At 45.3% G+C, this 277,022-nt stretch overlaps 4 protein-coding genes, 3 long non-coding RNA genes, 1 other non-coding gene and 4 pseudogenes across 13 annotated transcripts; 6 read left to right on the top strand and 6 right to left on the bottom strand.

The window, feature by feature from the left end:
- Window positions 1–28,456: 28,456 nt before the first annotated feature.
- LOC117078946 lies at window positions 28,457–38,329 on the bottom strand (annotated as a pseudogene).
- A 14,744-nt stretch (window positions 38,330–53,073) lies between these two features.
- On the top strand, window positions 53,074–70,068 carry NRROS (negative regulator of reactive oxygen species). Of its 2 annotated transcripts, none has more exons than XM_033213183.1 (3): window positions 53,074–53,247; window positions 66,970–67,090; window positions 67,818–70,068. In XM_033213183.1, exons 2-3 carry the CDS (start codon window positions 66,983–66,985, stop codon window positions 69,786–69,788), a joined length of 2,079 nt encoding a protein of 692 aa, XP_033069074.1. In that variant the 5' UTR covers window positions 53,074–53,247; window positions 66,970–66,982; the 3' UTR covers window positions 69,789–70,068. The 2 variants fall into 2 exon arrangements, with proteins under 2 accessions (XP_033069074.1, XP_033069075.1); XM_033213184.1 differs by lacking the exon at window positions 53,074–53,247 and adding an exon at window positions 56,395–56,746.
- Window positions 53,716–54,449, top strand: LOC117084463 (annotated as a pseudogene).
- Window positions 70,069–118,421: 48,353 nt separating the features above from the next.
- On the bottom strand, window positions 118,422–124,496 carry CEP19 (centrosomal protein 19). 2 transcript variants are annotated; one of them, XM_033213166.1, is made up of 3 exons: window positions 124,144–124,496; window positions 120,241–120,440; window positions 118,422–119,303 (listed from the first exon to the last, which is right to left on the bottom strand). In XM_033213166.1, the coding sequence occupies exons 2-3, from the start codon at window positions 120,380–120,382 to the stop codon at window positions 118,945–118,947; spliced, it is 501 nt and encodes a 166-aa protein (XP_033069057.1). In that variant the 5' UTR covers window positions 120,383–120,440; window positions 124,144–124,496; the 3' UTR covers window positions 118,422–118,944. The 2 variants fall into 2 exon arrangements, with proteins under 2 accessions (XP_033069057.1, XP_033069056.1); XM_033213165.1 differs by having other exon boundaries at window positions 118,767–119,303; window positions 124,113–124,478.
- LOC117084585 lies at window positions 120,892–120,997 on the bottom strand. The gene has a single exon (XR_004437517.1). It is a non-coding gene; the product is annotated as a U6 spliceosomal RNA (small nuclear RNA).
- PIGX (phosphatidylinositol glycan anchor biosynthesis class X) lies at window positions 124,408–150,594 on the top strand (the record flags this gene model as incomplete). The annotated part of the gene is made up of 6 exons (XM_033202508.1): window positions 124,408–124,825; window positions 129,085–129,148; window positions 135,087–135,228; window positions 142,460–142,673; window positions 146,522–146,622; window positions 150,038–150,594. Coding segments are annotated over 6 exons (1,083 nt in total), but the record flags the coding sequence as incomplete, so codon positions are not given.
- Window positions 127,433–127,469, bottom strand: LOC117084669 (annotated as a pseudogene).
- Window positions 135,101–258,244, top strand: PAK2 (p21 (RAC1) activated kinase 2). 4 transcript variants are annotated; one of them, XR_004437463.1, is made up of 16 exons: window positions 156,896–157,027; window positions 200,531–200,744; window positions 223,354–223,454; window positions 224,760–224,907; window positions 227,309–227,340; window positions 228,629–228,736; window positions 230,252–230,384; window positions 234,036–234,099; window positions 236,121–236,169; window positions 236,650–236,762; window positions 238,406–238,523; window positions 242,016–242,115; window positions 245,419–245,615; window positions 252,360–252,497; window positions 253,867–254,122; window positions 256,124–258,244. XR_004437463.1 is itself a non-coding variant. In XM_033213164.1 (15 exons), exons 2-15 carry the CDS (start codon window positions 200,558–200,560, stop codon window positions 253,951–253,953), a joined length of 1,575 nt encoding a protein of 524 aa, XP_033069055.1. In that variant the 5' UTR covers window positions 135,101–135,228; window positions 200,531–200,557; the 3' UTR covers window positions 253,954–254,900. The 4 variants fall into 4 exon arrangements, 3 of the variants coding, with proteins under 3 accessions (XP_033069055.1, XP_033069054.1, XP_033069052.1); XM_033213164.1 differs by lacking the exons at window positions 156,896–157,027; window positions 256,124–258,244 and adding an exon at window positions 135,101–135,228 and having other exon boundaries at window positions 253,867–254,900; XM_033213163.1 differs by lacking the exons at window positions 156,896–157,027; window positions 256,124–258,244 and adding an exon at window positions 146,520–146,622 and having other exon boundaries at window positions 253,867–254,900.
- LOC117084553 lies at window positions 164,509–164,622 on the bottom strand (annotated as a pseudogene).
- On the top strand, window positions 200,751–202,721 carry LOC117084458. Its single transcript, XR_004437464.1, has 2 exons — window positions 200,751–201,881; window positions 202,200–202,721. It is a non-coding gene; the product is annotated as an uncharacterized LOC117084458 (long non-coding RNA).
- Window positions 246,571–248,866, top strand: LOC117084459. Its single transcript, XR_004437465.1, has 2 exons — window positions 246,571–247,389; window positions 247,713–248,866. It is a non-coding gene; the product is annotated as an uncharacterized LOC117084459 (long non-coding RNA).
- Window positions 248,729–275,728, bottom strand: LOC117084460. The gene is made up of 3 exons (XR_004437466.1): window positions 275,639–275,728; window positions 259,708–259,843; window positions 248,729–248,845 (listed from the first exon to the last, which is right to left on the bottom strand). It is a non-coding gene; the product is annotated as an uncharacterized LOC117084460 (long non-coding RNA).
- Window positions 275,729–277,022: the final 1,294 nt, after the last annotated feature.

Raw genomic sequence — 277,022 nt, 5'->3', positions numbered from 1 at the left:
TCTGCCCCCTTTGCTCTAGAAATAAAATGGGGATAAAATCAAGTAATGGTTTTGAGGTCATAGCTCCCTTGAGAAAGTCTCCCTGAAATAATTGTAGTGGGAATAGACCAGATACTTTTGTTTATTTAATGGAGCTAACTTGCTCGCTGTTCCCAACCCATGTTTAAAGGGCATATTATTCATCTGTGCCCCTTTGTTGGTCCTCCTCACCTCTAAAGGAAAGGAGGCTTAAGGTTGGAATGAGAGTTGTCGATGACATCGCTAACCCCTCGATAGGCCAAAGAGTGGTATAGTTGATCGAATTGCCCAGGACAGCATGGACACTTTTATCACAAAAGACATGTTGGCCGTAAAGACGCTGCTCTGGGCAGAGACGTGGGAAAGCCCAGCGCAGGCCACCCTTCTGAGCACAGCCTACAGGAACTTCAGTGCTGATGGAGCCGTGGAGCTAACAGTGACCCCGCAGGCCACTCTCGGTTTTATGTGGCCATAGCTGAGCTTCTGAAATTTTGAAGGATCTTCCTGCCCACTCAGCTACTAGTCATCCATTGGTAATGTAGAAAGAATGAAAAAGGCAGGAAAGATAATTTATCAAATTATTTTCTAACATCCATCATATACCAGGCTTTTACCAGGTACTAGAGATGGAAAGATGAGAAGGAAAAAACGAAGTTGCTGACAAGCTTCTGTGAAAGCAAATGTGGAAACAGACTCTGCTGGGAAACTGGGTTAACGACTTCAACGAAATTACAGGTGAGGTCCAGGGTGGCGCAGAGAGGGAGCAGTTCACCTGGGGCGATGTTTAAGCTGAGCTTAGAAGATAAGTAGGTGGGAGCTAATGAAGATAAATCCACTGTTCCAGGCAAGTGGAATAGGATGTGCTGTGATACAGAGGCACAGATAGGTCGCTAAGTCTGGAACCATGCTGGACAAGAGGTGGGGGAGGGCATGGAACAGGGAAATTGCGTCTGGATTATAATTGCCATACTAAATAGTTTGGGTTTTGTCTATTTTTTCATGGGGAAGCCATTCAAAGGTTTTCAGCAAGGGCATGATTAACTACGAAAAGCAATATCTGAAAGGTGGGAGTCAGGAGATCTAGGCAGAAAATGATGAGAACCTAAACTAAGGTGACTAAAGATGGAGGAGGAATGTATTTAAGATAATTCAGGAGGACATTTGGATACCATTTGTCAAAAGTGAGACACTTTGGTGCAGACATTTGAGAGAATAATGGTACTGTTATTAAGAAAGGGTATTGAAAAGGAGTGAACCGAGATTGTGCCACTGCACTCCAGCCTGGGCGACAGAGCGAGACTCTGTCTCAAAAAAAAAAAAACAAAAACAGATTGGGAGGTGGGGGGCCAGGCGTGGTGGCTCATGCCTGTAATCCCAACACTTTGGGAGGCTGAGGTGGGCAGATCACCTGAGGCCAGGAGTTCGAGACCAGCCTGGCCAAAATGGTGAAACCCCACCTGTACTAAAAATACAAAAATCAGCCGGTTGTGGTGGCGGGTGCCTATAATCCCAGCTACTTGGGAGGCTGAGGCAGGAGGATCACTTGAGCCTGGGAGGTGGATGTTGCAGTGAGCCGAAATTGCGCCGGTGCACTCCAACCTGGGTGACAGAGTGAGACTCTTGTCTCAAAAAAAAAAAAAGAAAGAAAAAGAAAAAAAAGACTGGGGGATGAGGGTAATGAGTTCAGTTTTGAACATGTTGAGTCGGAGGTGGAAGCACTGAACAGGCCGTTGGAACTAGTGAGTTTGGAGTTACGGAGATTGGCAGCCAGCTTGACGAGAGCTGCTGGTGTGTCGCTTTCCTCCCTGGCTGTGCAGGCTCCACAATCCAGCAGGCAGAGTGGGGGGAGGTGGGCCTGCAGTACCCTGAAAGGACAACCAGCCGCCTTCTAAACCATGACTCTGCCAACTGAAGGCTGCTGGGGTGTTTGTTTTGTTGTTTGGGGATTTTTTTTTTTTTTCTCACCCTACACCTCTGAATAACAATCCTAGCAGTTCAATGTTTTCTTTTTTCTTTTTTTTTTTTTTGGAGACAGGGTCTTGCTCTGTCGCCCAGGCTGGAGTGCAGTGGCACAATCTCACCTCACTGCAACCTCCACCTCCCGGGTTCCAGCCATTCTGCTGCCTCAGCCTCTTGAGTAGCTGGGACTACAGGCACCGCCACCACGCCAGGCTAATTTTTGTATTTTTAGTAGAGACGGAGTTTCACCATGTTAGCCAGGATGGTCTTGATCTCTTGACTTCGTGATCCGCCCACCTCGGCCTCCCAAAGTGCTGGGATGACAGGCGTGAGTCACCGTGCCTGGCCACAGTTCAAAAATTTTAGGTGCCTCTTTTTAATTTTGAGAGAAGCTCAGCAACGTTCTATCCTTTTGGTCTTGAGGCGAGACCACTGGATCAGTAGCGCAGGACTCACGCGTTCTAAGTCCTGGTGGGGCTGCTGGGCGGGACATGACTCCTGAGCAGATGTCTTCCTTTCTGGGGCTGTTCTGAGGCTGACCTAGCTCAGTGATTCCCATTTTGGGCTGCCCACTAGAATCACCTGGGGAGCTTTTTATTTCTTTAAGTCAGCTTTATTGAGATAATAACTGACATCAAGTAAGCTATACATATTTACAGTGCACAATTTGATAAGCTTTGATGTATGTGTATATCCATCGCAATCAAGATAACCTATATCTGGGAAGCTTTTAGAAGATAAGATGCGGCTGGGTGCAGTGGCTCGCACTTGTAATCTCAGCACTTTGGGAGGCCAAGGCGGGTGAATCACCTGAGGTTGGGAGTTCGAGACCAGCCTTACCAACATGGAGAACCCCGGTCTCTACTAAAAATACAAAAATTAACCGAGCGTGGTGGCGCGTGCCTGTAGTCCCACCTACTTGGGAGGCTGAGGCAGGAGAATCACTTGAACCCAGGAGGTGGAGGTTGCAGTGAGCCGAAATCGCATCATTGCACTCTAACCTGGGCAACAAGAGCGAAACTCCGTCTCAAAATAAATAAGATGCCCTGGCGAATTAAATTCCATGGGGTAGTAGAGTGGAGTTTTGTTTGTTTGTTTTTTGAGACAGAGTCTCACTCCGTCGCCCAGGCTGGAGTGCAGTGGCCGGATCTCAGCTCACTGCAAGCTCTGCCTCCCGGGTTCACGTCATTCTCCTGCCTCAGCCTCCCGAGTAGCTGGGACTGCAGGTGCCGCCACCACGCCCGGCTAGTTTTTTGTATTTGTAGTAGAGACAGGGTTTCACTGTGTTAGCCAGGATTGTCTCGATCTCCTGACCTCATGATCTGCCCGCCTCAGCCTCCCAAAGTGCTGGGATTATAGGCGTGAGCCACCATGCCTGGCCTTTTGTTTGTTTTTAAGTCTCCAGGTACTTCTCCCCTGAACTAGGAGACCACCATTCAGGAGCGACATTTGAGCAGCCTCAAGTGGAGGCAAAAATCTCTGGTTTATTTTTATTTTATTTTATTTTATTTTATTTTATTTTTATTTTGAGATGGAGTCTCACTCTGTCGCCTAGGTTGGAATGCAGTGGCACGATCTCGGCTCACTGGAACCTTTGCCTCCTGGGTGCAAGCGATTCTCCTGCCTCAGCCTCCTGAGTAGTTGGGATTACAGGCACGCCCTACCACGCCTGGCTAATTTTTGTGTTTTTAGTAGAGACGGGAGTTCACCATGTTGGTCAGGTTGGTCTCGAACTCCTGACCTTGTGATCCACTTGCCTGGGCCTCCCAAAGTGCTGGGATGACAGGCGTGAGCCACCGCGCCAGGCAAAAATCTCTGGTTTATAACCAGGAAAATTGTATGAGAAAAAAGAGTTCTAGCTCTAGAGACCAAGAGCAAGATGATGGCAGCGCCAGAGTGAGCACCTGAGGCGACTGTCTCTTCTGTGAGTCTTTCCATGGCCCTGAGTGAGCTCAAGTGAGGCAGTCATTTAAAAGAGGTTCTAGACCGGGTGCGGTGGCCCACACCTGCAATCCCAGCACTTTGGGAGGCCGAGGTAGGCAGATCACGAGATCAGGAGTTGGAGATCAGCCTGGCCAATATGGTGAAACCCTGTCTCTACTAGTAATACAAAAATTAGCCAGGCGTGGTGGCGCCGCCTGTGATCCCAGCTACTCGGGAGGCTGAGGCAGGAGAATTGCTTGAACCCGGGAGGCAGAAGTTGCAGCAAGTTGAGATCGCGTCATTGCACTTCAGCCTGGGCGACACAGCAAGACTCCATCTCAGAAAAAAAAAAAAAAAAGAGGTGTCCTTATCAGGATTCTTTCAGGGATTAGTGATTTGGTACTTCCTATATAAGAGTGGCAGTGACATTTGGGTGCCTGACCAAAGCTGCGCAGCTGCATCTGTGGTTTGTCACATCTTAAAATCAAATTTCTTACTTCTGATAAAAGGAGATATAATGATTGAAAATTGCTACAAGAAAGAAACAATAAAGCCTAATATCACGGGCTGAGTTGCATCCCCTTGAAAATTTATATGTTGAAATCCTCCAGTACCTCAGAATGTGACCTTATTTGTAAATGGGGTCATTTCAGATGTAACTAGTTAAGATGAGGTCATACCAGACCGGACCCCTAATTTAAGATAATTGGTGTCCTTGTGAAAAAGAGATGTAGACGCAGACATGCACACAGGGAGAATTCCATGTGAAGATGAAGGCAGTAATCATGTGCATCCAGCGGAAGCCAAGAAGTGTCAAAGGCTGCCAGCAAACCAATATAAGCCGGGGAGCAGCGCGGAACAGATTCTTCCCCACCACCCTCAGAGGAAACCAGCCCTGCTGACACCTTCATCTCAGACTTCCAGCCTCCAGGAGATGATACTTTTTTTTTTTTTTTTTTGAGACAGAGTCTCACTGTGTCGCCCAGGCTGGAGTACAGTGGTGCAATCTTGGCTCACTGCAACCTCTGCCTCCCAGGTTCAAGCAATTCTCCTGTCTCAAGCCTCCTGAGTAGCTGGGACTACAGGCACCCACCACCATGCCCGGCTAATTTTTGTATTTTTAGTAGAGACGGGGTTTCACCATATTGGTCAGGCTGATCTTGAACTCCCGACCTCAAGTGATCTACCTGCCTTGGCCTCCCAAAGTGCTGGGATTACAGGCCTGAGCCACTGTGCCCAACGATACATTTTTGTAGTTGAAGCCACCCAGTTTGTGGTACTTTGCTGTGGCAACCCCAGGAAACACACCTTTTAATTTTTCTCTCTACCAATTCTGTTTCTTTGTGGAGGCAACTTTGATGCTGTGTTTGGTTGTTCACTGGAACCATGGGAAAGGCCAGGAACAATTTTAAGGTGTTACAGATTTGTTGGAAGGTCTTTGTCAGGTTGCATTCGTAACCCAGTGTTTGTAAAGTACTTAGTGGTAGTAGTTAGGGGCATGGATTCTGGATTCTGGAGTCATGAATTCAAACCCCTCTTCTACCACTTACTAGTTCTGTAACCCTGGGTGGGACATTTGATCCCTCCATGCCTCAGTGCCCTTATTTGTAAAATGGGGCGGGGGGGGAATCATGCTACCTACTTTCAAAGGTGATGTGAGCATTACATGAAATGCACATTGAGCCACTTAGAACAGTGCCAGGCGTGTAGTAAGTATTCCCTGCATTTCTCATTATTATTACTGAACTGTTCTATAATAGGTAAGTATCATTAGGAGCCAACCATGAAAGAAAAACAATTTTAGTCACTAAAAAAATTAAAATTGTGGTGAAATATAAAACGTTCCATTCATCTGGTTCTAAAATTAAGAATAGGAAACATTTTAAAATAGGAAATGTTTTAAAATATAGGAAACATTTAAAAATATTCAAAGCAACAGAACTTGAGGTAGCATAAGCAAAATAAGTTTATTTTAGAGAGACAGGGCTAGCTCACAGAGATCAACAGCAGGAATGCCTTCGTTTTCATGAGGAAGTTGGACAAAGCAATGGAAAGCCATCAGGAGCCCAGGAATACCACCTCTTCCTTATTCCTGAAACATTTCTGCATTCTCTCCCCAAACTTCCTCTTCTACATAGTCCACATTGGGAAAAACGGCCACCCACACTTCTCCCCTCCATTCAAGAGATCAACTCAGGGTCCCAGATAGAGACTCCAATTCCTACTACTGGTCCAATCAGCTATGGCCATGGGGTGAGGAGTGGACTCACACAGTACGCAGGAGGCCACTAGTCTCAGCCCTACGACTCTGTGGCTGGGAAATGAGGGGGAGGGAAGCCATAAAGAAGAGATGGGGGGTCGTGCAGGAAGACACCAACAAACATGCTTCCTCCCACCCCAAAGTTTGGCCATACGAGGAATAGCACATTTGAGGACTCCCCAGACGAAAAAAGACAAAGGAGGCTGAAAGGAGTGAAGAGGAGAAAAGATACAGAGCGGGAGAGCAAGGCAACCCCATCAAGTCCTGGAGATGCGCAGCACGACAGCCACCTGGAGGCAGAGTGCGGCGTCTCGGTGTGAGACAGGATGGTGCCTTGCCCAGCCTCTGCCCCGAGAAGCAACGCTCACTACCTGGCTGTCAGGCTGTGTCTGAGCGGGGGCTGATTTGTTAAATCAAGGGCAAGAAGAGAAAGCTCAGGTCTTCTGGATCTTGAAAAACTGTACTTCTTACCTCGTCTTCTGTTCTCTGTTTTAAGAGAGAGACTGAAGAACGGTGAGGTTGGACACCCAGAGGAAAGCCAGCTTGGTGATCTGTGTTTTGTTTGGTTGATATGAAGTCATTCATACCCAGCAGCTCGCTGGGTGCTTATCTTGAGCGTGAAAAATGAGGGTAATAAGTTTCTCCCTGTCTTGTGGTCATTATGTTCACATCTTTCACTGGACCCCTTTCCTACAGACCCCAGAGCTTCATTCTGGTTGCTTTTGGAATACTCAAATGAACTGAGGGTTCCAGCCTGGAGGTGAAATCAGGCAGTGTTTTAGGGAAAGGATGGCAATGGAGTTCGAAACCTCTGCCGTGACAACCAAATGAAATGTTCTGCTTCTCAGAGTGACACTTAGAGCTGTGGGTTTGGAGACAGAAAAGGATCTCTCTTGTTTGTTTGTTTGTTTTGTTTTTTGAGACAGAGTTTCGTTCTTGTTGCCCAGGCTGGAGTGCAGTGGTGCAATCTCGGCTCACCGCAACCTCCACCTCCCGGGTTCAAGTGATTCTCCTGCCTCAGCCTCCCAAGTAGCTGGGATTACAGATGCCCACCACCACGCCTGGCTGATTTTGTATTTTTAGTAGAGACAGGCTTCCTCCACGTTGGTCAGGCTGGTCTCGAACTCCCAACCTCAGGTGATCCACCCGCCTTGGCCTCCCAAAGTGCTGGGATTACAGGCATGAGCCACTGTGCCTAGTCGAAAAGGATCTCTTGTAGGAAGATGGAACCCAGAGGGGCTTAAGAGGACCTACTGCACCCGCAGGCCTCCTCTCCCTGCACAAAAACATACTTGTCCCCTGATATCATGACCAGTTGTCATGAAATCACACCCAAGTCCCTCACTTGGGATCCCCCATGAGGAGTTAAAAAACTCAGGCCGGGCGCGGTGGCTCAAGCCTGTAATCCCAGCACTTTGGGAGGCCGAGACGGGCGGATCACGAGGTCAGGAGATCGAGACCATCCTGGCGAAACACGGTGAAACCCCGTCTCTACTAAAAATACAAAAAAAACTAGCCGGGCGAGGTGGCGGGCGCCTGTAGTCTCAGCTACTCGGGAGGCTGAGGCAGGAGAATGGCGTGAACCCGGGAGGCGGAGCTTGCAGTGAGCTGAGATCTGGCCACTGCACTCCAGTCCGGCGACAGAGCGAGACTCCACCTCAAAAAAAAAAAAAAAAAAACTCTTCACTGGCTGGGCATGGTGGCTCATGCCTGTGATCCCAACAGTTTGGGAGGCTGAGGCAGGTGATTACCTGAGGTCAGGAGTTCGAAACCAGCCTGGCCAACATGGCAAAACCCTGTCTCTACTAAAAATACAAAAATTAGCCGGGCATGGTGGCAGGTGCCCATAATCCCAGTTACTCAGGAGGCTGAGGCAGGAGAATCGTTTGAAGCTGGGAGGCGGAGGTTGCAGTGAGTCGAGATTGCACCATTGCACTCCAGCCTGGGCAACAGAGTGAGACTCAGTCTCAAAAAAAAACAAAAACAAAAACAAACAAACTAACAAAAAATACCTTCCCTGCAGCTTCCCTGCCCATAAAGAAATGCACGCTACAGTGAAGGAAAGGGGTACAGCCTTGTTTTCTGTGCATCTGTCTTCCAGAGCCTTATCAGAAGTGACTGGCAGACAATTTATGATTGAGGTCTTCTTACCTCTTGCCATCATAATCATGACTAGCAGCAAGAATGAAATATGTAGAGCCCGAGTCTAGCACTCACATTCCTTTGACTCAGCACCTCCTCCATGGAATATGCAGCACAGGTACTGTTAGGGCTCTGCGGCGCGGGTACTGTTAGGGCTCTGCGGCGCGGGTACTGTTAGGGCTCTGCGGCGCGGGTACTGTTAGGGCTCTGCGGTGCGGGTACTGTTAGGACTGGGTCCCTGCACTCCAGGTCTTCAGAGATGCTGTGCTTAATATTTCTGGGCAGCTGCTCTGTGTTTTATCTACATTATTTGATTTATTTGTTAGAATATCTTGATGGTATTCACATTTCATGGAACACTGAGGCTCACAGACGATAAATAACTTGCTAAAGTCACACACCTTAAGTTTCAGAGTCTTGTTTCAGCCTAGATCTCTGACTCAAAACCTTGGTTACTTTCCCCTCAAGGGGGAGGCAGATATGTCAGCAGATAAATATCCAATAACAAGTAAGTGCTCTCGAAGAGATAAATGTGAGTAGTGTTGGGGTGGCTGACTTGCCTGGAGAGCAGATACACTTTGACCGTTGTTTTATTTACCAGGACTGGAGAGGAAAATGGGAAAAACATATTCCCTCCAGCCAGCTCCTCTCCGCTCCTCTCCTCGCTTCTATGAATCTTCCCTCAGCCTGCCTATGAATTATGATCACCATTCACTAAAGAAGCTGACCTGTGTCCAGGTTGCCAGACAAAATACAGGATGCCTGATGAAATTTCAGATCAATGAATAGTTTTTTAGTATACATATATACCCGATGTTGCGTGAAATATAATGATACTAACAATTATTCATGTTTAAAATTCAAATGTCACTGTGGGCACTGCACTTTTTCCCAATTTTCAAACTGTGGTACAATACACGTAATGTAAAATGTTTACCATTTTAACCAATTTTAAGTGTACAGTTAGTGATACTAAATACATTCATAATGTGTGCAACCATCACCACCATCCATCTCCAGAACTGTGTATGTTTGCTTATTTGTTTGGTAGAGATGGGGTCTTGCTGTGTTGCCCAGGCTGGTCTCCAACTCCCTGATTGAAGTGATCCTCTCACCTCGGCCTCCCGAAGGCTGGGAATACGGGCACAAGCCACCAAGCCCGGCCTCCTAAGCTCTTTTATCTTGTAAAATTGAAACTTTATGTCTAGTTAACAATAACTCCACATTCCTCCAACTCCCCAGTCGCTGGCAATCACCATTCTACTTTGTGTATCTATGATTTTGACTCCTCTAAACACCTCATGTAAGTGGAATTATACAGTATTTGCCCTTTTGTGACTGGCTTATTTCACTTAGTGTGATATACTCAAGGTTCGCTCATCTGTTGTAGGATGTGTCAGAATTTCTTTCCTCTTTAAGACTGAGTAATATTCCATCGAGCCACGTTTTGTGGATCCATCGTTCACTGATGGACTCTGGGTTGCTTCCGCGCTTTGCTACTGTGAGGAATGCTGCTGTGAACACGGGTGTGCGAAGGTCTCTTTGAGGCTCTGCTTTCAGTTCTTGTGGGTGTGTTCTCAGAAGTGGGATGCTGAATCATATAGTCATTCTCTGTTTTATTTTTCGAGGAACTGCCAGACTGTTTTCCATACTGGCTGCACATTTTACACTCCCACCAGCAGTGCACGAGGATTCCACTTTCTCCAGATCCTCACCAACGCTTCCATCTGATGTGTTCCCAAATAGCCGTCCTAAAGGGTGTGAGGTGAGGGCATTCTTTATTTTTATTTGCCAAATGTAGCAACCCTAAAGCCCAGCCAGAGACCTCTTGCCTGGCTCTGATGTCACACCTTGGCCATCTAACCTTTGCCTTTTCTGTGTTGCATTCTAGCCTGGATCCTGGTCCTCTGGTCCTCACCCAGCCTCTCATTTGCTGCTGCACATGCCTCAGCGTGAGACTGTGTCTGGGGCTGCCGCAGAAAGAGCTCTCGTCACCTCTTCTCGCTTTGCTTCCTCTGAGAGCACCTCCCTGGCACCACACTGACAGGTTGGCACCACACTGACAGGTTGGCACCATAGGCTGAGCCTGAATGCAGAAACTGGCAGAACATCAACTCAAAGGAAATGGTCCAAGAGGAGAAAATGTTGAGACAGCAAAAGTTTGTGGCCTAACCTCAGAGCACTCACAGTTACAGATACCCGACACTTTGCAGGCCGGAGGAAGCTGAATTTTTAGTTATTTGATCCTTTCCTCAGTTAGGGTTCCAGATTCCTCCTCCTTTCCTTTTTTCAGATACTAAGAGCCCACCATGAACTCCACACTGACAGGCAGGCAGAGACACGTAAAACTCTGCCGTCAAGGATCTAGGCCCAGTGAGGAAGCTGAGACCTTTCTAAATAGTTGTAACATAGAGAAAATGAGAACAGCCGAAGGAAGTGCAGGAGGAACGCCACGTGAGGACATTGGCAGGTGAGGGAGGGTTGTGGTCCGAGGAATTTTATGGAGGAGGAGGAGGTGTCATCTGAGCAGATCCTTAAAAGATAAATCATATTTAGGCGGCCGGGCGCGGTGGCTCAAGCCTGTAATCCCAGCACTTTGGGAGGCCGAGACGGGCGGATCACGAGGTCAGGAGATCGAGACCATCCTGGCTAATACGGTGAAACCCCGTCTCTACTAAAAAATACAAAAAACTAGCCGGGCGACGATGCGGGCGCCTGTAGTCCCAGCTACTCGGGAGGCTGAGACAGGAGAATGGCGTGAACCCGGGAGGCGGAGCTTGCAGTGAGCTGAGAGCCAGCCACTGCACTCCAGCCTGGGCGGCAGAGCAAGACTCCGTCTCAAAAAAAAAAAAAAATCATATTTAGGCATGTATCAATTTGCCAAATAAAATTGTTAACACAAATTATTTATTTATTTATTTCGAGACTGAGTCTTGCTCTGTGTTACCCAGGCTGGAGTGCAATGGCCAATCTCGACTCACTAGAACCTCCACCTCCCAGGTTCAAGTGATTCTCTTGCCTCAGCCTCGCAAGTAGCTGGGACTACAGGTGCACGCCATCACGGCCAGGTGAATTTTTGTATTTTCAGTAGAGACGGATTTCACTATGTTGGTCAGGCTGGTCTCGAACTCTTGACCTCAGGTGATCTACCCACCTCGGCCTCCCAAAGTGCTGGTATTACAGGTGTGAGCCACCACGCCTGGCTACACAAATTGATTAATAGCAATTTACCAATGTTGCTTGCTAAAACTTTATTCCTCTTTTTTTTTTTTGAGACGGAGTCTCGCTCTGTCACCCAAGGTGGAGTGCAGTAGCACAATCTCAGCTCATTCTAACCTCCACCTTCCAGGTTCAAGAGATTTTCCTGCCTCAGCCTCCTGAGTAGGTGGGATCACAGGCACGCACCATCAAGCCCAGCTAATTTTTGTATTTTTAGTAGAGACGAGGTTTCACCACATTGGTCAGGCTGGTCTTGAACTCCTGACCTCATGATCTGCCTGCCTCGGCCTCCCAAAGTGCTGGGATTATAGGCGTGAGCCACCACGTCTGGCCAAAACTTTATTCCTTTTAGCAATTTGTAGAATGTATAGCAATTTAATTTTTACCAGCTTTCCCAATATTCCATTTATTTATTTATGTTTTCATTTCAGGCAATGTTTATGTCCCAAATGTCAAAAAACATTATAAGGTTGATTTTTCTCTTCCAACCATGTTTTTCTGGTTTTAAAAGTAACCTTTATTTTTAATTAATTTATTAATATAAATTAATGTAATAGAAATTAGGATAATTTCATTATTCTTAGTTAATATGTGCATTATAAGAAACTGAAAAACACAAGAAGTGGAGAACGAAGCCGTCCACAAGCACGAGCAGTTTACAGTTGCCCATGTCCTGCTAGGTCCCGTGTATGCACAGACACAACACCCAATGGATCGTGCTTTTTCACACATCATTCTGCCCAATTTCAAGTCCGTTTTGCTGCCTCCTTGGGATTCTATGACTCTAGTGGCTTGGTTCCCACAGGTATCTCCCTTTGCAAAGCTATGCTTGGAGATTTCTCTGTCATGCTAAGTCAGTGGCTATTGTTTTTCAATTTTGACATCTTTGAAATATGCAGAAGAGGCAGGGCGCGGTGGCTCAAGCCTGTAATCCCAGCACTTTGGGAGGCCGAGACGGGCGGATCACGAGGTCAGGAGATCGAGACCATCCTGGCTAACACGGTGAAACCCCGTCTCTACTAAAAAATACAAAACAACTAGCCGGGCGAGGTGGCGGCGCCTGTAGTCCCAGCTACTCAGGAGGCTGAGGCAGGAGAATGGCGGGAACCCGGGAGGCGGAGCTTGCAGTGAGCTGAGATCCGGCCACTGTACTCCAGCCCGGGCGACAGAGCGAGACCTCGTCTCAAAAATAAATAAATAAATAAATAAATGAAATACTACAGATTCAGTTGAAGCCTCTTATACATCTATGCCTGTGATTTGACTCCTTTCCCTCCCTCTCTAGAACCTGACACGTGTCATTGCTGTGTTTGTTTTTATGCTTTTCTGTAGTGTGGCGGGTCCCTAGCCAAGTTACTAAAGAGTGTGTGTCAGCTGCCTGAATCCTGAAGGCCAGGCCATGAGCCAAGGTCATAGTCCCCAGCAGAGGAGCAGGTGTCCCTTGGAACCAAACATCCTGGAGGGTTTCTAAGAAACTACCAAGAAAAACAGTCCATCGCACACAGAGTGGGCAAAGAGCCAGAAAATTAGCTTAAAGGCAGCTCAAGAGTGTGGCTGGGCATGGTGGCTCACGCCTGTAATCCCAGCACTCTGGGAGGTCGAGGTGGCGGATCACGAGGTCAAGAGATCCAGACCATCCTGGCCAACGGGGTGAAATCCCGTCTCTACTAAAAATACAAAAATTAGCTGTGCTTGGTGGCAGGCGTCTGTAGTCCCAGCTACTCGGGAGGCTGAGGCAGGAGAATCGCTTGAATCCGGGAGGTGGAGGTTGCAGTGAGCTGAGATCCGGCCACTGCACTCCAGCCTGAAGGACAGAGTGAGACTCCGTCTCAAGAAAGAAAGAAAAAGAGTGGGAGACAGTGCAGGTCTCTAACGCCGTCCTGCGGCTGCCCGGGAGGCCTTGCATGTTGGTCCAAATAAACTCGTCTACTCGCCAAGCTGGACTTGTCTCAGTCATTCTTTGGTCTCTCAATCTCTTCCTAGTTTGGGAAAAGACTTTTTCTTTTTTTTTTCTTTTTTTTTTTTTTGAGACGGAGTCTCGCTCTGTCACCCAAGGTGGAGTGCAGTAGCACAATCTCAGCTCATTCTAACCTCCACCTTCCAGGTTCAAGAGATTTTCCTGCCTCAGCCTCCTGAGTAGGTGGGATCACAGGCACGCACCATCAAGCCCAGCTAATTTTTGTATTTTTAGTAGAGACGAGGTTTCACCACATTGGTCAGGCTGGTCTTGAACTCCTGACCTCATGATCTGCCTGCCTCGGCCTCCAAAGTGCTGGGATTATAGGCGTGAGCCACCACGTCTGGCCAAAACTTTATTCCTTTTAGCAATTTGTAGAATGTATAGCAATTTAATTTTTACCAGCTTTCCCAATATTCCATTTATTTATTTATGTTTTCATTTCAGGCAATGTTTATGTCCAAATGTCAAAAAACATTATAAGGTTGATTTTTCTCTTCCAACCATGTTTTTCTGGTTTTAAAAGTAACCTTTATTTTTAATTAATTTATTAATATAAATTAATGTAATAGAAATTAGGATAATTTCATTATTCTTAGTTAATATGTGCATTATAAGAAACTGAAAAACACAAGAAGTGGAGAACGAAGCCGTCCACAAGCACGAGCAGTTTACAGTTGCCCATGTCCTGCTAGGTCCCGTGTATGCACAGACACAACACCCAATGGATCGTGCTTTTTCACACATCATTCTGCCCAATTTCAAGTCCGTTTTGCTGCCTCCTTGGGATTCTATGACTCTAGTGGCTTGGTTCCCACAGGTATCTCCCTTTGCAAAGCTATGCTTGGAGATTTCTCTGTCATGCTAAGTCAGTGGCTATTGTTTTTCAATTTTGACATCTTTGAAATATGCAGAAGAGGCAGGGCGCGGTGGCTCAAGCCTGTAATCCCAGCACTTTGGGAGGCCGAGACGGGCGGATCACGAGGTCAGGAGATCGAGACCATCCTGGCTAACACGGTGAAACCCCGTCTCTACTAAAAAATACAAAACAACTAGCCGGGCGAGGTGGCGGCGCCTGTAGTCCCAGCTTCTCGGGAGGCTGAGGCAGGAGAATGGCGGGAACCCGGGAGGCGGAGCTTGCAGTGAGCTGAGATCCGGCCACTGCACTCCAGCCCGGGCGACAGAGCGAGACCTCGTCTCAAAAATAAATAAATAAATAAATAAATGAAATACTACAGATTCAGTTGAAGCCTCTTATACATCTATGCCTGTGATTTGACTCCTTTCCTCCCTCTCTAGAACCTGACACGTGTCATTGCTGTGTTTGTTTTTATGCTTTTCTGTAGTGTGGCGGGTCCCTAGCCAAGTTACTAAAGAGTGTGTGTCAGCTGCCTGAATCCTGAAGGCCAGGCCATGAGCCAAGGTCATAGTCCCCAGCAGAGGAGCAGGTGTCCCTTGGAACCAAACATCCTGGAGGGTTTCTAAGAAACTACCAAGAAAAACAGTCCATCGCACACAGAGTGGGCAAAGAGCCAGAAAATTAGCTTAAAGGCAGCTCAAGAGTGTGGCTGGGCATGGTGGCTCACGCCTGTAATCCCAGCACTCTGGAGGTCGAGGTGGCGGATCACGAGGTCAAGAGATCCAGACCATCCTGGCCAACGGGGTGAAATCCCGTCTCTACTAAAAATACAAAAATTAGCTGTGCTTGGTGGCAGGCGTCTGTAGTCCCAGCTACTCGGGAGGCTGAGGCAGGAGAATCGCTTGAATCCGGGAGGTGGAGGTTGCAGTGAGCTGAGATCCGGCCACTGCACTCCAGCCTGAAGGACAGAGTGAGACTCCGTCTCAAGAAAGAAAGAAAAAAAGAGTGGGAGACAGTGCAGGTCTCTAACGCCGTCCTGCGGCTGCCCGGGAGGCCTTGCATGTTGGTCCAAATAAACTCGTCTACTCGCCAAGCTGGACTTGTCTCAGTCATTCTTTGGTCTCTCAATCTCTTCCTAGTTTGGGAAAAGACTTTTTCTTTTTTTTTTCTTTTTTTATTTTTTTGAGACGGAGTCTCGCTCTGTCCCCCGGACTGGAGTGCAGTGGCCGGATCTCAGCTCACTGCAAGCTCCGCCTCCCGGGTTTACGCCATTCTCCTGCCTCAGCCTCCTGAGTAGCTGGGACTACAGGCGCCCGTCACCTCGCCCGGCTAGTTTTTTTTTGTATTTTTTAGTAGAGACGGGGTTTCACCGTGTTAGCCAGGATGGTCTCGATCTCCTGACCTCGTGATCCGCCCGTCTCGGCCTCCCAAAGTGCTGGGATTTCAGGCTTGAGCCACCGCGCCCGGCCTGTATTTTTTTTTTTAATGGAATTCCAGGTTTTCTTTGTTATGTTTTCACATATCCATGATCTATAAAGAAGGCTTAGCATTTTTTGCATATTTCTAAACCACATACAGGATATACACACATGCGCGTGTGCCATGAGCTGCTTCTGTCCTGCTGCAACTTCGCGTTCTTGTAATTTGTCCATTCCTAAACATAGAGCTGTCACTTCTTTTTTTATTTTTTATTATACCTTAAGTTCTAGAGTACATGTGCACAACGTGCAGATTTGTTACATATGTCTACATGTGCCATGTTAGTGCGCTGCACCCATTAACTCATCATTTACGTTAGGTATTTCTCCTAATGCTATCCCTCCCCCCTGCCCCCACCTCACGATGGGCCCCAGTGTGTGATGTTCCCCACCCTGTGTCCCAGTGTTCTCATTGTTCTAATTGCTGAACAGCAGGGGCCCCCAACCCCAGCACAGGTGCAAGGCCTGTTAGGAACTGCGTCATACGGCAGGAGGGGAGCAGCAGGCGGCTGAGCAAGTGAAGCTTCAGCTGTATTGACAGCCGCTCCCCATCACTGGCATTACTGCCGGAGCTCCGCCTCCTGTCCCATCAGTGGCGGCACTAGATCTCATAGCAACGTGAACCTCATTGTGAACTGAGCATGCGCGGGATCTGGGCGGGGCACTCCTTATGAGACTCTAACGCCTGATGATCTGTCATTGTTTCCCATCATCCCCAGATGGGACTGTCTCGTTGCAGGAAAACAAGCTCGGACTCCACTGATTCTACATTATGGTGAGTTGTATAATTGTTTCATTATATCTTACAATGTAATAATAATAGAAATAATGTACACAATAAATGTGATGCACTCAAATCATCCCAAACCATCCCCCCACCCCCAGGCCATGAAAAAATGGTCTTCCAGGAAACGGGTCCCTGATGCCAAAAAGGTTGGGGACCGCTGCCGCACAGTATTCCATTTCACCAACGTACTACAGTCTATCAGTTATTCTGTTCACGACCATTTAAGTTGTTTCCCATTTGTGATTACAGAGCTAGAATGAATTCTGTATGTATGTGCTGGAGTCTCTAGAATACATTATGAGAAGTGGCATTCTTGAGTTCTAGCTGATGCTCATCTCCACCTTTGTTAGATATTGCCTAATTGTTCATCACTATCAATATTTCTGTTTCTTCCGCCATCAGTATTTCTGTTGATCAAGCAAGGGACAAAGGCAAGCACCAAAAATAATACACGGTACAGGCATATTTCAACCTGCAGGTGTAGGGGATGCACATAGTGCCCAAGATTCTCACCACTTCATGGGGAAGAGTGCTTAGGCTGGGCAGAGCTGGAAACATCATGTGTTCTGTGGGAATATAAAATTCCTTGTTGCCTCACACATTTATTAAGTATTATGGAGGGCAGGGCGCAGTGGCTCACTCCTGTAATCCCAGCACTTTGGGAGGCTGAGATAGGTGGATCACCTGAAGTCAGGAGTTCAAGACCAGCCTGGCCAACATGGTGAAACCCCGTCTTTGCTAAAAATACAAAAATTATTCGGGCGTGGCAGTGCACGCCTATAATCCCAGCCACTCGGGAGACTGAGGCAGGAGAATTGCTTGTACCCAGGTGGCAGAGGTTGCAGTGAGCCAAGATCACACCAATGCACTCCAGCCTGGGCGACAGAGCAAGACTCTGTCTCAAAAAAAAAAAAAAAAAAAAAAAAAAAGAATTATGGAGGAATCAGAGATCATCTGACCAACGTGGCTTTGCAAGGAAGGTTTCAGCCTTTCTGGCCTAAGAAATAACGTTAGAAACAACCCAGTAATCCAGACAGTTTATACAGGAGGGGGTTTGTAGCCCTCCCTGAAGAGCCAGCTCATTGAAAAAAGACTCACAAAGGTCATCCACTTAACAAACTTGTTTATCCCTCTACATTACACCTCTGGCCCCTCCCTCTACATTACACCTCTGGCCCTGGCGATTTATTAAACAGGTTTTCCGACCTAGGGCTTGTATTAGTTGACAACACTGTGACAAGTTTGCATCACGGGCCATGAAAGGCATAAAAGGTATTTTGAGGCTTTTGTCCATATCTGCAAAGCAAAAGGAGAAATAGTCTTTAAAACATTTTTAATATAGGTTTTTAATCTCTCTAGAATTTATTTTTGTTATGGAGAAAGTAGAAATTTCATTATTGAAAATATATGGTTAACATTTCATCCTGCTCCTGTTTATTGAATATAGCTTATGCTTCCATTGATTTGCAGTGCCTCCTCTGTCACTTATCAAGCTTCCACACATACGTATACATGGGCCAGCTCCTGGACTGTCTGATTCTTTTGACCTCTTTGTCTATACATAGGCTAGTACCATACACTCTTAGTTGTTCTCGTTTTATAATCAGTCTTTGGGTTTTTGTTTTGTTTTAGAGTCAGGGCTTGGTCAGTCACCCAGGCTGTTGTACCGTGGCATGATCATAGCTCACTGTAACCTTGAACTCTTGGGCTTAAGAGATCCCCCCATCTCAGCCTCCCTAGTAGCTGGGACTTCAGGTGTGCACCATGACACCTGGTCAGTCTTTTTTATAGATCTGTTATAATGTTTTAAATAATATTTTTTCTAGGGCTGGAGTCTCACTATGTTACCAAGGCTGGTCTCATATTCCAGGTCTTAAGCATCTTCCTGGGATTACAGGCTGGTATTACAAGCACGAGCCCTGTGATCACGGCTCACTGCAGCCTCTATCTCCTGGGCTTAACTTCTGATCTTGAACTCCTTGGCTCAAGTGATCCTCCCACCTCAACCTCCCAAGTAGTTAGGACTACATGCATACACCACTGTGCTGGTTAATTTTTTTTTGTATTTTTTTGTGCAGACAGAGTTTCACCATGTTGCCCGGGGTGGTCTTGAACTCCTGGGCTCAAGCAGTCCAACTGCCTTGGCCTCCCAAAGTGCTGGGATTACAGGAATAAGCCAGGGTGCCCAGCCCCAGTCTTCATTCTGAAAGAGCAATTCCCTCAAACTTTTGGTTTTAAAAAATTGTTTTGGTTATTCTTGGCCCTTTGCTCTTCTGTATAGATTTTAGAATGTACCTTGTCAAGTCACCAGGAAGTTCTGTTGGGATTTTTATTGAAAATTGAAAATTCAAATCAATGTGCATGTTGAATCAACAGACTAGAGAAGAATTGGTATCTTTATGATGAAATGCATTCTCATCCATGACTGTAGCATATCTCACCATCTTTTGTGTCACTGGATATTGTCTTTGAGGATCCAATAAAAAGATGGGGTTCCCTGCTTGGGTTTGACCCCTATAGAAGCCAAAATATTATCTTTATTGCTGATAGTGATCAGGTTAGAGGATGTAGCTTTAGGTCTGTTAGCTGATTGTTTAGTAGATCAAGGCAACAAATATACAAACAATTTGATAAATATATCTATATATAAAACACCACCAGCAGTTTGCTCCCCAAAAAGAAAAACAGAACTAACAAATCCAGATTATTCTTCCCAAATTTACTATTTAACATCAGTCTGTCCTCCAAGGAGCAGAATGAGTAAAGAGGCAGAGAAACTGAGACTATCACACCAATAGAGGTCCTTGAAATGAATGGAAATCTTAGGAGTAGGAACTAAGCATGCTTTCCTCACAGGCATCTAAGTTGTTTGTGTACAGATCCTTTGTCCATTTAAAAAATGGGTAATTTGGCTAGGTGCGGTGCCTCACGCCTGTAATCCTAGCACTTTGGGAGGTCGAGGTGAGTGGATTGCCTGAGCTCAGGAGTTTGAGACCAGTCTCAGCAACATGGTGAAACCCCGTCTCTACTAACAATATTTTAAAAATTAGCTAGGTATGGTGGTAAGAGCTTGTCATCCCAGCTACTTGGGAGGCTGAGGCACAAGAATTGCTTGAACCTGGGAGGCAGAGGTTGCAGTGAGCTGAGATTGCACCACCGCACTCCAGCCTGGGTGACAGAGTGAGACTCTGTCTCAAAAATAAAAAATAAATAAATAAAAATGGGTAATTTGTCTTTTTATTGTTGAGTTGAGGTCCAACTTATTTACTTCTTTTGTCAATTGGGCTTTTGGTGTCATAGCTAAGAAACCATTGTCTAATTCAAAGTCACAAAGATTTACTCCTTTGTTTTCTTCAAAGGGTTTTATAGTTTGATCTCTTACATTTAGGTCTATGAGAATTTAGAATTTTTTATGGTGTGAGGTAGGAATTCAACTTCATTCTCTTACATGTGGATATTCATGTGAACTATTATCTATTCAATCATTTCTCCTTTACTCTTATTTTCTTCTGAGGCTTTTAAAAGGGGATATATTAGAGACCCAATGTATTGTCTCCATTGCTTAGCTGATGTCACATATTTTTTACTTGAAAAAATGTCTTTATCGTCTTTATTCCTCTGTCATGTCCTAATTCACAAATTTTCTCTTTGTGCTGAGTCTGGAGTTTATTCTATTAGCTTTTTAAAGTCATTAAACATATATCACGTTCCTAAGATTTCTAACCCATTTTTTTCTAATTTAAAAATAAACTAATGAATTTATTGTTTTTGAATATGAAACATAGGCACATGTTACAGAATTCAAAGAATAAAAAATACAATGATGAGGTTATTGGCTTTAAAAATATTTGCCTGTTCTTGTTTCATTTTTGTCAGTTCTTGTTTCATAACTTTGTTTATAATATGTGTTATTTATAGAGGTATAAGTGTGTGTGCAGGGTGCGTTGGTAGAAGACAACATAGGTCACAGCCTGTGCAAGGAAGAACAGTGGGAGGCAAGGCTAAAGAGGTAGGTTGGGGTCAGTTTGTGGACTTTGGAATAAAAGGGAAGAAAATGGTTGTTGAATAGTATGAATCTTAACCATGTAGTCTTTGAAGAATTTTTTTTTTTTTTAACCACGTAATAAACATTGTGCCTTAAGAAGACTAAAATGCTTCAGATACACCAAAGGGAGGAGATGGGTAGTCTAGGCCTCATTAAAAGGCTTCTATCTCAGGTGGGTACCCAACTACCTTATACTTCCTTGATCCCTTTTCACACGCCTGTATGCTGATTATAAGCCAGATGTTTCAGACATTTTGTGCAAAGATTTTAGTGTCTGGCTATACTTAAATGCTCTGTTTTATTACCTACCCCTCAAAGTCCCCTCCTCTCCTGCCCCGATGTGGCCACTCTGAAAGGAGTCCCTCTCCCCGGGATCCAACAGTGTTCTCCCAGCAGGGGGCAGCAGCGGCACATGTCAGGTGCTCAGGGTAGGGTGGGGTGCTATGGGGTGCCCTGTGGGGAGGAACTTGGAGGAGGAAACACATAGAATGGAAAAAGTAAACTAGTTCCTCAGTCCCACTTCAGAGTCAAACCCACACCTGTGGTGAGTTGAGTCACAATATGTTTTCTCTAAAACTGGCAGCCATTTATTTTGGAAGGAGGAAGATGCACTCAATATTATTGAGGACATGGCTTTTTGTTCTTTGCTTTTTCCTAATTTCTTATCCTCTGCTTTGGCCATAAATGTTCTAGTTTCTCTCAATCTTCTCTTTCCCTTCCCTCATGCCCAACATTTTCCCATTTTTTCCCTAATGGTCAGGAGTATAGGTCTGGCCAAATAATCACCTTCTAGTCACTCTGGAAATAAGAAACACAGCATAAGGGAAGGGAAAAGCTGATTGGCTCCCCCAGTTCCTCACCTACCCCAGAGGCATCACATTTATCTCCAAGACTATCATCACCCGGAAGGCAGAGGTCTCTCACAATTTCTTACACATCTCTGAGTTCCCCACTCACTTGCTAGACTGGATGAGAACATAGACACCCACCTGCAATCTGGTCTATAGCTTTGTCCACACACGCATGGCATGTGGAGAAGAAATGCCTGGGGGTAGGACCTGGGGGGCTGGGATCAAAACACTGTAATGAGGGTTCGTTTTGCAGAAATCCCCAGAAATGTGATCTTAGGACCTTCTCACTGCTTCTCCCTGAAATCCACTGTTACAATGCCCTTATACCACGTCGGTACCCCAGTATACCACAGTAGAGGCAGCGTGGTAACTGTGTGACCTCTAACCTAGTCCCACCATGGCCAAGGTGATAAACATGTACATGGGAGTTTATTATCTTGGGCATGGTGGAACTAGGTTAGAGGTCACATAGTTAATTTTGGGCAAGTCACTTGCCTTCTCTGGGCCTCAGGTTTTTTTTTTGTTTTTTTTTTTTTGAGACGGAGTCTCACTCTGTTGCCCAGGCTAGAGTGCAGTGGCGCGATCTCGGCTTACTGTGAGCTCCACCTCCTGGGTTCACGCCATTCTCCTGCCTCAGCCTCCCAAGTAGCTGGGACTACAGGCGCTCCCCACCACGCCCGGCTAATTTTTTTGTATTTCTAGTAGAGACGGGGTTTCACTGTGTTGGCCAGGATAGTCTCGATCTCTTGACCTCGCGATCCACCTGCCTCAGGCTCCCAAAGTGCTGGGATTACAGGCATGAGCCACCGTGCCCGGCCCTCAGTTTTCTTATCTATAAATGGGTATTAACAATGTCTTTCATAAAGACCTCACAGAGGACAGGTGCAGTGGCTCATGCCTGTAATCTCAACACTTTGGGAGGCCAAGGCTGGAGGATTACATGAGGCCAGGAGTTTGAAACCAGCCTGGGCAACATAGTAAGACCCCATCTCCACAAAAAATAAGAATTACCTAGGCATGGTGGTGCATGCCTGTAATCCCAGCTACTTGAGAGGTTGAGACAGGAGGATCACTTGAGTCCAGAAGGTGGAGGCTGCAGTGAGCTGTGATCGTGCCACTGCATTCTAGTATGGTGACAGAGTGAGACCTTGTCTCTAAAAAACAATAATAAATACTTCACAGAATTGAGATACTCAAGGAAGATAATAATGTGAAAAGTTTGCATTTGTGGTGGGGTGTTTTAAAAACATTATTTATCATTTCTAGCTCTTTCTCAAGAGCACTTTGGCCCTTGTCTCATGAGCATATTGCTTGAGTTTAAGCCAAAGAATTAGGTGTTAGGACAGATTGGCTTAAAAAACATCTGTTAATTTATTTTTAGAGATATGGTCTCTCCATGTTGCCCAGGCTGGTCTTGAATTCCTGGCTTCAAGCCATCCTCCTTGCCTCAACCGCAAAGCCTCACTTGCCTCAAAGTGCTGGGATTACAGGCATGAGCCACCAGGCCAGGTCAAACATTTTTTATTTGTAATTATTATGGATACATAATAGTTGTACATTTTTCAAATTGAACTCCTGAGGGGTCCAGGGCCATTGAGAGGAAAAAACCACAGAACCAGGTGGATTTATTTCTAGGGATTTGGCTCCTAGCCCCTTGTCAGGGAAGGTGGCTTCTTTCTTTCCCCAGGGCCAAGAGAGACTCACAGGAAGATGTACCTCTAGAATCCGAGGTCTGAATGAGACCACCAAAGGGTCATTGGTTTTAGGTGCTGTTGTTGTTTGCCCCTCACGTTAAGGCTGCATCGAAACCACTCTAAAGGGATCAGAAAGAATATGGCATATAGTCTGTCTGTTAAATGTTTCCGTGTTCTTTCCTGGTAATTCAGGACTAAGTTTGTTTTACAGTGAGTTCTTCTTTTCAGCCTTTTGGCTGCAATTGAGGGTTGCAAATGCTTCCAGGGTCGTCTATTCATCTTTATATCCTGTCCAAACCCAGCACAGTCAGGCCCTAGGGTCCCACCTGTTGAACTGCATTGTTCTGCTTTCCCTGGAGCTAGGAAATAAGCTGGTCACTGTTTTTTGTTGGCTTTAAATACACTATTTGCAAAGTTCAAAACAAACCTTATGATCATTTGGCCATTGTTGGCTTGAAATACAGTATTTGCAAAGTTCAAAACAAACCTTATGATCATTTGGCTTGTGGCTTCTCTCCTAAATCTCCCTCCTTTTGGAATGGTCAGGATGGCAGGAGGACGTGCCAAGACTGAGCTTCTGTTTCTGTTCAAGGACAGTCCCTGCCATGGCTTCGTTGAGCTGCCCTCCCTTTTCTTATCAAATGAAATCAGCCACCACAGGAAATTGGCTTCTCCAGATTGTAGGAGACAGGAAGCAGCACCACAAAGCAGGGCCCAGGGAGGGAAGCCAGAGATGAGAGAAACAGCTCAAGTTCCAGCTCAGTCAGTGCCTGGCCCCCACCTTGCTTTCTGCCTCCCTGTCTCGTTCTGACCATCTCCAGTCTGATCTACTCTTCTCCTGGGTCCTGGTGTCTGAGGCTGAAAGGTGCCGTAGTAGAAGTTATGTCAAGGCCAGCCTCCCTCCCCACTCAGTCACTCCCAACAAGCCTTCCAGCGTGTGCTTGACCCTTCCAGGGATGGACATTTTACTGCTTCCCGTAAGAAACCAGCTCCGTTTTGCCTTTTATCCATCTGAAACCTCCCTCCTCCAGTGTTCTTCCTTCGGTCCCCGTGGGCCCACTTTTCCACGGGACAGCCCTTTCCACACCTGAGTCTCCAGGCTCAGCCCTTCCGGGGAGGCCTGTTGGTGGAGGCATGAGTTTCTCAGAAACTCAACCAGAGGGAGTCAGGAAGGGGTCGAAGCAGGAAGGAAAGGCGAACACAATGCTACTCCTTTCCTTGCCGAGGAGTTACGTGCGGTGGCTTGAGCTTGATGTTTACTACAACCTCAGCATGCTTTTCCGCTGCGCGCCTAGTGCCTTACGGGAAGAGTCTTCTCTTTTAGCTCACTTCGTTAATTTTTTATGAAATATTTAAACACACGTAGAAAGGTATCATGACATTCCACTCCTAAATACTTCAGTATGTATCTTTAAGACATAAGAATATTGGCCGGGCGCGGTGACTTATGCCTGTCATCCCAGCATTTTGGGAGGCCGAGGCGGGCGGATCACCTGAGGTCAGGAGTTCAAGACCAGCCTGGCCAACATGGTGAAACCCCATCTCTACCAAAAATACAAAAATTAGCCGGGCGTGGTGGCGGGCGCCTGTCATCCCCGCTATTCCAGAGGCTGAGACAAGAAAATCGCTTGAACCTGGGAGGCTGAGGTTGCAGTGAGCCAAGATCGCACCATTGCACTCCAGCGTGGGTGACAGAGTGAGACTTTGTCTCAAAAAAAAAAAGGAATATTTTTCTGCATAGCCAAAATCAAAATATAACACTCAACAAAATTAACTGTAACGTCCTAGCATTATTTAATACTTAATCCACAAAATTTCCCCAGTTGATTCCAAAATGTCCTTTACTGCTGTTTTGTTCAAACCAGGATCCAATCCAGGACCATGCATTTCATTTTGTTGTGATGGAACTTAGGACTCTTTTATGGATGACGCTGATAAACAGAAGAAAGCTTCCTTGTTAAAGTGCTCTCTTTTAAAAAATTCCTATCAGGGCCCGGTGCAGTGGTCACACCTGTAATCCCAGCCCTTTGGGAGACTGAGGTGGGCGGATCACCTGAGGTCAAGAATTCAAGACCAGCCTGGATAATGTGGTAAAACCCTGTCTCTGCTAAAAATACAAAACTTAGCTGAGCCTGGTGATGCACACCTGTAATCCCAACTACTTGAGACACTGAGGCAGTAGAATGGCTTGAACCCGGGAGGCAGAGGTTGCAGTGAGCTGAGATCACACCACTGCTCTCTAGCCTGGGCAACAGAGCAAGACTCCATCTCAAAATAAAATAAAATAAAATAAAATAAAGTAAAATAAAATAAGTAATCAGGCTGGGCAAAGTGGCTCACTCCTGCAATCCCAGCACTTTGGGAGGCTGAGTGGGAAAGATCGCTTGAGCCCGGGAGTTTGAGACCAGCCTGGGCAACCTCATCTCCTCAAAAAATACAAAAATTAGCTGGGTGAGGTCTGTCGCCCAGTTTGGAGTGCAGTGGCACGATCTTGGCTCATTGCAACTTCTGCCTCCTGGGCTCAAGCAACTCTCCTGCCCTAGCCTCTGGAGTGTGCACCTCCTAGGCATGCCTGTGGTCCCAGCTACTTGAGAGGCTGAGGTGCGAGGATCCTTTGAGTCCAGGAGGCAGTGGTTTCAGCAAGCTGAGATCATGCCACTGCACTCTAGCTTGAGCCACAGAACCAAACCCCGTCTCAAAAAAAAAAAAGAAAAAGCAAGAAACAAAAAGAAAAACCAAACCAAATAAAATACGTATCATATATCATCAACATAGTTCATCACGCCATTATTATATCATGGATATAGTTCACATTACACATCACGAGACAGTTGTACCACTCAGATGTCAGACGCTGTGAACCTTCTACTTGAGACAGTTAAATTCAAGAATAATTTTTTCGGTCGGGCGCGGTGGCTCACATCTGTAATCCCAGCACTTTGGGAGGCTGAGGTGGGCAGATCCTCTGAGGTCAGGAGTTCGAGACCATCCTGGCCAACATGGTGAAACCCCATCTCTACTAAAAATACAAAAATTAGCTGGGTGTGATAGCCGGCGCCTATAATCCCAGCTACTGGGGAGGCTGAGGTGGGAGAATGGCTTGAGCCCAGGAGGCAGAGGTTGCAATGAGCCAAGATCGTGCCACTGCACTCCAAACTGGGTGACAGAGCAAGACTCCGTCTCAAAAAAATTAGATTTAAAAAAAATAAAAAAGGATAAATTTTACCAAAAAAAAAAAAAAACTCCTGACCTCATGATCCGCCTGCCTTGGCTTCCCAAAGTGCTGGGATTACAGACGTGAGCTATAGTGCCTGACCAAGAATAATTTTTTTCAAGAAATATTCAATCTACAGAGTCCCAGTAACGGAGGTAACAAACATACACATAGTAGCATTTCATATTCATGAATTTGTTCACCTTCGGAACAATGGAAATTCAGTTTTTTCTTTTTTCTTTTCTTTCTTTTTTTTTTTTTTTTTGAGTGGAGTCTTGCTCTGTTGCCCAGGCTGGAGTGCAATGGCACAATCTTGGCTCACTGTAACCTCCACCTCCTGGGTTCAAGCGATTCTCCTGCCTCAGCCTCCCGAGTAGCTGGGATGACAGGCATGCACCACCATGCCTGGCTAATTTTTTTTTTCTTTTTTGGATTTTTAGTAGAGATGGGGTTTCTCCCTGTTGGTCGGGCTGGTCTCAAACTCCCGACCTCAGGTGATCCACCTGCCTTGGCCTTCCACAGTGCTGGGATTACAGGCGTGAGCCACCACGCCTGGCCAAGTGATGTTTATTTGAAAGTCACAATTGGTCAGAAAAAGAAAAGGCAGATATGTTGGGATTCTCAAGGACATGTATATAGAGAAAGAGATGTTTCTAAGGAATTGGCTCGCATCGATGATGGAGGTTGGCTAGTCCAAAATCTGCAGCGTGAGCTCGCAGGCTGGAGGACTCCTCTTCCTCCGGGGAGCACTGTCTTTTTGCTTCAGGCCTTCAGCGGACTGGACGGGGCCACTCGCATTGTGGAGGGTGAATCTGCTTTGCTTGAAATCCACTGATTTAAATATTAATCTTACCCAAAAATATCCTCACAAAGACATCCAGAATAATGTTTAACCACATACTGCTCTGAAAAGTCAATGGGTTCATTTTTTTTTTCTATTAAAAAACCCCACCACGTATCTGGGCACTGTGGCCCAGCTAAACTGAAACGTAAAATTAAGATATCACCGCAGCGCTGAGAGAGATGGAGTTTCCATCTCTGCTACTGTGTTCTGTTCTTGTGTAAAAATGTAACACTTAGGGCCTCAGTTTTCCTCTCTGTAAAACAAAGGGTTTGAACTAAAAGATCTCTAAGTTTCCTTCCAGCTTTAAAGTTCTTTCAAAAATTGTAGTAGGCTGGGCACAGTGGCTCGCACCTGTAATCACAGCACTCTGGGAGGCCGAGGCGGGCAGATCACTTGAGGTCAGGAGTTCGAGACCAGCCTGGCCAACATCGTAAAACCCCATCTCTACTAAAAACACAAAAATTAGCTGGGTGTGGTGATGCGCACCTGTAATCCCAGCTACTCAGAAGACTGAAGCAGGATAATTGCTTGAACCTGGGAGGTGGAGGTTGCAACCTTGTGATCCACCCGCCTCGGCCTCCCAAAGTGCTGGGATTACAGTCATGAGCCACCACGCCCAGCCTTGTGTGTGTGTTTGATAGCAGCCATCCTAATGGGTATAAGGCGATATCTCATTAAGATTTTGATTTGCATTTTCCTAATGATTAGTGCTGTTGAGCATCTTTTCATAGGTTTGTTAGTTATTTGTATATCTGTTTTGAAGAATTGTCTACTCAAGCCCTTTGCCCATTTTTTTCATAATTGAGATTTTATTGGTTGAGGATCAGTACAGACATTTCAGTTTGTACACAATTCTTAACATATGTAACGAAATTCTAAAAAGCCATGCAGGCCGGGCGCGGTGGCTCAAGCCTGTAATCCCAGCACTTTGGGAGGCCGAGACGGGCGGATCACGAGGTCAGGAGATCGAGACCATCCTGGCTAACACGGTGAAACCCCGTCTCTACTAAAAAAATACAAAAAATTAGCCGGGCGAGATGGCGGGCGCCTGTAGTCCCAGCTACTCGGGAGGCTGAGGCGAGAGAATGGCGTAAACCCGGGAGGCGGAGCTTGCAGTGAGCTGAGATCCGGCCACTGCACTCCAGCCTGGGCGACAGAGCGAGACTCCGTCTCAAAAAATAAATAAATAAATAAAAAATAAAAAGCCATGCATTGTAATTCTTTTTTAAAGTTATTCCAGTGACTTTCCAGCTTAAAATTTGGTAGCAAATTTTCCTTAAGAGGCTATCAAGTACCAGTATCTTCACATGTTGGTTAGCTGTTACATATGGCCCACCAGTTCACAGCTGAATAGCATGTACACTACACATTTAAATTTGTAACCTTTCACAGCACAGTAACAAAGTTATTAGGCAAACAGGACCACCACAACTAAAGATGTTACAGAGTGCACACAATTCTGACAGGGACCGCCATGATCAAGGAGTGGTTTTCTGTAGGAAATAATTCTACTAAAAAACAACACGGGAATAGAAGTAATTTAAAATGTTCAAGACATTAAATACAGGACTGACTCCATATTGCCATTCAATATGCTTTGTATTCTAGGATATAAAAACTAACCCCCCATCTATGGAATGTTAAGCTGACACCAGAGACAGTCAAAGCCTCCCATAATTCAATATCCCACACTAGTTTCTGGTTGTACCAAAAAATAAACAACCAGCAAATGATTTCACCTCTTAAAGCATTTACACTTAAAAAATGGGATGAGGTGGGATTCCCTCCTTCTTAAAAATGTTTCTAGAGCTACTAAAAAACTTGCATTTACAAAATAGTTGATAAAAATATTCCTCTGGATTGTACAAGAAGGGAGAGAGGCACTACTGGTGAGACATGGTATATGGTATTAATCAGACGTGGCTTCTTTCTCTCCTGCTTCATCAGAGGCTGGACTCTCCTCAGTTTTCATTTCCCCGTTTTCTGCAGGTAAATCTTCTTTAGTTTCTTGGTTAGCCACTTCGGCCTGTTTTCCCTTTGCTCCCTTTTTCCCTTTTGTTTGCACTTTTTTATCTGAAGATTTATCCTTCCCTGCTGCCTTTTTCGGCTTCGCTTCCACTTTTGCAGGAGGTTTAGCTGACAGCAGCGCTCATCTCCTCTTGGGCTCTTCCTTGGCGGCCCCTTCGGCGGAGCTGACCTGTGGGGAGAAGGAGACGCACGAATGGACGCGGGCCGCAGTCCCAGGACCTGCGCGCCCGCCCGGCCCGGAGAACAATCCCTTTGCCCATTTTTAAGTGAGGTTATTTGTTTATGTTGTTGAGTTATAAAAGTTCTTGATCTATTCTGGATATTAACTCATCAGATACGTGATTAACAAATGTTCTCTCCGTCTAGTGGTTTGTCTTATCCCTCTGTTGACTGCCTCCTTTAATGCGCATAAACTCCTCTAAGCCTATGAAATTTGGGGTTGCAACTCTTTCTCCCAGCTTTGACCCATAGCTGCAGGCTGAGGACCTTAACCTCTCTGTCCTGAATGAGCGGTATTCCTGCCCTCCTACCTCTTTGATGATAGGTATTTCAGAATAGAACTCTAAGTTCTTACTGCTGGAATCGACTTTGGAATTCTTGTCCAACCTCATTTTACTGATGGACAAACAAGGCCCTTTGTGAGCAACAGAGCTGGATCTAAAGTGAGAGCTTCTCTCTCCATCCAGCACTCTCCTCACTGTGATGCAGCTTGACAAGTCAGCTGGTTGTTTTAATGAACTCCTCAGGAAACATAAGCAATTCGAGGAAAAGACAACCAGGCTATTAAGAGGGAATTTTATCCTATTGAAACTCTGTTATGGGGAAACGTGTGTGTTTGTTATAGGTAATCTATTTACATTTTCAAAAATCTTTTTACTTTCTAAAAGTAACTACATAAATTCTAGGACTGTGAGTGCTGTTTTCTGGTAAATGGGGAGTTGCTTAGACCCAGGAATGAGGGATGGAGACCAGTGGTCTCCTGTGGATGAAGTATAAACAGTAATTCTTCTTTTGTTTTTGAGACGGAGTCTCGCTCTGTCGCCCAGGCTGGAGTGCAGTGGCGCGATCTTGGCTCACTGCAAGCTCCATCCCCAGGTTCACGCTATTCTGCCTCAGCCTCCCGAGTAGCTGGGACAACAGGCGCCGGCCACCATGCCCAGCTACTTTTTTTTTTTTTTTGTATTTTTAGTAGAGACGGGGTTTCACCATGTTAGCCAGGATGGTCTCAATCTCCTGACCTTGTGATCTGTCCCCCTCAGCCTCCCAAAGTGCTGGGATTACAGGCGTGAGCCCCCGCGCCCGGCCATATAAACAGTAGCTCTTCTAAGGGATCAGTACTAACCTTGGAAAGAAGAGGAACATAATTTTTCTCTGTGCAGCCTCTACCCTCTTCTGATGAAAGCACCTGCTTTTCTTGAGGGCCTGCTTCTCCATAAACATGAGCCCGTGTCATTTGGTGGAACTTCAGGAATCGGCATATGAGTCAGTCCAGAAAAATCCGCACATCCCATCGGCCAGCCACAACGAGTCATTACAGAAGAGACGTTTGACCCCAGGTCACACCAAGGGGATTCCGTCCTGGGACTTTTGCTGCACTATTTTGAAAGAGGCTCTCTTTCCCCTGGTATTGCTAAACTAGCAGGACATGGGCCTGAAACTGCCAGAACGCACCTTGATGCCACCCAGGTAGTCAGGGAAGAGCAGGGCTGAGAGCTGGAGACACAGATTCCTGAAAGCATTGTTTGAGCGTGCAGATCCAGTCTTGCCTTAAATCAGACTTTTTAGTAACATGAGCCGATCAGTTCCTCTGCTACACCAGTTTGAGTTTAACTCATCATTAATCATTAGTTAATAAGTGTAATCATTTAAACACTAATGATTAAAATAGTCCTCATTAGTCCAGATTGTACTTTAAGTTGGTTGCATACATTATCTGGAGGAGAGTATAAAAATAATAGGCTATCAGTAGTGAGAGTAATATTAAGTTCTTTTAGGTAATAAAAAGTCAAACTGATGGGAAAAGTTCTGTGGGAAATTGTGTGAAGCTATGTTAACAGTAAGAAAAGTGACTAGGTTTTGCTGTAAGTAAATGGATGGTCACACTTTCGGGAAATAATAATTTAAATTCTATTTCTAGTATGACAAGTGGCAAGGCAAAGAATGAGTCATGAAGGGCTCTTTAAGAACATACAGTGCAAAGATGCTACTGCACCGTAACATGTTAGAAAAGTATAATAGAACTAAACGTAACGTGATGGATGGTGAAAACGTATAAAAACAAACAAACAAAAGGTGGCCAGATGCAGCGGCTCACGCCTGTAATCCCAGCACTTTGGGAGGTCGAGGTGGGTGGATCACTTGAGGTCAGGAGTTCGAGACCAGCCTGGCCAACATGGTGAAACTCCATCTCTACTTAAAAATAGAAAAAAAAAAAAAAATTAGCCGGCATGGTGGCAGGCGCCTGTAATCCCAGCTACTCAGGAGGCTGAGGGAGGAGAATCACTTGAATCCAGGAGGCAGAGGTTGCAGTGAGCCAAGATCATGCCACTGCACTCTAGCCTGGGCAGCACAGCAAGGATCTGTCTCAACACAACACAAAACAAACAAAACCAATAGGTAACATTCATCCCACTGTTGTGTAGACTCACAATGGGTCGAATGTATTCTGTCCGAGCTTCCAGGTCCACGGTCCACCCCCTCCCACCCTGCTCTCCTCTCAGCAGACCTGTGTCCTTTGGCTTCTAGCTGGAGTCCCTAACAGGATCCCCGTCAGGGAGGAGGGAGTGGTTGTGTGTGTTCCCCTGGTTTCCTCCTACAGGGGCTTCCTCAGGGAGCTGCTTCCCTAGATCACAGGTCACAGGGCTTCCCAAGGAGCCTCTCCATGGCGCGTGCGGACTCTGCCTTTTGGGTTCAGAGGTCACAGGGCTTCCCAAGGAGCCTATCCATGGCGCGTGCGGACTCTCGCCTTTTGGGTTCTGATCACCGTTGCCTCCCCAAGACCTGGGGATAGTAACAGCCCTTTGGGGCAAGTCCTGGGTTCCCGCATTCCCATGACCACACTGTGTACTGGTCCCTTTATTAAACCCTCCTCGAACTGCCTAGCTTGCAGGTGCCAACTCTTTCCTATAATATGACATCATATGTCATCATGCACATTTTTTTTTTTTTTTTGAGACGGAGTTTTGCTCTGTCGCCCAGGCTGGAGTGCAGTGGCGCCATCTCAGCCGTTCACTGCAACCTCCGCCTCCTGGGTTCAAGCGATTCTCCTGCCTCAGCCTCCTGAGTAGCTGGGATTACAGGCGCATACCACCACGCCCGGCTAATTTTTGTGTTTTTAGTAGAGATAGGGTTTTGCCATGTTGGCCAGGCTGGTCTCGAACTCCTGACCTCAGGTGATCCACACGCCTCGGCCTCCCAAAGTGCTGGGACCACAGGCGTGAGCCACAACGCCCGGCCGCACAATACAGATTCTATGTCCACATTTGGAAAATTACCTTTGATTGTGAGTGTTCAGCCTCAAGAAAACAGCAAGGCAGGCAAAGTCTAAAGGAGGGGAAGTGAAGAGTTCAAGAGGTGGGAGTGTGCAGCCATGTCGGGACCGACATGGCTTACAATCTCCACATTAATCACTTACAGGTTTGATTATAGACTAGAATATTAGTATAGGGAGCACATCTTAAACCTGGAGATATGCTTTAAATAAATGAAATGGAGTATTACCTATGCAGAAGGTTGTACACTCATGAAATTCATTACTCTAAGAGGCAGTACAATTTGAAAGTAAAAATCAATTCCAAATGATTTAAATACACAAATGAAGGAATTTTAAGTCACCCAGGGAAACCTGAATTTTGAGGTTAATATCAAGATATGAGAGAGTTAAATGGACTAGAGCTGATCTGGAAATTCTTATGTTTAATAATAAAGGAAATTTTGAACATAAATAAAACTTACGTTAGCTTCTCATTTTCCACCTTAGCTGGCACTTCTGAAAACATACACCTTATATAATACATTTACCTCTCTCATTTGAATTCTGAGCTACTATCTGCTGCCCTCTCAGGAGGTTTTAACCTGGAGTCCATGGATTCTAGGGGGTCTGTGGATAGAATTGTATTTCAACATAGTCTATTTCTTCTCCTTGAGTACGTATTTCATTTTCTACATTTAAAAACATGATTCTGAGGAGTCCACAGGAGTTGCCAGAGTACCAGAGGGTTGTGTGGCAAGATGAAGTTTAAGATTCCCTTGTAGGCCAGGTGCGGTGGCTCATGCCTGTAATCCCAGCACTTTGGGAGGCCGAGGTAGGCAGATCACCTGAGGTCAGGAGTTTGAGACCAGCCTGACCAACATGGTGAAACCCCATCTCTACTAAAAATACAAAAATTAGCCAGGTGTGGTGGTGCACACTGTAGTCTCAGCTCCTCGGGAGGCTGAGGCAGGAGAATCACTTGAACCTGGCAGGCGGAGGTTGCAGTGAGCCGAGATCACGCCACTGCACTCCAGCCTGGGTGAAAGAGTGAGACTCCATCTCGAAAAAAACAAAGATTCCCTTGTAGACCAAACCAGTTGTCTGGGTTTCCCAGGGCACTGCCTTTCTTCACAATTCTTGTAAGGGTCCTGGTTAACAGGGCACTTCCCAGCCTTTGGAGAGACAGGGATCTCTTTCCACTTTGGTGTGGATGCAGAAGCACAGAGACTAGAGTTGAGGCAGAAATGAGTAAGAAGCTCTCCCAGCCCAGGGCCTGTTTGGGAAGGAGGAAGCTGAGCTGCCAGGGTCATCTTCCAGGCCCAGCACAAGCAGCACCTCCCTTCTCTGACTGCTGCCAACATAGACTCTCTCTGCAGTTCCACTCCCTGATCCCATCCTGCATGACTGGATACACTTTTGGACCAAGCACTGAGACAAAACTGAATTTAAAAATTTAAATTAGGCCAGGTGCAGTGGCTCACGCCTGTCATCCCAGCACTTTGGGAGGCCAAGGTGGGCAGATAACCTGAGGTTGGGAGTTTGAGACCAGCCTGGCCAACATGGATAAACCCCATCTCTACTAAAAATACAAAATTAGCCGGGTATGGTGGCACACCTGTAATCCCAGTTACTCAGGAGGCTGAGACAGGAGAATCACTTGAACCAGGGAGGCGGAGGTTGCAGTGAGCCGAGATGGCACCATTGCACTCCAGCCTGGGCAACAAGAGCAAAAATCCATCTCAAAAAAAAAAAATACAAAAATTAGCTGGGTGTGGTGGCACGCGCCTGTAATCCCAGCTACTCAGGAGGCTGAGGCAGGAGAATTGCTTGAACCCAGGAGGCAGAGGTTGCAGTGAGCTGAGATCGCACCACTGCACTCCAGCCTGACAAAGACAAGTTCTTGAGAACAAAAGGTTCTTTAGTTCCCTACACGGGCCCCTAGTGACCACTGCCATCTCATTAATAAATGGCTTTGATTCTTGGGCTCAGTAAACAAAATAGCTTGTGGCGTGTGGAACTGAGTGTCTTGACACTTTTGAAAATTGTACTAAATGCTTGTCTCCAGAGGTTTGGCCCTTAGACAATGCCTGGAGGGAAATTTATTTGCAAAACTCCCCACTCTCTGGAAAATCATTTGTTCTGGTCAGATTCCTGGAATTCATATATAGATACTGGGATATCTCACAACTGGTGTCCGTCACAGTTTTTTCTGCCACTTTGGGTTAAGTTTTCCTCCGGGCGTTTCAGTTCTAAGAATGCTCCCTTTGACAGAGAAAACAGAAGCAACATACAGGCTGAGGAGTTCTGCTTTCTCTTGTCACCCACCAACATGACAACATTGACCGCAAACAGCGTATCCCCTTTTTTGCTTTGAATATGGCTTTACGAAGCCCTTGTACGGGCCTCAATCCACGTGAGGCTTTCACTTTCTCGGAAGCACACTGCCATTTGTTCCATCTTACGTTCCTCTGCAGGCAAAAGCACCCTCTGTTCAGCTCAGGCCCACCTTCTCCTACAGTCACATCAACAAACATCTGCAACCTTGGGTTTCTTTAAGCCCCGTCCTGCTTTTTTGCTGAATTGAGATTTCACTGGCACAGTGAATGTTCTTAGGAAGTACTCAATTCTTGAGCATCTTTCCAACGTCTCAAGCCATGGTATGTTATTTTAATTGGTAAAATCCAGGGACCGTGTCTAACTGGGCCCTGCCATTTCTCTCGCTATTATATACTGGAAGAAGACACAGTTGCTTTCTCCCAAGCTTCCTGTCATTTCTACTTTGCCAACCAATTCCTCCTTTTGGCCAAATTTAGTTCAGAGTGGCAGTTCCCCTTACTACTTCCTCTACTCTCTGGAAGATGAAATTGTCAGCATGCAATAATAATAGCTGACGCCTACTGAGTTCTTTCTGTGCCAGAGGCACCTTTACTATGAGGAAGCAGGGGCACGGAGATGCGAAGTGTCTTGCTCAAGTTCATCCATCTGGCAGGTGGCGGGGTGTGGGCATTCGAGCCAGGGTCTGACTCCAGAGCCCAAGTTCTGTTTCTTGCTCTACGCACCTGAAATTGAAGACTGATTTCAGCTGGACAGACTTTCATTATTATTATTATTATTATACTTTAAGTTCTAGGGTACATGTGCACAACATGCAGGTTTGTTACATATGTCTACATGTGCCATGTTGGTGTGCTGCACCCATTAACTCGTCATTTACATTAGGTATTTCTCCTAATGCTATCCCTCCCCCAGTCCCCCACCCCACGACAGGCCCTGGTGTGTGATGTTCCCCTTCCTGTGTCCAAGTGCTCTCATTGTTCAATTCCCACCTATGAGTGAGAACATGCGGTGGGTGGTTTTCTGTCCTTGCGATAGTTTGCTCAGAATGATGGTTTCCAGCTTCATCCATGTCCCGACAAAGGTCATGAACTTATCCTTTTTTTATGGCTGCATAGTATTCCATGGTGTATATGTGCCACATTTTCTTTTTTTTTTTTTTTTTTTGAGACGGAGTCTCGCTCTGTCGCCCAGGCTGGAGTGCAGTGGCCGGATCTCAGCTCACTGCAAGCTCTGCCTCCCGGGTTTATGCCATTCTCCTGCCTCAGCCTCCCGAGTAGCTGGGACTACAGGTGCCCGCCACCTCGCCCGGCTAGTTTTTGTATTTTTTAGTGGAGACGGGGTTTCACCATGTTAGCCAGGATGGTCTCGATCTCCTGACCTCGTGATCCGCCCGTCTTGGCCTCCCAAAGTGCTGGGATTACAGGCTTGAGCCACCGCGCCCGGCCATGCCACATTTTCTTAATCCAGTCTGTCATTGATGGACATTTGGGTTGGTTACAAGTCTTTGCTATTATGAATAGTGCCACAGTAAACATACATGTGCATGTGTCTTTATAGCAGCATGATTTATAATCCTTTGGGTATATACCCAGAAATAGGATTGCTGGGTCAAATGGTATTTCTAGTTCTAGATCCTTGAGGAATCGCCACACTGTCTTCCACAATGGTTGAACTAGTTTACAATCCCACCAACAGTGTAAAAGTGTTCCTATTTCTCCACATCCTCTCCAGCACCTGTTGTTTCCTGACTTTTTAATGATTGCCATTCTAACTGGTGTGAGATGGTATCTCATTGTGGTTTTGATTTGCATTTCTCTGATGGCCAGTGATGATGAGCATTTTTTCATGTCTGTTGGCAGCATAAATGTCTTCTTTTGAGAAGTGTCTGTTCATATCCTTTACCTACTTTTTGATGGGGTTGTTTGATTTTTTCTTGTAAATTTGTTTAAGTTCTTTGTAGGTTCTGGATATTAGCCCTTTGTCGGATGGGTAGATTGCAAAAATTTTTTCCCATTCTGTAGGTTGCCTGTTCACTCTGATGGTAGTTTCTTTTGCTGTGCAGAAGCTCTTTAGTTTAGATACCATTTGTCAATTTTGGCTTTTGCTGCCGTTGCTTTTGGTGTTTCAGACATGAAGTCCTTGCCCATGCCTATGTCCTGAGTGGTATTGCCTAGGTTTTTTGCTAGGGATTTTCTGGTTTTAGGTTTGACATTTAAGTCTGTAATCTGTCTTGAATTAATTTTTGTATAAGGTGTAAGGAAGGGATCCAGTTTCAGCTTTCTACATATGGCTAGCCCGTTTTTCCCAGCTGGACAGACTTTCAGCAGGTCCAAGGATGTCAAGATCTCCCATCAGCATCTCCCCACCTTGGGGCTGCCTTTGTGATAGGGATGGGTCTGTGGTCTCTTTCCTGAGTCTGGCTGTGAGAGCTGGGTAACTCCCACTGTAGTGGACAGAGATATACCTGTCTGGTATCTCTTCTTGTCTTCCACCCTTAGCCTTCTATCCCTGTGACCTACGACCCCACACTCCCTTCACTCCTCACAGGGCTTTCTTGGTTACTTCCAGGATGTCTTCATGTTCTCCCCGGACGATTCATGCAGGCAGGCTTTTCTTAAACACCTTTTCTTCTTCCTGCCTGTGGACCATCTTACACTCATTGTAGACGTGGCTGGCAGAGTAAATGGTGGCCTCGCCTGTGGACCATCTTACACTCATTGTAGACGTGGCTGGCAGAGGGTAATGGTGACCCCGCCTGTGGACCAACTTACACTCATTGTAGATGTGGCTGGCAGAGGGTAATGGTGGCCCCGCCTGTGGACCATCTTACACTCACTGTAGACGTGGCTGGCAGAGGATAATGGTGGCCCCGCCTGTGGACCATCTTACACTCACTGTAGACGTGGCTGGCAGGAGGATAATGGTGGCCCCGCCGTGGACCATCTTACACTCACTGTAGACGTGCTGGCAGGAGGATAATGGTGGCCCCGCCTGTGGACCATCTTACACTCACTGTAGACGTGGCTGGCAGGATGATAATGGTGGCCCCGCCGGTGGACCATCTTACACTCACTGTAGACGTGGCTGGCAGGAGGATAATGGTGGCCCCGCCTGTGGACCATCTTACACTCACTGTAGACGTGGCTGGCAGGAGGATAATGGTGGCCCCGCCTGTGGACCATCTTACACTCACTGTAGACGTGGCTGGCAGGAGGATAATGGTGACTCCGCCTGTGGACCATCTTACACTCACTGTAGACGTGACTGTCAGAAGGTAATGGTGACCCTGCCTGTGGACCATCTTACACTCACTGTAGACGTGACTGGCAGAAGGTAATGGTGACCCCGCCTGTGAACCATCTTACACTCACTGTAGACGTGACTGGCAGGAGGTAATGGTGACCCCGCCTGTGGACCATCTTACACTCATTGTAGACGTGGCTGGCAGAGGATAATGGTGACCCCGCCTCTGGGACCACTTGATTGGTGGTGGGTTCCCAAGTGGAACAGTTCTTCTTTGTGGATACCTCTCTAAATGGTTCTGCTCCTTTTCTCCCTAAATTTCAGTAAGTTTTGGAAATGCCACATTTTCTGGGTTAAGTAATCTCGTTTTAACTAAATGGCTCTCCAAGGCTGCTTCTCTTCCATAGTTATTGAGAATACATCTCACTTTGCCCCACTTAATAAAAACCCTGCAGTCACAATAAAAACAACAAACACGGAGTTCTTAATACGCGTCAGGTGCTGTGTCTAAGGGTTTACAGGATTGATTTGTTAAGTTTTTCACAATTCCATGAAGTAGGTGCTCTTATTATCACCATTTTACAGATGTGGAAATGGAGGCACAGAGAGGCCACACCACTACTGAACAGGGCATTTTTGCTCATAGAACAAAGTCTATGTGAATCTGTGTCTTTTACAAACTTTCTATTAATAATTTTCAGCCAGTCCATGTGATCAAGAGGGCCCTAGATTGAAAGAAGTATCATTTCATTGAAATTATTTCAAATTTAGGCCAGGCGCGATGGCTCACGCCTGTAATCCCAGCACTTTGGGAGGCTGAGGCAGCAGATCACGAGGTCAGGAATTCAAGACCAGCCTGGCCAACATGGTGAAACCCCGTCTCTACTAAAAATACAAAAATTAAGTCGGCGTGGTGGGGGGCATCTGTAATCCCAGCTACTCAGGAGGCTGAGGCAGGAGAATCGCTTGAACCCGGGAGGCAGAGGTTACAGTGAGGCAAGCTCGTGTCACTGCACTCCAGCCTAGGTGACAGAGTGAGACTTCATCTCCAAAACAAAAAACAAAACAAAAAACAAAGGAAAGAAAGATTTCAAATTTAGTATTATCAAATTCCACCTATAGGCCACTGTATACTTAGAATCTATTAGCTTCTGGTCCATAATTTAAATTATCATGTTTGTTATTATAATTATGTAGAATTGTAATTTCAGAACAGCTTAAATAGTAATTTGACCCAAACTGCAAATATTCTTCTCACATAACCAACTGTAAGTCAATTCTATCAGTTTCTTATTTTTAAGTTTGGTTTGAGTTTACTTCACCTATAAACATTTATTGTCTGTTAACCTTTCTGCCAATATTTTGAGCATGCTGCAAATATTTCAGTGTTTTCTATCTTATTATGCAGTTTTGGCTAACATTTAACTCCTATTCTTTTACGCATTCCCAGACCTAACTTACCCTAAAGTATAGCCCACCAAGAAACATCATCTCAGAATATCAGACACCACTGCCTCTGTAAATAATTCCATTACTCCGTCTCTCAAGTGGCTCAGTTCCCACTGGGGTAGTAGACTGTAATTTTTGACTTTTGCCAATTGAATTGCAGCTCTGGTTTCCCTGGGAGCCCAGTAGCTTTGCACATAGGTGCAGGTGATGCAGCGGGTTACTCTGGCAAGACTTGCTGTCATTGCCTTCTGCTAATTCCAGGAAAAAACGTATTTTACCTTTCCAAATCCTAGTACCTCTTTTCTTCCCCTGTCTCTCCTCCTTCCCTCCTCACCTTTCTCAACTTGGAGGGGTTTAATTTGCATTTTCTTTTCCTACTTGGAGAATGAGTCAGGGTTTTGTTTGTGTTTGTTTGTTTTGTTTTGTTTTTCTTTTTTTTGTTTGTTTTTTGACAGAGTCTTGCTCTGTCACCAGGTTGGAGTGCAGTGGCACCATCTCGGCTCTCTGCAACCTCCACCTCCCGGGTTCAAGCAATTCTCCTGCCTCAGACACGCAAGTAGCTGGGACTACAGGTGCGCACCACTACACCCAGCTAATTTTTGTATTTTTAGTAGGGACAGGGTTTTACCATGTTGGCCAGGATGGTCTCGATTTCTTGACCTAGTGATCCGCCCACCTCGGCCTCCCAAAGTGCTGGCATTACAGGCATGAGCCACTGCACCTGGCCCATGAGTCAGGGTTTTTAACTGCAAACAACAGAAACTGATTCTGATTCCACTTGAGCAGGAAAGGAATTTATTGGAAGGATAGTGGGTAAATGTCAGTGTGAAGGCTGGAGATGCAGGTGAGCAAATGGCAGCAGCAAGGGGAGGTGGACAGCTGCACCCACAGCCATGGTCATGCCAGGGGGTGGCTTGTTTGGAAAGCTGCATCACTGTGACTCCCTGGGACATCAGAGGCTGCAGCGCCACCCCTGGAGTGGGGCAGCTTCCTCACATACTTGCTCCATGCCCATGTTTCTTAGCACACAGTCAGACAGTTGAGCCCAGATCATGCAACCAAATCCTAATTTCCAAGGGATAGGCCTCTGTTTGCAACCAAAACCATGCAAGAAAAGCCTCCCCTTAGCAGTAAAGAGGTTCAGATGCTGAGCACCCATCAAACACAACCCCTGCAAATATTGACTATTAGAGATTGCAGCTCTAGGGACATCGTCCTTTTATCCCCAAGCAGAAGAAGAGAGTCATTTCTGCTCTCAAAGGGATGAGTGCCCCTTCTCCTTAACAAGGAATACCAACTTCCTGCAGTTTTCTGATATTTAACAATATATACTTTATATATTTAAATTACATAATTTTTAAATATTTATATTATTCTTAATATAATTATATTTAATACATTCTACTAATATGATATATAATTTATTAATATAGTAGAATATATTTCATATATTAATGATCTCCCTAGTAATCATCTCCAACATGGGATTAAGGATAATTGTGGCAATTTTGAAATTTGGTTTTGTTTTTGAGACAGGGTCTCGCTTTGTCACCCAGGCTGGAGTGCAGTGGCACAATCTTGGCTCACTGCAGCCTTGACCTCCTGGGTGCAAATGATCCTTTTGCCTCAGCCTCCCGAGTAGCTGGGACGACAGACGCGTGCCACCATGCCTGGCTAATTCTTTTGCATTTTGCATTTTTGTAGAGATGGGGTTTTACCATGTTGCCTAGGCTGGTCTCAAACTCTCGAGCTCAAGGGATCCACCCACCTCAGCCTCCCAGAGTACTGGAATTACAGGTGTGGGCCACCGTGCCTGGCCCAGATTATTTTATTTTATTTTATTTATTTTATTTTATCATTTCATTTGGTTTCATTTCATTTCATTTTTTATTTCAGACAGAGTCTTGCTCTGTCACCAGGCTGGAGTGCAGTGGTGCGATCTCGGCTCACTGCAACCTCCATCTCCCGGGTTCACACCATTCTCCTGCTTCAGCCTTCCGAGTAGCTGGGAGTACAGGCGCGCACCACTACACCCAGCTAATTTTTGTATTTGCAGTAGAGAAAGGGTTTCACCATGTTGGCCAGAATGGTCTTGACCTCTTGACCTTGTGATCCACCCACCTCGGCCTCCTAAAGTGCTGGGATTACAGGTGTGAGCCACCATGCCTGGCCGATAATTGTATTTTAAATAAGAAAACTAAAGCTTCAAAATCCTTAAAATGTAATGCTTAAAAACATTTATACAGATATTAAAGGAATAGCTCAATAGCAGTGAAATATTTTTAATTTGAGAAGCCAAATACATATTCATGAATCACTCTACAGCTACAAAGAGAAATTGCAGTATTTCAAAATAGTATGGTCAAAATACTATGTCATTCTGTTTAACTAGCTTTAAGATGTTGCTAGTTGCTCCAATGTTCTATCTGATTTAGACTATAACAGGAAACCACATGTTTTACATAATGTATTTTCCAAATAACTGGAGAGTATCAGTTTAAGCACTCATCTTTTTTATTCTGATTTTCAAAAATGTTAAACAAATCGCACTTCACGGAGATTACAGATGTGAGCCGCACTTCCCTTTCTCGTACACTGAGTCTATGTTAATCTATTCTTTTTTTCTGGCGTGATCTCGGCTCATTTGCAACCTCCGCCTCCCAGGTTCAAGTGATTCTCCTGTCTCAGCCTCCCGAGTAGCTGGGATTACAAGCATGCACCACCACACCGAACTAATTTTGTATTTTTAGTAGAAACAGGGTTTCACCATGTTGGTCAGGCTGGTCTCAAGCTCCTGACCTCAGGCGATCTGCCCACTTCAGCCTCCCAAAGTACTGGGATTACAGGCGTGGGCCACCGTGCCTGGCCTTTATTTAATTAATTAATTAATTTATTTTTTGGAGACAGAGTCTTGCTCTGTTGCCAGGCTGGAGTGCAGTGGTACAATCTCGGCTCACTGCAACCTCTGCCTCCTGTGTTCATGCCATTCTCCTGCTTCAGCCTCCTGAGTAGCTGGAACTACAGGCGTGCACCACTATACCCAGCTAATTTTTTGTATTTTTAGTAGAGACAGGGTTTCACCATGTTGGCCAGAATGGTCTCGATCTCTTGACCTTGTGATCGACCCACCTCGGCCTCCCAAAGTGCTGGGATTACAGGTGTGAGCCACAGTGCCCAGTGGTTTATTTTTATATAACAGCTTTATTGAGATATAACTCACTTACCATATAATTTACACATTTAATGTGTACGAGGCAATTTTTCTGGCATATTCACAGTCATGAAACCATCACCACAATTTTAGAACATTTTCATAACCTCAAAAGGAAACCCCATACGCATTACCAGTCACTCCCATTTTCCCCCAAACCCCCAGGCCTAGGTAACCACTAATCTTTTTTTTTTTTTTTTTTTGAGACGGAGTCTTGCTCTGCCACCCAGCCCAGGCTGGAGTGCAGTGGCGAAATCTCGGCTCACTGCAAGCTCCGCCTCCCAGGTTCACACCATTCTCCTGCCTCAGCCTCCCGAGTAGCTGGGACTACAGGGGCCCACCACCACGCCTGGCTAATTTTTTGTATTTTTAGTAGAGACGGGGTTTCACCATGTTAACCAGGATGGTCTCGATCTCCTGACCTTGTGATCCGCCCATCTTGGCCTTCCAAAGTGCTGGGATTACAGGCTTGAGCCACTGCACCTGGCCGGTAACCACTAATCTTTCTCTACATATTTGCCTTTTCTGGACAACTCATATAAATGAAATCATGTAACATGATCATCTGTGACTGACTTTTTTCACTTAGCATAATGTTTTTGAAGTTTGTTCCTGTTGTAGCACGTATCAGTACTTTTCTCTTCCATGACTGAAAAATGTTCCACTGCACGGCCGGACGCAGTGGCTCACACCAGTATTGCCAGCACTTTGGGAGGCTGAGGCGGGTGGATAGCTTGAGCTCAGGAGCGCGAGACCAGCCTGGGCAGAAACCCCATTTCTACCAAATATACAAAAAATTAGTCAGGTGTGGTGGGAGGCACCTGTGGTCTCAGCTACTGTGGAGGCTGAGGTGGGAGGACTGCTTGAGCCCAGGAGGAGTTTGCAGTGAGCTGAGATAGTGCCACTGAACTCTAGCCTGGGTGACAGAAGGAGACCTCATAAAAAAACAAAAAAAAAAAAGAAAGAAGGAAAGAAGGAAGGAGAAAGAAAAAAAGAAATTCCACTGTATGGATATACTGTATTTATCCACTTGTTAGTTGATGGACATTTGGGTTGTTTCTGCTTCTCGGTAATCATGACTAATGCTGTTCTGAACATTCATATTCAGGGGTTTGTACAACATGTCTTCCTTTCTTTTGGGTCCCTAGGAATGGAATTTGTGAGCCACCTGATAACTCCATGCTTTTACCTTTTGAGGAGCTGCCAGACCCCCTTTCCAAAGTCTCTGCACCATCTGACATTCCCACCAGCTGTGTATGAGGGTCCCAGTTTCTCCACATACTTGTTATTATTTGACCTTTTGATCCTAGCCATCCTAGGGCATATAAAGTGATATGTCATTGTAGCTTTCGTTTTTTGGGGTTTTTTTAGACAGGGTTTCACTCCCGTCGCCCAGGATGGAGTGCAATGGCACAATCTCGGCTCACTGCAACCTCTGCTTCCCGGGTTCAAGGGAGTCTCCTGCCTCAACCTCCCAAGTAGCTGGGATTACAGACATAGGCCACTATGCCCGGCTAATTTTTGTATTTTTTGTAGAGACGGGGGTTCACCATGTTGGCCAGGCTGGGCTTGAACTCCTGGGCTCAAGCGATCCATCCACCTCAGCTTCCCAAAGCGCTGGGATTATAGGCATGAGCCTCATTGTAGTTTTGATTTGCATTTCCCTGATGACAAATGATACTAAGCATCTTTTCATATGATTACTGGCTATTTGTATACCTTCTGCGGAAATGTGATAACACCCTTTGCTCATTTTAAAACAGGGTTATTTATTATTGAGTTGAAATAATTCCTTCTTTTGAGTGTCAGCGACTGAGTTTCACTGTGACACAGGGGGCCCTCCTGGACAGGTGTGGCAGACACTCCATATTAAAAGGCAACATGATGCTGTCAGGAAGAACAAAAAAGCAATTATAAAAACATGTTATTACATATTTATGCATCTTTTTTCTTACTCTCTCTTTGCTATCTATTCTCACAGCTGTAAATATGAATTATTTCTCTAGGTAGAGGCCAAGAGTAAGTCAGCTTCTCCCAAGAATGAGTTGCCTGGGTTTTGAGACAGTTTTCTGCCATATTTTGGGTAATTGTAGTCGCCAGGAGTCTGATTTCTGAGGACATTAGGTGCCATTTGCCGTAAGTGGAGACAGTAGGTTGAAGAGGGTGGGACTAACTGGGGAAAGTTTTGGGGAGGTGAATCTTTAGTAAAATCTCCAGGAACACAATGGTGAGAACCTGGCAGAGAGGAGGAGATTCCAAGGCTGGGGAAACTGAGATTCCAAGGCTGGGGGAACTGGGCACTGGGTCCTGTAGAAGCGAATTGCCAAGATGAATGAGCAGGGCATCACTGGTGTGACTGATCTTGGTCAAGGCGGTGAGAAGCCGTGAAGAGGCAGGGTCTGCATGGGAGCAGTGGAAGGTCTAAAATTCAGCCTTTGAGCTCAGGGCGAGGCTCATGCTAGTAATTGGTTCTGATAGGTTAAGCTTCCTCTGGTTTGTTGGTGTGAGAAGAAAGAAAACCTACTCCTCCCTGTTGCCGCCTCACCAGCTTCCCCTCCTCGGCCAACCCCACCCTGTCCCCAGCCCGTGTGGCTAAACTGCCCAACTGCCAATTAAAACCCACACCTCCCAACAGACCTCGCATCACCCAAAAGCCCCAGTCCCCACCATTCCTTCTACTCCCCGGCTGAGAGTCGCTCCAGCCAATCACCTTCCAGGTGCAGGGCGACCGCTGCAGGGCCTCTGCCTTTTCGGGGGCCTCTCCCTCCCACCTCCCCTGATTGTGGCTGAACTGTCACCACTTGATAGCAAACCACACTTGACACAGGAAGGAGAACAGGGCCCATAGCCCTGGGCCTCCATGAAATCAACAAGGGCGCGTTCCTCCCACCGCAGGCGCTGCTGAGCCTCCCGCCCTTCCTTCCGGTCGCTCTGGGTCTCGCGAGGCCCCGCAGGGAGCCCTCTGGTGGTCTCGCGAGGCCCCGCAGGGAGCCCAATGGTGGTCTCGCGAGGCCCCGCAGGGAGCCCTCTGGTGGTCTCGCGAGGCCCCGCAGGGAGCCCTCTGGTGGTCTTGTCCTTCGCGGAAGGGAGAGGAAGAAAAAATGTCTTTTTCTTACTCTGCTTACAACTACTTCTTTTCTTCCAACTCCTTTTTTGTTCTTCCTGACAGCATCGTGTTGCCTTTTAACATGGGGGCAGGTGGGCGGGAGATGGGTCTGGGGCCCTCGGACCTCTGCTTTGTGGCAGTTTGCACCTTGCCCCGCTCGCTGCCAACGCGCCTGCGGGCGGGGTTCGCTCTTCCTCCTCTCCCGCGTCTCAGGAACCTGCAGCTGACCCCCCAGCCCGCGCCCTCCCGGTTCTAGGACTCCACCACTTTCCTGCTTTTGCTTGGGTATCTGGCGGAGGGGCAGTGGGGCCGAGGAAAGAGCAATGAGGAACGCTCTGTGCCAGAGTTGGCTCCAGTGGGGAGCTGCCGGAGGGTGTTAGGCTTTTTGCAGAGTGAGGAGCAGAGTCATGGGGCGTCAAGTCAGAGGGAGCAGGGAAGGGCCCGGATCATACAGGGCCTTGGGCCTGTGGGAAGGACTCCGGGATTTATATTCACCAGTTATGAAAAAGGACTTCTCGGCCGGGCGTGGTGGCTCACACCTGTAATCCCAGCACTTCGGGAGGCCGAGGCGGACGGATCGCCCAAGGTCAGGAGTTCGAGACCAGCCTGGACAACATGGTGAAACCTCGTCCCTACTAAAAATACAAAAATTAGCCGGACGTGGTGGTGCACACCTGCAATCCCAGATACTTGGGAGGCTGAGGCAGGAGAATCTCTTGAACCCGCGAGGCAGAGGTATGCAGTGAGCCGAGCTCCTGCCATTGCACTCCAGCCTGGGCAACAAGAGCGAAACTCTGTCAAAAAAAAAAAAAAAAAAAAGAAAGAAAGAGAGAAAAGAAAGAAAAAAAGAGGAAAAGAAAGAGGACTTGTCAATGACCACAAATGAGTAAGTCCTCAACCTCTGCAACGGCTCTAGAGCAAATGACACTTCAGCCTTCATTCATTTAAGAAACCTGTGCTTAGCCCCTACCAGGTGCTAGACTGAGTGTTCTTGAGGATACATACAAATATGAACAAGCCAGAGGCCCTGCCTGACAGGACTCGCTGACCAGGGGGAAGGCATAACTGCACAGATGAGCTGGGACGCCCCATGGGAAATGCTGGACAGAGCCAGCAACAAAGTCCTGTCGAGGCACAAAGAGAGGCTGTCATCCCCCTGCAGCCTCCTCCTTGGCATGGCCTCATTTTCCTTGTCGGATCCTTAGTGTCCCACCCCATGCCAGGTCCCACCCCAGGAGGGTCCAGTGCACACTTCCAGAAAGTTTAGGCTGTACTGTCCCAGCGGCTGTGCCCTTCGTGCCCTCCCCCTCCCAGGACTCTCCCAGCACCGCATGCCCATGTTTCCCATGGTCCTTTCTGCCCTAGACCAGAACATGGTTCGTCGTGGGTGCCCCTTCCCCTCGCTGTCCCGCTGCACGCCCTGGCACAGACAGGACACGTCCATGTTGTCTTTGCACCACCTGAACTCTGATCATAGGTTGATCCTGTCCGTGTTTCAGGACAGGAAGAGGCAGTGTCCCCACTGAGGTCAGTCACCGGAGTCAGTGGCTGAGGGAGGCCGTGGGCAGCAGGGAGCCAGAGGAGCTGATCTCAGGATTAGGAGACCGCCGCTTCCTCCAGGAGGAGCAAACCTGCCAGGAAGAGCCCCCAGCCCCACCCCCACCTCCGCACTGCCTTCGGCCTCTGCATTGACCCCTCCACTTTTCCAGGACAGGCATCATGAGGCGTTGAATGGTACCAGTGTGGGCGGTGGACTCTCCTCTTTCCGGTTTTAATTCTTGGTTCTTAAAAACTTCGTTCCAAATGAGGGAAATGAAACTACTGAACACTCTCCCCCAGGAGCCAGCTGACGTGGGGCAAGAGAACAATTCCCAGTTAAGGCCCCAAAGGAAATCCCCTCCCTGCCATGTGCTGAGGCTGGAGAAGTGGGGGCTGGGAGAAGTGGGGGCTGGAGAAGTGGGGGCTGGGAGAAGTGGGGGCTGGAGAAGTGGGGGCTGGAGAAGTGGGGCTGGGAGAAGTGGGGGCTGGAGAATTGGAGACTGGGATAAGTAGGGGCTGGGAGAAGTGGGGCTGGGAGAAGTGGGGGCTGGAGAAGTGGGGACTGGGATAAGTAGGGGCTGGGAGAAGTGGGGGCTGGGAGAAGTGGGGGCTGGAGAAGTGGGAAAGGCTCTAGCTCACTGCTGAGCCAGGCCCCGCCACCAAGGTGAAGGACCTGTGTGTGGCCAGCAGCTGAGTGCCCACAGCACAGTGGAGAATCCCAGAGGCACGAGCGAGAGGACCATGATTTTGCCCCGGATGAGCCACCAGTTCCAGGTCCCCATGGCTCCACTGCTTAGGTGCAATCCCTCTGCTCCTCTCTCACAGACCTGTCTGGGGTGGGAGCAGCTCCAGCTCCTCCCATAGCTCCCTTGCACACTGAGTTGTGTCTCCTCTCACAGTCTGGCTGTAGCCCCCCACCCCTGGTCTCGAATAGGTTACCCTCTGGAAAAGCAGTCAGGGGTGGGGGTCAAGGGCAGAAGCCAAGGCTCCTTTTGATCTTCTTGGGAGGCTGAGAAGTCCCACAAGTGACAAACTCTTATGAGGCTTAGTTTAAGAAAGAAAAGAGATCCCCACACCCGCAGAGGGCAACAGCTAGAGAATTATACAGACAATGCAGGCTGACTGCCATCATTCCTTCCTTCTTCCCTTTCTTCGTTTCTTTCCTCCTCCTTTCTTTTTTTTTCTTTTTTTTTTTTTTTTGGAGATGAAGTTTCACTTTTGTTGCCCAGGCTGGAGTGCAGTGGCACGATCTCGGCTCACTGCAACCTTCACCTCCCAGATTCCAGCAATTTTCCCGCCTCAGCCTCCCGAGTAGTTGGGATTGCTGGCATGTGCCATCACGCCCAGCTAATTTTTTGTATTTTTAATAGAGGCAGGGTTTCACTATGTTGGCCAGGCTGGTCTTGAACTCCTGACCTCAGGTGATCCACCCACCTTGGCCTCCCAAAGTGCTGGGATTACAGGCGTGAGCCACCGCGCCCGGCCTCCTCCTTTCTTTGAGCAAATAGTCACCAAGCCCCTTTATGTGCATAAAACACTATATTTTTTGGAATAACACATGACCCCTGCCTCCAAAACTTTGTAGTAGGCCAAGCATGGTGGCTCACACCTGTAATCCCGGCACTTTGGGAGGCCAAGGTAGGTGGATCACCTGAGGTCAGGAGTTCAAGACCAGCCTGGCCAATATAGTGAAACGCATCTCTACTAAAAATACGAAAAATTAGCTGGAAGTGGTGGCAGGTGCCTGTAATCCCAGCTACTTGGGAGGCTGAGGCAGGAGAATTGCTTGAACCCAGGAGACGGAGGCTGCAGTGAGCTGAGATTGTGCCATTGCACTCCAGTCTGGGCAACAAGAGCGAAACTCTGTCTCAAAAGAAGAAAAAGTTTGTAGTGCAGTTGTGGAAACAAGACAGAAGTCCAAAAAATTAAATCACAACACAAGAGATGTCATGAGGCCAGTGGATACTGGGGACGCTGGCACCGTATGTTCAGAGGACAAGGTGGCAGTTGCAGTGGGGAAGGCTTCATGGAGGAGGGGATGGAGAAGGCTTCACGGAGGAGGGAAGTCCAAGCCATGCCTTTGGGATGGGGAGGGTTGGGGTGGGCAGAAGAGGCCATTCCAAAGAAGGGAACCCTCTGGCAGAGAGACTAGAGAGTGGGGAGCGTTTGTTCTGTGTTCGGGGAAATAGTGAGCAGCTCGGGCTGGGTGAACCCACTTGCAGGTCATGTGTGCAGTGATCATGAAGTGTGGGTGGTAGTTGTAAAGAGAGGCTGGAGGTGAGCTCAGGCTGAATGAGGCATCTGGACTTTCTCCTCCAGCCAGGAGGTGCCTGGTTTCTTGCTTTCACTTTGGATCTCAGAGATGCTGCTGTGCTGCTTACTACTATACTTGCTTTATTCCTGTTGAGTGGAATAAAGCAAACACCCTAATATGTGGAGCAGGCTCAAAGAAAGAGGCACATGGCCCCCCAGAAATTCTCATGATCCTGTGGAGGGGTGAGCTTGGCCAGGGCAAGCAGGCTGGATGCACCAGGGTTGCACTGGACAAGAAGCACTCTGGTCTCCTCTGCCTCGAAAAGCACAGTGAGCAGGGAGCCCAGAGCTCACAACCAAGTTGGAGGATCCAGAGCTGTGCAGTCAGGCTTCCAGCCTTGCTGGCATGTTCTGCTTTCAGCTGGAATCTGTGTTGGTTTCAGCTGGACGTCCAGGCTTCCACCCACTGAGCCAGCATGCTGCTAGACTAGCGGAGGGCTGCTGGTGTTGCCAACCAACTGGCTTGTCTCTACACATCCCTCAAGACCACTGGGGCCAGGTGCAGTGGCTCACACCTATAATTCCAGCACTCTGGGAGGCCGAGGTGGGCAGATTGCTTGAGACCAGCCCAGATAACATGGTGAGACCCCTGTCTTTACCAAAACTACAAAAGACATGGTGGTGTGTGCCTGTGGTCCCAGCTACTCAGGAGGCTGAGGTAGGAGGATCACCGGAGCCCAAAGGTTGAGGCTGCAGTGAGCCTTGATGATGCCACTGCACTCCAGCCTAGGCAACAGAGTGAGACCCTGTCTCAGAAAAAAAGAATTAAAAAGAATAAGACCATTGGTTTACTAGATTTTTTTGAGGGGTAGCAGCTGCCTTTCTCAAAAGAAATTCTATAGAGAATGCCAATGTATAAAACATATCAAAGGGGAATTATTGGGATGCGGAGGGAATGGGGTACCTGGACCCACCTGCCAGTCTTTAGGCATTCAGGAGGAACCCCTGAACCTGCTGAAGCCTGTAAAAGGGCTTAAGCAGAGAGTGAGATGACCCAATGCACATTTTAGAAAGATGCCCGTGGCTGCTGGGTAGAGCCGACATTGGAGAGGGACGAGATTAGGGGGCGGGGAGCCAGTTTCAGGAGGCTATGAAAGTGGTCCAGACGTGAGCTGATGAGGTCTAGCGCAACAGCCTAAGGACGAAGAGCAGGGCTTGATTCCAGAAACATTTCTGAGCTAGAATCAGCAGGAATTTGTGGTCAATTGGATATGAAGGATGAAGTCTGTGAGAGCTGGGCTGCCTGGGCTGAAATATACCGTAAAGTGTGACAGCCATACAGGAGAGAAACTGTTGGGACAAAGGATAAGAGTTGAGTTTGGGGCCAGGCACAGTGGCTCATGCCTGTAATCCCAGGACTCCATGAGACTGAGGTGGGCGGATCACCTGAGGTCAGGAGTTTGAGACCAGCCTGGCCAACATGGTGAAACCCCATCTCTACCAAAAATACAAAAATTAGCTGGGTGTGGTGGTGGGTGCCTGTAATTCCAGCTACTTGGGAGGCTGAGGCAGGAGAATCACTTGAACCCGGGAGGCAGAGGTTGCAGTGAGCTGAAATCGCACCACTGCTCTAGCCTAGGTGACAGAGTGAAACTCTGTCAAAAAAAAGAGAGTTGAGTTTGGGATACATCATGTTGTGGTGACTCTGGGACATATAGTAGTTGATTGACCAGTAAAGAGTTAAAAAAGCAAGTCTGGATCTTCTGGATCTTCTCTTGTGGAAGAGAATGTTGGAGCTAGAGATTAAAATTGGGGAGTTATCAACAGATTGGTAGACACAAAAGACATGGAGTAGAGAATGTGCATACCGGAGAGAAAGAGGCCTGAATCAGGCACCTGGGTTTGTGACAATTCGATCTTTAGCTTTTTCATTGGTGTCATTGTTATTACCATTATGAGAGAATGTTTTATTTTTTTAATTATTTTTATTTTTTTAAAGACGGGGTCACGCTGTATCGCACAGGCTGGAGCGCAATGGCATGATCTCAGCTCACTGCAGCCTCAACCTCCCTGAGCTCAGGTGATCCTCCCACCTCAGCCTCCCAAATAGCTGGGACTACACGTGCGTGCCACCAGGTCTGGCTAAGTTTTAAATTTTTTGTACATACAGGGTCTCAGTATGTTACCCAGGCACTCAAGAGGTCGGCCTGCCTTGGCCTCCCAAAATGCCAGGATTACAAGCCCGAGCCTCTGTGCCCGGCCATGAGTGAATATAGTAGAAAGCAGAGAGGATGTGCGGGATGTTTGGAGCGAAAAGGACTTGCTCCTGTTCTCTTAGGATGGACAGTGCTACACACAGTCACAAATCACAGGCTACAGGAGAGGCACCCAATCCTGCAGGATACTTCAACGTTGCAGTTTAGAAGGGGAGTGAGAGATCAGAACTGGAGGTCCCTTGTCTGAGCCCCTGAGTGTTGTGGTCCACGTCACTCACTCTGCATGCAGCAGACACTAAGCATTTCACCTTCTCTAGGCAACAGTAGTTCCTCAAGACCCGGAGCGCTGGGATAATGCATGTAAAGCTCTTAGCACAGTGTCTGGCGCCCCTTCGATGGTGGTTATATGATCAATTTTCTTATTCCTTTGAATTACCGGCAAGAGCTGGCAGGGAACTTTGTACACGTCAGGTGCAAAAAAACCCATCCATGCAGTCTGTGATCGAGAAGCTCGTGGCACTCTCCGACAGTCCCCGACAAAGCAATTCCCCTTCTTTCTAACACAGGGAGGGTCCATCAAGGAGATGATCCACAAGGACCAGCTGACTGGATAAAAAGACAGACTGGCTGAGTGGCCAACCCTGGCAGACGGCGGGCTGCCCCCGTTACAACTGCGCTGCCCTTCCCAAGGTCGGCCTCAGCTTGGTCCTTGGCTGGAAGCTGGTAGAAAAGTTTCGGGGTCAGCAGACCCCCCAGGCGAGGGTCCCCCAGCCGGCCACCCCAGCGAGGCGCCAAGGCAGGAAAGCCGGGGCAGCCCGGTGAGCGTCGCGGGAAAGTCACTTACACGTCCCCGCTGCGTGGCCGCCAGGCCGGCAGGTGCAGGTGTCCGGGCGCTCCCCGCAGCCCGCCCATCCCCCGCGCGGCGCGGTTCCCTCTGAGAAGCCGGGTCTGAGGCGCCTGTGCTGAGTCGCCCGGCAGCCCGCTCTCCATGTGACTTCAGTTTCCGTCGGTTCCTTCCGCTGGTGCTAAAATAATCTGATGCCCCACAGAAGGGAGGTCGCCCAGCCCCGCGTTCGCTGCTCTCGAGGAGGCCGGAGCCCGGAGAGGATGCGCCCCGCGGAGCCGCCTGCGCCTGCGGGAGCCGTGAGTATTTCCTGCGTGGGGCGTCCCCGGGGACTTCTCAGGTGGGCGAGCTCCAGCGAGGTGGGGCGGCGGGAGGTCGGCGTCCGCGGCCCGCAGCTCGGGGCCGAGGAGGAAGCTGTGGCCGCATCCAGGCGCCGCGCTGCTGCGCTGGGCGTGGGGGCGCAGCTCCGGGTGGAGGCGGAGATTCCTCCCTCCAGGAGCACTTAGAGCTGAAAAGCGGGTGCGGTGTAGTGGAAACCACGAGGGCTTCAGACTCAGACGTGGGTTTGAGTCCTGGCTCTGCAGGGAGCGTGTGAGCAGACAGTTACGGTTTCCGAGCCTCCGTTTTCTCATCTGCAAAATGGGGACAGCGATGCTCCCTCCCTGGACTGGGCGACTGGATGTGATGGGACCGCTCTGTGCACACTCAGCATGCTGAGCGCTGGGCTCTCCTTTCCTGTCCCACAACGTGGACTGAGAACCACTGTTTCATAGATGAAGACGCTAGGGCGGGTTAACAGCTACACCTATTCACAGACTCCGTCCACGTGCCAGGCCTGTCCAAGGCCCTGGGGATACAGCTGTGAAGATGTGCAAAGCCCCTTCCCCCACAGACGGTTTGTCCTTGGGAGAGTCACTGGGGCTCTGTGACTTGGATCCTAGCCTAGCCTTAGATCCATAGCTTATCAGAGGGAAACTAACAGGAGGGCGACTCAGACTAGGATGCTCTTCCGTGGCCCTCCTGGCCTCTCCATGTGGGCCGGCTTCTGAAGGGTCAGCCTACTTCCCCACATACCCAGGAGCTAGAGGGAAAGAAGGAGCCACCGGTGTGGCTTTGTGCTGCCTCTGAGACAAGGTGAACACGTGCCAGTTGGTGGCTGGGACTGGAGGGGCCAGGTTGGGGTCCTAAGAATGGAGCCTCTGGAGGGGGCTGGTCGGGGCTGCTGTGCTTCCGGAGGGGCTGCGGGGACCCCACTGGAGGCTTCTTCGTGATGGGTACAGCCTGTTAGGAGTCTGGATGCTGGAAACACTCAGAGTCTATGGAGCTGGCCCTCCGTGCTTTCCTGTGTGCTCCTTACCTGTGGCTGTGACACACAGACTGTTCCTGTGGATGCTGGGGGGTTGCTGGGCTTTACATACAATACATATTTATTCTCCTCACACACCCTCAGGTTTGAATGTGTATGCCTGATAGTTCCTGAAGATTATAGAATCATGGGCCCAGGAAAAAACCTTTAACTCCTGCCTTTAGGTTTAAAAATAATAATAATAATAACTCAGCTTCACAAAGAAGACACTTTAAAAAAAATTATTTATTTTCAGAGACAGGCTCTTGCTCTGTTGCCCAGACTGGAGTACGGTGGCACAATCACAGATCACAGGCTGAAACTCTTGGGCTCAAATGATCCTCCTGCTTCAGCCACCTGAGTAGCTAGGGAAACAGATGCACGCCACCATGCCAGCTAATTAAAAAAAAATTTTTTTGTAGAGACAGGATGTTGCTATGTTGCCCAGGCTGGTCTCGAACTCCTGGGCTCAAGCAATCCTCCTGCCTTGGCCTCCCAAAGTGCCGGGAGTGTGAGCATGCGTCACCACACCCAGCTTTCATCTAATGAGCACCCTCATGGAAACTTCATGAAAACACATATAAACATAATCTCTCATAGTTTTTAAATTCATCTTCCAAGAGATCCTGCTCTTTGATGATGAGACATAACTTGGTAGACTCCAAAACAGAGAGTAGACGCCTAGTATCTTTGTTCTGGGCATTAAGAATACATTGACCTTTCTGTCTCTGGTCTTGACTCTTTTGGAAGAGAGATGCTAGTACTGATGACAACCTGCATTCTGGCTGCGGTGTGTGTCCACACTACAAAGTGTGCACAGACTCTCGTATGGACAATGACTGTGCCTCGCATCATGCTCAGATCCGTTTCAGAGCCTCAGAAGTTAGGAGAGGGTGGACTTTCAACCATGACTGAAAGCACTGTCTTTCTTAGGACATGCTGTGTCTATAACATACTTACAGGTGTCTGCACTCACTGATGCTTGTTGAGGTGTCATTACACATCAGGGACAAACATTTATCATTTTTTTTGCTTTTGGTAGAACCTGTTTCTTGTACTCACTTTCCTGCCACACCATTTTTCTCAACTCCATCATGAAACAAATGTCATGTGATCAGTCTGTGATGAGGCTCAGGGCTAGGTTAGGTGGTTATTTCTGCAAGCTCAGAGCGGTGAAGGAAAAAGGACATCAGTGCTTGGATCTTATAAGCCCCACATGCAACGGTAAACCCAAGTTCAAGGATCAGATTCTGAGACTGGTTTGATTGCAAATGACAAAAAAACCAACGCAAATATGCTTCAGGAAAAAGAAAAGAAGAAAAAAGAAGGATTTATTGTTTCAAATAACTGAAAAGTGTATGGGCAATAGTTTCAGGCATGGCTGAGTCCAAATGCTCAAACAGCATTGCCAGGAATCCATCTGTCTCCGTTCCTCAGCTTTGCCTTCCTCTCTGTGGGCCTCATTACCAGGCAAGTCCTGGAGCTGGTGGCCAAGATGGCTGCCTGCAGCTCCAACTATATCCCCACTGGCTTGGTATCTGAAACAGAAAGAGCAAGTCTCCTTTCCATGAGTTCTAGCAACTGCCCTTGGATTGAGTCTCATGGGCTTGGCTTTTATGATGAGCGTGTGTTAGGAAAATGGAGTTGCTCTCACGGGCCCAGCCTTATTCATAGGCCCCACCCCGGAACCAGGAGCTGGGATCAGACCCCAACATACGCAGACTTTTTAAGAAAGGAAGGGGGTTGGTTGCACAACAGTGTGAGTGTACTTAACACTATTGACTTGTACACCTAAAAACGGTTAAGATGATCACTTTTGGCCGGGCGCGGTGGCTCACCCCTGCAATCTCAGCACTTTGGGAGGCCGAGGCGGGCGGATCACCTGAGGTCAGGAGTTCGAGACCAGCCTGGCCAACATGGTGAAACCCCGTCTCTACTAAAAATACAAAAATTAGCCGGGCATGGTGGTGCGTGCCTGTAATCCCAGCTACTCAGGAGGCTGAGGCAGGAGAATCCCTTGAACCTTGGAGGCTGAGGTTGCAGTGAGCTGAGATCGTGCCATTGCACTCCAGCCTGAGCGACAAGAGCAAATCTCCGTCTCAAAAAAAAAAAAAAAAGAGATAATCGCTTTCATGTTTTGTGTATTTTACTACAATTAAATATTTTCTAAAGGAAAAAAGGAAAGAAAGGGGTGATTTTCTCAAAGGGGAATTGAGGACTTGTTACCAGAAGGAGAAATGAATGTGAGGAGGCGAAACCAACCAGTTTCCAGAGCGACTGGAGTCAGGTGCTGAGACCAAACCAAGGTGCCTTTTCTCACTTTAATGCCTCAGGGATTTTAGACTGAACAGAGTGAAGAAAGGAGGAAGTGGAACCTTGTCGTGGTCCTCACCCACGAGCTGGGCACGAGGAGCGGCTGGTACTGGATGGGCTCCGTGCGGCCGCAAAGCCTGGTGAGGTCACAGGGACTCACCTCCTCCAGCCCCAACCCAAAAGGTTGCCTAAGGCAGGTGCTGCGCCATGTGCACCAAACAACTTTCTGCAGCCACCTCCAAGAAAGAGAAGGACTGGGAGGGATTTCTCCCAGGAGAGAGCACATAAGGCTCCGTCTTTTCACCTGTCTGTTCTCAAACAGGACCTGAGTATCTGAGGCAGCCTCACACCCACAGTGGCTGGCAGGGGCTCACCCTGGGGTACATATCGTGTTCTCCTAAGCTCATGTCACTCCATTTGAGATGTCAACTGCACATGGACTCCTGCTGATCCTCCTGTCATTCACTCCTCTCCTGGTCCAGCCCTGATCCCTGAGATCTCTTCTGCCCTTCCAGTGTCTCCCCTCCGTGGTCCTCAGACATCAGGGCTGAGCCTTTTCCCTTGGCCCTGCAGAGTCACCCTCCGTGGTCCTCAGACACCAAGGCTGAGCCCTTTCCCTCGGCCCTGCAGGCTCAGTGGGGAGTGGGGCTTTCCGTGCCTGGCCCTGGACCACCTCCTTCAACTTCAGCAAGTTAGTGGCCTCCCGGTCAGCAGCCAGCCTGGCACCCTGAGACCTCCTCACAGGCCTCCCCCAGTGGCCTTTCTCTTGTTCTAGGTCATTGGGCCCTTCCTCAGGTCCTTAAACTGATGCTTCCATTCGGCTTGTCATCTCCTTCCAAATCCCCAGTTTTCTCCGAGGCTCTCTGGCTCCTTTAGAAGGCCTCTGACAGCCCCATCTTGCTTCGCCTCCACAGAAGGCCATGGTCCCATGATGCACTCAGGCAGCTGTTCAGAATATCAGGCACCGCGTGGCACAGCTACTCGGGAGGCTGAGGCAGGAGAATCGCTTGAACCCCGGAGGCGGAGGTTGCAGTGAGCCAAGTTCATACCACTGCACTCTAGCCTGGGTAACAGAGCGAGACCTTGTCTCAAAAAAAAAAAAAAGTTAAATCACTTGATATGCATTCTGAAATATTTAGAGGAAAGTGTATCAGTGATGCAATGTACTTCAAAATGCACAATGAGGCTGGACACAGTGGCTCACGCCTGTAATCCCAGCACTTTGGGAGGTCAGGGCGGGCAGATCGCCTGAGGTCAGGAGTTTGAGACCAGCCTGGCCAACATGGTGAAACCCCATCTCTACTAAAAATACAAAAATTAGCCAGATGTGATGGTGATCTATGCTGATCTGGTGCCTGTGATCCCAGCGACTCAGGAGGCTGAGGCAGGAGAATCTCTTGAATCCCAGAGGTGGAGGTCGCAGTGAGTGGAGATCGTGCCATTGCACTCCAGCATGGTGACAGAGTGAGACTCTGTCTCAAAAAAAAAGAAAGAAATGCAGCGTGTGTGCCTGTAGCCCCAGCTACTCGGTAGCCTTAGGTGGGAGGACTACTTGAGGCCAGGAGCCTGCAGCTGTAGTGTGCTGCAATCCCGTCTGTGAATAACTACTGCACTCCAGCCTGGGCAACATGGCGAGACCTCTAAAAAAAAAAAAAGAAGAAAGAAAGATGGACAGAAGGATAGATAGATGGATAGTATGTTGTTGGGGAAAAGCTAAATGACTAACAGTACCTAGTAACTGTTCACATTCCTTGTTATAATCATAAAAACCAAATAATAAGAAATTAGAAAACTTCCATTGGAACAGTAACTACCTGAAATACACTGTCATATGAATTGCCGGATTATTGCTCCACTGAACTATTCGTTTGTGATGAGGAGGTGATACCAGCACTGAGCCTGGAAGGATGAACAGAGCTTTGTAGGTGGACGAGACCAGAGAAAGAGCCTTTCCCACAGAGGAAAGAGTATGTGGGCATGCGTGATTTAGTCAAGGATTGCAGGCATCCCAGGGTGGCTGGGGCTTGCGGTATTGAGGTTGAGTTGATGCAGAAGTCACAGACCCGGGTTTGAATTGTGGCTCTAACATTCTCTAGCTACATGGCCTAAACCTATGTGAGCCTCCATTGACCAAGTGTGAAATGGGGATGACATTTACCTGCTAGGATTTTTGTGGGAATTATACGTAAAGCACCTGGTATAGCACATGTTCCAAGGTGAGCACTCAGTAAGCGTGAGCTGTCACAGTGAAGAGCCCGGACAGGATCTGGGAGCAATTATGCAGACCTCGAACACCACTGAGTTGACCTTTGAATTGGCCTCTTGTCAGGAATCCGTATCATTGCATTCTTCAGTTGTACACGTTCTCAAGGAAACCACGTAGTCCAGGTGGGGAGATGTATTTTCATTGTTTTACCACTGCGGCCACTAAGCCACTGTCATCACCCATCGTTCCCGCCAACAGTCTACCATGGACTCTGGGTGCTCTTTTCCCCCTGCACATCCCAGGGTCCACACGCTGCAGCTCCCAGGGGTGGGAGAAGGGACGAAAGCTCCTTCTCTTCACTGTATTTCCTTCAACACCAGCTCGCTGTTTGCACAGAAGAACTCCGCTTTCCCTTTGATTAATGCACCACTTTGTCTCACGATAGAAAGTGTCTGTCCCCCTCCAGTGGGGGAGTGTCCTCCCGCGGGCCTTGGAGGACTTGGAGGTGGGGGTCTCCCGCCCACTGAACTGGAGTCCAAAACATTCCCTCACACTGACAAAGCCTTTCATCACACACTATCTCATTCAGCCTTGACACAACCCCGTGAGGTCAGCAAGGCAGGTGTCGTCCTCCATGGCCACCACCAGAGTGAAGGAGCCAGACTTGGGCCCAGGTCTCCTTCCCCAGCCCAGGGTCCCTTCCTCTACACAGATGCCACCTGCTCCTTCGTGTCGAGAAGGGCGGTGGCAGGTGGTCGCTCCCTCGGAAGTGACCAGCGGGAACAAACGCATGATGCTGAAGGGAAATGAGATGCTGCTGCGTTATGCAGCTGAGTGCCCATCAGCAGAGATTATGTGGGTCTCTCCTACAGAAAGGTGACACCGAGGACCCAGCCCCAGCCACCACCAGCATGCCAGGGCGCGGTGTCACCTCCTTGTGGGAGCAGGTTTGCATTCTTTAAGACCTGTGGCCAGATGCAGCCTGTGGTCATGGAACAGGACAAGGTGAACTGCCCTCTGCTGGCCCTGCCAGGCTGATGCTGACCACATAGGGAAGCCAGTTGGCTTATTGGTGGCCCTGGGGAAATGAGGGCTGAGCAGGGAGGTGCTCAAGACCGGCTCCTCACACTGGCTGTCTGGAGTCGCTGTGGGAAGGGCCCAAGGGAAGAAGGGTTGCTGTGGCCCCTAAATCCCCCTCCAGGTGGAGGCAGAGCCTCCTCCATTCCCAGAGAGTCCCTTGTCACAAGCCCCAGTAGAGCCCAGGCTGACCAGGAGTGCGAGGCTCGGGTGGGAACTGGAGATCTGCGTTTAACCAGTCCTGGGAACCATGCCTTTCCCGCGCCACCGTGCGCCTCTCATTTCACCTCTCTGGCCTGCATATTCTTTTAGCAAACTTGGGGATTATACTACACATTCTGCTTTACACTTGCCTTTCTTTGATATTATTTCATTATGAACATCTTTCTGCGTCAATCAATATATTGCTACCAAAGCATTTTTTTATCACACCACGTCATTCCTATCATGTAGTTTCATCATAAGTGATTCAGCCAGTGCTCCCATTATTGGACTTTCCATGGTTTCCACTTTGTTATTATTATTACTAATGTTACAATGAAGACTCCTTTTAAAATATGTTTATGTACATTGTATTTCCTTAGGATAAATTCCTAGACATTGAATCAAAGAGAATCCACACTTTCAAGGTCTTTGATAAATTGTGCTAAATTGTCCTTCAGAAAAAACGTGCCAATTTTCTGTTCTACCTGCAGGATGTGAGACAGTTCTTAGGAGGAAAAATTTCAAAACCTTTGTGTTGCCTGTATTTTAACAAATTCATTATTAAGAGAAAGCTAGAGAAGCAAATCACAAGCTCTAATTCACACATCACAATTCTAAATGTCTGCTGTTCCAGTCCTCAATTTCAGGTTCTTGTTAATGCATCCACCATTTGAATATTCACTTTTTCAAAATACAGGAATGTATTAATTTACCAAAGATCACAATCGGTTTTTTTCTTTTTTCTTTTTTGAGATGGACTCCTACTTTGTTGCCCAGGCTGCAGTGCAATGGCAGGGTCCCAGCTCATGGAAACCTCCGCCTCCCCGGTTCAAGTGATTCTCTTGGCTCAGCCTCCCGAGTAGCTGGAATTACAGGTGCCTGCCACTATGCCCGGCTAATTTTTGTATTTTTAGTAGGGACGGGGTTTCACCATGTTGGCCAGGCTGATCTCAAACTCCTGACCTCAGGTGATCCACCTGCCTTGGCCTCCCAAAGTGCTGGGATTACAAGCGTGAGCCACCGCTCCCAGCCACCCGGCTAACTTTTGTATTTTTAATAGACACGGGGTTTCTCTATGTTGGCCAGGCTGGTCTCGAACCCCTGATCTCAGGTGATCCACCCACCTCGGACTCCCAAAGTGCTGGGATTACAGGTGTGAGCCACTGTGCCCGGCCTGTATTTCCATGTTTAACATGACAAATGTTTCCTAAGCACCTTTCTGAGAAGAGTGTTTGAAAAAGATACGTTAGTAATTCCCGGAAATATGGGGACAACGATTCCCATAATTTTACCTCTGTTTTCAGGAACATTTATTTCATTTTCCTCGTTTTTAAATGTGAGTACTTTAAAACTTACAGAAAAGTTTACAAGAAAGTACAATGGGCCGGGCGCGGTGGCTCAAGCCTGTAATCCCAGCACTTTGGGAGGCCGAGACGGGCGGATCACGAGGTCAGGAGATCGAGACCATCCTGGCTAACACAGTGAAACCCCGTCTCTACTAAAAAATACAAAAAACTAGCCGGGCGACGTGGCGGGTGCCTGTAGTCCCAGCTACTCGGGAGGCTGAGGCAGGAGAATAGCGTGAACCCGGGAGGCGGAGCTTGCAGTGAGCCGAGATCCAGCCACTGCACTCCAGCCTGGGCGACAGAGCAAGACTCCATCTCCAAAAAAAAAAAAGAAAAAGAAAGTACAATGCTAAATTTACCGAGTAGTAATATTTTGCTTTACCATCTTTATTGAGCCATTTGAAGGTAGGTCGCATAAATTACGGACACCATGAAAGGGCCCTGGAAGTGCTTCAGCCTCCCAAAGTGCTGGGATTACAGGCTTGAGCCACCGTACCTGGTCGCAAAGAAACGTAATTTCTAAAACAAAGGAGACTCTTTGCAGCGGCTGCACGTTCTTCTTCCTCACTGTCAGTGTTCTCTGGTTGCAGAATACAACCTCCATTCATGTTGCTTTTATGAATGAATCTTTTTACCACTTTCTTACTATGACCAGGTCTGGAGGCTGAAAACCATGTTGTCTTCTCTGCCTAAAAAGCAACACCGCACCTTCAGAGACAAGGCTGGCTGTGGAGGAGACTCACAGCGTCCCGTCACTAGCTAGAATGCAGCAGTGTTCCAAATGGGCCGAACCTTGTCAAGACAGGAGCAACAGGCAACTCAGGGTCCCAGGAACACTCACCAGCTGGCAGCCCCTCGGGAAGCTCCTGGGCTTTCCACCTGTTCCGGGATGCTGGGCACGTGCTGGCTTAGATGCCCTCTTACAGCTACAGGCGCTGTGGCGTGGCCCTCAGCCCTGAGGATGTGTGGGAGGAGAGGAAGCAAGTCCTGTACTCGCAGGGGATGAGTCACGGAATTTTGCAGGGAGATACGGCAAGCAGATTGTTTACCTTGGACTCTTTGCAGTGCCATGGCTCTGAGGAAGCTCTCTGCAGCTACACACTCTAGGAAGAGGGTTTCTCAACCTCAGTGGTCAGTATTTTGAAAGGCTTTTATTTCTTTACAGTCATTACATCTAATTTAGCACTGGGTCATGGCCATTCTCACATGATTGTCTCAGGCAAGGTCCAACCAGGAAACAGAAACTGCCCTGTTTATTTAAAACAGAGGGGCCGGGCGCGGTGGCTCAAGCCTGTAATCCCAGCACTTTGGGAGGCCGAGACGGGTGGATCACGAGGTCAGGAGATCGAGACCATCCTGGCTAACACGGTGAAACCCCGTCTCTACTAAAAAATACAAAAAATTAGCCGGGCGACGAGGCGGGCGCCTGTAGTCCCAGCTCCTCGGGAGGCTGAGGCAGGAGAATGGCGGGAACCCGGGAGGCGGAGCTTGCAGTGAGCTGAGATCCGGCCACTGCACTCCAGCCTGGGCGGCAGAGCGAGACTCCGTCTCAAAAAAAAAAAAAAAAAAAATACAAAAAACTAGCAGGGCGAAGTGGTGGCACCTGTAGTCCCAGCTACTCGGAGGCTGAGGCAGGAGAATGGCATAAACCCAGGAGGCAGAGCTTGCAGTGAGCTGAGATCCGGCCACTGCACTCCAGCCTGGGCGACAGAGCAAGACTCTGTCTCAAAAAAAAAAAAAAATAAAATAAAATAAAATAAAACAGAGGATATTGAATGCAAGAAAGTGGCAACACATGATGGAAGAGGCTGAGAAGGCAAATCAGCAAATACACAGTCAACACGGTGATGAGCAGCTTCAGGAAGCTTCTTATCCTCACCCTAACTCGGTAGGGTGAGGATGAGAGGAGGAGGTAGGCCAGGCACCGTGGCTCATGCCTGCAATCTCAGCACTTTGGGAGGTCAAGGTGGGTGGATCACCTGAGGTCATAAGTTCAAGACCAGCCTGGCCATCATGGTGAAACCTCATCTCTACTGAAAATACAAAAAGTAGCCGGACATGGTGGTGCACGCCTGTAATCCCAGCTACTCGGGAGGCTGAGGCAGGAGAATCGCTTGAACTCGGGAGGCGGAGGTTGCAGTGAGGCGGGATTGCAACATTGTACTCCAACCTGGGCAACAAGAACAAAACTCTGTCTCAAAAAAACAAAACAAAAAACAAAAACAGAGAGGAGGAGGTGGTGTCACCAGAGCCTGGGGTCAGCGGAAGAAACTCTAGGATGTCTCTATCCAAGGCAGAGAGGAAGGGAGAGAAATACCCGGATTCTTTCTGCCCTCTGCTCTCTGACCTCCCAGGAGTGGCTTCCATTGACTAAACCGGCTGGAGGTCAGCTGACAGCAGAGTTTGGGATTCAGAGCCTTCAGAAGTCAGAGCCCTGCCACACCGAGGGCAGCAGGGAAGGGGAAGGCATGGCTCTGGGGACAGACTGCGGTGAGCCAGCACAGTCATCTGTGCCCAAGGTTAGCCTTGCTCGGCAATTTATGAATGTAGTTTTTGATTGAACCTTCCTGCATACCTTTTACACATCTGGTTGGTATAATTCATCCTTCCAGCCACATTACTCAGGCCTTTATTTTAGACTTTGTGGAGCTGCTGAATTACCTTGGAGATTACACAGGAACAACCAGCACTCAGTCGACTCACTGGTGTTTGAAACTCACAAGTCGTAATTAATAATTGCGTTACGGCCGGGCGCGGTGGCTCAAGCCTGTAATCCCAGCACTTTGGGAGGCTGAGACGGGCGGATCACGAGGTCAGGAGATCGAGACCATCCTGGCTAACATGGTGAAACCCCGTCTCTACTAAAAATACAAAAAAACTAGCCGGGCGAGGTGGCGGGCGCCTGTAGTCCCAGCTACTCGGGAGGCTGAGGCAGGAGAATGGTGTGAACCCGGGAGGCGGAGCTTGCAGTGAGCCGAGATTGTGCCACTGCACTCCAGTCTGGGCGACAGAGCGAGACTCTGCCTCAAAAAAAAAAAAAAAAAAAATTGCGTTACTACCTTTACAGCTACGAAGCCCTTTCACATATATGAGACTGGTTTATTCTCATGCAACTCTGGAATAGTTATCATTACTCCCATTTTGTAGGTGGATTCTCCGAGTCTTGGAGACTTTGAATTCCTGAAGGACAAATAACAAATAACAGAGGCAGAATTCAAACTCTAGTCTGCTTGGTTCCAGATTCCCTCATCTTCCCATGATAGCCTGCGGCTTCCTGCCAGAAGGAGCTACCCAGGGCCACAGCAAGAGTTTTTCTGGGCTGGTTGGCTGAGTTTAGGAGGAAAGAGAGGATATCTATATCTATATCTATATATATATATATATTTTTTTTTTTTTTGAGACGGAGTCTTGCTCTGTGGCCCAGGCTGGAGTGCAGTGGCCGGATCTCAGCTCACTGCAAGCTCCGCCTCCCGGGTTCAGGCCATTCTCCTGCCTCAGCCTCCCGAGTAGCTGGGACTACAGGCGCCAGCCACCTCGCCCGGCTAGCTTTTTGTATTTTTTAGTAGAGACGGGGTTTCACCGTGTTAGCCAGGATGATCTCGAACTCCTGACCTCGTGATCCGCCCGCCTCGGCCTCCCAAAGTGCTGGGATTACAGGCTTGAGCCACTGCGCCCGGCCAGGAGAGGATATATTTTAAACTTGCAAAATTCTAGATGATCCATAAATTAAAATGCCGTTGCTGAGTGTGATGCGAGGCCTGTCTTGCCTTCCAGTCTGAAGGTTACCTCCTCACTGAAGGACCTGCACTCTTGCCCCTTACACATCTAGATTCATTTCTTCAATATACAGGGCTGGCTGTTCTAGAAAGATCGGAGTCACAGCAGTGGGTGCCAGCCCACACCTGACAGAGGCGGGCAGGGAGGAAGGGAGGGTTCTTATCTCCCCATCTCCCTCAGTAAAATTCAGGATGCCCAGTGAAATTTGAATGTCAGATAGACAATTTGTTGGTATAAGGATGTACCTAGCATTGAAATGATGCCTTGTAATTTACTAAATCTGAAACTGTGCAACCTCATCTCATGGTGGGCAGTGATGGTGATCCCAGGTTTCGGGGGCGTGGGGGCGGGGAAGGGTGCTGGCAGCTCTGCTTTTGCCCTCTCTCCCCTGTGCCGGCCACAGGGTAATGATTCCTGTGTGGGTGCAGAGGCAGAAGTGGGTCTGGAAGGGGATTCCCAGTGTCTGGCAAGTTCTGGTGAATTCCGCATTGGAGGTTCTCTCTGTAGTAAGGGGAGTTGGCCTGGCCTGAAGTGAAAGCTGGCTTACCCGTTTCATTTAGCTCTTCAGTTAGTCTGTTTGCACTGGTGGACATTCAAATCTGATCAAGAAGGTAAAATGAGCCTTCAGAATCCCTACATGCATGTGAAGAAAGGAAAGAGGAGGCCCCTGAGTGGCTGGAGCGAGCAGGTGGAGTGAGCTGGTGCCGCTGGCCCAGGAGAAGATGGGAGGGCAGACACTGGGCCTCGGGTGGGTGTCAAGGAAGGGGGCAGACGGAATGCTGGGGCTGGCTCTTGCTGCTGGGTATGCAGAATGCAGATCTGGGGGCATGCACCAGGCGTCAGGTCCCCAGCAGGGCAGCAGTGAGTGCAGCCTCTGCCCTGCTCACTCGTCAGAGCTCGGGGAGCTCGGGGGCTGCTCTCAGCGCTGCCGCTAAGGCCATCCACAACCTCCAGTAGTGTCTCTGGGCCTTTGTTCACCTGGCAAATGTGATGAGTATACTGCGTTTCCTTTTTGGCTCCTCTTAGTTCTGAATCTCTGCTGGTGTGTGTGTACCTTCAAGCCTCCTCATTACCACTGTTCTGTGTGCACCAGCCAGACAAGAGGGCTGGCAACCTCGTTTCGTTAACCATCTTTATCCAAAGTTTTCTTCTTCATTTTCCCCTCCATTTTTCCCCCGTCCAGGCAAAACATCAAACCTCTTTTTCCAAAGGGTCATAGTGAAATGAGTTAACCGAAGAGGTCAGCCTCACGTCAGCAGCTGAGTAGTAACTCTGTGGGACAGAGGCTCCAATCCGTTTCCAGTCTCAGTCCACTCTCCGATTGTTCATTCATTCACTCAGCAAGGACTTACTGAGCTCATGGGATGCATCAGGCCGATCGGAGCTGGAGGCAGGAACACTTCAGCAGAATTACGAAATATGGGAAACTCCAGGTGACGGGAGGCCTGGTTACTCAAGCCTTATGCTTCTCCCTTCTGTGCTGGACTCAGTGAAGTTTAGTGTTCAGCCACCCGTCCATCAAAGGGTAGAGGCAAAATGAAATTGAGTTCTTGTCAACAGTTTCAGTGAAAGGCTGGAAGTCTTGGCTAAATGGAGGTATTTGAGTAACCTGTGGGCTGCACCTCTGTGGCGCTGTGAGCTCCATCGAGCTCCAAGACCACGTAAAATTGGAACTGGCTCCTTCTCCCGAGAAGACAAAAGCCCTCTGGGCTGGCCTTCTCTGACCGGCTTCTTCCCTGCTCTCTGTCCACAGGGCTGCTCTTGAGATGGAGTTGCTTCCCCTTTGGCTGTGCCTGGGTTTTCACTTCTTGACAGTGGACTGGAGGAACAGAAGTGTAACGGCCACAGCAGCTTCCCAGCAGGGCTGTAAGTTGGTGAGTTTTCCCTTGAACCCTGATCCGTCGGTTGCTCCTGTCCTGACAAAGCTTGGTCCATTCAGAAAAAGCTGACGGATTGTCCATCAGGAAGGGCAGAGAATGAAGGAGCCTGAATCACTCTGTGCCTGCCTAGCACAATCAGAGTAGAGCCCTGTTCAGCAAAAGCACTGAGCTGGGTATTCAGAGCCCTGGCTCCAGTCCCAGCACTGCCCCCGGCTCTTCGCTTCTACACTGCAGTCCCACTTTACTTCCCTGTACAATTCAGGATGGTGAAAGCTCTCAAGTCCTTTTTTTATTTTTGAGATGGAGTCTCACTCTGTCGCCCAGGCTGGAGTGCAATGGCACGATCTCGGCTCACTGCAAGCTCCGCCTCCCGGGTTCCAGCAATTCTCTGCCTCAGCCTCCCAAGTAGCTGGGATTACAGGTGTCCGCCACCACGCCTGGCTAGTTTTTTGTATTTTCTGTAGAGACAGGATTTCACCATGTTAGCCAGGCTGGTTTTGAACTCCTGACCTCAAGGGATCCACCTGCCTCGGCCTCCCAAAGTGCTGGGATTACGGGCACGAGCCACTGTTCCTGGCCTTTTCTATCCTACTTTGAAAGTGAACATCCCTGGAGCCATCCCCGGCGGTTGCAGGGACAGTCTGATAAGTGAACTAAGTTTCTGTGCATAAATGCCTGCCTCTGGGCCTCCTCCCTGCTGACCAGTGTGGTTTGGCCACAGGTGGGTGGAGACACTGACTGCCGAGGGCAGAGCCTTGCTTCGGTGCCCAGCAGCCTCCCGCCTCACGCCCGGACGCTCATCCTGGATGCCAACCCTCTCAAGGCCCTGTGGAATCACTCCCTCCAGCCTTACCCTCTCCTGGAGAGCCTCAGCCTGCACAGCTGCCACCTGGAATGCATCGGCCGCGGCGCCTTCCAGGAGCAAGGCCACCTGCGTAGCCTGGTCCTGGGGGACAACTGCCTTTCAGAGAACTACAAAGAGACAGCAGCGGCACTCCACACCCTGCCAGGCCTGCAGAGGCTGGACTTGTCAGCAAACTCCCTGACGGAGGACATGGCGGCCCTCATGCTCCAGAACCTCTCCTCGCTGCAGTCCGTGTCCCTGGCGAGGAACACCATCATGCGGCTGGATGACTCCGTCTTCGAGGGCCTGGAGCGTCTCCGGGAGCTGGATTTGCAGAGGAACTACATCTTTGAGATTGAGGGAGGTGCTTTTGACGGCCTGACTGAGCTGAGACACCTCAACCTGGCCTACAACAACCTCCCCTGCATTGTGGACTTTGGGCTCACACAGCTGCAGTCCCTCAACGTCAGCTACAATGTCCTGGAGTGGTTCCTCGCCGCCGGGGGAGAGGCTGCGTTTGAGCTGGAGACGCTGGACCTGTCTCACAACCAGCTGTTGTTTTTCCCGTTGCTGCCCCAGCACAGCAAGTTGCATACCCTCCTGCTGCGTGACAACAACATGGGCTTCTACAGGGACCTGTACAACACCTCGTCGCCAAGGGAGATGGTGGCCCAGTTCCTCCTTGTGGACGGCAATGTGACCAACATCACCACCGTCAACCTCTGGGAAGAATTCTCCTCCAGCGACCTCGCAGATCTCCGCTTCCTGGACATGAGCCAGAACCAGTTCCAGTACCTGCCAGATGGCTTCCTGAGGAAAATGCCTTCCCTCTCCCACCTGAACCTCAACCAGAATTGCCTGATGACGCTTCACATTCGGGAGCACGAGCCCCCTGGAGCGCTCACCGAGCTGGACCTGAGCCACAACCAGCTGTCGGAGCTGCACCTGACTCCAGGGCTCGCCAGCTGCCTGGGCAGCCTGCGCTTGTTCAACCTGAGCTCCAACCAGCTCCTGGGCGTCCCCCCTGGCCTCTTCACCAATGCCAGGAACATCACTACACTTGACATGAGCCACAATCAGATCTCACTTTGTCCCCTGCCAGCTGCCTCGGACCGGGTGGGCCCCCCTAGCTGTGTGGATTTCAGGAATATGGCATCTTTAAGGAGCCTCTCTCTGGAGGGCTGTGGGCTGGGGGCATTGCCAGACTGCCCTTTCCAAGGGACCTCCCTCACCTACTTAGACCTCTCAAGCAATTGGGGGGTTCTGAATGGGAGCCTCGCCCCACTCCGGGATGTTGCCCCCATGTTACAGGTCCTGTCTCTCAGGAACATGGGCCTCCACTCCAACTTTATGGCATTGGACTTCTCTGGGTTTGGGAATCTGAGGGACTTAGACCTGTCGGGAAATTGCTTGACCACCTTCCCAAGGTTTGGGGGCAGCCTGGCCCTGGAGACCCTGGATCTCCGTAGAAACTCGCTCACAGCCCTGCCCCAGAAGGCTGTGTCTGAGCAACTCGCGAGAGGTCTGCGGACCATCTACCTCAGTCAGAATCCATATGACTGCTGTGGGGTGGACGGCTGGGGGGCCCTGCAGCACGGGCGGATGGTGGCCGACTGGGCCACGGTCACTTGTAACCTCTCCTCCAAGATCATCCGCCTGGCGGAGCTGCCCGGGGGCGTGCCTCAGGACTGTAAGTGGGAGCGGCTGGACCTGGGCCTGCTCTACCTCGTGCTCATCCTCCCCAGCTGCCTCACCCTGCTGGTGGCCTGCACCCTCATCGTCCTCACTTTTAAGAAGCCTCTGCTTTGGGTGATCAAGAGCCGCTGCCGCTGGTCCTCCGTTTACTGACCTGCCTGGGTGCCAAGACTCGGAACTTGGTCTGCACACAGCAGGACGTTTTCTCTTTTCTCTGCTGGCTTTCAAGATGTGATGCAGAGGCCAAGTCTGACGAATTGAAGTTTCAATTAAAATTTAAAATGTTTCCATTCCTCATCTCCACCCCCCGCCCCCCGCCCAAGTTCTTTTTCCATCATTATAATTCATCCTTATTATCGTGGTACAATATTTATTAGGTGACATTTTATAGAAATAAAAGGCAACGTGTCTCATAAATATTTTTTAAATTAAATGCAGCTTGTGTGTATTTGTTTAATGTTCCTTTGTGGTTTTCCTTGGATTATTTTTTAATGTCCTCCCCTTGGTGACTTCCACAGAGCCGAAAGGGTCACAATTCAATGCAACCTACAGGAAAAAACTCCAAGAGCGTGTGCTGGAGACGGTGAGTCAGTGCCCTGGGGATGCAGCAAGGCAAGGATTCCATAGCACAACAAAAACAACAACAACAACAAAGAATTTCAAAGCACAGCCGGAGGGTCTGAAGTAAGATCGTAAGAGCGTAAGATGTGGCCTCTCACCTGCTGTGTGACCGGCCACTGCCATCAGAACAGGCCTGTGATCCTAGCACTTTGGGAGGCGGAGGTGGGTGGATCATCTGAGGTCAGGAGTTCGAGACCAGCTTGGCCAACGTGGTGAAACCCCGTCTCTATTACAAATACAAAAATTAGCCAGGTGTGGTGGCCTGTGCCTGTAATCCCATCTACTCGGGAAGCTGAGACAGGAGAATTGCTTGAACCCAGTGTTTGGACGAACGGAGGCAAGATGGTGCACTTCCGGGTTCTTCATGCCCCCCACAACTTTTCCCGCGCGCGCGAAAATGCAGCCGGCGACCCGGGAAGGTGCAGACCAACTAGGCATGCGCCAGGTGATGTCAATCCGAAGAGACCAAGATTTACCTGGTCACACCTGCGGAACGCCCCCCGACACGCCCGTGCCCCGCCTATCGCCCTCCCGAAACGAATGGGAAACCCCCAGTCCAAATTTCCAAAGAGCATCGGCCTCTCTGGGGTAAGTGCCCTTGTCTCCTCTTTACCTCCCTCGGCCAGAAATCCTGCGCAGGTCCGAGGCCCACTTTTGAGCCACCAAGTGGCTAGGGAGCCACCACGTGGCTCGGGAGACCCGTTCAGGACGGAGACGTCTGCCTGAAGGTAATCTCCACCTTGGCTCCATGAGCCTCCAGTCTGTCTCTGCTGGTTCCAAAGGACGCTTTGAAGCCAGGCAGAGATCCACTTCCATTTCCATTGTGTCCGTTGTGTAAGTAAAGAGGAAACAAACGGGAAACCCCCAGTCCAAATTTCCAAAGAGCACCCCCTTAGGGTGCCTCCTAGCCACTTTAAAAACCTTACAGGTCGAACAAGACCTTAGGAGGAAGCGGTTAATTTTCCTTTCCACTGTGGCGTGATCGACCTCAGCAATTTCTGCCAGTGGCTAGGCAAGTGGTCTGAAATTAATTACATACAAGGCTTTTGGGCCTTACGCTCTCGTCCCGACCTGCCCTATACTCCTCCTTCTCTCCCCGCTCTCTCCACCCCCTCCCCTCCTGCCCAGACTCCTCCTTCCTCCTCCTTATCTACTAGTAATCCATTCGGTCCCGTGCCTCCTTCCGGGCCCCCAACTGGCTGTCTTGAGTCCCCTATCTCTGCCCACACCCTCCTACAGTGTTAGCGCCTTTGCGAGAGGTGGCTGGGGCGGAGGGGGTAGTCAGAGTACATGTCCCTTTTTCATTGGCCGATCTTTCCAAAATTGAGAAGCGTTTAGGTGATTTCTCAGCTAATCCTACCATATACATAAAGGAATTTAGATACCTTTGTCAGGCCTATGACCTAAGGTGGCATAACCTCCAGGTTATCCTAACCTCTACCCTAAACTGACTGAGGTTCTAACCCAGTATACCCGGTTGGATCCGGCCTCCCCCACAGGGGCCACCATTTTGGCGTCTTATTTCATTTCTCAATCAGTTCCTGACATTCGTAAAAAACTTCAAAAGGTAGAGGATGGTCCTCAGACACCAATACAAGACCTGGTTAAATTAGCCTTTAAGGTCTATAACTCCAGAGAGGAGACGGCAGGCTCGCCTCAAACAGAAGTTACAGCTCCTAGCAGCGGCTTTACAGCCCAGTCGTAACCCCAGGCCAGAGAGCACACACTCCGCAGACTCCAAGGCCACGAAAGGAGCCTGCTATAAGTGCGGCAAAGCAGGACACTATGCCAACAGGTGTCCGCAAGGTCCCCGAGCCCCAACGCAGCCTTGCTATAAGTGCAAGGCGTCAGGACATTGGGCCAGTGAATGTCCTAACCTCGTCCACCAGCAGCCCCCTGCCCTGCTTGCCAGCAGGGAGGACACTGGAAGTCTGATTGCCCCACCCTGAGAACAGGTGCTGCGTCTCCACGTGACCCCCTTTCCCAGGATCCTGGGAGCTCCTTCCAGCTCCTACATCTGGACGACAATGACAACTGAAGGTGCTGAGACTCGGGGACCCTCATCACCCTCGCCGAGCCGCGGGTAACTCTCCTGGTAGCGGGTAAGACAATCAATTTTTTAATCAACAGCGAGGCTACCTATTCTGTTTTGCCGTCCTTCTCTGGACGTAGCCTTCCATCCAATATCTCTGTAGTAGGAGTAAGCGGAAAGCCATCCACTCCACAAAAACTCCACTCCTTAATTGCTGCCTGGCCAACAACTACTCTGCACACTCGTTCCTCATTCCCAGCTAAAAAGGGCCCCTACCGAAAGCAATCAGTGGAAATCAGTTTGGCTTTCCCCCACTCGCCTCAAACTTACTAAATTTTCTTAACTATCTCATACTCCTCAACCTTGCTGGGACCTTCCTTCTGGGTTTTGCTCCTATTCCAACAAATGCTTCCATTCCTCATTCCTATACTAATACTGTGCCTTATTTTATTCTTCATCCGTACGTCCAAATACCAACCATAGGCCCCGACCTTAACAACGCCCCTTAACAGCAGGAAGTAGCCAGACAGACCACGGCGCCCCTTTATCACTATTATCAATAAAAGGTTGGACTGTTTGGACGAACGGAGGCAAGATGGTGCACTTCCGGGTTCTTCATTCCCCCCACAACTTTTCCCGCGCGCGCGAAAATGCAGCCGGCGACCCGGGAAGGTGCAGACCAACTAGGCATGCGCCAGGTGATGTCAATCTGAAGAGACCAAGATTTACCTGGTCGCACCTGCGGAACGCCCCCTGACACGCCCGTGCCCCGCCTAGTGCCCTCCCACTCCTAGAAAAGCCGCTCGGGAGGGACGCCACGCGCGGCCTTCCTCAGTCCTCCACTCCTGTCGGGATGTCCGGACTGCAGGAACTCCGTCCGAGAGCCCCACCGGGGACTCTGTTGGCCTTCTTTGCCGGAGGCCGACAGACCTCTTCCCCACACCTTAGGTGACCAAAATAAACTTGCAGTTTTGCTCCTACACTTGCCTACTCGCTGGTTCTTTTGTGCCCACTCTGGTGGTCTTAGAAAAACAAATCACCGGCCGGGCGCGGTGGCTCAAGCCTGTAATCCCAGCACTTTGGGAGGCCGAGACCACCCTGGCTAACATGGTGAAACCCCGTCTCTACTAAAAAAATACAAAAAAACTAGCCGGGCGAGGTGGCGGGCGCCTGTAGTCCCAGCTACTCGGGAGGCTGAGGCAGGAGAATGGCGTGAACCCGGGAGGCGGAGCTTGCGGTGAGCTGAGATCCGGCCACTGCACTCCAGCCTGGGCGACAGAGCGAGACTCCGTCTCAAAAAAAAAAAAAAAAAGAAAAAAAGAAAAACAAATCACCCAGGAGGCAGAGGTTGCAGTGAACTGAGATCACACCACTGCACTCCAGCCTGGGCGATGGAGCGAGACTCTGTCTCAAAAATAAATAAATAAATAAAAATTAATTAATTATTAATGGACCTCTAGCTGGGCCCTCTCCAGGTGCCCTGGCTTCATACCTAGAGTCTCTGGCAGATAGACATGACTCTTCTGTGGAGAAACTAAGAGAGTAATAACTGGCCCTGACTTTATCCAGTCAGTAAGCCAGAGACAGTCCTCGTTCTGAAGGGAAGTAAAGAGGAATGCAGAAAGGAATGAATTCTGCTTGCTTGTGAACCCTCCTAACTCTTCACAAAAAAATTGCTTACAACTTCTTAGCAGATGTTCACTATCTGTATTCACTAGATTCTCAGCTTCCCTTCTCCCTCTATTCAATGACAATGTTCGTGCTCCTCTCTGAGAGAAAAGATAACAGACACGGCCCCGTCCTTGGGTCGTTTAGAATTTACACTGTCCTCAAAGTTTTTAATCCCTGCTTACTAAATCATAAAGGAATTAAACGCAACAGGGGAGGGATGGGGAGGGAGAGAGGCTAGAAATCCCACAAACTGCTATTACCATGCAGACTGTCAGCAGAAATGTTTAGGCAAATCAAAGAGATAAAATCAGTGATCTTCCTTCGACAAAGCAGAAACTTCCCTTGGAGGCTCTACGGAGGTTTGAACAAGGCCATCTCAGGCCCCACATTCAACAGCATTAGCGGCAGGCCCTGTTAGGCTTGACCCTTATTATGACCCCACCTTTCCCTCCTGCACTGTGCCCAGCCTGGTGCCAGCCGTGCCTCTCAGGTTACCTTGAAGCCTTCGGGGCAAGTCCCATCAGCCAACGCAACATCAGACCAGACTCTCCTGATTTCCTCTCCCCATCAACAAAAACCTTCCCTGGGGTCCTGCTGTTTCCTAAGGTGACAACTAGTTAAATTAGACAAATGCACCTACCTGTGGCTGGTGCACTGACCGCTTCTCTTGAGTCAATGTGTCCCCTCTTGTATCAATCAGCGTTCTTAGTCTCATGCAGCTGAAGACGGTTCTGTCTGATTTAAGCAGCTTATGCATTTAGTAAGAGAATATTGGTAAGCTCTGGACTCTCGGGAAGGCTGAGGAACAGGCTTGGAAAATAGGCAGGAACAGAAGATGCCGTGTAGCAATTGGGACCTGCTTGTCTCGAACTCCTGACTTCAGCCCAAATCAAGCCATAAGCAGTAACTGTGGGAGCATGGCTGCAGCCACCCCTGCCACCCGCTGCTGACATAAATGCTCCCTAAATTCTGCTGTGTCACCAGCTCCTGACCTTGGGTCATGCGCCCCTGCCTTGAGTACAAGAAGGACCAGCACAGCCATGCCGTACCTCTTGGCGAGGTGTCTATGGCAGAAGATAGGCTCCACGTCCTCCAAATTCTCATGAGGGGGCAGAGCTCTTGAAACCTAAGAAGGGAAGTAAGATGTTGAGCAAACAAAATGAATGAACAGTAAGTCCCATATCCTTCTATGGCTGCATGTACATTTTATTCATTTATTTATTTCTTAGCCTGAGTCTCGCTTTGTCACCCAGGCTGGAGTGCAGTGGCATGATCTCTGCTCACTGCAACCTCTGCCTCCCAGGTTCAAGCGATTCTCCTGCCTCAGCCTCCTGAATAGCTGGGACTACAGGCGCCCGCCACCACACCCAGTTAATTTTTGTATTTTTAGTAGAGATGGGGGTTTCACCATGTTGGCCAGGCTGGTCTTGAACTCCTGGCCTCAGGGTGATCCGCCCACCATGGCCTCCCAAAGTGTTGGGATTACAAGTGTGAGCCACCGCGCCCAGCCAGCATGTACATTTTAGCAGGCAACTTCTGGAAAGAAATTCTTAGCACAAAGAAATGACTCAAATGATGGAAACTTCAGACAGAATCTCAGGCCAGTGGGGGAGATCGTTTGGGGTTCAGCAGGCCTTTTGAAGCCCCTCAAGTCACACCATGTAGCGGACCACTCTTTCCGTTCTTGGGATCCAGCCCGGGAGGATGGCAAATTGAGCCCCAGCCCTGCCTGTGACTGTGACTTTAGAAGGCTGTGGGCTTTCCTTCCTAGTGTTTTCCATCACAAGAATCCAAAGGTGATTTCCTGCTGGGCGCGGTGGCTCACGCCGATAATCCCAGCACTTTGGGAGGCTGAGGTGGGTGCATCACCTGAGGTCAGGAGTTCGAAACCAGCCTGGTCAACATGACGAAACCCTTTCTCTGCTAAAAACACAAAAATTAGCTGGGTGTGGTGGCGAGTGCCTGTAATCCCAGCTACTCAGGAGTCTGAGGCAGGAGAATCACTTGAACCTGGGAGGCGGAGGTTGCAGTGAGCCGAGATGGTGCCACTGCAGTTCAGCCAGGTCAACAAGATGAAATTCCGTCTCAAAAAAAGAAAAAAAAAAGGATGATTTTCTAGGTTTCTCTCAGTATGTGGAAAGTTACATAGGGAAGGTGCTTTCTGCCTCCAGTCCTCAGCCATGGTTCCCCCAGCAAATTCTGTCCCCTTTCCCTGCTTCTCCCACTCCGACCTGGACCCATAGGACAGCGTACTGGCAAGGGAAGGACTCACAAAGCCTGCTACCAGCATTCTCCGGTGGGGCCAGAATGGTGGTCTGCCTAAGAGCTCCCATTCAGCCAGGTGGGGCACCACATGGTTCTTCCTCAGTGGGTGGGAAGTAGGGGGCCATCCCCAATTGCCACATGCCAGAATATTCAGACAGGAGAATATTCAGAATCACAGATAAATCATGTCAGAGACTGGTCTGTGAACATGAGTAACAGTAACTTAGATTTTGGAAATCCAGTCATAAAACAAAAGCTGAAGGTTTTTCTAGAGGCATTTAAGTTAGGGATCAATTTCAATTGATTCTTTCTTTCCTTCTTTTTTTCCTTCCTTCCTTCCTTCTTTCCTTCCTTCTCTCTCTCTCTCTTTCTTTTTTGAGACAGAGTCTCGCTCTATTGCCAGGCTGGAGTGCAATGGAGCAGTCTCAGCTCACTGTAACCTCTGCCTCCCAGGTTCAAGCGATTCTCCTGCCTCAGCCTCCTAAGTAGCTGGGATTACAGGCATGCGCCACCACACCCGGCTAATTTTGTATTTTTAGTAGAGATGGGGTTTCACCATGTTGGCTAGGATGGTCCCGATCTCCTGACCTCGTGATCCGCCCACCTCGGCCTCCCACAGTGCTGGGATTCCAGACGTGAGCCACTGCGCCTGGCCGATTTTTCTAAAGTGCTGGGATTCCAGGCCTGAGCCACTGCACCTGCCGATTTTTTTTTAAAGGACCCCAGTTGCAAGCAATTGGACAAACTCTAATCCTTGGTTTGTATCACTGGTCATATCACTTTTTATTTATTTAATGTGCCAGATAACTTCCATTTGCCCCTCCAGATCCATTTCCCACTCTTTTCCACCCTGCCCCAGGAGGCTGGCCTCAATGGGCTCCCTTGGCCTTTGGCTTCCAGAGGTATTTGCCTAGACAGAGGTTTGGAAAATTAGAGGGGAGGAAGAAAGTGAGATGAGAGTATTTATTCTCCTGACTCCTCCCTGTATATATGTCTCAAACTGGCTGCACCTATCAACCAAACTCATACTCGTCTCAGGGCAGCTCTTTGCACACGAATCTCTGCCTTGGGTGTCTGGGAACCACTCACTGCCCTGGCTGTCTTCTCTGGGCCTAGCATGGGTAACAGCTCTGCCTCACCAGCTTGTGTAATTGCATTATCCTTTCTGGTCTGCCTTCCCTCACCACCCCTTTGTGAATCGTCCCTTTATAAACCCTCCTAACTTGTCCTTGTTTGAACGTGCCATCTGGTTCCTGCTGGGTCCCTGCATGATGCAGCTGGCTACTCATTTAGTAATACTGAGCCCGAGAGATTCCAGCACTTGTATCAGAGACCCACAGAGTGCTAAGGATGCAGCCAGCACTACGAAAGCAAATCTCCCGAAGATGGAGCCCTCTGATTTCCATGGAGTCCATGGGTGGACATGAGGAAGACGGCATGCCTCAGTATGTTGCAAACATATTCATATTTTACCCAAATTAGAGTGGGAGAACTTTCTAGCCTTGGAGACCTTCTTTAAGAGTGTGGGTGTTGTGATGGCCAAAGCAAACAGATGATGGAGCTAGGGGGAAAAAAAGTGTTATTTAAAAAAATACTTCTCAGCCAGGGACGGTGGCTCATGCCTATAATCCCAGCACTTCAGGAGGCTGAGGCAGGCAGATCACCTGAGGTCAGGAGTTCGAGACCAGCCTGCCCAACATGGTGAAACCCTGTCTCCACTAAAAATGCAAAACATTAACCAGGCACGGTGGCTCATGCCTGTAATCCCAGCTACTCGGGGGGCTGAGGCAGAAGAATCTCTTAAACCTGGCAGGCGGGGGTTGCGTTGAGCCAGGATCGCACCACCACACTCCAGCCTGCGCAACAAGAGCAAAACTCCGTCCAAGAAAACCAACAACAACAACAACAACAAAACACAAAAACAGAAAAAAAAAAAACTCGTCCCACCAACTAGTCACCTTCTATTTCATCCTCATCAACAAGTACCAAGCACTTATTTTGTGCTAAGTGCTTTATGTGGATAATTTTGCTTAATCTTGGAGAAAACCCTCGGCTGAGAGCACTTAAGATTTGTTCAAGGTGGCTGGGTGTGGTGGCGGGTGCCTATAATCCCAGCTACTGGGGCGCTGAAGCAGGAGACTATCTTGTACCTGGGAGGCAGAAGTTGCGTTGAGCCAAGATCGCGCCACTGCACTCCAGCGTGGGCAAAAAGAGCGAAACTCCGTCTCAAAAAAACCAAAAAACTAAAACAAAAACAAACAAAAAATAAAAATAAAAAACACTTCTCACCAATTCGTCGTCTTCTATTTCATCCTCATCGACAAGTACCAAGCACTTATTTTGTCCTAAGTGCTTTATGTGGATAATTTCCCTTAATCACAGAGAAATCCCTCGGCTGAGAGCACTGAAGATTTGTTCAAGGTGGCTGGGCGTGGGGGCTCATGCCTGTAATCTCAGCACTTTGGGAGGCCATGGCAGGAAGATTACTTGAGGGTCAGGATTTTGAGACCAGCCTGGGAGCAGAGCAAGACCCCATCTCTACAAAAAAATACAAAAGTTGGCCGGGCGCGGTGGCTCAAGCCTGTAATCCCAGCACTTTGGGAGGCCGAGACGGGCGGATCACGAGGTCAGGAGATCGAGACCATCCTGGCTAACACGGTGAAACCCCGTCTCTACTAAAAAAATACAAAAAACTAGCCGGCGCGGTGGCGGGCGCCTGTAGTCCCAGCTACTCGGGAGGCTGAGGCAGGAGAATGGCGTGAACCCGGGAGGCGGAGCTTGCAGTGAGCTGAGATCCGGCCACTGCACTCCAGCCTGGGTGACAGAGCGAGACTCCGTCTCAAAAAAAAAAAAAAAAAAAAAAAAATACAAAAGTTAGTCAGGCACGGTAGTATGTACTTGCAGGCTCAGCTACTCAAGAGGCTGATCACTTGAGCTCAGGAGGTAGAAGCTGCAGGGAGCCATGACTGCACCACTGCACTCCAGCCTGGGCAACAGAATGAGATCCTGTCTCCAAAAAAAAAAGATGATTTGCCCAAGAACTGTGGTGAAGATATTAATATTACGCAAAGAAGAGAAAACAGCTTCAACAACTTGTCATCTTTATCAAGCCTATCAAACTGTCAGCCGATAGTGGTTAGTGGTTGCTGAACAGCACGTTTGCTGATTAAATGGCAGACATGGAGAAGACAGGAGAATCTCTTAAACCTGGCAGGCGGGGGTTGCGTTGAGCCAGGATCGCACCACCACACTCCAGCCTGGGCAACAAGAGCGAAACTCTGTCCAAAAAAACCACCACCAACAACAAAAACAAACAAACAAACAAAAACACAAAAACAGAAAAAAAAAAACTCATCTCACCAACTAGTCACCTTCTATTTCATTCTCATCAACAAGTACCAAGCACTTATTTTGTGCTAAGTGCTTTATGTGGATAATTTCACTTAATCTTGAAGAAAACCCTCGGCTGAGAGCACTTAAGATTTGTTCAAGGTGGCTGGGTGTGGTGGTTCATGCCTGTAATCCCAGCTACTCGGGGTAGCTGGGTAGAGTGATTGAAGATCACTCACTTCCACTGAGCCTGTTCAAAGGCAGCAGCATGATGTAGTGATAGCTTGGAGGTAATTAACACCAGAGGAACCTCACTCAGCTCCTTCTTCAGCCAAGCAACATCTTCCTGCTGAACCATCAGGATCAAAGGCTGGCGTAGGGGGACCATGGTTTTCACCGTGATTTTAATGGTCCATGGTGGGTGTGGGCACCGATTAGGAAAACCGTCTTGCCAGGGAGGAAACTGTTTCTGAGATAATCAATCACCTGATCCAAGTTTTTCAAAAGTAGAACCCAACTTTTATAGATGTCATTTCTTTTTTTTTTTTTTTTTTTTTTTGAGACGGAGTCTCGCTCTGTCGCCCAAGCTGGAGCGCAGTGGCCGGATCTCAGCTCACTGCAAGCTCCGCCTCCCGGGTTCCCGCCATTCTCCTGCCTCAGCCTCCCGAGTAGCTGGGACTACAGGCGCCTGCCACTGCGCCCGGCTAGTTTTTGTATTTTTAGTAGAGACGGGGTTTCACCATGTTAGCCAGGATGGTCTCGATCTCCTGACCTAGTGATCCGCCCGTCTCGGCCTCCCAGAGTGCTGGGATTACAGGCTTGAGCCACCGCGCCCGGCCTTTTTCTCAGGGAACAAAGACTAGGTGAAGGCCGGGCGCGGTGGCTCACGCCTGTAATCCCAACACTTTGGGAGGCTAAGGCGGGTGGATCACCTGAGGTCAAGAGTTTGAGACCAGCCTGACCAATATGGTGAAACCCTGTCTCTGCTAAAAATACAAAAATTAGCCGGGCGTGGTGGAACGTAGTAGTCCAAACTGCTAGGAAGGCTGAGGCATGAGAATCGCTTGAACTCAGGAGGTGGAGGTTGCAGTGAGCCGAGAGATCGTACCTTTGTATTCCAGCCTGGAGTGACAAAGCAAGACTCTGTCACCAAAAAAAAAAAAAAAAAAAAAAGGTCTTCTGTAATTGGTCCCAAAACCACGGTGTCTTTCACTCATTCCAGACACGGCTTTTGTTTTCAAGGTCCCATCGTCCTGCCAGTGCAATCGGTGCAAAGACTGTCCTCAGCAGCTTTTTGGACCTTCTGTCCAAAGTTGGTTCTGTCGAAGGAGAGTCAAACTCTGGAAGAAAAAATAAAATTTTTTTTTGAGACAGAGTCTTGCTCTGTCCCTCAGGCTGGAGTGCAGTTGAGCGATCTCGGCTCACTGCAACCTCTACCTCTTGTGTTTGAGCAATTCTCCTGCCTCAGCCTCCCGAGTAGCTGGGATTACAGGTGTCAGCCACCATGCCTGGCTAAATTTTGTATTTTTAGTAGAGACCATGTTGGCCAGGCTTGTTTCAAACTCCTGACCTCAGGTGATCCACCTGCCTCGGCCTCCCAAAGTGCTGGAGATTACAGGCGTGAGCCACCACACCCAGCCAGAACTCTGTAAAATATTTGAAGAGATGTATTCTGAGCCAAATATGAGTGACCATGGCCCATGACTGGTCCTGAGAACATGTACCTAAGGTGGTCGGGCGCAGCTTGGTTTTATACATTTCAGAGGCAGGAGACATTTAGAGAGCCACCACGCCCGGCTAATTTTAAATCAAATACATTTAAGAAATGCATTGCGGCCGGGAACGGTGGCTCACGCCTGTAATCCCAGCATTTGGGAGGCTGAGGCGGGAGGATCACAAGGTCAAGAGATCAAGAGCATCCTGGCCAACGTGGTGAAACCCTGTCTACAAAAATTAGCTGGGCGTGGTGGTGTATGCCTGTAATCCCAGCTACACGGAAGGCTGAGGCAGGAGAATTGCTTGAACCCAAGAGGCAGAGGTTGCTGTGAGCTGAGATCCCACCACTGCACTCCAGCCTAGGTGACAGACTTAGACTCTATGTCAAGAAAAAAAAATTTTTTTTAAATTGCATCATATTTAAAACTCTTATCCCTGTACACACTGAGTTTGCAACCAGTAATCCCTCCCTCTGCTTATTTCAAGGGTGTTTAGCTTATAAATGGCAACACAGCAAACCATTTTACATATAAGGACATTAGGAGCAATTCTGACACTAAGTGAGTCTGTGTCTCAATGACTGATTAACCCTTAGTAACTTTACATAACAGCACCTTATCTTGCTGAGACTGAGAGAAGTTCCTTGCATCATCTCAAAATCTTAAGAGAGATGGTATTAGCAGATGATGGTTCAAAACCAGTCTTTCCTTCAGACCTCCAAAAGCCTTTGTGTAGGAGAACATGGGAAGGTACACATACAGCTACATCAAATCTCAGTGGGGATAAAGCTGGCATGGACACCGGGGAGGGGGGGCCTGCACAGTGCAACCCCAGTGGGGCCTCCCAGTCACTGAGGGGGAAACGGGGCCGGCATGGGGAGGGCAGAGAGAGCAAGGAGGAGGGGAGAGGCCATGCTATGGAGGGTGGGTGTGTGCTCTCTTTTCCGGCTACTGTTTTCAATGTGGTAAGCACATCCCTTCAGCTGAATGCCCTGGAGAGGAAGCCCAGTGCTTCCTGTTGTCTTACCAATGCTGCAAAACGCAAGTTAGAAATAAAGAAAAAAGGGGGAAAGGGGAAAAAAATGGGAAGCTCTCCTAGCTAGATCTCAATGCCAGCCTTTAGGAGGAAACTCAGCTCACATTTTTTCCCTGGAGATGCGGAGGAAGAGGCACACCTCACAGGTGAGCTGTTTCCCAAATCAATCAGGATTCAGAAAATAATGTCTGTATATAAAAAGGGCATTGTTGGCTGGGCATGGTGGCTCATGCCTGTAATCCCTGCACTTTGGGAGGCTGAGGTGGGAGGATCACCTGAGGTCAGAAGTTTCAGACCAGGCAGGCCAACGTGGTGAAACCCCATCCCTACTAAAAATACAAAAATCAGCCGAGTGTGGTGGTACACGCCTGTGGTCCCAGCTACTCGGGAGGCTGAGGCAGGAGAATCGCTGGAACCCGGGAGGCGGAGGTTGCAGTGATCAGAGATCGCACCACTGCACTCCAGCCTGAGTGAGAGAGCAAGACTGTCTCAAAAAAAAAAAAAAAGAAAAAAAAAGAAAAGAAAAGAAAAAGAAAAAGAAAATACAAGAAAAACAGCAGAATAAACAACAGAGTTGAAAGTCTTAAAAGGAAGACTAAGGAGATATGTGTGGGTGATACAGCCAAAGAAATATACCCACCCTGTTTAATGCCCTCAAAATCCTTCCATTCTGTGAGAATCGATCCCAAGGTTTTGTAGTGTTGGAAAGAATCATTTAAATATCAGATTTTGTTTCATGGCTTTGCTGCTCTGAGCATCTTAGCTGCCAATGAGATACTTACTTCATGAAATGTAGCAGAAACATCCTGGCCCCCACAGTAGAGTACACAGGCAGTCCTGACAGGTCACCCGGTATTCATATACTTATTTATTTATATTGCCATTATTAATATACATACATTTATTTATTTATTTATTTATATTTTTATTATTTTTTTTGAGACGGAGTCTCGCTCTGTCGCCCAGGCTGGAGTGCAGTGGCCGGATCTCAGCTCACTGCAAGCTCCGCCTCCCGGGTTTACGCCATTCTCCTGCCTCAGCCTCCCGAGTAGCTGGGACTACAGGCGCCCGCCACCGCCCCAGCTAATTTTTTGTATTTTTTTGTAGAGACAGCGTTTCACCTTGTTAGCCAGGATGGTCTTGATCTCCTGACCTCATGATCCGCCTGCCTTGGCCTCCCAAAGTGCTGGGATTACAGGCATGAGCCACCGCACCTGGCCACATGTATTTATTTTTAACATTACCATACAACTTACCACTTACCAAAATAGCCTCTCTTTGGCTGGCATTTCACGGATAAACTTTTTTCTACTATGCTTCAAAAAGCCAATATAGCTCCATTCAAATTTTATTTGGCCATTTGCCTTCCCCACACCCCCTTCTTAGATAATGTCTTTGAGAAATCTGTGGGAAGGAACGTTTTTAAACTGTCGTCTGCTAATGACACCGCTCCTGAAATTTTGAGATTATACAAGAAACTTCTCTTAAAAGGTTCAAGCGAACCTTGACTTTCTTGATCTAGATTTCTTGAAGAATATCATCTTCCTCTACTGCCTGTGTTTCATTTTGTAGAACATCCTTCCTCTGAAAGATAACAACAACAAAAATTCCACTTTGATCGTAACAGTCGATTAGAAAAGGAAACGCCCTTCAATTCTCTAACTTTTCAAAAATGTCACATGTTTTCGGCCGGGCACCGTGGCTCACGCCTATAATCCCAGCACTTTGGGAGGCCGAGGTGGGCAGATCACAAGGTCAGGAGATTGAGACCATCCTGGCTAACACGGTGAAACCCCGTCTCTACTAAAAATACAAAAACTAGCCGGGCGAGGTGGCGGGTGCCTGTAGTCCCAGCTACTTGGGAGGCTGAGGGAGGAGAATGGTGTGAACCCGGGAGGTGGAGCTTGCAGTGAGCCGAGATCGCGCCACTCACTCCAGCCTGGGAGACAGAGCGAGACTCCGTCTCAAAAAAAAAAAAAATCATGCTTTCCTTTCGAACGCAAGTCAGCGTTGCCTCCCCAACTCTGCTTCCTACAGTTGTCCTAACAGGCAACTATTTTTTCTTCTTTTATTTCTTTATGGCCACTGTCCTGATTTAGTTTATTATTTTTAACTTTTGTGGGTACAGAAAAGTGCATATATTTATGGGGGACGTGAGATGTTTTAATACAGGTGCACAATGTATAATAATCATATCAGGGTAAATGGGTACCCATCACCTCAAGCATTTATCTTTTCTTTGTGTTAGAAATGATCCAAATATACTCCTTTAGGTATTTAAAAATGTACGGTAAATTACTGTTGACTGTAGTCACTCTATTTTGCTATTAAATACCAGATTTTATTCATTCATTCATTTTTTTTCCCCTGAGACAGGGTCTTGCTCTGTCACCCGGGCTGAAGTACAGTGACCGGATCGTGGCTCACTGCCTTCTCAACTTCCTTGGCTCAAATGATTCTCCCACCTCAGTCTCCTGGGTACTGGGATCACAGGCATGCACCCCTACGCCTGGCTAATTTTTTTTATTTTTTTTATTTTCGAGACGGAGTCTCACTTTGTTGCCCAGGCTGGAGTGCAGTGGCTCAATCTGGGCTCACTGCAACCTCCGCCTCCTGAGTTCAAGCGATTCTCCTGCCTCAGTCTCACGAGTAGCTGGGATTACGGGTGCTCGCCACCATGCCAAGCTCATTTTTGTATTTTTAGTAAAGACGGGGTTTCACCAAGTTGGCCAGGCTGGTCTTAAACTCCCGACCTCAGGCGGTCTGCCTGCCTTGGCCTCCTAAAGTGCTGGGATTACAGGCGTGAGCCACCGAGCCCAGCCCTTTATTTATGTTTTGCAGAGATGGTGTCTCACTATGTTGTCCACGCTGGTCTTGAACTTCTGGGCTCAATCATTCTCCCATATTGGCTTCCCACAGTGCTGTTAGCATGAGCCCCTGCACCCAGTCCATTGTTTCTTTTTCTTTCTTTCTTTCTTTTTTTTTTTTTTTTTGAGATGGAGTTTCTCTCCTGTTGCCCAGGCTGAAGTGCAATGGTGTGATCTTGGCTCACTGCAACCACTGGCTCACTGCAACCACCGCCTCCCTGGTTCAAATGACTCTCCTGCCTCAGCCTCCTGAGTAGCTGAGATTACAGGCATGCACCACCATGCCCAGCTAATTTTGTATTTTAGTAGAGACAGGGTTTCACCATGTTGGTCAGGCTGGTCTCGAACTCTTGGCCTCATGTGATCAGCCCACCTTGGCCTCCCAAAGTGCTGGGATTACAGGTGTGAGCATGGTGCCTGTCCCATTGTTTCTAACTATATTTTTGTACCCATTAACTATCCCAGTTCCCTCTGACCAATCACCCTTTCCAGCCTCCGGAAATCATCATTCACTCTATCTCCAGGGATTCAACTGTTTTACTACTTTTAGCTCCCACAAATAAATGAAAACATGTGAAGTTTATCTTTCTGTGCCTGGCTTATTTCACTTCACATAATGACCTCCAGTTCCATCCATACCATTGCAAATGACAGGATCTCATGCTTTTTCTTGGCTGAATAGTACTCCACTGTGTATATGGAGCAGTTTCTTTATCCATTCAGCTGTTGATGGACACTTAGGTTGCTTCCGAATCTGAGCTATTGTGAATAGTGCAGCAATAAACATGGGAGGGCAGATATCTCTTTGATATACAGATTTCCTTTCTTTTGGGTATATACCTAGCAGTGGGGTTGATGGATCAGATGCTAGCTCTATTTTTAGTTTTTGTTTGTGTGTTCTGAGACAGGGTCTCACCCTGTCGCCCAGGCTGGAGTGTAGTGGCATGAACTCGGCTCCCTGCAGCCTGAAACTCCTGGGCTCAAGTGATCCTCTCACCTCAGCCTCCCAAGTAGCTGGGACTACAGGCATCCGCTACCATGCCCAGCTAATTTTTTGTATATTTTATGTATATATATATAGAGAGAGAGAGACAGACAGAGAGAGAGAGATGGAGATTTGCTCGTTTCCCTGTCTGGAGTGCAATGGCATGACCTCGGCTCATTGCAACCTCCGCCTCCCGAGTTCAAGTGATTCTCCTGCCTCAGCCTCCTGAGGAGCTGGGATTACAGGCACGTGCCACCATGCCCAGCTAATTTTGTATTTTCAGTAGAGATGGGGTTTCACCATATTGGTCAGGCTGGTCTCGAACTCCTAATCTCAGGTGATCCACCCACCTTGGCCTTCCAACGTACTGGGATTATGGGCGTGAGCCACTGCGCCCAGCCAATTTTTTGTATTTTTAGTAGAGACAGGGTTTCACCAGGGTTGTTCAGGTGGGTCTCGAACTCCTGACCTCAGGTGATCCACCCACCTCGGACTGCCAAAGTGCTGGGATTACAGACATGAGCCACCACATCCGGCCCCAAATACTTTTTTTTAAAGTTACGTTTAAAAATGAAATAACTCTTTGCATAACGCATGTGTTCACAAATAAGAAAGTGGCATATATTAATTCAGTGGCTGAAATATAATTCTGTGTATGAAAGTACAAAGTCTTTTTACAAATGTGCTTTATTTACTTTTGATTGCTAGTGCTTCTCCTGAGGTTCCCATGGTGGGCGCAGTTCTGCAGCTATTCCCCTTTCTATGAGTATTTTGTGTCTCCCATTCTCCTCCCTGTCAACCCTGCCCCAGCACCCAGCAGGTAGAACATCGTTGTTCATACTTTTAAAGTTTATTTAGACCAACAGCGGCAGGGCGCGGTGGCTCAAGCCTGTAATCCCAGCACTTTGGGAGGCCGAGACGGGCGGATCACGAGGTCAGGAGATCGAGACCATCCTGGCTAACACGGTGAAACCCCGTCTCTACTAAAAAATACAAAAAAAAACAAAAAAAAAACGAGCCGCGCGAGGTGGCGGGCGCCTGTAGTCCCAGCTACTCGGGAGGCTGAGGCAGGAGAATGGCGTAAACCCGGGAGGCGGAGCTTGCAGTGAGCTGAGATCCGGCCACTGCACTCCAGCCCGGGCGACAGAGCGAGACTCCGTCTCAAAATAAATAAATAAATAAATAAATAAATAAATAAATAAATAAATAATAAATAAATAAATATTTAGACCAACAGCAAAATAGTCTAACAACTCAATTTTTTTTTCTTTCAATGGCTATTAACTCGAGTACTCTCCCCTTTTTGGAATTTAAAATCTTGTAAATAGGCACAATTTGTTTCTCAGGCTTCAAAGGAAGAAAAGAGCTGATGCTTGTTTGAGCAGCTCAGCCTCTGGTGCCTGGCATCAAATTCCATTAGCTCATCATTGAATTTATCGTCTTTTCCCTTCCTGACTTATTTAATCTTTTTTTTTCCTCCCAATTTGTACCCACTCAGTCCTTTTTTATTTCATTTTCAAGTGTCCCTCTTGGGTGTATTTTTGTGAGTTCATGAACACATTTTACTTCTATTGGGGGGCTTAGTTTTCCAATGTTGATTTCTTAGCTTGTGAATCTCTCCATAGCCCTTGCAAAATGTTGCACTTACTGTTGTTTACTTTTGTAGTTTGTGGGGTTTTTGTTTATTTGTTTGCTTGTTTTGAGAGGGAGTCTTGCTCTGTCACCCGGGCTGGAGTGCAGTGGCCGGATCTCAGCTCACTGCAAGCTCCGCCTCCCGGGTTCCAGTGCTTCTCCCGCCTCAGCCTCCCGAGTAGCTGGGACTACAGGCGCCGCCACCACGCCCGGCTCATGTTTGTATTTTCAGTAGAAATGGGGTCTCTCCATGCTGGCCAGGCTGGTCTCAAACTCCAGACCTCACGTGATCCGCCTGCCTCGGCCTCCCAAAGTGCTGGGACGACAGGCGTGAGCCACCGCGCGGCGAGTCTGTGGTTTTCATCCCTCGGTCGCTGGGGGAGCTGCGGGATCAAGATGGCGGCCGCCGTGGCTGCTCCGTTCGGACGTGAGTGGTACCTGGGCTTTGATGCTGTGAGGTTTGTTCGTTCTCAGAGGGCATTTTAATTTTGAGTTACTACTAGGTTGCCATGTTACTGGGATTCAATATTAAATTCTAGATCCTGTTTAATTTTTGGTAGTAGATGACAGTGCTCATCACCTTTTTTGAGACGAGAGCGTATAGCCTGTTTGGGGAACTTGTATCCGGAGAGGGAGGGTTGCCGGTTGAATGGTATCAATCCTTTGAGTCATCGCCAGTTCACAATTTCTGTCTTCTAATGGGACATACTGTTTTTCCCAACCCCAAGAAGCCTTTTGCTAGATACATGATTTTTTTAAAATCAGCCTTTTTTTTTTTTTTTTTTTTTTTTTTTTGAGACGGAGTCTCGCTCTGTCGCCCAGGCTGGAGTGCAGTGGCCGGATCTCAGCTCACTGCAAGCTCCGCCTCCCGGGTTTACGCCATTCTCCTGCCTCAGCCTCCCGAGTAGCTGGGACTACAGGCGCCGCCACCTCGCCCGGCTAAGTTTTTGTATTTTTTTAGTAGAGACGAGGTTTCACTGTGTTAGCCAGGATGGTCTCGATCTCCTGACCTCGTGATCCGCCCGCCTCGGCCTCCCAAAGTGCTGGGATTATAGGCGTGAGCCACCGCGTCTGGCCCCGTTTTTATTTTTTATTGGCTATAAGTTTTCCACGGTCAGTTCCTGAGCTTCCGCAGGTGGAAAGGTAGGACAGCCGCGGTCTGGCTGTTGCATCTACTCTGAGGTTACTCGAGGTCGAGGAGCAGCACCAGAATAACACAGACAGCTTTTGACTGGGCGTTAGCACTGAGGTTACAGTCCCAGATTGACTCGAAGGAAACGTGTGCCCTTGAGCTAAGCATTTCCCTCCTGGGCTTCACTTTCCTCACCTACAAATTAAGGAGGTTGAACTAGATAATTTATACAGTTTTCTGCAAATCTAACATTCTGTGATTCTAAGAGCTTTCTGTTGGATTATCTGGGTGAATTAAGCAGGTATTAGAAATATTTATAAATAAAATATCAATTGTAAATAAAATTAGAAAGAGTGGAAGGGTCAGCTTAGTTAAGAAAGGGAGCAATGTGCAGGTGTTTGGTTTGCTCGAGGCCCAGAGAGGAGCATGAAGCAGGCTTCCCTTCCTGTCCCCACAGCCTTTATTTGATTGTTTATAACGGTGAGCTTCCAGTGTGTGAGAACACCTATATGGATTTTGTTTGTTGTCTCTGAGGGTTTCAGCTAACTCGTATCCACAAAGTCCAATAGCCTTCTGAGATGGGTATGTCTCAGCTCTATCTTTCTCATCCAGGTTCCAGCATCTACCTGCGAGATACCAGGAACCTCTTTCCTAACACCCCTAAAATAGTCTGGAATCTGCCCCCCACCCCTCAAACCAGCTGACAGGAACACTAGGACAAGTTTATATGTTACTAAGCTGACAAAGGGCACTCTACTTGGGAACTGCCCACGGTTTTCTTGGTATCAGTCAACTAGAGCTTCACCACCCACCCCCACATCCTCAAATCTGATGTCCTAATCAGGGAATTACAGCTTGGTCTTCCCTTACGATTTCAACATCATAAACCTTTTAGGTCTGTTCACTTTTAGAAAGTTGCATTTATTTGGTTGGGGCTTATTTAACGTCCAAATACACAGAAATCTTACTCCTTGTTTGAGCAAATCCCTGAGTCATTCATTCATTCAGCAAATATTTACCAAGCTGGTGCTGTCTGCAAGGCACTACTTAGCTCTGGGGATACATACAAAGCTTGTCATTTACAAGTTGTTTTTCTTCACTTCCATCCCCCATCCCTCCACTGTTCCTCACTCCCCTCAGTATCCTGAGAACTGAGTACTGAACTACTCCGGTCAGCACTGGGTTGAGGTTCTCTGTGCTACATTAGGACCATGACAGGAAGGGTGTGTGGCATATGGATCACATAAACTCTTTTCTGTGTCTTCAGTTTTCTTAATTTAATGTGCTCCTGACGGAGGAATCAGTTCCTCTTCCTGTGTCACCCATGCATTTGCCACATACTATAACACAATAGGCCATTTCTGTTCTTAGTCTTAAAGCTGGATGACACAGAACATCAATTTGCCACATATCCAGCCATCCAACAGACCCATTAGTCTAGGCTCTGGGTTCAGAATCTCAAAGAAACTAGAAAACAAGTAATATTGGCTTAGACCTATTGCCAGTCAGTTGCCTCTTTACTTTCAGATCCATTCTCCACCCTTTCCAGTTTTGCTCTGTATCCATCCATACTGATATAAATAAATATCTGAATAAATTAATAAGTGGGAAAGAAGAATTATAAATAATGTGTGTAGATTCTCTCCATTCTAGGAAGTGAATCTTATCCTCCTCTGCTGCCCTCACTCAACTTTTGAGTGTGGCTGGACTTAGTGACTCACTTCCAAAAATAAAATATGGAAAGGCAAAAATAGTACCGTCACAGTAAAGCAATCTGGCAGATACTACTTGAACCAAGTGATCAAGGTTAACATCACCAATGCTGTCATCTAAGTAGTATGTACCCCTTGATACAACGTGATGAGAAGGGAACGTCACCTCTGGTCTTCTTTCCAATAACTCATCACCCCAGTCCTATAATGAGAAAAATACAAGACATCCCAATCTGAAGTACATTCTACAAAACATCTGACTAGTCCTCTTCAAAACTGTTGAGGTCATGAAATACAAGGAAAGCCTAAGAAAGTAATAACTAAACACAGTGCAGTATTCTGGATTGGATCCTGGAAGAAACAAAGATCACTAATGAAAATATCTGGTGAAATATGAGTAAAGTCTGGAGTTTATTAATAGTAACATATCAATGTTGATTTCTTAGTTTTGACAAAAGTATTGGATAAACAAATTGGGTGAGAGGTATATGGAAACGTTTTGTATATCTTCAGAACTTTTCTGTGACTCTGAAATTATTCTAAAACAAAAAAAATTTAATAAACTTTCAGGAGGAAAAAAATGAATTACCAATGTCAGGAATTAAAATGAGAATATTGCTACAGATCCCACAACAATAAGACGATAATAAGATGTTATAACTATCTTTGTGCAATAATTTGAATAGTTTAGATGAAATCAGCAAAGTCTTTGGAAAATACAAGTAAATAAATATGGGATGAGAAGAAAGAATAAAATCTGAATAGTCCTGTAAGTTGGATTAGTAATAAAACCTTCCTACAAAGAAAACTCCATGTCCAGATGACTTTACTAGTGAATTACTCAAAATATTGAAGAAAGAAAAATATTAGTTTTCTTCTATTTTTTTTTTTAAACAGTAGAACTTCATGACCAGCCTGACCAACATGGTGAAACCCCATCTCTACTAAAAATACAAAAATTAGCCAGGTGTGGTGGCTCATGCCTATAATCCCAGCTACTCGGGAGGCTGAGGCAGGAGAATTGCTTGAACATGGGAGATGGAGGTTGCAGTGAGCTGAGATCGCACTACTGCACTCCAGCCTGGGCGGTGGAGCGAGACTCTGTCTCAAAAAAAAACAACAACAACAAAAAAGGAAAAGATAATGTATTCCAACGTGTTTTATGAGGTGGGCAAAATTCCAATATAGAGACTCAAAAACAGACATTGCAAAAAGAGAGAATTGTTGGACAACCTCTTTAATAAGCTTGGATATAAATAACCTCAACAAAATATTAACAAAGCAAATCTGGCAATATACCCAAAAAAGACCTCACACTTTGCTCAGTAATGCTGGGTTTATTCTAGTAATGCAAGATTAGTATAACATTTGAAAGTCAATCAACACAAATTTTACATGAACAGACTAAAAGAATAATCATGTAATCATCTCAATATACAAAAAAGCACCTGAAAAAAATCAATACCTGTTAACGTAAGGAAACCAATAATAGAAAATTTGTGAATCCATTAAATAGTATCCATCTGTGCCAGGCACGGTGGCTCACGCCTGTAATCCCAGCACTTTGGGAGGCTGAAGAAGGTGGATCATGAGGTCAGGAGTTCAAGACTAGCCTGACCAAGATGGTGAAACCCCATCTCTACTAAAAATACAAAAATTAGCTGGGTGTGGTGGCAGGCGCCTGTAATCCCACCTGCTCAGGAGGCTGAGGCAGGAGAATCGCTTAAACCCAGGAGGCAGAGGTTGCAGTGAGCCAAGATTGTGCCACTGAACTCCAGCCTGGGCAACAGAGCAAGAGTCCATCTCAAATAATAATAGTATCCACCTGCAAAAAGTTTTCACAAAATACTGCAAAAATAGTATCCATCTGAAAAAAGCACTTTTTGCAGAACTTTTCTGTGACTCCGAAATTATTCTAAAACACAAGAAAATTTTAATTAGGTATACATATCATCAAACTGCATGCTGAAATATTGAATACTTTCCCCTGACATTAGAAACATGGCAATGGTATGTACCATCACCACCAATACCCAACAGTGTACTGGAGGTTCTAGCCATTACTATCAAGAAAGCAGGGAAAGGAATAAAAACTGGAAACCAAAAAAACCTGTCATTATTCACAAATGACATGACGATATACATAGAAAGTCTGAAAGAATCTGCAAATAAACTATGAGATTTCACAAATGAATTTAGCACAGTTGCTAGAAGGAAGGTCAGTATACAAAAACCAACTGTATTTGTGCATGCTTCTACAATCAACTAGAAAATAAAAATCGTTAAGACGTCATTTATACTAACACCGAGCAATTCCATTCCTAGTACTTATCCAAGGAAAATGAGTCCACTGAAAGACATGTACTCATTTTTAGCAGCTGTATCAGTAACCAAAAGCTGACAACCACTAAATGTCCATCCACAGAGGGCTGAATCACCAAATCATAATATATTCATATATTAGAATACCACACAGCAATACAAAAGAGTAAGTTACCGGCCGGGCGCGGTGGCTCAAGCCTGTAATCCCAGCACTTTGGGAGGCCGAGACGGGCGGATCACGAGGTCAGGAGATGGAGACCATCCCAGCTAACATGGTGAAACTCCGTCTCTACTAAAAAATACAAAAAACTAGCTGGGTGAGGTGGCGGGCGCCTGTAGTCCCAGCTACACGGGAGGCTGAGGCAGGAGAATGGCGTAAACCCGGGAGGCGGAGCTTGCAGTGAGCTGAGATCCAGCCACTGCACTCCAGCCTGGGCGACAGAGCCAGACTCCGTCTCAGAAAAAAAAAAAAAAGAGTAAGTTACCATTTTATGCCACAGAGTCAATGAATCTCACTGCCCTATGTTGAGCAAATAAACCAGATGCCAAAAAGTATATACTGTTTTATTCCATTACATTCAAGATGATGAAAGCAATCTAAGGTGGTAGAAGTTAGAGTAGTTCATCCTTTTGGGGGTTTGGTATTGACAAGGAAGGGGATGAGGCAGCCTTCTGGAGGTCTGGAGATGTGTGGTGGTGCCCACAGGCATGTACAACCATGTCAACATTCATTGAACTGTACACTTAAAATTGACGCACTTTGCTGTACCTCCATTCAATAAAAATAACTATGGAATAATAGAAACCAATCTAGACAGTGATAATACTGTAGACAACATATGACGAAAGCCTGGACCAAAGGGCGTCAGGGCGGGGATTGTAATTTCTGAGACTGACTCTTCAGGACTTAGAATCTCCTCAGAAAGAAACATAAGTGTAAAAGTTACCGCCCTATAATGATGACATAGATTTTTTTTTCTTTGCAATTTTATCTTTTCTTTTTTTCGTTCTGGTTGCCCAGGCTGCAGTGCAGTGGCACGATCTCGGCTGACCGCAACCTCCGCCTCCTGGGTTCAAGCAGTTCTCCTGTCTCAACCTCCTGAGTATCTGGGATTAGAGGCATGCACCACCATGCCTGGCTAATTTTGTATTTTTAGTAGATAAGAAGTTTCTCCGTGTTGGTCAGACTGGTCTCGAACTCCTGACCTCAGGTGATCCGCCCGCCTCAGCCTCCCAAAGTGCTGGGATTATAGGCGTGAGCCACAACACCCAGCCCTTATCTTGTATTTTAAAGGACACTTGCTTTACACATTTGATATCAGTGGTTTTCAAAAAGTCAATTGCTTATGTGTTACTACCTAGCTTGAGAAAACTTGTAGGTCTTTTTATTAGCAAACACACATTGTGTGGAAAACACGCTACTCTCTGGAAGAAAAGCAAAAAAGGAGCCTCAGGAAATGAACCTGTAAATTAAAGAAAGGAGGGAGATGCTTCCTCCAGCTAGTGGGAAACCTGGAGAGGGGACAGAGGTGACTCTTCCCCCACTCCCACACCTCTGGACTTTTCCCTCACGGAGGAAGGAAGGAGATGCGGGTATATTTGCTGGAATGATTTTTTCTGAAGTGGGATGTAAACAAAATACTGTGAACCAACCTAAGGCAATTTGTCTGTTTATAATCTTTGGTAGATAACAGATGAGGTCCACAGACGTCCTGACCCACAACATCATGGCCACAATGGAAGCAAGTCTCAGCCCAGATAGGGCCGCATGCACATCATGTTTACTAGCAGGCAGGTACAGAAACAGTTTTCAAATGTGTTCTGAGGACCTTTTCAGTACTACTCCATTCCACTTGACACAAATGAAACCCTAGTCTCCAGTGAGGATTCAGCTAGCATCTTGTCAAACCCAAAGACTCTTTTTTTTTTTTTTGAGACAGAGCCTTGCCCTGTTTTCCAGGCTGGAGTGCAATGGCACGATCTCAGCTCACTGCAGCCTCCACCTTCCGGGTTCAAGCAATTCTCCTGCCTCAGCCTCCCGAGTAGCTGGGATGACAGGCACCTGCCACCACTCCTGGCTAATTTTTTTGTATTTTTAGTAGTGATGAGGTTTCACCATGTTGGTCAGGCTTGTCTCGAACTCCTGACCTCAGGTGATCCACCCGCCTCGGCTTCCCAAAGTGCTGGGATTACAGGCCTGAGCCATTGCACCTGGCAGTCAAGACTCTTTTTTGAATCAGTGGCTGGATTACAGGAGCGTTTAGGAGTCAAACCTACCGTGCTGTTCTAAGGGTATGAGTCACCAGGCATGGGATCCTGCCCCTGCAATGGCAGGAAAAGCTCTTCAAGTATTTCCAGAGAATCCACACATCCTGGACACTGCTAACCTCTCTAACATCCGTCGTGCTGGTTAAAGCCTCCCGTGTGAGTGGACACAGAGCTATCTGAAGCATTTGATGACTTGCTTCACTAATCGCCCCTAGAGTGTGTGCTCTCGCTCAGGGCAACTAGCCCTAGCTTGCATCTACAATCTGATGAGCACACACATTTACATCACAGTGATTCTGCTGGAGTCGTCAAATTATAGACAACAGAACAGAAGCCATCACAGAAAGGTTCTCTTTCTTTTATTTTTCATTTTTTTGAGATGGGAGGCTCGCTCTTGTTGCCCAGGCTGGAGTGCAATGGAGCAATCTCGGCTCATCGTGACCTCCGCCACCCGGGTTAAAGTAATTCTCCTGCCTTGGCCTTCTGAGTAGCTGGGATTACAGACACGCGCCACCACGCTTGGCTAGTTTTCTTGTATTTTCAGTAGAGACGGGGTTTCTTCATGTTGGTCAGGCTGACCTCAAACTCCCGACCTCAGGTGATCTGCCCACCTCGGCCTCCCAAAATGCTGGGATTACAGGCGTGAGCCACTGCGCCCGGCCCAGAAAGATTTTTTCTTTTTCTTTTTTTTTTTTTTTTGAGACGGAGTCTCACTCTGTCGCCCAGGTTGGAGTGCAATGGCGTGATCTCGGCTCACTGCAACCTCTGCCTCCTGGGTTCAACCGCTTCTCTTGCCCCAGCCTCCTGAGTAACTGGGACTGCAGGCACCCAACACCATGCTCGGCTAATATTTTTGTATTTTTAGTAGAGACGGGGTTTCACTGTGTTGGCTAGGCTGGTCTTGATCTCCTAACCTCGTGATCCACCCGCCTCGGCCTCCCAAAGTGCTGGGATTACAGGCGTGAGCCACCGTGCCCGGCCAAGGTTTTCTTAATGGAGGGACATAAAGTCGATATTAGTGGAAAGGGACAAGGCCCCCTCTTTACAGTGGACAGAACTGAAAGGACTATGAGTGACAAAAATTAAGGATAAGTGAAACACAAAACAGGAAAATAGAAGGAGTTACAGTAACATTGTTCGAAGTGTTTTGTTTTTGTTTGAGGTGGAGTCTTGCTCTGTCACCCAGGCTGGAGTGCAGTGGCGCGATCTTGGCTGACTGCAGTCTCCATCTCGCGGGTTCAAGCTATTCTCCTGCCTCAGCCTCCTGAGTGGCTGGGAGTACAGGTGTTCACCACGATGCCTGTATTTTTGTATTTTTAGTAGAGATGGGGTTTCACCGTGGTGGCCAGGTTGGTCTCAAACTCCTGACCTCAAGTAATCCCCTGCCTTGGCCTCCCAAAGTGTTGGGATCACAGGTGTGAGCCGCTGCGCCCGGCCTGTTTGAAGTTTTCTTAATGTATTGCATTAAATCAAAGAGGGCTGTAAAATGTTTTTCAACTCCAGTGAGCTCTGAAAGTGCCTAGTCCTTGGGTTTACCCAAACCAGTGTTTAACTCCTACCACTGCCACTCACGAAATGCTAGGTTGCCTACTATTTACATCCCTCTGCTCCTTGGTTTCTTAATCTGCATAATAGGATCAGACATTCTTTTCTGTGAGGAAATTCGGAAAGGAAAACCCACACCTAGCAGAGACAATGGACATTGGCACCCTTCTGCCCCCTGGTGGTAATTTTTAGAACTATGTGGGTAGTGGCGAGGGCAAAAATAAAACGTGGAAAAGGGTAAAACAAAAACCACCCGATGTCTTCCTTGTAAGGCAGAGCCGCGTCGGAATCATTCATTGTCTTGCGTCCTCGGTGCTTTCTCCCTCCCACCACTATCAGTAGTCCAACCACGCGTGGCAGGAAGTTCCAGGAGTCACCCACTTACCCTAGAGCAAGCTTGTCCAGCCCGCTGCCCGCCAGCCGCATGTGGCCCAGGCGGCTTTGAATGCAGCCCAACACTAATTGGTAAGCTTTTCCCTTGTGACTTTTTTAAAGCTCAGCAGCTATCATGAGTGTTAGTGTATTTTTCAATGTGTGGCCCAAGACAATTCTTCTTTTAAGGTGGGAAGAAAAAAGACTGGACACCCCTACCCTAGAGGAATGATAGTGTGTAGTATTTGTTTTCATCCTTATTTTCCTTCTCCTCTACATAGCATGGATTGTGGAGCATATCCATGTCTTCAGGTCATTAGCGTGACTTTTAGGGGATGTGATCACAGAGTCGAAGCCGTGGGAGATGCAGGATTCAGCTGAAGATCACTTAAATATCCAGCACTGCTGTAGCACTAGTGATAGAAAGAATATGAAGAGAATTCAAGATTGAACAAAGTGGCCGGGTGCAGTGGCTCAGGCCTGTAATCCTAGCACTTTGGGAGGCCAAGGCGGGTGGATCACCTGAGGTCGGGAGTTAGAGACCAGCCTGGCCAACATGGTGAAACCCCGTCTCTACTAAAAATACAAAAAAATTAGCCAGGAGTGGTGGTGGGCGCCTGTAACCCCAGCTACTCGGGAGGCTGAGGCAGGAGAATTGCTTGAACCTGAGAGGCAGAGGTTGCAGTGAGCCAAGATTGCCCCACTGCACTCCAGCCTGGGCGACAGAGCAAAACTCCATCTCAAAAAAAAAAAAAAAGATTGAACAAAGCAGCGAATAGATTAATTGGATTTAATTAAGTGATGAAAGAATTGAGTAATGGAACTTCACGCATTCTAACCAGGTAATAAAGCAGAAAAAGTTCAAAGATTTAGTAGGGGTTTAAATTGAGTTTAAGAGAATGGGATTACAATTCCAATCCCATTGATAAGACAAATTTCATTTTTAAAAATTCATGTATTTCCCTCCTTTATACAACTGCAAATGTGAGTTTGGAGCTGGAGTGGGAGAGGAAAGCAAAGAATGAAGGGAAAGAAATAGGAAGAAGATTCTAAGAATGGGGGCAGCATGGGAGAAGCAGTGGCAGCAGAGTCCTGGCATATAGATGCCAAAATCAAAACTTCTTCCCTGTTTCCTAACTGCTTGGTGTCAGCCCTGGGGCCATTCCTCGAGCCTGTGACCTTGGCACCCTCTATGTTGACCTGGGCTCTTCCTTTGTCATTCCACCTGGATGTCCTTTGGTGGGTCCTGGCCAGGGTCCTGTTGCTCCCTTGAACCTCTGGAGCTTTTGCCTGCTACATTTTCTTACACTGATGCCGACTCAGGCCTACTCCTGGGTAAAGCCGCAATGTGGCTGAAGTGTCTGGGAGTAATTCAAGCATCCTCCAGGGAGAATCAGGAGTTTTGAGTTCCAGCTCCAACCTGGTAATTTACCAAGTCACAGCCTCCTGGAGCCTGGTTTTCTCTATCAATAAAATGAAGAAATCTGTCTTCTCTAGTTCCTAAGTTGTCAAGATCAAATGTGTAAATACATAGGCGAGTGCTTATGAAAGGTAAGGCCTCTGTCACTGCAAAGAAGCATCATTGATAACTAGCATAGTATAATATGCTGCCATCTGCCTTCCCCATATGTACCCTATCATTCTCTGAGTCCCTCCTTCCTGCCTTTTCCCCATCTCCTATCACAACCTGCTTTTTGTATGCGATTGCTATTTACACCTTGATAATACTAAATCAGAGATTTATACAACTAAATTTGAGATAGTTATGCCTTGTCCAGAAATATTCACATATTAAGCCTGATGTCTATTTGGGTGGTAAAGACAGTTAGTCCTTGTTTAAGCAATGTTAACCAGCAGTTTGGGGTAGGAGGGAGAAGTGAGGCTTTCCTTGAGTTCTGAAATCACTATACTTCCTGCCTGAATTAGCCTGTCTGAGCTGGAATTCAGAGTTAATCTTTGGATCAATGTTTTAAAGGGACAACTGTAGACTCCCATTGCCTTTTCTATGTGCATAATTTTTGTGTGGTTTTTACTGGAATCTTATTACAGTTACAGTTGCCATCCCATGGACCAACATCCTATGGTCCATCGAGGGCCATAGCAGTGACAGGCTCAGTGCACAGATGCTGGAGCCACATGACGTGGGTTCAAATCTCAGCTCTCCCACTGATGACCGTGTGGCCTTGGACAGGCTGCTTTACTGCTCCGGGCCTCAGTTTTCTAACTTGCAAAATGGGGGAGATTGATAATACTTATCTCCAGAGGTTTGTTGGGAGGATTAAATAATACGTCTAAAACACCTAGAGCAGTGTCTGGCACTGAGTACACATTAGCTAGAATTTATTTCAATTGCATGTTTGAAAAAATTTAAACCATTCAGAAATTTAATTTTAAAAATAAAAAATAAAACCTCACTTAAGCTCTCTATCTCCCACTTTAACCCCACTCCCTTTTCCACAGGCAAACTGTTAACAGTCACTTTGCAAACATCATTCAAGAGGTTTGTTTTGTTTTTGTTTTGAGATGGAGTTTCGCTCTTGTCGCCCAGGCTGCAGTGCAATGACGCGATCTCGGCTCACCGCAACCTCCACCTCCCGGGTTCAAGCGATTCTCCTGCCTCAGCCTCCTGAGTAGCTGGGATTACAGGTATGCGCCACCATGCCCAGCTAATTTTGTATTTTTAGTAGAGATGGGGTTTCTCCATGTTGGTCAGGCTGGTCTCAAACTCTTGCCTTCAGGTGATCTGCCCGCCTCGGCCTCCCAAAGTGCTGGGATCACAGGTGTGAGCCACTGCGCCTGGCCTCATTCAAGAATTTTCACTGATGTAGTTTTTAAGTCAAGGAATTATAATATGCTATTTGGCAACTTGTTTTCCTCACTAAACCGTGTAGCTAGGAGTTATTTCCAGGTCACCATGCCCAGTGCTACCTTCTTCTTCCTACAGGTTTCATAGCATGCCGCAGCATGGACGCCGCACAATTCACTTAACCAGTGTCTTATTGATGGATATCTGGAGTGTTTCCAGTTTTCCACGATCATATTCGCTTTTTACACATTCTTTTCTTTTTATAACTCAGAACCATCAAGCTGAAGCCCAGCAGGGCTTCCTCATTTCATCATCATCGCTCATTTCCTATTGAGCAAAGCTTCTTCCTCGGGTCAGCTCTTGCCACACTTCTTTCTACAGAAAGAAGAAGTGGAGTTATCTGTCCTGGGTTTCGGGAGTAAACACACCCATTCCCTTGCTGGTGCTGCCCACGCGGCTTTGCCCACACAGCCCCACTGTCCCTGGGGTTCCTGAATAATAGCCTGCTGGACAAAACCAACATCCCTTTGGCTACAGCACGGCTAATTGCACTTAATAGGTTGTAATAGTTCTGGCAGAGACAGGCTGCTTCCCATGCTGTCTTTCACCACCTCATTGAAGAGACGTGTGTTCCAGTGTGAGGCTGTTCCTCCATGTCATCCCAATAAATGCTCCGATGGTCAGGGGCCATTGTCAGGATGGTTCCCTTGTCAGGAACGGTCTTTCCTCTCCCTTCGACACAGACAGACCTCCCTTTGAGGACACACTCAACTCCAACTCCTTTTGGGAAGCTTCCCCAGCTGCTCCAGCCCGCATGAATCCTTCCCTCTGCCGAATTTCTTCAGCAAGAATGCCTTCTAGGCCGGGCGCGGTGGCTCACACTTGTAATCCCAGCAATTTGGGAGGCCAAGGCAGGCGGATCACAAGGTCAGAAATTCGAGACCAGCCTGGTCAACATGGTAAAATCCTGTCCCTACTAAAAATACAAAAAATTAGCTGGGCATGGTGGCACATGTCTGTAATCCCAGCTACTCAGGAAGCTGAGACAGGATAATTGCTTGAACCTGAGAGGTAGAAGTTGCAGTGGGCTGAGATTGTGCCACTGCACTCCAGCCTGGGTGACAAGAGAGAGACTCTGTCTCAAACAAATTTAAAAAAAAAAAAAAAAAGAAAAGAAATGCAAATTCTTAGGCTCCACCCCAGACTTACTGAATCAGAAATTCTGGGGGTGGGACGCAGCAATCTGTGTTATCGTAAGTCCTACAGGTGAGTCTGCTGCATGCTGAAGTCTAAGGACCACTAGCTTGAGTAGAGATTGAAAGTTTGTGTCTCTAGCACAGAAAGACTTTTGCAACAACGAGTCTCGGGAGGTGTAAAGCAAGTAGAGAGGACTGCAGCTGTTTAGAGTAGTCCTAAGAAGATTCCACTTAGGAGAACTCAAGTGTCGGGGGCTGGGAAGCCCCAGCTGGCAGGGAGGGGTCCTACCTGGCGAGCCACCCCACAAGGGCCTGTGCTGGTCAAGGGTCTCCCAGAGGGTCTGCTGCGGGCAGGAGGAACACAGGTGTCCAGGACTAGCATTCTGACTGACAGGTGTCTCTAGTGTTTCTCTCCTGGGACCACTTGGCTGCCAGAGGAAGAGACTGATGGAGGCAGCAGGACAGGAGGAAGGCCTGTGGGAGGAGGGTGCCAGAGTGGGAAGGGAGCATGTGAGGAGAGTCTTGATGGTTAATGCCAATTACCTCTAGAAAATTACCAGGCTTTACAGACTCAAGAGCTACTACCCAAAAGATTGAAAACACTGCCTTAAAAAAAAATAAAAGAACCCACCCCAGGGAAGAGAGAGAGCGATTTAGAAAACTCCAGAGGCAAATAAGCTCAGACAAATCTGAGATTTATCTGGTTTCTGCTCCTAAGTCCTGTCTGAGAATCAGGCACCTAAGAGATGGGGCATTGTGTCCATCAGAGATGGTGGAGAGGCTGGGGGCGGTGACTCCCGCCTGTAATCCCAGCACTTTGGGAGGCCAAGGCAAGCAGATCACCTGAGGTCAGGAGTTCGAGACCAGACTGGCCAAGGTGGTGAAACTCTGTCTCTACTAAAAGTATAAAAATTAGCCAGGTGTGGTGGTGCACGCCTGTAATCCCAGCTACTCGGGAGGCTGAGGCAGGAGAATCGCTTGAACCTGGGAGGCGGAGGTTGCAGTGAGCCAAGATCACACCACTGCACTCCAGCCTGGGTGACAGAGCGAGACTATCTCAAAAATGAAAAGAGAAAGCGAAGAAAGCCATCATCTCTGGTGGTTTGCAAGTTTGATTTTAGCAGCAGAAACCTTAATGAAGATCTCAAGTGGAACTCTGAAATGGGAAAAACTTAAACACGTAAGAATTGAGGTGCTGTGGATAAATTAGGAGTCCAGTTCCCACCTCCTTATTCTTTTTGTCACTCAGGAACAATGACCACTTTTACACCCCGACCCCAACCCTAGCTCCCAGGATGCTGCTCCACAGAGGGCAGCTTGAAAAATGCCGAGGGTTAACCTCTCAGGCGCCTTGCTGGGCTGCTTTAGGGTCTAGGGTCACTCCCTCATAAAGTCAGCCTTCCCATTGCTGGCAGTTTGGATCTTCAGAAAGTTCTGTCTTGTCTTTTCTTTTCTTTTTTGGCTTGTCCGCCAGGCTAGAGTATGCAGGGGCACAATCCCGGCTCACTGCAACCTCTGCCTCCTGGGTTCAAGCGATTCTCCTGCCTCAGCCTCCCAAGTAGCTGGGACTACAGGCACCTGCCACCATGCCCTGCTAATTTTTGGAATTTTAGTAGAGATGGGGTTTTCACCATGTTGGCCAGGCTGGTCTCGAGCTCCTGACCTCAAGTGATCCGCCCGCCTTGGCCTCCCAAAGTGCTGAGATTACAGGCGTGAGCCACCGCGCCCGGCCAGAAAGTTCTGTCTTTTCTTGAGGTGAGAGCTGCTCCCTAAATTTCCAATCACTGTGCCTGGTTTTTCCCTCTAGAAGCACTAATACATTCTTCTACGTTGAAGATCTTTAAATAACTAAAGAGCTCTAAGAGCAATCTTCTAATTTTTGCCTTTTCCAGGCAAAAATCTCATCACTTCTTGCAAAGGATTTTCATGTGACATGGTCACTCTCTGTGGGACACACTCCAGTTTGTCAACATCTTTTAAAATGACACTCCTGGAAGAAAACAGGGCTCCAGACAGGATCTGATCAGGACAGTGTAAGATGCAGCCATTCCTTTCCCTGACCTGAGCATTTAACCTCAAGTAATGCAGCATAGGCTTCCATTAGCTTTCTGGGCAGTCAATCCGCAGTGTTCATACTGCATCTGCTGCCAGTTCGATGCCTCTGTCTGTGCCACGTTAATTGCTTTCAGGTTAACACTTTCCTGTCCTGTGCTCTTGCAGTTGGGATTTCTTCATGCAAGCTGTGGACTTTCCTTGTGTCTCCATAATGTCTCGTCCTGTTGGTGTTAGTCCAGTCACTCAACATATTATAAAATACAGATATTTTCTTTTTCTTTTTTTTTCTTTTGAGATGGAGTTTTGCTCTTGTTGCCCAGGCTGGAGTGCAGTGGTGCAGTCTTGGCTCACTGTAACCTCCACCTCCCAGGTTCAAGCAGTTCTCCTGCCTCAGCCTCCCGAGTAGCTGGGATTACAGGCAGGTGCCATCACACTGGCTAATTTTTGTATTTTTAGTAGAGACGGGGTTTTACCATGTTGACCAGGCTGGTCTTGAACTCTGTTGCCCAGGCTGGAGTGCAGTGGCTCGATCTCAGCCCACCGCAAGCTCTGCTTCCTGGGTTCACGCCCTTCTCCTGCCTCAGCCTCCCTAGTAGCTGGGACTACAGGCGTCCACCACCACACCCAGCTAATTTATTTTTATATTTTTAGTAGAGACGGGGTTTCACCACGTTAGCCTGGGTGGTCTCAATCTCCTGACCTCATCATCCGCCCGCCTCGGCCTCCCAAAGTGCTGGGATTACAGGCGTGAGCCACCGGGCCCGGCCTTGACTTCCTTTTTAGATTTTGCAGGAGGGAATGGATTGAGTGAAGGAGGAACCCCACATGGTCTACTCTATCTACACAGCATTTATGACCGTGTGATATTTTTCTTTTTCTTTTCTTTTTACCTATAGTTTCTTATTGGAAAAAGATATTTTTTTCTTGTTGACTGTTGCTCCCCGACGGAAATGTGAGCTCCACGAAAGAAAAGTCCTGGCTGCCTGGTCCTCCTCTGTATCCCTGTTACCTAGAGTAGTGCTTGGTACCTGTGAAGTGTGTCCGACATACTAGATCAATAATTAAAGAATGGTTCCATGTATGGCACAGACAACCTAACATTTTTAAAAGATTATTTTTAAAAAGGTAAATTCTGAGCAAGGCTCACTCTAGATGTGGAGGTAATCACATTTAAATTATAAGAAAAAATTGCAGCCAGGCGTGGTGGCTCACACCTGTAATCCCAACATTCTGGGAGGCCGAGGCAGGTGGTTCACTTGTGGTCAGGAGTTCAAGACCAGCCTTACCCTCCTCTAATCCCAGCTACTCAGCAGGCTGAGGCAGGAGAATCGCTTGAACCCGGGAGGCGAGGATTTCAGTGAGCTGAGATCGCTCCACTGCACTCCAGCCTGGGCAACACAGCGAGATACCGTCTCAAGAAAACAAACAAATAAACAAAGGATAAGAAATAGAAAAAGAAAAAATTATTAATATCCAGTGCCAAGCCAGAGCTACCTTTTGATAAATTAAAAAACAAATACTGCCCTCTGATGGTAGTAGTTTTTAAATTTTTAGTTCTAGCAGCAATAAACATCCTCATTTCCTGAATACCAAACTATGGCTGCCCACAGTGGCAGAGCCATTGGGAGTGACGTGAAGATGCAGGATGTGCTTTGCCATCTGTATCCAGGATGATTCCCTCAGCTACCACCCACTACACACCCACACACCCGCACACACACCACACACACGCACACCCCACACCCCACACACCCCTGCACACCTGCACACCGACACACACCACACACACGCACACCCCACACCCCTGCACACCCGCACACCCACACACCCCACACACCCGCACACCTGCACACCCCACACACCTGCACACCCACACACCTCCCACACCCGCACACCCCACACACATGCACACGCCACACACATGCACATCTGCACACCCCACACACCCGCACACCCACACACCCTGCACACCCACACACCCCACACACATGCACCTGCACACCCCACACACCTGCACACCCTACACACCCACACACCTCCAACACCCACACACCCCTGCACACCCACACACCCCCCACACGCACACCCACACACCCTACACACCCACACCACACCTCCAACACCCACACACCCCTACACACCCGCACACCCACACATCCCCCACACACGCACACCCACACACCCCTGCACAGCCGCACACCCACACACCCTACACACCCACACCACATCTCCAGCACTCACCCACACACCCCTGCACAGCCGCACACCCACACACCCCACACACACGCACACCCGCACACACCTGCACACACACACACACACACCCTACACACCCACACCACACCTCCAACACCCACACACCCCTGCACACCCACACACCCCACACACCCGCACACCAACGCACCCCCCACACACGCACAACTGCACAGCCGCACACCCCCACACACACGCACACCCACACATCACACACCCCTGCACATCCGCACACCCACACACCCCACACACCCACACACTACACACCCACACACCACACACACCCATACACCCACCTACTCCACACCTACACGCCCACACTACACAGCCACACACCACACAGCCGCACACCCCACACCCCACACCCCACACCCACACACCCACACACCCCACACCCCACACCCACACACCCACGCACCCACACACATCCCACCTCCACACACCCATGCACCCACACACCCACACACCCCACACCCACACACCCACATACACACCCCACGCCCACACACCCACACACCCCACACCCACACACCCACATACCCACACACCCCACGCCCACACACCCACACCCACCCCACAGCCCCCACATACCCACATACCCACACATCCCACACCCACACACCCACATACCCACACACCCCACGCCCACACACCCACACAACCCACACACCCACACCCACACACCCCACACCCACACACCCCACCTTCCAACTACATTGCAATTCTCTCAGCTACCACCCACACACCCACACACCCCACACCCACATACCCCACACCCTACACACCCACGCACCCACACACCCCACACCCACACACCCACCACACCCACACACCCCACACACCCACACCCACACACCCCACACACACCCCACACCTACACACCCCAACCTTCCAACTACATTGCAATTCTCTCAGCTACCACCCACACACCCCATACCCACACACCCACGCACCCCACACCCCACACTCACACACTCCACACCCACACACCCCACACCCACACGCCCCACACACCCACATACCCACATACCCCACACGCCCACACACCCCACACACCCCACCCTTCCAATTACATTGCAGTTCTCTCAGCTATCACTCACACACCCCAACCTTCCAACTAGGTTGCAATTCTCTTAGCTATCACCCACACACCCCACCCTTCCAACTAGGTTGCAGTTCTTTTAGCTACTACCCATGCACCCCAACCTTCCAACTAGGTTGCAATTCTCTTAGCTATCACCCACACACCCCAACCTTCCAACTAGGTTGCAATTCTCTTAGCTACCACCCACACACCCCACCCTTCCAACTAGGTTGCAATTCTCTTAGCTACTACCCACGCACCCCAACCTTCCAACTAGATTGCTGCTCCTGGCCTCTTTTTTATTTTTTTTTTCTGTTTTTTTTTTGAGACAGAGTTTCACTCTGTCACCCAGGTTGAAGTGCAGTGGCCCAATCTTGGCTCGCTGCAAACTCCGCCTCCCGAATTCAAGTGCTTCTCCTGCCTCAGCCTCCTGAGTAGCTGGGATTACAGGGGCGCACCACAATGCCCGGTTAATTTTGTATTTTTAGTAGAGATGGGGTTTCACCATGTTGGTCAGGCTGGTCTCGAACTCCTGACTTCAGATGATCCACTCACCTCAGCTTCCCAAAGTGCTGGGATTACAGGCGTGAGCCACCGCACCTGGCCCTAGCCTCTCTTATATAGGAATTCTAGAACCCCACTGATTAACTTGGCAGTGCTAGTGTAGGCCTGTCCAGACGCAGTGTCAGGAAGATAGTGACACAGCTTGCTTACTTGTGCGAGCTGGGATCCAGAGGCAGGTAACCCCTAACATGGCAATTGTTCTTTATTCTGTCTGACTTCTCAATTTGACCTCTTCTTTTTTTTTTTGCCTCCAATTTGCTGCTCTTTCCTGCTTCCATTCTACCTGTCAGCTCCTCTCATAGGTAGAAATGTGGAAAATGTAAAATATGTTAGTCTGTTGCATCAAAAGCATACCCCAAAAGGGGGGCTGGGTGTGGTATCTCATGCCTGTAATCTCAGCACTTTGGGAGACCAAAGCAGGCGGATTACCTGAGCTCAGGAGTTTGAGACCAGCCTGGCCAACATGGTGAAACGCCATTTCTACTAAAAATACAAAAATTAGCTGGGCTTGGTGGTGCGTGCCTGTAGTCCCAGCTATTTGGGAGGCTGAGGCAGGAGAATCACTTGAACCTGGGAGGTGGAAGTTGCAGTGAGCTGAGATTGTGCCACTGCACTCCAGCCTGGGCAACAGAGTGAGACTCTGCCTCAAAAAACAAACCAAAAAAACAAAAGCATCCAAGCATGCCCCAAAAGGCTAAAATGTATTTTAAAATTTATTATTTATTTATTTTTGAGACAAGGTGTTGCTCTGTCACCCAGGCTGGAGTGCAATGACTCAATCTCAGTTCCCTGCAGCCTCTACTTCCCAGGCTCAAGCGATCCTCCCACCTCAGCCTCTCTAGTAGCTGAGCCCACAGGTGCACACCATCACATCCAGCTAATTTTTTTGTATTTTTGGCAGAGATGAGGTCTCACTTTTTGCCCAGGCTGGTCTTGAACTCCTGGACTCACTTGATCCTCCTGCCTCAACCTCCCAAAGTGTTGGGACTACAGGCGTTAGGCACTGCAGCTGGCCCTAAAAAGATATTCATCTCTTTATCATACAGACTATCAGTGCCAAAGTATAATTTTCAAAATTCAAAAAAAAAATAATTCTCGGCTGGGCGCGGTGGCTCAAGCCTGTAATCCCAGCACTTTGGGAGGCCGAGACGGGCGGATCACAAGGTCAGGAGATCGAGACCATCCTGGCTAACATGGTGAAACCCCGTCTCTACTAAAAAATACAAAAAAATAGCCGGGCGAGGTGGCGGGCGCCTGTAGTCCCAGCTACTCGGGAGGCTGAGGCAGGAGAATGGCCTGAATTCGGGAGGCGGAGCTTGCAGTGAGCTGAGATCCGGCCACTGCACTCCAGCCCGAGCGACAGAGCGAGACTCCGTCTCAAAAAAAAAAAAAAAAAAAAAAATTCTCATATAAATAGAAAATGAATCCATGTTTAAGACTTATTAACCCATTGGTGAAGTAGACCAGTAAGATGTAAAGCTAGTTCAAAGAGTATTTACAGGCATTCACAAAAGGAAGTTAAAATAAGACGGTTAGTTTAGATATAAAAGTGGTTAATGGACTGGACACAGTGGCTCACGACTGTAATCTTTTGGGAGGCAGAGGCGGGTGGATCACTTTAGGTTAGGAGTTCGAGACCAGGCTGGCCAACATAGTGAAATCCTGTCTGTACTAAAAATACAAAAATTAGCGGTCGTGGTGGTGCACACTTGTAATCCCAGCTACTTGGGAGGCTGAGGCGGAAGGATCACTTGAGTCCAGGAGACAGAGGCTGCAGTGGGCTGGCATCCGGCCACTGCACTGTATTCTGGGCAACGGAGTGAGATGCTGTCTCAAGGGGGAAATGCCCTCTAGTGAAATGAACTATAACTTTCACAGTTATCTTTTTTACTGGGCAGAAATCTTCAAGTTAATATGTAGCTGCACCATGTCTAGGCTCTAATCAAACAGTCAACAGCAAAGTCAAACAGTTACATTGTTCTAGCAAATTAAATAACCCTTGTGCAAGCTTTTAAATAATGCCCCAGTATGAGCTTGAAAAGACATGTGGCCCTGATTTTTGCCTTATTGTAAGTTTTGGATAGTTTGGGATCGTTAACACAAGTTTATGTATTCTTCAACCTCTTCCCTTCTCCTATTAGTCTTTCCCTGTTTTGGAGTGTGTTAGTCCTTCTCAAATTAAACAGTGGACATGCAAAACATAAAATGTAAATCTCTCGAAACTTCTTTTGTTACTAGTTGACAACTCTAATTTCAAGGTGGGGAGAAAAAAGGAAAAGTAAGGGAAGAGATTAAAAGTTTTGAGTCAGGCTGGGCGCGGTAGCTCATGCCGGTAATCCCAGCACTTTGGGAGGCCGAGGAGGGCAGATCACGCGGTCAAGATATCAAGACCATCCTAACCAGCTAATTTTTTGTATTTTTGGTAGAGATGGGGTTTCTCCATGGTGGTCAGGCTGGTCTCCTGACCTCAGGTGATCCCCTCGCCTCGGCCTCCCAAAGTGCTGGGATTACAGGCGTGAGCCACCGCGCCCCGCCTCACCTTCCTAATCTTTTATCACTTCTCTCCTCTGTACTTTTTCTTTCCTTTTTCCTAAACATCTACTATAATTCCATCTTTTTATATTTTCTTCTTCAAATTGTTGGTGCAGTTGCCAAAACCATAGTAAGCATTTTGTACCCACCCAAGTGACATTAGGATCTGGCTGATTTTATTCTCCCTTTTGCCACTCATCAATGTTTCCAGGATCTTTCAACATTTGAGCTGTTGCTCCTTTAGACTCCTTGATTTCCTGTACTTCTGTCTCTATCTTTCTTGGTTTGGAACGTGCAGAGGCCGGATCTCATTAGCACCAGGGCTTCTAAACTTCCGAGATCTCTTAACTCAGCATTCCCCTTCTCTGACCCAATTGCCTTATCTGTTTTCTCCCAAGCAAACCTGACACAACTTGCTAAATCTGTCCTGGTGCAATGAGTCAGTCCCTATCATTTTACTCACTGCCTCCTGGCTCTACAGGACTCTATCCAGCTTTAGATTCCAAGGTCCACTGCTTTGCGCTGCCCTTGCCAGTTTCCTGGCCTTCCTCAATCCCTTATGCCTGCTCTGCTCTGTATCAATCTCTTCCCAGAGGTCTCTGGGCCTATTCTTGAGACACAGTTGGTCCATATTGTGTCCAGAGATGGAAGAGCCTAATGGAAAAGGCTTATTCTCTTGTTAACGGAATTTTTTGCTGCAAGAAATAGAAAAATACCAATTTGAATTGTTTTTTATTTAATTAAATTAATTAATTAATTTATTTATTTGGACGGAGTCTTACTCTGTCTCCATGCTGGAGTGCAATGGTGCGATCTGGGCTCACTACGACCTCCGCCTCCCAGGTTCAAGCAATTCTCCTGCCTCAGCCTCCTGAGTAGGTGGGACTACAGGCATGCTGCAATATGCCCAGCCAATTTTTGTATTTTTAGTAGAGATGGGGTTTCACCATGTTGGCCAAGCTGGTCTCGAAGTCTTGACCTAAGGTGATCCGCCTGCCTTGGCCTCCCAAAGTGCTGGGATTACAGGTGTGATCCACTGTGTCTGGCCTAAATTTTAAAATGTGAAATTTGACTGGTTGCAGTGGCTCACGCCTGTAATCCCAGCACTTTGGGAGGCCGAGGTGGGCAGGTCACAAGGTCAGGAGTTCCAGACCAACCAGGCCAACATGGTGAAATCCCGTCCCTACTAAAAATACAAAAATTTCCGGGCGTGGCGGTGGGCGCCTATAATCCCAGCTACTCGGGAGGCTGAGGCAGGAGAATTGCTTGAACCTGGGAGGCGGAGGTTGCAGTGAGCTGAGATCGTACTACTGCACTCCAGCCTGGGCGACAGAGCAAGACTCCATCTCAGTCAATCAATCAATCAATCAATCAATCAAATGGGAAATTTGTTATTTTATATTACAAGGTAGGGCAGCCTCCATGTGCAGTGTATCAGGGTTCTGTATCCTTCTTTCTGTGATTCTCTTTGTTCTGCCATCATTAATAATGACTGTCATCCTCAGCTGGCAACAAAACGACCACAGTATTTCCTGATACCACATTGAGACACAATCACGTCTAGAGAAGAAGAGGGGCCTTTTCTTTTCTCCCACAAATATAGAACACCTTTCTACCACTGATCTCAGCCAGAAGGCAGAGAAGAAATTTAGAACATCTTTCTCACAAGTCCTTATAGACGCTTTCACATCTCATTGGTCAGAACCAGGTAATGGGCCCATCTCTGAACAAATCATAGACAATGGAATGGGATCACTGGTATTTCTTTATGATTCATTTTTAAATTTTATTCTTTCTTTCTTTATTTTTTTGAGACAGAGTTTCACTCTTGTCACCCAGGCTGGAGTGCAATGGCACGATCTTGGCTCACTGCATCCTCAGTCTCCCGGGTTCAAGCGATTCTCCTGCCTCAGCCTCCTGAGTATCTGGGATTACAGGCACCCGCCACCACACCCGGCTAATTTTGTATTTTTAGTAGAGACGGGGTTTCTCCATGTTGGCCAGGCTGGTCTCGAACTCCCAACCTCAGGTGATCTGCCCACCTCAGCCTCCCAAAGTGCTGGGATTATAGGCTTGAGCCACCGCACCCGGCCTATTCTTTCTTTTAGAGACAGGGTCATTCTGTCACCCAGGCTGGAGTGCAGTGGCATCATCATAGCTCACTGCAGCCTTGAACTCCTGGCTCAAGCAATTCCTCCTTCCCCAGCCTCCCAAATAGTTGAAACTACAGGTATGCACTACCATGCCTGGCTAATTTTTTAAAATTTCTGTAGAGATGGACGGGGGACACCCTCACTATGTTGCCCAGGCTGGTCTTGAACTCCAGGCCTCAAGCAGTCCTCTCACTTTGGTTTCTCAAAGTGCTGGGATTACAGGCATGAGCATACTATACTCAGATTTGTTTAGATCAGTCAGGATTTGCCTCTGGATCTGAGACTTGTGTGGGAGGCTTATACTTGAACAACAAAATTGGACTTCTGCAGGTAATAAAGGAGATTAAGGATGCTGAGTAGGTAATCAGCAGTATCTGCTATAGTGTGAAATGGTGGACCATTGAGAGGAAGACTTTATAAACACTTTTGAGCTTGAAGGTCACTAATTTAACCATTAACAGTCTCTTGTAAATTTGACCATGGGTTCTTTTGTTAGTTTGTCGGTTGTTTTTTCAGGGGAGATGGTGAGGATGGGGGAGATTCTTTTTAATTTGTACGTCCTGGCCAGGTGCAGTGGCTCACGCCCGGAATCCCAGCACTTTGGGAGGCCGAGGTGGGCGGATCACAAGGTCAGGAGTTTGAGATCAGCCTGACTAGCATGGTGAAACCACGTCTCTATTAAAAATACAGAATTAGCTGGGTGCGGTGGCTCATGCCTGGAATCCCAGCACTTTGGGAGGCCCAGGCAGGCAAATCACCTGAGGTTAGGAGTTCGATACCAGCCTGACCAACATGGTGAAACCACATCTCTACTAAAACACAAAAATTAGCCAGGCATGTCGGCGGGTGCCTGTAATCAATCCCAGCTACTTGGGAGGCTGAGGCAGGAGAATCACTGAACCTGGGAGGTGGTGGTTGCAATGAGCCAAGATCTCACCACTGTACTCCAGCCTGGGCGACAAAGTTAGATTCTATCTCAAAAAAAAAAAAAAAAAAAAAAGGCCGGGCGCGGTGGCTCAAGCCTGTAATCCCAGCACTTTGGGAGGCCGAGACGGGCGGATCACGAGGTCAGGAGATCGAGACCATCCTGGCTAACATGATGAAACCCCATCTCTACTAAAAAATACAAAAAACTAGCTGGGCGAGGTGGCAGGCGCCTGTAGTCCCAGCTACTCGGGAGGCTGAGGCAGGAGAATGGCATAAACCCGGGAGGCAGAGCTTGCAGTGAGCTGAGATCCGGCCACTGCACTCCAGCCTGGGTGACAGAGTGAGACTCCATCTCAAAAAAAACAAAAACAAAAACAAATTGTAACTCCTGGATTATCCATTTTTGTTTCACACCCCCAGAATATACTTTCTCCATCTATGTTGAACATATCCAACCTTAGCCTTCCATCTGAAAAAAGGTCCTCTGCTCACCTGCTCTTTTCACCCTAACTACTCCCTCTCTCCTATGCTTCTTCCCATCTCGCTCTAATCCCATGGCTCTGCTTGCACCATTTAGGGGAAAACAGAAATCGTTTAACCTCAACCAGCTCTTCGCATCATAAACTGACCTGACCATAACTATGTAAGTCTTTTGTCTTGTTCTTCCTTCTCCTTGAAAGCTGTTTGTTTCCAGACATCCTGGGGAGTTTCCACAGAGTAAATACTCAAAAGTGTTTACTGAATAAATGCATTTATTCTGTCTCTTCTCCAGCCTTTTTCGACCTCCACCTTTGTGTGGGCGCAGGGAAGTTTTACATGTATATTTGGTCCCCCTTGCTCAGTCTTAAAACAACGGTCTGCAGACATTTGTTTCCTATTTTTTAACAGCTTTATCGAGACATAATTTATATAGCTCAACATATGCCATAACATTTACCTGTTTTTAAGTGCACAAATCAATTACAGTTAATTTATAGAATTGTGAAAACAAGATACAATCCAGTTTTAAAGTGTTTGCATCAACTCCCAAAATATCTCCCATCCCCACCTGCAGTTCCCATCCTCAGCCCCAGGCAGCCATAATCAATTCCCATCCTCAGCCGCAGGCAGCCATAATCAATTCCCATCCTCAGCCCCAGGCAGCCATAATCAATTCCCATCCTCAGCCCCAAGCAGCCATAATCAATTCCCATCCTCAGCCGCAGGCAGCCATAATCAATTCCCATCCTCAGCCCCAGGCAGCCATAATCAATTCCCATCCTCAGCCGCAGGCAGCCTAATCAATTCCATCCTCAGCCCCAGGCAGCCATAATCAATTCCCATCCTCAGCCGCAGGCAGCCATAATGAATTCCCATCCTCAGCCCCAGGCAGCCATAATCAATTCCCATCCTCAGCCCCAGGCAGCCATCATCTTCTTTCTGTCTCTATAGAGCTGCCTTAAAAAAAAATATTTCGGCCGGGCGCGGTGGCTCAAGCCTGTAATCCCAGCACTTTGGGAGGCCGAGACGGGCGGATCACGAGGTCAGGAGATCGAGACCATCCTGGCGAACACAGTGAAACCCCGTCTCTACTAAAAATACAAAAAACTAGCCGGGCGAGGTGGCGGGCGCCTGTAGTCCCAGCTACTCGGGAGGCTGAGGCAGGAGAATGGCGTAAACCCGGGAGGCGGAGCTTGCAGTGAGCTGAGATCCGGCCACTGCACTGCAGCCTGGGCGACAGAGCGAGACTCGTCTCAAAAAGAAAAAAAAAAACACAAATTGCGAAGTGTGCTGCAGATGATAATAACATCATTAAAAGGTAACTATTTGATACATATGGGAATTTAGTATATGAGAAAGATGACATTTCAAATCAATAATCTTGACAGGGCGCGGTGGCTGCCCTTTGGGAGGCCCAGGCCGAGGCGGGTGAATCACCTGAGGTCAGGAGTTTGACACCAGCCTGGCCAACATGGCGAAACCTCGTCTCTACCAAAAATACAGACGTGGTGGCGGTGCCTGTAGTCCCAGCTACTGGAGAGGCTGAGGCAGGAGAATCGCTTGAACCTGGGAGTAGAGCTTGCAGTGAGCCAAGATCGTGTCACTACACTCCAGCCTGGGCAACAGAGTGAGATTCCAGCTCAAAAAAAAGAAAAAAGAAAAAAAAATCTTGTGGGGGAATGTTTTTTTTTTTTTTTTTTTTTGAGACGGAGTCTTGCTCTGTCGCCCAGGCTGGAGTGCAGTGGCCGGATCTCAGCTCACTGCAAGCTCCGCCTCCCGGGTTCACGCCATTCTCCTGCCTCAGCCTCCCGAGTAGCTGGGACTACAGGCGCCCGCCTCGTCGCCCGGCTAGTTTTTTTTTTTTTTGTATTTTTAAGTAGAGACAGGGTTCACCGTATTAGCCAGGATGGCCTCGATCTCCTGACCTCGTGATCCGCCCGTCTCGGCCTCCCAAAGTGCTGGGATTACAGGCTTGAGCCACCGCGCCCGGCCTGGGGGAATGTTTTTCAACATATGACAAAAGGTACAGATGTGTAGAGAAAAATATTCATAAATTTTACATTAAAACATTCTACCTGGAAAAAATATCAAACTTTTTAAAATGACGAGGTAGAAATATTTGCAACTTATATCATAGACTAAGGACTAATTTCCTTAATAAACAACTTTAATAAACCTGTAAGGAAAAGACCAGCAACCCAACAAAAAAATGAACAAAGGACTTAAGTTATTTAATAAAAAATGGCTCTTGGCCGTGTGCGGTGGCTCACGCCTGTAATCCCAGCAATTTGGGAGTCCAAGGCGGGCAGATCACGAGGTCGAGAGATCCAGACCATCCTGGCCAACCAACATGGTGAAGCCCCGTCTCTACTAAAAATACAAAAATTAGCCTGGCATGGTGGTGTATGCCTGTAGTCCCAGCTACTCAGGCAGCTGAGGTGGGAGAATTGCTTGAATCCAGGGGGTGGAGGTTGCAGTGAGCTGAGATCATGCCACTGCACTCCAGCCTGGCGACAGAGACTCAGTCTTTAAATAAAAAAAAGGGCTCTTAAATGTATGATACTCAGACCCCCTCAAAATAAGAGAAATGCAAATCAAAACTATGAGATACCACTTTTATATTACAAAATTGACAAAACTCAAAAAGTTTGTAACATTCTCCATTGATGAGTATATGGGGGAAATGGGGATACTCAAATGTATTGCTGATAGTTTAAGTTGGTACAACCTTCATGGTACGTACTATGCATTGGTAAAACGCACTCCAACCTCATCTACCATTTTTTCTCTTGCACAATTTGTATTAGCCACATTGGCCTCCTGCTCCTCCTCAAATATGCAAGGCACACTCCAGCCCCAGGGCTAGAGCACTTACCTTTCCCTGCTAATCCTGAAATGCATACCAATTTTCCCCTACCTCCTTCAGGCCTTTGCTCATCACGTGATCTAGAACAGTGGCTCCCATCCCCTCTATCATTCTCCTTTTCACCCTGTTTTCTTTTGAGCACTTATCATCTGACGACACTATTCTATGCATTTATGTCTCTGCTCCCCAACTGTAAACCCAGGACTTTGTTGTATATACTGCTGTAACCCAAACTCCAGAACAGTACAGGTTTAGAATGTAGTAGGTGCTCATTATCTACAAATAATGAATGAATGAATGAACGTCTATTGAAGACAACTTAGTATCTATTAAAACTTAGAATGCACATACTTAGTGATTCCCCTTCAGGCATTTATCTAATAGATATCCTTGCATATGTGCAAAATAGAGAATGTACAAGGTTGTTTCCTGTGGCACTGTTTATAGTCATGAAAGGAGAAAACCACCAGAGGACAATTTTTTTGGGGGTGGGGGGGACGGGATCTCACTCTTGTTGCTCAGGATGGAGTGAAATGGTGTGACCTCGGCTCACCGCAACCTCCACCTCCAGGTTCAAGTGATTCTCCTGCCTCAGCCTCCTGAGTAGCTGGGATTACAGGCGTGCACCACCACACCGGCTAATTTTGTATTTTTAGTAGAGATGGGGTTTCTCCATGTGGGTCAGGCTGGTCTCAAACTCCTGACCTCAGGTGATCCGCCTGCCTCGGCCTCCCAAAGTCCTGGGATGACAGGCGTCAGCCACCGCGCCCAGCAACCCAAGGACAAATTTTAAAATAAGTTACCTACAGCCAGGCGCAGTGGCTCGTCTGTAATCCTAGCACTTTGGTAGGCTGAGGCAGATCACTTGAGCCCAGGAGCTCGAGACCAGCCTGGGCAACATGGTGAAACCTTGTCTCTACAAAAAATACAAAAATTAGCCAGGTGTGGTGACAGGCACCTGTACTCTCAGCTACTTGGGAGGCTGAGGGGGGAGACTCACCTGAGCCCAGGAGGTTGAAGCTGTGGTGAGCCGTGATCATGCCACTGCACTCCAGCCTGGGTGACAGAGTGAGACCCTGTCTCAAATAAAAAATAAACTACCTATATCTATACAATAGAATAAAGGAATACTATGTAGATATGGAAAAATCTCTAATTCAGAAAATTATTTGGCTCCCTTTGGCTACTGTATGTATGAGATCTGACTATTTCAAAACTCTGGTGATATCACAAGAATGAGCTCCCTTTTAATGAAGCGCTTAATGGTAAGGAGAGTAGAAGTGAACAGGCAGAAACCGTGAGTAATTATTTTCAGTTTTATTTAATCAACATCAGTTTCCTTGTAGGAAACAGAATTTCTACCAATTCTACAATACTGTAATAAGGATAAACGTATCAAATCACAGACGCTGTTGTTAAGCGAAGATGCTCTCTTGCAGATCCAGTCATGAACAGACCTAAACTGGCCGTGCCTATTGTTCATTTATTATGGGTGGATTTCCCATTTTACAAACAAACCTATTATTTAAGGGAAGAGGTTCAGCGTTTCACAATGTCTTTAATATATAATTTCCTGATACCGGAGGGACAGAACTCCCCTCTGTCCATCCAGTGACATCTGCTTGCAGCCGTAGGGAATTCTGCAGGGCATGCTTTTCCAGAGATAAATACGTATAAAGATATAACACATATGAGGTAATGCCCTGGTAACCATATATGCCCCCCAATCTTGTCAAACTATAATTTGCTTTATCGTTCCTCAAAAAAAAATTTGTTTCTTGTCCCTTTACTACTTCCCCTCTCCTTCTTTTCAGTCGCTCTTATTAGGAATCCACACAAGCATATACCTAAACACTACTATGTCAAGGGCCAGGCCAACTCCTATCTCTTTACTAAAGGACAAAGCCTTCCCTTACTGTTCTACTCTACAGTAATACACGCTCTGGCCTTCTTTAGCCTTTATCATGCATTTGGCTCTAATGTTTTTGTTGCTTAATACTGCTAATTAGTTTTTCACAGGTTTTGACATCTTCCAGTTAGATTGTAAGCTTTTTTTTTGTTTGTTTGTTTTGAGACGGAGTTTGCTTGTCGCCCAGGCTGGAGTGCAGGGGTGCGATCTCGGTTTACTGCAACCTCCACCTTCCGGGTTCAAGCGATTCTCCTGCCTCAGCCTCCCGAGTAGCTGGGATTACAGGCACCCGCCACCACGCCCAGCTAATTTTTGTATTTTTAGTAGAGGCGAGGTTTCACCATGTCGGCCAGGCTGGTCTCGAACTCCTGACCTCAGGTGATCCACTCGCCTCGGCCTCCCAAAGTGCTGGGATTACAGGTGTGAGCCACTGCACCCGGCATGATTGTAAGCTCCTTTTTTTTTTTTTTTTTTTTGAGGCGGAGTCTCGCTCTGTTGCCCAGACTGGAGTGCAGTGGCCGGATCTCAGCTCACTGCAAGCTCCGCCTCCCGGGTTTACGCCATTCTCCTGCCTCAGCCTCCCGAGTAGCTGGGACTACAGGCGCCCGCCGCCTCGCCCGGCTAGTTTTTGTATTTTTAGTAGAGACGGGGTTTCACTGTGTTAGCCAGGATGGTCTCGATCTCCTGACCTCGTGATCCGCCCGTCTCAGCCTCCCAAAGTGCTGGGATTACAGGCTTGAGCCACCGCGCCCGGCTGATTGTAAGCTCCTTAAAGGCAGATTCCTTTATTCTGTTTTTCACACATTCCTCCTGCACGTACCTAGTAGATGCTTTAAATGTCCTGGTTTTGAAAAGTAACATGGTCAATCCCCTATAACCCCACATATATATTTAGTATTCTTTAAAGCTTTTTCCAGAACCAGTCTGGTAATAAACCCGGATGTTCTGTTGGCCCAATGCAGGTTTTGGGTGGTTGGTATCAGAACTCATCAGCTGACTCCGTGTCCCAGCCACAGGACTGCAGTTGATCGTCCTGTGGGAATTCAACCTCAATGTCATAAACAAAATTTGGATCATCCTTCTTCTTCTGATTTTTCTCAAAAAGTTCATCCATGATGCTCTTCCTTTTGGCGAGCTCCTTGTCATCCAGTTTGTTCAGGTCTTCCTCAGGATCAATGGTTTCCCTTCGAGTTTGTTCCATTGTTTCTGCCAAACTCTGCCCTGACAAGTAACCTCGTAAAAAACTGAATAGCTTCTCTAGCTGCCTCAGGGATACTTGTTCTAGGTAACTCTTGTGTCGTGGATTATTCTTTAATTGTTCAGCAGCTCTGGTGCAATCTGGGAGAGAGAAGAAAACTATATACCACATACATCATATACGCCACAAACTCCTGCAACAGCCAAAAGAGAACAAAAACTCTGAACCCTGAAAGCATTATCTCCATTATAGTCAAGTAGCTACATGGCTTGATTGAAATGAATTATTTTGTAGAACTATTCTTTTATATTGAGCTTTCAGTGTGGTGGGAGAAGGAGAGATATAGTTTTGACTTCTTTAACTTAAAAATCACTTTGTAGAGATATTAAACACTTTCAACTGAAGAATATGTCTGAGAAGAAAAGTGATATTATAGCTTTTAGATAGCAGTAGTGGTATTAATAAAATATTAAGGCCGGGCGCGGTGGCTCAAGCCTGTAATCCCAGCACTTTGGGAGGCCGAGTCGGGCGGATCACGAGGTCAGGAGATCGAGACCATTCTGGCTAACCCGGTGAAAATCCCATCTCTACTAAAAAATACAAAGAACTAACCGGGTGTGGTAGCGGGCGCCTGTAGTCCCAGCTACTCAGGAGGCTGAGGCAGGAGAATGGCGTAAACCCGGGAGGCGGAGCTTGCAGTGAGCTGAGATCCGGCCACTGCACTCCAGCCTGGGCAACAGAGCGAGACTCTGTCTCAAAAAAATAATAATAATAAAATTTAAAAAATAAAATAAAATAAAATATTAAGACTACAAATAAAAAACATTTGGAAGGAGAGAAGGGAATTAATATTATTGCATAATGCTATATCATTTAACCTAGGCAGCAATCCCAAAAAGATTATTAATTATCAAACTGGAAAAAAAAAAACAATTCCCTTTTATAGATTAGGAAACTGAAACTCATTGACAGTAAGTAATTCATCCAGTGTCACACATCCAGTCCCTGACAGAGTCATGATGTGAACCTGTATTTAGAGAATATTTAAGACAGGAGGCAAGATAAGACATAAGTTACCTGAAAACTTTGAAAAGTTTCGAACTGGCATAATGCGCTGGCGAATTTTCCCCTTGGTTTCACTCTCATAGATTAAGACAATAGCTGGAGGCTGAAACCTAATCCCACATTTCTTGGCAGTGCACATCATTCCCAGGTACATGTCAGGGTAAGTCAGAGGAAATCTGATGAAAATGTGTAAGTTGCATAATGACTTCCTGCTACAGGGAAAAAACAACTAGGTGTTGGATAAATGTCATTCATTCCCCTCACCCCTTTGCCCCAGAAGATCTGGTTCTAGTCCAGCTCTGGCCACACATGCTCAGCCTGTGAAGCTCAATATTTTTTTTTTTTTTTTGAGACGGAGTCTCGCTCTGTGACCTGGGCTGGAGTGCAGTGGCCGGATCTCAGCTCACTGCAAGCTCCGCCTCCCGGGTTTACGCCATTCTCCTGCCTCAGCCTCCTGAGTAGCTGGGACTACAGGCACCCACCACCTCGCCCGGCTAGTTTTTTTTTTTTTTTTGTATTTTTTTAGTAGAGATGGGGTTTCACCATGTTAGCCAGGATGGTCTCGATCTCCTGACCTCGTGATCCGCCCGTCTCGGCCTCCCAAAGTGCTGGGATTACAGGCTTGAGCCACCGCACCCGGCCAGCTCAATATTTTTTAAAAATTAAAATGTGGAATGCTTCATGAATTTGTGTGTCATCCTCGCGCAGGGGCCATGCTAATCCTCTCTGTATCATCCCAATTGTGGTGTATGTGTGCTGAAGCGACCACAAAGGTCAGTTATTTTGAGAGCTGCCCTGAAGGTTCAGTTTGGTTAGTTTCAATCTGTTGGATCCCTAAGGCTCTCTGGTTTTCTCAAGGATATAGACTTGTTCCTATGTGAATCTGGGGATGCAATCCAGTTTGAACCTCTTAGCGTACTGCACTCTTACCGAAGACTGAATATGAACCCCTAAGTCAGTCCAGTAGCTGGTCTTTACTATTTATCAATTAAAAAAGGGCATGTCAAGCATCCTCGGTATCAATGAGTTTTTTTAACCTTAATCATTTTGTCCTGAGAGGTTCACTAGTCCAGAGCTGTCTCCTTTGTACTTTCCCAATTATTTTACTAGAGTTTTTCGTTATTATTTATTTAATCATCTATCTTCCCTTCTAGTCAATATGGTATGTGAGGGTGGGGGGCATATTCATTTTTCACCACAATATCTCAGCATAATACCTGGGAAGTAGTAGGCGTTCCATACATTGTTTAATGCTATGAATTAAAATGATGGTACCTGTACATTTTCGTAAGCATTTACAGTCTAGAAGCCTGATCAAAAAGCTGATGCAGAATCAGCTTCTTCATATACAAGTCAGTAATGTCTGCACGGCTTTTATTTTGGCCTGTGTGTCTCACTATATGATATTCTTCTAGCTACAAGAAGCACAGCTATTAGTAGATGAATACTTACTACTCTCTCTTCCTTTCCCCACCCTCAATGCCCAAATAATATACTTAATCCTAAGCACTGCTTTAGATGTTTCTATGACATTCTCAAAAAGATTTGTAAATGTTAAGAAACATTGAGGTTAAAAAAAAAAAGAAAAGAAACATTGAGGTAAAGTGGCATAGGGTGATGATATCTTCGTGAACTCAGTTCTGCTGAATAATCACTATTAGGAACATACTTTTAATAAAATACTTAGCAGTGATTATACACCTTCATTGTAGGATACTGGGGGCAAAGGAGAGGGAAACATACAGAAAATAATCACCCTTAATTGTGTCCAGTCTTTTTTCTTTTTTTTTTTTTTTTTTTTTTTTTTTGAGACGGAGTCTTGCTCTGTCGCCCAGGCTGGAGTGCAGTGGCCAGATCTCAGCTCACTGCAAGCTCCCCCTCCCGGGTTTACGCCATTCTCCGGCCTCAGCCTCCCGAGTAGCTGGGACTACAGGCGCCCGCCACCACGCCCGGCTAGTTTTTTGTATTTTTTAGTAGAGACGGGGTTTCACTGTGTTAGCCAGGATGGTCTCGATCTCCTGACCTCGTGATCCGCCCGTCTCGGCCTCCCAAATGTCCAGTCTTTTTTCTAGGCATATAGTTTATAGTATGTTTCACACATACCATATCATACAAGCTATTTCCTGAAGTTCAAATTTAACAACATAGGTTATTATTTTGTCATTAAATGTTTTACTACAATGTAACATTTTATACGACTGCTAAGTGTTGTATTTTACCGATGTACTATAATCATATTATTCACCACTTATTGTTGGACATGAGAATTTTTACTCTTAGAAAATTAATCACATATAAGCCCAGGAGTCAGCATTTTGGGAGGCTGAGGTGGGCAGATCACTTGAGGTCAGGAGTTCGAGACCAGCCTGGCCAACATGGTGAAACCACATCCCTATTGAAAATACAAAAATTAGCTGGGCATAGTGGCAGGTGCCTGTAATCCCAGCTACTGGAGAGGCCGAGGCAGGAGAATCGCTTGAACCTGGGAGGTGGAGGTCACAGTGAGCCGAGACGGTACCACTGCATTCCAGCCTGGGTGACAGAGCAAGATTCCATCTCAAAAAGATGGAGGCAGGCATGGTGGCTCAGGCCTGTAATTCCAACACTTTGGGAGGCCAAGGAGGGAAGATCCCTTGAGGCCAGGAGTTTGAGACCAGCCTGGGCAACACAGTGAGACCATGACCATGTCTCTACAAAACATTTAAAAATTGGCCAGTCATGGCAGCATGCACCTGTAGTCCCAGATATTCCAAAGGCCAAGGTGGGAGAATCGCTTGAACCCAGGAGTTTGAGGCTGCAGTGAGTTGAGATGGTGCCATTGCACAACAGCCTCTCCAAAGCGTCATACGCCTATTCTAAAAAAAAAAAAACTTTAAAAAATTACTGTGCTCTACCTCTAATCTGATGCAATGATCCCACACCATTTTCTCCTTCTTTTCCTTCTCTTCCTTTTTTTTCCCAACGAATACTACTCCCAATTCACCTAACTAAAATTTGATGTTAGTAAACTAGAACCTACTGGGCACAATATAAACTACACACACTGAAGCAATGGCTGTACTCCTCAAAGATGTATGCAGTTGGTACTCAAATAATGTAGTTTTTTTTTTTTTACTAGACTCTTCTTTTTAAAATTTAACTTTAATTTTTGCTAAAGTAATGTATTTGGAATATAAAATAATTCTATAAGGCTTATAACAACAAACTATAGTCCTTGGCCCTACTCCTCTTCATACGGAGCCAGATTGAATTTTTAAAAGCATGTCTTCCAAAATTTATCTCTCCATTTCTTAAGAAACATGCTTATACTACCATTTTCAGTTTTTATTTTTTTGAAACAGAGTCTCGCTCTGTCGCCCAGGTTGCAGTGCAGTGGCGTGATCTCGGCTCACTGCAACCTCCGCCTCCCGGGTTCAAGCGACTCTCATGCCTCGGCCTCCCGAGTAGCTGGAATTACAGGTGCCCGCCACCACGCCCAGCTAATTTTTGTATTTTCAGTAGCGACGGGGTTTCGCCATGTTGGCCAGGCTGGTCTCGAACTCCTGACCTCAGGTGGTTCTCTCAAAGTGCTGGGACTATACGCGTGAGCCACCTTGCCCGGCTATTTTCAGTTTTGGATAGTATCTTTTGACATACATTCTATTTCCTCTTTGAGACACCAGCTCTAGAGCCCTCTACTCCACTCCAAGCCGCCTGTGCTCTCTTGGCCTGCTTACAGATTCCACTCGGTTCAGGAAGAAGGATGCCACGTTTATACAATTCTTCTTCCTGGACACGAATACTCTCTCCAGAGATCAGTAACTGCCCACCATCTTGTTAGGAAGCCCCACGGCACCTAAGGGTACGGATGTCCCCAAACGGTAGACGGTTCTTTCCCTCCTCACGTCTCCACTAGTGCAAGGCTGGCTTTCTTACCCTGAGAGAAATACAGAAATGACATCTTCTGCAGGCCAACGTCTAACCAACCAGGAGGGGGTTTTTCCACCCAACCGCAGTGCACGGAAAGCACCTAAGCCGACTTCGACGCCGGGCGGAGCCTGGCGCTGCAGGAAGAGGCCACAGCCACAGCCCTACTGACGAGCCCGAGGGGTGAACTCCCCGGCTGGAGGCCCGAACCCTCACACACCGGGAAGCGGAGGTGCGGCCGGCCGGGTGCAGGGTCCACCAGCTCCCACCTAGGCGTGCAGGGATTCCGGGGGGCGCTGGCCGAGCCGTTTCCACAGCAACAGGCCGGGCGCGCATCCCCGCGCGTGCGCAGCTCCTCGCCCGCCCCCGGGTGGGCGGAGAGGGGAACGGCGGGGCGGGGACCTTTGGGGGCCGGGGCTACAGGCCGAGGGGAACTGCGGGAGCCAGGGGCGCACCCAGTCCTCTGTCCCGGCCGGTAAATCTGGGGCAGCGCGCGGTAGGAGCTGCGGGCGGCCAGGCCCCTTCCTGCGTCCGCACCTGGCCCCGCGCGCCCCTCTCGGGCGTCCGGCCTCCGGCGTCCTGGCGGCTTGGGTGGCGGCGGTTCAGGCGCTCGCCTGGCTGCTCCTCGGGGCGGCGGCGGGACCCACGCGCGGGCCGGCCGAGGCCCTCGGCGCCGCGCGCTCTGACGCGGGTAAGGGGGCGGGGCTGCGGGATGCGGGCGGGGTTTGGGGTCCAGAGCGTGGGGAGCGGTCCCGGCTCCCCGGCGTCTCCGCGGGTTGCGGCGAGGTGGGGACCCGGCGCGGGACTTAGATCAGCAGGGCGAGCCAGAGGAGGTCAAACACTAGAGCCGCGTGCCCTCCTCCCGCCCCCGGCCCTGCCGTGCGCTTTGCTCTGCGGCGGATCCCGGGTCTCCGGAGAGTCGGGCTCGGGCCCTGCGGTTCCCAGGCTGGACTGGCCGCCCTGTCACTAAGGTTCTGAGAAGGAAAGTCAGCCGTCAGGCGTCTTGGGATGCTCTTGGGTTGCACGAAGCTTCTGATCACCAAGGGGCCAACAAGGCCTCAGCGCCCTGTGAGGCCTGAGAAGGCCTGCACCGAATATAGGACTGCGTGGCCAACTCCTAGTTGTTCGTGCAAGTAGTAGGCAGACTGCTTGTACTACTGAGGCAGGCGAGTGCGGGAATAATTACAATAAAGTGGTAAGGTTTGATGGGAGGAAAGCACCAACCCGGCAAGTTTCTCCATCTGTAAAATGAGGATGTTTCTGTCATCCTTGGTACCATTTAGATCCATTTAGTATCTGTCAATCAGTGCAGTTCTGTACTTGTGTGTTTACATACTGGGTTTTCAAGTTTATATAAACAAAGGATTATGAGGCCAAGAATTTCTTTTTTTTTGAGATGGAGTCTCACTTGCCCAGGCTGAAGTGCAGTGGCGCGATCTCGGCTCACTGCAACCTCCGCCTCTCCCAAGTTCAAGCAATTCTGCCTCAACCTCCCAAGTAGCTGGGATTATTACAGGCGCCCGCCACCATGCCCAGCTAATTTTTTGTATTTTTAGTAGAGACGGGGTTTTGCCATATTGGTCAGGCTGGTCTTGAACTCCTGACCTCAGGTGATCCACCCTCCTCAGCCTCCCAAAGTGCAGGGATTACAGGCGTGAACCACCAGGCCCGGCCAGAAGAATTTTTAAACAGTTGGATTTGGTCATCTCTAGAGGCTTCCAGCATTGGCATTTTATAATTAAAAAGGGGTCAAAATTAGCCGGGCCTGATGGCGTGCGCCTGTAGTCCCAGCTACTTGGGAGGCTAAGGCAGGAGAATCGCTTGAACTAGGGGGGCCAAGGTTGCAGTGAGCTGAGATTGCGCCATTGCACTCCAGTCTAGGTGACAGAGGGAGACTCTGTCTCAAAAAGAAAAAAAATAAAAAGGAGTCAATTTCCAGAGCCAGTTCACCACAACCAAAGTAATATTTAAGAGGAAAAATGTTGACGATAAATTCACATCCAACAAATTCTTTTTAAAAATGGTACTTTTGCCTTTAAAATCATAATATTCTAGTATTTGCTATACTATTTATAAATCAGCCTTTCTCCGGTCCCGGTGATCAACTGCTGTCTGGTGTACATACCAATAGAATTTAAACCTGTTAATAATTTTTCTTCTAATTTGATTTATAGTTGGATAGCAGCCCTCACTTCCCACCCTACCCGCATTAAAATTAAACATGATGAAGAAAAATCTGGATTTGTGCTGGGTACAGTGACTCACACCTGAAATTCTAACACATTGGGAGGCTGAGGTGGGAGGATTGCTTGAGGCCAAGAGTTCAAGAGCAGCCTGGAAAACACAGCAAGACCCTGTCTCTACAAAAAAATGTAAAAGTAGCCAGGTGTGGTGGCGTGGGCCTGTAATCCTAGCTACTTGGGAGGCTGACACAGGAGGATTGCTTGAGAGCCCAGAGGTTCAAGGCTGCAGTAAGCTGTAATCATGACACTGCACTCCAGCTTGTGTGACAGAGTAAGCCCCTGTCTGTCTCTCTTTTTTTTTTTGAGACAGAGTCTCACTCTGTTGCCAGGCTGGGGTGCCGTGGCGTGATATCAGCTCATTACAACTTCCACCTCCCAGGTTCAAGCGATTCTCCTGCCTCAGCCTTCCAAGTAGCTGAGACTACAGGTGCACACTACCACACCTGGCTAATTTTTTGTATTTTGGTAAAGACGGGGTTTCACCATGTTGGCCAGCATGGTCTCAAACTCTTGACCTTGTGATCTGCCCGCCTCGCCCTCCCAGAGTGCTGGGACTGCAGGCATAAGTCACCGCGCCTGGGCTCTTCGTTCTTTTTTTTAAGAGGCAGAGCCTTGGCTGGGTGCTGTGGCCCATGCCTGTAATCCCGGCATTTGGGAGGCCAAGGCGGGCAGATCACCAGGTCAAGAGATCAAGACCAGCCTGGTCAATGTGGTGAAACCCCATATCTACTAAAAATACAAGAATTAGCCGGGCGTGATGGTGGGTACCTGTAGTCCTAGCTACTCCGGAGGCTGAGGCAGGAGAATCACTTGAACCCGGGAGGCGGAGGTTACAGTGAGCCGAGATCGTGCCACTGCACTGCAGCCTGGCAACAAAGTGAGACTCCGTCTCAAAAAAATAAATAAATAAATAAAAATAAAAAAAGAACAAATAAAAATCTGGATTAGTATAAGATACATATGGGATTTGGGGATGTGTTTATTTGGGAAAAGATCATATGCTTCTCCAAAGCAAATACAATTTCTTTTTTGAGGGTTGGAGGTTTTCCAGTGAAATGTAACTAGACAAATTCTAAAAGAGCTGTAACACTAAAATTTCTTTCAATTTTAGTGTTGAACGTGGAAGTATTTTAGGCTTTAAAAGTCAGGCATACCTTTCTTCTATTCGGTCATGTAGTTGTATGACCCAGGGCCATTTACTAATGCTTTAGAAGTTCAAGTTTCCTCCTGCAAACAAATGTCAGTGATTTTGCTTATTTTGCTGTAGATTGTGAAAGTTAAAACACATACGAAAGCACCAAGTAGAGGATCTAGCACGTTAGATGTTATTTTTAAAATGTTATTTTTTTCTATTCTTTCCTCATTCCTTCAGATAGTTTCACCTTCACATCATTTTTCTTAATGTATCTTTTCAGAAATACATCGAGTGGATTCAGCAATATGCAACAATAATAACAAGATTATGCAAATAATATATAGTAATATATAGTTTTCTCTGTGTGTGTGTGTGTGTGTGTTGTTTTGTTTTGTTTTGAGTCAAGGTCTGGCTTTGTCACCCAGGCTGGAGTGAAGTGGTACAGTCTCTGCTCACTGCAGCCTCCCTCTGCCTCTTGGCCTTAAGCCATCCTCCCACCTAAGCCTCCTAAGTAGCTAATTTTTGTATTTTTCTTAATGGAGATGGAGTCTCGCTATGTTGTCCAGGCTTGTGTGTTTTTTAAATGTTCTTCCCACAGATTTACAGCTTTTAAAATGGGACAAAATTCCATAGCAAATGCCTGGCAGAGTTGCTGGTCAATAGTAACTGAATTTTGAGTTTTAAGATGCTTCCATTGAGTAATAGTTTTCTTTTTTTGTATTTAGAGACAAGGTTGCTCTCTGTCACCCAGGCTTGAGTGCAGTGGTGTAATCATAGCTCACTGCAGCCCCCATCCCGTGGGTTCAAGCAATCCTCCCACTTCAGGTGCAAGCTGGCACACCTGGCTCTGAGTAACAGCTTGAATGTCTGGAATCTGGATGAAGTCAGTATACTAAGATTTCTGGTTATTCTAAGTTTACAGTGGAACCCGTTGAAGCTTTAAGTGCCTCCAGCTTTTTTTTTTTTTTTTTTTTAAACCTTCCAGCATCTCCACAAGGCATAAATGTACCATTTTCCTGCTTTTGTAGGCATGGATGTTGGAATATAGAAGTTGCCAGTATGTATCTATCTGATACACAGTTTCAGTGAATTAGGGTTAAAATGGAGATTTCCTGGCTCTTTAGCTGTCCTGTTCCTTTCTGGCATCTTGGGATCACCTGAATAAAGTAATATTAATAACAAACACTTATATAGAACACTTAATATGTATTCTTACTACTGTTCTAAGTGCTTCTACATATATATTAAATTCTTATGATAGCTAGTAGAGAGATAAACTATCTTGTCCAAAGTTGACACAGCTATTAAGTTGCAGACTGGGATTTGAAATCAGGCAATCTAACTTCAGAGTCATTGTTCTTAACCACAGTGCTATATTGCAAGTAGATTTATCTCTCTCTCTCTCTCTCTCTCTCACTCTCTCAAATTGCTTAAATTTTAGAAGTTTTTGTTTTTAGGTTGGTTAGATTTTCTAGGCAAGTAAAGCCTACTAAAATAACTCTTTTCTAATTATTTAAATATTGTTTTATTCAGTGCTTTTATTTTTTAAAAAATATCTTTTGGTTCTTATAGGCACAAGGGCCACATGTTCTGAAATTATTTTGAGGCAAGAAGTTTTGAAAGATGGTTTCCACAGGTAAGTTGCCCATTGATTTCTTTTTTTTTTTTTTTTTTTTGTTGAGACGGAGTCTCGCTCTGTCGCCCAGGCTGGAGTGCAGTGGCCGGATCTCAGCTCACTGCAAGCTCCGCCTCCCGGGTTTACGCCATTCTCTCGCCTCAGCCTCCCCAGTAGCTGGGATTACAGGCGCCCGCCATCTCGCCCGGCTAATTTTTTGTATTTTTTTTTTTTTTAGTAGAGACGGGGTTTCACCGTGTTAGCCAGGATGGTCTCGATCTCCTGACCTCGTGATCCGCCCGTCTCGGCTCCCAAAGTGCTGGGATTACAGGGTTGAGCCACCGCGCCCGGCCGATTTCTATTAAAATAATGTCTCATATAATTGAGAGCAAAAAATTGATGGTTGAAATATGTATAAGTTGAAAAATCAGGCTGGATGTGGTGGCTCTCATCTGTAATTCCAACACTTTGGGAGGCCAAGGTGGGCGGATCACAAGGTCAGGAGTTCGAGACCAGCCTGGCCAACATAGTGAAACCCTGTCTCTACTAAAAATACAAAAATTAGTTGGGCATCGTGGTGCACACACCTGTAGTCCCAGCTACTCCGGAGGCTGAGGCAGGAGAATCACTTGAACCCAGGAGGTGGAGGTTGTGGTGAACTGAAATCATGCCACTGCACTCCAGCCTGGGCAACAGAGCGAGAGTCTGTCTCAAAAAGAAAAGAGAAAAATCACTTGCTTCCTCAGAGTTACTCAGTGATGGCATATGTGGTTCACACTTTGAAATAATGATTGAGTGGAGCAAAGAAGAAAACAAATATGTATTGTTTACCACGTACAATTGTCCCTTGGTATCTGAGGGGATTGGTTCCTCCTGGACCTTCCCTGAGGACACCAAAATCCTCAGATGCTCAAGTACCCTATATCAAATAGCATAGTATTTGTATAGAACCTACACACACCGTCTCGTATACAGTATATTTTTATATATGCAACCAGTGCCTATATATACAATATTCCATTTAATCTTCACAATGGCATGAGATAGATGATTTTTTCTTATTTTTCAGATGACGGAGGTAGAGCTCAAAGAATTTAAATAATTTGGTAGAAATTAGGGTGATAGAGCTGTGACTCAAATTTAGTACTAGTATCCTTCAAAGCCATCTCAAGTACTATGATACACTACTCTAAATCACTATTTCTTACTGCTGTTGATTCTAAATGACCAGGCTGTTTCCAAAAAAGAAACTGTCTTCAAAAGATGAATATTTGCCTGTATTGAAGATCTTTACAAGTCTGGCAAAAGGGTGTGGAAACTGTTCCTCAAGAAAACTTCCCCCAACTGAAGCTTCTCAAGGCGATTATTTTGAAATGATTCTCAGATACTTGATATATAAATTCTGACTCATTTTTTTTTTTTTTAATTTTTTTATGCCGGGCACAGTGGCTCACACCTGTAATCCCAGCACTTTGGGAGGCCGAGGCCGGCAGATCACGAGATCGGGAGTTCAAGACCAACCTGGCCAACATGGTGAAACATGTACTAAAAATACAAAACATTAGCCGAGTGTGGTGGCAGGTGCCTGTGATCCCAGCTACTCAGGAGGCTGAGGCAGGAGAATCGCTTGAACCCGGGAGGCGGAGGTTGCAGTGAGCCGAGATTGTGCCACTGCACTCCGGCCTGGTGACAGAGTGAGACTCTGTCTCAAAAAAAAAAAGGGGAAGGGTATAGTTATTTCACCATGAAGTATATTTGTGTTAGGTTTTTTGTAGATAGCTTTTTATGAGTTGAGGACTTCCTCTTAAGTTTCTGGTTTCCTGAGAGTTTTTTTTTTTTTTTTCTATGATTGGGTGTTAAATTTTGTCAGATAGTTTTTCTTCCTCTGTTTTGAGAGGATCATACAATTCTTATATTTTATTCTGTTAATATGATGAAGTACATAGATGTTTCCAATAGTGAACCTACTCCTTGGTCATTCGATATTATCTTCTTGAAATAGATCTGGATTTGTTTTGCTAATAACTTGCTAGGTATTTTCACTTGTATGTTCATGAAGGCTATTGGCCCATGACTCTGTTGTGATGCCTTATTCTGGTTTTGCTGTCAGGGCATTGCTGGCCTTATCGATTGGGAAACATTTTCTTCTTCTCTAGTTTCTGCTTGTGTAGCGTTGGTATTATTTATTCCTTTAATGTTTAATAGAATTTAACAATGACTATTTGAAGCTCTGTTTTTGGGTGTGTGTGCTACATTTAGGATTGTTCTTGATGCTCTTGATATGTTCTTGATGAACTGGATGAACTGACCCCTTTATCTTTGTGTAATGTCTTTCTTTTTTCTTTTTTTTTTTTTTTTTTTGAGACGGAGTCTTGCTCTGTCGCCCAGGCTGGAGTGCAGTGGCCGGATCTCAGCTCACTGCAAGCTCCGCCTCCCGGGTTTACGCCATTCTCTCGCCTCAGCCTCCCGAGTAGCTGGGACTACAGGCGCCCGCCATCTCGCCCGGCTAATTTTTTGTATTTTTTTAGTAGAGACGGGGTTTCACCGTGTTAGCCAGGATGGTCTCGATCTCCTGACCTCGTGATCCGCCCGTCTCGGCCTCCCAAAGTGCTGGGATTACAGGCTTGAGCCACCACGCCCGGCCAATCTTTGTGTAATGTCTTTCTTTATGACTGACAATATTCCTTGTCCTGGAGTCTCCTTATTCTACTATTAATATAGCCATCCCATATTTATTATTAATATTTGCATATCTTTTTTATCCTTTTACTTGTATCATCTTTATCTTCAGTGTGTTTTCTGTAGATAGCATATAGTTAAGGGTGGCCTTTTTTTTCTTTCCAAATCCCAAGAGCCTGTGAAAGGAGTTGCTGTTTTATCCATCTGTCAGTCTCTGCATTCTAATTGGAGTGATTAGACCATTTATTTTTAATGTAAATATTAATATGGTTGGTTTGGTTTAAATATGTCTAGCTACTTTTTTTTCTATTTGTTTTTCTCTTTGTTGCATCTGGTCTTCTTTTTTTCTTGCCTTATTTTGGATACACTGAGTATTTATTAAGCATTCTGTTTTATTTCAAGTGTTGGCTGATTGGTTGTCTCTGGTTTTAATTTGCTGCTTTAGGGTTTACACTGTGCAATCGTTACCTATCACAGTCTACCTTCAAATAATTTTATTCCATGTCACAGATACTGTTTTATCAGGACAGTTTCATCTCCTTCTCTTTTCTATGCTGTTGTTATCACATATTTTACTTTATTTTTCACTTGCGTTATGAGCCCCACAATATATTGTTATTGGTTTTTCTTTAAGCAGTCACTTTTTACATTATTTATTTTAATTGTGATAAAATATCCATAACATAAAATTGACAATTTTACCTTTTTTTTTTTTTTTTTTTTTTTGAGACGGAGTCTTGCTCTGTCGCCCAGGCTGGAGTGCAGTGGTGCGATCTTGGCTCACTGCAACCTCTGACTCCCTGGTTCAAGTGATTCTCCTGCCTCAGCCTCCCGATTACAGGCACATACCAACACGCCCAGCTAATTTTTGTGGGAGACAGGGTTTCACCATGTTGGCCAGGATGTTCTCCATCTCCTGACCACATGATCCGCCTGCTTCAGCCTCCCAAAGTACTGGGATTACAGGCATGAGCCACCATGCCCAGCCTAATTTTAACTATTTTTAAGTGTACAATTCAGTGGCATCAAGTACATTCACATTATTGTGCTACCATCACCACCATTCGTTTGCAGAACTCTTTATTTTGTACAACTGAAATTCTTTGCCTATTAAGCAATAACTACTCATTTCTCTTTCTCCCAGCTCCTGGGAACCAGCATTCTTGTCTCTGTGAATTTGACTCCTCTGGGTACCTCATATAAGTGGAATCATATAATATTTGTGACTAGCTTGTTTCACTGAGCGTAATGTTCTCACCATTCCTTCGTGTTTTAGGGTATGTCAGAATTTCTCTTCTTTTTAAAGCTGAATAATATTCCATTGTATGTTTATACCACATTCTGCTTATCCGTTTATTGTTGATGGGCACTTTGGTGGCTCCTGCCTTTTGGCTGTTGCCTCTTAAATGCCTCCTTTCATGTACCCAGCAGTGGAATTGCTGGATCATATGATAATTCTGTGTTTTTGAAAAATTGTCATAGAGTTTTCCATAGTGGCCACATCATTTTACATTCCCACCAGCAACGCTCAAGGGCTCCAATTTGTCTAGCAATCATATTTGAAAGCAATTAAAACATGAGAAAAAAGTATTTTATATTCCCCCACATAGTTACCATTTTAGATATCTTCTTTCTTATAGATTTATGTTTCTATCTAGTATCATTTACTTTCTGTCATTTCTTGCAGTGACAAATTCTCTTAGTTTTGTTTGTCTGAATCTTTATTTTGTCTTTATTTATGGAAGATTTTCCTCCTGGATATAAAATTCTAGATTGACAGCCGCTTTTCTTTTACTACTTTAAATAAGTTGCTCCATTATCTTCTAGCTTATTCTTATCTTTGTTAATCTCTACATAATTATTGATAACTTTTAAAGATTGTTTTCCATTGACTGGATAATAATATGCCTTGATGTGATTTTCTTTGTATTTATCCTGCTTGGAGTTGGTTGGGCTTCTTGGATTTGTAGACTTATAATTTTTATGAAATTCAGAAAGTGTTCAGCCATTATATCTTCATTTTTTTTTTTCTGTTACAGTCTCTTCTCTATTTTAGGAACTCCAAATATATGTATACTAGACTACTTGATATTGTTTAAAGGCCATGGAGGCTGTTCTTTTTTTCTCCCTGGTCTTTTTTCCTCTCTGTGCTTCAGCATGGATAGTTTTTGTTGCTCTGTCTCCAAGTCACTAGTCTTTTCTTCTTCAGCATCTAATGGCTTTTAATTACATCTGAGTAAGTTTTTATTTCAGAAATTATATTCTTCATCCCTTAAAGTTGCATTTAGCTTTTTAAAAAAATATATCTTCTCTCTCTGTCTATTTTTTTTTTTTCTTGAGATAGGGTCTTGTCTCTGTCCCCCAAGCTGGAACATAGTGGTGCTATCAGAGCTCGCTGCAGCCTTGACCTCCTGGGCTCAAAAGATTCTCCTACCACACCCTCCCTTGTGGTTGGGACTATAGGCACACATCACCACCCCTGGCTAATTTAAAAATTATTTTTAGTGACGGGTCTCTCTATATTGCTTAGGCTGGTCTCAAACTCCTGGCTTCAAGCAATCCTCCTGCATCAGCCTCCCAAAGTGCTGGGATTACAGGCATGAGCCACCATCCTCGGCCTATTTTTTTCCTTTTTCTTTTTTTTAGATGGGGATTTGCTCTGTTCCCCAGGCTGAAGTACAGGGCCATGATCTTGGCTCACTGCAGCCTCCACCTCCCAGGCTCAAGAGATTCTTCTGCCTCAGCCTCCTAAGTAGCTGGACCACAGGCATGTGCCACCATGCCCGGCTAATTTTTGTATTTTTGGTAGAGACTGGGTCTTGCCATGTTACCCAGGCTGGTCTCGAATTCCTGAGCTCAGGCAGTACACCTGCCTCAGCCTTCCAAAGTGCTAGGATTATAGGCATGAACCACCATGCCTGCCCTGTGGCCTTTTTTCTATGTAAATATCCAGTTGTTTCAGTACCATTTGTTGAAAAGACTATCCTTTCCCCATTAAATTACGTTGGTACCTTTATTGAAAATTGTGTGTTACTGGATTCCATTCCTTTCCATTGATCTTTGTCTATTTTTACAATAATGCTATAGTGGCTTATGACATGAATTATGAAAGATCTAATGGATGCTTCTGACATGTTATAAATATTTCATTTGACCTGATAATCTACTTTTGGAAAATGAATTTTGAAATATAGTGTTTTCACTAATAGGAATACCATGTTATGTTATCTCATTTAACAGTTGAATGAAGAGATTTACTTTAAATGTACTTGTCTTACAGAGACCTTTTAATCAAAGTGAAGTTTGGAGAAAGCATTGAGGACTTACAGACCTGCCGACTCTTAATTAAACAGGACATTCCTGCAGGACTTTTTGTGGATCCATATGAGTTGGCTTCATTACGAGAGAGAAACATAACAGAGGTACAGTTATTAGGGGATTTTTTGGGAGAGAAAGTAATTTGGGGTGCTATAGTTTGGACTAAAGAAAAATAGCAGGTTTTCTTTTCATTTTGTTAAAGTGTATGAAGTGACATTTTTAGAGATAGAATGGGCATAGTCTTTGTCAAGTGAGTGACTCTTGTCAGGGATAAGCCAACTAAGCTGAGCTAGTTAAATGCTTTTTAGCAAGGTAGTTCACAGCTCAGTGACTAAGAAAATTATCTGTGTGTATGTGTATGTCTTGAGAAAATTAATGATTTTTTTTTTTTTTTTTGAGACGGAGTCTTGCTCTGTCGCCGGGGCTGGAGTGCAGTGGCCGGATCTCAGCTCACTGCAAACTCCGCCTCCCGGGTTCACGCCATTCTCCCGCCTCAGCCTCCCGAGTAGCTGAGACTACAGACGCCCGCCACCTCGCCCGGCTAGTTTTTTGTATTTTTTAGTAGAGACGGGGTTTCACAGTGTTCGCCAGGACGGTCTCGATCTCCTGACCTCGTGATCCGCCCGTCTCGGCCTCCCAAAGTGCTGGGATTACAGGCTTGAGCCACCGCGCCCGGCCGAAAATTAATGATTAATAAATAGTGCCTCCACAGTAACTTTGTTAATGAGAATGACATATACCCCAACATCTGGGTAAGTGTCGCATCATTGCACTCCAGCCTGGGCATCAGAATGAGATTTTGTCTCAAAAAAAAAAAACAAAAAACAAAACTGAGGCACAAGGAGGCCAAATAACTTATTCAAAATCATATAGGTAAATAGAAGAGCCAATACATGGACCCAGGATTGTCTGGTTGCAATATTGTTGCCCTTGCTGGGCCTAAATCTTACCCGTTAGTTAGAAGAGTTTCCCTGACTTTGATAAGAATTCCTTGGGGGCACGTTTGTACAGATTATTGCCTTCCTGGGAAATCCTGATTCATTCGGTCTAGATTGGACCCGAAAATCTGGTTTGAAGAACCCAGATGATTTCTTTTTTTTTTTTTTAATTATTGTGGGTACGTAGTAGGTATATGTAACCTAGGTGATTTCTGTTAAGAAATTTTGGGAGACACTGTCTTAGCTGGTAAGATTATAATCTACTTATAATTTTTAAAACTGTAAAATAGATGCATCTATAGTTATTCATGATGGCAGTTTGTTTATTTCTAATCGTGGTTTAGGCCAGTTTCTTTACCCATTTATTGTATTTTAATTTTTTTTGAATAAGTAATTACATTCTCAAGGGTTCATTGAGTAGATATAAAAAGGTATGCCATGATAGCATTCTACCTATGTCAACCCCAATCACCAAGTGTGTTCTCAGTTTTTTGTGTATGTATCACAGTTCACATACACATACAATTACGGAAGGACCTCATTTTTTAAAATTTTATTAATTTTTTTGTTTTTTGAGACAGAGTCCCTGTTGCCTAGGCTGGCGTGTATTGGCACAATCTCGGCTCACTGAAACCTCTGCCTCCCAGGTTCGAGTGCTCCTGCGGCAGCCTCCCAAGTAGCTAGGATTACAGGTGCATGCCACTATGCCCGGCTAATTTTTGTATTTTTAGTAGAGTGGGGGTTTCACCGTGTTGGCCTGGCTGATCTCGATCTCCCGACCTCAGGTGATCCGCTCGCCTTGGCCTCCGAAAGTGCTGGGATTATAGGCATGAACCACCGGCCAGAAGGCTCTCATTTATTTCTTTTCTTCAATGAATTATGAATTCTATTTTTTTTTTTTTTTTTTTTTTGAGACGGAGTCTCGCTCTGTCGCCCAGGCTGGAGTGCAGTGGCCGGATCTCAGCTCACTGCAAGCTCCGCCTCCTGGGTTTACGCCATTCTCTCGCCTCAGCCTCCCGAGTAGCTGGGACTACAGGCGCCCGCCATCTCGCCCGGCTAATTTTTTTTTTTTTTGTATTTTTTTAGTAGAGACGGGGTTTCACCGTGTTAGCCAGGATGGTCTCGATCTCCTGACCTCGTGATCCGCCCGTCTCGGCCTCCCAAAGTGCTGGGATTACAGGCTTGAGCCACCGCGCCCGGCCATGAATTATGAATTCTAAGTGAGGTTTTTCAAATTTAAAATAATGGATTTCAAATTTCAAGCCAGTGTTTGGCTTGTAAGGACATGGGTTGAAATCATATTTAAATCTACTTAATAAAATCACTTACCATGTTCTAAGAAAATGGAAGTTTTTTGGATGGGGATTACCCAAAAAGTCATACCTTTGGATGGGGATGAGATTTGGATGTTTGAAGGGTGACTGTTACAAGGGTGCAGGTGGAGAGTGCCATTATAGATTGATTAACAAGTTTATCTTGATCTTGGTTTTCTGCTTTCTAATCTTCTAATCCCTAATTATAAGCCTTGTAACTGTAGTTACTTCTTTATTTTGGAAACTTCTAGAAAAATAGATGTTACATTTGTGACATTTAAATATATGGAATTTGATGCCTGACATATTAAATGCTGCTTGCTTCTGCCTAGTTGAGATTGTGGCCCAATTCCTTGTACAAAAAAACTTTGTTATGCTAAGTGTTATTATATAATAAGTATAACTGGGTAGAAGGAATTTTTATGTAGGGACTGATTGATGCTTATATACCTGGATTAATGTCTTGACTCTGCTCCAGGAAATAAAATTTTTGGCTGCAGCAAATGGAACTGTGGGCCCAAACTAAATGAGTGATGTGCCAGCAAAATGCTTTGTAAGGAGCTTGTGATGGTTTGTGAATAATTTGAAAATAAATGCAAGCCTTAAGTAGGTTCACCAAGGATAAAGCAGATCAAATAAACCTCATTTCACTTTTTTAGGTAGGGTTATTAAATGTATTTTTTCATCAAAATCTCTTAGATTCTTTGAAAGCAGTATAATATTAGGTTGAAACATAGAAAATCGCTGTTTTATAGGTCAAAATGGAAACACTTTCTGAAACCGTGAGTTTTACTCAAAAGTATGTAGTATTAAGGCTTATACTTAATAAGTGGACAAGTGGAGAACAGGTAACAGATTTAGTCTCTCACTTGAAACAAGCAAGAAATAAACAAAATACATGAAATAATGAGAAAAGTCATTGGATATCAGGCAGTGAAGGGCAGAGATATCCAAGAGAAGGGAAATAAGTAAGGTGAGTCCTACTGTCATCCAGCTTATTTCCTTGAGAATGTTTTCAGGCTTAATGCAGGGAGGAGAAACTCAAGCAGAGCCTAGTGGACTTTTTGAGTTGAAGAGATAAAGTTGAGATTCTAGGCAGACAGAGGTCACTAGAATTCACAAGACAGTGTACCAGAGAGGAGAGAACTTCATGGAGGCAGAACTCCAGAAATAACAGAAGGTTCCTTTCAAGTATGTAGCTGAGTATTTATCAGTGTGTATATGTTAGGAAACTACCTGATGCCAGGGAAAGAACCATCTAACAAAATGAGCGGTAACAGTGTCTCTCTGTTGAGTAACTGCACTCACACAGGGACAGGAGTAGTACCTCGTCCCAACAACCAAACTGAGAAAAGCCTTATAATTTCTTGAACAACGGATACACAGAGAACTTTTACTCAGTAGCAGGGAATACTTAGCGGCAAACTGAACATTGCTTTAGTCCTACATAACAAATCTTAAAAGCAAAACCTTAAAAAAAAAAAAAAAACAACTGTTTCTAAGTAAACTACCTGTATTGCAAACAAAGCTCAAGAATATGTATAGGAGCCGGGCGCGGTGGCTCAAGCCTGTAATCCCAGCACTTTGGGAGGCCGAGATGGGCGGATCACGAGGTCAGGAGATCGAGACCATCCTGGCTCACACGGTGAAACCCCGTCTCTACTAAAAAATACAAAAAACTAGCCGGGCCATGAGGCAGGCGCCTGTAGTCCCAGCTACTCGGGAGGCTGAGACAGGAGAATGGCGTGAACCCGGGAGGCGGCGCTTGCAGTGAGCTGAGATCCGGCCACTGCACTCCAGCCTGGGCAACAGAGCGAGACTCCGTCTCAAAAAAAAAAAAAAAAAAGAATATGTATAGGAATACAGACATATCCAGCAAGATCAAATCAGCAATTTCTTAACTCTAATAAAAAATTAGCAGCTAAGCAAGGATGTGGGGGGAAAAAATGACCTATAATGAGGAGGTGAATCAATCAGTTAAAACCAATCCAGAATTGCCCCAGATGTTAGAGTTAACAGGCCATAGACTGGGGTTGGTGGTTCACGCCTGTAATCCCAGCACTTTGGGAGGCTGAGGCAGGTGGATCACTTGAGGTCAGGAGTTCAAGACCAGCCTGGCCAACATGTTGAAACCCCGTCTCTACTAAAAATACAAAAAATTAGCCAGGCGTGGTGGTGGGCACCACCAGCTACTCGGCGGCTGAGGCAGGAGAATCACTTGCATCCCGGAGGCGGAGGTTGCAATGAGTTGAGATTGCGCCATTGCACTCCAGCCTGGGCAACAAGAGCGAAACTGCAACTCCGTCTAAAAAAAAAAAAGAATTAACAGACCATTAAAACAGTTACTGTAACTGCATCCCATGTGTTCAGAATTTAACTGGAAACATGGAAGGTATTTTTAAAAGTCAGCATTGAACTTCTAAAGATTAAGACTGCAGTGTGTGAGATGAAAAATACACTGAATGAGTTAGTGGCAGATCAAATATTGCAGAAGAAAAGATGAATGAACTTGAAGATACTGCAATAGAAACTACCAGAAATGTAAAACAGATAAGAAACAAATTTACAAGGTGAACAGAGCATTAATGAACTGTGTAACAACTAAGTGGCTTGCCCTGCATGTAACTGGAGTCCCCAGAGGGTAAAGTGAGAGGCAGAGATGGAAAAAATATTTGAAGAAAAATTGACTGAAAACTTTCTGAATGTAATGAAAACTATAAACTCAAATATGAAAGATGCTGAAGTACAAGAACATGAAGAAAACTATATCAAGGTATATGATAATCAAATAGCTTAGAACAATGATAAAGAAAATCTTTAAAGTAGTAAGAGAAAAAAAGATATTACACCCAGAGGAGCAAAGATGATAAGAGGTGGTAACTACGGGGTAAATATGTAAGACTTCCTGTTTTGTTTTTTTTGTTTACTATTTCAATCTCTTTACAAGATAATTGACAAAAATAATAACAATGTAGCATAGCATTGATACCATATGTAAAAGTAAGATGTGTGACAGAAATATCCCAGATGGCTGGGCTCAGTGACTCATACCTGTAATCCAAGCACTTTAGGAGGCTGAGGTAGGAAGATTACTTGAGGCCAAGGAGTTTGAACCAACCCAGGCAACGCAGTGAGACTCTCTACCAAAAAGTTTAAAAATTAGTTAACTGTCAGGCGTGGTGGCTCACGCCTGTAATCCCAACACTTTGGGAGGCCAAGGCAGGAGGATCATGAGGTCAGGAGTTCGAGACCAGCCTGGCCAACATGGTGAAACCTCATCTCTACTAAAAATACAAAAAATTAGCTGGGCATGGTGGCGTGTGTCTATAGTCTCAGCTACGTGGGAGGCTGAGGTGTAAGCATTGCTTGAGCCTGGTTGGTTGAGACTTCAGTGAGCCATGATCACGCCACTACACTCCAGCCAGGGTGACAGAGTGAGACCTTGTCTTGAAAAAAGAAGAGGCTAGGTACGGTGGCTCATGCCTAGTATCCCAGCTCTTTGGGAGGATAAGGCAGGAGAATCGCTTGAGCCCAGGAGATCAAGGCTGCAGTGCACCATGATTGTGCCACCGCACTCCAGCCTGGGTGACAGAGTGAGACTTCGTCTCAAAAAATAAGATAGTAGTGCATAGAAAGCATAGTGAGATAAGGCTGCCAAAAAGCTAATGCAAGTTTTGCCTAAAGAAGATAATATTGCTGCTGTACTCTATGAGTATTTCAAAGGCAGCTAATATGAGGAATGATTTGGAAACCATGTCATGAGAACCCAGGAGAACTGTGAACATTTCCCTTGTCAGGAGAAGACTTCGTGGCAGCAGCTATGGTTGCCTTCTGATGACTGAAGGATCCCTAGTGGAATGAGGAATGAATTTATTGCAGACATTGTAAGCAAGAACAACTGAAAAATGTTACAGGCTAGTACATAAAATTTCTACCCATGAAAAAGAAATAACCTTGTAATGGTAGATAGATCGAGATGACTCATAATAATGAGCTTCCTTCCCGTCACTGGAAGTATTCAAGCAGTGGCGGTACACCTGAAAAATACCTTTGTTGGTACCGTGGTTTAATTTTATTACTTCTAAGGTCCCTTATGACTCATGAGATAATACAATTCCTTGACTTTTGCCAAGGAGTTCTGTTCCTGCTGTGATTCATTGAAAAGGAACAACATGAAAAGAAAACGTAGCACTTGGTGTCACTGTCAGAGGACAGTTCGGATGCTTGATGTGATGGGAAGGAGTTAATGCTGTTTGTTTCTCTGAGTTATACCCAGGTTTTGCAATGGACAATCTAAAGAGAAGTTGTGTGTGTGTGTACCTCCATACATATACACATAGGTCATGTGTATAATGCCTGTGTGTGTATGTGGATATATGTGTGTGTGTACATAAATATGTATGTATATGTGGATATATATATGTGTAATAAATAAATATACATGTTATAACTCAAGCCTAATTTCTGCCATGTGTACATTTTCACTTTTGGTGAATACTATCCTTTTCTATAAAATAGTTTTTACCATATTATTTTAAGAAATCATTTACTATTTTTTCCATTAACTTTTTATACCCTCTCTAGAAAGAGTGCTGGCCTTTGCTTTGACTTCCTGACCGCAGTGCTCATATTCGCTGCCCTCTCACTTGCTTCTCTGAAGAACAGGAAATTGTCAGAATGATACCAGTCATTTTAACTCAATACAGGTTTCACCCTTTGTCATCGTTTTGTGCTTATTGAATAATGCTATATTCACAAAATTTCTCAGTTCTTAGGTACCTGTTTTGTCACCTAAACACAGACTAATAAGAAAATATTACAGGAATAATTTTTATTACGGGGAAATTTGGTACCCTAGAATATAATTCCCCCAGTTTATTTTTAGTAAGCAAACTTTTATCAACCATAAATTGTCTTCTGTTTCTCTCCTTAAAATTGAGGATGGAAGGGGAATGGAAATTATTTATAAAGGGGGCAAATTTGACACTGCTATGTGTATCTGAATATAGTCTTCCGGTTTTAACTTTTAAACAATCTTCCTCATTCATTTCTTCTTGATTAATATTTATTTTCTTTTTGAACAGGCAGTGATGGTTTCAGAAAATTTTGATATAGAGGCCCCTAACTATTTGTCCAAGGCATCTGAAGTTCTCATTTATGCCAGACAAGATTCACAGTGCATTGACTGTTTTCAAGCCTTTTTGCCTGTGCACTACCGCTATCATCGGCCACACAGTCACGATGGAGAAACCTCGATTGTGATCAATCACCCAGATTTGTTGATGTTTTGTGACCAAGGTGAGGGCTGCAGGTGTTTTCTAAGGGTCAGAAAATAAGAATAAAGGTATAGTGGCAAGTTATCCTTCTGCTAGGGTGGCTGGCAAAGTTCTATTTCTTTCTTTTTTTTTTTTTTTTGAGACAGAGTCTCGCTCTGTCCCCCGGGCTGGAGTGCAGTGGCCAGATCTCAGCTCACTGCAAGCTCTGCCTCCCGGGTTCACGCCATTCTCCTGCCTCAGCCTCCCAAGTAGCTGGGACTACAGGCGCCCGCCACCTCGCCCGGCTAGGTTTTTGTATTTTTTAGTAGAGACGGGGTTTCACCGTGTGAGCCAGGATGGTCTCGATCTCCTGACCTGGTGATCCGCCCGTCTCGGCCTCCCAAAGTGCTGGGATTCCAGGCTTGAGCCACCGCACCCGGCCAAAGTTCTATTTCTTGACCTAGGTGTTAGTTAGAAGGGTATTTGCCTTATAATAATTCACTAAACTATGTATTGGAGTAGATTTTTATGTGTGTGCTTTATTTTACAATCAAAAAGTTAAAAAGAAACATGCATTTGCCATCCCTGTCCTTGACACCGCTGCCCCAACTGTCATCTCCTTCCCTCTACGACTAACCCACCATCCTGACTTTCAAATACTTCCTTATGTTTCTTTATGTTTATCATCCAGATGGGCATTCCAAGATACTGTACCAAGACTAAGATCTTGTCCATTTATAAAAATCTACTATTTCCATCAAGTCTCTTAATTTACAGGTTTCTCTCTATCCCTTTCCTTTCTTCCAAACTTAACTGTTGAAAGAACCTGGGCCATTTGACCTGCCGAGTTGGTCGTAGCTGGGGTTTTGCTCATTGTACTCATGTTCCTCCTACTTCTTTACTTACTGGAAATTGGCAGCTGGCTCCAGAGGAATGATCAGATTCAGGTTTGATTCCTTTGACAGAACTATAGGTAGTGCTGTGTTCTCTTCTCAGTAGCCATTTAATCTTAGTAGGCACGTACTGTGTATTTATTTTTGCAGCCTTTGGTCCACATTGGCCCTCTGTTGCTTTTCATTTCTTCGTACCAGTGGTGCAGGGCTCTGTGGCTTTTGATGTTTTGTTTCCACTTGCGTGCATTTTGATGTTTGGGAAGATACTTTATCACCTAGTTTGGTTGTAAATTTTGTCTGTGAGGTTTTTATTTTGCTGCGTGATTGTTGTTTCTGTTTTTATGTGGGAATTTAGGCAAATTGAAAAATTAGCTGGGCGAGGTGGCTCACACCTGTAATCCCAGCACTTTGGGAGGCCGAGGCGGGTGGATCAGAAGTCAGGATTTTGAGACCAGCCTGACCAACATGGTGAAACCCCATCTCTACTAATCTCTACTAAAAATACAAAAAATTAGTTGGGCATGGTGGCAGGGGCCTGTAATCCCAGCTACTTGGGAGGCTGAGGAAGGAAAATCACTTGAACCCAGGAGGTGGAGGTTGCAGTGAGCCAGGATTGCACCACTGCACTCTAGCCTTTGCAATCTTCTCAAGAACGTTTTCTTTCTTCCTTTTTTTTTTTTTTTTGAGACGGAGTCTCGCTCTGTCGCCCAGGCTGGAGTGCAGTGGCCGGATCTCAGCTCACTGCAAGCTCCGCCTCCCGGGTTTACGCCATTCTCTCGCCTCAGCCTCCCGAGTAGCTGGGACTACAGGCGCCCGCCATCTCGCCCGGCTAATGTTTTGTATATTTTAGTAGAGACGGGGTTTCACCGTGTTAGCCAGGATGGTCTCGATCTCCTGACCTCGTGATCCGCCCGTCTCGGCCTCCCAAAGTGCTGGGATTACAGGCTTGAGCCACCGCGCCGGCCTTTTTTTTTTTTTTTTTTGAGGCAGAGTCTCGCTCTGTTTCCCAGGCTGAAGTGCAGTGGCGTGATCTCGGCTCACCACCACAGTCTCCGCCTCTCCTGCCTCAGCCTCCTGAGTAGCTGGGACTACAGGTGTGTGCCACCATGCTCAGCTAATTTTTGTATTTTTGGTAGAGATGGAGTTTCACTATGTTGGCCAGGCTGGTCTCGAACTCCTGACCTCGTAATCCGCCCACCTTGGCCTCCCAAAGTGTTGGGATTACACACTGTGAGCCACAGTGCCCGGCCAAGACGTTTTCTTTAAGAAGTTCCTTTCAGTTTTTGGTTCTTTGTGTCTTCAAATTTGGGTTGATTTAGAATGTTTATAAAAGATAGTAGCGCTGGGGCCAGGTACAGTGTATCACACCTGAAATCCCAACACTTTGGGAGGCCGAGGCAGGCAGATCAGTTGAGGTCAGGAGTTCAAAACCAGCCTAGACAACATGGTGAAACCCCATCTCTACTAAAAATATAAAAATTAGCCAGGTGTTGTGGTGTGTGTCTGTAATCCCAGCTACTTGGGAGGCTGAGGCACGGGAATCGCTTGAACCTGGGAGGCAGAGGTTTCAGTGAGCTGAGATCGTGTCACTGCACTCCAGCCTGGGAGACAGAGCAAGACTGTCTCAAAAAAAAAAAAAAAAAAAAAAAAAAGGTTAGTAGCACTATTACTAAAAACCGACAGATGGGAAGTTTTTTTTTTTTTTTTTTTTTTTTTTTTTTGAGGCAGAGTCTCGCTCTGTCGCCCGGACTGGAGTGCAGTGGCCAGATCTCAGCTCACTGCAAGCTCCGCCTCCCGGGTTTACGCCATTCTCCTGCCTCAGCCTCCCGAGTAGCTGGGACTACAGGCGCCCGCCACCTCGCCCGGCTAATTTTTTTTTTTTTTTTGTATTTTTAGTAGAGACGGGGTTTCACCGTGTTAGCCAGGATGGTCTCGATCTCCTGACCTCGTGATCCGCCCGTCTCGGCCTCCCAAAGTGCTGGGATTACAGGCTTGAGCCACCGCGCCCGGCCTATCTGAATGCTCTTTTATGGGTGTATTTCAAATGGAAATTTACTGAGTTTTGCACTTACGATATGTTTACTTTTCTGAGTGATGCTTCAAAAAGAAGTTTACATTAAATTTTTAAGAGCAGCCCCAAATTTGAGTACAGTGAGATTCATTAAGAAGTCATGTTCGGCCGGGCATGGTGGCTCACACTTGTAATTCCAGCACTTTTGGGAGGCCGGGGCTAGTGGATCACGAGGTTAGGAGTTTAAGACCATCCTAGCCAAGATGGTGAAACCCCATGTCTACTAAAAATACAAAAATTAGCTGGGTACAATGGCAGGTACCTGTAATCCCAGCTACTCTGGAGGCTGAGGCAGGAGAATTACGAGGTGGAGGGTGCAGTGAGCAGAAATTGCACCACTGCACTCCAGCCTGGGTGACAGAGTGAGACTCTGTCTCAAAAAAAAAAAAAAACGAAGAAGTCATGTTCAACTTTAATACTTTTGTAATTTTCTAATTTCTTAGGCACTCACATAAAAAAGGATGCTAAAAGGCCAGGCGCAGTGGCTCACGCCTAATAATCCCAGCACTTTGGGAGGCCGAGGCGGGTGGATCACAAGGCCAGGAGATCGAGACCATCCTGGCTAACATGGTGAAACTCCGTTTCTACTAATAATACAAAAAAGATTAGTTGGGCGTGGTGGCGGGCACCTGTAGTCCCAGCTACTCGGGAGGCTGAGGCAGGAGAATGGCGTGAACCCAGGAGGCGGAACTTGCAGTGAGCCGAGATCGCGCCACTGCACTCCAGCCTGGGGAACAGAGCAAGATTCTGTCTCAAAAGAAAAAAAAAAAAAAGGATGCTAAAATAACAGAATGTGATAGATGGGTCCAGATCATATACATAATGTATTAAAATGTTTGACTACTTCTATCTATTGAGGTTTAATACAAGCCTAGCTTTGAGTCCAAATACAGGTTTTCTGACATCATTTTATACCACTTTTCTCAGAGTTCCCAATTTTGAAATGCTGGGCTCACTCAGAAGTGGCAGCTCCTTGTGCTTTGGAGAACGAGGATATCTGCCAGTGGAACAAGATGAAGTATAAATCAGTAAGCTAATATTTTATGTTGTTTTTTAGATCATGTGCCTCATTTAAAGCTCTTTCTGTAATGTTTCTGCCACATTTAAGAGATTAGCATTTTTTTTTTTTTTTTTTGAGACAGAGTCTTGCTCTGTTGCCCAGGCTGGAGTGCAGTGGCACAGTCTCGGCTCACTGCAACCTCTACCTACCAGGTTCAAGTGATTCTCCTGCCTCAGCCTCCCAAGTAGTTGGGACTACAGGCATGCACCACCACATCCGGCTAATTTTTGTATTTTTGGTAGTGACAGTGTTTCACCCTATTGGCCAGGTTGGTCTCAAACTCCTGACCTTAGGTGATCCGCCCACCTTGGTCTCCCAAAGTGCTGGGATTACAGGTGTGAGCCACCGTGCCCAGCTGAGATTAGCATTTTCTAATATAGGAAACTGTTTTCTCTGACAGCAAAGGGTTACTACAAAGCACTGCTGTTTTTTGTTGGGGAACTTTCATTGAACATACAGTTGGGAAGATGGATGACTCTGCAATCCTATGCAGTGTAGATTTGTTTTCGAGTAGATTACCATTGCCATATGGTACCTGGAAATTTTTCTCAAACTCTAAAATACATCTGGAGACCTGCATTTGATTGATTATGTCAATGAAGAGTATGCTTAGTGTTTATGATTTATTGATTTAGTGCATTGCTACAAGGTAAGTGGTGACCCTATTAAAACATTTTGAATTCAGTTGTCTTTATTTTTTTTTTTCGAGACGGAGTCTTGCTCTGTCGCCCAGGCTGGAGTGCAGTGGCGCAATTTTGGCTCACCGCAACTTCTGCCTCCTGGGTTCAGGCAGTTCTCCTGTCTCAGCCTCCCAAGTAGCTGGGACTGCAGGTGCCTGCCACCATGCCTGGCTAATTTTTGTATTTTTAGTTGAGACTAAAAATACACCTCGTTGGTCAGGCTGGTCTCAAACTCCTGACCTCAGGTGATCCATCCCCTTCAGCTTCCCAAAGTGCTGGGATTTTTGGCGTAAGCCACCGCATCTGACCTCAGTTGTCTTTAAAATTCTGTAACTTGCCATAAGAGGTCATAATTTGGCTAGGCGCGGTGGCTTAAGCCTGTAATCCCAGCACTTTGGGAGGCCGAGGCGGGCGGATCTCGAGGTTGGGAGATCGAGACCATCCTGGCTAACATGGTGAAACCCCGTCTCTACTAAAAAAATACAAAAAAAAAAAAAAACTAGCCGGGTGAGGTGGCGGGCGCCTGTAGTCCCAGCTACTCAGGAGGCTGAGGCAGGAGAATGGCGTGAACCCGGGAGGCGGAGCTTGCAGTGAGCTGAGATCCGGCCACTGCACTCCAGCCTGGGCGACAGAACAAGACTCCGTCTCAAAAAAAAAAAAAAAAAAAGAGGTCATAATTTAACACTGTAAATATAGTTTTTAAATATATATATGTATGTATATATATATACTTTTTTTTTTTTTCCCCAAGACAAAGTCTCCCTCTGTTGCCCAAGCTGGAGTGCAGTGGCGCAATCTCGGCTCACCACAACCTCCGCCTCCTGGGTTCAAGTGATTCTCCTGTCTCAGCCTCCCTAATAGCTGGGACTATAGGCGCCCGCCACCACACCCGGCTAATTTTTGTATTTTTAGTAGAGATAGAGTTTCACTGTGTTGGCCAGGCTGGTCTCAAACTCCTGACCTCGTGATCTGCCCGCTTCGGCCTCCCAAAGTGCTGGGATTACAGGCGTGAGCCACCACACCCGGCCAACTTTGTATATATTTCATCTTTAGATACACCAGAAAAAACAGGTGGCCATTACTAAGGTGGTATTCCATCCCAAGGTTTGTTGAAGATGTCATTTTTTGAATGATGGTTTTCAGATAGCACTTTGTTACGGATTGGGTTGGTTACTTGTATTTTTGGGTGTGTGAAATCATAATTCAGGTATTTACAAAAAGAAAACAAAAAGTATTCCCAAGTTACCTACATTTTAATGTTTTTTAAAACTTCTTTTTTTTTTTGAGACGGAGTCTCACTCTGTCACCCAGGCTGGAGTGCTGTGGCCGGATCTCAGCTCACTGCAAGCTCCGCCTCCCGGGTTCACGCCATTCTCCTGTCTCAGCCTCCCGGGTAGCTGGGACTACAGGTGCCGCCACGTCGCCCGGCTAGTTTTTTGTAGTTTTTAGTAGAGACGGGGTTTCACCGTGTTAGCCAGGATAGCCTCGATCTCCTGACCTCGTGATCCGCCCATCTCGGCCTCCCAAAGTGCTGGGATTACAGGCTTGAGCCACCGCGCCCGGCCTTAAAACTTCTTTTTAAAGTATAAACTTTCCCAGTGTTTTTCACAGAACTCCTTTATCTTCAAAACCAAATAGAAAATAGAACCGAGTTGAATGTAGGAACTTTTGCATTGCTGGTCATAGCAAAGATCACATTCAGTTGCACAGTAGGTGAATAACAAGGTTTTTTTCTTTTCTTTTTTTTTTTTTTTGAGACGGAGTCTCGCTCTGCCGCCCAGCCTGGAGTGCAGTGGCCGGATCTCAGCTCACTGCAAGCCCCGCCTCCTGGGTTTACGCCATTCTCCTGCCTCAGTCTCCCAAGTAGCTGGGACTACAGGCGCCCGCCACGTCGCCTGGCTAGTTTTTTGTATTTTTTAGTAGAGACGGGGTTTCACCGTGTTAGGATGGTCTCGATCTCCTGACCTCGTGATCCGCCCGTCTCGGCCTCCCAAAGTGCTGGGATTACAGGCTTGAGCCACCGCGCCCGGCCAGAAGTAAATGTTTATATTGATTACAGAGGTGACACTGGGATATAGCTTTTCTTAAAAGAATATACTTTATGTAAAAAGCAGAAAAATCAGAACTAATGAGATTTAGCAACTTATTATGGGAACTGAGTCTGATTCTGTAACATTAAATGAAATGTTAGATTCAAAAGTCATTCAAACCAATAATATTACATGTAGTGTAGCACTGGCTGAAAGATATTTAAAACAAAAAGGAAAGAAAAAGATCCAATTAAAAATCAAAGAAATAGTGGTCTCACCTTATGACATGCATTTTGTTTTACTATTTTTATTTATTTATTTATTTATTTAATTTGTTTGAGACGGAGTCTTCCTCTGTTGCCCAGGCTTTCGTACAGTGGCGCGATCTCAGCTCACTGCAAACCTCCGCCTCCCGGGTTCAAGTGGTTGTTCTGCCTCAGCCTCCCTAGTAGCTGGGACTACAGGCACCTGCCACCACACCTGAATAATTTTTGTATTATTAGTATTATTAGTAGAGACGGTTTAGTAGAGATGTTGGCCAGGCTGTGTTCGAACTCCTGACCTCAAGCGATCTGCCTGCCTTGGCTTCCCAAAGTGCTGGGATTACAGGCATGAGCCACCACACCGGGCCCATGACATGCATTTTAAATGTCTAACTTCTCTCTCTCCATAGGTATATAAGAATGTGACTCTACAGGTTCCAGTGGGACTGACTATACACACCTCTTTAGTATGTTCTGTGACTCTGCTCACTACAATCCTGTGCTCTACGTTGATCCTAGTAGCAATTTTCAAATATGGCCATTTTTCCCTATAAGTTTTATGTAGCTAAATGCTTCCTAGAAACCTAAATAAGATCTATTAATTTCTGACGAGAGATGTTCTTCTATAATTTAGTTAATTACTTTTATCTTTTGTCTTCATTTGTGGCTAAAATTATGTTTACTAGAGGAAATTTGGGATAATTCTCAACTAATTCCAAAATTTAGTGCTCTATTGCATAGATCCTTGGTAATCCTCAAGCATCAAAGGCCGTAAGAGGAAACTTAATTCTGCTAAATTAATGTTTATTTTGTGAGAAGTGACTTTATCTTCATTTGGGGGAGAAAAATTATTTCTTTTTTTTTTTTTTTTGAGATGGAGTCTCGGTCTGTCGCCCAGGCTGGAGTGCAGTGGCCAGATCTCGGCTCGCTGCAAGCTCCGCCTCTTGGGTTCACGCCATTCTCCTGCCTCAGCCTCCCGAGTAGCTGGGACTACAGGCACTGCCACCATGCCCGACTGATTTTTTTGTATTTTTAGTAGAGGCAGGGTTTCACCGTGTTAGCCAGGATGGTCTTGATCTCCTGACCTCGTGATCTGCCCGCCTCAGTCTCCCAAAGTGCTGGGATTACAGGTGTGAGCCATTGCGCCCGGCTGAAAAATTGTTTCTTTATGTAGTAGGGACAAATTATTGTCATTTTGCGAATACTTTCAATTTAAGCTACAAATTGAGAAAACCATTATAAATAAGAATAAAATAGGCCAGGCACAGTGGCTCACACCTGTAATCCCAGCACTTTGGGAGGCCAAGGTGGGCGGATCACCAGAGGTCAGGAGTTTGAGACTAGCTTGGTGAAACCCTGTCTCTGCTAAAAATACAAAAATTAGCTAAGGGTGGTGGTGGGCGTCTGTAGTCCCACCTAATTGGGAGGCTGAGGCGGGAGGATTGCTTGAACCTGGGAGGTGGAGGTTCCAGAGAGCCAAGATGGCACCACTGCACTCCAGCCTGGGTGACAGAATGAGACCCTGTCTCCAAAGGAAAAAAAAAAAAGAAGAATAAAATAATTTGGATGAAAATCATGTTTATTTAAATATTAATGTTATGAGACTATTAAAGACATTTGCCAGAGTTTCAATGAAAATCATTAAAGTAGGACAGCTAAGAAATTAATATTAATATCAAAATTATTGATAATCTTAAATTATTGATTATTCCTTAATGTACTCCATTCTCGTTTTACATTTTATAATGTTTCTTTTGAATATATGAATTGGAAAGGACTTGATGAAACTGAGTACTAAGATTTAGTACAGAGTATGTCAGGAAGACAACTCAGATTGCCATTTTAAATAAAGTTGTACATGAACAATAATTGGAATCATCAGGTAATTTTTTTAAACAAAGTTTCTTCATTTACTGTTATGTTTGGAAAAATATTAGAAAATAAAGTAAGTGCTGTAGGCTAATTAAAAAATAAAACCTTAGGGCAAGTGTGTTCCAAAACAGAAGCCATCAAACCAGGGTGTGTTGGCATTATTTGTTTATTTATATAGAGTATTGAGATGTGATAAACCTTTATATATGCCATCACTGCTCCATTTCCTAAAATATTTTGGTGTTTTCTTGGGACTACATCTTGTATAATTTGACATGTGTGACTTGACTAGTCATAACCGTTTTTTTTTTTTTTTTTTTTTTTTTGAGACGGAGTCTAGCTCTGTCACCCAGGCTGGAGTGCTGTGGCCGGATCTCAGCTCTCTGCAAGCTCCACCTCCCGGGTTCACGCCATTCTCCTGCCTCAGCCTCCTGAGTAGCTGGGACTACAGGCGCCGCCACGTCTCCCGACTAGTTTTTTGTATTTTTTTAGTAGAGACGGGTTTCACTGTGTTAGCCAGGATGGTCTTGATCTCCTGACCTCGTGATCCGCCCGTCTCGGCCTCCCAAAGTGCTGGGATTACAGGCTTGAGCCACCGCGCCCGGCCATAACCGTTCTTTTTAAATGTGTATTTGAGACTTAAATATTGGAAAAGGCAACCCAGTGCCATAAAGCAGAAACGGTGACCTTTCAAATGACTAAAATTTCAACCCAGTTGAGTTTCAGACCGATTTTGTGCTTTCTCATAAGAAAGAATTTCATGTTTTAGAAACATTTCTTTCACTATGGGATTAATAATGTGACACTGAAATAGAATTATATGTCAGTTACAATTCAGTAACATTGACAGGCAATGTTTTGGAATATGGTTAGACAGGGAGGGAACATGGTACTGTTTCACATCTTGAGAGTGTGTGGGGGTATGTGTATACAGAATGTTTTTGTTTTTGCTCATCACAACCAGGTTTCATCAGTATTTAAAATATTTAAGATTGTGGCTTGGAATGTGGTTCAGCCATTTACTCACGCAAATAATTCAGAAGTGTAATAAAAATGTGAATGAAGAAAACTTTGATATGACTCTTCTTTCCTGGATAAATGGTTGCAGATGACATCACTTTTAGTATAACAGAACATTTCTGGTTTTGTTTATATTATCTTGTAAACATGGCCAACATGGTGAAACCCCGTCTCTACTAAAAATACAAAAAATTAGCCGGGAGTGGTGGCGTGTGGCTGTAATCCCAGCTACTTGGGAGGCTGAGGCAGGAGAATCACTTGTACCCGAGAGGCAGGGGTTGCAGTGAGCTGAGATCGTGCCACTACACTCCAGCCTGGGTGACCGAGTGAGACTCTGTCTCAAAAGAAAAAAAAGAAAAAGAAATATACCTTTAAAGGAGTTCCTTTAGTATGTCTCTGTTGGTAGCTTGTTTATGTTTGATGATATATTTATTTTACCGTCACTCATCTGGTGGATAATTTAGGTAGTTGTACACTTCTTTTTTTTTTTTTTTTGAGACAGAATCTCGCTCTGTCGTCCAGGCTGGAGTGCAGTGGCATGGTCCCTGCTCACTGCAACCTCCACTTCCTGGGTTCAAGTGATTCTCCTGCCTCAGCCTACTGAGTAGTTGGGACTACAGGCGCGCCCTACCACACCCTGCTATTTTTTGTATTTTTAGCAGAGACAGGGTTTTGCCATTGTTGGCCAGGCTGTTCTCAAACTCCTGATCTCAGGTGATCCGCCCACCTCAGCCTCTCAAAGTGCTGGGATTACAGGTGTGAGCCACTGTGCCCAGCTGGTAATTGTACACTTCTAAGCTTGGTTATTTTCTCTTGGTACTTTGAAAATATATCATTATTGACTGGAACCCATTTTGCTGTTGTGAAATCTGCTGTGAACGTAATAGCTGTTTGTGCAGAATGTCTTTTCTCTCTGGTTGCTTTATCTCTGGTATTCTGCAATTTCATTTTCATGTGTTTGAAATTTCTTTTACTTACCCTGCTTGGTGTTCAGTTTGCTTCCTGAATCTGAAGATTCTTGTCTTTAATCAATTCCGGAAATTTTTCAGCCATTATCTCATTATCATCTGCCTCTTTTGGTTTTTCTCTTTTCTCTCCTGGAATTCTCATTAGGAGTATCTATCCCCATGTCTCTTAAGCTTGCTTTCATTTTTCCTGTCTCTAGGCAGTTCTCAGTAATTTCTTTTGATCTGTCTTCCAGTTTACTAATTTTCTCTTCAATTGTATGTAATCTGCTATTTAACCAAACATTGGCTTTGGTTTCAATTATTCTTTGTTTCTAGAACTTCTACTTAATTCTTTTGTTGTTTTTGTTTTGAGACGGAGTTTTGCTCTTGTTGCCCAGGCTGGAGTGCAATGGCACGATCTTGGCTCACTGCAACCTCCACCTCCCAGGTTCAAGTGATTCTCTTGCCTCAGCCTCCTGAGTAGCTGGGACTACAGGCGCCCACCACCACAATTACACCCAGCTAATTTTTGCATTTTTAGTACAGACGGGGGTTTCACCAAGTTGGCCAGGCTGGTCTTGAACTGCTGACCTCAGGTGATCCGCTCACCTCGGCTTCCGAAAGTGCTGGGATTACAGGTGTGAGCCACCATGCCTGGCCTACTTAATTCATTTTCAAAGCTGTTTGGTCATTAAAAAATAATAATAAAATAAAATTTAAAAAGCATCTTGTTTCTTGCTCGTGTTTTCTAGCTCCTGTCTTACTTTCTTTAATCATTTAAATAGGCGTAGTTTATATTCTGTAGCCATTAATTCTAGCAGCTAAAGTCTGTATGGGTTTTCTTATATTCTTTGTAGTTTCTATTGACTCAGTCAGTGTTGCTTATTTCCTCAGGTGTATTGTATTTTGGGTGCTCGTGTTTGGCTTTGGAAATCCTGTTTAATCTGTGAAATCCTTTGAGACCCAGGTTGAGGGTACACCTGTGCAGTCAGGCTTTGTATTTGTTTCTTCCCGGCCCCCCAGAACTCCAGCCTGGGACCACTTTCTTGACAAATTTGAACTTTAAAACCTTAGTGAGGGAAAATTCTAAAAGGTTATTAATTCTAAAGGGAAATTTTCTTTTTCCCTCCAAGCCCACTGCAGGCCAAAGTGAACAAATGTCCTGTATGTCTCCCTGGGCTAGTATAGGGTTTTTTTTTTCCCCCAGTCAGTTCTTGAAGGGTATAGCGCTTTGACTTTCCAGTCCTGTGCAGGATCACAGTCCTGATTTCTTGTATAGGCCCAAGTCCTTGTCTTTAGTTTCCTGTGCACCTGTTAAAACCCTAGAGATTTCTTAGATAAGTAGGTGCCCTCAACACAACCATGGCTTCACTGCCCTGCTTACCACTCTGGTTTCCTGCCCCTTCTTCAGGTTGAGTGTGAAGTTTGGAAGACTGTCAGAAGCATTCTGTTTTCATTCTTGCAAGCTGTGCCTTTGAAACAATGTCCTGTTTACCCAGTGTTTCTGTGTGTTTATTTATTTATTTTTTTTTTGAGACGGATTCTCGCTCTGTCGCCCAGGCTGGAGTGCAGTGGCCGGATCTCAGCTCACTGCAAGCTCCGCCTCCCGAGTTGATGCCATTCTCCTGCCTCAGCCTCCGGAGTAGCTGGGACTACAGGCGCCCGCCACCTCGCCCGGCTAGTTTTTTGTATTTTTTTTTTTTTTTTTCAGTAGAGACAGGGTTTCACCGCGTTAGCGAGGATGGTCTCGATCTCCTGACCTCGTGATCCGCCCGTCTCGGCCTCCCAAAGTGCTGGGATTACAGGCTTGAGCCACCGCGCCCGGCCTTCTGTGTGTTTATTAAACACACCTAGTCAGCGCATTTTTCAGGTTATCTCTTACTGTGCCATGTTGCTCCTTGGTTCCTTTCTCTCCTGTACCCTCTGCATCAATTGAGTTTTCTGCTCTACATTGACAGAGAAGCACAATCTCTCTTTCCACTGCCTTCCTACTTTATTTCCCTTCTGTTCTTGCATCTCTGTACTCCATTGTCCACACTGCAGTCTAGTGATCTTGAAGTGTAAGCCAGGTAACATCACATGCCTGCTTAAAAGCCTTTTAATAAAGCATAGGCTTTTTACCATGGCATTCAGGACCTTTCATGACCTGAATCTTGTCTGCTCTAGTGTTTTCTTAATAGTACTGCCTTCTTGTTCCAGACCCCAGCTACACAGGCCTTCTTACTGACCGTAGCAAGCAAGCCCTTTTCTTTCTTTTCCTGCCTGTATTGCTTTTCTTCTCTGGGTGCTGTCTCTTTCTGTTCTTGCCTTAAGTGTCACCTCCTTAATGAGGCCTTCTCCAACCACCCTATCCAAAGTAACCTCACCAAGTTTTTTCTCATACCAGGTGTGACTACTTTAATTACTACGTCTTCATAGAAGCTCCACAAAGACTTGGTGAATCGTGTTCACCCTTGCATTTCTTTTGTGCTTTTTGTTTTGTTTTTGAGACGGAGTCTGGCTGTCACCCACGCTGGAGTGCAGTGGCCCGATCTTGGCTCACTGCAACCTCCTCCTTCCTGGGTTCAAGTGATTCTCCTGCCTCAGCCTCCCGAGTAGCTGGGACTACAGATGTGCGCCACCATGCCCAGCTAATTTTTGTATTTTTAGTAGAAACAGGGTTTCATTGTGTTGGCCAGGCTGGTCTCGAACTCCTGACCCCAGGTGATCCGCCCACCTCAGCTTCCCAAAGTGCTGGGATTACAGGCGTGAGCCACTGCACCTGGCCCACCCATGTATTTCTGATGCTTAACAGTGTCTAGTCCATATTAGACACTCAGATATTTGTAGAATAAGTGAAACATTGATGAACTCCTCCGTGGATGAAATAGGGAAGTCTTAATTTGCAAGAAGATGGGACTTAATTTAGCAGGAAAATTTAAGTTAAGAATTTGTAAACAAAAACGTAAAATGGATAACGGATGAATTCCCAGAAACAAATGTCGCGGAGCAGATGTGTATAACAGCAATCGTCTGTCAGCGTCTTCCGTCGGCAGAAATCTGCTTGGAGACAGTGCTGAATTAAATGAGGGACTGGCTGCTCCTCTCAATACAAAGACTACCAAACGAATAAAAGCAACGTCTGTCACCGAACTACCACTCCCAGCGGCCCCCGCGCGGGCCTGCCCATGGGAGGTGGCGTTCGTCTCCACCCCGGGGAGCTCCGGCTTCTGGGCGGGAGGGGTTCTGAGTTCTGGCTCCGCCCCGCCCCGCTCCCCGCCGTCGCCCTCCTCCAGGGTTGTGGCCACGCGCAGCGGCGGCGGTTGTTCCGCTTCCCCTCCGGCCCGGGCCGTCGCCATTGCCGAAGGCACCCTCCCCTCCCCTCCCTGGCGGCCGCAGGGCTCCGCCGCCGCTGGGCCTAGCGGTAGCAGCGGCTGCTCCAGCGCGGCGTCTCTTCCCGCCCCGCTTCCCCTTCCCTCCCCTCCCCTTCCCGCGCCGCGCGCTTGCCCGGGGCGGCTCCGCAGCCCGCCGGGAGCTCTGACCGAGGCGCCTCGCTGGGGCGGGGACCTTCCCTCGCCTGGGGTAAGTGCACCTAGGCCGGCCGGCGCGGAACGCGGGCCGATTCTCTTCCTCCTCCGTCCTTCTCCGCGGCCTGGCGGGCGGGAGCGGCCCGGGACGGCCGACCTGCCCCGCGCGGGGCCGGGGAGCCGCCACCTGAGTGCCGGGAGCCGCGGCTCCTGGGGCGGTGGCTCATTGTCTGCTCCCCAGGGCCGTTTTCTTCGCTGGCTTTAGCCCGAAATGGGAAGCTTGCTGGGCTGCGGAGGTCTGACTCTTCCTGGACCCAGCCCTGCCCTGAACCGCGCGGCGTCACGGGCTCTGCCGACTCTCGGTCTCCCCTTCTCCCGTTTCACCCTCTTCCTTTGCTCCGTTTTCTTAATGCTGGACCAGACTCTCCGGTTTTGTTCCTTGAGGTTTCCTCTCTCACTGACTCTCAGCCCCTCCTTGCTCGCTCTCTGTTCACCCCGGTTTCACTGCTCAGGAATATTGTCGCCAGTAGCTTCACTGTTTTCTCAGCTCCAGCCTGCATGCAGCCTCTTCCACATTCCACACTGGTGAAAACGTAGAGCGTCCCGGGCGCTGGAGGGCCCCGCTGACGGGCGGAACTCTCGGAGCTTCTCCTCGCTCCTGTTGGAGCTTCAGCCTAGGGGTGGAATTGGCTGCTTTAGATAACTTAGGTGAAGTTAAGATTGGTTTTTCACCATGTCTGGCTTTCTTGGAAACGCACGCACAAACACAAAACGTTGCCACAGATTTCTCTGTGGACTCAACCTTTTGGCTGATTCTTTAAAGATAAGTCATCCAAGAACAGAAGCGTGTCATCGTCAGTGGGTGTGAGGTTGTACCCATCCTTGTATCTTAATTTTAATAGTACTATTCTCTGGGCAGTGTGAGCGGGATTTGTTTTCCCTCGATACATAAGGAACTCCCGTTGAAATCATTATCTCACTTCTGCGTTACAGGTGATGGGTCGTTTCTTTGTTTTCTTTTTTAACTTTTATAGAAAGACAAAATGGTTAGGCCTAAAATTAGACTACGAAGAGCTGTGTTTTGGATCAAGGTTGTGCACGTCACGTTTTTTTCCCCTGCTGCGTTCGACTCTTCCGCTCTTATAAGTAGGCAGGATATTGAAATGTACAAGAATTTGCTCTGGGGGTTTTGTTTTTGTAGGGTTGTCCAATAGAATAACACTCAATAAAGTTAGATTGGGATGAAGGCAGTGAACAGTAATTTTTAAAGCAGGTTAAAACTTGTCCACTTCGCCAGAAGGTCTTTGGCTTTGTAAAACCCACTCATGCTCGTGTATATATGAAGGGCCTTTTTCATGTTCTGTTAGAAGTATGGATTTCAGGCAGCTTTTTCACTCTGTCATCCTCGGCTATTAAATCTTTTCGAGCTATTTATTAGCCAGGCACACTGATTGACCCTTATTACGGAAAACGAACCTGTGCTAGATGTAGATCTTAAACCAGCTTTCCGATTTGGTAACGGAGGTTGACCTAAATTCAGTGTATTTTGTGTTTTCACTAAATAGCCCATTGTTACCTTTCTCTCCAGCAAGGCTCTGAAAAAAAATGGCTCCAATACTCAGCTTCAATACTGTCATCATTTCTTAAATAGTAGTATCAGTTGTCCTTAACTTAATGGGTGTTTTATTGGCCTGAGGGATTAAGATGTAGAAAGGTTGGAGTTTTGTTGGAGTTTGAAACTTGGTCTGTAGGTGTTGGCTTCTCTGCTAGTTTCTTCTAATCAGCAGATATTTTTATGAAGGAAGAGTTCCTGTGTATTTCACTTCCTTTAGGGCCTTGGTTTATGGTTTACTATCATTCAGAGAGATAACTGGACTCCGTGCTGTTTAATACTAACTTTGCAAACCCAAATTCAAAATTAAGTTTGTAGTTCGAGTATACAAGTGATAGGGTTCTCTGATCTTGATGTTAGACAGGTTCCGAAGTAGATGCGGTTAACAATATTTCTTTTTTTTTTTTTTTTTTTGAGACGGAGTTTCAGTTGCCCAGGCTGGAGTGCAGTTGTGCGATTGCAGCCTCCGCTTCCCGGGTTAAGCTGTTCTCCTGCCTCAGCCTGCGGAGTAGCTGGGATTACAGGCACGAGCCACCACGCCCGGCTAATTTTGTGTTTTTAGTAGAGATGGGGTTTCTCCATGTTAGTCAGGCTGGTCTCAAACTCCCGACCTCAGGTGGTCTGCCTGCCTCAGCCTCCCAAAATGCTGGGATTACAGGCGTGAGCCACTGCACAGCACCAACAGTTTCTATTTCTTTTCAATTATACTTTTTAAGAGAGACAACTTAGAACTTGTTCAGGTAGCTAAAGATAAACTTTCTTTTTTTTTTTTTTTTTTTTTTTGAGACGGAGTCTTGCTCTGTCGCCCAGGCTGGAGTGCAGTGGCCGGATCTCAGCTCACTGCAAGCTCCGCCTCCCGGGTTCACGCCATTCTCCTGCCTCAGCCTCCCGAGTAGCTGGGACTACAGGCGCCGCCACCTCGCCCGGCTAGCTTTTTGTATTTTTTAGTAGAGACGGGGTTTCACCGTGTTAGCCAGGATGGTCTGGATCTCCTGACCTCGTGATCCGCCCGTCTCGGCCTCCCAAAGTGCTGGGATTACAGGCTTGAGCCACCGCGCCCGGCCCTAAAGATAAACTTTCAATTATACTTTTCTAATATCTAAGAACTTTGTCAAGTAGCCAAGGATAAAATAAGTAGGTATTGTTAGATTCTTCCTATCTTTTATCTATCAAAATTGATTATTATAATAATACTTGAGATAGCATTTTGTTTGGCTTTCTGACTTTTCCACTTTTGATTAAAATTTGAAACTGGGTCATCTTCAAGACTTGAAGTCGTAAGGGTTTTGATCAGTTTGTTAGTTAAGTTTCCAGACTAATCAGAGGGAGGGTATTAATTGCAAATTGTATGTCTGGGCTCTTTCTGGGATCCTTTTTGTGCCTTAACAGAACAGAATAGGAAAGGAAAAAAAAAACCATGGCCCCCCAAAAATAAAATATTGGTTGTTTTCTTCTGTGATCAGAGTTGAGTTTCATCGCTTCTTCCCTTCTAGGGTCACCTGCCTGGTTAAGGGTAGTGAGTCTGAACATTGATTCAGGATTTCAGTGCTCCAGCCTCCTCTCCCTGAGTTACTTTAGAACTTACTCCATGTATCCCATGTGGTTAGGAGCTGGAGTCCTGCGTTTGAATTCTTGCTGTTCTGCTTTATCCTGGGCAAGATACACATTCTTTTCAAGACTTTTCTCATCTGTAAGATGGGGATAATAAAAATAATAATACCAATTTCATAGGAACATTTAGATCAAATGAGGGAATGCAGGTATTCTGTAAGTATAGTTCTTAATAAACGTTAGTTAATAGCCTATTCTTACATGCTGTGGAGTTGATACTCCTAAATTTAGATTTAATACTGCCTTGTACGCCGAGTGCGTTGGCTCACACCTATAATCGCTTTGGGAGGCTGCAGCGGGCGGATCACTTGGAACTAGAAGTTTGAGACCAGCCTGGCCAACATGGTAAAACCTATATTCTCTACTAAAAATAAAAATACTAGCCGGACGTGATGGCAGGTGCCTATAATCCCAGCTACTCGGGAGGCTGAGGCAGGAGAATTGCTTGAACCCAGGAGGCAGAGGCTGCAGTGAGCTGAGATCGCGCCACTGCACTTCAGCCTGGGTGACATAGTGAGGGTCCGTCTCAAAAACAAAAATAAAACTGTCATCTAAAAGAACGAAGTTTCTGAGACCATAACTAAAAAATAAAAAAGTTTTTGGTGAATAAAATATAATTTTTCAGAAGAAAAAGCATAAAATAGTTTCACCACTGAAATAAAACATAGGGTTTTCGAACACAGATTTCTCAGTTTTAAAAATATGCGTATTTCCTGTAGAGAAGTTGGGAAGTGGGCAGTGGCTGGTGGTGCCTGTAGTCCCAGCTGCTCAGGAGGCTGAGGATCCTGTGAGTCCAGGAATTTGAGGTCAGCCTGGACAACATAGGGGGACCCCATCTCTTAAATGAGTCAAAAATAAAAGCAGAAAACAATATTAAATAAGAAATTTGGAAAGTAGTAAAAACTATTAAGACAAAAATCACCTTAGTCTCAGCTGGCAGAGAGAACCATTGTAACAAACTGGAACAGTGGTTTTGTTCCTTATTTTACATTTAAATTCTAAAAGCAGTCCATGTTTGTTATAAAAGGTTCCAACAAGTCGATTAAATATTTAAAGAGTGAAAATGCCAGCACTTTGGGAGACTGAGGCAGAAGGATTGCCTGAGTCCAAGAGTTGGAGGTCCAGTGAGCTATGATTGCACCGTTGCATTCCAGCCTGAGTGACAGACACGACCTGTCTTATAAAATTCTTTTTTTTTTTTTTTTTTTTTTGAGACGGAGTCTTGCTCTGTCACCCAGGCTGGAGTGCAGTGGCCGGATCTCAGCTCACTGCAAGCTCCGCCTCCCGAGTTCACGCCATTCTCCTGCCTCAGCCTCCCGAGTAGCTGGGACTACAGGCGCCCGCCACCACGCCCGGCTAGTTTTTTGTATTTTTTAGTAGAGACGGGGTTTCACCGTGTTAGCCAGGAGGGTCTCGATCTCCTGACCTCGTGATCCGCCCGTCTCGGCCTCCCAAAGTGCTGGGATTACAGGCTTGAGCCACCGCGCCCGGCCAATTGTTGTGTTTCTTCTTTTCTTTTCTTTTTTTTTTTTTTAACGCGGAGTCTCGCTCTGTCACCCACGCTGGAGTGCAGTGTTGGATCTCAGCTCACTGCAACCTCCGCCTCCCAGGTTCAAGCGATTCCTCTGCGTCAGCCTCCCAAGTAGCTGGGATCACACCCGGCTGATTTTTTTTTTTTTTTTTTTTAGCAGAGATAGGGTTTCTCTATGTTGGCCCGGCTGGTCTCAAACTCCTGTCCTCAGGTGATCTGCCCAACTTGGCTTCCCAAAATGTTGGGATTATAGGCGTGAGCCACCGTGCCCCGCCCACTGTGTTTCAGTCTTAATCTTTCTGGAATTTTTTCATGCCTGGTGGGGATAAAAGAGTTTAAAATAGTTTTGCTACAGAAATAAAATACAAGTATAAAGATATTTGGCCGGGTGCAGTGGCTCATGCCTGTAATCCCAGCAGTTTGGGAGGCCTAGGTGGGTAGATCACCTGATGTCAGGAGTTGGGGACAGCCTAACCAACATGGTGAAACCCTGTGTCTACTAAAACCACAAAAAATTGGCCGGGTGTGGTGATGCACACCTGTAGTCCCAGCTACTTGGGAAGCTGAGGCAGGAGAATCGTCTGAGCCCTGCAGGCGGAGGTTGCAGTGAGCTGAGATCCAGCCACTGCACGCCAGCCTGGGTGACAGAATGAGACTCCGTCTCCAAGTTTAAAAAAAAAAAAAAAAAAAAAAGAAGTAGTAGTAACTAAATTGTTTCTGTTCATTAGTATTTTTATTATCTTACTGGACTTCAGTAAAAGTCTGTTTATTTTGTTTTCCAGGTTCATTGTTTTATCTGAGAATAATAGTAACCTCAGCCACTTTTTTATGGTTACAATATTTAACCTTGTTTTTTGTTTGTTTGTTTGTTTGTTTCCTGTTTTTTTTTTTTTTTTTTTTTTTTTGAGACGGAGTCTCGCTCTGTCGCCCAGGCTGGAGTGCTGTGGCCGGATCTCGGCTCACTGCAAGCTCCGCCTCCCGGGTTCACGCCATTCTCCTGCCTCAGCCTCCCGAGCAGCTGGGACTACAGGCGCCCGCCACCTCGCCCGGCTAGTTTTTTGTATTTTTTAGTAGAGACGGGGTTTCACCGTGTTAGCCAGGATGGTCTCAATCTCCTGACCTCGTGATCCACCCGACTCGGCCTCCCAAAGTGCTGGGATTACAGGCTTGAGCCACCGCGCCCGGCCCTGTTTTTTAAAGATGGGGTTTCACCATGTTAGCCAGGATGGTCTTGGTCTCCTGACCTTGTGATCCACCTGTCTCAGCCTCCCAAAGTGTTGGAATTAAAGGCGTGAGCCACTGTGCCCAGCCATTAACCCTGTTTTAGGTCTTTATTACATTGGCCTGAAATTCCAAGACTGGTTAAGAGAGGTGTCATTGTCTTGAAATGACTTTGGTATTAATATTTTTACAGTTAGGGATGATGGTCGCTGTTGGATTTAGAGAAAGATTATTATGTTATTCTGTTCTGCTTTACAAAAAATAGGAATGGCTTCTGAATTTTGTCAGATGTTATTGGAACATTTAGGTGATGATATGATTTTCTTCTTTGAACTATTGCTGAAGATATGTAATAGTAAATTTGCTATTAATCAAAGGTATCATAAGGCATATATTATGAATAACCAAAATCCCACTCGCATTAGTCATGCATACAGAGTTTTTTGAAAGGTTAGAGGAGAATCTCAAAAATTTAGTTTGATAAGAATAGGCCAGGCATGGTGGCCCACGCCAGTAATCCCAGCACTTTGGGAGGCCAAGGTGGGCAGATCGCCTGAGGTTCGGAGTTGGAGACTGGCCTGACCAACATATGGAGAAACCCTGTGTCTACTAAAAATGCAAAATTAGCTGGGTGTGGTGGCTTGTGCCTGTGATCCCAGCTACTCAGGAGGCTGAGGCAGGAGAATCCCCTGAACCCAGGAGGTGGAGGTTGCGGTGCGCCAAGATCGTGCCATTGCACTCCAGCCTGGGCCACAAAAGTGAAAAAAACACCATCTCATAAGAAAAAAAAAAAAAAAATAGGTCTTTATTTAAACTTCTGTAATTAACTTCTATAACCTATTCAGGAATCCTTATTCATGAGTCACTTTTGATAATTTTTATTTCCTAGATCGTTTCTTTTAGATTTTCTTTTTTTTTTTTTTTTGAGATGGAGTCTCGCTCTGCCGCCCAGGCTGGAGTGCAGTGGCCAGATCTCAGCTCACTGCAAGCTCCGCCTCCCGGGTTCACGCCATTCTCCCGCCTCAGCCTCCCGAGTAGCTGGGACTACAGGCGCCCGCCACCTCGCCCGGCTACTTTTTTGTATTTTTTTTTTAGTAGAGACGGGGTTTCACCGTATTAGCCAGGATAGTCTCGATCTCCTGACCTCGTGATCCGCCCGCCTCGGCCTCCCAAAGTGCTGGGATTACAGGCTTGAGCCACCGCGCCCGGCTCTTTTAGATTTTCAAATCTGTTACTGTATAGGTGTGTATAATCTTTTGTCATTAAGATCTGTGGTATTTCAGGAGGCGAAGCTTGCAGTGAGCTGAGATCTGGCCACTGCACCCCAGCCTGGGCAACAGAGCGAGACTCCGCCTCAAAAAAAAAACAAAGATCTGTGGTATTCATTTCCATCTTTTGTTAGTGATTTCGTTATTTTTCTGAATTTGGCAAATGTTTGTGTATTTAGTGGGTTTTTTTTACTAACCAGCTTTGAGATTTATTCATTCTATTTTTGTTTGTTTTCTGAATCCCTGTTTCTACTTTTGTCTTTATTTTGCTCTCCTGCTTTTTTTTGTTGTTGTTAATACTTTAACTAACTTAATGAATTCTTAGTTCCTTTTAATGTGTTTTCAATTAGCAATAATCGCACCTCGAATAGCCCTCATTGGCTACAATACTGCCACTGTGCAAAGCTAGTTCCTTTTAATGTCTTTTAGTAATAAAAACGTTTAATGTTCTTAATTTGCTTTTGAACGCAGCATTGGCTGCACATTCTAATTTACATGAATGATGTTCTTCTGCTCAGTATTTTCCAAATAGTTGGTGGTTCTGTTTTGGTTTCCTCTTTGACTCAGGAGGTATTTAGGATAATTTTATTCACTCTTATATTTTCTTTCATTGTTGTCAGCTTCTATAATCTTTTAAAATATCTTTTAAACTTATTGAGGGTTTCTTTGTGCCTTAAAACATAATCCATTTTAGAAAATGTTCTATGAAAACTTAAAAAGAACATTTTCTGTTGGTAATATACAGTTTTATACATACCTGTTGATTAATGACTAAGATTATTTATATTGCCAATTTTTATAAATAGTTCATATTAAATATAGGACTTAGTCTTTGTTAGTCCTAGTAAGAGCTATAGTCATTATTAAATAATTTTTATTAATTTAAGAATCTTCCTAATCTGTCAAAGACAAAGACGTAGCATTGTTTCTGAGAAGCTTGTTCTCACGTTGGGACCTTTGAATTTTTATTTCTTCTGCCTGAATGTCACTGAGGCCATATTTGAAAGAGATCTTTCATGATCGCCTCTGCCTGCCCCCACTCTGCATCTAACTTCCTGCCCCTCTGTGTGTTTATTTTCCTTTATAGCACTTCCATCTGAAATTTCTTTTTATTTGTTTTTTTAAAATATTCTATTTTACAGAGCTTTGAAAAAATAGGTATGAAATAAGTATGTGTTGGTTGAGTGTCACTCTCTTTGTTTCTAACGATTTTTAAAAATTTTTATTCATTTTAATTAATAGACTTTGCAGCATTTTAGGTTCACAGCAAAACTGAGCCTAAAGTACAGCGTTCCCGTATACCCCATGCTCCTCGCGCCCGTCTTCTCCAAGCCTCCCCATCGTCAGTATCCTGCGTCACCGTGGTGTGTTTGGTAGAGTCAGTGAACTAGCGCTCACACATCATTACTGTCCAGAGCCCATAGTTACGTTAGGGTTTGCTCTTACAGTATTGTACATTCCGTGGGTTTTGACAGATGTGTAACAACACGTATCCACCAGTATTATACAGAACGATTCCCCCTCCTTAAAACTCTCTGCTCCACCTGCTCCTCCCCGCTTTACCGCAACCCCTGGCAACACTGATCCTTTTCCTGTCTCCATGGCGATGCCTTTCCCAGAATGTCGCACAGTTGGAGTTACACAGTGTGAGGCCTCTTCAGCTTGGCTCCTTTCACTTAGCTGTGTGCATCTGAGGTTCTTCCTTGTCTTTTCATGGCTTGATGGCTCATTTCATTTTAGTGCTGAATAATATTCCATTGTCTGGAGGTACATTCGCCTAGCAAAGGACCAGGTTTGGTGATTATGAATAAAACTGCTGTAAGCATCGATGTGTGGAGTTTTTGATTGTGGTGTAAAATACATGTAACAGAATTTACCATCTTAACCATTTTGAAGTATACAGTTCAGTGGTACTAAATACATTTATAATGTGCAGTTATCACCACCATCAGTCTCTGAAACTCTCCATCCTGCAAAACTGAAATTCTATACCCATTAAACCATCTCTCCTCATTCTCCTTTCTGTCTGCATGATTTTGACTACTCTTAAGTACCTTATGTAAGTGGAATAATATTTTGTGTTTTTATGACTTATTTCACTAATTCTGAAGGTTCATCTGTGTTGTCACGTGTCAGAATTTCTTTTCTTTGGCCGGGCGCGGTGGCTCAAGCCTGTAATCCCAGCACTTTGGGAGGCCGAGGTGGGCGGATCATGAGGTCAGGAGATCGAGACCATCCTGGCTCACACGGTGAAACCCCATCTCTACTAAAAATACAAAAAATTAGCCGGGCGAGGTGGCGGCGCCTGTGGTCCCAGCTACTGGGGAGGCTGAGGCAGGAGAATGGCGTGAACCCGGGAGGCGGAGCTTGCAGTGAGCTGAGATGGCGCCGCTCACTCCGGCCTAGGCGACAGAGCAAGACTCCATCTCAAAAAAAAAAAAAGAATGTCTTTTTTTAGGGTGTAGAGTATTCCCGTGTATGTGTTTATCTGATTTTGCTTGTCCATTGATGCATCAGTAGACACTTGGGTTGCTTCCGTATTTTAGGTGCTGAGAATAATGCTACTACGAACATGGGTGTACAGACACCTCTTTGAGGCCTTGCTTTCAGTTCTTTTGGGACATACCTAGCGTGGAGTTGCTGGGTCATATGATAGCGCCGTGTTTTCTTTTTTGAGGAACCACTGTATTGCTTTCCACAGTGCCCGTGTCACTTTACCTTTCCACCAGCAGTGCGCAGCATCTCCAATCTCTCTACATTCTTTTTAACATAACTGTTGTTTTTAATAGTAGCCATCCTAATGGGTATAAGGTGGTATCACGTTAGTTTTGATTTGCATTTCCCCAGCAATTAGTGATGTTGAGCCTTTTTTCATGCTGCACTTACTGACCATTTGTATATCTTTGAAAAAATGTGTGTTCAAGTGCTCATGTGTAGGTTTTCGGGTGGACATAAGTTTTCAGCTGATTTGGGTGAATAGGAAGGAGCGTGATTGTTAAGAGTGTATAGTAAGAATGTATTTCATTTTGTAAGAAACTATTCAGCTGTCTTCTAAAGTGGCTGTACCATTTTGCATTCCCGCCAGCAGTGGATGTGAGGGTTCCTGTTGCTTCATATCCTTTCCAGCGTGTAATGTTATCATTGTTTTGGATTTTACTCATTCCAATAGGTAGTAGTATCTCATTGTTTTCTGTTTGTTTTTTGAGATAGAGTCTTGCTCTGTTGCCCGGGCTGGAATGCAGTGGTGCGATCAGAACTCACTGTAGCCTCAAGCTTCTGGGCTCAAGCAATCCTCTCACCTCAGCCTCCAGAGTAGACAGGACTACAGGTACGCTACCCTACCTGGCTATTTTTTTTTTTTTTTTAATGGAGTTTTGCTCTTGACACCCAGGCTGGGGTGCAATGACGCGATCTCAGCTCACTGCAACCTCCGCTTCCTGGTTTCAAGTGATTCTCGTGCCTTAAACCTCCTAAGTAGCTGGGATTACAGGTGCCTGCCACCACGCCCAGCTAATTTTTTGTATTTTTTTTTGTAGAGATGGGGTTTCACCATGTTGGCCAGGCTGGTCTCAAACTCCTGACCTCAGGTGATCCATCCACCTCAGCCTCCCAAAGTGCTGGGATTACAGGCGTGAGCCACTGCGCCTGGCCTATACCTGGCTAATTTTTAAAGTCCTTTTGCAGAGACAGTTCACCCTGTTGTCCAGGCTGGTAGATACTTCTTATGCAGATTTTTTTTTCTAAGTCTGTGGCTTAAGTTCTCATTCTCCCAACTCTGATAATTTTTGTCATGTTTTGATTCAGTATTATTTGGTATATGTGTAAATTCTACACCTCTCAAGATCTTCATTATGAATTATACCTCATCCATTCAAACGATTGTCCTATTTAACATTTTTTTTTTTTTTTTTTTGAGATGGAGTCTCGCTCTGTCGCCCAGGCTGGAGTGCAGTGGCCAAATCTCAGCTCACTGCAAGCTCCGTCTCCTGGGTTTACGCCATTCTCCTGCCTCAGCCTCCCGAGTACCTGGGACTACAGGCGCCCGCCACCTCACCCGGCTAGTTTTTTGTATTTTTTTAGTAGAGACGGGGTTTCACCATGTTAGCCAGGATGGTCTCGATCTCCTGACCTCGTGATCCGCCCGCCTCGGCCTCCCAAAGTGCTGGGATTACAGGCTTGAGCCACCGCGCCCGGCTTAACATTTTTGCATCTTATATTTTGCTTGTCTTAAATTCCTGTGTATACTTTCTTTTTTGTTCAATATATTCAATATTATCTTTCCTTACTGTTTTTTGTTGTGTCTTTAAAATTGAATATGGTTTATTTTTGCTTTATTCCAAAATGAGTGCTTAAAACATATTAATATTTTAAAACATGTTAATGCTTAAAGCATTAAAAATGAATGTCTAAAACCTAAAATAAAGTGTTTTTTTTTTTTTAAATCCCGAAACATGTTTATTTTAATAAATGCTTTCTGGTAGGTTTCTGTTATTTTATTTAATGTTTTCTGTTTTTAATGATTCATTGTTGCTTTTTTTAATTGTTGTAAAATACATGTAACATAAAATTACCATCTTAAACATTCTTAAGTGTACAGTTCTTTGGCATTAAGCACTCACATTGTGGTACAACTTTCCCCACCATCTGTCTTCAGAATTTTTTTCTTCTTCCCCAACTGAAACTCGGTACTCATTAAACACTGAACTCCTCATTCCCTGCCTCCAACCCCTAGTAGCCTATCTCTAATCTATTTTCTGTCTCAATGAACTTGCCTCTTCTATTTATCCTCTATATTTCATATAACTGGAATGATGCAATGTTTTTTTTTTTTTTTGAGACGGAGTCTTGCTCTGCCACCCAGGCTGGAGTGCAGTGGCCGGATCTCAGCTCACTGCAAGCTCCGCCTCCCGGGTTCACGCCATTCTCCTGCCTCAGCCTCCCGAGTAGCTGGGACTACAGGCGCCCGCCTCGTCGCCCGGCTAGTATTTTTAAGTAGAGACAGGGTTTCACCGTATTAGCCAGGATGGTCTCGATCTCCTGACCTCGTGATCCGCCCGTCTCGGCCTCCCAAAGTGCTGGGATTACAGGCTTGAGCCACCGTGCCCGGCCCATGCAATGTTTGTCCTTTTGTGTCTCGCTCATTATTTCATGTGGCACAGTATTTTCAGGGTTCATCCATTTTGTAGCATATAGTATAGGTTCAGCATTCCTAATCTGAAAATCCAAAATCTGAAATGCTCCAAAATCCAACAGTTTGTGAGTGCTGCCATGACATCACAAATGGAAAATTCCATATATAAGTACTTAATGCAAACTGTGTTTCATGCACAGAATTATTTAAAATATTGGCCAAGTGCAGTGGCTAATTTCTGTAATCCTAGCACTTTGGAAGGGCAAGGTGGGTAAATTGCTTGAGGCCAGGAATTCAAGACCAGCTTGGCCAACATGGTAAAACCCCGTTTTCTACTAAAAATAGAAAAATGAGCGGGGCATGGTGGTGCGCACCTGTAATCCCAGCTACTTGGGAGACTGAGGCATGAGAATCTCTTGAACCCAGAAAGCAGAGGTTGCAGTGAGCCCAGATCACACCACTGCACTCCAGCCTGGCGACAGAGCAAGACTGTCCCCCCAAAACACAAAAATTTATATACATACACATAATTACTTTTAGGCTATATATATATATATATATAAGGCATTTATGAAACACAAATGAATTTCTTTTTTTTAAAGACAATTTCGGTCTTATTGACGGAAACTGTCAACAAGACAGTTCGCTCTTGACCTCAAGTGATCTGCCTGCCTCGGCCTCCCAAAGTGCTGGGATTACAGGTGTGAGCCACCATACCCAGCCACAAATGAATTTCATATTTAGACTTAGGTCTCATCCCCAAGATATCTCATTATGTATATGCAAATATTCCAGTATTAGAAATCTGAAACAGTTCTAGCCCCAAGCATTTTGCATTTTGGATAAGGGATACTCAACCTGTAGTACTTAATTCCTTTATAAGGGTGAATAATATTCCATTCTACATATTATACCACTTTCGTTTATCTGTTCACTATCAATGTTTTCTTTTTTTGCTTTGTAAATTGTATTTGGTTTGCTTTTATCTCAGATATTTGGAATATATACGTTCTGTTTTTTGTTTTTTGGTTTTTGGTTTTTTGTTTTTGTTTTGAGACAGAAGTCTCACTCTGTCGCCCAGGCTGGAGTGCAGTGGTGCTCTCTCAGCTCGCTGCAAGCTCTGCCTCCCTGGTTCACACCATTCTACTGCCTCAGCCTCCCGAGTAGTTGGGACTACAGGCGCCCACCACTGCGCCTGGCTAATTTTTTGTATTTTTAGTAGAGACGGGGTTTCACCGTGTTAACCAGCATGGTCTCGATCTCCTGACCTCGTGATCCGCCTGCCTCGGCCTCCCAAAGTGCTGGGATTACAGGCGTGAGCCATCATGCCCACCCTACATTCTGTTTTTAAAGTATATTAGCTTAAGTGAATTCAAGTCTAAATCTAAATTGAAAAAAGAATTTCTGATCCGTAAGCCTGAAAAAGAAAATTGTTTTGACTCTTTCTGTATCTGAAGATTATAAGATTTTTTTCTATTAACCCTTTCTCACTTTATCCTCCTTTCACCTCCATGGTGAACTTGGGACACAGAATATTGTTCATGTGTTTTTTATATATTTCATGTTTCTAATTCCATCTTCTTTTGGTAATTTTGTTTTATTTATTTGTTTGTTTGTTTGAGATAGAGTCTCACTATGTTGCCCAGGCTGGAGTGCGATCTCGGCTCACTGCAACCTCCTCTTCCCTGGTTTAAGCAATTTTCCTGACCTCAGCCTTTCGAATAGCTGGGATTACAGGCGTGGATCACCATGTTCGGCTAATTTTTGTATTTTTAGTAGAGACAGGGTTTTGTCATGTTGGTCTCAAACTCCTGGCCTCAAGTGATCCATCTGCCTTGGCCTCCCAAAGTGCTGATATTAAAAGCATGAGCCACCACGTCTGGCCTATTTATTTTTGAGACAAGGTCTCCCTCTCGTCCCAAGCTCACCATGGAGGTGAAGAGGATAACGTGAGAGTGAGTTAAGAGAAAAAAAAAAATTTTTTTTTTTTTTGAGACGGAGTCTCCCTATGTCGCCCAGGCAGGAGTACAGTGGTGTGATCTCAGCTCACTGCCACTTCAGCCTCCCGAGTTCAAGCCATACTCCTACCTCTGCCTCAGCCTCCTGAGTAGCTGGGATTACAGGCAACCACCACCAGGCCTGGCTAATTTTTGTGTTTTTAGTAGAGACGAGGTTTCACCATGTGGCCCAGGATGGTCTCGATCTCCTGACCTCGTGATCCGCCCGCCTTGGCCTCTCAAAGTGCTAGGAATGCAGGCATGAGCCACCGTGCCCGGCCTGAGAAAAAAAATCTTATAATCTTCAGATATAGGAAGGTTGCCCAGTTTGAAGTGCAGTGGTGCAACCTAAGCTTGCTGCAGTCTTTCAGGCAGTCCTCCCATCTCAGCCGCCTGAGTAGCTGGGACTACAGGTGGATGCTACCACACCTGCCTAATTTTCTGGGCTCAAGTGATCCTATCCTCCTACCCCAGCCTCCCTATGTGCTGGGATTACAGGTGAGAGCCACCACACCTGGCCTAATTATTTCTTTTATCTCAGTAATTACATTTAGTATTAACACAAGTTATTTAAACCTTATTTATGTGAATTCATTGCTCATTGCCAGTTTTCTCAGTTTTATATTTAAATTCATTAATGATGTATATCATCTAGTTTACGTTTTCAGCTAGTATTTTCACTAGGAGTACCTGGAAGCCACATTTAATTACTTAGATTGCTAACTTCCCTCAGAAATTCTGTGGATGTTGTTCTGCCGCCTTGCATTAATCATTTTGTTTTTTTCCTATGCCTGGATGGTGGTAGGAATTTTCCTTTTTCTTTTTTAAAAAATATTTTGACAGATTCTGACTTGTACATGTTCACTAATGTTGCCTGAAGCATTAGTTCCTTATGATCTTTATACTTGGTGCTTTTTCAAAAATTTCCAATGATACTTTTGGTGATTACTTTTGTTTCAATTGTTCTGTTTCCTTCCTTGAAAACACGTGTAATTATTAGGCTGGCTCACCATTTCTGTCCCCTACGTGAGCTGCTCAGATGTTTGCCCTTTTTATCACTCGTTTGATTTCTCTTTTTCACTTCCAATGTTGGCTTTATTTCTGCTATTGCAATCTTAATTTCTTTGTATCCTTTTACAATCTATCTCACTTTTCTTAAATGATCTTATCTCATCCTGGTCTCCTCTCTCCATAGGCGGCCTGTTTTGTGTGGTTTGCCAGATCGTGACGGGAAGTTCCTGAAGTAAGTTAGGTTCTGCTTTTGTGGGAAGGGTGATCTTCCTTGTGGTTTTCTCTTGTTGTTAGGATCAGTGCAGGATTTCTTACTGCTTACTTACCATTGAACAGTAACTGTTACGTCCTATCTGATGTGCATTTGTCAGAAATGTGTGTGGGTTTTCCTTACCTCTGCAGGGGACTGGAGTTCTGACGAAACCATTTCTCAGATGTATTGCCGAGGGATAAATACACAGCTCCCAGCCTGGTTTCCAGTGATTAATATCCTCTTCATATGGTATTCTGGGCTAAGGTAGTAGGATCTTACCCTACCCTGTTTCTGTCTGTGTGAGTCTGAGCTGATGTATGAGAGTGGCCCTGATTTCTAGCATTTGCTGCTGTTAGGGGTTTTCTGATTCTGATGTTACACCCACAACATAACACTCTCCTTGTTACTTCACTAAACGTCGGAAGCAGGGTGTCCTTCCGGTTTTCCTGCCCTTACACAGCCCCGCCCCGCTGGAACCTTACCTGCACACTGGCGCAGACACACACTTCCTGGTTTGCTTTCTGGAATTTGCCCCTGGTAGTCTCCCTGAATGTATGTTGAGACATCAGAGAAGATAAGGAACTATGGCTGCCACAAAAACTGCGTCTGTTTAGCAAAGGAGTGGCTGACCAATTCTTATTTCCGCCTTGATTCTTCAAAAGAGACCCTGGAGTCTCCAAATAAAGGGATGGCTAGTGGAGAGAGACAAGGTATCTTCATATGTTCTTTTAGGCAGATGGTTGAACTTTGTTTTATGAGGCAGAGCATGGCTGGGTCACGAGTCTTTTTTCAATATGGTTGACCTTAAAGCTAGTTGAAATCCTTCAAAGATCTCATATAAATTGTATTGGTGGAGATTTGGGACAGACTACATTGGTGATTTCTGATTTGATACCATTATTTACTAGAGTAAGCCTGTTTCAATTTTTTGCAACTTAGGTAATCACTTAAGTAGTAATATCAATCTTGACCTTCATCTTTCAATAAAAGATGTTACCTCAGATTGATAGATTTTCATTTCGGTAGTAGGAGAATGGTATCTTGTTCCATTTTGCATCTGTTTGATAAATCTAGTGAGGTTGAAAATTTTTCATGTCTATGGACTCTCCTTCCCCATTTTTCCATTTTGAATTGCTATTTGGGGTTCATGGCCAAAATTAGGGGAAACTAGACTTCAGAGTGTTTATGCGTTTCTTCTTCTGACTTTTTTGTTTTTGTTTTATTTGAGATGGAGTTTGGCTCTTCTTGCCCAGGCTGGAGTGCAATGGCATAGTCTCGGCCCTCTGCAACCTGCACCTCCCAGGTTCAAGTGATTCTCCTGCCTCAGCCTCCTGAGTAGCTGGGATTATAGGCATGTGCCACCACGCCCGGCTAATTTTGTATTTTTAGTAGAGTTGGGGTTTCTCCATGTTGGTCAGGCTGGTCTCGAACTCCCGACCTCAGGTGGTCCTCCCACCTCGACCTCCCAAAGTGTTGGGATTACAGTCGTGAGGCACCACGCCCAGACTTTTTTTTTTTTGAGACGGAGTCTCGCTTTGTTGGCAGCCTGGAATGCAGTGGCACAATCTCGGCTCACTGCAACCTCCGCCTCCCGGGTTCAAGCGATTCTCCTGCCTCAGCCTCCTGAGTAGCTGGAATTACAGGTGCGTGCCACCATGCCTGGCTAATTTTTGTATTTTCAGTAGAGATGGGGTTTCACTGTGTTGGTCTGACTGGTGTTGAACTCCTGAGCTGATGATCCGTCTGCCTCGACCTCCCAAAGTGCAGGGATTACAGGTGTGAGCCACTGCACCTGGCCCCTTCTTCCAGCTTTTTTAGTAATGTTCCTTTTGCTGACCTGTTCTCTCCCTGTTCCCTGTCAGGCAGTTTTGAAGCATTTTCTGGGCCTCACCACTTGGCTTCCTTCACGTTTGTCATTGTTTCTCTTTTTTAATGTGATTGAGTGGAAGCCAAGGGGAAGAAGAAAAAGAGAAAAAGGGTCACATTTGAATTACAAAATGCCTTTACACTCCCTGTGGCCTCTGTATACAGATCCCTTCCTCTCTCTCTTTGCCTGACAAATTCCTTTTCATCCGTCAAAAGCCAATTCTGGGGTTTTTTTTGCTTAATTACTCCCATCTAAATAGGAACTCTGGGTCCCCCTTTCCAGTGCATTCCACTGGGCCCTGTCAGCTCCTTAACTCATTTCAGAGTAGTCATTGTTATTTGTGAGCTCCAAACTGAGACTCTTTTAGGCACTTAATAAATATTTGAATGAGTGAATAAACTAGGAGTATTAGAAACAAAATGCTTGGGCCGGGTGTGGTAGCTCATGCCTGTAATCTCAGCACTTTGGGAGGCCGAGGCGGGAGGACCATGAGGTCAGAAGTTCGAGACCAGCCTGCCCAATGTGGTGAAACCCCGTCTCTACTAAAAATACAAAAATTAGCTGGGTATGGTGACACGTGCCTGTAATCCCAGCTACTCAGGAGGCTGAGGCAGAAGAATCGCTTGAACTCGGGAGGTGGAAGTTGCAGTGAGCCGAAATTGTGCCACTGCACTCCAGCCTGGGCAGCAGCAAGAGTCCATCTCAAAAAAAAACAAACAACCAAAAAAACAAAACAAAAAAGAGAAAGAAAGAAACAAAATACTTGTTCCTTGGTGCGGCAAAGAACACTCAAGCAGAAATTTAATTTTTTCAGCAAGGCAATTTTACTTTTTGCAGAAAGGGTGCTCCTCGCAGATGGAACAATGGTCAGAGCACACCTGAACAAGGGAGGGGACGGGTTCGTATTCCTGACACAGGAATCCAGGAATCCCCTACTGCTGTGTCGTTCCCGTTGGCTAGGGTTGGACCGCACAGTCTAAGCTAATTCCAGTTGGCTGTTTTAAAGAGACCAGAGGTATGAGCCAGAGTGGCGGGGTGAGTAGTTTAGTGGGAAGGATGGTTAGGAACAGGTAACTAAACGTGACTTAGGTCAGAGCAGGTGACCAGGATGAGTCAGGACGGAGCAGGCGACCAGGGTAACAGATGTGAACTACTGATTAAAAGTGGTGGAAAAGATTGTTTACTGAAACTATGCTGAAGTTAAACTTTAAAATGGAAGACAATACTGGTTCTTTGAAGAGAAATCTAGAACTCACTGTATCCAACAGGAGAGATTTACGAAGAGTTTCTGTTATTTTTTCCATCTATGTCATTTCCCTGCTTAGTAACTTCTAGTGTGAAAATATGAAAAATGGGTATCTCTGAGAAGTGGACTTAGAGTTATTCTTTTTTTATTTTAGACTTTATTCTGGTTTGAGGTTTTTGTGATGATCATGTACTACTTTTATTATATAAGGATAGAAAAAACTATTAACACCAAACCCTTCGAATTTCCAGGTGCTTCCTATTGCCCAGCACCTGCACCTTTCTGGCCCCACTCAGCCTAGTTTTTTTTCCCACTGCTTGCTGCCTCTGGCCTGTGATCTCCTTGCTGTCTCATGAGCTACATCATACTTACTGTTCCTGTTGCCTGGAATCCCATCTTCTGGTTAGGAAGATGATCTGCTATAAATACTGAGAGTACCTGCATTAGAGACTGAATAGTGAGAGTTTAGACTTAATGACCTGGGGTCTCATCTTGAACATACGGTGCTTAAGGGATGAGGTTTCTGGGTCAGTTTTGATGAACAAGATAAATGGAGCATTCATTCGTCTTAGCTTTCTAGAATAGTGACCTTAAAAGAGATAGAATAGTGAATGTATCTTCAAACTTGCCTGGGTCTCCATTAGTCTAAAGAAGAAAAAACCCTTTAATTCTGATGCTGTCACAGATGAAATCCTTTCATTCACTGATGTATTCATTCAAGAAATAATGACTCATCACCTACTCTGGGCTAAGCACAGTGTCCAGTGTGATGGTGATGTAATGGTCAACAAGATAGATACTCACTGGGTCCGTGCTTGTGGAGTTTGTATGTAGTTAGAGAAGACAGACATTAAAAAAGCAAATCCAGCATGATGAATGTTGAGATAAAAGGAAATAAACCTACGCTTGTGGCAATGAAGAGGTGTCAGAGGTTTCCTGAGAGAATGACATTTAAGCTAGTACTTGAAGTAGGTGTTTGCCGGGTGGAGGTGGTGGACAGAAAGTAGAGTCATCAGTTCATTCTGGTGTGTCCATGGCTTTCCTGGTTTTAGCATTAAAAGTCCTGTGTCCAGGGAGGTCATGTGCGAAAGCTTCCGATGGCCATTAAAGAAACATTTAAGAACAGAAAAAACTTAAAGCCCAAAGAGGGAAAGACTAAAATGAGACGAGTCTAGAAAGTTAGGAGCCTGATGATGATGCACTGTTGGGCTTTACCTTAAGAACCATGAGAAGGTTTTAAGTAGGAGAATGAAGTGATAGTATTTTGTTTTGTATTGTATTGTATTGTATTTTGTATTTTGAGACAGTGTCTTGCTCTATTGCCCAGGGTGGAGTGCGGTGGCACGATCTCAGCTCACTGCAGCCTCCACCTCCTGGGTTCGGGTGATTCTCATGCCTCGGCCTCCTGAGTAGCTGGAACAGCAGGCACTCGTGATCACGCCTGGCTAAATTTTATATTTTTTTCAGTAGAGACACAGTTTCACCATGTTGCCCAGACTGGTCTTGAACTCCTGACCTCAAGTGATCCGCCCGCCTCAGTGTCCCAGAGTGCTGGCATTACAGGCATGAGTCACCACACCCATCCAAGGATGTTAATTTATTAAAAATGGAAAAACTACACATTTTTATTCTCATATTTTTCTGTCACTGGATAGAAATGTTACTAGCAGAGTAAATAATCCAGATGCCTGTCATCAGCCTTTTTTTCAGGCATGAAGAGTAAGCATAGAAGGTAGAAGGCATGGCTGTGAGGTCATTCAAGTGATCTTTTCCTGAACACAGCAAATACTATAAATGGCTTTGTCACCGTGGAAGTAGTCCCATTGTGAGACTGTCTGATTATTCCAATGATGCTTCCATTCTTCAGATTATTTCTAGAACTCTTCTTTTTGCATTGCCCTCGGAGCCTCTAGCATATTTTTTAGAGTATCTTCTTCACCAGAGGCAAACTCTTCATCCTTGCCTCTGCCTCTATTTCAGGTCGATTTCTCTTGCTCTCTGCATCCATGTTTGGCCCAACGTGGTTTCTTTCTTTTCCTTAAAAATTCCTTAAATTAAAAAAAAAAAAAATTCATAGACAGTAAAATTCACCCTTTAAGGTATACAGTTAAATGGGTTTTCTTTTTTTTTTGAGATAGAGTCTTGCTCTGTTGCCCATTCTGGAGGCTGGAGTGCAGTGGCACGATCTCGACTCACTGCAACCTCCGCATCCCGGGTTCAAGCGATTCTTCTGCCTCGGCCTCCCAAGTAGCTGGGATTACAGAAGCGCAACACCACGCCCGGCTAATGTTTGTATTTTTAGTAGAGATGGGGTTTCACCATACTGGCCAGGCTGGTCTCAAACTCCTGACCTTATGATCTGCCTGTCTCAGCCTCCCAAAGTTCTGGGATTACAGGCATGAGCCACCGCGCCCAGCCAGTTAAGTGGGTTTTTAAAGTGTATTCACAAAGTTATACAGCCATCTCCACTATCTAATTACAGAATATTTACATCACTTCAGAGAGAAATACTGCACTGAATAGCAGCCACTCCTTATTTCATATCCCCCCACAAATAACCGCTAATCTGTTTTTTGTCTTATGAATGGAATGATACGATATGTGGTGTTTTGTGACTGGTTTCTTTCATTTAACACCATGTTTTCAAGGTCTATCCATGTTGTGGCATCTATCAGTACTTCATTCCTTTTTACAGTCAAATGGGATTCCATTGTATGGATGAAAGAATCGCTTCTCGGCCTTTTGGCTAAGATCAAGTGTAGTATGGATGAAAGAGACAGGATCTTCTATATTGTCCAGGCTAGTCTTGAACTCCTGGGCTCAGGTGATCCTCCTGCCTCAGCCTCCCAAGTAGCTGGGATGGTGCACACCTGGGTTATTTTCAGTTTTTTTGTTTGTTTGTTTTGAGACAGCGTCTTGCTCTGTCGCCCAGTCTGGAGCGCAGTGATGCGATCTCAGCTCACTGCAGCCTCCGCCTCCCGGATTCAAGCAATTCTCCTGCTTCAACCTCCTGAGTAGCAGGATTGCAGGTGCCCACCACCGCACTCAGCTAATTTCTGTATTTTTAGTAGAGACAGGGTTTCTCCATGTTGGCCAGTCTAGTCTCGAACTCCTGACCCCAGGTGATCCGCCCACCTCAGCCTCCCAAAGTGCTGGGATTACAGGTATGAACCACTGCACCTGGACTCTGAGCATGATTTCTTACCTCATTGTTCAAATTTCTACAGTAATAAGTAGGCATCATTCATGTACAGCCACATTATGGCCTGTAACCATGACCGGCCTGTGAGTTTGGGCAGTTTGAATACATAAGGATGCATTCTTACGTTATCCAAATTGTCTATGCTTTGCTGGGGAAGATTCTGAAACAAAATGTGTCATTAGAAAGTGTTTACTTGTTTATAAGGGCCTGAAACTACTGAAGGTGTATGGGATATTTATGAGTCTTGATTCAAAGTGTGAGTTTAAATGTTTGTTGGTGCCTCTGTGTTAAAAGCATTATGTTGAATAGTGTCAGATAGATACAGAGATGTATGGAAAGTGTTACCTGCCAGCCAGTTTAAGAAAAGTTAGGGCCAGGCACGGTGGCTCACGTCTGTAATCCCAGCACTTTGGGAGGCCAAGGCAGGTAGATCACCTGAGATCAGGAGTTCAAGACTAGCCTGACCAACATGGAGAAACCCCGTCTCTACTAAAAATACAAAATTAGCCAGGTGTGGTGGCACATGCCTGTCATCCCAGCTACTCGGTAAGGCCGAGGCAGGAGAATTGCTTGAACCCAGGAGGCGGAGGTTGCGGTGGTCTGAGATCGCGCCATTTCACTCCAACCTGGGCAACAAGAGTGAAAGTCCGTCTCAAAAAAAAAAAGAAGAAGAAGAAGAGAAAAGTTAGAAGCCAGGTAACTGAATTTCAAGGAAGTGTGCAAGTACCATATGGTTGGTTGGGACTCGGTCATTCTGGGTCCAGTCAGGAGAGAGAAGCCATACAGTAATTTGAACATGAAAAAACGTCATTGACTGACTATGACAGGGTAATTGAGTAATGAGGGATTAGCCAGTAAAAAAATAAATAGAGCTCTGAAGAATGTTGGAATAGCAAAAGTAAGAAGCAGCTGCTACCCCTAGGGCTGAGGTAGACCCTCCCCCTGCCTGGGAAAGAGCTCTTCCTTTCCCCAGAGCGCAGGTCCAGACCTTACTGCAGAGAGCGTGGTTGTAAATCACTGAATGGCAGAGAAGTTTCTGCCATTTAATGGTTCTTTGTTGGAAAAGTTGCTGACATCTGCCCTTTAGGGTGCCAAGGAGAATCATTACCTGTGATACAAAACTGCCCAAAAGGAGTATGTGGGGTGGCTCCCTGTTCCAGTAGACTCAGTGCTGCTGGCCACCTTCCCCTATTGGAGTCTGATGCTGGAGGAGCTGCCTGCCCATCAGGAGTCTTGTGACAGCTGGAACCAGGAAGCCAAACTCCTTTTCTTCTGTAACGTCTCTCCAGCGCCCTGTATCGACAAAGCTTAGCATCATGCCCTGGCAAAGGAAAAGTGCTTAAAGGCCCCAGATCCATTTTCAGAATGGACAGAAAGGATGAATTTGGAATAGAGAGGCACGAGATCAGTAACTGGCATGAGAATGATATTAACTGCTGTAGGAGCGCAGAGACAGAGGAGAGGTCACATGGCAGTGAAAGAAGTATTTGAGAGAGAGCTTGTAAGATGAGTAGTTTGTTTGTTTGTTTGACAGAATTTCACTCTGTCGCCCAGGCTGGGGTACAGTGGTGCGATCTGGGCTCACTGCAAGCTCCATCTCCCGGGTTCACGCCATTCTCCTGCCTCAGCCTCCCGAGTAGCTGGGACTACAGGTGCCCGCCACCATGCCTGGCTAATTTTTTGTATTTTCAGTAGAGACGGGGTTTCACCATGTTAACCAGGATGGTCTCGATCCCCTGACCTCGTGATCCACCCACCTCGGCCTCCCAAAGTGCTGGGATTACAGGCGTGAGCCACCGCGCCTGGCCAAGATGAGTAGATTTTTTAAATTGAGGATTGCTTACTGTTTTCATTGCAAAACAGTACCCCTGCATTTTAGAAAAGAATAGAATACAGACAAGTGTTGTTGTCTATATTCTATATTCTAGAAAGAAAGGAAAGGCACTCACATCCAATGTCTACAAAGAGATCCAGTGTTAACTGCTTGATAAAAAATTTTTTTTGAGATGGAGTCTCGCTCTGTTGCCCAGGCTGGAGTGCAGTGACGCGATCTTGGCTCACTGCAAGCTCCGCCTCGTGGGTTCACGCCATTCTTTTGCCTCAGCCTCCCTAGTAGCTGGGACTACAGGCGCCTGCCACCACGCCCGGCTAATTGTGTGTGTGTGTGTATATATATGTATATACATATATATACACACACATATATATATATATATATTTTTTTTTTTTTTTAAGTAGAAACCGTGTTTCGCCATGTTAGCCAGGGTGGTCTCTATCTGCTGACCTCGTGATCCGCCTGCCTTGACCTCCCAAAGTGCTGGGATTACAGGCGTGAGCCACGGTACCCAGCCTGCTGCTGCTTTTGTATCTTTGCAGAAAACAATTGGTTTTAGGTGTAATAATACTAAACTTTATAAACAGACACTGGGAGAAACTTTCTACTTTTGGTATTTCAACTGTATGAAGTTTATTTGCATAACTTCTTTATAAGTTTGTCAAATAAACGTTATTTTAGTGTTCTTCAAGTGACCTTTAGGAAGAGATTTTCTGATGGAATATCGTATCTTAGAAGTCCGTTTTTTCGTGCCAGGCGCAGTGGCTCACACCTGTAATCCCAGCACTTTGGGAGGCTGAGACGGGCAGATCACTTGAGGTCAGGAGTTTGAGAACAGCCTGGCCAACATGGTGAAGCCCCGTCTCTACTAAAAATACAGAAAATTAGCCAGGCGTAGTGGCAGGCATCTGTAATCCCAGCTACTCGGGAGGCTGAGGCAGGGGAATCACTTGAACCTGGGAGGCGGAGGTTGCAGTGAGCCGAGATCGTGCCACTGCACTCCAGCCTGGGTGACAGTGCAAGACTCTGTCTCAAAAAAAAAAAAAAATACAGATAGAAGTCAACTTTACAAGCTAATACCCAATTTCTTTCTTTCTTTCTTTTTTTTTTTGAGAGGGAGTCTCGCCCTGTGGCCCAGGCTGGAATGCAGTGGCACGATCTCGGCTCACTGCAAGTTCCGCCTCCTGGGTTCACGCCATTCTCCTGCCTCAGCCTCCCGAGTAGCTGGGACTACAGGCGCCTGCCACCACGTCTGGCTAATTTTTTAGTCTTTTTTAGTAGAGATGGGATTTCACCGTGTTAGCCGGGATGGTCTTGATCTCCTGACCTCGTGATCCGCCCGCCTCGGCCTCCCAAAGTGCTGGGATTACAGGCGTGAGCCACTGCACCCGGCTGCTAATACCCAATTTCTAATTTAATTTAATTTTTAAAAATGGAGACAGCGTCTTGCTACGTTGCCCAGGCTGGTCTCTAACTAGTGGGCTCAGGCAGTCCTCCCTCCTCGACCTCCCAAATGTTGGAATTACGGCTGTGAGTCACTGCACTGACCCCAAATTTTTCTTCTCTTCTCTTTTCTTTTCTTTTCTTTTTTCTAGTTTTTGCCTTAGCGTACTGAGTAGGTAGGATTACAGGTGCACACCACCACGCTCATCTAATTTTTTTGCATTTTTAGTAGAGATGGAGTTTTGCCATGTTGGCCAGGCTGGGCTCGAACTCCTGGCCTCAAGCAGTCCCCCGCCTCTGCCCCTGCCTCCTGAGTAACTGGGATTACAGGCGCGAGCCACCACATCCAGCCCCCCAAATTTTCTAAAGTAGTTTTGCCAATCTGTACTCCTGCCTGCCCTATGTAAGAGTTCTCTTTGTGCCGTGTTCCCGGGAACACTTGGTTTCAATCAGCCTTCCTGTTTTTTGCCAGTGCAGAAGGTGTAAAATGGTATCTGCTTGAGGCCTTAATTTACATTTCATTAGTGTCTGAGGTTGGACATGTTCTCATGTATGTGTTCTTGTCATCTGTGAAATGCCATCTCCCATCCCTACCCACTGTGAGAATAGATAACACAGGTATGACTCCTTTATATTGGTAGTTAAATAAAGGGACTAAAAGGAAGAGTGATTTGGTGTTCAGTATGCAACTTGATAAGTGGCAGTAGTTTTTTGCCTAGACTGGCTAACATTGTTTATTTGAAAAACACATTTTGAGTTTTCTATGATGTATATAACATTTTGCTAGGTGCTCCTTGGGAATACAGAGAGCTATAAAATCAGTGTCTTCTTTTTTTTATTTTAGACAGAGTCTTGCTCTGTTGCCCAGCTTGGAGTGCAGTGACGTGATCTCGGCTCACTGCAACCTCCACCTCCTGGAGTCAAGTGGTTCTACCTCAGCCTCCCGAGTAGCTGGGATTACAGGTGAGCGCCACCATGCCCGCCTAGTTTTTGTACTTTTAGTAGAGACGAGGTTTCGCCATGCTGGCCAGGCTGGTCTCGAACTCCTGATCTCGTGATCTACCCGCCTCAACCTCCCCAAGTGCTGGGATTACAGGCATGAGCCACCGCGCCTGGCTTCTTTTTTAAATTTTTATTTATTATTTTATTTTCTCATCCTCTCTCAAAAATTAGTGTCTTCTCACAAAGAGTAGAGTTCAGTAGAGGAAATATGATACATCATAGTAGCTAATAATAGAGGCATAACCTATAAAAGAGCTAATAACCAGGTCATAATCTGGTTAATGAGTGTTTGCTAACTGTGTAATACATATAATACAAAAAGTTACCATTATAGACATCATAATCTCTAAAGATGTAAGAACAGAACCACTGTCAATTTGCATTCAATTCTGTTCCGTAGTTTGGTCTTCATTTAATTGTAAATTTAAATAAGGTTCGTATGTCATCTACAAAGCAAAAAAGTAAAGGATTTTTTTTAGTGATCTTACTATGAGCAGGTGTGGTTCATTCTTCATAAGCTGGTGATTTTATATAATTTACAGAGTTCCAAAAGCAAATATACAAAAAAAAGGCATATTCAGAGAAATCTAGGTTTTAACTTAGTCCCATCTCTCCCAAAGTAACTATTTTTAAAAATTATGGTTCCTCCGCCAGCCCCATCCCCGACCCAGGCGGTAACTATGGATGGTGATGGATGTCTTCATTTTGATTGTGATAATTATTGCACGGTATATACGTATATCAAATCATCATGTTGAATATATGCAATTTTTTTTCGATTATATACCTCAGTAAAGCTGGGAAAAAAATTACGGTTCTTCTATTAAAAAAAACAGAAATAAGTACACCTACGTGGATGTGTGTGTGTGTGTGTGTGTGTGGATGTGTGGGTGTGTGTGTGTGTGTGTGTGGATGTGTGGATGTGTGTGTGTGTGTGGATGTGTGTGTGTGTGTGGGTGTGTGGATGTGTGGGTGTGTGTGTGTGGATGTGGTGTGTGTGTGGTGGGTGTGTGTGTGTGTGGGTGTGTGTGGATGTGTGTGTGTGTGTGTGTGGATGTGTGGATGTGTGGGTGTGTGGGTGTGTGTGTGTGTGTGTGTGGATGTGTGTGTGTGGATGTGTGTGTGGATGTGTGGATGTGTGTGTGTGGTGTGGTGTGTGTGGGTGTGTGGTGGTGTGTGTGTGGTGTGGATGTGTGGGTGTGTGGATGTGTGGATGTGGTGTGTGGGTGTGTGGATGTGTGGTGTGTGGGTGTGTGGATGGTGTGTGTGTGTGTGGTGTGTGTGGATGGTGTGTGTGGATGTGTGTGGGTGTGTGGTGTGTGGTGGATGTGTGTGGGTGTGTGTGTGTGTGTGGATGTGGTGTGTGTGTGTGGATGTGTGTGTGTGTGGATGTGTGGTGTGTGTGGTGTGGTGTGTGTGGGTGTGTGTGGTGTGTGTGTGGGTGGTGTGTGTGTGGGTGTGGTGTGTGGGTGTGTGGTGTGGTGTGTGGATGTGTGGGTGTGTGTGTGTGTGTGTGATGTGTGGTGTGTGTGTGTGTGTGTGTGGATGTGTGTGTGTGTGGATGTGTGTGTGTGGATGTGTGTGTGTGTGTGGGTGTGTGTGTGTGTGGATGTGTGTGTGTGTGGATATGTGTGTGTGTATATGTGTGGATGTGTGTGTGTGGATGTGTGGATGTGTGTGTGTGGATGTGTGTGTGTGTGTGTGTTGTGTGGTGTGTGTGTGGGTGTGTGGATGGTGTGTGTGTGTGTGGTGTGGATGTGTGTGTGGATGTGTTGTGTGTGTGTGTGTTGTGGATGTGTGTGTGTGTGTGGATGTGTGTGGGTGTGTGTTGTGTGGATGTGTGGTGTGGGTGTGTGTGGGTGTGTGGGTGTGTGGGTGTGTGTGTGTGTTGTGTGTGTGGATGTGTGTGGTGTGGTGTGGATGTGTGTGTGTGTGTGGATGTGTGTGTGTGTGTGTGTGGATGTGTGTGTGTGTGGATGTGTGTGTGGATGTGTGTGTGTGTGTGGATGTGTGTGTGGATGTGTGTGTGTGTGGTGTGTGTGGATGTGTGTGTGTGTGTGTGGATGTGTGTGGTGTGTGGATGTGTGTGTGGATGTGTGTGTGTGGGTGTGTGTGGGTGTGTGTGGGTGGTGTGTGTGTGTGTGTGGTGGTGTGTGTGTGGTGTGTGTGGTGTGGATGTGTGGATGTGTGTGTGTTGTGGATGTGTGTGTGTGTGTGGTGTGTGTGTGTGTGTGTGTGGATGTGTGTGTGTCTGTGGATGTGTGTGTGTGGATGTGTGTGTGTGTGTGTGTATTGGTATACCTTCTTCCCCCCTCATCTCGCTTTGGTAAATGATAGCTTCCCATATATTTTTTTCCTTCCAACTGATTTTTACTTCATATATCCTGGAGATTACTCCATGGCAGTATATAGAGCGATTTTCTCATTTGTTTTTATAGCTTCAAAATACTTAAGTGTAGAATGTTCTGTAGTTAGTTGAGCCATTCTCCTATTTATGGCCGTTTGAGTTGCTTCCGGTCTTTTGCTGTTACTCGTAATGCTACAATAACAACCTAGTGCATGGGTCTTTTTGTATTTTTGCAAGTATATCCTTTAGATAGGTTTTTAGAAACGGGATATGTGGGTCAAAAGGTATCTATATAGTCGGTACTGCTAAACACTGTGTTATACTGCTTTCCTATGACATGAAAATTGTGGATTATTAGACCTATCCTCACAGAGTTTTAGGAGGAAAAAATCAATATAATGCCCTGACTATAATAGAAAAAAAGAAATAAAAGGCAAACAATTTATAATGAAATACATGTTTTTATTTGTAAATACGTGATCACAACTATACTAAAAACCATTATGCAGTGAGAGACTTGTGTCTATACATAGGGGTGGCCACAGTACAGTCTCATCATGTGGACTCTGCTGTTGGTGACTCAACCAGCACGAGCGCAGTATGCCTAGTGACATGATTTCCGAAATTGTGAATAAACTTCTTGGTAAAGTCTGAGCAAAAGTACCAGCTCCTCTTGGTTTACATAGTGGTTGCATATCTGGAAAATTCAGTGTATGCTAAAACTGGAAAAATATTTTCATATGTGAAATAGAGTTGTGTCCTCAGTTCAGATCATTATAAGTTTTAAAAGGATAAATCACGCCGGGCGCAGTGGCTCAAGCCTGTAATCCCAGCACTTTGGGAGGCCAAGACGGGCGGATCACGAGGTCAGGAGATCGAGACCATCCTGGCTAACACGGTGAAACCCCGTCTCTACTAAAAATACAAAAAAACTAGCCGGGCGAGGTGGCGGCGCCTGTAGTCCCAGCTACTCGGGAGGGTGAGGCAGGAGAATGGCATGAACCCGAGAAGAGGAGCTTGCAGTGAGCTGAGATCCGGCCACTGCACTCCAGCCCGGGCGACAGAGCCAGACTCCGTCTCAAAAAAAAAAAAAAAAGAAAACAAAAAATGATAAATCAACACGTGGTGGGACATTGAGGAGCTGTGCGCACATTGCAGAACATCAGATACCTGTGACCTCTGCTCACTAAATGCCAGCAGAACTGCTTTTCATTCCTAATCATGTTTATTTTTTACTCTCTTTGTTTTGATTCATTTTGCCAGAGAGATGTTACTAGTTTTGCCCAAGACACTATTTTTAGCTTTATTGATATTTTTAGTTGTATATTAGTCTTATATTTAGTAATTTCTGCTTTTATCTTGATTATTTCCTTCCTACATTCTTTGGATTTATTTTACTGTTTTTTGGACTTCTTAGGTTGGATGCTTCACTTGTTAATTTTTAGTTCTCCTTTATTTTATTTATTTATTTATTTATTTTTTTGAACCAAGGTCTCACTCTGTTGCCAAGCCTGGAGTGCAGTGGCAAGCGCAGCCTCCTAGGCTGAAGTGATCTCCTGCCTCAGCCTCCCGGGTAGTTGAGATTACAGGTGCAAGCCACCATGGCCAGCTCATTCTTTGTTTATATTTATTTATTTTTTTGAGACAGAGTCTTGCTCTGTGCCTCAGGCTGGAGTGCGGGGTGCGATCTCGGCTCACTGCAACCTCTTCATGGTTTCAAGCAATTCTCCTGCCTCAGCCTCCCGAGTAGCTGGGATTACAGGCGTGCATCATCATGCCCAGCTGATTTTTGTATTTTTAGTAGAGACGGGGTTTTACCATGTCGCCCAGGATGGTCTTAAACTCCTGACCTCAAGTGATCAGCTGCCTCGGCCTTGCAAAGTGCTGGGATTACAGGCATGAGCCATCGCACCTGGTCTTTTTTTTTTTTTCTCTTTCCGGGTCTTGCTGTGTTACCCAGGCTGGAAGTTCTCCTTTTTTGATGTAAATGTTCAGAGCTAGCTGGGCACTGTAGTGCACCTGTAATCCCAGCAATTTGGAGGCCGAGGAGGATGGATCAGTTGAGCCCAGGAGTTCAAGACCAGCCTGGGCAACATAGGGAGACCCTTTCTCTACAGAAAATACAAAAATTAGCTGGGCATGGTGCCGCACGTCTGTGGTGCCAGCCACTCGGAGGCTGAGGTGGGAGGATCACCTGAGCCCAGGAGGTTGCTGCAGTGAGCCGTGATTGTGCCACTGCACTCCTGCTTGGGTGACAATGAGTCTCAAAAAATATATAAATAAAAAATAAAAATTCAGAGCTGTAAGGGCCTCATATCCTAGCATGGTTTTTTGTTGTGCTGGTGGTGAAATATGCGTAACATAAAATGTTTTATTTAACCATTTTTAGGTGTACGGTTTGGTGGCATTAAGTATATTCAGTGTTGTACAGCCGTCACCACTGTCCTTTTCCAGAGCATTTTCATCATCCCCAGCAGAAATTCCGCATCCTGGCTGGGCGCGGTGGCTCACGCCGGTAATCCTAACACTTTGGGAGGCCGAGGTGGATGGATCACGAGGTCAGGAGATCGAGACCATCCTGGCTAACACGGTGAAACCCCGTCTCTGCTAAAAATACAAAAAAATTAGCTGGGCGTGGTGGCGGCGCCTGTAATCCCAGCTACTCAGGAGGCTGAGGCAGGAGAATCACTTGAACCCGGGAGACGGAGCTTGCAGTGAGCCTAGATAGTGCCACTGCACTCCAGCCTGGGCGACAGAGTGAGACTCCATCTCAAAAAAAAAAAGATGAAGAAGAAATTCTGCATCCATGAAGCTGTAACTACACATGTTGCACTTTCCCCAGTCTCTAGTGACCTTTATTCTACTTCCTATGAATTTGACTACTGTAAGGTATCTCATTTGAGTGAAATTAATACAGTATTTGTTAGGCTGGACATGGCAGCTCACACCTGTCATCCTAGCACTTTGAGAGTCCACAGTGGGAGGATAGCTTGAGCTCAAGAGTTAAAGACCAGCCTGAGCAACATCATGAGAGCTTATCTCTGCTAAAAAGTTTAAAAGTTAGCTGGGGATGGTGGTATGCACCTGTAGTTCCAGCTACTTAGGAGGCTAAGGTGGGAGGGTCACTGGAGCCCAGGAGGTTTAGACTGCAGTGAGCTGTTGTGATCATGCCGTTGTAATCCAGCCTGGGTGACAGTGAGACCCTATCTCAATTAAAAATATATATATACAGTATTTGTCCTTTTGTGTTTGGCTTATTTTACTTAGCATATTATTTTCAGGGTTCACTCTTATTAATAGTATATATCAGAATTTCATTCGTGAGCCAGGCGTGGTGGTATATACCTATAGTCTCAGTACAGCTACTTGGGAGGACCAGGTGGGAGGATTGCTTGAGTTCAGGAGCTGAAGGGCTGCAGTGCTGTGCTCTGATCATGTCTGTGAGTAGCCACTGTGCCCCAGCCTGGGCAACACAGCAAGACCTCATCTCTTAAAGAAGTTTTTGTGTGTATATATGCCACATTTTGTGTATTCAATCCTGCAAGTTTTTTTTTTTTTTTTTTTTTTTTTGAGGCGGAGTCTCGCTCTGTCACCCAGGCTGGAATGCAGTGGCCGGGTCTCAGCTCACTGCAAGCTCCACCTCCCGGGTTTACGCCATTCTCCTGCCTCAGCCTCCCGAGTAGCTGGGACTACAGGCGCCAGCCACCTCGCCGGGCTAGCTTTTTGTATTTTTTAGTAGAGACGGGGTTTCACCGTGTTAGCCAGGATGATCTCGAACTCCTGACCTCGTGATCCGCCCGTCTCGGCCTCCAAAAGTGCTGGGATTACAGGCTTCAGCCACCGCGCCCGGCCGCAAGTTTTTTATATATAGTATTTTGTTTTATTTTATTTATTTTAAAGACAGAGTCCTGGTCTGTCTCCTATACTGGAGTGCAGTGGCACCATCTCGGCTCACTGCAACCTCTGCCTCCCGGGTTCAGGCGATTCTCCTGCCTCGGCCTCGCAAGTAGCTGGGATTACAGGTGTGCGCCACCACACCCGGCTAATTTTTGTAGTTTTAGTAGAATCGGGGCTTCACTGTGTTGACCAGGCTGGTCTCAAACTCCTGACCTCAGATGATCCGCCCACCTCAGCCTCCCAAAGTGCTGGGATTACAGGCGTGAGTTACCACGTCCGGTCTCCTCTTTCATATTTTCTGTCTCATTGTCTGCAATTAGTTCATTGTTCATCAGTTCTCTCTAACACTATGCCTGTGCTGCTTTTTACTTCAAATGTTGAGTTTTAGCTTTCACTTATTTTTTCTTATTGGTGAGAAAGAACTTATCAGTAAGTTCACCATACAGACTTATTGAAAGTTCTGTATGGTGTTTTCATATTTGCTCTATTCTGCTTTTATTTTCAAGCTGCTTCTGTGTGTTCTGTGACATGTCATTCCGTATCTGTGTTTTTCAGAGATTTTTCCTCCTCTTGCCATCACCATTTTCAAAATGCTTAAAGTTTTCTTGTTCCTTTCTGTCCAGAGGGATTTATTCCTGCTTGGTCGTTTTGTGCATTATAGCCTTTTTCAGGCCTAGCCTTAGGTGGGAGGGGAGTCCTGTTAATTTTTCAACCTTAGGCAGTCTGGGTTTTACTACCTGTCCCCTGTGGCAGCCATCAAAGTGGAAGCATGAGGTCTCCGGGGTTTAGTAAAAATCCCTCGAGAATAACTAGATTAGTAAATTGCTTACCCTTTCTGAGTTCCTGGTCTCACTTTGGTTGGAGCTCTGTGGAATCATCTCTCTTATTTTACTAGCCCATCCATGCATTTAAAAAGATTTGATATGTTATCCAGTCCTTTATTTTAAAGTTTGAAGCGACGTTTTATTTTCCTTCTTTTTTTTTTTTTTTTTTACCAGCCCCAGCTTGTGTTTTCTACATCTCTTTTCTCCTTTTTCCTCTTTTCTTTCTGGCTTTGCTACTAGTGGGACTGATGTTATGGCCGTTGTCACCATGTGAGAACACCCTTTTCCTTCTGAGTTGTGAACCTTCTATTTAGAGTGTGCGTTGTCATCTTCAGGTGATTTAGAAATGTTTTCATTCATGCTTTTGCTCTCAAAGGCATTTGAGGCTCTTGTTTTGACTGGGGGAGGGAGGGACCACTGGTGTTGGGGCTCTTGCAGCTTCTTGAGAGATTGTTGAATGTGTGGGTAATTAATTAGTGCTGCGTTACTGCATTCATAATGTACTGAAAAATTAAGACTCACTTGCTATTTATACGAAAAGTAAATAAAAATGTAAAGCGAAATTGTGCTTTTAAATCATTGTGTTTTTCAATAGTATGTGGTTTACACTTGGAGTACTATAGTTGATCCCAGCAGATAATATTAAGTTTAGTAATTTCCACTCTGGGCTGACTGGTTCCAGATACCACTCCGCTGCTGGTTTCTGCTGTACGTTTAGCTACCCCTAGTCTCCTTCAGTAGACAATTGAGGAGTTGTTTGTGTTTGAGCCGTGTCACAGTTAAACAATGGGCCTCTCAGAAGAGTGCAGTGTGTTTGGGCACACTTTTTGTTTCGCCTACTTGTTTTTCACTGAAAAGTAGCAAAAAGTGAACAGATTTAGAGAGAAGCATTACTTACTGTTTGCTCTTTTATTTATAAAACATTTTTGACTAATGGTTGAGCAAAACATAAGGTAAATCAGTATTTCACCATGAATTATTTTTATACCTAATGCTGTTTTTGGCTAACATATAAGATGAACATAAAGAACCTCACCACAGTCTCATTTGGTACTTTTCAGGCATTTGACACTCAGAAGCAGCAGTTCACACACAAAAAGTACTGTTTTATGGAAAAGAGAACTGAAGGTCATGAATCAGATGTGAGGGGAAAAGTATAAACCTTTCTAAATGTATTTTTGTTAATGTGGGGTAGTTAATGTTGTCTAGTGCTGTTTGACTAAGAAAACAAGTTCAGGCAGGGCACAGTGGCTCATGCCTGTAATCCCAACACTTTGGGAGGCCGAGGTGGGCGGATCACCTGAGGTCAGGAGTTTGAGACGAGCCTGACCAATATAGTGAAACCCCATCTCTACTCAAAAATAGAAAAATTAGCCAGATGTGGTGGTGTCTGCCTCCCAGCTACTTGGGAGGCTGAGACAGGAGAATTTCTTGAATCCAGGAGGCAGAGGTTGCAATGGGCCAAGATGACGCCACTGCACTCCAGTCTGGGTGACATTGAGACTCCGTCTCAAAAAAAAAAAAAGAAAAAAGAAAACAAATTCAGTTAGCTGGGTGTGGTAGTACACGCCTGTAATCCCACGTACTTGGGAGGCTGAGGCAGGAGAATCCAGGAGGTGGAGGTTACAGTGAGCCGAGATCACGCCACTGCACTCCAGCCTGGGGGACAGAGCGAGACTCCGTCTCAAAAAAAAAAAAAAAAAAGCAAATTAAAGAGTAGTATTTCATCTGTGGATACAGTATGGTACCATAAATCAGCAAACATTGCCTGATACATGCACAGTACTTGCCTTTGAATTGCTTGAGGTCTTAGGTAGGAAAAGCAGATAAAATGACTAAGGGTTTATAGTTGTAATTGGTCGCCGAAGAGTGGCCCAGTGTATTAGCATATAGTGGGAAAAAAGAGCATGAGATTAAGAGTTGTTAGGAAACTTGAGTTCTAGTCTTAGTTCTGTTAGTAATTAGATTGATGTGCCTTTAGGCTAACCACTTACTTTTTGGAAAGTTGGGTTTTTTTCACATATAAAACAAGGCAAATAGACTAGATGACTTAATCCTTCACAATCTTAATGCTGTCTGAATTTGTTTTCCTGTGTAACTCGAGTTTAGAGGATGTGAAGGATCTTTTTGGGCAAGGAGTGACCTTAGGAAGGAAATCATTTTCACTAAGCCTTGAAAGATTTGGTTGGGTAGATAAAAGGAAAAAGAAAAGTTAAGAATGCAGAAATCGATACATAAACATTACTTAGGCCAGGAAAGTCTTTGGTGTATTTGAGGAATATGAGGCACAGGATTGACGTGCATTCCGTGAGATGAGATTGACTCAGCAGTTTGGAGTTAGTGGCCCTAGTGCCAGAGTTTAGTCCTCAGTCTGTAGGTTACAGGCAGCTAGTCAGGAGGATGTATAGCCAGGGAGAGCCATAGCACTTGTTACTTTTAGTCAACTTCTGCATGATAATTAAGGTATATTTAACCAATTCTGACTTCTTTCTCCCAACAAAAAACTGAAGACAGAGAAACCCTCTAGGGAGCTAGTTATTAGGTGGTACAAAAGTAATTGCGGTTTTTGTCATTGCTTTCAATGGAAACTACTTACTTTTGCATCAACCTGATAGAATTTCTTCAACAACAGTAGAAACTGAGAGAAATCCAGAGATGAAGTGGTAAGTCCTCAGCTAAGCGGGTGGCAGAGGCATCAGTGTTGTATCGAAGGTTGTGTTTGTATTTACTAAGATCTAGTCACTCGTGGTATATTAAAATTGTTGCGGCATATTCGTCATCTTGAATAATTTCATTAGGGACATCTCTGACTCAAGTTTACTGTTAAATCTGGGATTTGTTTAGGCAAGTATTGCTTAAAGGGTAAGTCATGTTAATTGCAATTTCCTTGAGACAGCTCATTCAACATGATAGTGTGTAGTCACTAAAAAGTTCTGAGAACGCAATGCTCTGGCTCCTCTTTTGCTCTACTAGACTGAATATGTGCAGAAAATTAAAAAGTTACTGCACAGTATACTAACATTGAGCAGTAGGAAAAAATAATTTTTTTGTTTGAGACGGAGTCTTGCTCTGTGGCCCAGGCTGGAGTGCAATGACGCAGTCTCAGCTCACTGCATCTGCCTCCCGGGTTCAAGGAATTCTCCTCCCTCAGCCTCTCAAGTAGCTGGGACTACAGGCGCGCACCACCATGCCCAGCTAATTTTTGTGTTTTTAGTAGAGACGGGGTTTCACCGTGTTAGCCAGGATGGTCTCAATCTCTTGACCTTGTGATCTGCCCGCCTCAGCCTCCCAAAGTGCTGGGATTACAGACGTGAGCCACCAAAAGATAACCAAAGTTTAAGGAAAGGCTGTGTTCTGAAGGTTGCTGTGTAATGTCATTTGCTTAGAATTTAGCATTGCTTCTCATAAGAATGAAAGTGTCTCTCTGGCTAAGCCACAAAAGCCTACTGATCTTTCTGATACTGTAATGAAAAGCAATATAGTAAATACCATTGCACATATTTGGATTTTTCAACATGTTAAGGATCGAGGAGGTTTTTGTACCCTAGCTTGGAAATCTCGCTGTTGCTTATTCTGTTAAAATGTGTTCTGTCGAGTATAAGATGAAATAAATATGAGTCCTCTGCCACCACCATAAAACATCAAAGCATTTGGGGTATGCAGGTGAAGTATAAAGATGGAGTACACTTTAAAGCAGCAGTTCTCCAAGTGTGGTCTGCAGTATCGTGGGGGAGTCTATGATGTCAAAACTTTTTTCAGAATGTTCTTAACACATTATTTGCTCTCACACTGTGTTGACAAATGGATTGATGGGGTAAAAGCAGAAGTGGGTCAAATTGCTCGTTACCTTAACCCATACCAAGGCCATGGCCACATGCTTGCAGTAAAGTACCAGCTTCACGTAATAATATACTTAATGGAACAATAAAGTTATTGATGAAGTATTCTATATAGCAAAATGGGAAGTACTCATAAGGTATTTCTGCATACCAAAGCAGGAATCGTTGTCTTGGAGATAACCACTTTGGCGAGAGCTAAACTAGCCCTGTGTTTCATGGAACACCTTTTTTATTTGAAAGAACAACTGACCCACAAATTCTGGTGGTTCAGACTTAGGTATTTTGCAGACATTTCCTCAAAAATAGTGACAGAATGTGTTGCTTCTGATATAATTTAGGCTTTTAAGCAAAAATTAGAGTTTTAGAAAACTTGTATCCGCTATGTTGATTTTAGCAGTTTCCCAGCACTTGAAAGACTTTTCTGATGAGATGGGTGGTGATATTAATGAATGTGATTTTATTTTTACTGCACAATGAAATGTGTCAACATTTGGAGTATCTTCAAAACCCAGGGAACAATATTTTTCAAAAACCAATGCATGACATCGTGAAACTTCTGCATAGGTAACAGATTCATTCAGCATTCAAGAGAATCAACTGGCTTCATGTAACAGAGTACAAAAAAAATTCATCGCTGTGGTTTCAGATTCCACAGCTAACCTTTTAGGAAGGTCAGGTTTAGTGTCATACCGAAGAAGAAAATCCACAATTATGTGAAAGCTGTTAAAATGCTCCTGCCTTTTCGAAAAGGTGGATATCTGTGTGAGACCAGATGTTTTTCATCAAGTTCAGCTAAAACAACATAGCACAACAGATTGAATGCAGAAGCAGATCTGATCATCTGGCTGTCTTCTACCACACCAGGCATGAAAAAGACTTGCCGAAATGTCAAAGAATATCAGTCTTCTCACTCAGCTTACTTTGTTTTGGGAAATAGTCATTTTTCATAAAAATGTATAACATGTAATGGGTTTGTTATTATTTTTAAATGAATTATTTAAACAACTTTTTTTTGGTTTGTTTGTTTTGCTTTTTTTTTTTTTTTTTTTTTTTTGAGACGGAGTCTCGCTCTGTCGCCCAGGCTGGAGTGCAGTGGCCGGATCTCAGCTCACTGCAAGCTCCGCCTCCTGGGTTCCCGCCATTCTCCTGCCTCAGCCTCCCGAGTAGCTGGGACTACAGGCGCCCGCCACCTCGCCCGGCTAGTTTTTTGTGTTTTTTAGTAGAGACGGGGTTTCACCGTGTTAGCCAGGATGGTCTCGATCTCCTGACCTCGTGATCCGCCCGTCTCGGCCTCCCAAAGTGCTGGGATGACAGGCTTGAGCCACCGCGCCCGGCCTGCTTTGTATTTTTGAGACAGATTCTCACTCTCTCACCCAGGCCAGAGTGCAGTGGCGTGATCTCGACTTACTGCAACTTCCGCCTCCCAGGTTCAAGTGATTCTCCTGCCTCAGCTGCCCCAGTCGCTGGGATTACAGACATGCACCACCGTGCCAAGCTAATTTTTGTATTTTTAGTAGAGACGGGGTTTCACTATGTTGGCCAGGCTGGTCTCGAACTCCTGACCTCAAGTAATCCCTGACCTCAGCCTCCCAAAGTGCTGGGATCACAGCGCAGGCCAAGGTGCCCGGCCAGTAACTTGTTTCAATGTCTCATGCAGTAAATACAGATCGATATAACCCTCATCAACAAAAACCCTTTGGACTCTTCATTAATGTCTAAGAATGTAAAGGGTATTGTGGCCAAAATGTTTTGAGAACGGCTGCTTTGAAGGAGCTGAGTGGCTTTGATAGGCCTGTGTTGAGAGCAGATACTGATAAGGGGAATGCCTGACCTAACTTAAAACAAGTATGTGTTGGTCTTTCTCCCTAGGTTATAAACTCTTAGAGAAGACACAGGCTGTCTTTCATTTTCTCTAATGTCTAGCATAGAGTCTTATAAGTAGTAATGATGATAAGAATTGCAACGGCTTTTTATCTTTGTTAGTTCATTTAATGTTTATTCTGTGAGTAGATGTTAATTTGAGATATAATTTGCACAGCCTAAAATTTACCATCTTAAAGCGTACAATGGAGTGGTTTTAGTATATATATTCACAAGGCTGTGCGACCCTCTCCGCTGTCTTCATAGCAGAACTTTTGCATCCCCCGGAGAAACTTCATACCCATTAGCAGCCGCATCTCATTTCCCTCACTCCATAGCAACCACTCGCTAATCAGCCGTGTTTATGAACTAAATTCCTTTCTATCTCTGTGGATGCCCCTGTTCTGGCCATTTCATGTGAAGTGGAATCACAATATGTGGCCTTTTATGGCTTTTTTTCCACTTAGTGTTCAGGGGCCATCCATCTTGCAGCATGTATCAGTACTGCTTTTTGTGGCCAAACAATATTCCATCTTATGGACACACCACATTTTGTATATCCGTTCATCAGTTGATGGATATTTAGGTCTATCTTTTGGCTATTATGAATGCTTCTGTGAACTTGAATATAAAGTTTATGCGTGAACATGTTTTCAGTTCTCTTGGCTGTATACCTGGGAGTCTAATTGCTGGGTCACATGGTAGCTCTGTATTTAATTTTTGAGGAACTTACTAACTCCCTTTTTAATAGAGTTTTTATTAGGGGATAATTTTAGATGTACAGACAGATGGCAAAGATAGTGGATTTCCTGTATACCTAGCACCCAGCTTCCTCTAATGTTAACATCTTACATAACCGTGATACGCATGTCAAAACAAGCCAACATTGGTGCCTTACTGTTAACTAAATTCTAGGGTTTATTTGGATTCTACTAGTTGTTTCACCAGTGCCCCTTTTCTGTTCCAGGATCCAATCCAGGGTGTCATGTTGCATTTATGGTTCTGTCTCCTCTGATCTGTTACAGTTTCTCAGTGTTGTTTTTCATGTCCTTGACGGTTTGGAGGAATGTAGTGGTCAGGAGTTTTGTAGCATATCCCTCAATTGGGGTTTGTCTGGTGTTTTCCTCATGGTTAGACTGGGGCTGTGGGTTTGCGGGAAGAACACCACAGAGGCGAAGTGTGTGCCCCATCACATTAGATGAGGGGATAAGTAATAGGGTCATGACTTGTCGCTGGTGATGTTAGCTGTGGTTCTTGGTTAATAAGGCATGTTTGCCGGGTTTTCTCACTGCAAAGTTATTTTTCCCTTGCCATACACTGTTCTTTGGAAACGAGTCACTAAGTTTTGCCTTCACTCAAGAGGAAACATGGATTAAGCTGAAACTCCTAGAGGGAGATGTATTTACCTATTTTATTTGCAGTTCTTCTGATTTGTTCCTTTTCTCCCGTTTATTTACTTACCCATTTATTTATGTCAGGATGGAATAACATATTTATTTGATACTCTGGGTCATAATCAAACAGTATACTAATTTGCTCAAATCATCCCAGCATTGGCCTATGGAAAATCCTTCTTGTATCCCTTTGGCATTTCTTCACCCTTTTAAAGGGCTCCTTTGCCTTCTGACACTACAGCGTGCTCTGGGCTCACCTTGCATTTTCCCTGTCCCATGCCTAGAGTCAGCCATTTCTTCAAGGAGTCATGAGACATGGTCAAGTGATTTGCCCAAGGTCCCACACTAAGTCAGTGGTGGAAACAGGATTCCATCCAAAGCAGTCTGATTCTGGAACATATGCTGTTAACCACAGAACTGGATAACAGTGCAGCTGATTTATTGTTATTGTTATTATTATTGAAAGTGCATTGGCAGTTTCTACTCATGTTCCATCGATGTGGGAACCTTGAGGAGAGAATTCATAGTCACTTTATTGTGCCCTGTTTTTTGTTGTTGTTGTTTTTTGTTTTGTTTTGTTGTTGAGATGGTGGCTCACTCTATTGCCCAGGCTGGAGTGCAGTGGCATGATCTCGGCTCTGCAACCTCTGCCTCCCGGGCTCAAGTGATTCCTCTGCCTCAGCCTCCCGAGTAGCCGGGACTACAGGCATGCGCCACCACACCTGACTAATTTTTGTGTTTTTCGTAGAGAAAGGGTTTCACCATGTTGCCCAAACTGGTCTCGAACTCCTGACCTGAAGCGATCTGCCCACCTTGGCCTCCCAAAGTGGGGCGTGAGCCACTGCCCAGCTGCAATGTTGTTACTAAGCTTTGTCTTTCTTCTGTCTGTAGCAAGATAAGTCCTCTCTTGTAATGCACACTGGTAGTCACCCATACTTAGGAATAACCGGTTACGTCCTGCTTGCATCCCACCCCAAAAACAAAACAAATCCCGCATAATGTCATGAGCTGGTTAGGAAGAATCATTTTAGGGCATGTCAGCACCGCCTTAGATCCTGCCTTAGACCAGTCTTTCACACACAGAAATAGAGATCGCTTCCACTCCCTTTTCCCAGACCTTCTCTAGCTAGTTACCCCCTCTGTTAGTCTGTTCTGTTTTCATGCTGCTGATAAAGACATACCTGAGACGGGGCAATTTACAAAAGAAACAGACTTAATTGGACTTACATTTCCATGTGGCTGGGGAAGCCGCACAATCATGACAGAAGGCGAGGAGGAGCAAGTCACATCTTACATGGATGGCAGCAGGCAAAGAGAGGGAGCTTGTGCAGGGAAATCTTTTTAAACCCCTCGGATCATGTGAGACTTACTATCAGGAGAATGGCACAGGAAAGACGTGCCCCCATAATTCATTGACCTCCCTCCGGGTCCCTCCCACAACACGTGGGAATTCAAGATGAGATTTGAGTGGGGACGCAGGCAAACCATGTCACTCCCAGAAATGTTTTTGCTCCTTTCCCTTTTTTTTTCTTCCTCTTTCGTAGAATGAAAAAATAATCATGATTTTGAGAGAGAAAATACACCGTAGTGCTAGTGACACACTCCCATCAAGGAAAATAAAAGCTGTAAGATTTGGTATAATCTTCTCAAATTGTACCTACTTTTCTTCAGGTTTATAAGCATTCAAACTAAATAAAAAATGTATTTTTAAGTTCCGAACAGTTAGCATTCTTTTCATTGTATATATGCAAGGTTGTGTTTGCTTAAACGCATTACATAATCTTAGAATCAAATTAAGATCCAGTTACCAATCAAAACCATGTTTAGTGGGAAATATGTTTCCTAACATGCCTTTTTTTTTGTATCAGAACTCATATGTAAGTTAGGGATCATCTGCCTTTTCCTGCTGATTTCAAATTTGTGTAATCTACTTTTTTAAAGACATGCCTAGAAGTATGGGTAAGCAGGGTTGAGGTTTTCGCTGAATTAGCCATATAGGTAAGACAGATTATGCAACTGCCTGGACAGGGCATTTGCAGGTGTCACAGAACCTGCGGGATGTGGCCACACTCAGCCTTTCAGCCATGCTCTGTATTTAATTTTGTCAGTATATCCAGATCGGCCAAGCTCCTTTGTGATTGTCTGCAAAACTCAAAAGACTAATTTGTGTAAATTAGGATGTCAAATTTTCAGAGACCAAATACTGCCTCAGCAGTGCATTGTTTTAAGAATCCTTGGCCAGGCGTGGGGGCTCACGCCTATAATCTCAGCAATTTGGGAGGATAAGGCGGGTGGATCACTTGAGGTCAGGAATTCGAGACCAGCCTGGGCAACATAGCAAAACCTCGTCTCTACTAAAAATACAAAGATTAGGCTGGATGCCGTGGCTCACACCTGTAATCCCAGCACTTTCGGAGGCCAAGGCAGGCGGATCACCGGAGGTCAAGAGTTTGAAACCAGCCTGGCCAACATGGTGAAACCCCGTCTGTACTAAAAATACCAAAAATTAGCCGAGAGTGGTGGTGTGCTGCTGTAGTCCCACCTACTCAGGAGGATGAGGCAGGAGAATCTCTTGAACCTGGCAGGTGGAGGTTGCAGTGAGCTGAGATCACGCCACTGCACAGCCTGGGTGACAGAGTGAGACTCCATCTCAAAAATAAATAAGAATTTTTTAGTCAAGTTATTGTGAAGGCTAAGTTGTAACTGCAAAGTTGGTGTGCATGAAGTCAGATTAGAGGGCTGCTGTTTGATAGGCTTAATAGCCAAGCATCTGTCTCTGCTCTAGAGGTGCACCTCACCAAGATATCCTGTAATTTAACATATTTTTCCTCTTTGGAATAAAAAAAAAGATTTCATGTTGTCTGTCTTTCCATTGAGAAGGTCTCTTAGAATCCATTGATTAGATCAGGAGCTTTTGATAGTACCATCGCGTTTCCATGTGACTTTTCAAACATTTTTCAGCTGACCATTACCAACTTTGTTAGGGGGAATTACCTTTGTTACACCTCAAGAGAGTTACATCTTTTACACATTCATTTTTCCAGATTTTACAAATGTCACTCTAAATGGATAATATTTCCTAATTTGGAATTGTGGCAGGGGTAGTTATTACTGTTTTTTGCTTGTCCGTGCTGTTTTTTACTTTGTTACTAATTGTATTTTTTCCAGGTTCAGGCCATTTCGTAATTCTGCACCATGTCTGATAACGGAGAACTGGAAGACAAGCCTCCAGCACCTCCTGTGCGAATGAGCAGCACCATCTTTAGCACTGGAGGCAAAGACCCGTTGTCAGCCAATCACAGTTTGAAACCTTTGCCCTCTGTTCCGGAGGAGAAGAAGCCCAGGCATAAAATCATCTCCATATTCTCAGGCACAGAGAAAGGTAAACAGCGCTTGTGGTTTTAAGAGTCTCAGTGTTGGTTTATTATTGTATGTTACCCATGTTGATAACTTTTGTGGTGAGAACGTTAAAACAGATCATGAAAACATTATCGATGCTACTATACGGGCACTATTTAAAAAGCTAGTTTATTTTAAATTGTGATTTTGAAAGAGAAAAACATGTAAATTTGTTTCTCACCGTACTTGTTACGGCCATTGAATTTCTATATTCATCTCCTTTGTTTTCTGAGACCTTGGCCATATTTTAATGAGATTTGTGACATTTGAGGAGACCTGCCTTTGTAAGAATGGTGATATAGGGCCCACAGTCCCCTGTCTGAAATCCCCGGAGCCAACTGTGTTTTGGAATTAAGAGTTTTTGTGATTCTTGAGTAGTAAATACTGTCTTTTACCAGATATTCTATAATGCCCTCAGAAGAGTCTGAGGCAGCCTTAGTACTCACAGACTGATGTCCTCAGCAAAATATATCTAGTTGAGGGTCTCTCAACCTCGATGCTGTTGACATCTTGGAGCCAAATAATTTGTTGTTTGCAGGGACCTATCTCCTGGGGCAAAATTACTCCAATTAAGAATCACTGGGCCGGACACAGTGGCTCATGCCTGTAATCTCAGCACTTTGGGAGGCCAAGACAGGCAGATTGCTTGAGCTCAGGAGTTCAAGACCAGCCTGGGCAACATGGCAAAACCCCATCTGTACAAAAATACAAAAATTAGCCGGGCATGGTGGCACATGCCTGTAATCCCAGCTACTCGGGAGGCTGAGGTAGGAGGATGGCTTGAGCCCTGGACGGGGAGGTTAGAGTAAGCCAGGGGCATACCACTGCACTCCATCCAGACTGTCTCAAAAACAAAAAGAACCACTGGTCTAGTCACACAAAGGTGTGGGATAAAGGCTACAAATAGTCTCAAATAAGTTGAAATCGCTAAATTAGTTTTGTTGTCAAATTTGAGCAAAAAACCTTCAGTTTTCAGGGCTTTTTGGATTTTAGAATTAAATAATGGATTACAGACACTAATGGATTTTAGAATAAGGATAAGGGGTTCATTTGTTTAGTCACCTTAAACATGGTGATACGGCTCTGATGGCTGGAAATATATATATGCGAAGATAAAGATGTACCTCTTGGCCGGGCGCGGTGGCTCAAGCCTGTAATCCCAGCACTTTGGGAGGCCGAGATCACGGCCTTTGGGCGGATCACGAGGTCAGGAGATCAAGACCATCCTGGCTAACACGGTGAAACCCCGTCTCTACTAAAAAATACAAAAAACTAGCCGGGCGAGGTGGCGGGCGCCTGTAGTCCCAGCTACTCGGGAGGCTGAGGCAGGAGAATGGCGTGAACCCGGGAGGCGGAGCTTGCAGTGAGCTGAGATCCGGCCACTGCACTCCAGCCCGGGTGACAGAGCGAGACTCCGTCTCTAAAAAAAAAAAAAAAGATGTACCTCTTAATATTCTACATGGAGAGGTAAACCCAAGTAGAAGATGAATGGTGCTTTGTATGTAATACTCCTTAATACACATTTAAGTGAGATAATCAGTGAGAATTTGAGTTAGTATTAATGAAGAATCGAGTCTTGGAGAATTTAGATTCATAGAGTGTAATCATGGAACAGTTGAAAACCTATTCATTCATTTCATTGTATATCACCTCTTTCTAATTTTGTTTTATTAAGATTTGTGAAGTTATAACTGAAAAGCCTTAATGGAAGTATGTTTTTAAAGTTTATTTAAAGGAAGTGATAAGGTGTGTGTTTGACACATTTGAGAATGAAAAATGTACTTAGGCTGGATTAGGTAAAGGTTAAAGAGGAAGATGAAGCAATGAACCAAAAATTGTGCACGGGAAGAAGGCAATGAAGTGTGTATTGGAGTAGTAGGTCAATATATTTAAAGTGGGAAGACCTAAAAATGGCAATGTGAACATGGTCTTTAAAATTATGGAGGTCAGAAAAAAAAAAGATAAATGTTAACACCAGAAAAAATCGCTGAAAGAGTTGCTATTACTTCCCTATGGAGAGCTAGAATCAAGGGCAGAGTAGGGGAATTCTCAAGATAAAAAAGTATTCTTGGGGACGGCATTGGAAAAGGGAAAAGATGGTAAAATGAAACAGAAAGTGTGGACAGTCTGGTGGTTGATTTTGGGTAACGGAAGGGTTTGTAAGCAAATTGAACTGAGTTTACATAAATGCGGAAGAGCGCCCCCATCTCTGGTCATTTTGAGAATCTTCCAGTTTTATCCTCCTTTACTCCTCCTCTCCATTTCTTTCTCCCCAAATTACTTATCTGCTGTAGAAAACTCAAGGTCCCCCTAAGAAAGGGGGAGTGAATGTACTGGTTTCCTAGCGGGGACTCTAATTGCATTTAGGGTTATCAGTTCTTTATATCTGTAATTGATATTCGTTCAGTTTTTGTTGGTGATTTCTGAAGTCTCTGTTTTAATGTGTTTACAGTCAACATCTAATAACTTTTGAGTACTGATCTCAAAACTTTGCAAGTTCTCTAAAAATGAACTTTGCCTTATCCATTTTTTTTCTCTTAAAAAAATTTCTGGTATTGAAAATGTTAAATACATTCAAAGTAGACAGAATAGTGTAATCAATGCTGTCACCTAATTTCAACATCCTGCCTCCACTTATTTTTTAGATAAAATTACAGTCATCAAAATAGGCCATAACCACTATCAAATTGAATTTGGCTTTAATTTTTTACTTTGTGTTGACATCATAGATACAATAGTATATTATCTATATAGTATATAGTCTATATATATGCATACTGTATACTATATAGTATATGTATATATAATATATGTATAGTATATATAGTGTAAATGTAATATATATAGTATATATTTATATAGGCTGGGCACGGTGGCTCACACTTGAGAGGTGAGCCTAGCTCTTTGGGAGGCTGAGGCGGGCAGATCACTTGAGGTCAGGAGTTCAAAACCAGTCTGGCCAACATGGTGAAACTCCATCTCTACTGAAAGTACAAAAAAATTAGCCGGGAATGGTGGTGTGCCTTTAATCCCAGCTACTCAGGAGGCTGAGGCAGGAAAATCACTTGAACCTGGGAGGTGGAGGTTGCAGTGAGCCAAGATCGTGGCACTGCACTCCAGCCTGGGGGACAGAGTGAGACTCTGTCTCAAAAAAAAATTTGTATCTGTGTGTGTGTGTGTGTGTGTGTGTGTGTGTGTGTGTGTGTGTGTGTGTAAAAAACATCCTTATACCTACCACCCAGCTTAGAATTTTATCAGTACCTCTGAAGTCCCCATCTGCTGTGCCCCATCCTATCCTTCTCTTTGTCCCCAATATGCACCATTCTGAATTCTGCATTTTTATTGTAATTTTATTACGTATCTATTCACCCTCAAATATCTGTGGTTTAGGCATGCCTGTTTGGGAACCTTTTATGAATGGAATTATGCTGTCTGCATTTTTTCCACATACTTTTCACTCAGCTTTATGCTTTTGAGATTTGTTGATGTGTATGGTGTAGTTTGTTCACTTTCACTGCTGTATATTGCTGCACTGTAAATATACTGCAGTTTATTTAGCCGGTCTCCTATCTGTAGACATTTGGGTTGTTTTCATGAGTAGTGCTGCTATGGATAATCTTGAACATACATCTTACTGGATGTGTTGAAGTATTTCTCTGGGGCAAAGCTTCTCAAGCTTCAGGTGATCTGTTAGTTTAGTTCTTGAATTGCTAATTAGAATCCCCTGGGAAGCTTAATACATCTGTGCTCACACTCCGTCTCATTCCAGTTGAATCAGCAATCAGCATCGTTAGGGGCTTACCCTGGGCATCAGTTTTGGTTTTGGTTTTAATTTTTTTAATACCCCAGATGATTCTGATGTGCAGCTCATATTAAAAACCAGTGCATTGGTGGGTTTTCAAATCTGTGTAGTGGACAACAGTAAATGAAATAGAATAATATAATCAGAGTATTGTGCACACAGTAAAAACGTTGTCTTATGAAAGAGTTTGTTTTAGTTATGTGTATACTGAGTCAGGATATAAAATGTGTTTCTTGGTGTGTGTCCTGGCTTAAAGATTTAAAGTTCCTTCAGAGGTATATATTTAGGATTAGAATTGCTGGGTTACAGGCTGTTCCCGTGTGTGACTTGACTAGGTTTGTCAGATTGTTTTCTAAAAGTTTTTAGTGTACATTCTTACCCGCAGGTGATGAGAGTTCCTGTTGCCGGACACCCTCGGCAGCTCTGGGAGGGGTGAACTAGTAGCTCGTTGTGGTTTAAATTTGCTTTTCCCTGATTACTCAAAAAACTGAGCATCTTTTCAGGTTAATTGACCATTCCTGCGTGCTTTCTGTGAAATATCTGTTCAAGAGAGAAAAATATTTGTTCACTATGTATATTAGTCCGTTTTCACGCTGCTAATAAAGACATACCCGAGACTGAGTAATTTATACAAGAAAAAGGGTTTATTGGACTTACAGTTTCACATGGCTGGGAGGCCTCACAATCATGGCAGAAGGCAGGGAGGAGCAAGTCATGTCCTACAGGGATGATGGCAGGCAACGAGAGAGAGGTTGTGCAGGGAAACTCCCCCTTTTAAAACCAGGAGATCTTGTGAAGACCTGCCCATGATTCAGTTACCTCCTGGCGGCTCCCTCCCACAACACCTGAGAATTCAAGATGTGATTTGGGTGGGGACACAACCAAACCATATCAAGGTCTTTAATCCATTTTTGTACTGGGTTGTTAACTTTTTCGTTTTCTATTAATAAACATTCCTTTTAGTCTATGTACTAATCTTTTGTCAGTCATATGATGTTAAAGATAGTCTTCCAGGATGTGATTTGCCTTTTTACCATTTTAGTAGTATATTTTAATGAATAGAAGTTATTAATTTTGATATAATGGAATAATTTAATGGAATTAATTTATTTTTTTCTTTTGAGACAGAGTCTCGTTCTGTCACCCAGACTGGAGTCCAGTGGCTCAATCTTGGCTCTCTGCAGCTTCCACCCCACCAGGTTAAATCCATTCTCCTACCTCAACCTCCCAAGTAGCTGGGATTACAGGCGCCTGCCACCGAGCCCAACTAATTTTTGTAATTTTAGTAGAGACAGTGTTTCATCATCTTGGCCAGGCTGGTCTTGAACTTCTGACCTCGTGATCCACTTGCCTCGGCCTCCCAAAGTGCTAGGATTACAGGCATGAGCCACCGTGCCTGGCCTCAATTTCTCTTTTTTATGGTTCGAGGTTTTTGTTTTTTAAGAAATTTTTTTTGGCCGGGCGCGGTGGCTCAAGCCTGTAATCCCAGCACTTTGGGAGGTCGAGACGGGCGGATCACGAGGTCAGGAGATCGAGACCATCCTGGCGAACACGGTGAAACCCCGTCTCTACTAAAAATACAAAAACTAGCCGGGCGACGTGGCGGGCGCCTGTAGTCCCAGCTACTCGGGAGGCTGAGGCAGGAGAATGGTGTGAACCCGGGAGGCGGAGCTTGCAGTGAGCTGAGATCTGGCCACTGCACTCCAGCCTGGGCGACAGAGGGAGACTCCGCCTCAAAAAAAAAAAAAGAAATTTTTGTCTAACTTGGGGTCATGAAGACTTTTTCCTATATTTTTTCTATAGCTTGCCTTTTACACTTTAAATCTTTGAGCTATCTGGATTCTATTTTTGTATATCTGTGAAAAGATTCACTTTCACTTTTTTCTTTAAACTTGAATAGTATCCCAGACCATTTATTGAGTCTTCTATTTCCCCACTGACCTATAACACCATTACTTATCAAGTTTCCATGTGAGAGTCTGTTCCTGTGTTCTCTATTTTATTCCATTAGGTTGTCTGTACCTGAGCTAATAATGACACCCTGTCTTGATTACTATATAATTTTTTTTTTTTTTTTTTTTTTGAGGCAGAGTCTCACTTTGTGACCCAGGCTGGAGTGAGTACAGTCATGTGTCTTGGTTCGCTGCAACCTCCACCTCCCAGATTCAAGTGATTCTCTTGCCTCAGCCTTCCAAGTAGTTGGGACTACAGGTGCACGACACCCAACTACTTTTTGTATTTTATATATATAATACATATTTATATTATATATAATACATAATACATAATATATTTATATTATATATAATATACATTACATATATATTATATATGTATATAACACACATAATACATACATATTATATTATAGATGTTATATAATATATATTGTATATAATATATATATATATAACTAATTTTTGTATGTTGCCGAGGCTAGTCTCAAACTCTGGGGCTCAAACTATCTGCCAGCCTTGGCCTCCTAAAGTGCTGGGATTACAGGCGTGAGCCGCCGCACTTGGCTGTTAAATAATTATTGTTAATGTCTGATAGAACAAATCTCTTAACCAGATTCTTCAGCTTTTTCTATAAATTTTAGAATCTGTTTATCATGTACTTTAACAGCAACAAAGAAAAACCTGTGGCTACTTTGATTAGCATTGTATAGACTTTGGGGCGGGCGCGGTGGCTCATGCCTGTAATCCCAGCACTTTGGGAGACCAAGGCAGGCGGATCACGAGGTCAGGAGATCGAGACCATCCTGGCTAACAAGGTGAAACTCCCTCTCTACTAAAAATGCAAAAAACTAGCCGGGCGCGGTGGCGGGCGCCTGTAGTCCCAGCTACTCGGGAGGCTGAGGCAGGAGAATGGCGTGAACCCGGGAGGCGGAGCTTGCAGTGAGCCAGAGATTGCACCACTGCTCTCCAGCCTGGGTGACAGAGCGAGACTGTCTCCAAAAAAAAAAAAAAAAGAATTGTATAGATTTTGTAGGGCAAATAGGGGAGAATTGCATCCATCTTTGTAACTGAGGGCGGAGAATCTGCAGAGCCTCCGTGTAGCCTGTTGACAGGGAGGTTTAGTTGCACGTCGTCTTCAGTCTCAGAGAGACAAAGAGATGGTGTGGAATGTTTGGAGGGTAGGATGCTTCTTGATTCCTCTGTTTCCTAGAGCTCTACCTCCTTTTCCTCTCACACCCACTGCTCCCACTTGGAAGCAGAAACACAGCCCAGTCACTGGGCCCAGCTTTCGGCATTAGGAATGAGGGAGAACCTTGTGTGTGTTTGCACATCCGTGCTTTTATGAACATAGAAATAACCTGCTCTGCTGCTCTTACTGGATTATCCCGTTCATCACCCTAGTGGTTGCCTCTGGGTCCCCCCATTTCCACCCTCCTCGCTTCTAGTTTCAGCCACCTGCAGCAATTTGCAGACGCATTCTCCCACCGACATCCTAAGCGCTGCTTGTCTCCCTGGTCTTATCCTAATTGCTTTTCATTCTTGAGCGTTCCTCGTGGATTTTATTCTGTGAAATACTTGGATTTTGTGTAGAAGGGAGAGGACTACAGTATGTGCTCAGTACATCGTCTTGAAACAGAAGAGTCTAAAAGGCAAACAATTGTATTTCTATTTTTAAAAGATCGTAACAACCTTAAGACTTTTGCCATCTCTAATGTAAGGCCTGATCTAGAGATAATTCATTTTACTCCACAAAAAAATTTCCATCCCTTACTGTTTTCCTTACAAAGAATAAAAAAATAAAAAGCAGCTAATATTTTTATAAAAAGAAAAGAAAGACTCTAGGATGTTTTCAGTTATTCATTACTGGTTTTAATTGGCGTCACTGAAAAACTTGAGAAAATTAGAAATCCTTTCCAATCATGCCTTTTTAGGGCAACTTGATGGAACAAATCTTTTTTCCATGCTTGCTAATGTGTGTACTATGTGAATAATCAGAGATAAGTGACAGGCAAAGCAGATAGTGTCCCTGCTCCCGTGACAGCAGCTAAAACCATGGTATGGAATTACAAGCTATGAAATTACAAGCTATGGTACCGAGGTAGTGTGAGACATCTGTCTAATCTGGAATGTCTGGGAAGGCTTCCTTTTTTTTTTTTGAGACAGAGTCTCGCTCTGTTGCCCAGGCTGGAGTGCAGTGGCGTGATCTCAGCTCACTGCAAGCTCCGCCTCCCGGGTTCACGCCATTCTCCTGCCTCAGCCTCCTGAGTAGCTGGGACTACAGGCGCCCGCCACCTCGCCCGGCTAGTTTTTTGTATTTTTTAGTAGAGACGGGGTTTCACCGTGTTAGCCAGGATGGTCTCGATCTCCTGACCTCGTGATCCGCCCGTCTCGGCCTCCCAAAGTGCTGGGATTCCAGGCTTGAGCCGCCACGCCCGGCCTCTGGGGAGGCTTCCTAAGGAAATGATACTAGAGTGACGACCACAGGATGAGGAAGGGCAACAACAGCTGCAAAGTGTGCTCCCTGCCTGGGGAAGAGCTTGCCTCAGTGGCCCACCTGCAGGAGGGATTGTTCCCTGCCTGGGGAGGAGCTTGCCTCAGTGGCCCACCTGCAGGAGGGATCGTTCCCTGCCTGGGGAGGAGCTTGCCTCAGTGGCCCACCTGCAGGAGGGATCGTTCCATGCCTGGGGAGGAGCTTGCCTCAGTGGCCCACCTGCAGGAGGGATCGTTCCCTGCCTGGGGAGGAGCTTGCCTCAGTGGCCCACCTGCAGGAGGGATCGTAGCACGTCGGTGGAGCTGAGTGCCATCCAGTGTTACTGGAAAGCAGAGAGGGAAGGAGAGACAATTGCTGCAGGGTGTGTGTGGGCACTACAGACAGCAGAAGAGGCTGAAGAGGTAGGTAGGCAGGGACAGGTCATAAAGGGCCTTGTATTCTATGCTACAGAGTTCAGATTTTATCCTGTTGCCTGGGGAACCATTACAGATTTTTAAACAGGGGAAAGACCCGGCCACCTCTCTGTTTTAGATAGGAGAGAATAGTAGGCGTATAGAAAATAGGTTTTGTTCGAAGTGTGAGAGTGAAGTTGGAAACTAGTTAGGAGGCTTTTGCAGTAGCCCAAGTGAGAAATGGCCTAACTAGTCTTACTAGTTTTAATAATGAAAATGTCAATGAGCCATTTGACTTTTTAAAATAAGCTTTATTCATACAGCCAGAGTTGAATAATATTGTCTTTATTAACTAAAGCAATTTTCACATCTAGTTATTCAACCTATAAGCACCTTCACTTCTGGTTGGTTATGACTTCGATCTGTAAACAACCTTTCTGATTTAAAAAACTGAATTCTGGCCGGGCGCAGTGGCTCACGCCTGTAATCCTAGCACTTTGGGAGACTGAGGCGGGCATATCACGAGGTCGGGAGATCGAGACCATCCTGGCTAATGGTGAAACCCCATCTCTACTAAAAATACAAAAAAATTAGCCAGGCGTGGTGGTGAGTGCCTGTAGTCCCAGCTACTGGGGAGACTGAGGCAGGAAACTGGCGTGAACCTGGGAGGCGGAGCTTGCGGTGAGCTGAGATCGCACCACTGCACTCCAGCCTGGGCAATAGAGCAAGACTCCATTTCAAAATAAATAAATAAATAAAATAAAAAACTGAATTCTGAGATTAATAATAGTAGCCCATACTTCTCTGCCTATTTCCTAGAGGAGTGGGCCCCAACCTTTTTGGCACTGGGGGGATGGTTTCCTGGAAAACAATTTTTTTTTTTCTATTTTTTGTTTCATCTTGCTGCCCAGGCTGGAATGCAATGGTGTGATCTCGGCTCACTGCAACCTCCACCTCCTGGGTACAGGCGATTCTCCTGCCTCAGCCTCCCGAGTAGCTGGGATTTCAGGCACCTGCCACCAGGCCTGGATACTTTTTTGGTATTTTTAGTAGAGACGGGGTTTCACCATGTTGGCCAGACTGGTCTTGAACTCCTGACCTCAGGTGATCTGCCCACCTTGGCCTCCCAAAGTGCTGGGACTACAGGTATGAGCCCCCGCGCCTGGCCGGAAAACAATTTTTCTATGGGGCTGGCGGGGGGGTGGTTTCGGTATGAAACTCTTCCACCTCAGATCATCAGACGTTAGTTAGATGCTCATAAGGAGTGTGCAACCTAGATCCCTCACATGTGCAGTTCACAATAGGGTTCGTGCTCCTATAGGAATCTCATGCTGCCACTGATCTGACAGGAGGCGGAGCTAAGGTGGTGATGCTCACTCCCCACTGCTCACCTCCTGCTGTGCTGCCCAGTTCCTGACAGGCCATCGACCTGTACTGGTCCATGGCCCAGGGACTGGGGACCCCTTTGTCTGCTGTGTGGTGGAATTTGAAGCTATTGCATGTCAAAAGAACAAAGAAGGAATTGCTTATGGTTAGACTAGAAACAGAAGAGTCTTCCTTTTAAATAGATAAGGGGTTTCTTTTGTTTGTTTAGCCTTAGACTAGCTCCAAAGTAGTCTAAAAGGTAGTGGCCCTGGAGAACGTGACAGCAGCCTACTTAGGATTCTTGTCAGTGCCTTTTGTCAACATGTGACTCAGGGTCTCTGCCTTTTGGCTGAAGGTTGCTGCCTGCCTGCTGCTGTTTTGTTGTCTAATGAAGTTGGAAGATGATTCTAAGAATCTTTTTTTCCCCAGGACACTAGTTAAATCGTTCATTTTATTAAAATAAGTTTTTCACCCTGGTCCATTACTTCCCATCAGGTGATCTGGTTGCCCGGTGAACCTCCTGTGGATGGTTGTGTTTGATAAACAGAAGTTGACCTACTTTTATTTTATGAAACATGAACAGATTTCAGATTTCTCCAAGGCTAAGGTGTCCACATGCGGGGGTCCATCCCACAGACCCTGACCCAGTGACAGATTAATAACTTACACTGACACAGACGTTACGCTTGTCAGTCCAGCTGAGAGTCCGGGCCGCTTACAGACTCCCAGGAGAGTGCTGTAAAGAGTTGCAACCAGCCAGACGCAGTGGCTCACGCCTGTAATCCCAGTACTTTGGGAGGCTGAGGTGGGCGGATCACGAGGTCAGGAGATCGAGACCATCGTGGCTAACATGGTGAAACTCCATCTCTACTAAAAATGCAAAAAATTAGGCGGGCGTGGTGGTGAGCGCCTGTAGTCCCAGCTACTCGGGAGGCTGAGGCAGGAGAATGGTGTGAACCCGGGAGGTGGAGCTTGCAGTGAGCAGAGATCCCACCACTGTACTCCAGCCTGGGGGACATAGCAAGACTCCATCTCAAAAAAAAAAAAAAAAAAGTTGCAACCACCGGCCTCAGCTAGAGGCCAAAGATTGGATAGCTCAGTCAAACTATTTGAAGCTTTCCAAAACTCCCTGGCCTTCCAAGAAGGTTGCTTTTTTCTATTTCTGTAATTTCTTCTGCCATCCTGACTGAACCCCCACATCTACATAAGTTATTTTGATTGGCCCTCTATTTCTGGGCTTCTAGAGTTGTTATATATAACAGTATCAAAGACATTCTGTTTATGTAGCAATATCCTTCCAGCACATTGTCCTTCCAGCACATTGGTCAATTCGAGATATGCTTTGGTATCTTTTTGTTTTAGACGCTGTTTCTAACATCCCTCCCTTTCCCCATTGATACTATTAAAATATACAGAGTACCTGTATGTGTGTTACGTAAAAACAAATGGAATTAAACAGATTTTTAGGATATTATGTTTATTTTGAATGAATGAATGTGACTCTATCTCAAGTTCTGCTTAATCGTTTTTGTGTCTTTAACTTTTTACTCTATACTTCCATCATATATGAAACTTTAATATATTTCTCTAAACTCTTAACATTTCCAAGTTGAAGAATATTGACTAGGCCTTAGACACAGCAGGGACCAGGAGTTCTCTTGCTGGATATCTCTCACCCTTCTTTTTATATTTCTTTCTTATTTTATATTTCTTATTTCAGAATGTTTTTTCTCTATGTGTTAAGAAATATAATTCCTGGGCTCAGTTTCTTATAACTTCAGTCACTGGTGATAGACTGGTTCTGAGGGAGCTGAGTCTGGCTTAGCTGCTGAGGTAGCTGCCCTTGAACCAGTTGCCCAAGGGTATGTGGGAAGCTGTGCTGACCTGGCTTGAATTAATTGTCCACCTTGGACCAGTCATCTGTGACCATAGTCATGTAAGAAAATGGCATCTTTCCCAACTATCTACATAGAAGAAGGGTGAGGGAAGTTTCCAGAAGTAGGATGCCAAGCAGATTTCTTTTTTTTTAAAAGAACACATATAATCATAGTACGTTAAATTGTAAACTACTAGTTTATCATTAACTAACCAATATTTTCTCCTGTATGTAGGGTATTCCGTTAGAAGCCAAGGGACATAAAGAAATGTTGAGCACACAACCTCAGATTACTCAAAGTCTAGTGAAAATTGAGAGAAAAGTAATTTGTGATAGATATATTAATAATTGCGTGTTTCAGTAAAGATAATCCAGGCTTAACAATTTCATTTCCCTCTGCCCCTTTCCATAACCAGTATTCCCTTCCCTGTCACTGTGACCAGATCTCTTCTAAGTTATGTGCCTAGAGAGGGGATGGACATTTGAGCATAAATCTGTCATTACTAGTTAAATAAGTATTAATTGTGTTTCCTACCAATACTAAATTAGTAGTACCGTGGTAAACAAAGAGTAGCATATGGTAACATTTCCAGTTTTATATGTACAGACTTATCAAATAGCATAATTTTTAACTCTTTGATAGTGGAAGAATCTTCAGGTTACACACAGCATGTTGACCACATACAGAGGCGTTCCATTTACTCTCCCTCCCAGGATTCAACTAAAATGACAGAAAAAAAAAACACATCTATGCGTATACACACACACACAAGGTCAAAGAGAAAAAGAGAGGAGATAGCAGTGTGAAGGAGGCCTCGGCACACATTTGGAAGGCAGAAGTGGCGGCAAATTGGCACCTGACTCGGCAGGACAGAGAAACACGTAACCTAAGTGTTAGCAGAGGGGAATCTGTGAGAAGGGGACCGAGTTTCCCGTGTAAAAATTCCGGAAGCTCAAGATTTAGAGGCACACAATACTGTGTCAGAGTAGGGGTGGGATGTAATACACATGCCGAAAAGAAGGGGGATTAGTTGAAAATCAACATAGAAAGTGTCAGAGGCCCGCCAGGACTCCTCCTTTACACCCCACAATCCACGTAAATGTAACCCCCATTCTCTGGAAGGAAAAAAGAATAAACTGACATTTACATTTATTTCAAGGGAAATTAAACCAGAGAGGCCTCTGTTCTTACCAGGGGAGTCAGGAAAAGTGGAAGCTCCAGAGTAAAGAAGGTGACTTCCATGCAGGTCAGCATTTTCATCTCCTTTCCCCATCCTGCTTTCAGAATACTTGTAGCCTGACTCATAGCCCTCAGACAGGAGATTGGAGGGTTTTTCTCTGGATAAACAATGGCCTGGAGAAAAAATACTTTAGGTACCTTGCATACTGTCCTTATCTTTAGTGTTAAGGTTGGCTTATCTCCCAGTTAGCTTTTTAATACTTTTCTGTATGAGTAGGCAGTAAAGGATCAGCAGATATTTATGAAAAACCCTTTATAAATGAGAAGGAGAGTCCAAAACAATAGGGATAAAAACAGGAACTTAAATAGACAGTGTAAGGAGAAAACCCCCAAAACGCCAGCGTGTGCACACACACATACTGGGTAATCTTCAAAGAGAGGAGATAAAGGAATCCAGGAAACAAGAAAAGAGTTCACAGAGGAAGAATGAACAGAGAACAATGGAAAACTAATTCTGGGAATATCAACATCTAAAATTACCAAAACAAACAAAAGATAGCAATAGAAAGAAGAGTGGGAGATAATCAAGAACATTCTCCCGGCTGGAGTGGTGGCTCAAGCCTGTAAGCCCAGCACTTTGGGAGGCCCAGGTGCGTGGATCACTTGAGGTCAGAAGTTGGAAACCAGCCTGGCTAACATGGTGAAATCCCGTCTCTACTAAAAATACAAAAAGTAGCTGGGCTTGGTGGCGTACACCTGTAATCCCAGCTACTTGGGAGGCTGAGGCAGGAGAATCACTTGCACCTGGGAGGCTGAGGTTGCAGCGAGCCGAGATTGCACCATTGCACTCCAGCCTGGGCGACAGGGCAAGACTCTGTCTCAAATAAAAAAAGAAAAGAAAATTATCCCAAAGAATTAAACAGAAATACAAAGATGGAACATATGAGAGAAAAGATAACAGTTAAAAGATCTAACTAATGACAAGGAAATAGCTACCTCTAGCTCTTAAGTAGTGATATAGAAGCACACTGGCTTCACTCACTCTGCCGTTCCCACCACAGAAAACCAAGAATGTACAGCACTAAGATGATCGCCAGCAATATCCAAGAACTCAAATATGAGAGACAGTTCCCAGGGGCACAGAGAAATGAAAGAACTCCAAGCATGCTATAAGAATCGGACTTCTGTGTCTGCAGCACCCCTTCCCCCAGTCCGCCTGGCACCGAGTGTGGGAAAATCTCTCCCAATTTACAGTTTCTACATGGGAAAAAGTGAGACTGAAGAGGACAACCACCTTCCCCACCATCTTGAGTTCCCTGGCAGGAGGCCTATCCCTGCCTTAGCCCACAGGAGGCATAGGGAGTACCCAAAGGGAGGACTACCCCGAGGACAGCCAGAGGCAAAGGAGGGAGGTGGGATTACGTTTCCCAGCCTTGGAAACCCTGCTGTGTAACTCAGCCAAAGGGGATGCCAAATAGAGCGGCTGTTCAGCACTACCGTGTTGTAGGAGGTTTATTCCACAGCATCCTGCCTGCGCTGCTGCCAGAATATCCCCTCTGGGGCTCCTCGCTCCCATTTAGGATGGGCTGCACTCTGCTAGAACCAAGGCAAACCTGGACTTAGAGTGCCATTTAGTGCTGGAAAGGAGGCAGCAACCTAGGCACAGGGGTGAGGAAAAGAAAGAAAATCAACAGGTAAATTACAGAGACTCTCTAAGCAAACATATCCAATAAAAACCAGCTTAAATATCCTCATACTTTTTTGAAAAATGGCTTAAAAGTTTCCAAATTTAATGAAAACTGTAAACCCACAGATTCAAGAAATCTAACAAAATTTGAGCATAGGAAACATGAAAACGACACCAAGGCTTATAGTAATCAAATTGTTTAAAACCAGTGATAGGGCCGGGTGCAGTGGCTCAGGCCTTTAATCCTAGGATTTTGGGAGGCCAACGTGGGAAGGTCACTTGAGCCCAAGAGTTCGAGACCAGCCTGGGCAACGTGGCGAAACCTCATCACTACAAAAAAACAAAAGTAAGAAAAATGATCTGGGCAGGGTGGTGTGCACCTGTACTCCCAGGACTGGGGAGGCTGAGGCAGGAGGATTGCTTGAGCCCAGAGATTGAGGCTCACTGAGCCGAGATCGCACTACTGCACTCCAGCCTGGGTGTCAGAGCGAGACCCTGTTTCAAACCAAACAAACAAACAAACAAGAAAAACAGTGATAGAGAAAATTTTAAAAGCTACCAGAAAAAAAAGACTCACTACATATAGAGGACAAAGATATGAGAGATCACAGACTGTATCTAAGTAACAATGCAAGCCGGAAGACAAGGAACAACATCTTTCAAGTATTTAAAGAGAAAAAAATCTATCGGCCTGGAATTCTATACTCTTGAAAGTGTCTTTCCACAGCAAAGAAGGAAACAGAATTTTAAATGCATAAAAGCAGAAAGAGTGTATTATCAGCAGACATACTACAAAAAATGTTAAACTAAGCCCTTCAGGCAGAAGGAAGGTGATGTCAGATGGAAATGTGGACTTACAAGAAAGAATGAAAAGCACTGGAAGTGGTTCATCAGTGGTTCCCGACCTTTTTGGCACCAGGGATTGGTTTCATGGAAGACAATTTTCCCACAGACCCAGCACCTGAGGTCATCAGCCATTAGATTCTCATAAGAAGCACACAACCTGGATCCCTCACATGCACAGTCCACAGTAGGGTTCACGCTATGAGAATCCAGCGCCACTGCTGATCTGACAGGAGGCGGAGCTCCGGCAGTGATGCCCACTCACCTGCCACTCACTTCCTGCTGTGCAGCCGGTTCCTAACAAGCCTCGACTGGTACCAGTTCGTGGCCTGGGGGTTGGGGACCCCTGTGGGATGCATTCTTTCTTATCTAAATTTCTTTGAAAGATAATTGTTTGAGTGTTAAGAAACAAAGCACTGATACACCTTGTAACATGGATGAATCCCAAAAACATTAAGTGAAAAAAGTCATTCGCAAAACACCTGCATATTGTGTGGTCCCATTTAGATTAATGAGCAGAACAGGCAAACTTACGGAGACAAAGTAGATTGGTGGTTGCCTGAGGTTTGGGATTGGGCAGCGGCTGAAATGGGGAGTCATTGCCATTAGGTACAAGGTTTCTTTGGGGTATGATAAATGTTCTAAAGTTAGATTGTGATCATGATTGCACAACTCTAAATAAACTAAAACCCATTGAAGTGTACAATTTCAACAGGTGAACATGGTAGTATATGAAGAGTTCTAGCTTAAGAAACAACTGAGTAGATAAAAGGGAATCTCAAAATACTTAGTCCAGAAGAAGGCAGAAAAGATTGATAAAAACAGACCTACCTACAAGAAATCTACTTTAAAACATAAAGCCACAAAATAGGTCAAAATAAAAGGATAGAAAAGGTGTGCTAACAATTAAAAGAAACCTGGACTGGCTGTATAAACAGCAGACAAGCTAGATTTCAGAGCTAAAAAATACTATCAGTGATAATAAGGAAGGCTGTTATTTCGTGATAACAGGACTAGTTCGTTAACCTGGTATAGAAGAACTAAACATTTATATACCTAAGAACAGCTTCAAAATTCACGAAGCAAAAACTGAGAGGATTTCAAGAAGAAACAGGAAAATTCAATTATAATTAGAGATTCCAAAACTTCTCTCGGTAATTGGTAGAAAAAACAGACATAAAATTGGTAACGATATAAAAAATTTGAACGTAACTATCAGCCAACTTGACCTAATAGACATTTATAGAACATTCCACACAGTAACAGCAGAATATACATTCTCTTTAAAGACACATGAGGTCTACTTTTTAAAATTCTCAAAAATGTTGGCTGGGCACAGTGGCTCATACCTGTAATCCTCCAGCACTTGGGGAGGCTGAGGCGGGCAGATCACTTGAGGTCAGGAGTTCAAGACCAGCCTGGCCAACATGGTGAAACCCCGTCTTAACTAAAAGTATAAAAATTAGCTGGACATGGTGGCAGGCACATGTAATCCCAGCCACTCAGGAGGCTGAGGTAGAATTGTTTGAACCTGGGAGGTGGAGGCTGCAGTGAGCTGAGATTGCACCATTGCACGCCAGCCTGGGTGACAGAGCGATACTCCCTCTCAAAATAAGTAAATAGGCTGGGTGCAATGACTCACACCTGTAATCCCAGCACTTTGCGAGGCCGAGGCGGATGGATCACGATGTCAGGAGATCAAGACCAGCCTGACCAACATGGTAAAACCCCGTCTCTACTAAAAGTACAAAAATAAGCCAGGCATGGTGGCAGGCGCCGTAATCCCAGCTACTCGGGAGTCTGAGGCAGAGAATTGCTTGAATGCAGGAGGCGGAGGTTGCAGTGAGCGAAGATGATGCCACTTCACTCCAGCCTGGGCAACAAAGCTAGACTCTGTATCCAAAAATGAATAAATAAATAAATAAATAATTTAAATCGTACAAAATGTGTTCTCATGACCATGAGAACATGATTCAATTAAAAATCAGTCACAAAAAGGTCTCTGGAAATATTTGGAAAGTAGAGAAAGCACTTCACAAATAAAAACGTTTAGAAAATATATTAAGCTGAATGAAAATTCAAAACATCAATATTTGTAGGATACTGCTAAAGCAGTACTTAGTGGAGAACTTATGGTATTAAACACCATGTTAGAAGAAAAGAAAGATTTTAAATCAATGACTTTAGCTAAGCCGTCTTAATAAACTAGAAGGGAAGAGTAGATGAAATCCAAAGAAAGTAGAAGAAATAATAAAAAGCAAAATGGGAATAAATGAAATAGGGGAAAAAAGCAGCAGAGAAAATCACTGCAACCAAAAGTAGATTCATTTAGAATATCAATAAAGTGGACAAACCTGTAGCCAGACTGATGGGGAGGGGAGGTGGCTGTGGATGGGGAGGAGAGACAAATTACCAGTATTGAGAATGAGAGAGGTGATGGCACCATACAGATTTTAAAAAGATGGTATGAACAAATATGTACCAGTCTTCTTTTTCTCTCTCTCTTTTTTTTTTTTCAGAGAAGGAGTCTTGCTTTGTTGCCTTGGCTGGAGTGCAGTGGCGCCATCTTGGCTCAGTGCAACCGCCACCTCCCGGGTTCATGCAATTCTCCTGCCTCAGCCTCCCGAGTAGGTGGGATTCTAGGCATGCACCACCACGCCCAGCTAATTATTGTATTTTTAGTAGAGACGAGACTTCACCATGTTGGCCAGGCTGGCCTCAAACTCCTGAGCTCAAGTGATCCCTCTGCCTCAGCCTCCCAAACTGCTAGGATTACAGGCATGAGCCATTATGCGTGGCCAATGTTAAATTCTTAGCAAGATTTTAGCAATTGGAATCCAACAGTGTATAAAAAGGGTGATATGTCATGACTAAGTGGATTTCATTGGTTTAAGTTTGAAAATCGATTGATGTTATTTACTGTATTAACACAATGGAGGAGCCATGGGTTTGTCTCAATATGTATAGAAAAGGCATTTGAGGCCGGGCGCGGTGGCTCACGCCTGTAATCCCAGCATTTTGGGAGCCCGAGGCGGGCGGATCACATGGTCAGGAGATCGAGACCACGGTGAAACCCCATCTCTACTAAAAAACACAAAAAATTAGCCGAGCATGGTGGCGGTGCTTATAGTCCCAGCTACTCGGGAGGCTGAGGCAGGAGAATGGCAGGAACCCGGGAGGCGGAGCTTGCAGTGAACCGAGATCGCCCCACTGCACTCCAGCCTAGGCGACAGAGTGAGACTCAGTCTCAAAACAAAAAACAAAACAAAACAAAAAAACAAGAAAAGGCATTTGACAGAACCCAATATCCAGTTCTGATAAGTGTTCAGCAAACTTGGAATAGAAGAGAATGCCCTTCAGCCTCATACAGGACATCTTTTACAAACCTATCACTGGCATTAAACTTAAAGGTAAAAAGAATGACACTTTTTCCTCTTAGATCAGGAAAAATAAAATTTCTCTTCATTCACTTTGATTCAGCAATATACTGAAGGGTCTAGCTAATTCTGTAAGGCAAAAAAAAAAGTTTTGTTTTTTTTTTTTTTTTAAAGAAAATGAATAAAAGGAGTCCAGATTGGAAACAAGTAAACTTGACTTTATTCACCAGCAACATGATTGAATTTTTATAGCAAAATTCTGTATTTACAAAAATACTAGTGGAAGTAAGCATAATAAGGTTTTAGGATATAAGATTAGTATTCAAGAAACAACTGTGTTTCTTTTTTTTTTTTTTTTTTTTGAGACAGAGTCTCGCTCTGTCTCCCAGGCTGGAGTGCAGTGGCCGGATCTCAGCTCACTGCAAGCTCCGCCTCCCGGGTTTACGCCATTCTCCTGCCTCAGCCTTCCGAGTAGCTGGGACTACAGGCGTCCACCACCTCGCCCGGCTAGTTTTTTGTATTTTTAGTAGAGACGGGATTTCACCGTGTTAGCCAGGATGGTCTCGATCTCCTGACCTCGTGATCCGCCCGTCTCGGCCTCCCAAAGTGCTGGGATTACAGGCTTGAGCCACCGCGCCCGGCCACAACTGTGTTTCTTTATGGCAGCAATGAATGATTAAAAAGGACACTTTAAAACTGCCATTTGCAATAGTATCAAAAATCAGGAAATACCAAGGCAGAACGCTGATGAAACAGTGTGCGCTCTGATTAGAAGTAGCCCCAGAGTTCACGTGTTAGAAACTGAAGCCCCAGTAAGACAGTGTTGAGAGATGGGACCTTCAGGAGACGACGCGAGTGCTCACGGATGGACTCAACGTCTTTATTGTGGGTATGAGTTGGTTATAAAAGCCAGTTTGGCCCTGTCCTGCTCTTTCTTGCAATGTGATGCCTTCTGCTACGTTATGACACAACAAGAAGGGCCCTCACCAGATGTGGCTTCTTGATCCTTGATCTGGAGGACTTCCCAGCCTCCGGAAGAACGGTGAGCCAAACGAACTTTTTTTTGGGACAGAGTCTGACGCTGTGACCAAGGCTAGAGTGCAGTGACACAGTCTCGGCTCACTGCAGCCTCCACCTCCTGGGTTCAAGCAATTCTCGTGCCACCATACTCGGCTAAAGTTTGATTTTAGATACAGTGTTTTGCCATGTTGGCCAGATGGGTCTTGAACTCCTGGCCTCATGTGATCTGCCCACCTCAGTCTTCCAAAGTGCCGGGATTACAGGCATGAGCTACTGCTCCCAGCCAGCTTCTGATGTTTACATTAATATATTGCCGAGGCAGTGGTATTCTGATAAAGCATACCGAACAGACACAGACAACTGCAAACACTGCTGAGAGAAATTTATAAGGACCTAAATAAATGAAAAGATTTACTGTTTTCATGGATCAGAAAACTCGGTGTTGTTAAGAAATCAAGAAATAAATTCTCAGCCAGGCGCAGTGGCTCATGTCTGTAATCCAAGCACCTTGGCAGGCCAAAGCAGGTGGATCGCTTCAGGCCAGAAGTTTGAGACCAGCCTGGCCAAGATGGTGAAACCCCATCTCTACCAGAAATTACAAAAATCAGCCTGGTGTGGTGGCGGGCGCCTGTAATCCCAGCTACTCAGGAGGTTGAGGTAGGAGAATCACTTGAACTCGGGAGGCAGAGGTTGCAGTGAGCCGAGATCATGCCACTGCACTCCAGCCTGGGTGACAGAACGAGACTCCCTCTTAAAAAAAAAAAAAAAAAAGAAAGAAAGAAATTCTCCCTAAAATTCATCTGTACATTCATTCCAATTCTAGTCAGAATTCCAACAGGCTTTCTGTAGAAATTCATAAGCTCATTCTAAAACTCACATGGAAATGCAGAGGACCTGGATTACCCAAAAAGCTTTGACAAAAGAAAAAGAAGTTTCAATGCGTGTTACACAACGGCAGTAAAATAATCAGGGCAGTCTGATAGTGGCGTAAGGCAGACAAACAGATAATTGCAACAGGGCAGAGCCTCCAGAGACAGACTTACACATATACAGACAATTGACTTCCAGCAGTGGCTCCAAATGAGAACCCGAATGGCGCTGGCCTTCTCAATAGCAACACTGGAAATGCTTAGGGTAAAAAAACACATTTCCGGCCAGGCGCGGTGGCTCAAGCCTGTAATCCCAGCACTTTGGGAGGCCGAGACGGGCGGATCACGAGGTCAGGAGATCGAGACCATCCTGGCTAACACGGTGAAATCCCGTCTCTACTAAAAAATACAAAAAAAAAAAAACTAGCCGGGCGAGGTGGTGGGCGCCTGTAGTCCCAGCTACTCAGGAGGCTGAGGCAGGAGAATGGCGTGAACCCGGGAGGCGGAGCTTGCAGTGAGCTGAGATCTGGCCACTGCACTCCAGCCTGGGCGACAGAGCGAGACTCCATCTCAAAAAAAAACAAAAAAACAAAACAAAACAAAAAAACACATTTCCAACATATATATGCATATGTATAATGAGTCAAGAACTATCAACTAAAGGGATAAATCTAGAGGAGGAAAACATAAGATCCAGAAAATAGATTCCAGCACAGGGCAGGAGTAAGGGGATGGCATGGACAGGAACTGTGCAGGAGGCCTAGGCATGAGTGACTGGATTACAGCAAGAGGAGCTGTGAGGGAGGGGTTGCAGGGAGGAACTGATGTGTTGGAGTTTACAGAGAATATTATTGATAGGTGTATGGCCGAAATGTTGCAGAAATAATTTTTTCTGCACTCGGATCATAGAAAAACTGTATAGTTTTAAAATGTGGCAATTAGTAACTCCACTAAAAAGGAATGATTAGGCTTGCACAAAAAAGGAGAGGTGGCTTTGTCAACTACTTGTCCTGACAGTGTGTATTATCTGCGGAGTCACAGCAATGCAAATCTGACTTCCCAATGTATGTAGCTGAGCGGAAATGGGGTTTGCTGTGTTTGCTGTCCACATTGCTCAGAATCTGAGATGTAGCCCTTTGTGAGCGAGCTGGTGCCCTAAGGGCTGTCTCTTCTGTTATTCAGGCTGCCGTCGCTCGCTCCATGTGCCTCCTCATCAGGACGGTGTTTGGTTGTGTCCAGCCGTGCTCTGTGGCAGGACAGTCTGCTTTACTCCGTTGACTAGTTTCCTATCAGCCAGTGTTTTTAGGAGAAATATTTTCTAGAATAACTTTGATCCTAATGTGTTTTAGGAAAAATATAATACGCTGGGCAAGCAGTGGCTCACATCTGTAATCCCAGCACTTGGGGAGGCCAAGGCAGGTGGATCAGGAGTTTGAGACCAGCCTGACCAACATGGCGAAACCCTGTTTCTACTAAAAATATAAAAATTAGCCAGGAGGGGTGGTGCACACCTGTAATCCCAGCGACTCGGGAGGCTGAGGCAGGAGGATGGCTTGAACCCGGGAAGCAGGGGTTGCAATGAGCCGAGATCGCACCAGTGCACTCCAGCCTGGGCAACAAGAGTGAAACTCTGTGTAAAAAAACAAAAGACAAAAAAAAAAAAATTGTAAGTGCCTTCACTAGTCTTGTTTAAATAGGCTGATTCTTTTTCTTTTTTTCTGATGCCCTCTAGGAAGTAAAAAGAAAGAAAAGGAACGGCCAGAAATTTCTCCTCCATCTGATTTTGAACACACCATCCATGTTGGCTTTGATGCTGTTACTGGAGAATTCACTGTAAGTTTACCTAGTTTGGGCCCATTTATAACATGTAAAATAGCACTCAAACATTTTCTTCATTATTAAATTTGAAATTAACACTTCAGGCCAGGCGCGGTGGCTCACGCCTGTAATCCCAGCACTTTGGGAGGCCAAGGATGGCAGATCATTTGAGGTCAGGAGTTTGAGACCAGCCTGGCCAACATGGTGATACCCCGTCTCTACTAAAAATACAAAAAATTAGCCGGGCGTGGTGGTGTACACCTGTAATTCCAGCTACTCGGGAGGCTGAGACAGGGGAATCACTTGAACCTGGGAGTTGGAGGTTGCAGTGAGCTGAGACTGTGCCACTGCACTCCAGCCTGGGCAAGAAGAACAAACTTCCATCTCAAAAAAAAGGAAATTAGCATTTCTATCCGTATGTTAACTATGAATTCTTACCGCTTTCTGCTTTTTATAAAAGTGTTAATGGTTGGATATATTGTTTCCCTAGAGAGCAGAGCCTGTTAATTATAGTTAGGCAAAGCAGACTTAGAAAAATAGACCCAGGCCAGGCGCGGTGGCTCACGCCTGTAATCCCAACGCTTTGGGAGCCTGGGGCGGGTGGATCACAAGGTCAGGAGATCGAGACCATCCTGGCTAACACGGTGAAACCCTGTCTCTACTAAAAATACGAAAAATTAGCCAGGCATGGTGGCAGGCGCCTGTAGTCCCAGCTACTCAGGAGGCTAAGGCAGGAGAATGGCGTGAACCCAGGAGGCGGAGCTTCCAGTGAGCCGAGATCGCGCCACTGCACTCCAGCCTGGGGGACAGAGCGAGACTCTGTCTCAGAAAAAGAAAAAATAGACCTTTAGAAAACGAGATCTTTTAGAATTTAGTCGTACCTACACTTGAAAGATTGGTTTGTTCTGGCCGGGCGCGGTGGCTCAAGCCTGTAATCCCAGCACTTTGGGAGGCCGAGACGGGCGGATCACGCGGTCAGGAGATCGAGACCATCCTGGCTAACACGGTGAAACCCCGTCTCTACTAAAAATACAAAAAACTAGCCGGGTGAGGTGGCGGCGCCTGTAGTCCCAGCTACTCGGGAGTCTGAGGCAGGAGAATGGCGTGAACCTGGGAGGCGGAGCTTGCAGTGAGCTGAGATCCGGCCACTGCACTCCAGTCTGGCTGACAGAGCAAGACTCCGTCTCAAAAAAAAAAAAAAAAAAAAAAAAAAAAAAAAAAAAGATTGGTTTGTTCTGTATATTTTGTCATTTATCTCTGGAAATTAATTTTATTGCATCAATTTAAACCGTAACTAATTTCTGAATATCTTTTTGTTAGGGCATGCCAGAACAGTGGGCTCGATTACTACAGACCTCCAATATCACCAAACTAGAGCAGAAGAAGAATCCTCAGGCTGTGCTGGATGTCCTCAAGTTCTACGACTCCAACACAGTGAAGCAGAAATATCTGAGCTTTACTCCTCCTGGTAAGACAGTGGCGTAAGGCTGGATCAGATGGAGATTTGTGAAGCACTTCTAGATAAAAAGATGACTCCTGGAAAAATGAAAAGCTAAACTATGGTTCTTGTCGATAACATTTTTTCCCTGGATAGATTCTACCTTTTGTAGACTGATCCAGGGCCGTTCTGAAGCATAATTTGGATCTGTGAATTATAGTAATCTCATAGGTTTACCAGAAATGGGAGTTGATGGATATTTTGGCTTTTTGTTTATTTGGTTTTTTATCTTCATTGCTGTGTTTTTGTTTTCATTTTTCACTTGTCACTGCTTTTAAATGACTTCCAGCAATCAAAGGAAAAGAAGCTGGTTGATAGACATGTTCATACTAGAAATACACTTACTGTTAGTGGGACAAGAGGAGGTTGTTTTGCACTGATTTGAACTAAAAAATGTTTAGGTCCGCTCAAAAAATTGAAACTCGTGTGTATGCAGATAATAGAATATATATATTTTAATATATAAAATAGACAAATCGTATATGAAATAGACGTTAGAACTAGAAGGATTTATACCTCAGAATTGGAATGTCTGGAATGTTATCTACGTAATCATAGTAATGTAAATTTTACTTTCTGGATGAATATAGCTGGGTGGAAAATGGATTTGGTGTACTTTGTTTTCCAAGTTGCTCAGTATCTGAGATACACCGTTATCTGTGAGAGAACCAGTGAATTGGTATATAGTGTAAGAATTGGTGTAGTGGATTTTTAAAAATAGTTTTTGTTCAAATAAAGATCAGAATAAAGTTCATACATTGCAGTTGGTTGATACTGAATCTCATTTGATCTTTAGGCTTCCCTTCCCACACACTGGTTCCTGCTGTCTTCTCTTGCCGTGTATTTACTAAAGAAACAAGACCATTTGTCCTGTTTCCCTCAGTTTAGATTTTGCTCACTACACCCTCAGGATGTCATTTTTCAATATGTTTGTCTGTCTCTCAAGTCATACACGTGGTTTTTAAAAATAGTATGAGCTAAAATCCTGCATGTGATTTTAATTGATTATACTTAATGTTTGCATCCTCACAGAAATAAAGGCCGTGCTCAGGGGAGACAGAGAAATCTTTTTGCAAGTGATCTTGACCTTTTTTTTTTTTTTTTTTTTTTGAGACGGAGTCTCGCTCTGTCGCCCAGGCTGGAGTGCAGTGGCCGCATCTCAGCTCACTGCAAGCTCCGCCTCCCGGGTTTACGCCATTCTCTCGCCTCAGCCTCCCGAGTAGCTGGGACTACAGGCGCCCGCCATCTCGCCCAGCTAATTTTTTTAGTAGAGCCGGGGTTTCACCGTGTTAGCCAGGATGGTCTCGATCTCCTGACCTCGTGATCCGCCCGTCTCGGCCTCCCAAAGTGCTGGGATTACAGGCTTGAGCCACCGCGCCCGGCCCGATCTTGACCTTTTTTGTTGTGTCTAGTACACCCTTAGGAAAAGGTCAGACTTGTTCCTAAAATTTTTGTATCAACCAGTAAGTCTGTGTGTAAATTAGTAATTTTTTTGAAAAATCAGTGACCACCAAATGGTAGCTTATTTGTACCTAGTACACATACATACATACATAAATGTGTGTGTGTGTGTTGTGTTGTTTTGTTTTTGAGCTGGAGTTCTGCTCTGTTGCCCAGGCTGGAGTGAAATGGCACAATCTTGGCTCACCACAGCCTCTGCCTCCCGGGTTCAAGCAGTTCTGCCTCAGCCTCCTCAGTAGCTGAGATTACAAGCATTTGCCACCACACCCGACTAATTTTGTATTTTTAGTAGAGATGGGGTTTTTCCATGTTGGTCAGACTGGTCTTGAACTCCCGACCTCAGGTGATCTGCCTGTCTCTCAGCCTCCCAGAGTGCTGGGATTACAGGATGAGCCACGGCACACGGCCTGTTAGTGTATGTTATATATGATATATATATGTATGTCTCTGGGCATTTTTAAAAGAAAAAACAATGTCAGAATTTTACTTTGCACAGTTGGCATTCTCTTAATTGTTGCATTAAGTTCCTTAGTCAGCAGTTTACTGGAGAAAGTATCTTTATCAATAAATTTGTTTTGTTTTAATAAATACAGATGGATAGGTATACTTTCAAAATAAATTTTGATAGCTGTATTGAGGTATAATTTACACGCAGTACAATTCACCCATTTTAAATATATAATTCACTGATTTTTTAGTAAATTTATAGTTTGATTTAGATTTCAGATGCCTTAGCTTGGTCTTATATAAATTCTTATTTGACTACTTGTGTTATCATTTTTCTCAAGAGTTAATTCAACTTGAGATCAGTTTAAGAACATTTTGCTTTTTCTGCTTTATTTTTTTTCCTTTTATTATATAAAACTGCTATTTCTTGAATTGCTAACGTCATGTTTTGTTTCATATTCAGAGAAAGACGGCTTCCCTTCTGGAACACCAGCAGTAAGTTAATGATGTTGTTTCTTGTATCTCTTGTTCTAATTCAGGTTACCCAAGACAAATCTCAGTTTTTATTTTGCTTTCTAAAATAAATTACAGCCATCAGAGGTAAATAACTACTCAATAGGTGTTTTTAGCTAGCCACCCAATTAGTTGAAGAAGCTGTATTAAATAGAAATTCCGGCCGGGCGCGGTGGCTCAAGCCTGTAATCCCAGCACTTTGGGAGGCCGAGACGGGCGGATCACGAGGTCAGGAGATCGAGACCATCCTGGCGAACACGGTGAAACCCCGTCTCTACTAAAAATACAAAAACTAGCCGGGCGAGATGGCGGGCGCCTGTAGTCCCAGCTACTCGGGAGGCTGAGGCAGGAGAATGGCGTAAACCCGGGAGGCGGAGCTTGCAGTGAGCTGAGATCCGGCCACTGCACTCCGGTCCGGGCGACAGAGCGAGACTCCGCCTAAAAAAAAAAAAAAAAAAAAAATTCCTTGATATGATTTTTTTTTTTTTTGAGACGGAGTTTTGCTCTGTCACCCAGACTGTAGTGCAGTGGCACGATCTCGGCTCACTGCAAGCGCCGCCTCCCGGGATCACGCCATTCTCCTGCCTCAGCCTCCCGAGTAGCTGGGACTACAGGCGCCCGCCACCTCGCCCTGCTAATTTTTTGTCTTTTTAGTAGTGACGGGGTTTCACCATATTAGCCAGGATGGTCTTGATCTCCTGACCTTGTGATCCGCCCGCCTCAGCCTCCCAAAGTGCTGGGATTACAGGCGTGAGCCACCATGCCAGGCTAATTTTTTTGTATTTTTAGTAGAGACGGGGTTTCACCATGTTGGCCAGGCTGGTCTCGAACTCCTGACCTCAGGTGATCCATCCACCTTGGCCTTCCAAAGTGCTGAGATTACAGGCGTGAGCAACTGCACCTGGCCAAATCTGACTGTTTTAAATGTCACCAAATGCCTCTGACATACAAAGCTCAGAGGATCTTTGATTTTGGTCTTAACAAGTAACATTGTTTACTTTCAGGGCATGTATATGTATGCTTAGAGTAAATAGTACTTTATTAAAAAGATTTGGTACTCACCGTATTTATTTCATAAACTTTTTCATAATTCATAGAATCGCCTTATTAGATGATAATTCTGTTGAGTTGTATAAGAGCTAATGAGATTTTAATGGTTCTGAAATGAGCTATCAAAGAAGCAAACTTTTTGAAGCGTGTTCATAAAGGGCGATGGTCACATTTAAGCCTGTTCGACTTGTTTTCCTGACTTTGCTCATCATCAATGCAGCTGAACGCCAAGGGAACAGAAACACCGGCAGCAGTGACAGAGGAAGAGGATGATGATGAAGAGACGGCTCCTCCTGTTATTGCCCCACGACCAGATCATACGAAATCAGTGCGTGTCGATTGGTGACCTAGACTGTGTGTGTGTGTGTGTGCGCGCGCGTGTGTGTTTTAAAAAACAACAGTCTGTATTTGACTTTCAGTGATTGCTTTTAAAAAGCCCTCGAGTTTAAAACCATTTAGTGTGGGTAAATGTAACCGAGCGATCTGTACCCAAAGACCACTCACCAAAAACTAGTTTTCTGAAGATGAAATGTGATGTGTCTTTAAAAGTTAACGCACTCAAGGCCGGGCGCGGGGGCTCACGCCTGTAATCCCAACACTTTGGGAGGCCGAGGCGGGTAGATCATGAGGTCAGGAGATCAAGACCATCCTGGCTAACACGGTGAAACCGCATCTCTACTAAAAAATACAAAAAACTAGCCGGGCGAGGTGGCGGGCGCCTGTAGTCCCAGCTACTCGGGAGGCTGAGGCAGGAGAATGACGTGAACCCAGGAGGCGGAGCTTGCAGTGAGCCGAGATCGTGCCACTGCACTCCAGCCTGGGCGAATGAGCGAGACACTGTCTCCCAAAAAAAAAAAAAAAAAAAAAAGTTAACGCACTCACCTCACTGGGCTTTTTTCTTTCTATAGTACGCTTTTCCGAGGGTTCATATATTTCCCAAGCTTCTCTGTTTATCTCAACTTAGATGACTACTAAATCTAAAGCTTAGAGCTTTCCTCTTACCCAGATTATGTGTTTTAATCTCCCATTTTACCCTCCTCTCAGTGCCTTGATGTCATTCAAAAGGCAGTTGAGAATGAAATTCCTAACCAGGTAAGGGAGACGTTTTTAAATGATGACCTTAAATGGAGCCAAGAAGAGAGGAATGACTGCAGTTATCATTCTTCTCCCTGCACTGATGCAAGTAGAGTGTGGGGAAGGTGCTGTGCCGTGGAATGGGCTGTGCTCATGGCACAGTGGGCAGGCAGAGCTCCGGGGATGGCCTCTGAATGCCGAGCTGACGGCAGAGGACTCCGTTTTCTTGTGCCATGGAATGGCCTGTGCTCGTGGCACAGTGAGCAGGCGAGCTCTGAGGATGGCCTCTGGATGCCGAGCTGACGACAGAGGACTCTCTTTTCTTTAGCCTTTAAACCTGGCTGTTTGAAATGGGTGGTAGGCATTATAATTGTGTAAAAACTTTTGTGGGAATTAATCTTTCAACATCAAGGTTTCCATTCTTTTGCATTTTACTTACATCTGTAGTAAAAACATGATTTTTAAACTGTGCTTTTTGATAACATTGTTGTACCATTTTATACCTAGTCACACTTAAATTTCATTCACGGACCTGCTGTTTTACTAGATAGCTTTTCAGATACATACATGCTATGCCAAAGAAAAATGTTTCACATTTTTTATTCTTAGTTACACATCTTTTATATCTGAAAATAGTGTTCTCATTATTTAGAACAATGGAAGAGATAACTTAGTTCAGGTTGAAAATCAAAGAACTGAATTAGTGTGCCAGCAAGAGTATCTGAAAACAGTGTTCCTCAAACCTTAGTAATGAACTGTTTCTCCACAGATTTACACACGGTCTGTAATTGACCCTGTTCCTGCACCAGTTGGTGATTCAAATGTTGATGGTGGTGCCAAGTCTTCAGACAAACAGAAAAAGAAGACTAAAATGACAGATGAAGAGATTATGGAGAAATTAAGTATGTTATCTACATTTTATATCATTTTTAAATTGTTAACAGCTTTTTTTTTTTTTTGGTTGAGACGGAGTCTCGCTCTGTCGCCCAGGCTGGAGTGCAGTCGCCCGATCTCAGCTCACTGCAAGCTCCGCCTCCCGGGTTCACGCCATTCTCCTGCCTCAGCCTCTGAAGTAGCTGGGACTACAGGTGCCCGCCACCTCGCCCGGCTAGTTTTTTGCATTTTTTTTTAGTAGAGACGGGGTTTCACTGTGTTAGCCAGGATGGTCTCGATCTCCTGACCTCGTGATCCGCCCGTCTCGGCCTCCCAAAGTGCTGGGATTACAGGCTTGAGCCACCGCGCCCGGCCAACAGCTCTTAAAACATTTGGCCCAGACGGATTTTAACTTACACCTTACGGCCGGGCGCGGTGGCTCAAGCCTGTAATCCCAGCACTTTGGGAGGCCGAGGCGGGCGGATCACGAGGTCAGGAGATCGAGACCATCCTGGCTAACACGGTGAAACCCCGTCTCTACTAAAAAATACAAAAAACTAGCCGGGCGAGGTGGCAGGCGCCTGTAGTCCCAGCTACTCGGGAGGCTGAGGCAGGAGAATGGCGTGAACCCGGGAGGCAGAGCTTGCAGTGAGCTGAGATCTGGCCAGTGCACTCCAGCTTGGGTGACAGAGCGAGACTCCGTCTCAAAAAAAAAAAAAAACAAAAAAAACTTACACCTTACATTATGACTTAAAGTATAAAGAATACATTGTTTTCTTATAGCAACGGTAGCTTCAGTTACAATCTAGAGATGTTGCAGGGTGTGGTGGCTCACCCCTAAATCCCAGCACTTTGGGAGGCTGAGGTGGGTAGATCACCAAAGGTCAGGAGTTCAAGACCAACCTGGCCAACATGGTGAAACCCCTTCTCTACTAAAAATACAAAAATTAGCTGGATGTGCTGGCATGTGCCTGTAATCCCAGCTACTTGGAGGCTAAGACAGGAGAATCACTTGAACCCAGGAGGTGGAGGTTGCAGTGAGCGAGGATTGCGTCACTGGGCCGGGCGCAGTGGCTCAAGCCTGTAATCCCAGCACTTTGGGAGACTGAGGCGGGCGAATCACAAGGTCAAGAGATCGAGACCATCCTGGCCAACATGGTGAAACCCTGTCTCTACTAAAAACACAAAAATCAGCTGGGTGTGGTGGCGCTTGCCTGTAGTACCAGCTGCTTGGGAGGCTGAGGCGAGAGAATCGCTTGAACCCGGGAGGCGGAGGTTGCAGTGAGCTGAAATCATGCCACTGCACTCCATCCTGGCAACAGAGTGAGACTCCATCTCAAAAAAAAAAAAAAAAGAGCTAACTGACCATGCACTGTGGCTCACGCCTGTAATCCCAGCACTTTGGGAGACCACGGTGGGCAGATCACTTGAGGTCAGGAGCAAGACTAGCCTGGCCAACATGGCAAAACCCCGTCTCTACTAAAAACAAAAATCAGCTGGGTGTTGTGGCAGGCGCCTGTAATTCCAGCTACTTGGGGAGCTAAGGCAGGAGAATCATTTGAACCCAGGAGGCAGAGATTGCAGTGAGCCGAGATTGTGCCACTGCACTCCAGCCTGGGCGAAAGAGAGACTCAGTCTCAAAAAATAATAATAATAAATAATAATTGAAGAATACTAATCTAGAGGGATCAAGGAAAAATACTTTATGGAAGGATTGTTTTAAACATTTAGGCTGAGCATAGTGGCTCAAACCTGTAATCTCAGTATGTCGTCTGGCCAAGATAAGAGAGCTCGAGTCCAGGAGTTCAAGGCCGAACTATACAACTTAGACCCCAACTCTACCCAAAAAAAAAAAAAAAAAAAAGGCATGGTGGTGCGTGTCTATAGTCCCAGCTGACTGGGAGCCTGAGGCAGGAGGATTGCTTGAGCCACGAGTTCAAGGCTATAGTGAGCTGTGATTGCGCCACTGCACTCCAGCCTGGGTGACAGAGTGAGACCCTGTCCCTAAAAAGCACACAAATGTTTATATGCCCCGTGTTTATTTGCTTTTGATTTCTCAGTGCTTTCAAGTATAAACCTGGCTGTTACTCTGTTGTTGTTGTTGTTGTTGTTGTTGTTATTATTATTATTATTTTGAGACAGAGTCTGACTCTGTCGCCCAGGCTGGAGTGCAGTGGCACGATCTGGGCTAACTGCAATCTCTGCCTCTCCAGTTCAAGCGTTTCTTCTGCCTCAGCCTCCCGCGTAGCTGGGACTACAGGCATGCGCCACCACACCCTGCTAATTTTTGTATTTTTAGTAGAAATGGAGTTTCACCATGTAGGCCAAGCTGGTCTCAAACTCCTGACCTCAGGCATGAGCCACCACGCCCAGCCTACTCTGTTACTCTATGGGCATATAAGAATTATTTTAGGAGAGCTGCTACTTTAAAAAAAAAAAAAATTAACTGGAATCCTAATTGTCATCATTCAATTGTGACCTTAGCTGTCACATCCCCAGTCTTTTTGGTATCTCTTTGCTCTTAGCCTCTTATTATTGCTCCTGTTCTTGCTTGTTGACTTGAGGTTGGGTACCTACATAAAATTATTTATGTGAGTTTCCTTGATATGGTCCTGTCCTTTTTTACCTTGACAAGGCAAGTGAAAATGTAATGTGATTTTTCTTATATTTTGACTTACTAGTAATAAGAATATAAGTTATGATTTTATGTCCAACTTCCTTTTTTTTTTTTTTAAAGACGGAGTCTCGCTGTCTCCCAGGCTGGAGTACAGTGTTGCGATCTCGGCTCACTGCAAGCTCCGCCTCCCGGGTTCACGCTGTTCTCCTGCCTCAGCCTCCCAAATAGCTGGGACTGCAGGCGCCCACCACCACGCCTAGCTAACTTTTTGTATTTTTTTTCAGTAGGGATGGGGTTTCCCCGTGTTAGCTAGGACAGTCTTGATCTCCTGACCTCGTGATCTGCCCGCCTTGGCCTCCCAAAGTTCTGGGATTACAGGCGTGAGCCACCATGCCCAGCCCCAACTTCCTGATTTTAAAACCTGTTTCTTGCGACTTTGAACTTTCCTAAAACAAACATATGATTAGTTTATGTGAGAGCATAGTAATTGTTATGGTAACAGGTGGTTTTCTAAATATATTGAAAGGTAGATGATACGTGTACTGGAAGAGTCAGACCATCTAGGGTTTAGATAGCCTTTATTATTTATAATACTAAGTAGTCTCAAACTTATCTATTAATAGATATATTCAAATATACCTATATCTATATTCAAAGATATCTATTTTATATTCAAATATATCTGTTTCCTTGAGATTACCTGATTCTAAAGCTGAACATCTGAGAACCTAGTTAATCTCTGGCAAACTGGTACAGTCTTTCCACAATGTGACCATTACTGAGCGAATTATGAGTTAGGAGGTCTCACCTCATGGAAATTATGTGTCTTCTTGTTTCTGATACTTTAACTTTTAACGTGTCTTGTTTCTGATACTTTTAAACTTTTATTATGTATTTAAGTTTCTTTAGTGTTTTGTGTTTGAAACCTGTTATTTTTGAAACTTAATGTTATGTTCAAAAATCACTTATAAAAGCAGTGGCATTTATTAAAAGGAGTAATGATATCAAAATCAATTTACACTTAAAATGCTTGACTGAGCTTCCTGCTTTTTGTGTATTCTAGGAACTATTGTGAGCATAGGTGACCCTAAGAAAAAATATACAAGATATGAAAAAATTGGACAAGGGTAAGTATTTGTGACTGTATTATCATAATATTCAATATTCAGTATTTCCTGATTTTATAGCATGATATTTATTTTGCCTGCTGACATACTACACTTATGTAGTATTCTGTGAGTGGTACCCTTGGGGGATTTGTGTAAATAAATAATGCAGTTATTTGTAGATGCTGTTAAAAAACTGTACTAGTTGTTAGCAGCGATTGTGTATCATTTTTTCTAAAGTGTCATTTCCCATCAGTTATAAAGAATTAGAGGGGGCCGGGCGCAGTAGCTCAAGCCTGTAATCCCAGCACTTTGGGAGGCCGAGACGGGCGCATCACGAGGTCAGGAGATCGAGACCATCCTGGCTAACCCGGTGAAACCCCATCTCTACTAAAAAATACAAAAAACTAGCCGGGCGAGGTGGTGGGCGCCTGTAGTCCCAGCTACTCGGGAGGCTGAGGCAGGAGAATGGCGTGAACCCGGGAGGCGGAGCTTGCAGTGAGCTGAGATCCAGCCACTGCACTCCAGCTTGGGCGACAGAGTGAGACTCCGTCTCAAAAAATAAAAATAAAAAAAGAATTAGAGGGAAGAATTGTCCATAAAATATATTTAAAAGACAGTAAGAATATTTATTTCAGGATTATAAGCAATAAATGCATAAATCATGTCATTGAGTATTGACTTTTCAGTCTACTGATCTTCTGATTTTGTTCTGTAATTTGTATTTTTAAAGTGTACTAACTTTTTTCTGTTGCTTGGAAGCAAATAAACACCTTAAATTTTTAGTGTTATTAAACTCTGGAAAGCATTCTGTGAATTTATAGTGTGGGCTTAAGCCGTTTTTGAAAACTTCCATATGAATTCCTTCCTTCCTTCCCTTCTCTCTCTCTTTTTTTTTTTTTTTTTTTTTTGGTGGAGTCTCAGTCTGTCACCCAGGCCGGAGTGCAGTGAAACAATCTCAGCTCACTGAAACCTCTGCCTCCTGGGTTCAAACAATTCTTCTGCCTCAGCCAAACACCCAAAGTGTTGGGATTACAGGTGTGAGCCACTGCACCAGGCCTGAATTTCTTCCTAACAGCTAAATTCAATTGCAGCACTGGTTTTATGAAAGAGAACTGAAGATTATCTTATTATTTTTGAGCATGAATGAATAAGCAATGCCTATCCGTATGGATGACCATCGCAAATCCAGTATTGAGTAACAAAAGCAAGTTGCAGGATAATATGTGAAATGAAACTGAAACTATATGACATTTAAAAATTAGGCAGGCCAGGCGCGGTGGCTCACGCCTGCAATCCCAGCACTTTGGGAGGCCGAGGCGGGCGGATCACGAGGTCAGGAGATCGAGACCATCCTGGCGAACACAGTGAAACCCCGTCTCTACTGAAAATACAAAGAAAATTGGGCGTGGTGGCGGGCGCCTGTAGTCCCAGCTTCTAGGGAGGCTGAGGTGGGAGAATGGTGTTAACCCGGGAGGCGGCGGAGCTTGCAGTGAGTGGAGATTGTGCCACTGCATTCCAGCCTGGGCGACAGAGGGAGATTCCGTCTCAAAAAAAAAAAAAAATTAGGCAAAGTATATTTTATAGGAATAAACATCTGTGTCCTTTGTAGTTAAAAGTATAGAGAAATGCATGAAAATGATGAACATCAAATACAGGATAAACACCGAATACAGATCACATTTGGGAGGAAGGAGACTGCTGTTGGAAAGGGCTCATGGGAATCTTCAAATTATTTATAATTCTTTGTAGCTTAATCAGGGAAGTGTATCCATAAGTATATGTTACATATATTTTTTTCTTGATGTTTTTTCCCTACATTTTTGTAGGTCTGAAATATTTCAAACATAAGTTTTGGCCATGAGTATTGTCTCTTTTTCTTCCCCCACCCCCTTTCCTTGTGTTTTTGCTTTTACTCCTTTTGAGCATGTTAGGTCGTCACTTCTTTAATTCTTTTTCAGTTGCTTGAAGGTGTAAAGTCTTTGGATATTGTAAATGCTGGTGATTTGTCAACCTTAAATCTGGCTGTTTTCTCCCTCTAGGGCTTCTGGTACAGTTTTCACTGCTACTGACGTTGCATTGGGACAGGAGGTAGCTACTTTGTCATAATCCTGGATGTTACCATTATTTTGTCATATAGGTGGAAACTAGATAAAGCTGGGAAGAATCAGTAGGACTCTCTTTTAAGTTGAACATGTTGTAAGAATTGCTCTACGTGTTTTTATAGCACTTCCGTCATTAAGGGGAACAAAGAAGGAATTTTGAGTTTAATGTCATAAATAAGCAAATATTTAAAAATTGTTTTCTCAGCTCGAAGTGAAAAGAGGATTAATTCTTAATGTTGGACTGACTGTGGGTGTATTAACTTCAAGATAAATCTAAAACTGTTTAGGCTCTATACATTACAAAGCATTGTGCAGAGGCAATGTGCAAGTAAAAGTACCGCCTATGAGTAATAGCATTGTGTAATATAATATACGTGCCGTAAAGTAAGTTACTAACTGCTTGGTGTTTGTAATTTTCTAAGAGAATTCATAAACCTGATTTTTTTCAATCCTGTTTTCATTATAGGTTGCTATCAAACAGATTAATTTACAGAAACAGCCAAAGAAGGAATTGATCATTAATGAGATTCTGGTGATGAAAGAATTAAAAAATCCCAACATAGTTAACTTCTTGGACAGGTAAATATGATTATTTCTTACACATTGGTATAAAAATGTAGAAATTTTAAGTCTCATGGTTTGGGGGGGGCGGCTAGCCACTTTAGAATAAACTGTCAATGCTGAGAAATAAGAGGAGAGGTAAAAATAGCACACTGCAGTTTCAGAAGGTCCTTCTCTACAAGGATATCACTTGGCAAGTGAGAGAAGGCAGTTAAACGAAGGCCATAGCTGGTGGTGTTTATATTCATTGCAAATGACCTGAAGTGAAAACATGAATGGTTGGCTGTGATTCATGTCTTGACTGACAGGGGACCGGTCACATGGTTTTTAAACTTGTAGATCAATTTTTATTTCAAATGCTACCCTTTATGGACAAATTGTATGTCTATTAAAACCTCATTTAGTTTAGGAACTAATGTTAAATAACAGACCAAAAAGCAGAATAGAAAATTATGTGTATTGGCCAGGTGCAGTGCTCACACCTGTAATCCCAGCTACTCAGGAGGCTGAGGCAGGAGAATCGCTTGAACCAGGGAGGTGGAGGATGCAGTGAGCCGAGGTTGCACCACTGCACTCCAGCCTGGGCAACGCAATGAGACTCCATCTCAAAACAAAAAAAAAAAGAAAAAGAAAATGCTGTATATTACTACAACTGCGCTTGAAAAAGCAGTCACATATACGAATGAGAGAAGATTAGTTGAAAATGACACCAGTGGTTTTATTGAAGATAGAGGTGATTATAGGTGATTTTCTTCCATATTTAAATTTGTTTAGAATGAGAAAACAGTAATATATTTCGAGACTTTAGCCCTAGTTATGGAGAACATGTTCATAGAAATAAACTTTTCAGGCCGGGTACGGTGGCTCATGCCTGTAATCCCAGCACTTTGGGAGGCCAAGGCAGGTGGATCGTGAGGTCAGGAGATCGAGACCATCCTGGCCAACATGGTGAAACCCCGTCTCTACCAAAAATACAAAAATTAGCTGGGCGTGGTGCCACACACCTGTAGTCCCAGCTACTCGGCAGGCTGAGGCAGGAGAATTGCTTGAATCCAAGAGGTGGAACTTGCAGTGAGCCGAGATTGCGCCACTGCACTCCAGCCTGGCAACAGAGCAAGACTCCATCTCAAAAAAAAATTAAAAAAAACTTTTCAGGTACTGTTCCCTGCTTTTTAAAATAACATTTCAAGTCAGCATAGTATGGTGGTTAAGATAAGCCATGGGCTTTGGAATCGTGGATACTTGGCTTCAGATTCTGGTTCTGTCACTTACTATTAATAGCTGTGTGACCTCGGATGAGTCACTAACCTTTCCAAGCCTTTGTCTCTTTATCTCTAAAACGGGACTAGTAATTTCTATATTGTAGGATTATTTTAATCAGAATGAATCTATGTGCATACTCAAACTACAATTGTGGGCAAACTGTAACTTAAAAATGATTCAGGATCATAACCTCGGTTATTTTTCTGTGCTGTTACATAGCAGCTTTCCAATTTTCTTCCTAACTCTCAAGCTACCAGCCCTCTAGTTTCATTGTTAGGGTGTTTAATATTTGAATTCTTCAACATAGAATACCATGTGTTTAGAAAAAATGTAAGTGAGAATAGCATGTGTTTAGAAAACATGTAAGTGTGACTGTATTTGATCTGTTGTGTTTTTAGTTACCTGGTAGGAGATGAATTGTTCGTGGTCATGGAGTACCTTGCTGGTGGGTCGCTCACTGATGTGGTGACGGAAACCTGCATGGATGAAGCACAGATTGCTGCTGTGTGCAGAGAGGTAGGTGTGCCTCGTCCTTGATATGTTACGGTGATATGTGCTTAGCAAGAAGTGAACAAAAGGAACTTTTTCTGCACAGTTGTTACTGTGGGAAGTGCTTTCTCTGTACACATTCTCTACAAGTTGCTCCATCCCCATACCATTTCATCCTACACAGGAGTTTCAGCCCTTTCCTTCAGGTATAAGATAATTTGGGAGTGAATTGTGGGCCTTTGAAGATCCAGATTCACAAGGAAATTCCGGTAGAGCGATGACGATCATTTGCCATCCAAACAGGACACTTGTGAGAGTAAAAGGGTGTATACCATTAGAAATACACCACTCAGCTGGAAGCGGCGGCTCATGCCGGTAATCCTAGCGCTTTGGGAGGCCGAGGCAGGCAGATTCTCTGAGGTCGGTAGTGTGAGACCAGCCTGGGAAGCATGGTGAAACCCGTCTCTACCAAAAATGCAAAATGAGCTGGGCGTGATGGCGTGCGCCTGTAATCTCAGCTACTCGGGAGGCTGAGGCAGGAGAATCGCTTGAGCTGGGGAGGGAGACATTGCAGTGAGCTGAGATTGTGCCACTGCACTCCAGCCTGGCGACAGAGCAAGAGTCTGTCTCAAAAAAAAAAAAAAAGAGGCCAGGCGCGGTGGCTCATGCCTGTAATCCCAGCACTTTGGAAGGCCGAGGCGGGCGGATCATGAGGTCAAGAGATAGAGGCCATCCTGGCCAACATGCTGAAACCCCATCCCTACTAAAAATACAAAAATTAGCTGGGTGTGGTGGTGCATGCCTGTAGTCCCAGCTACTCGGGAGGCTGAGGCAGGAGAATCGCTTGAACCCAAGAGGCGGAGGCTGCAGTGAGCCGAGATCGCACAACTGCATTCCAGCCTGGCGACAGAGCAAGACTCTGTCTCAAAAAAAAAAAAAAAAGAAAGAAATACACCACTAAACAGTGGAAACTAGATCTATCAGGTGAAGCAGGACACTTACTCGCCTTAGGTATCAATAAGTCTGTGCCTAGCTTCATTGAGTTCACTAATGGTGAAGAAACTGGTTATTTCTTTATATTCATTAATGAATTTCTAGACATACTATTAGCTTAAGCCAGTAGAATCCTGCCAAATTGCCAATTTAAGCAAAAATAGGCCTTCTTTTTCCACCTATATCTCAGCTTTTTCTACAGATAAGTTTTCGGCTAATGGTTTGCTTATTGTCACTGAAATTTGTAATATCACAGGAATCACTGTCACAAAGGGCAGAATTTTAAGCTTATAGGACTATATTGTGTTTTCTATGATTTGGCTTTCAACAGTTCTTCAGTGACATGTGAATTACAAACTTTGTTCATGTAAGGATGATACATATATATTTCCTTTTTCCATCTGTCATCTTAAAGTGTTAAAAATATTCTTTGAAAACTTTAATTCTGAATTATGTTCTGCCTGAGGAATAGTACCTCTTTGGTTGAAGGGAGGAAATAAGAACTCTTGAATAGAATATTAATAGCATATGATATTCCTTAGCAATGGGTGCTTGGTCACTGGAAAGCTGATAAAAACAATAATTTACCTATTTATACTTAATTTTGTTTTTTCTACAGATATCTTTGTAATTGATATAAAAATTAATTTTGAGAGTTCCTCTAATTTGGGTTTTCTTTTATGTGCCAGAACTTTTTAATTGTGACAGTTTTCTTTCTATTTATTTGTACAAATATTTTCTGGAGCTTTGGATCTGATTATTTCCTGGTTATATTGTGGTGTAACACCCAATTTATCTGTTTTTCCTTGAATGAATAGTAGAAGATTTTGGATGAGATTTTTAGTTGTGCTGACTTTGTTCTCCTCTGATGGGAGTAAGAAATAAAAGCACAGCCAACTTACACCCGTAGTTTATATTCAAAAACACCAGAGTGGGCAGATGTTTTATTTATTTTTTTGAGACGGAGTCTCGCTCTGTCGCCCAGGCTGGAGTGCAGTGGCCGGATCTCAGCTCACTGCAAGCTCTGCCTCCCGGGTTTACGCCATTCTCCTGCCTCAGCCTCCTGAGTAGCTGGGACTACAGGCGTCCGCCACCTCGTCCGGCTATTTTTTTTTTTTTTTTTTTGTATTTTTTAGTAGAGACGGAATTTCACCGTGTTAGCCAGGATGGTCTCGATCTCCTGACCTCGTGATCCGCCCGTCTCGGCCTCCCAAAGTGCTGGGATTACAGGCTTGAGCCACTGCGTTCGGCCTAGGGCAGATGTTTTAAACGTCAAACGTCATCTCGTTCTCGTTTGTAAGGAAGGGAAGAGTTTGCGCCTACTTTGTGACTGGGTGCTCTCTGGAATATGGTGTAAGGGGAAAGCTGTTCTTTCGTCATTCATGTCCACATTGTAGATGCAGCTGAATTAAAATCCGTCACTGAAGAAGAACATCTTGTCCCTGAGGAAGAGCCAGATGGAAGCAGCCACCCAGAATCGTACCCGCTTCTCAGTGGCTCACATTGACTAGCCTTCTGCGTATCTCATATTCAGATGGGAATGATCAAGTTTTTTTCATTACTGTTGAAATGATTTCTGAAGAGCCTGTGCATGTTTACTAAGTGTTGTATACCTTTAGACATTTAAACCTGAAAGAGGCAATTTTTTGTTGTTGTTGTTTTGTTTTGAGACTGAGTCTCGCTGTCTCACCCAGGCTGGAGTGCAATGGCGCAATCTCAGCTTGCTGCAACCTCCGCCTCCTAGATTCAAGAGCTTCTCCTGCCCCAGCCACCTGAGTAGCTGGGATTACAGGCCTGAGGCACCACACCTGACTAATTTTTCTTTCTTTCTGTCTTTTTTTTTTTTTTTTGAGATGGAATCTTGCTGTGTCTCCCAGGCTGGAGTGCAGTGACACGATCTCGGCTCACTGCAACCTCTGCCTCCCAGGTTCAAGCTATTCTGCTACCTCAGCCTTCTGAGTAGCTGCGGTTACAGGTGTGTGCCACCACACCCAGCTATTTTCTTTGTATTTTTAGCAGACACAGGGTTGCATCATGTTGGCCCAGCTGGTCTGGAACTGCTGACCTCAGATGATCCACCTGCCTTGGTCTCCCAAAGTGCTGGGATTACAGGAGTGAGCCGTCACACCTGGCTAATTTTTGTATTTTTTAGTAGAGATGGGGTTTTGCTGTGTTGGCCAGGCTGGTCTTGAACTCCTGCCCTCAAGTGGTCTGCCTGCCTCACCCGGCCAAGAGGCAAGAAATTACACAGACCCAGCTAAACAGTGTCCCTGAGTCAGATCAGAGGATAGTAGGGCATCTACTGACTTTTCAAAAAATTTTATTTTCTTATATAAAACTTTAAGGAGGAGATATAATTACTTTTCATAACTTTGTATATAAGAGAGGGTTTTTTTCTTTATAACTAAAAGTATTGGTGGGTCTTCTGGATACTGGAAGCAGTGCTCAGGCCATAACTACTGTATGTGAACCTCCCTGTGTCTTTTCAGGGACTATTTCATTAATAGGTGTTTTTCTTCTGTTCAGTGTTTACAGGCATTGGAGTTTTTACATGCTAATCAAGTGATCCACAGAGACATCAAAAGTGACAATGTACTTTTGGGAATGGAAGGATCGGTTAAGCTCAGTGAGTAACAAATGGAAAAATCACTATTATTTATTATAAGTTTCTGTCTTTTGTTTAATTAAAAACTTTTCTTGACCAATGCAAGGATTAATAATGATTGAATATAGGAAGTGGTAAGACCTTTGAAAACTGAGTGATACTCTGAGGGTTTTAACTAATCAGTGCCAGAGAAAGGACTAGCTAGATAAGACATTACCTAATAATTACCACTAGATACGACGTTATTAGGTAATGTCTTTTCTTTTGAGACGGAGTTTTGCTCTTGTCACCCAGGCTGGAGTGCAACGGCGCAGTCTCGGCTCACTGCAACCTCCACCTCCTGGGTTGAAGCAATTCTCCCGCCTCAGCCTTCTGATAGCTGAGATTACAGGCGCGCCCCACCATACCCAGCTGATTTTTGTATTTTTAGTAGAGATGGAGTTTCTCCACGTTGGTCAGGCTGGTCTCGAGCTCCTGAACTCGGGTGATCCGCCCGCCTCAGCCTCCCAAAGTGCTGGGATTACAGGCGTGAGCCACTGTGCCCGGCCATGATTGCTTATTTCTAAGTAATCTTAATGGGCAAACTCTCATTCATTTTTGGTGAATACACATGCAACTGAATTAAACTTTTGAATGACATTTTTTTCCTCTGGCTCTGCCATTTACTTGGTGAATAACCTTGGATAAGTTGTTTTTGTGCCTCCATTTTCCTATTTGTAAAATGGGAATAATTGTAATAATAAATGTACCTTTCTTGTAGGGTTACCATAAGGATTAAATATTTTTTTCTTTTTTTTTTTTTTTTTTTTTTTTTTTTTTTTTGAGACGGAGTCTCGCTCTGTCGCCCAGGCTGGAGTGCAGTGGCCAGATCTCAGCTCACTACAAGCTTCGCCTCCCGGGTTCACGCCATTCTCCTGCCTCAGCCTCCGAGTAGCTGGGACTACAGGCGCCCGCCACCGCGCCCGGCTAGTTTTTTGTATTTTTAGTAGAGATGGGGTTTCACCGTGTTAGCCAGGAGGGTCTCGATCTCCTGACCTCGTGATCCGCCCACCTCGGCCTCCCAAAGTGCTGGGATTACAGGCTTGAGCCACCGCGCCCGGCCAAATATTTTATTTCTTATAAGGTACTTAAACAGTACCTGGGTTGTTTTAAGTACTCATTTTAGCTATAAATATTATTTGACCTAACCGTTACTCTTTTAGGATTCTCTCCTGTAGAATTTCTGAACTTACATACCACAGTAAGTACAAGGATGTTCTCTGCAATATTGTAAAGAAAAACCAAAACTATCTTAAGTGTTGAGCAGGAAGGGAATAATTAAATAGATTATTATATTTTTATATTCTGTGTAGTTTTTTTGTTTGATTATTTGTTTTGTTTTGTTTTGTTTTTTGAGACGGAGTCTCGCTCTGTCACCCGGGCTGGAGTACAGTGGCGCGATCTCCACTCACTGCAAGCTCCGCCTCCCAGGTTCACGCCATTCTCCTGCCTCTGCCTCCTGAGTAGCTGGGACTACAGGCGCCTGCCACCATGCCTTGCTAATTTTTTATATTTTTATTTTATTTTTATTTTTATTTTTATTTTTATTTTATTTTTTTTTTTTTTTTTTGAGACGGAGTCTCGCTCTGTCGCCCAGGCTGGAGTGCAGTGGCCGGATCTCAGCTCACTGCAAGCTCCGCCTCCCGGGTTTACGCCATTCTGTCGCCTCAGCCTCCCGAGTAGCTGGGACTACAGGCGCCCGCCATCTCGCCCGGCTAATTTTTGTATTTTTTTAGTAGAGACGGGGTTTCACCGTGTTAGCCAGATGGTCTCGATCTCCTGACCTCGTGATCCGCCCGTCTCGGCCTCCCAAAGTGCTGGGATTACAGGCTTGAGCCACCGCGCCCGGCCAATTTTTTTATTTTTAGTAGAGATGGGGTTTCACCATGTCAGCCAGGATGGTCTCGATCTCCTGACCTCGTGATCCACCTGCCTCGGCCTCCCGAAGTGCTGGGATTACAGGCGTGAACCACCACGCCCAGCCCTCTGTGTAGTTTTTAAGATGAGGCAGGCCAGGTGCAGTGGCTCACGCCTGTAATCCCAGCAGTTTGGTAGGCTGAGGCAGGTGGATTGCTTGAGCCCAGGAGTTCGAGACCAGACTGAGCAACGTGGCAAGACTCCGTCTCTACTAAAAATACAACAATTAGCTGGGCATGGTGGCAGACACCTCTAATCCCAGCTACACGGGAGGCTGGGGTAGGAGGATGGCTTGAGCACAGGAGGCAGAGATTGCAGTGAGCTGAAATTGCTCTATTGCACTCAGCGTGGGCAACGGAGTGAAACCCTGTGACAAAAAATTTAAAAATAAAAAATGTTTAAATAGGCAGATAAATGTACTAATATGGAAAGGTCCCTTTTAAAAAATGGTTTTACAAAAGTTTACAGAATATCCTGATTGGTAATGCAAACCAAACAGTTCATAGATTTTATTCATGCATATATGTACATGCGTAACCAACAGTCTAAAGCTTACAAACCTAAATTTTAACAGTAGTCACATATGGAGTAGAATGGGTTGAACAGTATAAGAAAGAATTCTAAATACGGATCCTGACTTTTCCACTAAATGGTTATTGAGTACTACAGCAGGCGTCCTGCGCCTCTGTTCCAGGTGAGATGGTTGAGAAGGTAGTGTGGGCGGCGGCCTCATCGCTTGGTGCAGTTCAGTGTGTGCTTTTTCTAGGCTCTCTGCTGCGATGATGGATGTTTAGTGACTCTAGCTTCTGTTTGTTTTATGCAAAAACAGTTTACAGCTGGGTGTGGTGGCTCCCACTTGTAATCTCAACACTTTGGGAGGCCAAGGTATGAAGATCCCTCCCTGTGTTGCCCAAGAGTTCAAAACCAGCCTAGGCAACATAGGGAGACTCCGTCTCTACAGAAGATTTTAAAAACTAAACAGAATTAAAAGACAAAGTGATTTCCGTGGCCTGACCTTCGACCTTTGCCTGATCACTGCATTTAGTTTTGGCGTCTGCCTTCGCTAAAGTTCATGGACCTCTTTCGGTTTTCTTAGATTTTTTAGGAGAGAATGAATTACTCAGAATAAAAGGCCTCCTGATAATTTGGACTCTGTGGCAAGTAAAAGTAAAATGTGAGAGTGTGTTACATCATGAAGATATTTTTAAACTCATTCTGGTTTACTTTATTAATAAAATCTTTAAAAACAAGAGGCTGAAGAGTCGAAATGTAATTAACTACATCATCTGAAGTGAACTCCCTTGTTAAAACCATCCATTGAAACCATTAACTCTGTTCTGTTTTGTTTTGTTTTGTTTTGTTTTGTAGCTGACTTTGGTTTCTGTGCCCAGATCACCCCCGAGCAGAGCAAACGCAGTACCATGGTCGGAACCCCGTACTGGATGGCACCAGAGGTGGTTACACGGAAAGCTTATGGCCCTAAAGTCGACATATGGTCTCTGGGTATCATGGCTATTGAGATGGTAGAAGGAGAGCCTCCATACCTCAATGAAAATCCCTTGAGGGTAAGATCAATTAAACACTCGCCTTGTTAAATATTTTTCTTGAATTTAAAGTAGAAAGTTGATAAAACCTAGTCTCTGCCCCTAACTCTGCATCTAAAAAATCATTTGCTCTCTGAGTTACAGATTAATGTGCTAGGTGAAGACTTCGTAGGTTTTTAGTAGTAAGCTGTATTATTTTGTATTTTACATAGGAAGTTTGGAGCACCTGCCTCTAATTAAGATTTTTTGAGACAGGGTCCCACTCTGTTGCCCAGTCTAGAGTGCAGTGGTGCAATCTCAGCCCACTGCATCCTCCACCTCTCAGGTTCAAGTGATCCTCCTACCTCAGCCTCCCAAGTGGCTGGGACTGTGGGTGTGCGCCGCCACACCCAGCTGATTTGTGTATTTTTCATAGAGACAGGGTCTCTCCATGTTGGGTCAGGCTGGTCTCAAACTCTTGAAGTTGATCCACCCACCTCGGCCTCCCAAAGTGCTGGCATTACAGGTGTGAGCCACTGCGCCTGGCCACTTCTTTTTCTTTTCAATTACCATATGTGGTTCGACATTATCAGTTATTAAGGAAATGTAAATCAGAACCTCAACAATCAGTGGCTGAGGCAAGAGAATTTCTTGAACCCAGGAGGTAGCGGTTGTGGTGAGCCAAGGTGGCACTACTGCACTCCAGCCTGGGCGACAGGGTGAGACTCTATCTCAGAAAACAACAACAGCAAAAAACCCACCCCAACAGGATAACACTTCCAACTACTAGAATTGCTATACTCAAAAAGACAATAATAAATGTTGGTGGCCAGGTGCGATGGCTCACACCTGTAAACCCAGCACTTTGGGAGGCCGAGGTTGGGAGTTCAAGATCAGCCTGACCAACATGGAGAAACCCCATCTTTACTAAAAATACAGAATTAGCTGGGCGTGGTGGTGGGCACCTGTAATCCCAGCTAGTTGGGAGGCTGAGGCTGAGGCAAGAGAATCGCTTGAACCCGGGAGGCAGAGGTTGCAGTGAGCCAAGATGGCGCCACTGCACTCCATCCTGGGCAACAAAGCAAAACTCCGTCTCCATAAATAAATAAATGTTGGTGAGAAGATAAACTGGAACCCTCGTTCATTGCAAAATATAAAATGGTACATCTGCCTTAGAAAACAATTTGACAATTCTGTATGAAGTGAATACTGGATTACCAGATGACCTAACAGTTCCTCTGCCAGGTACAGATGGCAAAGCCAAGAGAATTACAATCATACATCCGTAAAAAAGCCTGCATGCAACCTCAATTATTTCCACTAAAAATGGAAATAATTCAAACCTGCTGAACAGTGGAATATTATTTGGTCATAGGAAGGAAGGAAGTGCCAATCCGTGTTGCAGCGTTGAACCTTCAAAGTATCGTGCTAAGTGAAAGAAACTGAATAACAGACGGCAGGAGATTCTGGCCCTCTGTGTCCTGAATGCTTTTCGTCCAGTTGCCAAAGATTCCAGTTCATGTGGGCAGTTAAAGTACTTGGCAGGTGATTGATTAGGGTACTTTTCAGAACAACGTTTAAAGTCCTCTAATTTCATTCATTCATTTAGCCAGTATTGATTTGAGTACCTGCTGTGTGCTAAGCACTATTCAAAATGCTGTCTAAACCCACACAAATTCCTGCTCTTATAGAACTTATATTCTAGTGGGAGAAGAGAGAAAAACAAAATAAACAGAATAATGTGTAATATATTGAATAATGGACTCTTGAGTGCTGAGACTGGCAGGAAGGAGGTTAGGGTGTTTACTTTCAAAAGGTGCTTGGAGGCCGGGCGCGGTGGCTCAAGCCTGTAATCCCAGCACTTTGGGAGGCCGAGACGGGTGGATCACGAGGTCAGGAGATCGAGACCATCCTGGCTAACACGGTGAAACCCCGTCTCTACTAAAAAATGCAAAAAAATTAGCCGGGCATGGTGGCGGGCGCCTGTAGTCCCAGCTGCTCGGGAGGCTGAGGCAGGAGAATGGTGTGAACCTGGGAGGTGGAGCTTGCAGTGAGCTGAGATCCGGCCATTGCACTCCAGCCTGGGCGACAGAGCAAGACTCCGTCTGAAAAAAAAAAAAAAAAAAAAAAAAAAAAAAGGTGCTTGGAGAGCTGGGCACAGTGGCTCATGCCTGTCATCTCAGTATTTTGGGAGGCCAAGGTGGGAGGATTTCTTGAGCCTAGGAGTTCAAGGCCAGCCTAGGCAACATAGTGAGACCCCATCTCTACAAAAAAATTTAAAAATTAACCAAGCATGTTAGTGTGTGCCTGTAGTCACAGCTAACTGGACCATCCCGCCTCAGTGGGTGGGTCACTTGGGCCCAAGGAAGATGAGGCTGCCGTGAGCTGTTCTCACATCACTGTACTCCAGCTTGGGTGACAGCTAGGCCCTGTCTCCAAAAAAATACGATAAAAATGAATTTTAAAATTAAATCAAAAGCATGCATAGGGAGGGCTTCACTGAGGTGAGGTGACGTTTGGACACAGGAAGTGCGAGAGTGATACTTACCTAAAGGGAAAGCATTCTAAACAGAAGGCACAGCACGTGCAAAAGCCCTAAAGCAGGAGTGTGCCTGGTGTATCAAGAGGTGGTGACGGACCTCAGCATAGCCTGCCTCCACTGAGCACACAGCAAGCGGTGCGGTCAGTCTGCGAAGAAACCAGGCCAGGCTGTAGTGCCTTATGAGACCTTTGGAAGGATTCTGGCTTTTACTGGAGGCTGGATGGGGAAACTGTTAGAGAGATTTGAGAAGAGTAAGTTGGTGTCCTTAGGTTTTAATAGGATTGCCCTGGCTACTTTGTTGAGAGATGCTTGAGGAAGGCAAAGGCAGAGCAGAAGACCAATTAGGAGGCTGATGTAATCATTCAGGCAAGCAGTGATGATAGCCTTGACCAGGACGGTATCAGTGGAGGTGGTGAAAAGTGGTGTGATTCTGGATGTATTTTGAAAGAGGAGTCTACATGAGAGAGAGAGACCAACGGGATCTGTTCCCAAGTCATTTAACTGCTTTCCTGTACAAAGCTGAAGAATATTACAGGACTGTGCCCATAGCCAGGAGCGCGCTCAGGCTTCGGAAGAGGCTCGCCTCCAGTGGCCTTCACTGTGGCGAAAAGGTATACTTGAACCCCGATGAGACTGGTGAGATCACCAGCTCCTATCAGCAGATCCAGAAGCTTTCCAAAGATGGGCTGATCTTCTGCACGCCTGTGACTATCCATTCCCAGGCTGGATCCTGCAAAAAAAAAAAAAAAAACACCTTGGGTCGGGCATGGTGGCTCATGCCTGTAATCTCAGCACTTTGGGAGGCTGAGGTGGGCAGATCACTTGAGGTCAGGAGTTCGTGACCAGCCTAATATGGTGAAACCTCATCTCTACTAAAAATTCAAAAATGAGCCAGGTGCGGTGGCAGGCACCTGTATTCCCAGCTACTCAGGAGGCTGAGGCGGGAGAATTGCTTGAAACTGGGTGAGAGAGAGAGATTCTGTCTCAAAAAAAAAAAAAAAAAACACCTTGGTCCACAGGCATATGGGCATAACTGCTAATGCACAAATTACCAAACAGGCAACATGGATGAGGAAGACGAGAATTCCGTCCCAGCTGCTCAGAAGACACTGTGAATCCACGAAGATTGGCCTTCACGTGTACATGAAGTGAAGGGGGACATGTTCAAAAACAAGCAGGTTCTTTGGGAACTCATTCCATGCTAAATATAGACAAGGCCTCAAGAAGCTTCTGGTTGACCAGGCCAGGGCACGTGGGTCTGAGACCAGGAAAGCACTGGTCCAAGAAGGAGAAAATCATTAAGACTGTCCCAGGAGGAAGAAACTAAGAATAAAGGTCTCCCTCTCTTGTCTATACATAGTGGATCTTGGTGATTACATAGATACAGTCATTCAAATAAAACAAGATTTTATCTGCCTAAAGGGGGAGAAAAAGCATATTTGTAGGAATACAGAAATAGCCAGGATCCAGCAAGCACCCAGACATCCAGTCAAAGTTTACCAGATAGGCAAAGGAGCAGACAAATGCAGACTATAATGAGAAAAACATCTAGTCAACTGAAACAGACACAGAACTGGCACAGATAAAAGAATTACCACACAAGCTCATTAAAACAATCTTACAACTGCATTTCAGTTGTAAGAACTTTAAATGCATATTGCTTAGTGAAAGAACCCAGTCTAAAAAGGCTACATATTGTTTCAACTATAGAGAGTAAAAATGATCAGTGGTTATGGAGTTTGGCAGGGGCAGGAGGGTAGAGAGGATGAGTAGATGAAGCACAGGGAGTTTTTTGGGCACTGAAATTACTTTGTATGATACTATAATGGTGGACACTGGACAGTGTTCATTTTCAAAACCCATGGAACAACTAGACACGGTGGTGCACACCCATAGTCCCCGCTACTTGAAAGGCTGAAGCAGGAGCATCTCTTGAGCCCAGGAGTTCAAGGCCAGTCTGGGCAACATATTGAGACTGCATAAAAAAACCATAGGACTATATAATGTAATACAGAGTGAACTCTTATGTAAACTGAGGGCTTTAGTTTAATAGAAATGTATCAATATTGGTTCATTAGTAACAAGTGTCCCATAGTATAATAATGCAGATAATAATAACACTCCAATTAGGGAGTCTGCATGTGGGAACTCTGTACTCTCTACTCAATTTTCTCTAAACCTAAAACTTCTAAAAATAAATAGTCAATTAAAAATAATAATTCAGGACCAGGTGCAGTGGCTCACACTTGTAATCTCAGCACTTGGGAGGCCAAGGTGGGCAGATCCCTTGAGGTCAGGAGTTTGAGACCAGCCTGGCCAATGTGGTGAAACCCCGTCTCTACTAAAAACACAAAAATTAGTCGGTCATAGTGGTGCCTGCCTGTACCTCCAGCTACTCAGGAGGCTGAGATGCGAGAATTGCTGGAACCCGGGAGGCAGAGGTTGCCGTGTGCTGAGATCATGCCACTGCACTCCAGCCTGGGCAACAGAGCGAGACTGTGTCTCAAAAGAAAAATAAATAGGCTGGATGCAGTGGCTCACACCTGTAATCCCAGCACTTTGCAAGGCCGAGGCAGGTGGATCACAAGGTCAGGAGTTTAAGACCAGCCTGGCCAACATAGTGAAACCCCGTCTCTACTGAAAATACAAAAAATTAACTACTTGGAAGACTGAGGCAGGAGAATCACTTGAACTCAGGAGGTGAAGGTTGCATTGAGCTGAGATCGCACCATTGCATTCCAGTCTGGGCCACAGAGCCAGGCTCTGTCTCAAAAATAAATAAATTAATTAAATTTATAGAACTGTAAAGGAAATAATTAGAACTACATAAGGATTTTCTAAAGGGAGTTGATTAAATTAGGAAACATTCATATAAGGCAGTGTTTACTTAAGCCATTACAGTAGTTTTATAGATCTAGGTAGTTATTAGTAATGATGACCTGGGATAATTTGTTTTTTGGTTTTTATTTTTGAGACAGAGTCTTACTCTGTTGCCCAGGCTGGAGTTCAGGGTGCAGTCTCCACTCACTGCAACCTCCACCCCCCACGTTCAAGCGTTCTTCTGCCTCAGCCTCCCGAGTAGCTGGAACTACAGGCATGTGCCACCACACCCGGCTAATTTTTTTTTTTTTTTTGGATTTTTAGTAGTGATGGGGTTTTGCCATGTTGCCCAGCCTGGTCTCGAGCTCCTGAGCTCAGGCAATCCACTTGTCTCAGCAACTTAGAGTGCTAGGATTACAGGCATGGGCCACCATGCCCAGCCTAATTTTTTTTTTTTTTTAAGTTTTCACAAATCTCATTTTTTTTAATGATATGTATGACTTGAAAAAAATTTGAGAAAACTAAGCAGGATGATCAATGGTGAGATTGTGGTTATTTTTAATTATTAACATTGTTTTATTTTTTAAAGCAATATGAACTGGGCACAGTGGCTCACGCCTGTAATCCTAACACTTTGGGAGGCCGAGGCAGATGGATCAGTTGAAGTCAAGAGTTCAAGACCAGCTTGACCAATATGGTGAAACCCCATCTCTACTAAAAATACAATGATTAGCTGGTCATAGTGGCATCTGTAATCCCAGCTGCTCTGGAGGCTGAGAAAGGAGAATCACTTGAACCCGGGAGGCAGAGGTTGCAGTGAGCCAAGATTGCACCACTGCACTCCAGCCTTGGTGACAGAGTGAGACTCCGTCTCAACAAAACAAAACAAAAGCAATATGTATTGCATTTATAACTAAAGGAAAACCAAATGTGAATCTGATTTTGGAAAAATAACTTAGAGAAATGTAACATCTAAAAATAAGAGGAAAGTATCAAATCTAAATTTAAATGAGATAATGATAAGCCCAGTTTCGTATTCATGATGATTTTCTTTAAAGAAGAAAAGTTCATAGACTTTATTCACGGCTCTGTGACTGTGCTGAGCTATCCTTTTCTTTTTTTGAGACAGAGTCTCTCTGTTGCCCAGGCTAGAATGCAGTGGTGCCATCTCAGCTCACTGCAACCTCTGCCTCCCGGGTTCACTACCATTCTCCTGCCTCAGCCTCCCAAGTAGCTGAGACTACAGGCGCCCGCATTTTTAGTAGAGACGGGGTTTCACCGTATTAGCCAGGGTGGTCTCAATCTCCTGACCTCGTGATCCGCCCGCCTCAGCCTCCCAAAGTGCTAGGATTACAGGCGTGAGCCACCACGCCCGGCCGTGCTGAGCTATCTTAAGTGGATCAAAGATGTTCTTCTATTTTTAGGCCTTGTACCTAATAGCAACTAATGGAACCCCAGAACTTCAGAATCCAGAGAAACTTTCTCCAATATTTCGAGATTTCTTAAATCGATGTTTGGAAATGGATGTGGAAAAAAGGGGTTCAGCCAAAGAATTATTACAGGTAAATTTAAAAATGATTTCATTTGGGGGAATAGTTGACTCTTTTGGTAACCAACAGAAAATTTTCCTAGGGCTAATAATTAGATTTCACTATTCATTGATCACTAGCGGTATGGCAGCTGCTGCAATTTAGGGTTTCATCCTATCATTCTGAGCAAACTAACACAGGAACAGAAAACCAAACACCGCATGTTCTCGTAAGTGGGAGTTGAGCAATGAGTTGGACACAGGGTGGGGAACATCACACAGGGGGCCTGTCGTGGGGAGGGGAGAAAGGGAAGGGAGAGCATTAGGAGAAATACCTAATGTAAATGAGTTAATGGGTGCAGCACACCAACATGGCACATGTAGACATATGTAACAAACGTGCACGTTGTGCACATGTACCCTAGAACTTAAAGTATTAAAAAAAAAAGGGGGGGGTGTTTCATCTGCTGGGAATAAAATTGTGACAATACCACAGTGTGCAGTTTGTGCATAGTATCAATCCGCAGACCTGTTTACAGTCTGCGCATAGTAGTATCAATCCGCAGACCTGTTTACAGTCTGCGCATAGTAGTATCAATCCGCAGACCCGTTTACAGTCTGCGCATAGTAGTATCAATCCGCGGACCTGTTTACAGTCTGCGCATAGTAGTATCATCCTCGGACCTGTTTACAGTCTGCACATAGTAGTATCAGTCCTCGGACCTGTTTACAGTCTGCGCATAGTTTCGGTCCTCAGACCTGTTTACAGTCTGCGCATAGTAGTATCAATCCTCAGACCTGTTTACAGTCTGCGCATAGTAGTATCAATCCTGAGACCTGTTTACAGTCTGCGCATAGTAGCATCGGTCCTCAGACCTGTTTACAGTCTGCGCATAGTAGTATCCTCAGACCTGTTTACAGTCTGCATGTAGTATCAATCCGCAGACCTGTTTACAGTCTGCGCGTAGTAGTATCGGTCCGCGGACCTGTTTACGGTCTGCGCGTAGTAGTATCGGTCCGCGGACCTGTTTACGGTCTGCGCGTAGTAGTATCGGTCCGCGGACCTGTTTACGGTCTGCGCGTAGTAGTATCGGTCCGCGGACCTGTTTACGGTCTGCGCGTAGTAGTATCGGTCCGCGGACCTCTTTACAGTCCTCAGACCTGTTTATTGCTGGCATGTGTATATTTGTGTATATTTGTCAAACTGAAATGATTCTGCTTTCATTCAACTCTGAAAGTAATGCATTGATTATGTTAGTCTTATGAAGGTATTAATATGTGTTTAGTTTATTAAATAAATTATGATCGACAAGTAGTCTTTGGTGCTTAATTGAACAAAATTGTTTTGTTTCTAATCTGATGAATAGCACTTAAACATTTATTTTTCCCCTTCTTTCTGGCAGCATCCTTTCTTGAAACTGGCCAAACCATTATCTAGCTTGACACCACTGATCATGGCAGCTAAAGAAGCAATGAAGAGTAACCGTTAACATCACTGCTGTGGCCTCGTATTCTTTTTTCCATTTTCTACAAGAAGCCTTTTAGTATATGAAAATTATTACTCTTTTTGGGGTTTAAAGAAATGATCTGCATAACCTGAATGAAAGAAGCAAGTGACTATTCTCTGAAGACAACCAAGAGAAAATTGCAAAAAGAAAAGTATGACTTTTATATGAACCCCTTCTTTAGGGTCCAAAAAGAATTGTGGACTGAATCACTAGCCTTAGGTCTTTCAGCAAACAGCCTATCAGGGCCATTTATCATGTGTGAGATTTGCATTTTACTTTGCTGACTTTGTTGTAATAGATCCCATTCATTGTCCCCTTTGGGGTATTTCCAATACTTGAATGGCAGATTGGAGTTTTTCAGAGTATTTGTTTATCTGCTAGTCTTTCTCTCCTTCATAGCTTTCTTTTCCCTGGACTTGCTCCTTTTGAGTTGCTTGAGTTTCTCATGCCTAGGCAAGTGTAATAGAAATTATGTAGCTCCTTATGTTGGCAAAGGAGCTCTATATAGTTTCACTTTGTATAAAAGTTAGGACCAGCTGTTGTTACATGTAGTATTTTAGTTCAGAACTTGACCTGAAGGAAGGGAAGAAGAGTATGTGATTTTTACCTTTTTTAACAAATGTGAAAAAGTCCGTTTTAGAAATTTCGTGGTAGTAAGTTTGGCATTTGTTACATGTATAGAGAGAAGACTAATAATCTCTATTTATAACTAAATCATTGAGATAGAAAAAGATTCCCATTGACTGTAGACTTCTTCCCACCTTGTCTTCCCTTCTGCTTGTTTCCCCTTCAGGTTTGGCTTCAGGAACCAAAGTGATTTGTTCTTGTTCCAACCTGGGCTTTATGACTTTGGTTAGTGCCAATACCTTCCTCTTCTCTCCTTTCCCCCTTCAATTTGGAAATAAATTTCTGTATATGTTGCAATTTTAGGTTTAGGTTTGTTCTTTTTGTTTTTCCTTAATCCTCTCTCACCTCACAGATACCCCCCTCCCATGGCAAATAACATAATAACCAGTGAATTTTTGGAACTTAAAATTAGCTTTTTTCCACTTAAAGGAGAAAAATATTTGGGACTAGCAGAGGCAGAGTGAGAGATGTGGACTTTGGTGAGCTCTGATGTAGTGAGAAGAGATTACACTCATGAAGGAGAATGTTGGTGTTACAGAGAAGCAGCTGATAGTACATCAGCCGGGGGCGCATTGCCCGGGCTCATCATCAGTGTGGCATTGCCCAGGTCATCATCAGTGTGGCATTGCCCGGGTCATCATCAGTGTGGCATTGCCCGGGCTCATCATCAGTGTGGCATTGCCCAGGTCATCATCAGTGTGGCATTGCCCGGGTCATCATCAGTGTGGCATTGCCGGGCTCATCATCAGTGTGGCATTGCCCGGGCTCATCATCAGTGTGGCGTTGCCCGGGCTCATCATCAGTGTGGCGTTGCCCGGGGTCATCATCAGTGTGGCGTTGCCCGGGGTCATCATCAGTGTGGCATTGTCTGTGAGAACTTGAGTGACAGAGTATTTCTTGGTGAATTTATAGATCGTTTGAGATGTTGAGTTACTTTAGTTTTTTTTCCAAATAAGTAGAGACTATTATAAAAAACGAGAAAGGAAAATGAAATGTGCGTGTTGATAGCAATAATTTGTTTCTTTTAAAGATTCTGAAAGGTCTGAGACCTGTAGCATTAATTATTTGAGTGTCCTCCCTTCTCCCCTCCCCTCCCTTTCTCCTCTCTTCTCTTTTTTCCTCTCCTCTCCTTCTCCTTTATTCGTAGTTTTGCTTTTGGAGTAGGTGTTGTTCAAGCATCTGTGGTTTGGTTCTGGCATTTTGTTCCCACCATCCCCCTTCCCCCATTAACCTCCCCCCGCTTACCATCCTGCAGTATAAATCATGAATAAAAAATCACTTTGCTGTTGTAGTATAACACATTGGGGAAACTAGAAGGGTTTTATTTCCATTATTTTATTCCCGCTGTATCTATGTTAAGATACAATTATAAGGAGAGAAGTGACTGTTTTTATTGATAAGGCAAGAAGGTTTTCAGAGAAATGAGGAAAATCATTAATGAAACATATTTACAGCACGTAATGGTCTCTGTTCTCAGTTTAATTCTTGACTTCATTTTTCTCTGGAATATATTGGCCTTCTACAGCTATTACTGAATTACAGAAACTGGTTTACTTCTGGCAGAAAGCTGCAGTGCCACCTGAGTTCCGCATTTTAACATTCTTTGTAAACAGTTGGATGGATTGTGATAAAGAAGATGCTACCCATGAAACAGAAAACCGCCTAGATGAGAAGACTGTGAGCCTCGTGCCCCCAGAGGCACTTCCCTCCTGAGTCAAAGCCCCTCCTCACTGACTCTGTGCCAATGCCTCGTTTCAGGCTTGTGACTCAGCAAAGGGCTTTTCCATTGATAGAAGCAGTTTGGGATTTGTAGTTACAACTTCTTCGATAGTTACCTGCACATCCATTGCTGGCAACTGACTTCAGTCATTCAAACTGGCTCTTTGGTTAAGGGAGCTACACTGTGGTTTATTCTTAAGTTACGTGGATAAACTAACCTCTAACAGAAATATACTTTGGTTAATTTTGAAATGTGTCATTTTTAAACAAAATCTTAAAAGCAATACAGAATTGTGATTAATTTTAAATTAAAACATTCAGAACTTGTTGAAAAAAATTATATCTGAATCAAGATTCATGTTTTTTATTTTTTATTTTTATTTTTTGATACAGTCTCACTCTGTCGCCCAGGCTGGAGTGCAGTGGCGTGATCTCAGCTCACTGCAACCTCAGCTTCCTGGGTTCAAGCAATTCTCGTGCCTCAGCCTCCTGAGTAGCTGAGACCACAGGTGCACACCACCACACCCAGCTAATTTTTTGTATTTTTGTTAGAGACAGAGGCTCACCATGTTGCCCAGGCTGATCTCTAACTCCTCAGCTTGAGCAGTCTGCCCACCTTGACCTCCCAAAGTGCTGCAATTACAGGCATGAGCCACTGCGCCTGGCCTCATGTTTTTTAAGTAATTGCCGTTTATATCCCCCTTTTTGTCATCACTTTAGAATGAAAATTCCCATTTAAATCTAAAAGTTACCTTAATAGTCCTCTTGTGTTATTAGGACAGTATTACTATAGTACTTATTTATTTTATTTTAGACTTAAAGTTATCATCTCTTTTTCTTTTTTCTTCTGCTGCTTTTAGGGACAGTTAAAACTGGGAAACTATGAAACATGTAACATTTTATCCTACCTAGAATAGTAAACGAGCAGTTGTGCAGCATAAGACACCAAGGCTAATACAACTCTGTCTTCGTGTGTTGAGTGCCTGGCACATAGTATTAATTCTCTTCGCTTTAACATATAAGTGTTAAGCTGCTTACAGTCTAGTAACCACCAATTGTAAATGAGCCTGTGCCTTTAACAAGCAATTTTAAACTACCTATGAGTATTTCTTTATAGGGTTCACTTAAATACATGTTTGTATATACTGTATTCTGGCCAGAATAATTTTAGATCTGATCAGGTAATAGCTAAAATTTAAAAAAAAAAAAAAAAAAAGGTGCTTAAAGAATTTGCATCAATTTTTGAGTCTAAATCTTTAAAATATACTGAGATCCACATCTAGTAAAATGGCAGTGTCAAAATATTATAGATTTTAGTTAAAATCCACATTAATACTCATTTGGGGTTTTTTATAGTAGAACTTCATTGTAATACAAAAAGCAGATTATCTTCCTGTCTCCGCTCCTCCCACAGTAGGTATTGAAACTGGTAAAATGAGCTTTTTGATAGTGTTGTGTATATAAGAAAAAATATATACACGCCTTCTTTTTTCTCCCTCAACACATTGATTGAACACTCTGGCAAAGATGCTGTGGTAGATGAGACTGGAGTTAGAAAGAAGCAAGCACTGGCCTCCTTTGAAGGAATGGAAGTCTTTCCCATTCACTCCTCTAGAATGCTGCTGAGAGAGGCAGAAAGAAATGGATAATTCTGTCAAGCACACTTTTATTCTTTATTAAGAGAAACAGTTATGTTTGGAATTCAACGTTGGAACGCATTGCCTTTTTTCCCCTTGTTTTGATGGAAGTGGAATTAAGTAAAAGTAGTTTGTCTTTTCTGTTGTCTTCAAATTTTATAATGCCTTTTATTTTTAATTTAATCCCGTTCAATTATTTAATTGTTATACATTGACATTAACTGCTGTATTTTACGACTTTGTTCAATAATTTTGTTCTTTCAGGGCTAGAAATAAACTTTTTAAAAAAATTTGCATTTTTAACCTTTCCTAAACTTTTATTCTTTCTTTTGATCAGAATAGCATAAAAGAATATTTAAATGTCTTAATAGGTTTTCAGAGAACATTCTAGTATTTTTAGTGATAAATATTTTAAACCTTTTAATGGTGTTTTGCCATCATGTTGAATTTATTACAAAGCTCCAAAGTAGGAAAGTTTCTAGAAATGTGTGGGTGGGCAGTAAACATGAAGTTTTCCTTTTTTTTTTTTTTTTTTTCCTGAGACAAAGTCTCACTCTGTCTCCCAGGCTAGAGTGCACTGGCACGATCTCAGCTCACTGCAGCCTCTGACTCCCAGGTTCAAGTGATTCTCCTGCCTCAGCCTCCGGAGTAGTTGGGGAACTTTTCCCCTTCTAAATCAAGTTCAGAATAATTTTCTTATCAATGTTTCTCTATCAGACCCAGGGAAACAGTTCTGATTTGAGCACAATAAAAACCTGATCAGAATTTCTGTGTTAAATGAACCAAGAAACCTTAAGAGTGCAATACAGGGTAAGGTATCACTTCATTATATGAATTAATTTGGAATATTAGATACCCTAACATAGGGAACAGCCACAATAATGGTTTGCTATCAAAAAGCATAAAATAAGGCCAGGCGCGGTGGCTCACACCTGTGATCCTGGCACTGGGAGGCTGAGACTGGCAGATTGCCTGAGCTTAGGAGTGGGAGACCAGCCTGGACAACATGATGAAACCCCATCTCTACTAAAATACAAAAAATCAGCCAGTTATTGTGGCTCATGTCTATAGTCCCAGCTACTGAGGCTGAGGCACGAGAACTGTTTGAATCCGGGAGGTGAAGTTGCAGTGAGCCAGGATCATGCCATTGCACACTCCAGCCTAGGTGACAGAGCAAGACTCTTGTCTCAAAAAAAAAAAAAGTATACATATTTTTATCCTGGGTGAGAGGTGGAGGCAATGACTTTAAAATGTATTTGTTACGCTGTGTGGCTGTTTTGTCTTGTTCTAACATATTTCTTTGAACTAATAGCAAATGCTCAAAGCATTGCCTAAGAAAACTTTTAAAAGCCTGTGGTTAATTTCAGAAGCTCTATTTCTAGGGCTTGATGGGAGGATGGCTTGAGCCTGGGAGGCAGAGGTTGCAGTGAGCCAAGATCATGCCACTGTACTCCAGCCTGGGCACAGAGCAAGACCCCTGTCTCACAAAAAAAGAGTTGATAATTGCCTATATCTCTATAAAGATAATTTTATAGTCTCAGTAATCCTGATTGTAACTTTTACCCATACATCTTAGTTTGGGGTTAGGGGAAAAAACTAAAAATGCTGCATTTCTGGGAAACAATTTGTTCAGAAAATGACAGCATTTATATAAACTTGTAAGTTACGTCAAGAGACTGATGATCTTGAAAGGAGTGACACTCGTGGATGTATCATTTCTGTTATATTTGTTAAAAGATGACCATTGCGTTACCTTCTTGCATCCGTCCCAGTTTGTGGTCTGTAGCAGATGAAAACGTCTCACCCTAGTAGTGCTGCCTTTTTTTTTTTTTTTTAAACAATCCAGATAGAGTGACAATGCCATCCATTTCTGTTTTTCTTTCTTAGACCTGTAGGTATATACAGCACAGCATCAGTGCATTGCCAAAAAACTATTTTCCTCTATTTCTTAATAAACTACTTCACTTTGACTTATATATTTAAAACAGAAGTGTAGGGCCGGGCGCGGTGGCTCACGCCTGTAATCCCAGCACTTTGGGAGGCCGAGGTGGGTGGATCACCTGAGGGCAGGAGTTTTAAGACCAGCCTGGCCAATGAAACCCCATCTCAACTAAAAATAGAAAATCGGCCGGGCGCGGTGGCTCAAGCCTGTAATCCCAGCACTTTGGGAGGCCGAGGCGGGCAGATCACGAGGTCAGGAGATCGAGACCATCCTGGCTAACACGGTGAAACCCCGTCTCTACTAAAAATACAAAAAACTAGCCGGGCGAGGTGGCAGGCGCCTGTAGTCCCAGCTACTCCGGAGGCTGAGGCAGGAGAATGGCATAAACCCGGGAGGTGGAGCTTGCAGTGAGCTGAGATCCGGCCACTGCACTCCAGCCTGGGCGACAGAGCGAGACTCCATCTCAAAAAAAAAAAAAAGAAAGAAAATCAGCCAGGCGTGGTGGCACATGCCTATAATCCCAGCTACTCGGGAGACTGAGGTAGAAGAATCACTTGAACCCGGGAGGCAGAGCTTGCAGTGAGCTGAGATCATACCACTGCACTCCAGCCTGGGTAACAGAGCGAGACTCCATCTCAAAAATAAAATAATAGAAGTGTATAATTTTCAAAACCTAATTGATCCAGGCCATAAAATTAAGGACTATCTAACAGTACAATCCAACTCTGATTGCTTTAATATATTGTCAGTAAAATCTTTAAGGAGTTTCAGGATTGAAACTAGAAGACATCTTAGTCACATCCAATATTCCTTCCATTTTAGTACACTTGACGATCTGCTGCTAGTAACTTTGTGGAGCTGTTTTTCGGTAAACTGAAAATCTTAATCATTTGAGTTTTTACTAGAAACATTGTCACTGTTTTGTTCACGCTCTTGGTGCTACAGAAGTGTTTAAATGTTTGACGATCCCATTTGCTTATCTGTAGATCTGTTGGAGCGCGCCATGAGACTGTGGTGTCATTGAAAATGACCTTAGGCCTTGGACTGTTGGATATGTGGATAAGCTACTTTCATGTAACCTGCATTGTCAGCAAATACTTTTCCACTTCCCTTCAGCCCTGCATGTTTTACTTTGGACAAACTGTGTTCCGTTATGCGCCTGCTCTCGTCCTGTTTCTGTGGTGTCTTTGTTGTAGGACAGAGCACAGCTGGCCAAGGTGTTATCATAGGGGTGAGTAAATGAGTGCTTCTTGCTGCACATTCCCCATCCAGTCACTAAGCACTGCAAGACACAGAACTGTATGAAAGCTTATTTTTACTTAGTTTCATCTTATAGTCGTGTTTGAACTTGTGAGTTTCTTTTACATGAAACTTTAATTTTGAGATTTACTGCTGGAGGGAGGGCTGCTTAAGCTTTTGGAAGTTAGGAGCAGCACTGCTCTGGTAGGATGGGCACAAAAACGGTTTCTGTGAATTGCTGGGCTTGTTTCTGTGTCTGTTTTGAGTGATAATACAAGGGCCACATCCTAGGGGGTTTTCAGGGTTAAATTCATAAATTCCAAATAAAATATTTAGAATGATGTCCAGCACGAAGTAAACATTTGATAAATGTAATCTCCTAGCATTACTTTTTTTCCCCTCTATGGTATTACGGGAGCAGGTGCAGAAGTAACGGAATGCTGCACAGAGCTATTTGCACTTTTCTTCCACCTCTTGTATTTTTAAAATGTATGCATTATGGAAATTATTCTGCTAATATTACACAGCTTTTTTTTTTTTTTTTTTCTAACACAAGATCTCCCTCTGTCATTCAGGCCGGAGTGCAGTGGCACAATCTCAATCTCGGCTCACTGCCATCTCCGCCTCCTGGATTCGAGCGATTATCCTGCCTCAGCCTCCAAGTGGTTGGGACTACAGGCAGGTGCCATTACAGCCCAGCTAACTTTTGTATTTTAAGTAGAGGTGGGGTTTAACCATGTTGGCCAGGCTGGTCTTGAACTCCTGACCTCAAGTGATCCACCTGCCTCAGCCTCCCAAAGTGCTAGGATTACAGGTGTGAACGACCATACCCAGCCAATAATTGTTTTGTGTATTTATTAGAAATAAGTTTGTAAACCACAGGTTCCAAAGTGTTAGTACCTTTAATTAATGTAACAAGAAGTTCGGTGTTTGTCAGTCTGGGGTTGTCCTAGGACAACCGGGGAGTCCAGCAGCCCCGCCAGCACTTGGGCTCTCCACGTTTTCACTCTACCATTCTTAGCATGTAGGCCTGTATCCTTATGCCTGTTGCAACATAGATACTAGATGGCTGGTGCACCTCCAACCTCTTGTCCAGGTGTCAGGCAGGAAAAGGAGAGCTGGCAAAAGGCAACGTGGAAAGCAGAAAGGAGTAGTACATACAGCAAGAGAACCCAAGTTTTCCCAGAAACCCTCAACTTCTATCCCATTGGCCGGAACTCATTTGGCACCCCATAGCTGCAAGAGAGTCTAGGGAAGAGTGCTTCTCCAGATAAAATCAGACTTGTTGGTAAAGAAGGAGGGATGGAAATAGTATATAACTGACCACCATAGCTTCAGTGTGAAAATTGCTCTATTGGAATTTTTTGTAGCTCTTCCCCTACTATTTCTACAGGGCACTTCCCCATCTGTTGACTTTGATACTACATGATTGATGGGGGTGCTCACTTGTAGATATGAGAAAAAGGCCTAGAGCAATTAACTTTTCCAGTGTTATCCAGGTAGAATTTCAGCTCTTCTGGGTTAAGGAACTGGAAACTTTTCAAGTCTCTAGGCCTCATCTCAGCTAGAGAGCTAGTTTTGAAGAAACATAATTGCTTATAGGTCATAAATGCAATTTAAATGTAATTGGCAATGTGGCAAGTTTAGTGATCCATCGTTGGGAGGAGACCTCAAGTATCTGCTATAAATTCCTGATTAAGCAATTGATTGATTTGGTTTAGCAGGAGCCTAGGTGACCCTGAGCAAAATAGCCCTTCATGGGTGTTCCTGGCCCCTGAGTGTCCTCTAGGGGGTGCTGCTGCCACTGTCATTCTCAAAAATGGAGCCTGCCAGAGATGAAAGCCCAGTTCTTGCCATTGCCCTGCTATCCTCGGGTTTATGTCGCTATTCTGGAAGAACTCAAATATAACATTATTCGATGTAACAAGCAGTCTGACTGTTAAGAAACATGGAGATCTTTTGGTTCTCGAGTCAAACTTGGTATCAGCAAAGCTACATTCTCATAGGGAGAGAATGTACACTTGCTAGTGTTCCAGGGAGCCTGGCTCCCTATGATACTTATTCTTTAAAAAAAAAAAACAACTGCATAATAGAGAAATACATTCTCATTTCTAAAATTTCAGCCATTCAAACAAAAGAAAGGCCCTTCAATCCCAGTCCAAGTCCCCGTTCCAAAGGAAAGCTTACTAGTTTCCATCTTTTCAGACCTTTCTCTATACATTATATCTAGATATTGGGCGGTTTTGTAGACCAAGCAGTTCTTGAAGGTGCAATCACAGAAAATTGACTTTCGTTTCCCTCTGTTCTAACCCGTCTTAAAGCGTAGTTCTTGCGCATTCCCTAGATGAAATTTAGAGCACACACCCAGGCCGTTTTACTAGTGAGTTCTACGAATATTCAAAGAAAAAATTCCAATCCTGCACAAAGTATCCGAGGATATAGAAAACATTCCCCAAATTCTATTATGAGGATGGCATAGCCATGATACTAAAATAATTGAAGAAGAAAATTACAGGATAGGCCAGGCGTGGTGGCTCACACCTATAATCCCAGCACTTGGGGAGGCTGAGGCAGGTGGGTCACCTGAAGTCAGGAGTTGTTGGTCAGCCTGGCCAACATGGTGAAACGCCGTCTCTAGCTCGGCGTGGTGGTGGGTGCCTATAATCCCAGCTACTTGGGAGGCTGAGGCAGGAGAATCACTTTGACCCAGGAGACAGAGGTTGCAGTGAGCCAAGATTGTGCCATTGCACTCCAGCCTGGGCAACAAGAGCAAAACTCTGTCTCAAAAAAAAAAAGAAAAAGTGTGTGTGTGTGTATATATATATAATATAAATACAAGTGTGCAATTATTAATTTAATTTAAAAAACCAAATCTAGCAATGTATAAAAGAGATAGTGCATCCTAATCAAGTAGGGTTATGCATGTAAAAATCAAGATAGTTTACAGTATTAGTAGATTATCTGGGCATTTCAACAGATATAAGAGAGTGGCTGGGCCCAGTGGCTCACACCTGTAATCCCAGCACTCTGAGAGGACAATGCATGAGAATCATTTGAGGCCAGGTTCAAGACCAACCTGGGCAACATGGTAAGACCCTGTCCTGTCTCTAAAAAACCTAATAAAAAAAACATTAGCCAGGTATGCTATCACACCTAGAGTCCTGGCTACTCTGGAGGCTGAGCTAGGAGAATGGCTTGAGCCCAGGAGTCCAAGGTTGCAGTGACCTGTGATTGCACCACTGCACTCCAGCCTGCATGACACAGTGAGACCGTCTCTTTAAAAAATAAAAAAAAAAAAAAGCATTGGCCTGGCTTGGTGGCTCACGCCTGTACTCCCAGCACTTTAGGAGGCCGAAGTGAGTGGATCACCTGAGGTAAGGCATTCGAGACCAGCCTGGCCAACATGGTGAAACCCTGTATCTACTAAACATACAAAAATCAGCTGGGCATGGTGGCATGTACCTGTAATCCCAGCTACTCAGGAGGCTGAGGCAGGAGAATCGTTTTAACCTGGGAGGCGGAGGTTGCAGTGACCTGATACTTCTCCATTGCACTCCAGCCTGGGCAAAAAGAGCAAAACTCTATCTCAAAAAAAAAAAAAAAAAGTTAGTAAAATTCAATATCAATTCATGATTTAAATATATATATATATTTTAACAAATTAGGAGTGAACTTTTTTTTTTTTTTCAGATGGAGCCCTGCTCTGTCGCCCAGGCTGGAGTGCAGTGGCGCGATCTTGGCTCACTGCAACCTCCCAAACAATTCTCCTGCCTCAGCCTCCAGAGTAGCTGGGATTACAGGCATGCGCCACCACACCCAGCTAATTTTTGTATTTTTAGTAGAGACGGTGTTTCACCATGTTGGCCAGGCTGGTCTTGAGCTCCTGACCTCAGGTGATCCACCCGCCTCGGCCTCCCAAAGTGCTGGAATTACAGTGAAGCCACTGTGCCAGCCAGGAGTGAACTTCTTTAACCCAATAAAGTGAACCTCCAAAATCCTGCAACAAGAAATCATGCTCAGAAGTGAAGCATTGAAACCATTTCTTTGAGTACCAGAATAAGACCGGAATCATGCCCATTATCACGAATTTTTTTTTTTTGAGATGGAGTCTTACTCTTTGTCACCCAGGCTGAATGGCAGTGGCGCGATCTCGGCTCACTGCAACCTCCCCCTCTGGCCTCAGGATTACAGCACACGCCACCACGTCCTGGTGATTTTTTGGTTTGTTTTTTGAGATGGAGTCTTGCTCTGTCACCCAGGCTGGAGGGCAGTGGCACAATCTTAGCTCACTGCAGCCTCCGCCTCCTGGGATCAAGGGATTCTCCTGCCTCAGCCTCCTGAGTAGCTGGGCTTACAGGCAAGCACCCCCACATTCAGCTAATTTTTGTATTTGTAGTAGAGACAGATTTCACCATGTTGGCCAGGCTGGTCTTGAACTCCTGACCTCATGTGATCTGCCTGCTTCGGCCTCCCAAAGTGCTGGGATTACAGGCATGAGCCACAGTGCCCAGCCCATTATCACCACTTTAATTTAAATGTGAAATTGAAGATCCTAGTTTGTACAGTAAGTAAAAGACAAGATATAAGAATTGGATGCCTGGGCGTGGGGGCTCACACCTGTAATCCCAGCACTCCGGGAGGCCGAGGTGAGCGGATCACCTGAGGTTGGGAGTTCGAGATCAGCCTGACCAACATGGTAAAACCCCGTCTCTACTAAAAATACAAAATTAGCTGGGCGTGGTGGCGCTCACCTGTAATCCCAGCTACTCGGGAGACTGAGGCAGGAGAATCGCTTGAACCCGGGAGGCTGAGGTTGTGAGCTGAGATCGCACCACTGCACTCCAGCCTGGGCAACAAGAGTGAAACTCCATCTCAAAAAAAAAAAAAAAAATTCAGGCCGGGCGCGGTGGCTCAAGCCTGTAATCCCAGCACTTTGGGAGGCCGAGACGGGCGGATCACTAGGTCAGGAGATTGAGACCATCCTGGCTAACATGGTGAAACCCCGTCTCTACTAACAACTACAAAAAACTAGCCGGGCGACGTGGCGGCGCCTGTAGTCTCAGCTACTCGGGAGGCTGAGGCAGGAGAATGGCGTGAACCCGGGAGGCGGAGCTTGCAGTGAGCTGAGATCCGGCCACAGCACTCCAGCCTGGGTGACAGAGCGAGACTCCGTCTCAAAAAAAAAAAAAAAAAAAAAATTCAAAGCGATGACTGGGCACAGTGACTCATGGCTGTAATCCCAGCCCTTTTGGGAGGCCAAGGCAGGCAGATCACCTGAGGTCAGGAGTTTGAGATCAGCCTGGTCAACATAGTGAAACCCCGTCTCTACTAAAAATACAAAATTACCTGGGCGTGGTGGTGGTTGCCTGTAATCCCAGCTACTCGGGAGACTGAGGAAGGAGAATCACTTGAACCTGGGAGGTGGAGATTGCAGTGAGCTGAGATCGCACCACTGCACTCCAGCCTGGACAACAGAGTGAGACTCGGTCTCAGAAAAAAAAAAATTGGAAAGCAAGATAAAATCTCATTTTCAGATAAGGTTGATATGATAAAATTTAGCAAGTTTGCTGTATACAAAATCAGTGTGCAAGAGTCAATTATATTGTTAAGCACTGGCAACAAACAGAACATGTAGTCTTAAAAATCTACTATTTATAACAGATCAAAAATACAAAGTACCTAGAAATGGTCATGCCTGTAATCCCAGCTACTCGGGAGGCTGAGGCAGGAGAATTGTTTGAACTGGGGAGGCGGAGGTTGCAGTGAGCCAAGATCGTGCCACTGCACTCCAGCCTGATGATAGAGTGAGACTCTGTCTAAAAAATATATATAATATATATTTAAATAGGAGAAATCCAGGCACAGTGGCTCACGCCTGTAATCCTAGCACTTTGGGAGGCTGAGGCGGGTGGATCACCTAAGGTCAGGAGTTCAAGACCAGCCTAGCCAACATGGTGAAACCCCGTCTCTACTAAAAATACAAAATTAGCCGGGTGTGGTGGTGTGCACCTGTAATCCCAGCTACTCGGGAGGCTGAGGCAGGAGAATCGCTTGAACCTGGGAGGCGGAGGTTGCAGTGAGCCGAGATCGCACCATTGAACTCCTCCTGCCTGGGCCACAAAAGCAAATCTCTGTCTCAAAAAAAAAAAGAAAGAAAAGAAAGGAATAAAGCCTGGCTACTCCATAGGCAGCAGCAGCTTGGACTGCTTGACTGAATATACTTATAGTTCTTTCTTGACCATCTGCTAAGCAAGGGGTGGATTGTTCATGAGTTTTCCAGGAAAGGGGTGAGCAATTCCCGGAACTGAGGATTCCTCCCCTTTTTAGACCATATAGTGTAATTTCCTGATGTTGCCATGTCGTCTGTAAACTGTCATGGTGCTGGCGGGAGTGTCCTTTAGCAGCGACTGCGTTGTAATTAGCGTAGAATGGGCAGCGAGGACCACCAGAGGTTACTTCGTTGCCATCTTGGTTTTGGTGGGTTTTCGCTGGCTTCCTAACGCATCCTGTTTTATCAGCAGGGTCTTTATGGCCTGTATCTCGTGCTGACCTCCAGGCAAAAGCCTTATTTCCCAGCCCTTATTCAAGATGGAGTCACTCTGGTTCAAACACCTCTGACAAAGGGATAAAGAAAAACATGGTTTGCAGATTGTTGCAAATGAACCTAAACAAGGTTTTGATCATGCCTCATTTTTGTTTGGTGGTTTTTTTGCTTTTCTTTTTCTTTTTTTTTTTTTTTTGAGACAGAGTCTTGCTCTGCCCCCAGGCTGGAGTGCAGTGGCCGAATCTCAGCTCACTGCAAACTCCGCCTCCCGGGTTCAGGCCATTCTCCTGCCTCAGCCTCCCGAGTAGCTGGGACTACAGGCGCCCGCCACCTCACCCAGCTAATTTTTTTGTATTTTTAGTAGAGATGGGGTGTCACCGTGTTAGCCAGGATGGTTTCAATCTCCTGACCTCGTGATCCGCCCGTCTCGGCCTCCCAAAGTGCTGGGATTACAGGCTTGAGCCACCGCGCCCGGCCTTTTTTTTTTTTTTTTTGAGACAGGGTTTCACACTGTCGCTCAGGCTGGAGGGCAGCGGTACGATCTCAGCTCACTGCAGACTCCACCTCCCAGGCTCAAGTGATCCTACCACCTGAGCCTCTCAAGAAGGGACTCCCAGTTACCACACTCGGCTAATCTGTGTGTTTTGTAGACGGGTTTCACCATGTGACCCAGGCTGGTCTTGAACTCCTGGCCTCAAGTGATCCACAGCCTCAGCCTTCTAAAGTGCTGGGATGACAGGTGTGAGCCACCTCGCCCAGCCATGCTTAGGTTCTTTCTGCAAAGTCAGCTACTTGTGCAGTTTGAGGTGTGAGGGTTAACTAACTTCTGACAACCCCACCGCCAGATCATAATGAAAGCAAGTCTCAGACCAAATCTTGCCACACACCTAAAAGCTAATTTAAGCAAACATTTATCCGCAAAAGTGTTTGTTCAGCCTGTGCTGTAGCTCACTATGATCCATGCTGTCTGTCCCAAATGCTCTGTCCACCACCTTGCATGAAAAGTTCACTTGTCTACAACCTTGCATGAAAAGTTCACTTGAGGCGGAGAGGGAAACATGCCAGGGGCCAGGATTCTGTTACCCTTCAAGATGGCATCATGTAACCAGACATCCTCTTAACTAGTGGCTGGTCACAGGATTATTTAAGGATGGAACCGTGAGGGCTATTCCTAAGGGGTCAAGTTGCTGGCCTCGCTAGATTCTTACGCCTTGTTTATGCAAAGGCAGCAGGAGTCTCTCAAATAACTTTAGCCAATAGAAAGATCCTGAATACCTTTCATTTCACTGATGAGAGCCCATTTATGACCTCATTACTGATTAACAAGCAACTAAGTTCATAAAGAAACAACCATTTATTTTTTCATTCATTCATTCATTCATTTATTGAGACAGGGTCTAGCTCTGTTGCCCAGGCTGGAGGGCAGTGGTGTGATCATGGCTCACTATAGCTTTGACCTCCTGGGCTCAGTCAATCCTTCCAGTTCAGCTTCCTGAGTAACGGGGACCAGAGATGCTTGCCACTACAGCTGGCTAATTTTTTTTATTATTATTATTTGTATGGATGGGGGTCTCACGATGTTGCCCAGGCTTGTAACTGCACAATGGGTTCACCTTGCCCGCTGCCTAGACAGAGACAATACATCACGACAGGGGAATTGTAGTAGAGAAAGAGGAATTCACGCAGAGCCGGCTGTGCAGGAGACTGGAGTTTATTATTCAAATCAGTCTCTCCAAGCATTCAGGGATCAGTGTTTTTAAGGATAATTTGGTGGGTGGGAGAAGGCCAGTGAGAGAGCGTTGATTGGTTGGGCCAGCGACGCAATCATGGGAAATTGGAGCTGTCCTCTTGCGCTGAGTCAGTTCCCGGGTCAGGGCCACAAGATCAGATGAGCCAGTTTATCCATCCGAGTGGTGCCAGCTGACCCATCAAGGGCAGGGTCTGCAAAATATCTCAAGCACTGACCTTAGGAGCAGTTTAGGGAGGGTCAGAATCTTGTAGCCTCCAGCTGCATGACTGTAAATTATAGTTTATAATTTCCAATCTTGTGCCTAATTTGTTAGTCCTACAAAAACAGTCTAATCCCCAGGCAAGAAGGAGGTTTGTTTTGGGAAAGGGCTGCCATCTTGTTTTAAACTGTAAACTAAGTTCCTCCCAAAGTTAGTTCAGCCTGCACCCAGGAATGAACAAGGACAGTCTGAAGGTTAGAAGCAAGATGGAGTGAGTTAGGTCAAATCTCTTTCACTGTCTCAGTTACAATTTTGCAATAGTGGTTTCAGGCTGATCTCGAACTCCTAGGCTCAAGTGATCCTCCCGCCTCGGCCTCCCCAAGTGTTGGGATTACAGGTATGAACCCCCACACCCAGCCAGAACATCTATTTCTGATAATCACTCTGCTTGTTAACTGAGCCTCAGGTGTTGATTGAGATATAGATAATAGAAATGCTTGTAGTACTGCACTCCAGTCTGGAACAAGCGAGCAAGACCCTATCTCTTAAAAAAAAAAAAAAAAAGTACCAGTAGCTGCCTCTAGTGTGTAGTGTGTAACCCTTCTGACTAGACACTGACTACCCTAATGAGTGAATTTTTCTTTCTTTTTTCTTTTTTTTGAGACGGTGTTTTGCTCTTGTTGCCCAGGCTGGAGTGCAATGGTGCCATCTTGGCTCACCGCACCCTCTGCCTCCCAGGTTCAAGCAATTCTCCTGCCTCAGCCTCCTCAAGGATCACTTGAGCCCGAGTAGCTGGGATTACAGGCATGCGCCACCATGCCGGCTAATTTTGTATTTTTAGTAAGAGATGGGGTTTCTCCATGTTGGTCAGGCTGGTCTCAAACTTCTGACCTCAGATGATCCACCCACCTCAGCCTCCCAAAGTGCTGGAATTGCAGGTGTGAGTCACTGTGCCTGGCCTTTTTTTTTAAAAGACAGAGTCTTGCTCTGTTGCCCAGGCTGTAATGCAGTGGCACAATCTCAGCTCACTGTAACCTCTGCCTCCTGGGTTCAAGCAATTTCCAGCTAATTTTTGTATTTTTGGTAGATACAGGGTTTCACTGTGTTGGCCAGGCTGGTCTCAAACTCCTGACCTCAAGTGATAGACCTGCCTCAGCCTCCCAAAGTGCTAGGATTACAGATGTGAGCCACTACACTCGGCCTGGTTGTTTAAAAAAAAAGGATGTTCAAGACAAGTCAGAAGGTTTAAGCATGTCTTAGATGATCTTCAGAAGTCATGAAGGAATTCATAATTGTGGTAAAGATTTAGCCAAAGTTAACACTAAAGTTCCCTAGCTACCCAAATCCAATGCCACTTATCCTAAAAGGAATGTTACTTCTATTTTTATTTTTATTTTTTGGCCAGGCACAGTGGCTCACGCCTGTAACTGCAGCACTTTGGGAGGCCAAGGTGGGCAGATCACTTGAGGTCAGGATTTTGAGACCAGCCTGGTCAGCATGGTGAAACCCCATCTGTACTAACAATACAAAAATTACTTGGGCATGATGGCACATGCCCATAATCCCAGCTACTTGGGAGGCTGAGGCAGGAGAATTACTTGAACCTGGGAGGTGGAGGTTGCAGTGAGCCGAGATTGCGCCACTGCACTCCAGCCTGGGTGACAAAGAAAGACTCCATCTCAAAAAAGAAAAGAAAAGAAAAGAAAAGGAATGTTACTTTTATATTAACGTTTCAGCAACATCTGGTGGAGGGAAACCAGTGTTAGAACCCATCAGAATGGCTGACAGCAGTCAAACTCCAAAGGCCACTACAGACAGAACAACCCATGGATACGCCTTTCTTCTGAGGATCCTTAGATCGGTCCCAGGAGCAGCCCTGGCTGCTGCTCCCCACACAATGCCCCTTTTCAGCAAGAAGTAGCCAGTCTTTATCCAACACCCCCTAACAACAGTTAGGGTTACCACTCCAGAAGCAGGAATGATACAGGAGTTAAGAAGAAATTACTTGGCCGGGCGCGGTGGCTCACGCCTGTAATCCCAGCACTTTGGGAGGCCCAGACGGGCGGATCACGAGGTCAGGAGATCGAGACCATCCTGGCTAACACAGTGAAACCCCGTCTCTACTAAAAAATACAAAAAACTAGCCGGGCGAGGTGGCGGGCGCCTGTAGTCCCAGCTACTCGGGAGGCTGAGGCAGGAGAATGGCGTGAACCCTGGAGGTGGAGCTTGCAGTGAGCTGAGATCCAGCCACTGCACTCCAGCCTGGGAGACAGAGCGAGACTCCATCTCAAAAAAAAAAAAAAAAAAAATTACTTAGGCAGATAGTGAGGGTATGGAAGTCTTCGGTGAGATTCTCCTTTGGATGAAAAGCAGCCCCAAATTATTTTTCTTTCTGACACAGAGCTGCCTATAAAAACCAAGCTGCAGACACAGATGCTGTCAGTTGTGCCAGTCACATTCAAGATGGCGGCTCCCTCCTCCCTTCTCTGCCACCACGTGTACAGGAAGGAGCGGACAAGATAGCACCGGTCAAGGGGAAAGTTCATTTGCATAATGAGATTAGGGTGGGGCAGCCAGCCTTCCCTGCACAGTATGTAAACATCACACCTGATGGAACAAGTCTGTGAGCCCTGTGTAAATCAGACACCACCTCCTCAAGCCAGACCATAAAATCCGGCATCTGCTGCTGGCCAAACTTTTCCTCTGGGAAGTCCCCTCTCTCACTAGAGAGAGAGCTGTTTTTTCTCTTTCTTTTGCCTGTTAAGCCTCCGTTCATTCACTTAAGGTGCTTAGCACAGTGTCTGTAAATAGAAATCCCTCACAACATATTATTATTTTAAACTTTATTTTTAAATAATTTTGTTTTTATTTATTTTTGTTTTTTTGAGTTTTGCTCTTGTTGCCCAGGCTGGAGTGCAGTGGTGTGATCTCGCCTCACTACAACCTCCACCTCCCGGGTTCAAGCGATTCTCCTGCCTCAGCCTCCCGAGTAGCTGGGATTACAGGCGCCCACCACCATGCTCGGCTAATTTTTGTATTTTTGGTAGAGACAGGGTTTCGCCATGTTGGCCAGGCTGGTCTCTAACGCCTAACCTCAGGTGATCTGCGCACCTCAGTTTCCTAAAGTGCTGGAATTACAGGCATGAGCAACCTCACCTGACTGTTAATATTTTAAGATAATTTTAGATTTACGGAAGTTACAAAGATAGCACAGGGTGACCTCATGTACCCTTCACATAGCTTCTCCTAATATTAGCGTGTTACTGTAACCATGGAACATTTGTCAAAACCAAAAAATTGGTACAATAATATTAACAAAACTATAGACTTTGTTCAAATTTCATCAGTTTTTCCACTAATGTCGTTTTTCTGTTCAAGGATCCAATCCAGGATACTATATTGCATTTAGTATTACTAAGTTTTTCAGAAAGAGACTCTGATGTTCTCAGCTCATCCTGAATCCCAGGGGTTTGGTATAGTGACATCAGGCCTCTGGGAGGTGTTTAAGATGTTCACCTTAATTTTCTGGGACTTTCACATTAAGGTACCTCTCCCAGTGACAGGGTCTGGGTCAATCTGATGAGTTATTTTCATGCTTGAGGGCTTTCGGGAGATAGTCTCAGATGCTGGGAACTGAGGACTGGGCAGAAACTGAATTCCAGGAGCTAAGTGAGGAACTTGGGCAGTATTAATAGTTGTTTGCTCATGGGGTTGTGGTACCTGCAACCAAGGGGGCAGCATGGGAAGCAATGTCTCCAGGAAGTGCCATGTTGGGGCTAAGTAGATAACGCAAGAGTGGGTTACCAACCCAAAGTGGATAAGGCAAAGAGGGGATGTTTGTGTATAAAGGAAGAAAAAAAAGTTTAACAAAAGTTGGTTGGCCGGGTGCGGTGGCTCACGCCTGTAATCCCAGCACTTTGGGAGACGGAGGCTGGCAGATCATGAGGTCAAGAGATCAAGCCCATCCTGGCCAACATGGTGAAACCCTGTCTCTACTAAAAATACAAAAATTAGCTGGGTGTGGTGGCGGGCGCCTATAGTCCCAGCTACTCAGGAGGCTGAGGCAGAAGGATCACTTGCACCCGGAATGTGGAGGTTGCAGTGAGCCGAGATCATGCCACTGCACTCCAGCCTGGCGACAGAGCGAGACTCCGTCTCAAAAAAAAAGAAAGAAAAAAATATGTTAGTGGCTGGGCGCAGTGGTTCACGCCTATAATCTCAGCATTTTGGGAGGTTGAGGTGGGTAGATCACTTGAGGCCAGGAGTTTGAGACCAGCCTGGCCAACATGGACAAAACCCGTTTCTACTAAAAATACAAATAGCAGGTGGGCATGATGGTGAGGGTACCTGTAATCCCAGCTACTTGGGAGGCTGAGGCAGAAGAATCACCTGAACCCAAGGCAGAGGTTGCAGTAAGCCAAGATGGCGTCACTGCACTTCCGCTTGGGCAACAGGGCAAGACTCCATCTTGGAAAAAAAAAAAGGTTCAGAGCCAGATGATTTGAGGGAAATGACAGGCGCAGGGCCGAGCACGATCCATGAGCCAGGCATTCGGCAACGGGAGCTTTTAATGTAATTCTGCAGCTATGGATATAAGATGAACTTGGGCAGGAACCAACAGAAGTGTATAACTAGATGAAGGACATTTTCTGGTCTTCATAGTTCTGGATATCTGTGAAGGAAGCATACCCTGCCATTCTTAGGAAAGAAGTGCACATTTTGTTAGAATTTTAGCTTCCTATGAGCAAACTTGTTTAACAGACATCAGGAGAAAAAATGGAAATAATCTTATTTCAGTGGCAAATGAAATCAGTGTGTGCTTATCTCAAGCTTAATGCAGGATTGGATCCAATATTTGTGCAGTAAAAGCAAAACGGGTTATGCATTAGTTAAATTGTATTTTTTATTTTATTTTCAAAAATAGCAGTTTTATGAAAGATAGGCTTATACATGAGAGCAGGAAAAAAGCATGTATAATTGTGACATATAGGGCTATATTTGAGCTGGATCATGTCACTAAGAAAATAATTTTTCAGGCCGAGCGCGGTGGCTCATGCTGTAATCCCAGCACTTTGGGAGGCCAAGGCGGGCAGATCACGAGGTCAGGAGTTAGAGACCAGCTTGACCAACATAGTGAAACCCCGTCTCTACTAAAAATACAAAAATTAGCCGGGCATGGTGGCAGGCGCCTGTAATTTCAGTTACTTAGGGGGCTGAGACAGGAAAATCGCTTGAACCTGGGAGGCAGAGGTTGCAGTGAGCCCAGATCGCACTGCTGCATTCCAGCCTGGGTGACAGAGCAAGACTCCGTCTCAAAATAATAATAATAATAATTTTTCAGAGTGTTGTACAAAATGGTCTTATGGCATATTTTGTTTTGTTTTACGGTCTCTCTCTCTCTTTTTTTTTTTTCCCCAAGATAAAGTATCTCTATGTAGCCCAGGCTGGCCTTGAATTTCTGGGCTTAAGGAATTCTCCTGCCTCAGCCTTGTGAGTAGCTGGGACTACAGGCGCACAGCACCACGCCCAGCTAATTTTTCTATTTGTAGTAGAGATGGGGTTTACCATGTTGGCCAGGCTGGTCTCGAACTCCTGACCTCAGGGGATCCTCCTGCCTCTGCCTCCCAAAGTGCAGGGTTTACAGGCGTGAGCTAACGCGCCTGGTCAAGAGAAGAGTTAACCCTTTAAAAGACTGTTACCATGTCAGATAAGAACTGCAACTTTGTGACTTTCTGAACCCTGTCAACTCTCCATGCAGAATACCACAGCCTTACCAGCTTGACGTGGCAGATGAAGGAGAACAAAACAGTGGAGCAGCTAGAAACTTCAAGGATAAATTCTAGAACTGAGAAAGTCGCAATTGGGTTGGATTCAAAACCTAAGTATAAAGTCTGCCTAAATTCCTGGCTGGCCATACTACAGACGTACACAGGAGTCCAGGGACCCCTATAAAACGGCAAGCAGGAACTGAGGGGGGCTGGGGCGGGGGCGGGGGCAGCAGGGATCCTACCTTGAAGACAGAAGTGATCCTGGTGAGATTTATGAGTTTTATGTTGAGTCTGTTCCTCAACCCACACACAATTCAGGTGGCAAAAAGTGAAAGCATTATTGGTTTGAAGGGTCACGAGACAGAAGTTGGGCCTCATAAAACAACAGGAAATGTAGAGGGTGTGCCCCGTACACAGTCTATTACCCCCGGGCTCGAAATCTACTATTCTTTGCCCTGTAAGGCATAAGAAGGGGTAGGTTCACTTCCTGGTTCCTATGTACTTTCTTCCCCTGTGATATGACTCCCAGAAGCATGCAGGAGGTCCAACGGTGCTTATTCTCTCTCTCTTTTTTCCTTTTTTTTTTTTTTTTTGAGATAGAGTCTCGCTCTGTTGCCCAGGCTGGAGTGCAATGGTGTGATCTCAGCTCACTGCAACCTCCACTACCCAGGTTCAAGCGATTCTCCTGCCTCAGCCTCCTGAGTAGCTGGGATTACAGGCACGTGCCACCACACCTGGCTAATTTTTTGTATTTTTAGTAGAAACAAGGTTTCATCATGTTAGCCAGGATGGTATCAGACTCCTGACCTCGTGATCCATCTGCCTTGGTCTCCCAAAGTGCTGGGATTACAGGTGTGAGCTACCGCATCCAGCCTTTTTTTTTTTTTTTTTTTCTAAGGCAGTGTTTTGCTCTATTGCCCAGGCTGGATTGCAGTGGTGCGATCTCGGCTCACTGCAGCCTCCGCCTCCCAGGTTCAAGCGATTCTCAGTCTCCCAAGTAGCTGAGATTACAGGCGCCCACCACCACACCTAGCTAATTTTGGTATTTTTAGTAGAGACGGGTTTTTGCCATGTTGGCCAGGCTGGTCTCTAACTCCTGACCTCAGGTGATCCACCCACCTCAGCCTCCCAAAGTGTTGGGATTACAGGCATGAGTCACCACACCCAGCCCTAGACAGGGTAATTATGTAAGAAAAAGAAATAAAAAGTATCCGTATTGAAGAGAAAGAAATAAAACTTTGTCAATTAACAGACAGCATGACCTTGTATGAAGAAAATCATGGCTAGGCACGATTGTGCCTTATGCTTTTTGTCTTTTTTCCTCATGCTTTTTGTCTTTTACAAGTGGCTCATGCTTGTAAATCCCAGCACTTTGGGAGGCTGAGGTGGGAGGATCATTTGAACCCAGGAATTCAAGACCAGCCTGGGCAACATAGGGAGACCCATCTCTACTGAATGAATGAATGAATGAATGAGCAAGCCAGGTGTAATGGTGCACGTCTGTAGTCCCAGCTACTCAGAAAGCTGAGGTGGGAGGATCTCTTAAGACCGGGAAGTTGAGGCTGCAGTGAACCACAATCCATAGTCCCACACTGCACTCCAGCCTGGGAGACAGAGCAGGAGTCT

Source organism: Trachypithecus francoisi, unplaced genomic scaffold (assembly GCF_009764315.1).
Source record: "Trachypithecus francoisi isolate TF-2019V2 unplaced genomic scaffold, Tfra_2.0 Lachesis_group0, whole genome shotgun sequence".
NCBI classification, from domain to species: domain Eukaryota; kingdom Metazoa; phylum Chordata; class Mammalia; order Primates; family Cercopithecidae; genus Trachypithecus; species Trachypithecus francoisi.
This window is presented reverse-complemented; position numbering and strand designations above follow the sequence as displayed.

What these genes read in the sequence shown, in the direction of transcription:
- PAK2 (XM_033213164.1), top strand. Translation starts at nt 200,558, where the DNA reads ATGTCTGATAACGGAGAACTGGAAGACAAGCCTCCAGCACCTCCTGTG. An exon ending in TCCCTTCTGGAACACCAGCA is followed by an intron (nt 227,341 to 228,628) that starts GTAAGTTAATGA and finishes TCATCAATGCAG; the next exon opens with CTGAACGCCAAGGGAACAGA. An exon ending in GGAAGGATCGGTTAAGCTCA is followed by an intron (nt 242,116 to 245,418) that starts GTGAGTAACAAA and finishes TTTGTTTTGTAG; the next exon opens with CTGACTTTGGTTTCTGTGCC.
- NRROS (XM_033213183.1), top strand. Translation starts at nt 66,983, where the DNA reads ATGGAGTTGCTTCCCCTTTGGCTGTGCCTGGGTTTTCACTTCTTGACA. An exon ending in CCCAGCAGGGCTGTAAGTTG is followed by an intron (nt 67,091 to 67,817) that starts GTGAGTTTTCCC and finishes GTTTGGCCACAG; the next exon opens with GTGGGTGGAGACACTGACTG.
- CEP19 (XM_033213165.1), bottom strand. Translation starts at nt 124,168, where the DNA reads ATGTCATTTCTGTATTTCTCTCAGGGTAAGAAAGCCAGCCTTGCACTA. An exon ending in AGCCTTGCACTAGTGGAGAC is followed by an intron (nt 120,441 to 124,112) that starts GTGAGGAGGGAA and finishes TTTTCCCTGTAG; the next exon opens with CAGGAAGTCATTATGCAACT. An exon ending in AAACTTTTCAAAGTTTTCAG is followed by an intron (nt 119,304 to 120,240) that starts GTAACTTATGTC and finishes TCTCTCTCCCAG; the next exon opens with ATTGCACCAGAGCTGCTGAA.